This window comes from Globicephala melas, chromosome 3, assembly GCF_963455315.2.
Source record: "Globicephala melas chromosome 3, mGloMel1.2, whole genome shotgun sequence".
In the NCBI taxonomy this organism is placed as follows: Eukaryota; Metazoa; Chordata; class Mammalia; order Artiodactyla; family Delphinidae; genus Globicephala; species Globicephala melas.
Genome location: NC_083316.1, coordinates 12,284,048 through 12,572,405, shown reverse-complemented (window position 1 = coordinate 12,572,405; position 288,358 = coordinate 12,284,048). Strand labels below are relative to the sequence as shown.

General features: G+C 43.4%; 1 protein-coding gene across 1 annotated transcript; it reads left to right on the top strand.

The window, feature by feature from the left end:
- The first annotated feature begins 132,981 nt into the window (after window positions 1-132,981).
- On the top strand, window positions 132,982-279,341 carry ANKH (ANKH inorganic pyrophosphate transport regulator). The gene is made up of 12 exons (XM_030856587.3): window positions 132,982-133,452; window positions 210,807-211,023; window positions 219,918-220,036; window positions 223,289-223,372; window positions 230,120-230,290; window positions 232,503-232,637; window positions 234,756-234,848; window positions 238,494-238,589; window positions 270,246-270,375; window positions 272,147-272,270; window positions 272,909-273,008; window positions 273,461-279,341. The coding sequence occupies exons 1-12, from the start codon at window positions 133,357-133,359 to the stop codon at window positions 273,572-273,574; spliced, it is 1,479 nt and encodes a 492-aa protein (XP_030712447.1). The 5' UTR covers window positions 132,982-133,356; the 3' UTR covers window positions 273,575-279,341.
- The last annotated feature ends 9,017 nt before the right edge of the window (window positions 279,342-288,358 follow it).

Below are 288,358 nucleotides of genomic sequence, written 5' to 3'. Positions count from 1 at the left end.
AGAGAAGAGGATGTAGGACTGAGCTTGAAGGCTCTTTTACTGCAAAAGGCTGAGGAGAAGGAGAATCTAGAAAAGGACAGTGATGCAGGAGGAAGCTATGGAGGGTGGTTCTGGAAGTATGTGAAGGAGTGTTGGCTAATGTGTCAAATGCTGCTCTTTGGTCAAGTAGGATAAGGAGAGCTGATTGGTGGACTTGGCGACCTGGAGGTTGTGGGAGACCTCGACAAGAAAAATTCAGTGAAGCAAAACCTGATTAGGGTGGATTTAAGGCCGAACTGGAGAAATCAGAGACTGCAAGTATCTAGACAACTCTCTCAAGGTTTTGCTGCAAAAGGAAGCAGAAAAATGAGGTGACAGCTAGGTAGGAAGTAAGGTTAGGACAAGGCTTTTCAGACAGGAGGAACTCCAGCAGCATCCTTAGATGTTGATGGGAATGATCAAGACAGCACCAAGAAATATATTAAGAGAGAGGGAAAATTGCTGGAATGGTGTACAAAAATTTTTTGTTAATTTTTTATACCTCCTTCTGCCAAGATAACTTGTTCAGTGAATTGCCTTAAAGTGCTTTCTATGCCGTTTTTACATGGTTGAGATTATAGCTCAAGGAATATATAGAGAGATATTTAAAGATAGTTAACTCAGTAATACACACAGATGCAGGATTGAGTATCATTTGAACAAGAGTTTAGGGACTAAAAATATCTGCTATTTGAATAGTTTAAGAAAATGGCTCAGTTCATTTACTATAATATGTTCAAAATGGTTAAATTCCTTGGAAACTAAATGGCCATTGTGGAATTCTCTGCAATTCTGCTTTTGTGAGAGCAAAAAAAAAGGTTTTTTGTTTAACAATTCTCCTTACACTATGTCCTGCTGTATTATTAGTTGGGGTATTCTTAGCAAGTGCTGGAAATTGAAAAGCACAGTAATTTTTTTTACATAGTTATCAAATATGTCAAGAAGTCAATCTGAACACTGCGTTGAAAGAGAGGTACATAAAACACGTTTCCTGATGTAGAAAAAGAAGGCAAAGAAGAGCTAAGAGGAAAGCAAGGAAGTATCAAGTTTCACAGTGAGCTCCTGAATTAAAAGGACAGCAAGTGATACAAAGGGTTCTTGATTTAACATTCCAACTTTCAACACAAGAATATACGAAATAGGTGAAGGGGGTTAAGAAGTACAATCCTCCACTTATAAAATAAATAAGCCACAGGGATGTGACATACAGCATAAGGAATATAGTCAGTAATACTGTAATGACTTTGTATGGGGACAGATGGTTACTAGACTTACCGTGGTGATCATTTCATAATGTATGCAAATGTTCAATCACTGTGTAGTACACCTGAAGCTAACATAATATTATACATCGATTATATTTCAATTGAAAAAAAAGAATATACAACATCCACATTCTTGAGTTCTTCATTTATATTTCGAAAACTTGCATACCTGATAGCTTATTTCTGATACTTTTCCTATAAGAGACAACTTCTCCATACATAAGATCATTTGATCACACAGTTTTCCCTATAACCTCTTTAGATTTCTCTCCATGGTTCATGGTCTTTAGATTCCGCAGAAGAGTATTACTTTTCTGTTGGAATTTTGGGTAATTTTCTTCTCTGTCATCCCAGTTCAAAATTTTAACTAGGATTTCTCTGGGTATGTATTTCTCTTTGGTTATTTAATCTGAAACAGTGTGAAAACATTTAAGGGAAATAATCAATTCTGTGTTCTCTCTCTTATATGGAAGCTATGCTCCAGTTATTTTGATTTACATCTACAGATTTTATGTTGGATGTCTCTATTTGTAATTTTCTATGTCATTATTTTCTCAGCTTGATCTTTTTCCTTAAGGGTTTCTGAAGTTTATCTTCTGTACTGCCTAGTTTATGTCAATTTGAATTTTAACTCTGGTATTATAGATTTAATTTAATTTTTCACTAAAGTTTCCATATCTCTTTTATATCTGCTTTCATATTATCCTGTTTGTGTCTTAAACTTAACCTGTTTTTTTCCCTTACAATTACTGTCTCTGTTACATAACAATGAGTTCCTCTATTGTTAAAGGATTTTCTAACATTTTTTTTCTGATTCTTAAAATAAGTGATTTTCAGGTATTTCTTCTTCCTTGAGGATCAATTATTTTAAATATATGATTTTTTCCCTCTATTTCTCTATTTTTTAAATGGTAAAACATTAAAATTTAAATCTTGTGCTCTTCATTCTTCCAACTACAATGTAGCCATTTATGATGGTATATTATGTCTTTAGTAATTATGAGGAACAGAGATATATTTAACTTGGAAAAAATTATTCAGTCATTGTTAGACTAAAAAAAAGTAGTTCCTGAAGAGACAGGATAGTGTGACCCCATATTTGCTTTAAGCATAAATATACACTTCAATCATTTATTGAAAAAAATTTTATTTAGCACCTACTAACTGCCAAAGTCAGCTGTAAAAAAGACAAACATCCCACTCTGAGTAGATGAGTACATTCTACTCGGGAGAATGATAAAAACAAATTTAATATTTGATTTTTTTCTAATTTTACATTTGTCTGACAAATTTTCCTAAGTACTTAAGCAATTAAGTAATTAGTATAGGTACATTGAAATACAATGATTCTTAAACTCTCTTAAATGTCCCTATAATATGTATAAGCTTAGTATGATTTCAAATTAATCACAAATCTAAAATAACTATTCATTTTTATATCTTTAAACTGAAATCACAAGATTAAGCTATTGACCCTCTAATATGTCAACTATTCTTAAACATTACAAATACTTAGTCTAACAAATGTACTAACTATTATGAACTTTTTTTTTTTTTAAACCCACATTTGTTTATTTATTTATTTTTGGCTGTGTTGGGTCTTTGTTTCTGTGCGAGGGCTTTCTCTGGTTGCGGCGAGCGGGGGCCACTCTTCATCGCGGTGCACGGGCCTCTCACTATCGCAGCCTCTCCCGTTGCGGAGCACAGGCTCCAGATGTGCAGGCTCAGTAGTTGTGGCTCACGGGCCCAGTTGCTCCGCGGCATGTGGGATCTGCCCAGACCAGGGCTTGAACCCGTGTCCCCTGCATTAGCAGGCAGACTCTCAACCACTGCGCACCAGGGAAGCCCTACTATGAACTTTTATTTTCTTCATATCTATACTTCATTCTAAGCCTTCCTGGAGTTAAAGGGGCTTATCCACTAAAGGAAAACTATGTCACTTCAAACAATTTTTTGCCAGCTTGACTGAGATATTATTGGCAAATAAAACTGTATATACTTAAAATGTATGTAATGATTTGGTATACGTTGTGGAATGATCACCACAAACAAGATAGTATACCTATCCATCATCTTATATAGTTAGCTTTTTGTATGTGTGGTGAGAACGCTTGAGATCTACTCTCTTAGCAAAGTTCAATACATTACACGGTTGTTAACTATAGTCACCAGTCTGAACATTCGATCCCCAGAACTCATTCATCTTACAACTGGAAGTTTGGGTACATCTTCCTATTTCCCCCATCCCCAAGCCCCTGGTAACCGCCATTCTACTCTCTGATTCCATGAGTTTGATTTTTTTTTTTTAGATTCCACGTCTGAGTGAGATCGTACAGTATTTACCTTTCTCTTCTGGCTTATTTCACTTAGCACAATGTCCTCCAGCTTCATCCATGTTGTCACAAATGTATTCAGCCATAAAGAAGAAGGAAATCCTGCCACTACAAATAATTTTGAGCTTGTTTTCCCCAGGGAATAGTTAGGATTTCTTGGCATGCTGAGACTGCTTAATAACCAGACCAAATCTTGGGCATTAGAATATCCAGCGCCGCAGACATCCAGGGCAATTCTACTTCCCACTCTGACTACCAAGCCAAGTCCTGTTTAGTAGTCCTTTTTATAGCTAGGAATTGTCATTGAATTTGCATGTCAGTTTAATCTCTAATCCCCATCCAAGTGGCTTTCTCCACTTGATCGCATTTAACAAGTCTATATACTGCTTCAGTCTGTCCTCAATTCTTGTCCTATTCTTCCTGTTTTTTAGAACCACAATTTTTAACTGATATTAAAATAACATCAGATTGAATTTTGGAATGTCCTCATGTCTTTGTCTGACAAGAGCAGCAAGAAGTCATTAAACAACTTTGAGCAGGGCTGTGATATGAACAGTTTTATATTTTCAAAGTATTACTCTGGCAACTCTGGGCAAAATGAGTTAGAAGAACGCAGAGGGGATTCAGAGTTCAAAGCCCTTGCAGTCTTGCGGGCAAGAGATTGCTTTGTGATTCAAGCTGGGGGTTGGTTGCATCAACTTCTCTACCCTTGACCCAAGAATAACCCTCCTCCCTGGGAATCTCTGCCTTTCTCCACTCAGGGCCAATCTGTGGAGGGAGACACATGGAATTAGAGGGGAAGCAGAACCCAGCCAGCCAACCACACCAGTCCAGTGATCCTGTCTCAATCGTATCACGCTCCTGACCACTGGGCATCGAACCTAAGAGTAATAAGAATTCAGCAAAGAAAGAGGCCAATAAGGTGAGAAACCTTCATGGCAGAGATAGACCTGAACTGGACCCCATCATAGGGTGATGAATGTCATCCACTGAAATCTGAGGAGAATTGACCACCCTGGAAAGATTTATGTGTATACACTCTTTCCAAGCTCTACAGTTGGTGATGGGAGGGAGGGAAATAACAGTACCTGCAAATTCTTTTGCACATCTATATTTATTTTATCATTTTATTCAAATCTTTGAGGGAAAAGAGACCTATTATTAATCACATTTTTATATGAAGACATTGAGGTTTAGAGACGATAAGTAGCCCAAGGCAACATCCAAGTGTGTCTTTACACACACACACACACACACACACACACACACACACGCAACAGAGTTAGGACTAGATTCTGAAAGTATTCCTTCCCTCGGGCATCTACTCATATGGTTTAGGACTGTCAGTCAGGAACCTTCTTCTCAAAGCCATACTAATGCACATTCCTATCAATTCGATTTTTTACATTATAAAAATAGTATTAAATGCTTACTAGTGCTGAGTGCTGTATGTGGAGAAAATAAAGCCTGTGAGATTTCTCTTTCATTCATTATTTTGTCCCCTGTACTTAGCACTGAGCCTGGCATGTATTCAGTGTTCAATTAGTTGCTAGGTATGGCCACGTTTTCCCAGATGGAAGCCTTTTGGGGGTCAACAGGAGATTTAAAATAAGAGTAGATTCTTGGACTCAGTTCCTATACAATAATTGCTAGACTGACCGTCCCTAAGCCCTCTGCTCTGGTTCAAAGGTGCTTCCCACATGGTTCCCAAGGACCCTCCCTCCGAACTCTGACTCCTACAGGTAGATGCTGGTCCCACTGCTTCTCAGACCTCCCCTCATCCCCTGACACTCTGTTAGCACATTGGCAGAGACTCAAAGGCAGGTAGAGGAGTGGGAAAGCTTCCTAGTGGAAAACAGACTTCAGGTGTGTCCTGATTGGAGGCTGTTGTCCTGGCGAAGCTGGAAGAGGTCTAGGGAAAAGCAGGACACCCTGTGTGACTGCTTGGGGCACACATTTGACTTTCTCTGGTTAGTCCTAAGTTGGAAGCAGGGACCAAAATTAGGAAAGCTATCACTTATTAATCAAGTCCTGGCCATTTAGGGTTGATTGTTACAGGAGTTATTGTTTGGCTTCCTGAGCTGGTGCTAAAGATAGTGGTTTGACTCGCTACAAGTCTGACATAGATAGCACGCTGGCTTCCTGGGCTGGGTACCCATCGATAATGGGTTGGTTTCCTGGGTTGGTTGGGTCAGAGTTCTATTTTTACATGTATGTATAATATGGCCATAGTCCATTTGTATATTCAGTCTCTTACCCCTCTTCTGAATTCTGCTCTTAGGCCAAAATCAGAGCTGCCTCTTATCTGTTTTTTTAATGAGGCTTAGAACAATGCAATTCTTTCCTGTGACTTGCTTCCTAGTATAACTTTTTTCTTTCTTGTAACCTTACCAGAAAAGAGGACTAAGAAATAAATATCAAGATCTCATAGTTGTCCCACCCCTGTGACCCCCTTCCACTGCCCCCAGAAGAAGTTTGGGGACCTATACTTTCTCTCTTTCCAAGGTAAATGTTCTTCTCTTTAGCTACTGTACTTGAGGCAGACACAGAGATGTGCTGGCCAGATGGCCCTTCAAGGAAGTACAGTCAGCAGACAGCCTCCGCTGTCAGCTCTTTCAGGTTCTGACTCAGCTGCTCAGAGCCTCCATACCCCAGGTCCTACCCTTTTGGGGTCAGCCCTTGCCCCGCAACTGAGCAAAGCAGGGGTATGAAGATGCCGCCATTTTGGCCCATGAGGACAACATTGATGGGGGTGCTCCCCTTAGAGGTCCCCACAAGTTTGGCCAAGATTTCTCAGGCTGACAGTACTATCTCACTCTTTCCTCTGCACAGTTTTCCCCCTTACTTTTGCAGCTGCTGATTCCTAATAAAATCTTGCACCCCAAGCTGCGTGTCAGCTACCGCTTCTGGAGAATGTGACTGAATCTCAGAGTCTGCCTATTGGCCCCAGGGTGTTTTCCCTACAGATGACAGACTGGTCAACATAAGTATGGATACAGTCTCAGTTCACAGCTTCACCTCTCACATCCTTAACTTAAGTCTGGGAGTAAACACACATACACACACACACACACACACACACACACACACACACACCAATCTAACCATTGTGATCAACCTGCTCTCTAATTGTGTATGTAGGTCAGACCTAAGACAGAGATGAGCCCATAGTCTGCTACTTGGTTACTGATATGCAAGGATCGAATTTATACCCAGAGAAGTGTCCGTCCATCTCTTCTCCATGGAGATGGTGGTGCAGCTGGGTACTCTCACAGTTCCCCTGTGCCTCTTAATCTGAGGTATGAGGGTAAAGTGGAACCCAAGGTGGCCGGCACAGTAATAGAAGAATAGAAAAGGGAAAGAATAGAAATCTCCATAGAAAGAAGAGTAAGATTGGATTTAGCAAAGTTGTCACTTAGAGTCATTGCTAATTTACAGTTTAACCCCCGGGCTTAGTGTCTCAGACCATAACAGGAATTTTGCACGAATCCCCTGAGCCCCGGGCTGGTCTGGGAGCTAGCTGTCTGGGCTTCAGATGGCGCATGCACAGAACCATTGGCAATCGCAGGCGCTGGCTCCAGACAGCTACTGGATTAAGGAAAAAACTTTCATTGGTGCTAAATTAAACATGATCCAAATCCTCATGTGTATAATATTTGGTACTTTTTTCTCATCAAAAGGTGATTTATCGAGTAGAGGAAATGGACATTGGGAACCAATAACAAAGTGAATGAGCCTGAGTGTGTAGAAGGAGGGAAATGCACTGCTTTAGCCTCCGTTTGCTAGTGAATCACTCCCTATAGAATTCTCACCAGCAATGAAAAAATACATCCATCAAGCAGACAGTGTGCTAGAGAGGCTGTGAACAAAAGCCAAGGAAATAGCCATTGCCTCCTGTTTCCCAATGTGAAAGCATTCCAAAATTCAGACAGCAGAGACCAGAGTCCCCAGTTGTTCATATTACCCTCAAATGAAACCTCATTACTATGAGTCATTATGTTCCAGTAGCTTTATCTCTAGTGCTTTCAAGCTGCAAGACTGAATATTTCACCTGACATGAACAGGCCTGGGATAACTGGGGGTTTGAGGCATTATACAATCACAAAAGGCAACAACCTAGATCACATGAAGAACATCAGATCAAATAAGATCAAGATAGACTACCTCCTCTCGATCCCAAATCCCCATAAATATGGGAAACTGGGAAAAAGTGTGTGTGCATGTGTGTGTACAAGGGAATAATTGCTTACCACCATTAGAAAGAAAGATCTATCAGTATGCCAGAAATGTGGCTGATTCCCAAAAGATAGAAGGCAAATGAGGTTGGTTTGATGGAGTAAACAGGAGCCCAAAACTCAGCCCACAAGAGGGAAGCCACGAAAAATCAAAGCAGAGCTGGGTGTGCTCTAAGTGTGGACTGGCTCCTACAGGGAGCTGGCGAGCCTTCAGGGTTATGGGATCACATCTGGAGCGTATAGAGCATCCTGGCAGGTCCTTCCTGCCTACACTGACCCTTCACTCTCCACCTCCACTTCAATCAGGAGAGAGCAGTTTCTCCTAGACTGTGCCAGTTAGTTTGAATGCTCAAGGTGGTACAGTTGGCACCAACAGTAACTTCTGACAAATAGGAGAAAAAGGAAGCCCCCAAGCCCAAAAGACAGAGTAATCAAATGCTCCACCAGGGAGAACTTCCAATCTCCTCCAAAATCACTCGAGGCGGGCTGCTGCAAACAGAAACACAGTCACATGAGTCAACAGGGAATCTCAGATTTTTTAAATGAGTATGTGAGCAAGAAACAGAAAATATTTAAGGAAAACTAATACTTTGACAGAGAGGCACAAAGGCCACAAGTAGAAAAACATGCACAATAGAACAAAAAAGAGGGAACTTTAATCGATGTATAATTAATAACCTCAGAGTTACAAGAGAGGCTATCCCATTTATGAAATTAAAATGAGTTATTCTGACAAACAGCCAATTAGATATCTTGGAAATAAAAGAACATGATTATTAAAATAAAAGTCTCAAATATACCAATATCAAAATAGGCACCCCTGAGGAATAAATTACTAAGTGGGAGGATGGATCTGAAAAATTCTTTCAAAATTCTGTACAGGAGGATGAAAAGAAGGCATGAAGTAAAGTCTAAAATATGAAGCCTACTTGTGAGAGTTCAAAAGTCCAGTTAGAAAAAATTTTAAATCCAATTAGAAAAATTCAGTGAGATGTAAATGAAAATTCCAACAGACCTTTTATCGAACCTGACAAGTTAATTATAAAATGAGAGAGAAAATGTTGAATAAAAAAGAACAATGATAGGAACTTGACCTACCAAATGCTGAAAAAAGCTATAAAGTTCTATCAGCTAATACAATATGGTGATGTTGTATTGGTCTTAATACATGAACAAACATGGATAAATATTAAAAAAATAGAAAGCCTACATTGAGAGAGATTTCATTCGAAATGTTAATGTGATAAATCAGAGATTTAAACTCTTCTTTTGAGAAACAGCTTCTGGCTTGATGGTGCACCGTGGAAAAGACTGAAGACCTACCTAATCTTGGGTCATCACGTGACCATGGATCCTGAGTTTCCCATCATGAACCAAGTGTGGTCTGACCCACCCAGCCATTAGATTGGGTGTGCAGTGATCTATCGTCAAATATAAATGGTATTATGATAGCTTTATAATGTGTCAACTGGACTAGGCTGAACTACACTTCCCAGAATTCCCTTTCTCATGTTTCCGGTTATGATGGGTCCCAAGGGGGATTCTTGAGACATTTAGAAGGCTGAAAAGAAGCAGCAGCTGTGTGTCATGCACATACAGTTGTTGCTCCTCTGTTGACCCACCTCGTTAACATGAAGCAGCATCTAGGCCTGCAAATACTCTCTTATACTATATCTTCTTTTAGATTTCCTGAGTTCTGGGCCAGGTATGTGTGTGTTTTCCTTCCACGATAAGGGGTCATCAAAGTCAGAGGTTTCGGTTTGTCCTCATGGGCCCCCAGCTCATGCTCACCAGGTTTCAGTCTACTTACGATCTGCCCTTCCTGACTACACGCTCTGTGGATCTGCAGGGACAACAGCCTTACGCAGACTGCTTAGCCAGCCCCACATTGCATAAGCATCAGAAGAGCTCAAGGAAATCCAGAGGGTACAAATAAGTTACTTGCCGATGATGAGCAGCTGACTCTCGGAATTGTCTCCTGTCCCTCAACCTATGCCAGTGGCCTCCTGGGATGTTCCTATGGCCAACTGACTAAGGAAGAAGAACTTCAGGATGACGTGCTGGTGCCACCAGGAAGTGGAAAGCTGCAGCGCTACAGCGCCACCCAGGGACAACACTGAAGTTCAAGGTGAACGAAAATCCTCCAGTGGGCAGCCGACTGAGCAGCACATGTCCCCTGTGCTGAGTGAAAGATGGCCGGAGGCGTGGCTCTACACTGATTCACGGGTGTCACAGATGGTTTGGCTGGATGGTCTGGGACTTGGAAGTTGAAAGTTCTGGGAACTTCCAAGTTTGGAAGATGGGTGGCAAGGAAATCTGGGGGAAAGGTATGTGTGTGAACCTCTCGGACTGTGAGATACTTTTGCCTCAGGTCGATGTCCACCAAAGGGCATCCACTGCAGAGGAGACTCAATAAGCAGGTGGACAAAATGACTTGCTCTGTGGAGGTCAGTCAGTCCCCTTCCTCAGACGCACAGTCATTCATATTTCTGTTCACATGTCACCTTCTCAGCCTTATCCCTTCATCCTCTGATTCCTTATCCTGATTGATTTCCTTTCTTCTTCACATTTATCACAGTCACTTGCACGTGAAGTTTACTTCTCTCTGTTCGCACTACCCTATGCAGGTCACCATCAAATCCCACATGGACACAGCAACCACTACTAACTGATCTCATGTTTATTCTCCTGCTTATTCTCCACATTGCAACAGAAATGACGTTCCTTGAATAAAACCTGAATGTGTCACTCTTCTTTATAAAGGCTCCCCTAACTCCCCTTTACCCTTCATGTAAAAAGCTTCATATGCACTTTGTGATACATCCCACCCCACTGACTCCCTCCCCTCCTCAATTTAGAGCACCTCCAGACTCCAGGCATGCTAAACTTCCTTCTGTTCCTCAGACCACACCGCACTCCACCCTGGAGGCCTCGCCACGTATTCCCCCCCAGACTGGAACCCTCTCTCCACCTAACCCCTTTAGCTCGCTTCTCTTTGTCCTCAAGTCTCAGAACGGATTTCACTTTTTCCAGAAGACCTTTCCTAAACCTTCCCTCATTGTAATGGCCCCATAGCGCCCTCTGTTTTTCATATCATCACCATCACCATCCTTTCCTGCAATTCCTCACTTAATTATTTATCGAGAAGTAGTGAAGTATAGAGTTTTCAGAGTCTGGGTTCTGAGTCTGCCAGCCTGGATTTGAATCTCAGCTCTGCCTTTTACCAGCTTTGTGACCTCTGGTAAATTGTACCAACAATGGTAAAAAGTTGGTGTAAAAATTAAATGAACTAATAGTATACATAAAGCCCTTATAACAATCAAATCACAGCAAATGCTCAATCATTGGTGTTTCCATTGTTGTTACTGCTTTGTCCTCCCTGGGAGATCACCACAAAAAGTGGGGACCCTGTTCACCTCTGATTCACAGTACCTGGTGCCTCATAGACAGGCAACAAGTATTTGTTGAATGAATAGATAAATGAATGGATGAAATCTTCCTTACAGTCCTAGAGCGAGTAAATGTGGAAGCTGAGACTGGAATCCAAGTCTTCTGTCTTTTCTTGTATCGTTCCCCCCACCCCTTATAATTGTGCTTCTCAAACTGAGATGAGTTTACCCTCAGGAGTACATGTGAATATGCTCGGGTACTCTAAACCCTGACACAAACAGGATTCACCTTCCTTGAGCATCATTTTTTTCCAACGATAAGCAATTTAAAGTGTTATCTTTACATTGGGAAATAAAATGCAACAGTCACCTGAATATTTTAAGTAACATGAGACCAGAAATAAAATGTCCCACTATGGCTATGTTTCATCCCACCCCCATGCTCCAGCCCTGCCCTTCACCCACAAACAAGGCAACCATACACAACCAGGGATGCCACTGGCCGCCAAATTACTCTCCGTGTCATTATCTGCAATAATGATCAACACGACATAATCATCTCCAGTGCTCTCTAGAATTCTGGATAGCATCTCAGATCTTATTTTAATTAGGCTTTGGTACATATGTTTGTGAGGATCATTTGGATTTTAAACAAGATTTGAAATTATGTTTTGTTATTTCTGATTATGTTTTTTAAAGACTATTCAAAAAGAAAGGATAAGCTGTTAAAACACATATTATTGCCTAACATTAATTTTAGGCAAACTGATAATAAGTAGTAAGCCCACTAGCAGTGACAAAACACAGTTGGCATCATCCATTTCCATACATGGGTACAGAGTTGGCTGCTGGAGGAGAATGTAGGGGATGGAAGAAGATGTGTCCAAGAGACCAGGGTTTCTCAACAGCAGCACTACTGACATTTGGGGTGGATTCTTTGTGGTGGAGACTGTCCTGTGCAACATAGGATATCTAGCAGCCTCCCTGGCCTCTACCCACTAGATGCCAGCAGTACCTCCTACCCCGACACAGCCAAAAGTGTCTCCAGACATGGCCAAATGTCCCCTGGGGGATAAAACCATCATAGTAGAGACAATAGAACACAGAAGACAGGAGACCCAGAAGCTAATGTCTTTTAAAAGTAGATAAATATTCTAGTTTGACCCTTCTGTCATTTCAAAAAGAGAATAAATTCTGCTGTAGAGCGATTGCCAGCAATAAAATGGAACCCATCCTCAACGTTGCAAGAGTTGTTTTTAACTGAAACGAAGCAAAGGTGTGGGAAAATCTGCTTTTTCTGGAGCCTCTTAATATTCTTGGATTTGAATCTAAATTCCATTCCTTAAGGCACTTGGAAGAGCGCTTACATTTTTCTTCCCCACATGCCAGAAATTATAGTAGATAAGGCCTTTTTCACACTATTACTTTCAAAATGCTTCAAACAGCAGCCTTATCTGCAGTCATCTCTGAGTCGAGAATCATTTTCCTGGCTTTCACAACATTGGCTGGAAGTGCTGACATGCTTGGCATCTTAGGTGGCATCTGAAACTCCTCTTTAGCGAGACGAGAGCTGACCTAAGGGAATGCTAATTGTTCACCTGAACTTCAAGGGCTGACCTCTTTGTGTATCAAGAGTTTATTAAATTTAATTCCAACTGGATCTATTGTTGAAAATATCTGTGACCCAAAAGTCCAAAAGTAAAACTAAAATCCATTTGTGAGGACAGCTGCCAAAGAACCTCTGCCCACTCCGTGGAAATTACTTCCACCTAGAAAATCTGCATATATCTTTTTCATTGCCAAGAATGTGTGCAGCTCTGGCATGGTGCACTTGGTCCCTGGGTTCCTTTACATTCTGCTTCTGTTTTTAGGTTTTGCTTCTGCTTCAACCTTGAGGAAGCCCACTTTTCCTTGGGGAAACGAAGGAATCTGCCTAATGAATATGAAAGGAAAAACTGAGGGATAGCGTATGGCAGAAGAAGCGTCAGAGCCTCACTCCACTAAAGGGACCTTCCTGTACATCTTCACATTCATCAGGCTTTTTCCCACGAAAATGGCTTGTACCTAGTAATCTAGAAAATAAAGCAACAATACATGTATTAGATATATTTTTCAAGACCTTTTGCTAAAAAAGCTACTGAGCTCATTCCATTAAACTCATCTGAAGATTACTCTGCTGCTATGGCTTTTTAAAAATCAAACTCATGTTTACCTTTCTTTTCTGTGCCCTTTCTATAGCATGGTCCAATGTGGGGAAGTTGACATTGCTGTTAATTTTTCTGTTTTACAAGAAAGGAAACTTTTTAAAGGTCTCTATCGAGGGTGTAAGTCTAACTATATCTCAGTTCTCCAAACTTTTTCACCCAGGGTTCTCCTCATGTGATTCATACAATCTGTCACTCTCAATGTTGTGATAGCACCATTATTAACCATCACATGTGTTTTCTGAATGGCTGTATTTTCAAAATGAAGGGCATACACTGGAAACAAGACTTCAAGGATTATTCTTTGACAAAGATAAAAAACGTTCATCATTGTAAATCTTTATCTAAAAGAAATATAAAAGGTTTAATAGATAAAAACTAAAAATACAAATGACCTTGTCTGCTATCCAATAAGTTAAATAAATAGATGACCGTTAAGTTAAAATATGTGATTACAAGAGGGAAAAGTGGTGAAATATAAATGTAATTTTTCCGTGAAGGCCTTGTAAAATCTATCTAAGGAAAATTGGTCTTCAGTGGAAGATTATTTGGGAGCTTAGGACAAAAGTGGGTTAAAACTGTCCTACTTTATAGCCCATCAGATAGGTCTGGCTTTTGTCAGAGCATTTATTGGTACATGAGGAACCTACAGAGATATAAATGTGTGCATGCAATCAGCAGTGAACTGAATAGTAGGAATCTACACAAAGACTCAAGAGGGAGTGGAATTCTTTCTGGGTAAGAATATGGGCTATTTGAGTCATTCTGACACCAGGTGCCTAGTAGATAGAGATCTAACTTGCCTGATCCCTTCAGCTCCACCGTATAGGTCTGGGAATGATTCCACCCATAAAGAAAAAATGCTCAAATTATCACATTGCCTTTCAAGTGAGTGGAAGAAAAGATGCTTTGAGTTTTTACTATATTTATTGCTCTCTTCACAGGTTGGGAACTCAGAGCAGAGCCACAAATACTCACGCTTGAAATCTCAAAAGTTAGATATAGTAAGACATTAAACACAAGGCACTGGGCTCAAAAATGGGAAAGTTACTGGGTCACCACATCATTTGTCTTGAACTCAGTGTTGCCAAGAGATGGCAATATTGGCACAAAACACAGAAATAATTTCCCTCTCATGCCCTTCATTCCCAAAGTCCTGACTCAAGAATGATGAGTAAGAAGATGTTGAACTAAACAGTAATAAAAATGCCTTTCAACAGGTCAGGTCAAATAAGGTCAAAGGAGAAGCTAGGGAAACAAGACATGACATTTTCAAAAACTTACCGGTATGACTTAGAAAATACAAATCAAATGACTCATCAACATGGCTTAGAAAACATGCACAAACCCCCTGTTAAGAAACAAAATGGAATGCCAATAAAAAGAGAATGTCAAAATGGTTGATAAATGTTTTTCATTTCCCACTTGCCTTACAGAATGCACTAGGGGTGCCAGTGTCTTTGAATGTCCAGCCTCCCCTGGCCAGTATCCCCATGCCCAATGGAGCATGCTGTTAAACAGAAAATAAAAAACACTGTGAACAGTGGAGAGAGACCACAGAAGAAATGAAGAGGTTTATATTTTAGTATTTTAATGGCACTTTTTCCTTCTTTTTGTAAAGGGGATTCTGCATTTTCATTTAGCGCTGAGCCCAGCCGATTATGTAGCCAGCCTTGCCTAGAATATTCGAAAGCTAAAGGTCCCCCATAGACAGTGATCAGTGTTCAAGGGATTTCTGGGAGATGAACTGTCCATGCACAAAGCTGGAAGGGACCCAATAGTAGATTCACGGCTCTCCCTGAGACTGAATCTTGAAACATCCTAATTAAGACAAAATTCTGACTTTGTCCTCCATACAACACTCGTAAAACAAACTGCCAAGCCCAAGATAAAATCCTGATAGTATTTCTGAGGTCTCCCCAAGAGGATATCTACTCTAGATGCTTAAGTCTCTCAAACCAATAAATTCTCTTTGTTGCTTAAACAAATTTGAGTCGGGCTCCTGTAACTTTCAATTGAAAGAGTCCTGAGCTGTACAGAGTTCTGAGGTTGGTGGTTGCTGGGAAGGGTGATTTCCAATCTCATTCCTCACATGCTGGAATGGGGCTTGCTACGGGATATGCCCATCACATCAGATCACGCTGATACCCTGGAATCCTGTCCCACATTGACTGAAGACCATCCTCAAAGAAAACTTTAAGTTAATGGAAAGTTTGTTCCAAAGTCCATTAAGAATAATAAAAATAGACAAGACAGGAGGCCAATTCTGAAAGGAAGATAATCTTAAACAATTGATTAACCAGAAATTAAAGGCAAAAGGAGTTTCTAAATCGTCCTTTTAGTGATAATATTTATGGGAAGAGGAGATCTACTCTTATGAAAGGGTTCACTCTTTCTTTGAATTTTATAAATGATTCACAATTGTTGGCAATAGTGTCAAGGCAATTTTGAAAACAACAGAAAAGAGTAAGTGGCTCAGTCCAGAGAACAAAAATTATGACTGCTTTGCCTACAAGAGTTTGAGAGAGGGCTTTACAGTTTGGGTTATAACATTTGCTTTGGGATTTAGACTGTATATTGATACATCATCGCTGAAAACAATTCCAAAGGCAAAAATCTATTCTTATTTGGTTCCAGAGTACCTTTTTTATTTGATAGCAAAACTCACTATTGCAAAGAATCTGTGATGTGTTTTTTATGTCATGGTCTCCTTTGTTACTGCTAATGTATACTGTCCTTGGCGCTGTGCTACATGCCTTCACATGCGTTAGCCCATTTAATTTTATGTCTCTAAGAGATAAATTAGATTACTTTTCCCATTTTACAGAAATTGCTATTCAAAGGTCATTTGCATCTCAGGGAAATCTAGCAAGTCTGGACTCACTCAGTTGTGTCTGCCTGCCCGTGGTGTCAATGTTGTGTTACAGTTTCTCACAAGCTAGAGAGGCCCTGGATGTTCACAGCTTCTAGAGAAAAATTTTAAGAGGGGACGGGAGCTACACACTGCAGACCAAACTTACCTGCACGTTGTCATTTTTTAATTCCCATGCTTTTTTTTCCTCCATTTATAAATGGAAAATAACATCACTATCCTGATCATTCTCTTGACTTTGGTTTCCCAAAAGACAGCATCCCTGTGAGTTCAAAACAAAAATTTATTTGATTATACTCAGAGCAAGATGGGGGGGGAAGGTTAAAATTTATTTTATTTCAAGAGATTTGTTTTGAAAAAATGGTTTTAATAAAAATCCAAACTATACACACCGAGTATAAAATTTTGTCACGTGTATGTGTATGTGTACATACGTGCACACACGTGTATGTATCGTATACCTACCATGTCACGCTAAGGGAAACCCTGAACATTTTACAAACACCTGAAAACAATGTAAACTGTTTGGCTCTCATTGAATCTTAGATGCATTAAGACTCCATATCAGGGTCTGCTACGTACTTCACAACCTTTACACCACTATTCAAACTGGTCTTTTTTAATGGACTATTTCTAGTAAGCAAAAGAAAGCACGAGTGACATTTTCAGCTTTGTTCAAATTGAAAACCTTAACCCCAAATGCCACAGAGACCTGAAATAACAAGATGGATTTGTCTTTGCAGTCACGCTTGGACCGTCTGCCACCCCTCCCAGCATGAAATAAAAAGAAACGAGCTTGACCACTAGAGGGCAACATTGTTCCTCAAATATACACACAAAGGAAAAACTAGGGATGTATAAAATTCCTTAATATTTTTGTCTTCCCTTTAAGAAGCCTCCCTTTCAATATATTCAATTTGATGACTTCGGAGGTATGCATATACCCATGAGACTATCACCTCCAAAAGCTCCCTCCTGCCCTCCCCCTCACAGCCCCCTCATTTTCCGTGTCAAGAACACTTAGCACGAGGTCTACGCTCTAAACAAGTTTCCAAGTGTACGATACAGTTTTGTTAGCTGTACAGTCTATGTTGTACAGCAGATCTCTAGAACCTGCTCACCCTGCGCAACTGAAACTTTATATCTGTTGAACAAAACTCCCAGTTCCCTCCCCTACCAGCCCCTCAACCTCAATCACTGTTTTACTATCTGTTTCTATGAGTTGACTGTTCTCCATACCTCCTGTAAGTGGAATCAGGCAGCATTTGCTGTGATGGGCTTCTTTTACTAGTATAATGTCCTCCAGGTGCGTCCATGCCATCTCAAATGGCAGGATTTCTCTTTTTTTAAGCCTGAGAAATATTTCCCTGTATGTATACACCACATTTTCTTTATCCATTCATCCATCATTGGACATTTAGGCTGTTTCCACACCTTGTCTATGGTGAATAATGCTGCAGTGAACATGGGAATACAGATATCTCTTTGAGATTCTGATTTTAATTCTTTTGGGAAGGTACCCAGAAGGGGGAATCACTGGATCATATGATTCAATGTTTAATTTTTTGAGGAAACTCCGTATTGTTTTCTACAGTCACTTTTTCCAGCCTCAGTTCCTAGCAATGGCCAAACCCTCTAGTCATCTCTCACTTCCCACATCCTCTCGTGTGTCCAGACATTCCTTCAGCTCTTTAAGAAAATCACCTTTTTTTTTTTTTAGAGGCCTTCCCTCATCACTCTGGTAAAAATTACATCCACAATCCATATTTCTCCTCCATACATTATATTGTTTTTGCCTATCTTCTTGCTTTTCTTATAAACTATTTTTTTCTGGTAGGAAATATGCTCCACGCATGCCAGTAACTTTGTCTGCTTCATTCACTTCATACTAAACTAGGAAAATTCACTCTTTTACTAAACCAGGATTAGAATAGTGACTACCATATAATATATATGTGTATATATATAATATTCATGTGTATATATGTATGTGTGTACATACATATATATATATATATGAAGGAGACGCACTTTTAGAAAAAATATTCCTATTTTTCGATGGCACTAGGAAATAATGTCTTATTTTTTGTATATTCCACCTTAAACTCAACATGTCCAAAACCAGATTCATTATCTTTTCTGTCTTCTGGACTTTCTGACTTGGTCGGTAGGAAGTACTAGCAAACACCAAGATAGCAATCTGAAAGACATTCCCCCATACTCATGCTTATCTCACTTCACTCTAAATACGTGTTTAGTTGTTTTCCATCCTCACCTGACTTGAGTTTAGGAAGAGCAGGAACCTGCTTTATTGTCCCCGCCATCATGTACTCAACAGTCTGGCACCATATCTGTCATGCAGTGGGAGTTTAATAAATCTTGACTAGATAAATGTCACTGAATACATTCTAGTCTCCTCCCTTTCCCTCATTCCTCCTGTTTTGGTATCAGGGTGATGGTGGCCTCGTAGAATGAGTTTGGGACTGTTCCCGCCTCTGTTATATTTTGGAAGAGTTTGAGAAGAATGGGTGTTAGCTCTTCTCTAAATGTTTGATAGAATTCACCTGTGAAGCCATCTGGTCCTGGGCTTTTGTTTGTTGGAAGATTTTTCATCACAGTTTCAATTTCAGTGCTTGTGATTGGTCTGTTCATATTTTCTATTTCTTTCTGGTTCAGTCTTGGAAGGTTGTGCATTTCTAAGAATTTGTCCATTTCTTCCAGGTTGTCCATTTTATTGGCATAGAGTTGCTTGTAGTAATCTCTCATGATCCTTTGTATTTCTGCAGTGTCAGTTGTTACTTCTCCTTTTTCATTTCTAATTCTATTGATTTGAGTCTACTCCGTTTTTTTCTTCCCTCTTTTTCTTGATGAGTCTGGCTAATAGTTTATCAATTTTGTTTATCTTCTGAAAGAACCAGCTTTTAGTTTTATTGATCTTTGCTATTGTTTTCTTTGTTTCTATTTCATTTATTTCTGCTCTGATCTTTATGATTTCTTTCCCTCTGCTAACTTTGGGTTTTGTTTGTTCTTCTCTCTCTAGTTCCTTTAGGTGTAAGGTTAGATTATTTATTAGAGATTTTTCTTGTTTCTTGAGGTAGGCTTGTATGGCTATAAACTCCTTCTTAGAACTGTTTTGCTGCATCTCATAGGTTTTGGATTGTTGTGTATTCATTGTTATTTGTCTCTGGGTATTTTTTGATTTCCGCTTTGATTTCTTCAGTGGTATCTTGGTTATTTAGTAACGTATTGTTTACCCTCCATGTGTTTGTGTTTTTTTCCCTGTAATTGATTTCTAATCTCATAGCATTGTGGTCAGAAAAGATGCTTGATGTGATTTCAATTTTCTTAAATTTACTGAGGCTTGATTTGTGGCCCAAGATGTGATCTATCCTGGAGAATGTTCCTTGCACACTTGAAAAGAAAGTGTAATCTGTAGTTTTTGGATGGAATATCCTATAAATATCAATTAAATCTATCTGGTCTATTGTGTCATTTAAAGCTTCTGTTTCCTTATTTATTTTCATTTTGGATGATCTGTCCATTGGTGTAAGTGAGGTGTTAAAGTCCCCCACTATTATTGTGTTACTGTCAATTTCCTCTTTTACAGCTGTTAGCAGTTGCTTTATGTATTGGGGTGCTCCTATGTTGGGCGCATATATATTTATAATTGTTATATCTTCTTCTTGGATTAATCCCTTATCATTATGTAGTGTCCTTCCTTGTCTCTTGTAACATTTTTTATTTTAAAGTCTGTTTTATCTGATATGAGTATTGCTACTCCAGCTTTCTTTTGATTTCCATTTGCATGGAATATCTTTTTCCATCCCCTCCCTTTCAGTCTGTATGTTTCCTAGGTCTGAAGTGGGTCTCTTGTAGACAGCGTATATATGGGTCTTGTTTTTGTATCCATTCAGCAATCCGATGTCTTTTGGTTGGAGCATTTAATCCATTCACGTTTAAGGTAATTATTGATATGTATGTTCCTATGACCATTTTCTTAATTGTTTTCGGTTTGTTTTTGTAGGTCCTTTTCTTTTCTTCTGTTTCCCACTTAGAGAAGTTCCTTTAGCATTTGTTGTAGAACTGGTTTGGTGGTGCTGAATTCTCTTAGCTTTTGCTTGTCTGTAAAGCTTTTGATTTCTCCATTGAATCTGAATGAGATCCTTTCTGGGTAGAGTAATTTTGGTTGTAGGTTCTTCCCTTTCATCACTTTAAGTATATCATGCCGCTACCTTCTGGCTTGTAGAGTTTCTGCTGAGAAATCAGCTCTTAACCCTATGGGAGTTCCCTTCTATGTTATTTGTCGTTTTTCCCTTGCTACTTTCAATAATTTTTCTTTGTCTTTAATTTTGGCCAATTTGATTACTATGTGTCTCAGTGTGTTTCTCCTTGGGTTTATCCTGTACAGGACTCGCTGCGCTTCCTGTACTTGGGTGGGTATTTCCTTTCCCACGTTAGGGAAGTTTTCGACTATAATCTCTTCAAATATTTTCTCCTGTCCTTTCTCTCTCTCTTCACCTTCTGGGACCCCTATAATGTGAATGCTGTTGCATTTAATGTTGTCACAGAGGTCTCTTAGGCTGTCTTCATTTCTTTTCATTCTTTTTTCTTTAGTCTGTTCTGCAGCTGTGATTTCCACCATTCTGTCTTCCAGTTCACTTATCCATTCTTCTGCCTCAGTTATTCTGCTATTGATTCCTTCTAGTGTATTTTTCATTTCAGTTATTGTATTGTTCATCTCTGTTTGTTTGTTCTTTAAATCTTCTAGTCTTTGTTAAACATTTCTTGCATCTTCTCGATCTTTGCCTCCATTCTTTTTCCAAGGTCCTGGATCATCTTCACTATCATTATTCTGAATTCTTTTCCTGGAAAGTTGCCTATCTCCACTTCATTTAGTTGTTTTTCTGGGGTTTTATCTTGTTCCTTCATCTGGTACATAGCCCTCTGCCTTTTCATCTTGTCTGTCTTTCTGTGAATGTGGTTTTGTTCTACAGGCTGCAGGATTGTAGTTCTTCTTGCTTCTGCTGTCAGGTCTCTGGTGGATGAGGCTATCTAAGAGGCTTGTGCAAGTTTCCTGATGGGAGGGACTGGTGGTGGGTAGAGCTGGCTGTTGCTCTGGTGGGCAGAGCTCAGTAAAACTTTAATCTGCTTGACTGCTGATGGGTGGGCCTGGGTTCCCTCCCTGTTGGTTTTTGGCCTGAGGCAACCCAATACTTGAGCCTACCTGGGCTCTTTGGTGGGGCTAATGGCAGACTCTGGGAGGGCTCACGCCAAGCAGTACTTCCCAGAACTTCTGCTGCCAGTGTCCTTGTCCTCACGGTGAGCCACAGCCACCCCCCGCCTCTGCAGGAGACCCTCCAACACTAGCAGGTAGGTCTGGTTCAGTCTCCCCTGTGGTCACTGCTCCTTCCCCTGGGTCCTGATGCACACACTACTTTATGTGGGCCCTCCATGAGTGGAGTCTCTGTTTCCCCCAGTCTTGTCGAAGTCCTGCAATCAAATCCCACTAGCCTTCAAAGTCTGATTCTCTAGGAATTCCTCCTTCTGTTGCCAGACCCCCAGGTTGGGAAGCCTGCTGTGGGGCTCAGAACCTTCACTTCAGTGGGTGGACTTCTGTGGTGTAAGTGTTCTCCAGTCTGTGAGTCACCCTCCCAGCAGTTATGGGATTTGATTTTGCTGTGATTGTGCCCCTCCTACTGTCTCATTGTGGCTTCACCTTTGTCTTTGGATGTGGGGTATCTTTTTCGGTGAGTTCCAGTGTCTTCCTGTTGATGATTGTCCAGCAGCTAGTTGTGATTCTAGTGTTCTCACAAGTGGGAGTGAGAGCACGACCTTCTTTTCCGCCATCTTGGTTCAGTCCCCCAGAGTGGGCATTCTTACCACAAGTATGTAAAGTCACCTATTTCTGTATAATTGGGGGGGGGGGACAGTTTTAAATACAGGCACTTTTCTCTCACAAAATTTTACCTTAGTATTTAAAGAATTGGAAGAATTTTATGCACCACTGCAGTGTAAATCAGCCGTATTTCTTAGTTAATTTGAGCTTTCCTTGAGGAAAAAAACTACACATCACACGTCCTTTGCTCAAAAAACCGAGTCATCTTTGTTGCTTTTTTATTTTAACTTGGATACCTTTTCTCAAGTTCACACCATGGTTGTGCAGGATTCCGCCCCTTTCTTCTGCCCCTCAGCAAACGTCTTTAATTATCACATCAAGTGCCTAGCTCTGACCCAGAATCCCCTGACCTACCTGCCGATATGCCTGGTTGGTCTAAACATTCCACCCATAGTTCTGAGACTTCCGAAAAGCATCTTCCACAGAAAACCAAAGGCCACCCGGGCCTTGAGCCAAAGCAGCTTTTCCCCTGGAATCGCACTGAAGTAGAATAATAATTTTTTTTAACATCTTTATTGGAGTATAATTGCCTTCCAATGGTGTGTTACTTTCTGCTGTATAACAAAGTGCATTAGCTATATGTATACATATATCCCCATATCCCCTCCCTCTTGCATCTCCCTCCCACCCTCCCTATCCAACCCCTCTAGGTGGTCACCAAGTACCATGAAGCAGAATAATTCTTGACCCTCTTTGTTAAGTGATTTTCTGTCTCTCTCCTCTTCGAAGGTGATTTAAGGAATGATGTGTTAAGGTAGTACTTTCTCTTAGAGTTAAGGAAAGAGAGGCCCTTGAAGAAGACAGGCTTTTACTGTTGAGAGATTACTTTTGGCTTCCCACCGCCTTCCTCCCTGCTCCCTGTATCACTGTGGCAGGCAACTCCAAGAACCCAGTACTGCCAAAATACACTGGCTGAATGGAACCACAGTGCTTCCTGACATGCTGGTCCCTCAGCCTTTGGATGACGCAAGATACTGGTACCGTTCGTCATGTGCAAACAAGAGTAGCCCTTGACTAGCTTTAGTGGCTTGGATTCCAAGTATCACCACCTACACTGCAGCAAGCCTATAACAGTAACGATAGTACTAATTCCTTTCTCCATTGATACAGCAATCATCTCTTCAACAAGATTGATTCTTTTTTTTTTTTTGGTTTATCTCTTAGTAAATATCTTTTTAAAATTTTTATCAGAGTATAGTTGCTTTACAGTGCTGTGTTAGTTTCTACCATACAGCAAAGTGAATCAGCTATACATATACATATATCCCCTCTTTTTTTGGATTTCCTTCCCATTTAGGTCACCACAGAGCACTGAGTAGAGTTCCTTGTGCTATACAGTAGGTTCTCATTAGTTATCTATTTTATACATAGTGTCAATAGTGTATATATGTCAATCCCAATCTCCCAAGATTGATTCTTGTTCAAACCATGCTAGTTACAGCAGGAACAAAGTTGAATGAAGTGGCAACCATGGTCATCCATCAATAACTCACAATCTAACGGAGAAGAGGACAATTCCAAAACAATATGGAAACCCAGTGAGAGACATGCAGCATAAAAAAATAAATAAATGAAAGGAGCTTCTAACTCAGAGAACAGGTGGAGGAAGCAAAGACCTCCTGGAAAAGGCAATGTCTGCACTGAATGCTATACTTGAAACGTCAAAGATCTACAGAGATCAAAATATTTTTTCACGCTCAGGAAAGTCCCTGTGTTTCAAGGAGATTAACTCTCAAGCCAACTTGTTCCACAAACACCCTCAATTCCCCTTGCAAAATGGGCTCCAGGGCTGTGATTTCCTTATAGAATTAAATTTTGTCCATTTGCTTTTACTTCTCCTTCTTGGAGGAATGAAACCATAAATCCTGTTCACAAAATAGGTATTTCTCGACTTTCAAAACTTTGGTTCGGAAAACATCCATTTCCTGCTCAGTTAAATAAGGCTCTCGCAGATGCTGGTTCTCACCCTCCTGCCAAAGCCATTATACACGTGGGCTGTGGTGTTTGGACAGACTTTAAATAGGAGCATTGAATCCCAACGGGTGTGTCCTGATGTGATCATTCCTTTTGGGACAGGTTATTGTGCGCGGCTCTCAGTCCAAGACATTCAGCTTAAAATACATTTTGCATATTGTGCAAATCACTTGAAAAAACAAAATCCTTGGTAAACTGCCTATAAAATTTCTAGTACAGGCTAAGTCATATCCTTGAGTATTTCGTTTTTACATTGGCCCCAACTTCCCAAGAGTTTTTTAAAAAAATAGAGACTTTAATTAATGGCAAATTTTATTACACTCATTCTAAGGGTGGAGAAACAGAGAGACTAAAATGAATCATCCTCAGTTGCAGAAAGAGTTAGATGCAAAATCTATTGGTAGATACTAGTTCAGATATCTATTCATTAGCTGTAACTACTTCTTACATTTCCCTTCCATAAGATATTTTTCCATGTTTGTGGTATAATACAACAAATCTGTAGAAGTGAATGCAGGGGGAAAAAAAAAAGGCAAACTATTGAGACTGATGCCAGGATTGTCCTGTTACTGAGCTTTGATTATACAGTGCAAGATACATGAACAGCATGCCTTTAATTTTTTTATCCTTCTGATATCATATTTATGCTACCCCTCAAGATAGCATATTGGGGGCCATAAACAAGCCTATTTCTGGTCTCCATAAAGTACATTCTAAAGCTATCTTGATAGTGTTAGGTTGCTTTCATGTAAATCTATTGCTCTATTAACTTATTTTTAGTTAATAGTCCATACCAGTGAATATTTACTGAGAAATACACTGTCAATAAAGCAGTTTGCACCCTGATGTTCATAGCAGCATTATTTACAATAGCCAAGTAAGTTGCAGCCTAAGCAACATATATATATATACACACACACACACACGCACACACACACGTGCGCACGCACACACACACACACATATATAATGAAATAGTGCTCGGCAATAGAAAAGAATGAAATCTTGCCATCTGCAACAACATGAATTGACCTGGAGGACATCATGCTTAGTGAAATAAGTCAGACAGAGGAAGACAACTACCGTATGTTATCACTTATATGTGGAATCTAAAAAATAAAACAAACTAGTGAATATAAAACAAAAGAAACAGACTCACAGATATAGAGAACAAACTAGCGGTTGCCAGTGGGGAGATGGGAGGGAGAGGGGCAAGCCAGGGGTAGGGGATTAAGAGGTACAAACTACTATTAATAAAATAAATATGCTAAATAAGAATATATTATACAGCCTGGGGAATATAGCCAATATTTTATAACAACTATAAATGGAGCATAATCTATGAAAATTTTGTATCACCATGTTGTACACCTGAAACTAATATAATATTGTGAATCAACTACACCTCAATTAAAAAAAAATGAGTAACAGTCAAGTGGAACTATCCTCTGTCTATTGAGTATTGAGAATGTTTTTCTTGGTAAATGTTCACTGCTGAAGACAATTAATTAAAAATAAGTTAATAGGCCAATGCTTTGTGGGAGGGCTGCCCAGTGATCAAAGGTAATCCTTGGTAATTCTGGTTCTTGCCAAGGCCCAGCAATCGATGCATTCCCAAGGGCAGGGAAACACTTCTCCCCAGATGATGGACTTGTGTCTGTATCCCAGCAGGGAGTCATCCTCTTCTTAGCAGTTTTTCCATTGACTCACCATGTGGGTGCAGGTATCTAAGCCACATCAAGCTGCAGCAGCCCCTCCTTTGGAGAGTGCCAGCTACAGGTGGTGGGAAAACTAACAAATCCACATTCCGGCTTTCATTCTTCCCTCCTGAGTGTCAGGCTCTGTGCTACACTCTTGGAGTAGAGAGGTGGCTATAACAGACACAGTCTAGCGGGAGAGGTGATCAACCAATGCTGAAATGTACAGAGAGCTATAAGAACAGGTAATGGAAGAATCAAAGTAGACTGGGAAATTAGGAAATTAGGCATCTTTGCGGAGAAAATATTTAATCTAAGCAATTTTTCTCAAACTTGGCTGCAGACTGTAATCACCTGGGGAGCTTTGAAAAAATACTTCATCGTGGGTCTCACCTCCAGAGATTCTGATTAAACTGGTATGGGGTGAAGTCTGGGCATCAGAAATTTTAAAACTCCCGAAGCAATTCTAATGTGCAGCAAAGTTTGGGACCACAAGTCTAAGGATAAGTAAGAGTGAGCCCAGTGAAGATGGTCCTAGTGGAGGGAACAGCATGTACAAAGGCCCTGCAGTCTGAAGGAGCTCAGCACATCTGGAAACAGCATCTGGAGTGTTAGGAGGAGGCCTAGAGGGTCAGGAGATGATTCTGAGGATGAGTATGCAGAAGCTGGCAGGAGCTGGATCACATATGGCCTTGGTAAGTTAAGCTACAGTTTTCACACGTTTTAGTAAGAACAATAGAAGCCACTGTACGGCTGTAGACAAGGAAGTGAAATCATCAGGCTTGTGTTTATAAAAGGCATCTCTGGCTGCTGGGCAGAGAGTGTATTAGAGGTGATATGACATCATGATATGAACCAAGACTGTCTCTATGTTCCAGTAGATCAGAGCTGTAGAGAGAGGAGGAACGGGGTCATGGTCGTGTCAAAGCAAAGGAGAAAAGAGTCGTGTTCTCTGAGCTGATCCTGGGCAACGGGAAGTGTCTGATTTTCTTTTATATAAGCCACATCGGGTCCAACTCCCTCCCATACACTGTCCTCTGTCTTCCATCCTCTAGACTTAAATTCTTCCCTCATTCCATACTCTCAACCCCTCCGGCAGCCACCCCAGACCGTGCTGCATGAGCGGAGACAAAGTCATAGAGAAGAAAGAGCCCTGAGGCAGGAGTTTTCTCTGCTCACCCATGGTGATCCCCACAGGGCCCTGAGAATCGAGAAAGAAAGCCAAGTGCCTTCTGCCAGGGCTGGAGGGTGTGCCCTTGAGAGGGCAGAGGCCTGTTCCCAAATCTCCACCCCCCACAGCGCTATCCAGGCAGGAAGAGCCATGGGCCACCGTGTGGACCTTCTCTGGACGCCTCGTGTGAGCAAACTTGCCAACAACAGCAACGCTGCAATGTGAAGGAGCCACTCCTTCCTTCCACGATAGGTGACAAATTAGAAACGGGGTTACACTACTTTCTGTTCTACTCCAGATTTGTTGTTGAACCCTAAAACAAAGGCTTCTTGTCTCATTATTTTCCATCTACAGAATGAGTCTTTTGATAGCTTGGGCAGAGGTAGAGAACTCCAAGCATTGTATGATTTCAGCATTCAAAGAAATTAAAATAGAAATCCACAGAATGTTTAAAAAGATTTTTAAATAGTAATCTAGTAATAGCCCTTCAATATTCTCTATGAGGCAGAATCTAAGCACACCTATCTCACCCAAGACTGCCAACTCCTCCATGAGTAGGGTAGTATTATTTCCATTTTACAGAAGAAAAAGAGGTTCTAAGTAGATACCATAATTTGCCAAGGATACAGGGGGAATACCTGACTGGCTGTGACTTGAATCCAGTTCTAGTCTGACCCTGGAGTTTCCATTCTCAATCAGTACTCCCCACTGCTTCCCTAGCTGCAGGTCCTTTATCAGTTTGGGAAAAATCCTTAGCCCCACCTACTCATAATATCCTAGCAGAGGTGCTCCTGATGGTACCAACATGAAGAGGCCTGAAGATTTAATGTCAGTTAGACAAGGAAGGTTTTTGTCCTCTAAATACCAGATGTGTAACCCAGGCCAGTTATCTGAGCACTCTGTGCCTCAGTTTCCTCACCTGTAAAATAGGAAAAATAAGAATAATATCAACCTCAGATGACAAAAAGCAGTTAGTGCAAAGTCTATCATGTTAGTGCTCAAGAAATATTAGCGATGATTAGTATTGCTCTTATTACAATGGTTTGCACGCTTCTCCATCTTTTTACCCCAATTGCGCAGTACCTTTAACTTTCAAAGTGGAAAGTGGCAACAAATTTAGATAAAAGACTATAAATAGAGTTCAATCAGCTGTGCTTTGGCGGTAATTTGTTTGATTAGGGTTGTGGGAGTGAAGAAAGGCAGCTTTGCCCAGCACCACTAGGTGGTGCTAATATGTTACAACCACCCACAATGCTTTTCATATACATTTCACAATCAAAAATATGCTTGAGGGCTGGCAGGCGCCAGAGTATTATTTTCTAAATGTGGCCTATTATTCTATGTCCGGCACAAAGACTCCACAGTGCTACTTACATTAGGCCATGCACTACCCCGAGAAAAAGACAGGGATTGTATTCCAATTGCTTTACTTTAGATAGAGGACAACTTTAAATAGTTTCCTTTTGATATCACAATCAGGGTCACCCAGTCAATGCAAGAATCTACATTTTTTGCTAAATGTGATGAATTATTGCAGTGAAAGAGTGACTTGATACAGAGATGAATGAAAGCATCTTAGACAAAAGTGTTCCAGTTAGTTGTTTCCTCGACTAAGAAAAATCACATGACCTCCTGGAATTAAAATGTCCCTCACAGACTCTAACTGAACAGTGATTATGGTAAATTTTCCCTGCCTAATTTTAAAAGTAAATTCCTGCCTTTTCTCAGGTTTCCCGTATCAACAGTACCCAGTTTCACCCACAGATGGAAACCCTGAACACAGTTTCAGGCTTGTTTCCATGAAAGGGTCATTCAAGGATTCCCGTTGGTTGCCACATCGCCTGGGTGATGAAATGCTCCTGCTGTTGCTTCCTGGGAACCACAGGTGGGCAGGGCTTTGGGTGTTCTGTGTCCCAGTCAACAGAGGACCCGGCTTCCCTGAGTTGCATGCCTGATTATTTCTGAGCACCAATGGAAAAGTCTTCCCTTCACACCCCTTATCAGCAGATTTCACACAAGGTGTTCAGCTCTCTCTCGCTCACCCTTATTCCAAAGGATAAGGCAAGGAGCTATTTGCCAAATGGAAAATATCATGCTATTTTCTGTTCTCACGACCAAAAATAATTTCAAAGGGAGCCTGCTTTTAATTTCTTGTTTTAGTTTCCATCTGGGCATGCTGAATAACTCTCGAAAGCTGGATCATGGGGGATTCTAGATACAAAGGAGAAAGGCTTGCCTGTGCAACCCTGGCCTGATTCTGATACCTTCCAGGATTTGAATCCCTCCCACATTTTATCTTCCAGCTCATAGCCCATTTTACATGCATTTTCTCACGTTGGTCTCTGCACCAAGGCTGTTGGAAGATAAGTAAGCAATTGCTATTGCCTCCTGTTGACGCATAGAATCTGATTTGTCCAAGATTGAAAGTTAGCTAGTGGTACAGCTGGGACTCAAACCCAAGTCTTTATACATCAGACACTGTTTCTTAATCACTCCTGCTCATCTGATATTCATCATCAATTGCCTTCAGTTCTTCATGGGTGTATGTAGTCTCTGCCCAGCTAAATGTTAAGTTTAACGACAGAGACTATGTCTAATAAACCTATTGTTCCCACAAAGCCTTAAACGCACAATAAATAATTATTAGTTGGTCTTTATTGTGTGAAGGATGAGAGTAACACAATACCCTTAAATCTAAATAAAACTGAATGGTTATGTTCTCCTTTTGTATAAGGGAAAAAGATATCAGGACTGAAAAGTGGACACTTTTTTCAAGTTCATTTTAAATGAAAAAAGTATGTCAATTCAGGGCAGAGTCATTTCCTATTCTATATCCCTTATGGGTTTAGGTTATAATTTTGATGACAGCAAAGAGACTAGGGTGTTTTTCTGTTTTCCTTTGCTAAATGACGTGATTTGGGTACAAGGAAAATTGTGTTTCTGTGGGTTCGCCTCCATATTTACTCTCTGCCTGACTCCCATTTTCCAGTGTTTCATAGTCTGGGGAGGAAGTGTGGTCTAGTGGTCAGAAAAACAGTTTAGGAGACTAGAGTCGTGGTTTCTATTCTTGTCTTATCCCCTGACTCATCATAAGATCTTAGGAGAGTCACTTAAACATCATGAGCTTCAGTTTATCCACTCTTTTCCCACCTAGAGATGGTGCTCAGAAATAATCAGATCATCTGACAATGTGAAATAAGAAATAAGTTTGGCTCTAAAAAGAAATAATACCGTCTGAATACAAGGCTTCGTGAAATGGGTAATATTGGCTCTAGAAGAAAAACAGGATCCTCTAATTAACTCTACCAGCTGAAAGGAGTTATCAAAAACTCTTCCGGGAAGCGTTGGTTCAGCTGGGTATTAGTATCAACTGAGATAGTATCTGGAAAGCAATTTATGAAGGACAAAAATAATCAAAGAACCAAGAACCTATAGGAGAGGGTGTCAGGAATTTACCCCTGGCCTCCAGAAGGAAAAAGTAACTCAACAGAGGCACTCAAATTTCACTTGAGGGTCACACTCTTTGACACACTAATGACTCTTCTCCGGAACTCCCATCTGGTCAGGCTATAAATTCAAGATCTACTTGAGATCTTGGTTTCTCTCTACCCTTCATTCACACCACATTATCCTTCTCCAAGAAGAAAAGCTACAGCGGATGTTATCCCATATTGAATTAAAAAGGGAGGAATCTGCAAAACGAAAAATCAGAGTCACCCAATTACTCACACAGAGAGAATCATTTTTATTCCATCACATGATCTCCAGCCTGGTTCATTGGCTCTGGCATTCTTAGCCATCAATAGCCACCCTAGAGAACAGGACAGGGCTGCCTTCAGAACCTCACCGTTGGCTCAGTGATTGTTGTCATTGTGTTAGGGGTTGCTGTCACCTTCGTAAGATGGAATCTGATGAATTGATCATTCAGTATAATTCTGACACTAAAACTAATACTAATAGCTGAGATTATAAGAATAACAACTCTTTACTAAGTGTGTCCTAATTGGCAGGCACAATGGTTAGCATGCTCTGTACATGACCTCCTTTAACTCTCTCCTAAATCCAATAAGGTAAGAATTGATATTCTCATTTTACAAATGAGGAAACTTAGAAATAAAGTAACTTGCCTGAGGTCACAGCGTGAAGGACAAAACCCAAAGCTGTCTGACTCCAAGGTCATGATCTTGACCGCTGAGACAGGATGCTTCCTTCCAACTGGAACAGGTCAAAGAGGAGCTGTCTCCAGGAGGCGTTAGGGGAGAAGCAAAGGGATTGACACTCAATAAACCTTATTTTCCAAGAAGTAGAGAAACAGAGTAGATTGCTTCTATGGCCTGTGGGAACTTGCTAGGGTTTTTTTTTTTTCTGCTGGAGACCACCTTTGTCCAAGCTGGTCTCCCTGCTTGAAGAACAGGTAGAGAAGGTGGAACCAACTCCCATCTATGTGCCTGCTGGTTACACACAGCAAAGTGGTTCCGGAGGAAAATAACAATTCCAGATATCAAAGATTCTCAGGCTATGGGTTGGTGCAAAAGAAGAGGAAGAGGAAAAGAAGAGACTCAGAACCTGTTCACCTGTACAAAAGGGGAAGCCCATCTTCCCACAGACTCTGAACGATGACCTGATGAGGATTGGTCAAAACGACACATCCTGCAGGAAAGAATCAGAGGAAACGGCACGTTGAAACTAAAGGGTCAAAGACCCAAGAGGAAAATAACCCATCAGGGTGGATGGCACAGTCCAGCCAGATGTGGACTTGACATAGCCAGGAGCATGTGACTGGAAAAATGCCCAAAGGCTAGAAGTTCTGGTCAGGAAATTAAAGGTCCAGGAAGCACAGATGTTGCTTTTTATCTTTATTTCCAGCTTAGGATTCAGCCTTTGAGAGAGGATACAGAATGTGAGAGGAGAAAAAAAAAACAAACCTTGACAGAGTACTCATCTAATTTAGAGTGCAAACTAGCACACTTTTGAAAACAAAAGGGGAGGTACTAATTATTAGTTCCCCCAGGAAGAACAGATAAACTAGGACTGTCTCAGGCAGACTGGGACATATGGTCACTCTAACCTTTGGGGAAATCTATAAATACAAGAATAAAATTTTAGTAGAGAAATCTAGGTAATGGTAGAATATATACACACGTAGATACACATATAGTTGTGTATAATAGAGAGAGAGAAGAACCAAGGAGGTACTGTAATGGAAGTATGCTGAAGAAATTGGTTAATCTTGACACTGATCAAAAAATTGGCATATTGGCAAGTTATGGAAGTAAGGAGAGACTTCAGTGACCTAGAAATTTTGGAACTTTCCATCTGAAAATCAGGTCATCTGATAAATGTCTGGATTTAACCTGCCTCACTTACAATTTCACTTCTCAGAAGGTAAAGGAAGTGACAAAGGAACTGCTACTTTGCATGTGATTCTCCTTAATTATGAGGAACTTCCAGGAGATGTGAAATCCAACGCATGCTTAGGAGTCCTGCTGCCGATCCTAACAGTTTCCAGGGAAATAGAGGTAGGATCCCGCACACTGAGATGGTTCAAGAAGGAAGGGAAGCCCATGAATAAGAAAATCACGCAACACAGTCACAAACGATCTCTGCACAATAAAGGGCACGATACTAAAAAGCCCTGTAAACATAAAGCCAGAGGTGCCAACGCCAAGACAAGGTGAGGCCAAAGAAAACATCTAAAGCTACGAAGGAAACTCTCTTTGGAGCAAGAAGGAGACATTCATGGGACATGTCCACCCCTTAGAGAACTCCCATCACGTTGAAGCAACACAGGAAGTAGAAGAGTTGAGCATTAATCTACATTATTCCTTTAACTTCCAAATTCTTCAAGCTATCTCAGGTCATTCATTTATTTCCACTGAAGAATTCCCACTCTGTGGTTAGTCCTCTCTATCAATCGAAGAAAAAAAAATAACAATTATAAATATATATGCACCCTACGTAGTTAGTCCTCTCTCTTTCTCTCTCAAAATATTCCCAAGAAGAATTACATTTGCAGTTAGTAGGGACAAATTAGAGAAGAGGTATAAGGCAGCTAAAAACAGCGATAGGATTTATGAAATTTGAAGTAAGCAGGAATGTGGTTTGATGTATGAAATTTCTTCCCATAAACGCAAATGGGGAGAAATAGAAGCAAAAGGAAAGAAAATAGTGTATAAGAGACAAAGTGAATACGGCACGTTTAATTAGAAAACTTCCAGGAATTGTGTTCTGGCTGGTTTAGAAGCCATCGTGCATTACCACATTCTCAGGCACTTGGGGTCTTGTGTCTTTCTGTTGCTTCACAGTGTTCTGCACATAGTAGCACTCAGTCAATATTTGCTCAATAAATGAAGTTAGAAATGGGACTCCAGGATCAACATGCATCAATATAGTACAATCATATCTGTAGTGCACTCCTCAAAGAAGTGACCACTTAGTTAGCAACCCAAGAAAGCTGAGAATAAGAATACACAGCTCTCACCAAGTAAACAATATTTATTAAAGACTGAACTTACCCGCTTATTAAGTGGGGATCCAAGTGTGTCATGTAAACATAAAATAATGAAGTAAAATATAAAGTGGGCAGAGCAGGCAGAATTTCTGAGAATAAATTGGTTAACTCGCTTGGAATGAAACCCAGGTCCTAATAATGGCGCCACGGGATGGGGTCTGGGTCTCCCTCATCTCTCTGTCTGCATCTCCTTTCACTCCTCCCCTCTCTCTCCACTGCAACCACACTGGTAAAGGGCCTCTGTCTCTGCTATCATCTCCTGTATCTGGAAGACTCTCACCCCAATTATCTGCGTGATTACTACCTCTCTTCTTCAGGTCTTTTCTTAAATACACTGTCTCAGTGATACCTTCCCTGGAAACCCCATTTATATTTGCAACACCATCCCAATCGCTGTGTTCTCCATCTCGACCTGGGATCCCCCAAAACAGAGCCCAGACAAAGGCTTACATGCAGGGACTTATTTGAGAATTCAATCCCCAGGGAGCAGAAGGGCAGGGCCAGGTGAGTGAAAGAGGCAAGGAGGGAAGGGCTACCGAGGATGTGCAATCCAGCTGGCGGTCTCCCTGCGGCGACTGATCCTTCTGGTGCCTTGGAAGGAAGCTTAGGAAATGCACGTCAGAACTACGCCTCTGGGGGACAAAAACAAGAAGCATTTATTGACCCCCTCCTGCCCGCACTTTGGGGTCACGCACATCTGAATATAAAGCTGGTTTCCATGGAGTGTCCCAGGCTCAGTAGCAGGGAAGCCCCAGAGCTCTGTGCAGCTCCGGCACAGCTGGCCAAAGTCTGCCAAGACTGGTCTTGGTGGCAGAAGTTGGGGTCAAAGCGAGGACCATGAAGCAGCCCACAAGAGGAGCCCCATTCCCTTCCCTGCTCTGTGTTCCTCCGTTGCTCTTACCAGCATCTGAAGTTCTGTTTCACGTATATATTTATTCAGTGATTGTCTCTCCCAGCTACTGAGGAAGCTCCATGAGGGAAGAAATTAGGTTTAGTTCACTACTGTATCCACCATACCCGGAAGGGTGTCTGGCAGAGTGAACACTCAGTGTATGACCTACAAGTGAATGAACGAATGAATGAAGGCAAGCATTCATTTTGAAATACTGTGAAAGACTGCATCTTAGTGGGATTTAATGAACAGAAACTCACAGACGATGTTCATTATCACACATTATCATGCTATCCTCAAAATTTATCCAGAAATAATTCTTCAAATTTTTTCATGCCATAACCAAGCACTGGCCATAATTAAACCCAGAGACAGCCGACAAAAGCAACGCAAAACTCCTTCAGAAGAAAACGGAAACATTTTTAGCACTTTCATTTCTCTAATTTTCTAACCAACTTTACCCAACTATATGCCATTTAGAAATGGCCAAGATCAGCCACAAAATCTCATTCCTTTTGCCCAGCGCTTTCCATTGCTTCCAGAAAATATAGCATCAGCCCTAATTGGTTTGTCTTTCATTTAAAATATATATTTTCTAATATATATTTTATATAAAAATTGTATTTTTATATATACTATATGCACACACACACGCAAATGTTATCTTATTTCCTCTCTTACTTATACAAATTAATATGTCTTGCTTCCCTTTCTTATTCCCAAACCAGTTCATATTTCTAAGCCCCTTCCTTCATGTACGATACATTTAAAAGGTGACCTGAAACGTACTCATGTAGTAATTCTAGGGATATTCATCTAATTCAGGTACTGACCTCTCTGTATCACTACAAATAAAGATACTGGTGTCTCCAAGAAAATCCAAATTTGCCAGAGACATGTTGTTCTGATTCAAAGAGATTTCTTTATTAAGGAGCATAACCTCCTGGTGTTTTTAAATGACTGTTTAAGGGCGGATAGCTATTTAACAGACTTCGACCGGTTGCACAGGCCTGCCCTAGTCACTTCTCTAGCCTCCCAATAACACCAGGATGGAGCTGGATAGACCCCCACTAAGCCTTTTTTTTTTTTTAATATCTTTATTGGAGTATAATTGCTTTACAATGGTGTGTTAGCTTCTGCTGTATAACAAAGTGAATCAGCTATACATATACATATATTCTCATATCTTATGGTAGGCTTTTACCGTATTTATCTTAAGGTGAAAGACAGTCAATCCTCATTATTCACAGATTCCGTATTTGTGAATTCACCTACTCTATAAAATTAATTTGTAACCCCCAAATCAGTGAAACTCCAGGCACTTTCATGATCTTTCACGGACACAGGCAGAACAGCAAAAAATTCGAGTTGCTCAATGCACACATTCCCCGCGAGGTCTAACAAGGCTACACGCTGCCTTCTTGTTTTAGCTCTCACGCTGTACACAAGCATCCTTTCTGTGGTCTGTTTAGTGCCACAGTTTTCACATTTTTTTGTGTTTATTTTTGGTGATTTTGTTGTTTAAAATTGCCCCCAAGCATAGTGCTGTCTAGTGTCTAGTGCCACAGAGCAAAAAGGCTGTGATGGGCCTTATGTGAGAAAACGTGTGTTAGACAAGCTTCATCAGGTGTGAACCAAAGTGCAGTTGGTCTTGAGTCCAATGTTAGTGAACAGTGTATATTAAATAAGGTGTCTTTAAACAGAAACATATAAAACAAGGTTATGTGTTGATCTGTTGACTAATGGCTGGCAGGTACGTAACCCTGTGTTTTCCTCCTGGAGCAATAGTTGTGTTCTATCCTTTGGTATCCACAGTGACTTTATCAAACATTACTGCAAATAATGAGAATCAACGGTACAAGGGGCTCTACAAGCAGAAACAGGGGTTTCCCTGCTACAGCGAATCCATCCGCCAATCTGCTGTATCCCCACAGCCCTTGTCCCTCTGTCTAGAGCAAGGCTGGCGACCCCGACCCCGTCTTACTGACCACAGGACATGCAGGTAAGCAAGACGTTCAATCACATCCAGGACCCTGGAACCGCTGTCATATCAACGATTATGTCTGGGGACACGGGTCAGATGACACCCAGCCTCCTGGAGCCTCAGCTGGGATAAATCCAAGGCCTGCTCTGCACTGCTTCCCAGATTTCCCCAGAGGAGTTGGGCTCCAGTTGCCTACAGGTCACTGATCTAATTATGCCATATTTAGTGGCTTCGTCCTCTTCTTGTCTCACGTGCGTGGGACCGTCTCTCAGATAAACTACTTGCACTCAAATCCCTATCTCAAGGCCAGCTACATGGGAACCCAAACCAAGACACACTCTGATTACAGAGGTGTCACAGGCATCTCAGTTAAGGTGATGCCACAGCAGAGTCATCACCAGTTCAATGATACCCCACACCACGGACTTAGAGATACACACATTGCCCACAACGCAAGGTCTCCAGAACCCCACACTAGGGACCAATCTGCAGGCTAATCCTTTCACAATCTTCTGGAGCTGCTGGGAAATCTATGACAAGAGAGCCCGTGACAGTGTCTGGCATGAGATGTGTGCTCATAACTAGTTATTCAGTGAATGAACGCGCAGTAAACTTTCAACATCATCTTGTAAGTAATGCAAAACCACTGTGGGGTTTTGAGCAATGAAACACCAATACCAGAGAAAGTAATCTGATATTGATATAGAGGATGGGGAAGAAAGGAGATAAACTCCAGTTTTCCAGTTAAATGAAAGAAAGAAGCATTTATTTAGATATTTTAATGTAAATATATGCAAAAGCAAGAGATCAAAATCTAAATGGAGAGAGAGAGGAGAGGAGAGAGAAAGAGATGGAGAGAGAGAAATTGACAGAGAGAGAGAGAGAGAGAGAACGAGAGCCCACGTCCTGTAATGAGCAGAACAAAGACAGCCACCCCAGACAAGGGCCCTTAGACCCAGGCTTTGTAAATAAACCTAGGGAAAAATGGCCGGGTGAGAGCAGGGCTAGTGGGAGCAGGGAGTTCAGGCTTCCCCGGGCTTTCGATAGCAGACAGTAGCAGACAGCATCCTGTGTGAGGGGCAAACCGCGGGCAGGAAGCAGCCTCTGTCTTTATGTCTTTCTAAGATATTTATATGCTTCACTGTGGCCAGCAAACATAACTGCTGGAACTTGGATGAAATCTTAATTACACAGGACTTTAATGATTTAAGTTGTTGTGGGTAGAGAGGGGAAGCCAATAAGGAAGGAGCAAAGGTTGACGCAATTCCAGCTGCCCGTTTCCCCTCAGCCCTGCAGAAAAGCCGGCATTCCAGAGGAAGGTCTCCAGGTTCATTGCGTAAGGTGGGAGAGAGCCACATAATTCTAGCTCCTGGCTCTGGGTACTGGTTTTGTCAATCCTCAGTCTCGCCACAGCATGTCAACAGGTGGACAGATCTGGAGTCAGTCATCTTGCTAGGAAAAGGATTACGGGACCGTTGTCATCTCCATAGTACTCTTTACCTGCCCTTTTCCCCTGGACTTTTCTTCCTTCCCTTTATCTCTTCTTTATTCTTCTGGACTAGCCTTTCCACCTTCCTCTCCATTGTCAAGAGTTGTACCAGAAGGAGACCACTCTTTTCTGCCCAGAACAGGCTTACCCTTATCTTGCAAAGAGTAAGGAGAAGGTTGGCTAAACTGGTCTCAACGTGGAGCTATAGAAGGATTCTGGATGAGACTTTCATCCAACACTCAGCAGGGCTGACACCTGCCTAGCCCAGGTTGGAATGAGGTCAGCGCTTGCTCCAGTGACACTCACCAAGAAATTCAAAGGCCCTTTTTTCATTATTCCACAATCCGATTAAGCAGACCTATAACATCAGACTGTTCCTGGGGGCTTTGCAAGGTGACTGAGTTGGCCACGCAGGAGTAAAGGATGCGTTTTCATTCACTCGACAATTTACTGAGAATTAATTGCTGCGCTGGATGCCTTGACAGCTAAAATGATGAATACCCCCCAGGTTCTATCCTCAAGTTGTTAATAATTTGGCAGGAAGTGTGATGTGTGCTCAGACAACAATAGGACATGGCAAAGCATCCTGACAGACAAGATGCGGTGACTTGGCTCTCAGCTGGGAGTTCAGGAAAGCTTCACAGACAGCACTTGAACTTGGCCTGGGAGGGTGGATAGGATTTCCATATGGACAGACAAAGGTTTGCAGGTGAAATGAACAAGGGCAGGAATGTACAAGTTGGGGGAGGGGGTGGAGGCCAGTAAGGGACAACAAGTATTTCATTGTGGCAAAGGTATACGTATGTTAAAGGAGTTAACAGCTGAAAGAGTTAGATTAGGGTTAGGATATTTTTTTTTCGGTACGCGGGCCTCTCACTGTTGTGGCCTCTCCCGTTGCGGAGCACAGGCTCCGGACACGCAGGCTCAGCGGCCATGGCTCACGGGCCCAGCCGCTCCGTGGCACGTGGGATCTTCCCGGACCGGGGCACGAACCCGTGTCCCCTGCATCGGCAGGCGGACTCTCAACCACTGCGCCACCAGGGAAGCCCTAGGATTTTTTTTACAGACAAGGTGGAGGCAATGGATGTCAGAGCACCTGGTCTCACCCCTCTCCTCAAAGATTAGAGCCCCATTACCTAGAGAGGTTCCAAGCCTTTCCCAAGGTCCCATAGCAAGTCAGAGCTGGCTCAGGGTTCCCGATCCAAGGCCCCCTCACCATGTGTGGCCGTTTTATAATCACAACCGAGACTTAGGGCTAATAATCTGGCAGCAAAATAAAAAACAGATGACAGGGGTGAAGACGGTGGGCATGAGAGCTGCACAGAGGCCTTTACAGGTTCCAGGAAAGGACTACTGGGCACCTGGACCCAGCTGCTGGCAGTAGGAAGGCAAAGGAAGGTATGAGTCCAAGAGGAATTGCGGAGGGAGAGTTTACAGGACAAGATGACTGTTTGGAAGTGCGGGCTGTAGCAGGAGAGGCGGCAGAGCTGATGCCGAGGCTTCAAGCCCAAGTGACAGGGAGCCCTCTTATGGACAAAGGAGACCGCCCACCCTTTCCCCAGCACCCGGCAGCGCCCCTTCCTCTCTGCCCCTCTGCTGCCGAGAGCGTCCCTCGGGGTTTTTCCTGACACAGCCCTTGCTCCCTGACGTGTGACCACATGACATGTTATGCCCCCCTCCTCTTTTGTTAGTCTCCCCCCTTCTTGGATTTGTCTCTGTAGGCTTTTATTACCTACTCTTTAACTTTTCTTCAGCCTTCTAAGTATAATTCTTTTAAGCTTATATTCTTTTCTTTTTTCATAGTAGTAACAGAAACCCAATTCAAACTAGTTCAGGTTAAAAAAGGAAGGTATTCGTTCCTGAAATTGAAAACCTTGGAGGTATATATGGCTTTAGGTACAGCTGGATCCAGGGGTCCACACTGCCTCTCCCCCCACCTCTCTCTTTCTCTCTCTCTCACTCTCTCTCTCTCTCTCTCTCTCTCTCTCACACACACACACACACACACACACACACACACACACACACAATGGGAATTGCCCATGCATCTCTGAGGACCAAATAAATCTCTATTGATTAAAAAACCCACTCAAATAAAATATTATAGTACTATAAGAAAGGTTGCATTACTGTATCCTCATGCAATGTTTATCAAAGCCACTGTGTTTAACAAATTTAATCAAGAAAATTATCTATTAAGTATTTAAGGACAGCAATACTCGATAATAAAGATTGCCCCGGCTTCCTGTCAATTAATCTGCCATCATCCCAGAAATAACCCATATCTAAAATGAATACTGTGACAATTCTACCATGGAAAGCTCTCCGTTGTAAAAGAATTTCTGGAGTAGTGGTAGAGGGGGCGAGGAAGAGGGAGACGTGTTTTAGAGTAACACGGCATTTTTAAATTAAATGAAAGACTACATTTGAGGACTATTAGAGAATCTTACACCATTTAAGTCTAAACTCAATACCGTTTTTTCAGTTAGTCCAATATTTCTAGTAGCTATTCTGTTTGTTGTTTTTATTCCATTTGTTCCAAGTATAGAGGAGAAGGAAGGGCTGTTTCCTTCTGTTAACAGGTGGGGTTGAAAGTAAAAATTTTACAGTCACTCATGAAAATGAGCCCAACTAAGAATTTTATTTTTGTAGAAAAAATACCACCAGGTAGGTAGAGGCCAACCTTAACAAGATCATAAAATGGGGAGAAGTAGCAAAATAAGCCTGGCCCTGATTCCCAGCACCAAAAGCCCATTGTGGTTGCAGAGCTATTGTCACACTAGGTGTGTGTCCTGCCCCCTGGGAAACATCGTTTCAACTTTGCTCTTGGAGCCTGAACTATTTGAATCTTTGTCACTGCTACAATACCCACAAACGTTCCGTAAACATATATGAGCATGGAGCAATGAGGAAATACAAATGGGGCAAAGATGGCCCGATTTTGAAGGTATGAGATGAAACCTGAAATGCTCTCATGTCACAAAATAGATGCCATGCAACCTGCCATCTATTTAATCACTTAGTTTCCTGTTATTATAAGGCTTGTAAACAAATTGTCTTTTCATTTCCTATTATTAGTTATGGCACAATGCAGGAGCTGGAAACACTTTTATAATTTAGGATAAAGCATTAAAAATAACAAAAAGAAAAATCTCCTAGATCAGGTGAGAAAAAATGATGGTGGCGATGTTATCTTTTATTGACTACCCAGAAAAATGGGAAAATGCTGTAGAGAGACAAGTTCCATTCTGTTTTATTAGAGAATACCTTCAAAGAACAGACCAGGGGAAAAAATGTAGCCCTGCTTGCCAGTTGTTATCTATATCATATTGGTGGATATTCTGATTGTCTCAGAATGCAACCCTAGGGTGATTTTTTTTAACCTTTGCTCAGTCTCTCTTCAGGGCAAATCTCAAATGGATTTAGCTTTAAAGGGGTCATAGAAACTTCTTTAATCTTACAGCACAGTGAATGTACACAGTTAGAGGAATCTGATAAGGCAGAGCAAAGACTTGCCTCCACTAGCACTGTTGTGATTCTGTCTTCAGAACAGTGTCTCTCTATAATCATTGCTTAGTGGTTAAAATGTATTGCTCCAATCTGCAAAAAGAAGAGCTGATGAACAGGCTAGTTTTGTGCAGCCACTGAGAAGCTAGTCATAATTTCAAAATCCTAATGCTCCCTACACCCTCAATTTTGTTTATGGGTCAGGAAGTTCTAAGGACACGGAGTTTCCATCCGTATCTCTGTAAAAACGTTGTGCTATCTCTTTGCTCATTGAATGGTTAGAGCTAGACTTTGACATGGCCCCAGAGACCATCAATCTTCATCCCATCTCATAAGTGAGGAAATGGAAACCTGAAGAAAAGAAAGGATTTTCCCACACCCAGCCAATTGCAGAGCAAGGATGAAAAATCAGGTCCCTAGATTTTCAGCTGAAAGCTCTTTCCGTTTCTGAGAAATAAGTGACCTTGAAGCTCTTGGAATTAACATGTATCTCCCTGTACCAAAGTTGCTAATGATAGAATGTGGAAAATGGATATAGAAAGTGAGAATTGTGCTTCCTAAGTACATCAGAACGTTTTGTGACACAGTTTTGCGATCTAGTTGAAGAGAGCATCACTGAGAGTCACAGTGAACTTGTAACATTTTTAATATTTCTTTATACAAAAGATATTCTGGTAAGAGTAATCAAGGGTTCCATAATGTTTAAATCACCTGACAGCACATGCTAAAATTGCTATACAGAGTACCAGAGAAGATAGCAAGTATTGCTTAATAACTACTGGACATCCTCTCATGTCATTCTGGTGGTTTTTCCCATCTACTCTCGTTACCAAATCTGGGATAGTCATCACCATCCTTGAACTTCATGCAACTTGCTTGATGCATTTGACCCCAGAAGTTAATATAGAGTGGAAATTCCTATATGGGGCATAATAGCTCTGACAAAGCAAGGCAACATAAACTCAACCGTCATTTAATAAACACTTGCTCTGTACCTACACTATACTATGTACTGTATTAGATGCTACAAAGAGTACAAAAAAAAAAAAAGGATAAGCTTTGATCCTTGCCCTCAAAGATTTTATAAATTTTAGCAAACTGTTAAGTGTTAGTAAAATAAATTAAATACTAAGGAAACAGAGAAAAAAGCAATTAGTTCCGGGCAAGAGAGAAAACCAAGAGGTTGTAAGGGTGGCTTCATAGAGGAGGTGCTTCTGCTCTTTATTGTTGTTTAACAAACTACCCCAGAATTTAGAAGCTTAAAACAATGATGACATTTATTTTCCTTTTGAATCTGCGATTTGCTCAGGACTCAGTGGGGACAGCTCATCTCTGCTTCACTCAGGGTCAGCTGAGGCTGCTTGAAAGCTCATTCATTCACATTTCTGGAGACGGATGCTGACTCTTCCCTGGGGCCTTACCTGGCCCTATGCGCTAGAACACCTATATGCAGCAACTCCATGTTACCTGGGCTCCCTTACAACATGGTGGCTGGTTGGAAGGGTGAATTTCCTGGAAAAGGGAGAGAGCTAGTCAGCGGGAGCCACATGACCTATGACCTAGCCTCAGAAGTCACACAGCATCAACTTTGCCACATTCTGTTCATTGACACAACCACAAAATCCTGTCCACCACCTGATGGGGAAACAGTGAAGTTCTGAAAAGTTAAAATGTCTGCAGAGCTAGTAAGGGAATTCCATCCCAGCTGGATGGAATCATTCCATCCATGATTCCAGATCTCACGGTCTTAACAACAGTATTATTCTAAAAACTGAAAAATGAGAACTAGATTTGAACCCAAAACCTAGGCTTATCATATTGGTTAAGGAATTGCCAGCTGATAAACAGATAAACAACTCCTAGGTATATATCTGAAAAAAACAATAACACTAATGTGGAAAGATATGCACACCCCAATGTTCATAGCAGCATTATTCACTAGAGCCAAGACATTGATACAACCTGTGTCCACCAACATATGAATGGATAAAGAAGCTGTGGTAGAGGGTGGGAGGGAGGGAGATGCAAGAGGGAAGAGATATGGAGATATATGTATATGTATAACTGATTCACTTCGTTATAAAGCAGAAACTAACACACCACTGTAAAGCAATTATACTCCAATAAAGATGTTAAAAAAAAAAAAAGCTGGGCTTCCCTGGTGGCGCAGTGGTTGAGAGTCCGCCTGCTGATGCAGGGGACATGGGTTCGTGCCCCGGTCCGGGAAGATCCCACGTGCCACCGAGCGGCTGGGCCCGTGAGCCATGGCCGCTGAGCCTGCACGTCCGGAGCCTGTGCTCTGCAACAGGAGAGGCCACAGCAGTGAGAGGACCGCGTACCGAAAAAAAAAAAAAAAAAAAGCTATGGTATACATATGCATTGGAATACTACTCAGCCATAAAAAAGAATGAAATTTTGACATTTGAAGCAATGTGGATGGACTTGGAAGGCATTATGTTAAGTGAAATAAGACAGAGAAAGACAAATAATGTATGAAATCTTATATGTGGAATCTAAAACATACAACAAACTAGTGAATATAACATAAAAGAAGCAGACTCACAGATATAGAGCACAAAGCAGTGGTTACCAGTAGGGAGAGTGAGGGGGAATACAGGGGTAAGGGAGTGGGAGATATAAACTATTGGGTGTAATGTAAGCTCAAGGATGTATTGTAAAGCATGGGGAACATAGCCAATATTTTGTAGTAACTGTAAGTGGAAAGTAACCTCTAAAAATTGTAGAAAAATTAAAAAGTTTTCAAAATAAAATGGATAAACACCCAAACCTCAGCAGATTAATATAGCTGAGCTTTATTTTTGCTCATGAAAATTCTGAAATGGATGTTTCTAATCAAGATTCTCCTTCAAGCAATTATTCAGGGATCCATGCTCCTTCTCTCTTGTGGTTCCACTATATTCCACATTTTCCCTCCAAGGTTGACTTTGAAAGGGAAACAGCTCGGAGATTTTACGGCTCAGGCTTGGAAATGGCACCCTTCACCTCCACTCATGTTCTATTGATTAGAACTCAGTCACATGACTATATTTAACTGCAAAGGAGTCTGGGAGTGCCTTGGCCATAGGCACTTAGCAAGGAAAGTCACTCTGTCATAGAGCTGTGAAATCTGCTTGAAGTGTTGAGAGGTTTTATAGAAACAAATTAGCACTTCACTCACGTTGTTTAAATCAATGGATTTTTATCCATTTCTCCTCATACTAAGGTATGGAATTCTGAAAAGCATTAGCATATGATCTAAACACGAAGTCATCAGGAATCATTTCCCATGTTTGTTTTTAAGTGAGGCAATAGATGTTATATAAAGAAGACCACAGTCAAGGGGAGAATTATAGGCTGAGTTAACCATTTGCCAAAAACAAAAGTGAATAAAGATTTTGGGTTTTCGATAGATGAGCTAAACCGTAATTAAGAATTAACAAGGAGTGGGGCTTCCCTGGTGGCGCAGTGGTTGAGAGTCCGCCTGCCGATGCAGGGGACGCGGGTTCGTGCTCCAGTCCCGGAAGATCCCACATTCCGCGGAGCGGCTGGGTCCGTGAGCTATCGCCGCTGAGCCTGCGCGTCCGGAGCCTGTGCTCCGCGACAGGAGAGGCCACAACAGTGAGAGGCCCGCGTACCGCAAAAAAAAAAAAAAAAAAAAGAATTAACAAGGAGTAAAAACACAGTCCACGTGTAAATGATATCAAATATACCCCACATTTTGGAGTTTGGTGACTTACACTTATATACTAACCATATTGACTGCTTTTATCAAGGTGATCCACGTCTGCCCCAGGTGCACTACCTCCCCACTCACTGTTCCTGAGCCCCAGATGAATGCTCTTATCTCGGGGTCTTTGCTCTGGGAAACAGCTAGAACTTTTCCCAGTGTAATTCATGGACAAAGAAAGATAGCCCACCCAGGATGTACATACAGCTGGAAAGTGCCTATTCATGCTGATTTTGAGGCTTTGGGGCTGATTTGCAATAAGAGGGAAAAAATGGAAGCAACGCAAGTATTCAACAATGAGGAGGATGGTTTAGTAAATTACAGTAAGAATAATCATAATAACTAACAACTTTGAGAGCTTACTTTGCTCCTGGCACTATGCTGTTCAATTCAGGTTATCTTGGCCAATCTTCACTAATAATCCTTACTTCACATTCGACAAATTTTTACATATGACAAACGTCTTATCAAAGATGTAAAGAAACTTACCTGAGATCCCAGAACTAATTCACAGAGGTCTGGATTGAAACTCAGGATTCCAGGGTCCTTGTTTTTAAGCGCTCTCTTGTGCTGCCATGTGGTCAGATAAGATCCTATCCCAGAAAGGTATTTATAGTCTCTAGGAGAGGCAGAGGCATAAACTAGAATAACTGCAATACCTTGTACTAAGTACACTTATAGAATTAAGTATCTAGGAGAGCTTCACGAAGACAGTGATTCATTTGCTAAATTTTGAGGATCTGATTGATAGACAAGGGAGGAAAGAGTGGGAGAACCATTCCCAAGAGAAGAAAAAGGGTGTGCAACGACCCAGGGGAAAGTACAGAGACATGAGGTAGCTTGGCAGGTTAGAGGAGGGTCAAGTGGTACAGCGATGGGACATCCCACAAGGGCATGAATAGGGTGAGACTGGAGATCGAGACCCAATCACAAGAGCCCAGCCCACCGGCTAACAGGCTTGGGTAATCCGCGGAAGGACTTGAACGGGAAGTAGGAACCAAATGCTCATTTTGGAAAGTTGCATTTCAGAAGAGTGGGGGAATGGGTCAGAGGGAGCAAAGTGGAGGCAAAGAGATAGATAGGTTAGAAATTTATAGCAACAACAGTCCAGGCAAGAGATGATGAAGTCTTGTATAAAGACAAGGGAATGGACAGCAGCCGTTAAGTTCAGAAGATATTTAAGAAGTAGAATCAGACAGACATGATGAATGATTGCCTATGTAAAGAAGGGGTCTAAACGGACTTCCAAATTTTGGCCTCAGATGACTGAGCTGATGGTAGTATCACCATTTGAAATAGTGAAAACAGAAGAAGGAATTTGAGGGCAACCTGTGGAGATTAAGTGCCTGGAGGACATTCAGGAATCGATGCTTAGGAAGGTCGCAAGTCTGGAGAAGAGGTCATCAATTTTAGCACACACTGATCATTAGTAGGCGTTTGGGAAACATTCCTAAGAAAGCACAACCACAGCTTATTTAAAGAAATGAAGTTGAAGTACAGCCAAAAACCCTGGACATTGTGTACAAAACAAACACAAGAAGAGTCTGGAAGGTGGAGAGGAAAGGCCAACCTACTAGGGGCCTTGAGACCCCAGGACAGTGCTCTGCTAAGTTCCCTGGTTTTCCTTTTGCCTCATGAATCCCATACAGGGGGCCAGAGAGGCCAGCAATGCAAAAACCACAACAGGAACAGACCAAAAAGCCCCAAGAAAAAGCGGCTCCCGCCATCTGAAGGACCAGGAAAGAGATAACCTAGCAAGACTGAAACACTTTCAACCATAACCACCCTACCCCAGCCAAACACCATGGAAAAACACATGGCTCCACCCTCCCTTCCATCACCAAAGGCCAAGCAGCAGTCAGGATCTCCACACTTGCTCACTCCCAATATGACAAATTTATAAAGATGGAGAACACTGGTGGTTGCCAGGGGTTAGCAATGGTGTGGGAAGGCAAGGTGATTATAAAGGGAGCACGAGGGCCATCTCCTTGGTGATGGGATGGTTCAGTATCTTTATTGCAGTGGTGCTAATGTGAATCTGCACATGAGACAAAATGCCAAAAATGTATATATACACACACACATTGTACCAAGGTCAATTTGCTGGCTTTTTGATGTCACATTATTGTTATGTAAGATGTATAGTTATGTAAGATGCTGGGGGAAACCGGATGAAAGGTGCCCAGAATCTCTGTACAATCTTTGCAAGTTCCTGAGGATCTAAAAGTATTTCCAAATAAAAAGTTTTAAATTGTCATAGAACTACACACACATACACACACACACACACACACACACACACACACACAAAAGAACAAAATTATATATAGAAAACGGTCACCAGATTATATTTGGCTTTAGTACTTTTCTCACTTGTGCTTTTTTATAAGGATGCCTGAGTTTATTAAAATTTACAGCACTTCAACAAAAGGATGAATCTATATGCTACAGATTCTACCCAGAAAGAGCTAGGCGTTTCTCATTTGCTACAGTGTGCTTGGTTGTAGACCCGGTTTGTGTCTCTAGCTCCACTGGTTTCTAACTCTGTTACCCTCTCAGAGCCTCTGTGTCATCTGTGAAATGGAGCTGAGAATACAGACCACCTGCATTGTTGTATTTAAAGTTCTTTCCTAGCACTGAATCCAAAGCGAGGGAGGCCTCAGCAGTGGTCTTTCATGAAGAGAAAAAGAAAAGATGGCAACAGCCAGATCAAGAATGACAGGGACTTCCCTGGCAGTCCAGTGGTTAAGACTCCGTGCTCCCAAGGCAAGGGCTGCGGGTTCAATCCCTGGTCAGGGAACTAAGATCCCACATGCCTCGCAGACCAAACCCCAGAAGCAACATTAAAAAAAGCAAAAGCAGTATTGTAACAAATTCAATAAAGACTTAAAAAAAAATGCTCCCAGAGACACCATAAAGCTAATATCCTTGCCTTTGCTCCTTTGATCCCATGAGCTACCCCTATATTCCTCCCAGCCTGGAAACAGAGTCAACAGTTAAGAGGCTGCTTCAGTAATATCGGCAAACAGTAGTAAATGAAAGCATTAGCGATGGGAAATGAAAGAAGGGCAAACTTAAGAGAGATCTTGATGATGAATTGGACTTCAGGATTAAGAATGAGGGAGAAAAAAAAAAAGAATGGCACGCAGATTTCTGGTTCAGGAAAAATGAGTTTCAGTTAAGGAGAAAAGAAAAACAAGAGGAGAAGACTTGGGGTAGATACCGTAAGCCTGTTTGGGAATACGCGAAACGTCAAGAATCTGGATATACAGATGTGGTGCTGGAAGAGAGGCCTGTGATAGATGAGTCTATTGGGATTATTGACATGCCACTCGAAGCTCCAGCCATGGGTGAGGCATCTCAGGAAGAATATGAAGTGAGAAGAGCTGCGGCCAAGGACAGTGCTCTGAGAAGAGTGAAACACCGTGAGCGGAAGAGCCTCCTGAAAAGGCATCTCAGAAAGAGCATCTCAGACAGAGCAAGTGGAAAGGAAGGAGATGACTGGGGAGAGAGTGATGTCATGGAAGCCAAATGAGGAAAGAGAGAGACATGGTTGGGTGACTGATGTCACAGGGGGCTCAATAAGACACAAAGTGTCCATGGAATGCAGCATGTGGATGTCAGTGGTGTTGGAGCAGAGGTCAGGTTGCAGCATGTTGGGGAGCGAATGAAAAAAGCTCATATGCAGCCAGCAAATGTAGAGTGTTCTTTGGAGGGACGGGTCCCACACTGGGTCCCCAGGTGTCAGCATCACCTGGGAACTTGTTAGAAATGCATATTTGGGACCCTACCTCAAACCTACTGAATCAGAAACCCTGGGGATGAAGCCCAGTCACTGATGCTTTAATAAGCTCTCTAGACAATCCTGGTGCATGCCAACGTTTGAGATGCCAGACCTAGAGAAGCTTACACCTGGAGAGAAGGAGAAGAAACCATTGGTGGAAGGTAGAGGAGGACGGTCAAGGGAGGACTTTGTTTTTCAAAATGGGAGAGATTTTTAACGTATTTCCCTGCTATGGGAAAAAGAACTCACATTTTAAAAGAAGGGACTGGCTAGATAGGGAGATAGAAGATCTGGGTTGGAGCTGGCTCTTAGGAGAACAAGAAAGTAGATGGTGACTATTTTGAGATACAGAGACAGAGACTAAGCCTGAGAAATTATATCCCAGTGTCAGGACCCATCTGTCCATTAGGCAAAGTGACGACAGATATTTTTACTATGATAATCCTGCTTCTATTGCTTCAACCAATGCCTCCTCTAAGAACCTCAGTATTTTCACTCCCTGTGTCACTAGCATGTTGAGGGGTGGAAGCATTTCACTCCATCTGAGCGGCAGGCCCACTGTGGGTTAATGGTCCTCCTAGACTAGGGCTCAGGGCCACGTGTAACGTGGGAGCTGAATTCCGTGGTGCTCAGGTACCCTGGCTCTGGTATTTGTCTCCACACTGGATCTCCTCCATGCTTGAAGCCACACGAGCCACAGTCTGAGAGTCAGATCCAGCGAGGCCGGGAGGAGGAGTATTTTCCTAGGCCAGAGGCAAATGAAAAGGGATGTCTGGGGCTTTTTCCAGACAAAGTAGGTAGGAGCTGCTCACTCAGTGGCTTCCAAAAAAACCCACAAAAAATGAGAAAACACAATATTCCACCTTCTGAGGTGATTCAAAATGTCAAATACAGACAAAATTTTAAAGGGAAGAAAAAAAAGAGGTTTGTCTGGTAGGGAAATGAAAAGGAGGCTGACAGCTACCATTGGTAATGTTTGCTTTGTTATTCCTCTGGTCCTGCTGGTCTGCAGTGACCTGGTGTACCCAGACAACAGACGGTGGCAAAACAAGTGTCGGTAAAGGAGACCTAACGAGATTCAAAGATTTTTAACTTTCATTAACCCCTTTTTCTTAAAAACATGGTGCTAAATCTTTGTGGTTAAAACCCTAGGTTGACAGCCTTTAATAAAGAAGTCCAGACACTGGAAAAACCAAAACATAAACACAACTATGGGCCAAGTCGCATTCTCCTTTGATATTTGCTTTTGAAAACCAAAGGCAGCACCATTAACATCACAGAAAATGTAGGCAATTAATTTCCCCTTTTAGGGGCTTTGAGAATGTCTGCCAGAATTGACCACAGAGAGCAAACCAATGCCACATCAAGACATTAATCCAGATTACCAACTGGTCTACTTGAAATCCTGTCTGGTAGTAACGTCCGTTTACTACTAGCTTGGATGAGGTTTGAGAGTTGAAAAGAGAGTTCCCGTTCCAAGCACTAAACCATGCCCAGTTCAGTTTCAACTGACACTGATTTTCTTCTTCCCCATGCCACTTCAGGAAGAGGAAAGTCAAGTTTGGGGACTGTAAATGGTAAAGAGTAGCACATCCCTGTGTGTATCTGTATCACACTGAAAGAGCACACCTTTACCTTTTCTCCTCTTTTTCCTTCTCACCTTGAGGAGGAGAAGGGCTGGGCAGAAATCAGTGTATCTGTGGGACCCAGACTGTTCAGTCCAGAAGAGCTTCTTTCATTGTCATTGCTCACGAAGCTGCACCACCACTGATTTTATTTTCTAGGAGTAGATCCAGTGTTTTCTACCTGGCATTAACGTGTCATAAAATCAGTTTAATGAGTCATGACTAGCATTTTGGATATAGACAGGATAGGATGGGATGGAATGGAGTGGATGGGATGGGATGGGATGGGATGGGATAAGATAAGATGGATGGGATAGCATAGAATAGGATGGATAAGATAGGATAGATAGGTTAGGATAGAAAATATCAGAACCAATCATAGGTAACAAGGTAACAAGGTAACATAGGTAACAAGGTTGGGAACTGGTCTGTGAAACTTCTGTTTAAGTTTTGTATGTAAGTGTGTGTGCACATACACAAATGCAGTTGTGTTCTAAGTCACAATGTAAGATGTATCTTTCATAATCAAAAAGTTTGTGCACTATTATAATAGAAATGGGACTTCTCTACCTAAATCCCAGTGATTGCCGGGTTTTCACCTATAAATAAAGAACTGCTCTTATTGGCTTAGCACATCAGCAAAACATTTTACCAAGCAGTGTTCAGAGGCGAGAGTAGGCCCCTCCATACTGAACAGGGTCCTTCCGGCTCTGTGAATCTCTGAAGCACGGCCTCGCTGGGATACCGTGGGACCAGTGTTCTGGGGCTGCAGGATGGGGAAAGCAGAAAAATCATGTGGCTTATTCTCAAGATTTCTCAGAAATAATGTGCCCAGGCCTACCCACACCTCACTCACCCCACATGGGCAAACACCAAGTCTTGGTCCAGACTTTGAAGACCATCCATGGACAAACCAATGAATCCCACAGTCTGCATTTTCAATTTCAAAGATTTAAGAAAACACTTAAGAAGAAACACTTTCCAAGAAATCTGTTGCAAGAGCCTCTAACACGAACACTCCCATTTATATTTTTGCTTCAATCTAGATGAAAAGGATTGTGATAAAAATTTTCCTTTCCACGCAGCAGGTTTCAATCCCTGAGTCTCACCACCACAAGTTGAAAGGATGCCCTGGGCCACCAGCGTGACCGCCCTCACTGAGCCCAGATGGCTTCCCTGTGGGTCCTGCTCTTGTTGGCTGGCTGGCTGTCCGCTGGGGACACCTGGAGTCACCTCCCATTTGCACAAAATGAGAACAATGTTGCTTTTTATTCAGGCAACAAATAATAGTGCAGTGTTGCTTGGGGTTTTTGTTCCCCTTAGAATTCTTGAGATAATTGTGAAAATCAAAATCAAAATATTTAAACTTCCCTTTTCCTCTTCATGTATAGTAATAGAATTTGGAGGTCTTAAAAACTAAAAAGCCAAGTTTTCATAAGGAATATCTGTCATGCTCCAGAAACATCAAAGCATCTTAGTATGTGTTTAATATGTTCTTATCAACAGAACTTGAATTTTAAAGTTACATTTGATGAAATGCAGGCTACCCAAGAAATAAGAGGATCAAAAGAGCTTTCGGTGGAAGGATAATTTCTACAATCCCATGACAAACTACACTTAACAAATAAGTTGAGGAATTATTCCCCTTTGTACACCACTTTTGCTGGGTCAGTAGTTAGTGACCAATGAATAGAATCTAGACCTAAGTTCAAAGTCATTTTTCTTTCTCATTGGATGCGTGTTACATTCATTCTCAGAGCATTCATTTTGTACGATCCAGCGTAACACGTACTGAAAAGTATAAAAGACTGAACAAACTAAAGAAATTATATGAGCCACAATAAACATTACTCCAGCTACTAAAAATATGAAGCCACAATGAAAGTTACTATGAATGAATACTGATTGACCAAGTGCATGGTTTTTTTTTTTTGTTTTTTGGGTTTTTTTGTTGTTGTTGTTTTTGCGGTACGCGGGCCTCTCACACAGGCTCCGGACGCGCAGGCTCAGCGGCCATGGCTTATGGGCCCAGCCGCTCCGTGGCACGTGGGATCTTCCCGGACCGGGGCACGAACCCACGTCCCCTGCATCGGCAGGCGGACTCTCAACCACTGCGCCACCAGGGAAGCCCCAAGCGCATGTTTTTTCCCAAAAGGAAACATTACCCATATGTATAGAATCCATACCTACAGAAATGTATTCATTTTTATATCTTTCCAGTGAAGCATCCTTCAGAACTAAACACTGATTACAAATTCTCAAAGGCCTTTCCCTTTACGCCATTCTCCAGAAGCAAAGGGGAAGAGGCAAAGAGATGGTGACTGAGTGTGGCTATTCATTCTGTGCCTATTTCATGAAAAATAAAAAAGTTTTGCCTTCAAGTCTAGTGTCCTGAGCACACATCCCCTGTCAAAATATTAGGAACCCTGAGAGCAGGACAGCATGATCTGGGCTTTCTCTCACACCACAAGAAGGACTCCCTTAGGAGTTGGAAAGCAGACCACACAGAGCAGGCCTCTCACAGTTGATGCTGCTTCTAATGACTACACTGCATGGCAGTTCCAGATAATTCCTTTCAAAACAGAGGAGAGTTTTTCATGACCAGTTGTGATGGTTAGTCTCATGTGTCAACATGGCAAGGCTACGGTACCCAGCTGCTCAAACACTAGTCTAAGTGAAAGTATTTTGTAGATGTGATTAACATCTATAATCAATTGAGTTTAAAGAAAGGAGATTATCCTTGATCATGTGATTGGACCTCATTCAATCCATTGAAGGCCTTAAGTGGAAAACTGAGGTTTCTTGGTGGAAGAAGAAATTTCACCTGCAGATTGAAACATTAGTTCCTGCCTGAGAGTTTCCAGACAGTTCTTCCTGATGCCTGCCCTAGTGATGCCAGACTTGCCAGCTCCCCTAGTTACTGGTTCTGTTTGTCTGGTAGAACACTGACTGATATACCAGTCAACTGGTCTGGGATGGCATCAATCTAAGTTCATCGGGAAATAAAGGCCCCCGTTATATCCTAAATTTTAGTCAGTTGACAAATCCCAAAACATTGGTTTTGTAATCTTTAGAACACAGAGTAGCAGACCTTTAAAATGATTTGCTACTGTGTCCTTAAATGTTGTGTAGATGGGAGTAGGTAAGAATATACTCTATTGTACAATCCCAATTTCCATCAAGCTGAAAAGACACTTGAAACTGATGTTTGTTCTTAGGGGAAAACATAGGCAGAACACTCTGTGACATAAAACACAGCAAGATCCTTTTTGACCCACCTCCTAGAGAAATGGAAATAAAAACAAAAATAAACCAGTGAGACCTAATGAAACTTAAAAGCTTTTGCACAGCAAAGGAAACATAAATAAGACCAAAAGACAACCCTCAGAATAGGAGAAGATATTTGCAAATGAATCAACGGACAAAGGGTTAATCTCCAAAATATACAAGCAGCTCATGCAGCTCAATATCAAAACAACAAACAACCCAATCCCAAAATGGGCAGAAGACCTAAATAGACATATCTCCAGAGAAGATATACAGATTGCCAACAAACACATGAAAGGATGCTCAACTTCGCTAATCATTAGAGAAATGCAAATCAAAACCACAATGAGGTATTACCTCACACCAGTCAGAATAGCCATCATCAAAAAAATCTACAAACAGTAAATGCTGGAGAAGGTGTGGAGAAAAGGGAACCCTCCTCCACTGTTAGTGGGAATGTAAACTGATACAGCCACTATGGAGAACACTATGGAGGTTTCTTAAAAAACTAAAGATAGAGCTACCGTATGACCCCACAATCCCACTACTGGGCATATACCCTGAGAAAACCATAATTCAAAAAGAGTCATGTACCACAATGTTCACTGCAGCACTATTTACAATTGCCAGGACATGGAAGCAACGTAAGTGTCCATCGACAGATGAATGGATAAAGAAGATGTGGCACATATATACAATGGAATATTACTCAGCCATAAAAAGAAATGAAATTGAGTTATTTGTAATGAGGTGGATGGACCTAGAGACTGTCATACAGAGTGAAGTAAGTCAGAAAGAGAAAAACAAATACCAACACATGCCAACACATATATATGTATGCCAACACATATATATGGAATCTAAAAAAAAAAAAAAAGGTTCTGAAGAACATAGGGGCAGGACAGGAATAAAGATGCAGACGTAGAGAATGGACTTGAGGACACAGGGAGGGGGAAGTGTAAGCTGGGACGAAGTGAGAGAGTGGCATGGACATATATACACTATCAAATGTAAAATAGATAGCTAGTGGGAAGCAGCCGCATAGCACAGGGAGATCAGCTCAGAGCTTTGTGACCACCTCGAGGGGTGGGATAGGGAGGGTGGGAGGGAGACGCAAGAGGGAGGGGATATGGGGATGTATGTATATGTATAGCTGATTCACTTTGTTATACAGCAGAAAGTAATACACCATTGTGAAGCAATTATACTCCAATAAAGATGTTAAAAGAAAAAATTCACCTAGAGGGGTGGGATAGGGAGGGTGGGAGGGAGACGCAAGATGGAGGGGATATGGGGATATATGTATACGTATAGCTGATTCATTTTGTTATACAGCAGAAACTAACACATCATTGTAAAGCAATTATACTCCAATAAAGATGTTAAAAAAAAATTCACCTAGAAGGGTGGGATAGGGAAGGTGGGAGGGAGGGAGACGCAAGAGGGAAGAGATATGGGAACATATGTGTATGTAAAACTGATTCACTTTGTTATAAAGCAGAAACACACCATTGTAAAGCAATTATACTCCAATAAAGATGTAAAAAATAAAAAAATTTTTAAAATTGATGTTTGTGGAATTCCCTGGTGGTCCAGTGGTTAGGACTCTATGCCTCCACTGCAGGGGACACGGGTTCGATCCCTGGCTGGGGAACTAAGATCCCGCCTGCTGCATGGCGTGCCCAAAAATAATAATAATAAATTAAAAACACATATTAAAAAAAGAAACTGACATTTATGCTAGTTGGGTTTTCATTGTTAAATAGCTACAGCATTTCAAGGCAGAAAGGAACACATATGGAATATGTCTCAGAAACACTACCACAACCAAAGTCATCTAAAATAAGTATGACTTGATGAATGTCAAAATGAAGTTGAAATTGGTTTCAGCCCATTTTCTAAGTTGCAGCTGTTCTGATAATTCCACTATACCTGCCTTATTTCAGTAGTTTCCTGCAGCTTTGTTTTTTTTTTGTTTGTTTTTGGGTTTTTTTTTTCTTTAATCCATATCTAAGAAAGAATTGTATTCTGAATTTTTCATGCCAACTATCACTGATGAGTTTAACAGTCCTTTCCCCACCACAAAAGACTACAAATTTTCTTCCCATTACATTCCTCTTCTGCCAAAATAGACCCCTACGGCTGGGTGGTTTTATTTTGTTCCATCATAAGAGAGTTTAATATAAGCTTGTCAAAGAAAGAGACAGCAGTGACAGTTAAATGAAAAGTGGCACCAACTAATGTATTTATAGAACCCCATGTGCAAACAGACAACAGATGAGGAGAGAATATTTATACACGAGAAGCACACCACACTTCCGCGATAATCAATTTCTCAGAAGGGCTGTACCCCCAACAGATTATGAGCAAAATAAAATCCCAGAGAGCGGAAGAACATACAATGGGGTCATTTTTCCTGCCACCTGAGTTCTCCTGGGCCACAACTGCAACCTGGGAGGCAGCGGCACAGGGATAAAGGTAAACCCTCTGTTACCCATCTACCAAAGAGCTATGCGTCCCAGTGGGAGACTAAGACGATCAAGCCTCCGGGCCCCTCTGGTTATTATGACAATGCAAGGACCACTTGCCTCTGTCCAGACACTGTCGGACACATGATCAAAATGTTGGCACACTGTCTTCCTCTCTTCTGCCTCTTTCTCTCTGTCATAACGTGTCTCTCCCATGCCTGAGTCCTGCTCTGAAGGGAGAATCTGCTGTCTGTCATTCACCAGAGTCAGCATGTTATCCCATGCTCTCAGAGTTTTGAAAAGTTTCGGCCTCTACCTACAGAATCTGTTCCTTATTGAGGGATTTCTGGCATCCACAGCAGGCTGGGCTTGGTGAGGCAGACAAGTGAACTGAGCTTTAAGCAGTTTTACAAAGAGCCAGGAAGACACAGTGGGCTTTGAGGCTGCAGAAGAGGCCTTGAGAGCCCAAGGTAGCAAAAAGAAGGACGACACCAAGAATGAATACAACACTCTGCAGTGGTTTTCCCCAGTATGGCAGGCAGAAGACTACAGCACGACAATATGTAGGAATAATGAGCAATGTATATTTATGTAAATCTAAATAAGTATTCATTATACAAAACAGTAATAAAATATTAATGTCTTGTGGAGATTTAAACATTATACTATCAGCAGAATCAAACATCTAACAAGACTGATTAAAAGAAAAAGAAATTCTGCAAAATATAAAGATAAGGAGTAGAAAGGGGGATATCATTGCCAATCCTACAGGTATATAAAAGATCTTAAGGAGATTTTATAAAATGTATTCCAAAACTATATTTTGAAAATGCAGATGAAAGGACAGATTCCTTTTTTAAAATCCCTGAAAGTGACACTAAAATAAATAGAAAATCTGAATAGTGAGATATCTAATAAAGAAATTGAAAGTGTAATCATGATATTAACTCTATGAAGATATCTCCAGGCTGTTGGAGAAAATAAGAGTCACACAGCAGTTTAGACACCTCAGTTTAGAACTGGGCTCAATTCCTAATACAGTAAAGACAGCAGGGGATTTTAGTCAACAAATAGCATGTAGGATTCAGTGGATGGAAAGTGGGGGGAAGGCAGAGATTCCTGCTAAACCAGCTTAACAAGATTCTTGCTGACATCACACCAGAGTGAGCAGATATCAATGGGAGGAGAGTCCCTCTAACTTAGCAGGATTCTTGCTATAACTGGGCCATGCAGGAAAGCAAAGCTGATCACCAAGGTGAAGGCCTGGTTGAGAAAGGGCTCAGTGGAGCCTGACGACAGTTTGCTCAAGGAGAGGGTATTTGTCAAGGCTCAGGCAACTTCATCAGTGGAGTTTCTCCAGATGTTTACAGAATAATTAATACCAATATTAAACATACTTTTCTACAGAATAGCAAGAGACCACATTTCCTGACTCATATTATGAAGCTAGCATACACTTGATACCAAAATCTGAAAAGAATATTACAAACAAGAAAAACCTTACACCAATCTCCCTTATAAGCATAGATGTGAGAAAGAGAAAAGCAGACCCTGGCATCTGGCTGGGAGCTGACTGCTACTATCAGCCAGGCCTTGTGTTATCCTGTTGAATATAAACCATTCCACAAAACACCAGCATCAGCTAAGCTCCCCCTCTAATCATGAATGCAACAAGACAAACTGAGATTATCGTGTCTGAACGCAACTAAACCAAGTTCATTGTTCAAACCATAAAAATGACTAAATACTACCCCACCTCTGTCCTGGCTTATAGCCTCCACACATTCCTTCTGCCTAATAGATAAGATTTATAAAGACCCCCCCCCCCGCAATTATAGAATAGCCCCAGCTTCTTGACAGCATGATTGGAGCAAAGTTCTACTTCCTAAAACCCTCCCTAAAAACACCAAATCTTATAATAAATTCTTCTTAACTCCCCCTTACTGGGATACCATGATTCCCACAGTGTGCAGTTTCCCTTGTTCCAGTGAGCAATAAACCCAAATTGTTCAACTTCATGTGTGTTCCTGGTGGTCTTTGGCTGGAGGGTATTGACAGATGGAAATTACTCATCAAACGTTCACATATCAAATCCAACACTATATTAAAAATAACAATCCACACAACCAGTTGGCTTGATTCCAGGAATGGAATGCAATATTAGTTTAACATTTAAAAAAATCAATTGATGTAATTCATCCTGTAACAGGAAAAAAGAAAGAAATGACATATAATCACATCAATAAATGCACAAAATACATTTGGTAAAATTCAACACTTATTCATGTTAACAAAAATGAAAGCTTTCAGCAAACATAGAAAAAAATTTTCTTTATCCTGATGTGGTGTATCTACAAAAACTATACAGCAAACAACATATTTAATGGTGAAATATGAAAAGACCTTCCTCTGAGGTAGAGAATAAAATAACTATGCCACTATGATCACTTCTATTCAAACAACAGGAAGTTTCAGCTAGAATACTAAAGGAAAAAAAAGGAATAAATCTGAAAAAGATTTATAAGACTTCTACTCCAAAAATTACCAAAATTGAGAGAAATCTTTTAAAATCTAATTTAGTGGAAAACTATACCATGACCATGGATTGAAAAACTCAGCTCAATGTTGTAAAGGTGTCAGTGATTCCCAAACAAATCTATATCCCAGCAGGAATTTTTATGAAAATTATAATCTGACTTAAAATTTATGTGGAAATGCAAAGGTCCAAGAACAGCCAAGACAATCTAGAAGGTTCAAGGATAAACCAATAGACCTATGTCACAGAACAGAGAGTGAAAATACTGTCACTTGATTTTTAATAAAGGCGACACTTCAGTCCAGGAGGAAAGAATGGACTTTTTAATCAATTGCATTGAAGCAACTGGAAACTTATATAAAAAGAAAAAATCTTAAACTCCTACCTCACACCATACATAATAATAAATTCCAGGTGGATTGTAGCTGTAAAAGGAGGTGGAAATAAAATAAAGATTCGGGGGGGTGGGGAAAGGAGAATATCTTTATGACTGTAGGGTAGGTTAAAAATATATAATTTTTAAGAAGACACAACAGCAATAACCATAAATAAAATGACAGATAAATTTGACTAAATTTAAAAGTATTTCAGTTCATCAAAAGACACCATTAAGAAAGTGAAAAGGCAAACAACAAACTGGGAGAAACTATTTGCAATACAGATATCCAATGAAGGACTCATATCCAGAATACATAAGTTCCCTCAAGTCAATGAAAAAAACCAAAAGGCCATCCAGTAGGAAAACAAGCAATAGATTTGGACAGGTACTTTGCAGAAAGAACATCCAAATGGCCATGAAGCAAAGAAAAGGTGCTCATTTTTAGGCATCAGGAAAATGCAAATCAAAACCACAATGAAATGCCAGTATGCATCCACCAGAACACAGCTTCAGGTGAGGATATTAAGCAAAAGGATTCACTAACGGGGGCTTCCCTGCCTGGTGGCGCAGTGGTTGAGAGTCCGCCTGCCGATGCAGGGGACATGGGTTCGTGCCCCGGTCCGGGAAGATCCCACATGCCGCGGAGCAGCGGGGCACCTGAGCCATGGCCGCTGAGCCTGCGCATCCGGAGCCTGTGCTCCACAATGGGAGGGGCCACAGCAGTGAGAGGCCCTCGTACTGCAAAAAAAAAAAAAGGATTCACCAACAGAAGGCTTATTGCTAATGTAAATTAGCACAACCAATTGAAAGCAGTTTGGCCATACCCACTAAAGCTGAACATAGGCTTCCCCTATGACCAGGCGATTCTACTCCTAAGTTTATCCCCCCAAAGAAAATGAGGACATTTGTGTACTGAAAGACGCACACATGCTCATAGAAGCACTCGGCTTAGTAACCGGAAACCGGAAACGACTCAAAAGTCCATCAACAGTAAATGGATGGCGATATATTCAGTAGCGGAGTACTCTTGGCAATGAGAATGAACAAACTGGCTACAGGTAACAAAAAATGAATCTCACAGGCAAATGTTGAGTGAAAGAAATGACACTAAAGGTAAATTATACCTACCATACGATTTCATTTACAGAAAGTTCAAAAACTTGCAAAACCAACAATCAGTGATTTAAATAAGGATATTGGTTACCTTTTGGGGTGAGTCTTGAGGAGGGCTTCTGAGTTATCAGTAATGTTCTGTATCTTGGCTTGGATGGCATTTATAACTTCTGTTCACTTTATGAAAATTAATATTTTTCTATTTTTGTAATTATTTACTTAAAAGTTTATGTTTTGGAAAGGTGGGAGGGATAAATTGGAAAGTTGGGATTAACAGGTACACACTACTATATACAAAGTAGATAAACAAGAGGGACCTACTGTATAGCACAGGGAACTATATTCAATATCTTGTAATAACCTATAATGGGAAAGAATCTGAAAAAGAATATATATATATATATATAACTGAATATATATGTGTGTGTGCATATATATATATGTGTATATATATATATATATATAACTGAATCACTTTGCTGTACAGCTGAAACATTGTAAATCAACTATACTTCAATCAAAAAAGTTTATTTTATAAGGTACAAAAAATATACATTTACTATTGTATATAAACAACACGACCGTTGTTTTTGGATTGGGGGACATTTATTTCTTAAAAAATATATAGGGTATAACTGATTCACTTTGTTATAAAGCAGAAACTAACACACCATTGTAAAGCAATTATACCCCAATCAAGATGTTAAAATATATATATATATAGGTGTAGCATTGTGTAAGGGATTGATTCCGCCTGGAATTTGAATTGGAAGCTTTACAAGGCTAGAGGACCACACAGAAGCTCAAAAAAATTACTTCCAAAAGCATTACACAATTTCCTTGCACATTGAAATGACCTTTTGTTGCTTTATGTCTCATTCCATTTTTTTCCTATCCATTTTCTGAATGCCCTAAAGAAATCTTCATGATACAGTCAACAAATTGTGCCTGTTTGTTCCTGGACTATTGATACCACGTCAAGGCTTGAGAAAAAAAATTAAACTCTTAAACCCAAATCTCCCCCTCACTGTATCAGTGCCGCCCAAAGCACCACAACAGCCCAGAAATGGAAACGAGCATCCTGACCATTTCCCTGAGGAATGCCACAAAGGCTCATTGTGGCATTGTAAAGGGCAAGGCTTCCAGGGCAAAATCCCTCAACAGGAAGAATTTTGCCTCACCCTGGTTGTCCCAACAGAGCTTATGTAGATTGCACTGCAGCAGTAAGTTCTTCCTGTTAGAGTCTGGATGAATAATGCTCACAGAGGAGAGAGTAAAGAAAGAAATAGGTAATAGTAAAGTGGGAAAACGCTGCTGAATTCAAACTCTGGCTCTGTTTCTAATGAGCTGTTTGGTGCTAGCCAGCTCATGGAACTTATCAGCATTTAATGTCTTTGCAAAATGGATACTGTATATGAATGGATGGTTACTACGCCCCTTCAAAGTGTGAACACTGATACTCTGATGAACCTTTTAAACTGGTTAAAAAGCAAAACAGAGCCTGTCTTGGTACTGTGGCTCTACTGCTCAACTCAGTCCTGGTGCCCTCCACTGGTTGGCATATGCTAGTGCTTTTTTTTTTATTAAACATCTTTATTGGAGTATAAATGCTTTACAATGTTGTGTTGGTTTCTGCTGTACAACAAAGTGAATCAGCTATACGTATACATATATTCCCATATCCCCTCCCTCTAGAGCCTCCCTCGCATCCTCCCTATCCCACCCCTCTAGGTCCTCACAAAGCACCGAGCTGATCTCCCTGTGCTATGCAGCAGCTTCCCACTAGCCATTCATTTTACATTTGCTAGTGTATATATGTCAATGCTACTCTCTCACTTCGTCCCAGCTTCCCCTTACTCCACTGTGTCCTCAAGTCTGTTCTCTACGTCTGCATCTTTATTTCTACCCTGCCACTAGGTTCATCAGTACAGCTTTTTAAAATTCCATATATATGCGTTAGCATATGGTATTCGTTTTTCTCTGTCTGACTTACTTCACTCTGTACGACAAATTCTAGGTCCATCCACCTCATTATGAATAACTCAATTTCGTTCATTTTTATGGCTGAGTAATATTAAAAAATCTAGAAACGATAAATGCTGGAGAGGGTGTGGAGAAAAGGGAACCCTCTTGCACTGCTGGTGGGAATGTAAACTGATACAGCCACTATGTAGAACAGTATGCAGGTTCCTTAAAAAACTAAAAACAGAACTACCATATGACTAAGCAATCTCACTACTGGGCATATACCCTGAGAAAACCATAATTCAAAAAGAGACATGTACCACAATGTTCGTTGCAGCTCTGTTTACAATAGCCAGGACATGGAAGCAATCTAAGTCCATCAACAGATGAATGGATAAAGAAGATGTGGCACATATGCCAGTGCTTTATTACACATACTGGGATATTCACTGGGCATTTTGTAAGGCAGCCATTTTTCATCCATTCCCAGCCAGGAACTTGCATCCTGAGAACCTAAGGTTACACTCCCTGTGCTGAGCCTCAACCTGGCGATTTTGCTGTTTAAGCCCTTGCTTTTCACATATCAGGGACTACAACAGTGCACTGTAACAAAAATAATTCTTAAAATGGAGCCAAAACCCAGCATCGTTCTTTTACTCTAACAGCTAGATGGTCATAAACAGGAAGAAAAATTTTACTTCTATTTTCCCAAATGTTTGGCCAGGATGTGATTGCCAATCAGAGGCATTTAAAGTTGTTCTGGGCAAAATTTTAAACCTGCATCCAATTACCATGTTCTAGAAATCAAAATCTCCCTGTTTACTTCTCACTGTATGAACGTGTTAGACAGCTTCCAATCTTCATCATCTGGAGCGTGATGTAGCTGACATAATTCTAAGTTCCAAGTTACTCGGGACCAGGTATGGAACGCCTACTGTCCCCTGCTTGGATTCACAAACCAGCGCTGCTGGTCTTCAAACTTCTCAAAGTAGCTAAAGGGCAGACTGCACAGTCCTTGAGAAACTGTGTGCCGAACACTGTTCTAAGCATGGGAAATGCAATGGTGTACGAAAGTAGACACAGCTGTCAACTTCAACGAAATGACACTCTAGGCCAATCTTTAAACGTGCAAGCTAAGCAGAAGTTCCCCCTGAAGTTTAACTACGTCAAAGCCCTTCAAATACTTTTAGTTTTAAAAAAAACTCAGTAGCTCTGTATATAAGGGATTTGGGATGGGGAAGGATCACTCCAAGAATCGCAATTATTATTATTATTTAATGTTACTATATATTATATATATATACTATATATACTATACACTATATACTATATACTATATATATAGTATATAGTGTATATATATAGTATACTATATATATACACTATATACTATATATACTATATACTATATTATATATATATACTATATATACTATATAGTATATACTATACTATATACTATAACTACTATATAATATTTAAGGATGGCAATGAAAACTCAACCTACAGCAGAAAAGCAGTCCAGTATAAAGTGTAAGTACTCTTAGTTTGGCTGTTAATCAAGTAATGATAATTGAGATTTAGAAACTCTCCTATTTTCCTGAAGAAGACAAGAAGAGGTGTAAATAGAGGCATGACTCTATATCACCTCTCTGGGTGGGTGAACCATGGGAAAGGAAGCTGCTGGAAAGAAACCTGTGATATTTAGGAAACCGGGAGACATTTAGACAAACTGCGTTCAGAAGATAATTTGACTGATGGAGAAGAATCGTTCTGTTGGATCTTTGATTTGGGCTGAGTTGTAGGGAAAGTTTGCTTTAGTTCTCAGGCAGTTTTTGTTTGTAGATTCTAGCGGGGTCCAGAGAGAGGCTAGGTTTGCTCACAGACTCATGAACAGTCAACTAATGTGGCTGAGAAAGCAGGGTAAGCCTGGGTGAAGGTCAGGTGAGTGACACGGGAAAGAGGGTGAGACAACCAGAGACTGAACCTTCAATGTGAAGTAATGACTCATTCCCTTATGTGGGCGATAAACCCTCTCAAGGGAATTCTAAAAATGTTCCATTATTTGAGCAAATACAATTTCGCCCACTTTGAGGATGGATGCATTTATTGTTATGACTGTTTAAAACCAATCCCACGACTTAAGTCATATATCTCTAATCATAAACAACAATAGAAAAAAAACAGCTCTAATGACAGCTGTGCTTTTACAAAGGTACAATCCTGGCCTTTGAGTGGGACAGAAAGCCTTGCTTTGGAGATGTAAGATCACGTTCAAGCCTGTGTACCTTAAAGTCAGCCAGCGTTTAAGTAAAAGGGAAGTTTTGACTTTTGGAAGAAAAAACTACCGAAGGAGAGATGAAAAGTTAAACAACTCTGGAAATAGCAGATATGCTTTGTATGACATCAGATGAAAGCTAACAGTAGGGGCAGCGAGAATAATCAAAGACACCTGAGACATTTTCCTGAAGAAGTCCCTTCTTGGTTCCAGGATCCTGATATAGCTTTTTATTCATTTGATGCATGATACCGTAAAATAAGACAGGACTGGTGAAAATGAGAATTCTGAACAATGCATTATACGCTATAACTGTAGGGTCTAATGCATGTGTTTTTAAGGCTATAATGTTTCTCTTCAGGTATATCATTTACAGTTGATTAAACAGGATATCTTGTCATCTCTATGAAAAAGTTGAGCATCTACACAATTCCCTCTCGTACCAATATTTCAAAGTACAAGTCACTTCAGATAATTAGCCCCTTTCCTGAAATGTAGGCCCAGCCCAAGTGGCTTATATGCATATTGGCCAACACTCATTTGAACCCTAAACAGAAAAAAAAGAATGATATCTAAAGTGAAACTTCATTATTTTTAGTTGAATTTAGAAGTCTATTAAATAATATGATCTTGTCATTCTCCACCACCTACACCTTTGTGTGAGGCTTTGATAAATGTCACAGCGGTGAGTAAGGTAAAGAAATCAAACTATATTTAACGTGACATATGTAAGTAGCTGTCAGGTTTGGGATTGGAAGTCGGGTAATCCTTTAACTCCTGTCTCTGTGAATATCTGGAGATCAAGCAGTTCTCCTGAGACAATGAAATTTGGAGGAAAGCATTCTACGAATACAAGGATTTTGATGTGTACTATCAAATAGACCTCAGGGTTTTTTGTCTTAACTTCCGTTTATTTTTATTTTTGTTTGGTGCTTAATAGACTTAAAAACATAGAACAAAAATACATCAAGTGACATTCTTCTCAAATCCTACTTGTTAAATAAAAGCGGGATAATGAATTCAGAGAGTTACATTTGAACCAAGCTAAGGTCACAGTTTCAAACCTGCAGAGCCATCCTATACGCTGAGAAGTGAAAAGATAACCCAGAAATATGTCTAAGATGAAAAGTACACTTGATTTGATTTGATTTGGTTTGATAGGTTAGTTTTCCACGAAAAATGAAGGAAACACACTCCATGGCTCTAGGTCCCCTAGGTCTGTAACCATAGGAGGTAGGATTTTCAGCTAGACGAAGTCCCTTCAACTATCCACTGAGATGCTGGGAAAAGCTGAGCGTTAGGGTCCCTGTGTCAGGATATTACACCAGGTGCTTCGCTTCTTTGTACCTTCAAGCCAAAATGCGCTCTCTGAGGAATTAATTTTCCCCTGACGCCAAATATTCAGCTCAAGAGATCACTGCAATCAAGGAAAGAAATATCTACCACTTTTATCTCTTTTAATTCCAAAGCATAATGGAAGGACATCCTCTATCAGAAGTCTCTGCCTTCTCTAGCTATATTAAAAACTAAAATCAAAGGCAAGAAATGCCCTGAGGTTGAACCTTCAGAAAATATCTTTTCTGAATATAAAAGCATATAATACAGGTGCCATTCCCAAAAGAGGGTGGGGGGAGTTGATGACATCACTGACTTGAGTTAAGAGCATTTAAAAATTGTCTCTTTTGACGAATTTGGTCAACCTCAAGATTATTCTTGTCACTTCTCTATAATATAATGTTCCCGAGGACAGTATTGTAAGGCTTTTCAAAAGGAATTAGTCCAACTATATATAAAATAGATAAGCAACAAGGACCTATTGTATAGCACAGGGAACTATACTCAACGCCTTGTAAAAATCTATAAGGGAAAAGAATCTGAAAAAGAGTAGATAGATAGAGAGAGAGAGAGAGATGTATGTATAACGGAATCATTTTGCTATATACCTGAAACTAACATTGTAAATCAACTATACTTCAATAAAAATAAATAAATAATAAATAACTTTTTTGTGTGTGGCTGTGTTGGGTCTTTGTTGCTGCGCATGGGCTTTCTCTAGCTGTGGCAAATGGGGGCTACTCTTTGTTGCAGTGCACGGGCTGCTGTTGCAGTGACTTCTCTTGTTGTGGTGCATGGGCTCTAGGCTCACGTACTTCAATAGTTGTGGCACGTGGGCTCAGCAGCTGTGGCGCACGGGCTCTAGGGCGCATGGGTTTCAGTAGTTCTGGCTCTCGGGCTCAGTAGTTGTGGCTCGCAGGCTCTAGAGAGCAGGCTCAGTAGCTGTGGTGCATGGGTTTAGTGGCTCTGTGACATGGGGGATCTTCCTGGACCAGGGATTGAACCTATGTCCCCTGCATTGGCAGGTGGATTGCCAACCACTGTGCCACCAGGGAAGTCCGATAAATAACTTTTTAAAAAAAGAATTATTCCAGGGTATATAAAAGTTTTTGCTAAGCATTTTGAAATTAAAGGGTAAAAGTTTCTGTAAAAGAAAGGGGAAATTACTCTTCAGTTGTTACTGCTATGAAACACTGAACACTGTTTTCCTATGAACTTCTTGGAGTCATTACCCTTAATTCCATTAGTCATGGTTCATGGGTAAATGATCAGTAGATATTTTTCTAGATGGTTTTTGTGCTTCATCATAAGCATAATGGGTTGTTCCTGCCATAACATCAAATGTTCATTCGAATGTAAGAAAAGCAACAGAAGACAGAAAAGCAAAAATGCAGAGGCTAAGCCGCACATGATATTTTAAAGATGTCAGTCATCCAGGGAAACAAGTTACAGAAGAGTTTAGGTAAATTGTCCAGGCCAGGAATTTACCAGCAGATTATCTCAATTGATATCAGAAGCTTGGGGTTCTCAAGTATTTCCTTCAGGGAATGGAAAAATAGAAATGGTTCTTCATACTGGCATGACTCTAATTATAAACACGATAAACAGCTGCCGTTGCAGATTGGTAGATGAAGACACAAAATAAATAAGGATGCAGTACCTTATTCCAACAAGCTTTCATCAAGAAGAGCACTTTTCATTCCATCAAAACATACATAACTTCTTGCTAATTATTTCTTGTTCATCAGACGAGAACTGTTTCTTTTATCAAGGAACAGATAGGAATGTCTCCAACTAGTTAGTCGTCCTTTTGGCACTGGGTCATAGTATTCTAGCCAGACTGACTACAGGCTAATCCAAACATCATGACTAAAACTAAGGCAACAAATTGCCCAGGAAAGAGATGTCAGGATTCAGAGGTAACATTTCTCTCCTGCCAAGACCCCGAGGCTTGTTTTTTTATGCAAAAGTCATCTTAATATCTAACCAAATTCTTCTTGGAATACTTCAGCTGTGGCTTTCCCCTGCCATTCCAAAAAGAGTAGAAATTTTCTTTCATCACAGTGTCTTCAGTTGGAATTGTAGACTCAGTCTAATTGAAAAACAAAATGGGTGCATCGTTTAAAATTTATCACTACAGTACTTTGTCCAATCCACAGAGGAAAATAAGGCTCACATCCCCTGACTCCGCCTCACTTTCTTGTTCTTATTTCCTCAAAGAAATAAGAAATTTGATAGTAATGCAGAGCTAATTAGCACTTTTCTCTCTCTAACATCTGGCCCATCAAATTACAGTATGAGAATACACTGATCTCACGCTGTGCTTTTTTGTTATTCAGAACAACACACCCATGGGTGCGTAGTAATAGTTGTGGCAGTAGCAGTAGTAAGAGCAGTAGTTGTAGTAGCAGGAATGAACATGAATTGGAAAGATTCATCAGAAAGAGCAATTCACTTCTGGTTTCTAGACACCAGGCTAAGCACCTTACATATATTATCTAACTGAATCTTCACAACAGCCCTATGAGGTAGGCATTATTGTTACACTTATTTTTCCAAAGAGGAAACTGAGGTATGGAGAAGCTAATTAACTTGCTCACGGTCACACAGCTGGTAAGTGATGGAACACCAAGCTTTGAATCCAAGTACACTAAGTCCAGAGCACCCCACTTTTAACAGTTTCAATGCACTACTTTGAGCAAGTCAATAAATGCGGAAAAAGAGGAACCTATAAAAGGCCATTCCAGTGGCCTCGCTTGTTGTTATCAATGTTCTTTGAGTTTCCAGGATGCCAACATTAACAAGATATTGTGAATACTAACACTTGGAAACATATTATAATCTCACCTACAGTTCTGGAAGCTAAGAAATAATTTCCCAAAAGGCCTTCCTTAAATTTGTGTGCAAAATCGTTGTAATGAATATATTTGCATTGGGGTGGGTACACTGAATGGAAAAAGGAGAGAGGTACACTCCATCCTTCACGTACCTCCCCAGAAAAGCTACATAGACATCTCAGAATAAACCAATTAGTGTGGCAACGGAATAGGGATGGGACTCTCAGTTTCTTCACACTGGTCATGGTCTGTGTGGGTAACAATGTGTGCAAAATGGCAGAAACGTTGCCACCTCCATCAACAAAACAGCCTTGTAAGAAGTCTACTCTGAAGAGTTTGCCTGAAAGTTACAAAGTGTCAAATGGCTCAACCCTTCCAATCTGTCTTATTATACAGTAGGACTGGTGGTTGATTCCCTAAAACCCATCCCACTCCAAATGGTTAGCTGTGGTGACCCCATTCCTCTTGCTGGTAATTAGCTTAGAGGAGGCATTTGGTACAATCCTGGCCAAAAAACTTTGGGATAAAGTTTCATTTTTTCCCTTGGGATGATGCCCTGTATGCTTTAATACCTGGAATCACAGCCATGACGTCAACGCATGATGAAGGTCAAAGTAAACAGAATTTCCAGAAAACAAAGCTAAGGTTCTGAGATACCACAGCAGGAGCTGCCTTACCTATGCAATTCTTGTTAAGAGAGATTTAAAAATCCCTATGTTTCCTTACGTTTAAATCAATTTGAGTTGGCGACTTCTGTTTGGTATAACTTAAGTTGTCCTAATAGCTTCTTTTAACATTTAAAATCTCAGGAATTCTTAACAATCACTAAGGGTATAGGAGGCACTCAGAATTGTCCTTATCTATGTAGAAATTTTTACCTGCAAACAACTCATAAAGTAGCCAGCAAAGGCACTTCCATAGAAATCATTTTGAAAAGTATTTACAAGGAATGCCTGGGATGAAGTGGGGGTTGGGGGGTGGATTCTTTCTCTCCCTATCTTTTGCATCTCTATGTACAGAGAAGAAAATCAAAAAAGCTAAAAAACATTTCATACAGGTCACTCTATAACTGTGATTAAGACAGAATCTTAATAACTCCTTTCACAGTGCTTTATACGATGAAAAAGATTTTCAAAGTACTTTCTGTGCATCACATTTGATGTGCACCATCACCCTGGGATTCAGAAAGGTCCTCTATTAACTTCCTTTAAAGAATAAGGAAACTATGACTCAGAGAAATCATATGACTTGCCCTTATTAAAGACACATGTATGACTAGGACCCAGGCCCCCTGATCTGCACCTCAATGCTTTTCCCATTGTCTGCAATTAGGGATCAGGACAGCAGAGTGAAAAGGGTATGAGATTTTAATTCCAGCTCTGTTTCTCACTACTACTAACTAACCATGTTACTTTAGGCAAACTACTTGTGCCTAGTACATTATAGATGCTCACAGATGATCCTCATTACTTTTATCATTGTTCCAACAGCCTTTTTCCTCTAAGTCTTCAACACAGGGATACAGAAACACAATCATATATCACAGAGTGATTATTAAATGTAAAATCAGACAAGTAACTTTTACCATGTTTACCTAAACTAACTCATTTCTGGTTTTTAACCCTCTCTACCTTTAGCCCTTGGAATCATAAATGACATCTACACGATTAAGTATGTCCATGTAATAGTTTTTATTACATGGTGATTGCTTTGCTGTGAAATTTACTTATCGAGGGAATGGCAGGGAGTAAAACTATTCCTAATGAGAAGAGTTTTCTTGCTCATTTCCTGCTAATCCCTGGGAATGAATCCAGTTAAGCCAAATTTTATGGCTTCTCCTCATTGTATGGGCCCTGGTGAAATGGAGGTGGTCCCAGGCTGCTTTGTTTTGATACGAAGTCTAAAAGGGGCATGAGAATGGCCCAAAAGATCTTGGCTGAAGCAAGCTCCCCTTCACTGTGGTCTTTGCCTGGGCCCAAACCCACCAGGCAGCTCTGTCTTGGCCACACTCAGTATCAAACTGATTTGGGTTGACTTCCGTCTAGGCTCACATCATCAGAACAGGCCACTCTAGGAAAGCACATAGGAAAACTAGAAGGGCAACCACCGTAACAATAGACTCAACTCATTTTCCTCTCCACTGAAAATCTGCTTATAGCTTTGAAGAATAAAAATTTCTCTTGTTACTGATTTTTTCCATGATAAATCAACACTAACATTGAGAATAAAAATTCAAGTGGTTTTCATTAGAATGACCAATCATCTCTGATTTCCCAAGACACTAATGATTTTACACCTTTTATCCTGGTATAATTAATAGTGCATCCTTTTCTCAAAAGGGTCCTGGTTTGGATAATAAATTATGTGGTCCCCAAAGATTTAGTTGCTTAGGAAATGACCATCTGTTCATTGGTCTAAATACTTACTGGTAGAGTCATACTCAAATTACCCCCATGAAGGCTCTTGTAGAAGAAAATTACCAATATGTTTTCACAAGGAGGAGTTACTGTGATGTTTCATGTCCTTTCCCTAGCCCCTTCATCAGAAATATGTCAGAGAACTCTGTTTTAAAAGACTGTTTTAAGAATAAAATTTTGCCATTTGCAGCACCATGGATGGACCTGGGGGGTATTATGCTTAGTGAAATGTCAGACAGAGAAAGACGAATACTGTATGATATCACTTGCATGTGGAACCTAAAAAATGAAACAAATGAATGTGTATAACAAAACAGAAACAGGCTCCTCACAGATACAGAGAACAAAGTAGTGGTCACCAGTGGGGAGAGAGGAGGAGAGAGGGGCAAGATAGGAGTATGGGATTAAGAGGTACAAACTACTGTGTATAAAATAAATAAGCTACAAGGATATACTGTACAGCACAAGGAATATAGCCAATATTTTATAATAACTTTAAATGGAGTATAATCTATAAAATATTGAACCATTATATTATATACCTGAAACTAATATAATATTATAAATCAGCTATACTTCAATTAAAATATATATATAAGACTTTTAAAAAATATTATATATTTTTTAAACATCTTTATTGGAGTATAATTGCTTTACAATGGTGTGTTAGTTTCATTTCAAATAATGACTCTTTTCCCTGGCATTGACTAGGGATGCGACACGCAATGTAAATATAAAATCCATGAAATTGAACCTTTCCCTTCTGAAGATATTTAAATTTCACGTTTATAAAACTTTTTGTTAAACATACTGAATGGGTTATACTAAACATAATATGGTCTCTCATTGCTAACTCAAGGTACATACGTTGTTGATTGCATAGTGGGGTGATATGGTCACTGAAGTAGTTAGCATTTAGTTTGCCCTTTCCCCAAATTTTTTCTATCTCTGCTTTTCTTCCATTCTCCTTTGTTAACTGTCATTTCTCCAAGTGTCAGCTATTGGCAGTTCCCTACTCTCCCCACTGCTTTTAATTCATTATGTGTTATAATAAACTAGAAAGAACCACAGGTTACTAAGGAAAACACCAACCTTGCTAAATCAGTAGTGCTAATTTTAGAAGTGATCTTCAGTGGGTAGGCTTTCATCACAAAGTAGGTAGTCAAGTAAGACACATAGCTGTGTGATAGTCACTGTCTTCCTCCTAAGAGGACTATTCCAATATTTCTATGTTCTTAGATATATTCTAATAGCAAATTTGCCAACACCTAACCTCAGAAAAATTGGGCCATTATTAAACCACTGGCTTTAGTTCGTGAATTGGAATAAATGAAAAATGTTCTGCAAAATCCATTACTGTCAGTAGTATGTTGAATAGCACTGGTGAAAATGGGCATCTTTGTTTTATTCACATTTTCAGTTATTCAGTATTGTACTGGAAATCCTAGCCAGAGTAATTTGGCAAGAAAATTTAACAATAAAAGACAACCAAATTGGAAAGTAAGAATTAAAACTATATTTATTTGCAGATGGCATGATTCTATATATAGAAAATCCCAATGAATCCAAAACAAACAAAAAAAAAAAACTGCAAGAGCTAATAAACAAATTCAGCAAAGTTCAGGATAGAAAACCAACACATAAAAATCAGCTGTGTCTCTATACATCAGCAATGAACAATCCAAAAAAGAAATTAAGAAAACAATTCTATTTACAATAATATCTAATAAGATAAAAACCTACCAATGAAATTAACCACAAAGCTGAAAAATTTGTACATTTGAAAACTATAAAATATTATTGAAAGAAGTTAAAGACCTAAATAAATAAAAAGCCATCCACTGTTCATGGATAGGAAGACATAATATTGCTAAAGTGGCAGTATACCCCCAAAGCATTCTACAGATTAAATGCAATCCCTATAAAATTCCGATGGTCTTTTTTTGAGAAATGGAAACATTATTCTCAAATCTATATAGAATTGCTAGTGGCTCTGAGTAGCCAAAACAATATTGAAAAAGGAAAAAAGAGTTGAAAGACTCACACTTCCTGATTTCAAACCTAACTACAAAGCTACAGTAATCAAAACAGTGTACTACTAGCATAACAAGAGACTTACAGACCAAAGGAACAGAACTGATAGTCCAGAAATAAATCCAAAAATCTATAGCCAATTGCTTTTGACAAGGGTGCCAAGATCAATAAATGGGAAAAGAATAGTCTCTTCAACAAATAGTTATGGGAAAAGTGTATAAACACACACAAAAAAATAAAGTCAGACCCCTATCACTCCATAATAAAAAATTAACTCAAAACTGATCAATGATGTAAACAAACATAAGATATAAAAATAAAAACTATTGGAAGAACCACAGGGGTAAATCTTTATGACCTTGGATTTGGTGATGGTTCCTTAGATATGACACTGAAAGCATGAGCAGTGAAAGAAAAAAATAGATAAATTGAATTTTGTAAACATTAGAATATTTTGTGCATCAGAGAATGTTATCCAGAGAACAAAAAGACAACTTACAGAATGGGACAAAATATTTGCAAATTATATATCTGACAAAAACTTAGTATCTAGATTATATACAACTATTACAAATCAACAACAAAAAGACAAACAACCCAATTAAAAACTGGGCAAAGAATTTGAATAGACATCTCTCCAGACAAGATATACAAATGGCCAACAAGCACATGAAAAGATTTTCAACATCATTGGTCATTAAGGAAATAAAAATTAAACCGCAATGAGCTACAACTTGCCATCTACTAGGAAGGCTATAACAACAACAAAAAAATCAGTGCTGGCAAGGACGTAGAGAAATAAGAATACTTGTACATATTTTATGGGAATTTAAAATGCTGCAGCCACTGTGGAAAACAATTTGGTGATTCCTCAAAAAGTTAAAACACAAAATTTCCACATGATCCATCAATTCTCCCCCTAGGTATATACCCCAAAGAATTGAAAACAAATGTTCAAACAAAAATGTGTTCTCCAACGTCCATAGCAGGACTATTGACAATAGTCAAAAAGCAGACACAACCCAAATGTCCATAAAGAGATCAATGGATAAACAAAGTGTGGTGTATCCATATAATGAAATAGTATTCAACCGTAAAAAGAGAATGACACACTTTTGCTACGACATTGATGCTCCTTGAAAACATTATGCTCCATTAAAAAAAGTCAGGCACAAAAGGTTACATATTACATGATTCTTTTATATGAAATATCTAAAAAAGGCAAATCCATAGAGACAGATAAATGGTTCCCGGAGGGCTGGGGGAGAGAGTAATGGGGAGTGAATACTTAACATTCAGGCTGTTCTTCTGGAGGGATGAAAAGTTTTGAAACTAGAAAGAAGTGGTAATTGCATGACATTGTGAATGCACTAAATGCCACTGAATTGTGTACTTTAAAATGGTTAATTGTATGGTTTGTGGGTTTCACTTCAATTGAAAAAAAAAAGCCATTACTTTTTTGGTAAATAATACTGTATTTCTGAAATTCCAGTCCAATGTTCGTGGTTCTCATACTTTTTCACATTAAATATCAATCACATTGGCTTTAAAAAAAAATCACTCTTAGGGACAAAAAGTTTAAAAAAATGATAAACCTGTCTCTTTTAAAGCTATTTGACAGTAAATTGTAAAAAGAATTAACCAAAAATAGATGACGAATAGAAGCAATTCCCTGCTGTTGTTTTGAAAAGACAGTTATGTTACAGTATACAAATTGACATGAATCCAAGCATGGGAGATTCTTTAGCAGGGTCCAAAAAGTCTAGTGAATGTTTTTAAGGACCTGATTGTCTCAATCTAACAAAAAACAAGACCACCCACCTCCACCTCTGAGTATCACCAAGAGAATGTTCTTCTGTATGCCTGGAAAGCCTGAAATATAAGCGACAGTTAAGGGGAAGATGCAAAGAGGGATGGGAAGAAGAAAAAAATGAAAAGACGGGATGAAAAGAAGAATATGAACAAGAGGTGATTCTAACCCTTGACAGTCCCTCATCTAAACAAATTTCCTATGTTGATCAAAATGTCGTTCAATCAAGTTCAGTCCAGGAGGACAGGGAAAAAATGCCTAACACCATTCACTGAAAAGGGACTCTTCATAGTTTAGAAGGAAATAATTAGGCCAGAAGCAATTTGGGTGAGATGAGCACTGGATCAAGAGGACAAATTATTTGAAAGCACATCTCCAGTTACAGGTTTTTCACATACCGGTATTTTGGGGGGCACCATAGAGCAACCTTCCATTTTTAATTGAGATTAACACATCTAACATAAAAATTTACCAATTAAACCATTTTAAAGTATACAATTCAGTGTCATTTAGGACATTAGCAATGCTGTGCAACCATCACCACTATCAAGTTCCTGAATATTTTCATCATTTCAACCCCCTACTCATTAAGCAGTGACACCCCTTATGTTCCCCCTCAGCCCCAAGAAACCACTAATCTGCTTTCTGTCTCTGTAGATGTATCTATTTTGGATATTTCTTATAAATGTAACCATACAAATATGAATGTTTGTGTCTGGCTTCTTTTACGTAGCATCAAGTTTTCAAGGTGCATCACTGCTGTAGCATGTCTCAGTACTTCATTCCTTTTTAAGGCTAAATAATACGCCACTGTATAGATACACCACAATTTGTTTATCCATTGATCCCTTTCTGAACATTTGGGTTGTTTATACCTTTTGGGTATTGTGAATAGTGCTGTTATGAACAAGTACAAGTTTCTTATACAAGTTTTTGTTTCAACATCTGTTTCCAGTCTGGGGTAGTATATACCTTGCAGTGCAATTGCTGGGTCATGTAATAATTCTATGTTTAACTTATTGAGGAACTGCCACACTGCTTTCCACAGTGGCTGAACCATTTTACGTTCCCACTGGTTATGTATGAGTCACACTTTTTATGTCTCTAAGTTTTGGGGTCTATTTTATAGTCATTTAGAAAGCGTTTTCAACCAGTATGATTTTTTTAATTTTGTTTTCTACCGATTATGCATGTTCTTCACTATTTACAGCAGCAAAATGCGAGAAACAACTTGAATGTCCAACTGTATGAGACCGTTTAAATCACATATGATATATAGTAGCTTAGTAAAGCCATTTTCCAATCTTCTGACTGCATTTAGTAATTTTTAAATCTTAATATAGATAAATGATAGCTTATGTCGCCACTTCCCAAGGTCATTTGACCAAGAAACACTCTTAAATCCTAACAGGAGTTAAGATAAAATACTAGCTTGAGTTGCTACAAGAAATGATCCCAAATTTACCTGAGATTTGTAAACTTTGTAATAGAACAAACAATAAATTGAGAAATAAAATTTTTAAAAAATTTTTAATATGCTGCTAGAAGGAAGAATGATGTTGCTAAATCCAATCTTGATGTAAGAGGCAGCGTGAATAATAACTAATAAAAATAGCCGATCTGCTCTGGCCATTACTATGTAATGCCTGAAACATTTTACATTCACCCTCAAAATAACTCTTTCGTCTATCTGCTACTGATTTTTTCATTCTGTAAATGAGAAAACAAAAGTTTAGTGAGGTTAAATAATACTCAAAGTAAGAGTAAATAGGGCTTCCCTGGTGGCGCAGTAGTTGAGAGTCCACCTGCTGATGCAGAGGACACGGACATCTAATTTTTTTTTTTTTTTTTTTTTTTTTGCGGTACGCGGGCCTCTCAGTGCTGTGGCCTCTCTCGTTGCGGAGCACAGGCTACGGACGCGGAGGCTCAGCTGCCATGGCTCACGGGCCCAGCCGCTCCGCGGCATGTGGGATCTTCCCAGACCGGGGCACGAACCCGTGTGCCCTGCATCGGCAGGCGGACTCTCAACCACTGCGCCACCAGGTAAGCCCTCACATCTAATTTTTAAATACAATTTAGAGGGTAAAAACTCTGTAGCTAGTGTTTCCTTTTGGAAAATAACCTATGGCATCTCGTGGAATCCAACAGGGAAATTTTGAAAGTAATTTGAATTAAGATTCTCTTTGAGAAAAGGGAACCCTCTTGCACTGTTGGTGGGAATGTAAATTGGTACAGCCACTATGGAGAACAGTATGGAGGTTCCTTAAAAAACTAAAAATAGAACAACAATACGACCCAGCAATCCCGTTACTGGGCATATACCCTGAGAAAACTATAATTCAAAAAGAGTCATGTACCACAATGTTCATTGCAGCACTATTTACAGTAGCCGGGACATGGAAGCAACGTAAGTGTCCATCGACAGATGAATGGATAAAGAAGATGTGGCACATATATACAATGGAATATTACTCAGCCATAAAAAGAATGAAATTGAGTTATTTGTAGTGAGGTGGATGGACCTAGAGTCTGTCATACAGAGTGAAGTAAGTCAGAAAGAGAAAAACAAATACCGTATGCTAACACATATATATATGCAATCTCAAAAAAAAAAAAAAAGGTTCTGAAGAACCTAGGGGCAGGACAGGAATAAAGATGCAGATATAGAGAATGGACTTGAGGACATGGGGAAGGGGAAGGGTAAGCTGGGATGAAGTGAGAGAGTGGCATGGACGTATATACACTACCAAATGTAAGATAGCTAGTGGGAAGCAGCTGCATAGCACAGGGAGATCAGCTCAATGTTTTGTGACCACCTAGAGGGGTGGGATAGGGTGGGAGGGAGGGAGACGCAAGAGGGAGGAGATATGGGGATATATGTATATGTATAGCTGAGTCACTTTGTTATAAAGCAGAAACTAACACGCCATTGTAAAGCAATTATACTCCAATAAAGATGTTTAAAAAAAAAAAGATTCTCTTTGATGAGAAACCTTCAGTGAACAACACTGATGAAAATGCAGTTCAGATGCTGCCTCTAGCTAAGGTTTGCTTACATCATTCATTTAAAACATAGTGATTAATTCTCACAATAATGGCTGTATATTTCCAAAAGAGCCTTTTATGTCATTCACTACTGGTACCTGGTGGTCTCCTCTAGTAGTTTTCTCTGGGAAGCTCCAGGAAAAGAAGGTAAAAATTGTAGCTCAATTTCTGATTTTTTTGAAGTAAAGAAAAAGCATGGGGAAGTCATTTAGGCCCATTCAGTATTTAAACTATAAAAATATAAACAATATTTATAAAGAATTTAATTCTACCTACATCCTGATGGACTTGTCACAATTTGACATGATCCAGAATTAGAGGTCAATTTTCCTTCATTCGGATAATGAACATATTGCAGGACAAGAAAGGCTAATACAGCTGGAAGTCTTAATGATCCAAAAGTATCAACAGTAATATTTTCTCTCTGTGGAACTGCTCTCAGGCAAGAAGCTCAAAGCTGAGTGAAGTCAGAGATACTAGCACCCCCTAAAGGTTCTTGAGATGCACAGACCAGCATTCCAGGTGGAGAAAGCTGACTGTGAGTGCTGGTGTTAGGACAGATTTGGAGCGAGGGATGCCATAGAAGAAACAGTGGTGTAAGCAAAAGGACTGCTTTCAGCTGAGCCCCTGTGCTCCCAGCAGCATCCCAGGCCAGTGCTTCATGCCTCAGAGGACATCTTGTCATCTCATTCAAAGCAGTCCCATGCCCTCGGCACCCTGACATACAACCATCTTCCCTACCAAGATAGGTGTCTGGCAATTCTGCACTCAGCTTGGTCAAGACTACGTCTTCCGAGGGTAACTGGCTTGACGAGGACTCTGGTCATTCCAGAGGGGCGGTCTCCAGTAGGGAGAACTGTAGCCAAGTAGTGGAGAGAGCCCCACAGATCCAGAGGATAGGAACGTGGACCCACTTAGGACTTGACCACAAGACACTCAACTTCCTTGGGCCTCGGTCTCATTAGCAGCAAAGCAAGGGGAATCAGGAGGTGGTACAAGGTCTCTTCTATCTAACACCTGAAGCCCCCGAGAGGACAGTGGTGCCTGGCCCAATATTGCTGAGCCGGGGCCAGCCCAGCCTGTGGAACAAAATACAGAGACAGGGGATATGACTAGGTTACCAGCACTGGGTGAGTCAGCCTGGAGGTTAGGAAAGGCTGGCTGGCCGGAACTCGGCCCACGCTGGGTAGGGATGTGTGGGTGGTAGAGCGAGCTCTCTCACACCAAATCTCTCACCACAGCTGCCTGCATCCCACCTTCTCTGGCCAGCCTTGGAGATGAGACGCAATAGTAGAAAAACACCCAGAAGGCAAAGGTGGTGATTAAGCGCTGTTATTGCAAAGGGGACCCTGGCACTCTCTACAAGCCATTAGCTTTATGTGACCTTCAATTTCCCTTTTCTCTGGGCTGTGTATTAAGGATGCCCTGACTTCCATCCAGAGTCAAACGACTGACACAGTTAAAAGAACGTGGGGCAGATTCTCAGGTAATTCTGGTTCTATTTCCTACAAAAAAGAATGTAATTTTTTAAAAAAATCAACTTTATCCATCATACACTACAAACTGTCCATGTGACTGAAGACCCATGTTCAGTGTTAACAAACTTCTTTGCCTTCACACCCGGTTTTAAACTTAAGAGCAAAAAGTTGTATGACATGTTTGGCTTCTTTTTTTTTTTTTTTTTTAATTATCTACACAGTATTCTTTTTTTTTCCCCAATAATTCTTTATTTATTTATTTATTTATTTATGGCTGTGTTGGTCTTCTTTTCTGTGCGAGGGCTTTCTGCAGTTGCCGCAAGTGGGGGCCACTCTTCATCACGGTGCGCGGGCCTCTCACTATCGCAGCTTCTCCCGTTGCGGAGCACAGGCTCCAGACGCACAGGCTCAGTAGTTGTGGCTCACGGGCCCAGTTGCTCCGCGGCATGTGGGATCTTCCCAGACCAGGGCTCGAACCCATGTTCCCTGCATTGGCAGGCAGATTCTCAACCACTGCGCCACCAGGGAAGCCCGACATGTTTTTAATAGTCAAACGTTTATGGCAGTGGGTACGTTTCACAGACTCTGTTTGTAATAGAAGCCAGGGTTAGACATTTAAAACAAGTATAACAGGCTAAAAACCTCTCCTTCCTGCAGTTAAAATAATAAGAAGTGATTTATAAACTGTTATCAGAGAGTTAACTCAGCTAAGTGATGTTGGTTTTTCTCTCATTTAGTTGGCATGATTTAAAACTCTTAGCAAACAAAATGAAAAGTATCATCTTCACCCACTGTCAAACAATGAGATTCACAACCCAAAAGAGGCAAAAAAAAAAAAAAAAATTAAATGAGGGTTTATATGTATGTAACCTTTCCAAAAGTTGGACTTAGATATACATAGAAGAGTTATCTTGGTTAAGTATTGGTGATCTGTAACTCAGATCTTTTGGGCATAAGCTAATTGCTAGAAAGATCAAGGAGAATTTGACAGTAAGAAGCTAATTGTATCTTACTAACCTCTAAAAATCAGATACGACCTACATCTGAATGCAAAATACTATATGCAATAATTGCAAGGAAAGTTCCAATAAAACTGTAAAAACCTTACTGCCTTCTGAAGATCAAGCCCACTTTTCAACAACTGATTAATTCAAATTGAAGTCACTACCTTCTTGATTTTGGCCCAGCTTTAATCTCTCACCAGAAATCCCTCACACACGTCCTATTAAAGAGTTTGACGGGAAACCACTAATGAAAGTGAAATTGGTAACTTACATAATATTCACAAATATTTATTCATTAATTGTCCTATAATTTTACTCAATAGCTCTCATATTAACCAAGGACTATTCCCTTGGTCCTAAAATACAGTAAAACATTTGAATGTCATTAGAAGTAAGTTGATAAACATCTAGGTGTATTAACATCATCAGATTAATCAAACTTAATGAAATATAGAACATATAATAAGCTTAGTAGCCGAATAGCCACCATCTCCAGGAAACAAGAAAAAGAAATGTTCAAAACTCTCACAGATGGATGAAAGAATTATCATATGACAGCACCGTAGAATATTATAGAGCCATTTAGAAAATGAATTGGAGTTATGCCAGTTGACGGGCAAGGCTTTCCAGCAGGTGGAGTAAGCACAAAAGACAAAATGCAGAGATGAAGCTCCTATAAATGTATTTACATAAGTATGTGTCTAAATGTTTGTATGCATGTATATGATGTATACATATCTATACATATTCATATGTATTTGTATATATCTACATAGAAAAAAGTACAAAAGCACACGTATTATGTCGCCAACACTACCTGGGGGAGTAGGTGGTGGCAGTGGTACAGGGGGAGGGGAAGGGTTAGAAGGAACAGGAAAAAGGAGACTGAACCAAAAACAATATGATTCTGTTATATGTGTGTGTTCAAGAAATTATTTTGAAAAGAGAGATTTAGGTCTATAGACTTATAGGGATGGCTTTGGAATATTAAAAGTTGCAAAGGGGCTTCCCTGGTGGTGCAGTGGTTGAGAGTCCGCCTGCCGATGCAGGGGACACGGGTTCGTGCTCTGGTCCGGGAAGATCCCACATGCCGCGGAGCGGCTGGGCCCGTGAGCCATGGCCGCTGGGCCTGTGCGTCCGGAGCCTGTGCTCCGCAGCGGGAGAGACCACAACAGTGAAAGGCCCGCGTACCGGAAAAAAAAAAAAAAAAGTTGCAGAGTAATGCGTCCAAGAAGATTCTCTTTTGCTTTTTATTTTTAAAGATCGCTTTTTTTCTTTGTATAAAATTAGAGAGGTAGAAGGGGAAAAGATTATAATGCTAACAACGGTGCAGCCACCACCAAGCCTGGAAGCACAACCTTCCAGGTCATGTTATTAAGGACAATGTGACCGTGTGTACTATACGATCATCTTCCTTTATCAGGTCAAAATGAATAATTAATAACACCTGGGCAGGTGTTCCCTCCTCACTGACCTGCCTCCCTGTCACTGGAGCGTCCGAGTTGCCGGCACATCTTCCTTTAGTTTTTAGCCTAAGTGGTCCATCCCGGCCTCTGCTAAAGGTCCACCTTCCCCCTCACCACAGGGAGACCTGGGCTGATCAGCTGGCCTAAAACCCAGCTACCTTCTGTGTCTCCTGTCCCACTCTAAACATCAGAAACATGAAGGAAAGTCTAGGCCCCATTCACGCCCCTCCAGAGGCAAGAGCAACTCAGACCAGTGAAATCCCAGCCCACTCCGTGTTTCCTAGTTGTCCCCAGGTTCACGAGCGAGAAGCCTACAAGGCAGTCTGCTCCCAGAGCTCCAAACATAAACTTGGAGTCAAGGTTCTACACTTTCAGCATCTCACCAATTAATACGACACCCCTCCTTTCTCCAGATTCTCTCCCAGAAAGACGTGATCAAGACGAAGTAGAGAAAAGGGAACCCTTGTGCCCTGTTGGTGGGAATGTAAATTGGTGCAGCCACTATGGAAACTGTATGGAGGTTCCCCTCAAAATTAACAATAGAACTACCATATGACCCAGCAATCCCACTTCTGGGCACATACCCAAAGCAATTGAAATCAGGATCTTGAAGAGATAGCTGCACCCTCATATTCATTGCCAGCATTGTTCATGATAGTCATGATAAGGAAACAACCTAAGTGTCCATTGACAGATGAATGGATAAAGAAAATGTGGTGTGTATGTCCAGTGGAATACTATTCAGCCTTCAAAAAGAGGAGGAAATCCTGCCATTTGTGAGAACATAAGTAAACCTAGAAAACATTTTGCTAAGTGAAATAATCCAGATATAGAAAGACAAATATTGCGTAAACTCATTTATACATGGAATCTAAAATAGAGAGTAGAATGGTAGTTACCAGGAGCTGGGGGGAGGGAGAAACGGGAGGTGCTGGTCAAGGGATACGAAGTTTTAGTTATGCAAGATGAGTAAATCCTGGAAATCTGATGTACAGACTATAGTTAACAAAACTGTATTGTACCTTGGGATCTGTTAGGAGGGTAGGTCTTAAATGTTCTCATCACACACAGAAAAAAGTAATTATGTGAGGTAACGGATATGTTAATTACCTTGATTATGGTGATCATTTCACAATGTCTACGTATATCAAATCATCAGCTGTACATCTTAAATATATACAATTTTTAATTGTCGATTATTTCTCAATAAAGCAGGGGTGGGAAAAAGACTACATGTCTTATTGCTTCAGAAACAGAAGGGCTGGGTTTCAGAAATAGATATGCCAACGTGGGAATCTTCTCGCAGCAAAAACCTCAAGCCTCCTGTTTGGAGGTAAAAGCTTACTTTGAATGTCACAAGTTGAGTATTAATTTTTTAATTTCCCTTGACATTTCTGTTGTAATGTCAACAAATCCCTATTAGTTACCCCATCACCACACCCAGGAGGCAGATGGAGTCCTCGGGGTGATCAGGGATAAGGTTAACATACGCGAAAGTGCAGAAGATAAAGCACATTGATACCTTCCGTGATATTACTTCCATATCATGAAGAAATCATCTTTTAGTAATAGCATTAATGTTCTCTAAACTGCTTCTTGGTTGCATTGTAACATAATGGGTGGCTTTGGTTACATTACCAAGTAATTTAAGCAGAAAGGTAATGCCTGCCCTCCAAGAGAGAAAACAGAAGGTACCCAATAAGCAGATGCACTCCTTATACACAGACCAATGAGCACAACTTAAATCTAAAAGGTGTAATCAAAGCAGTTGGGTTCATTGAATGAAATTTCTGTATAAGAAGCTAGAGTTTCAAGTTTGGGTGAATGATGGGAGAGGTAGAAGTTAGAAATCTCAAGTCCAAATATGGAATGACTGAAAGGTGCCCAGAAGGGGTGTCCCACGTAACAATGCCGGGAACTAGGGCGGCACAAATTCTTTTAGCAAAACGGACTCAAGTGGGAGCAGCCAGGCCAACAGCTTCATGCCCCCGGGGGACATGAAGCACCACACGACAGGACCAACAGGGAAAGGGCAGTGGCAAGATGAACGCCCGGGTCCCCAGACCAAACCAGAGAGCACAGAGAAGGTTCCAAGTCGGAGCATGGCAACCAGAGGTCCAAGCTGGGCAGTGAGCGGTAGGTTGGAACTTGGGTAAAGTTGAGTCCAGGAAGCCAGCACCCAGGTATCCAGGTAAGCAGGGAAGTGCAGATCAGAAGAGCCACAAGGTTGGAACCAAGCACAGAAAACTGGTAAGAGCAATGGTGCAGGTCTGCAGAGGATGGCACAAAACAGATCTTCGAAGTGGACTGAGCATGGTCTGCCCTCTGCCATGTTCTAAGCAACGTTCCTGGGATGGGCAGATGATGGCTGGCGGCAGGTGTCACTCACCAGAACAAGGGTGGACCCTGAAGCTGTTAGCGATTGCAGCACAAACCTGGAGAGTCTTCCCCGGTTGAGTAAAGAACTGGAGAATTCATGGGAGGGCATAGGAACGAGTGAGAACCAGCCTTTAGAAGGACAGGGGCCCTGACGCCAAATGCGCCCTTTCCCTGCTGGTGCCTCCTCTTTCGACCCTGCAGATCGGGGCCAGGGGAATCATGAATGCATTTTCAGGGTGACTCTGAGCTACATAAATTATGCCTTCCTGGGATTAGGATCAAAGTTATAGGTCAGGATGCTCCTGCAATGTGTGGAGACAGTCATGGCTAAAGCAGAAAGATGGGAGAGGGAGATGGTGGGGGGATAGAAGGGGAGAAGAGACAGACAGAGACAGAGAGGGGTTGCGATGCTAGGGTAGTGGGGAAAGCCCCAGTGACTTCATAGGTACAAAAATTCTGAATTAAATGCTGTTTCAATGGGTCTTTATTAAGTATGGAAAGAAACACTGCAGAACCAAACAGATGGTACTCAGAACTTCAAAAACAATGAATATAGTGGTCATTCGAAAAAAGCCAGTTCCTAGCAATCGCTTCTAGCTGGCCAACATTCTCAGCTGGAAGCTATAAACTCACATTACTGGGGACATCTAAGGCCTCAGGGCAGGATATGATGAGTCAATAAGTACCGATGATCTCCCTACAAATACTTCCAGAACACATCACCTCCAGGCCATCCTCACCACCTGGGTTTGAATGCGAGCCCTCATGGTTGTCACCCGGATTACTGCAACAGCCTCCCAACCTCCTGGTGCCAAGCTCACTCCTCCACCCCCATCTCCTGATGGACGCACAATGTGCTTTTCTTTAACGCTCCAGGAGTCATTCTGACCTAGGAAGTGAAAACTGGACATGCCTGCGGTTCACTCTGTGTCCTGAAAGCGCCCACTGTCTCCTGTGGGTGGATCCATGTGCAAGCACTTCTGCCCACGCTCGGGGAGAAGGCAAAGGGGAAGTGTGCAGAGGCATGTGGAGGCCCCGCCCTTTCACACACCCTGCTTTGATCTCCCGGCCAGCTGCCCTGGGACTCACATTTGGCCCCAGCCTGGAGGACACGGCGTAAGGTTCACTCTCTGCCCTCCTTCAGCACGCAAACAGTTTATTCAATAATTTGTCTCTCCCTTCTTCCTTCCCTCCATCTATTCATCCATTCATTTAATAAGTACTCAGGGAGCACCATGTTATGCTCCAGGCACTATTCTAGGAACTAGAGATAGAACACTGAGCAAATGTCATATCAAAGAGATATGAATGTCTCTATCCTTCATAGCCCACTGCCGGGACCCACATGTTTCTCCGCAGAGCACTGAAGCTGCAGAACACTCGAGTGGGATCTCAGAAGGGTCTGGTTTTCAGTGTTGACTCTTGCCTTTGGCACCACAAACTCATCCCTGGTTTCCCCTGGTCTAAACTCAGGGTCTCCTGGGCAGTTCCAAGAAGGGGGGGGCTCCACAACCTCCACCTATCCTGGGCAGCCCCTGGGGTTGCCTAGTCAGAGCATCCCCACTTTAGACACAACGTATCAGCCCAAGGATATCATCCGAGCATCATTAGTTTTTACAGCAACTCTCCTGGGTCACTCTTCTTGGCCCAGAAGAGAGGAACGGGCTTTGCATTTGGAGAGACCTGGGTTCTGGTCCCAATTCATTCACTTGCTAGCTGTGTGGCCTTAGACAAATTGATTCATTTCTCTGAGCCTCTGCAAACTGAGAACTGTAATCATTGCCACTAACACATATAAGTTTTACCCTGTGCAAAGCACTGATCTGGGTTCCTCACATGCGTGACTCAAGGCTCAGAGAAACCCCTTGAGGTGCACGTGCTTGTTATTGACATTTTGCAGGCAGAGAAACTGAGACACCGAGGGGTAAGTGTCAGGTTCAGGATAGGAACCCAGGCAGTCTCTCTTCAGAACCCTGGCTCTTAAAAACTCTACTGCCTCGTTGGCTTGTCAACCAAGAGCAGGCTCCAGGCAAAGGGCATGTAGCTACCCACCAGCACAGCTCCCTCTGCTGTGCCATCCTACTCTGCTACCACTGCCGCCACGGCCACCGGACTAGCCCGAAGTAACTTTCCAGGTCTGGGTCCCCCATCAGGATTTAACACATACTCAGATATGAGTCTGAGGAACATAAAATATGGAAAGATAAGGCTTTACTTTACCTTTTCACTCAGAGTTTGTTGCCTTGTTCATGGGACATGGAAAATAAAGATTGCACTTTTTGCCTGCCAAGTGTAGTCTACTATCTTCAGACAGGTTTTCAAGAGTAAGTAAAAATTATTGCTTTCATTATAAGTACTCCCTTCCAGCTCTAAAATGCTATGATTTAATGCACGGCATTGTAAGTGATCGCCTGAAAGAATGGCTTCCTACCATTTCCTCAGGTGAAAAGTTCAATCCTAGGGTCTCCCAGCACAACGACTGCTGCCATTACCATGAAGGATTGTCTTGCTGGCTAATGTTGGCGCCTTATGCCGTTGCAGTGGGTAGTGACACACAGCGATGCCCGAGTCATAAAAATCTGTTCCACCCAGAAGGAAAAAACAAGAAAGTAAAGCACTAGTTGTCATCCCCAGCTGGGATTAACCTCCTCCATGCAAGCTCAGAAAAAGCAAGTTGTGAATTCTTAAATTCCCATTCTTTGAAATAGCAGTTGGTCTAGTGTAAGAGTTTGGACTTTGGAATCAAACCGACCTGGCCTCTTAGCCAGGCTTTGCCCCTTCCCAGGTATGTGACCTTGGGCTGGTAACTTAATTCTTCTGAGCCTGTTTCCTCATCTATAAAACAGAGATAATAAAACCCAATATGTTGGGCTGCCCTAAAGATGAATGGAAATTTGATACACATACCATAATGGTGTCTGGAATGTAGGAGAGAATCAACAAATATTTCTGACATTATTCAAAAAGAGTAAAACATATCATGGGGTCCTTTTTCTGGGTCTCTGTTTTATTAGTAACTTAGCAGTGTTCACAGGGAATTTTTATAGCAGACACAGAATTATTATACCCAAAGTGTAGGAAACTCTAGTCTCTGGCTTTCCACTAACCAGACTTTCCATACCTCTTTAGTACTATTGTAATTGTTACATGACCATCGCTCTTGACACACTGCTGTCTCCTGAAATACCTTCTGAATCATTAAAAGACAGATGGCATTATGTGCTAAATGGCACTTTTCCAAACATATTTTATAGTGTTGTTTCTTTTCAGATACACATTTGCCAAGGAGGAGATACTCTTCACTCTTATTTAAAGACATAGTAAAATAGCTCCCCCCATTTCTTGTGAAATTCTTATTAGTCAGGGTTGAATATAACGAAGTGTTAATAAGTTGCTTTACTCATTCACCTACCGAAGGTTGGAAAATACACACACCTTCAAAGAAAGTTGTTTAGCCATCAGGATCACAGCAGGAACTAGGGGGCACCCGTATTAACAAAGGTGTGGGTGCCCCAACTCACTTTTCTCCCATCCACCTTTCCCCTCCTTTGCATCCCACTGGCTGGATCCAATAGGATCCAGGTAGCAGGAGAGTCACAATTTGTGTGGCCCAGTAAGTCCAGCCTCCCAAGCACAGAACATAAGGAGAAGGGGGGAGAGTGGATTCAGAGGGGCAAAGATATTCAGCCTCCTTATCCGGAGACACAGTGTTGCCGTGAGGAAACTTTTTTTGAGTCAGCTACAGTGTGAGAGCTTTAAATATTCCCTGACATAAACAGGGGAAAAAATTATTCTATTATATGGAAAGTTAATTTCCATAACCCTAGAAATATTTTTAATGCATTTTATTCATTCAACAAGTCTTTAGTTCCTGTCTACCTGAAAAGAGACACTGACACTTCTGCTGGATTGCAACATAAGCATACCTGAACATATCTCACATTCTCAAAAATCAGGCACTAAAATGACAGTTTACAAGAAAAATGGGGTTGGGCCAAACCTACGCAACTTTGTAACCTGAGTCCTTACAAAAAAACAGTCTAACTGGTTCCAGGGGAGATAACTTGAACACAGCAGCAGACAGGCAGCTCGGCCTGTTAAAAATGCCCAGAAACAACAGGGTGAAAACGTTAGCAGCGTGCTAGTTAGAGCTGAGCTGGAGATGTGAACAGTGAAGATGGGAGGAGAGTGCTGAGCTGGGGGAGACCTGTGAGGATGGGCCCAGAGGCGTGGCAACCTGACCCGGCCCAGAGCCACATGCAGCCAGCCTGTGTCTCTCGAAGGAAGGAGCTCCAGACACAGGCATTCATCTTAATTCTCTTAAAATGCAAGCGAAGGACTCCTCAGCAGCTGGGCTGAGGGCTGTCGTGATGAAGGCTATAATTCCACTCCCGTTATGTATGCTGGCCCCCCTCGTGAAGGAAGACCCACATCTGAACCAAAATGACTTCTGTGTTAGTACACGGGCATTGTCTTGGCTGACTTCCCTGGAAAATAGAGCCCTGAGGCAAACCTCACCCAGGCTAGAGGTTGCGGGAGTGAAAGGAAAAGGAAAATGAGGCAGGGAAGGAGGGAACAGATTTAAAGATGTTGCCAAGATGGCCACAGCGTCACAAGGACACCCCTGACTCCGGGTCATTGGGAACCATGGCAACACAGGAAAGATGCCGGCGTGGGGGTGCGGGGGGAGGGGAGGGAATTTCTCTGCCAGCTCTTCTTTTTGTCTCCTATCCTTCTTTGGTAAAGTTGACCCCAAGGTGCGTGAATTCTGCTGCCTTCCATGTTGTTTCACACCTCCCACCCCAACCCAGGTAGCAGCAGGGAACGGTTGGGCAGAATGAGCACTGCAGCTGCCCCAAACCTGGCCATCACATTTAGGGGAGACAGACAACTCTCTGGAAACCAGCTAGCAGCCCAAGACATCAGGAGGCTTCTCTGGCTGGGTAGAAGGGAATGCAGAGCGTAGGGCCAAGCAATTTGGAAAGATGCCAAACCTGCGTTCAATACTGACCTTCTTCTTTTTTTTTTTTAATGAAAGTTTCTTTCTTTCTTTCTTTCTTTCTTTCTTTCTTTCTTTCTTTCTTTCTTTCTTTCTTTCTTTCTTTCTTTCTTTCTTTCTTTCTTTCTTTCTTTCTTTTTGTCTGTGTTGGGTCTTCGTTTCTGTGCGAGGGCTTTCTCTAGTTGTGGCGAGTGGGGTCCACTGTTCACCGCAGTGCGCGGGCCTCTCACTGTCGCGGCCTCTCCCGTTGTGGAGCACAAGCTCCAGACGCGCAGGCTCAGTAGTTGTGGCTCACGGGCCTAGTTGCTCTGCGGCATGTGGGATCTTCCCAGACCAGGGCTCGAACCCGTGTCCCCTGCATTGGCAGGCAGATTCTCAACCACTGCGCCACCAGGGAAGCCCTGACCTTATTCTTTTATTAACAAATTGCACGTGAGTATGTTCATGTCCTAGAAGCCCACAGTACAGCAAAATAGACTGGACTGTAAACAAGGACATGTACCTGTGCTCTAGAAGCTATGTTCTTATTAAATACCAAAGATTGGTACCCACAAAGCATACCAAGACTTGCTCTCACCAGCATCCCCGTAATCACCCCACACCCACTAATCTATGCTTCAGTGGATATTGGAATAATTTTAATGCATATTTTATTCATATCACGCCCTGTCTAAAATTCTTCAGCGCTTCTCCACATCTTCCATGCTTCGTAATTTAGCACATAAGTCACCTTTTCAGAGATTGTCCTTTGCAAGAGCATCTTTTCTGAGCCCTCAGTCTTCTGCCCCCCACCTCTCCACTCTACCTGCTTCTTTTCAATGCCTCCTTCTGCCGCTGAGGACCAGGGATGGTGCTTGAGTTTCGGCCAATAGAGAAAGGGGACAACACCTGTGATGAAGACATTGCTATCTCAATATGATAATCATCTATGGATTAACTGGACAAACTTCGTATTTGGTTTCATGTAAAGTTATATAGCATGACAGTTTCCTGTGATCCACGTAGGATTGTCACATTCCTGAATGCAGACTTCAGGAACTTTTTATCAAATATTACATTTCCACGCCTTTTGGCACTCAGACACTTACTCATCAAGTTTTCCAGGATGATAGGATTAAAGATGTTTCATTCCTTCCTTGAGTTGAAAAAGAAATCATAAGCCTATGAATATGCAAGTGGAAAAAAATAATGGCTATGTTTTCTTTTGCTTATGATTCCTTTTCTTTTTGTGTCTTTCTCAGGTGGTGATTCTGTGTCAGTGCTGACAATAATGATAAGCGTACCTGGCGTTTCAGCTGTGTGTGGAATCCTGTGCTGGGGACCCTCTCTACACACTGAGTTGGTGGCAGCCATCATGCCCTCTCTGCCACTGCTCCTTGCTTCAGCGGGGCTTTTCATCAGGAATGAGACACAACTGGCAGTATTGCCCCCCTCCCCAGTTAGACATTACCATTTATGTCCATGATCTTGACAGTACACACTCCCACCCCCATTTCTTTTTTTTAATATTTATTTAATTTATTTATTTAATTTGTTTCTTTGGCTGCGTTGGGTCTTAGTTGCAGTGAGTGGGCTCTTCGTTGTGGTGTGCAGGCTTCTCTCTAGTTGTGGCGTGTGGGTTTTCTCTCTCTAGTTGTGGTGCACAGGCTCCAGGGCGTGTGGGCTCTGCAGTTGCAGCCTGTGGGCTTAGTTGCCCCGCAGCATGTGGGATCTTAGTTTCCCGACCAGGGATCAAACCCACGTCCCCTGCATTGGAAGGTGGATTCTTTACCACTACAACGCCAGGGAAGTCCCATCCCATCCCCATGTCCATACCTCACTTCCCATCAATTGGTACAAGAACTGATAATAAGCGTCCAACAAATCAAATGCATAAACAGCCACTTAGGCTACTAGATTCAGTTAATGAAACCAGTTAATGAAGTTGATATCAACAATTTAACCCCATCATCATGAACTTACAGAATGCCTTATACATCATCATGATATCCACACAGCATTGCTTCTGATCAAGGAACTCACTTCACCGCAAATGAAACATGACAATGGGCCCATGCTCATGGAATTCACTGGTTCCCCATCATCCTGAAGAGCCTGGATTAATAGAATGGTGGAAGGACCTTTTGAAGACTCAGTTACAAGAGAACAAACAAACTAGTGATTACTAGTGGGGAGAGGGAAGGGGGGAGGGGCAAGATACGAGTAGGGGATTAAGAAGCACAAGCTACTATATATAAAGTAAATAAGCCACAAGGATATATTGTAAAGTACAGGGAATAGAGCTAATATTTTATAACTTTAAATGAAGTATAATCATTAAAAATTTTGAAACACTATGTTAGATACCTGAAATTAATAATGTAAATCAACTATACCTCAATTTAAAAAAAAAAGACTCATTTACAGTGCCAACTAGTTGACAATACCTTGCAGGGCTGGGGCAGGGTTCTCCAGGAGGCTATATATGGTCTGAATCAGTGTCCAACAAATGGTGCTATTTCCCTGATAGGATTCATGGGTCCAGGAATCAAGGGGTAGGAATGAGGGTTACCCCTAGTAACCCACTTGCAAAATTTTTGCTTCCTGCCCTCATGACCTTATACTCTAGGCTAGCAGGTCTGGAGGTCTTAGTTCCAAAGAGAAGAATGCTTCTACCAGGAAACACAGCAATGATTCCATTGCACTGGAAGTTAAGACTGCCACCATCCACTTTGGGCTTTTCATGCCTCTGAATCAACAGGCAAACAAAGAAGTTACTCTGCTGGCTGGAATGATTGGCCGTGACCACCGGGAGAAATGGGGGTGCCAAGCAAGAATATGCCTTGAATACAGGGGATTTCTTAGGGTGTCTCTAAGTATTACCACACCCTATGATTAAGGTCGCTGAAAACCTATAACAACGCAATCAAGGTAGAACTACTAATGACCTAGATGCCTCAGGAATGGAGTTCTGGTTCACCCCACCAGGTAAAGAACCATGACCAGAGGTGCTTGCTGGAGGCAAAGGGAATACAGAAGGGGAGTAGAAGAAGGTAGTTATGAATACCAACAACTACCATGACTAGCTACAGAAGTGAGGACTGAGAATGTCATGATTGTTTCATGTTACTTTGTTATGAATATGTGTGTGTGCATGTGTGTGTATTAAGCAAATGTCTGGTTTCTCCCCTCTTAGTTCCTTATCTATGTTTTAAAGAGATGCATACGGGTGCCATGTTGACAAGGGATGGACCTGTGATGGTTAATAGTATTTGTCAACTTAGAGGGTGTTTTTGGAAGAGGTTAATATTTAAAATGGTAAATCTTGAACAAAGCAAATTCACCTCCACAATGTGGGTGGGCGTCATCCAATCAGTTGAAGGCCTGAATAGAACAAAAAAGACCAGCTTTCCTCAAGCAAGAAGGAATTTTCCAGCAAGATGCCTTCAGGCTTCATTGCACCATTGGCTCTCCTGGGTCTTGAGCCTGCAGGCCCACACTACAGATTTTGGACTTGTCAGCCTCCATAATCACATGAGCATATTCCTTACAATAAATCCCTTTCTAATTATATACACATGCGTTACTTCTGTTTCTCTGCAAAACCCTGACGAATACAGCCAGGAAAATCCTTTTTCCATGAAACATCTATTAAATTTTGTGAGACACTAGAGTTCCAAGAAGACTAGTCGGTTAGGGAAATGCCACCATAGACCATAGCCTTCTAGAAGATCTGCTGTCTCACAAATGCAGAATATTGGTAAGAAAGAGATCTGAAAAAAGTGAAGAAACCTAAAGCAATCATCACCAGGGGTTAGCAAGCTTTCATATTCATGACATCATTCACAGGATAATTTTTCTACCACTCAATAGCTGTTCATTCACATATCTCAAAAAAATAAGTTAACACAAATAGAAATATGATCTCAGGAATCTTTAGAAGGTGTCTTGCCACCTGACGCACCTATATTCCATTCTATGTTGTGTCACAGTTTTTCTTTGCGCATTAATTTTCAGGTGTGGCAACAGCACCGTCTATGACGCAATTGATGCTGATGGACATTCCATCTCGGTTGCAGAGGACTGGCGTGCTTCCTGCGATGAGAGCCTTCTGCACTCCTATCCCCCCACACACTGAAAGACAACTGACAAGGGCAAAACAAGTACCAGCTGGGCAATAACACTAAGACAAATGTGAATCCTTTGCTAAAATATAAGATAAAAGCACAAAGGACTCTAAGCATTTCTGTGGCACAATTACCATGCACTTTATTACAATCTTAAGCACACAACTTAACCCTTTTTTGCTATAGTTGGGGGAATGTTTCCTTATGTATGAAAATGAATGATTTCAGGCACTGACATCTTAGGAATAAAATAACTTGTGCCTAAAATATTACTAATACTCAGGAAGTCCTTCCCGTGAAGGGGGGGGGGGAATTAAATATTGGCTTACCAACTATTTTTAAGTAAAAATATATCAGCTCTAGAAAATTCCATTTTTCTAGCACAGGCTTCTAAGGAGTTTCCTTTTCTAAACTTACAGCTGATACTCTCATCGAGAGTTTTCTCACTTTACAAGTAAGACTGAAAAATCACCTTCTTACAAAACAGTTTTAAACATTTTAAGTAAAAGGTGCTGAAATTCTACAATATTGTTTTGAATAATGGTAGCATTTTAGCCAGACTAGAGTGGTTTGCAAAGCACAAGGCTATATAAGCTTTCGGGTCACTGCCAAGGTTGGCAGTTCTAATGGATTAAGCAGACCTGTGAGTAGATAAGGTTGCAGCCCTTCAAAGATGTGCTTTGCAATCTAGGGGAAAAGGGTTGAGATGAAACACGCCATCAGTGATAATGTGAGATCCACCTTAAAGCTAGTGTCTTTCATGGAATTGAAAGAAAAAGGCGTATGAGGAAGTGTGGCCTTGAGAAGAATTATCCCCACAAAGATGATCTGAAGGAGGGCTGCCTTTCGGATAAGATAGAAAGTGTGGTCATAGTTTCTCTAAGTCATTAGGCACCATAGAATGCTCTTCAAATAATGGGATGCCCTTGCCTCCCCAAGTCCAGCCAGAGTGATTATTCAGCATTTCTGAAAGAGCACTATGATATTATTAGGATATAGGATCCTTTCCTTTCTGATTACAGCTGGATTTTATTAATATGGCAGCAAGGTATTAAACCGGTATATCGCCCTATGTGAATTTTGCAATGGTGAAAATGGTCCTTGAATAGGAGTTTAAAATATTGTTCAAGTATTTAGAGTCTCCAGCAATGAAAGTAACTACATAATGAGAAATGTATTATTTCAATTGAAAGTCTTTTATAGGAAAGTAATAGGTTTAGAAAAATCCTTAAGGCAAACAACTCTATTCTGATAAAAATCACAAGACTCTGAAATTGCTAGAGGATGACATTTCTCGTTGCACGGCTTCTACCTAAGAAATTTCCCAAAGATTAATGAAAGGTCACTCTCCTATAGATTTCTATTAGCATCTGGTTAAAATAATGCAAGAAAAATTAGATTCAGGAGTACCTTGCCCTAAAACCTCATGTCCTGGAACAGTTCTATGGTTGATCATTACCCCAGAGGCCAGCACTGCGGCGGGAAGCTTGTTCCCATCACCGGGAACTGGCACATGGCTCAAAAGGGATAGGGTGACATGGAGCACACAGACAGAATGACCACTCAGATTACGTCTGCCATTTTTGCAGTGCTGAAAATGAAGATGCTAATGCAGAGAAGGAGGGAAAGATAAATGATTTCTATGGACTAGTTTATGACAGATGAGCAACTTGTCACTGAGATGGAAATTTTTTATAAGGGATCTACCTAGAAATAAGAGCACTCTCTACTTAATTCAAACATATGTGTGACCTTTTAGTCTGAGGATATATTTCCACATACTTCACAACTTCGGGAGGAGGGGGGACTGTCACCACTGTCTCTGCTCTACAGCTGGAGAGGCCAGTAGTGAGAGGAAAAAATAATGTGCTCAATATCACCAAGTTCAATCATCTCCAGACTGAGGTTGGAATTCACGTCCCCTAACCCCTGAGCCTGTTCTAACATTTACCAGGGCTTTTCAGCTTTTTTTGGTTAATTCAGAATTGCTATTTTGACTTTGCGATAATTAAAAGAAATCTGAAAATCATCTGTCAATCAGGAAAATCAAATTGTTGACTTAATTGTTCAGAGCCTGTTGATACTTGGAAACACGTCTGCCACAAGATAAAGACATGAATGTAATTTGGTCACTGCAAAAGAAAAGAGATTGGATTTAGAAATTATATCCCATGCACAATTTTAAAATATGTGTAAACAGAAAGAACAGAGTGTCACCCATCATGTCTTTATGCAAAAAGTTAAGTCACAACTCACTGCATCACCCGGGACAATGCACCCTGAGGGGAATTCAGAATGGAAAAAAAACAGGATGGAGCATTCTGTGCTTTGGATAAATGGGCCCCTAGATAGTCAAGTTGCATGTCTAAGGAGGCATTTTAGTGACCCCAGATTCATTAATTGAGGTGTCTGTTCTTTGTGACTAGCAGTAATCTTTTTATGCTTAACTACATGTATTTCCCAGCCAAAAAAAAAAATCATATATATACTAGGTCTTCCTTACTTCTTTGGAGCAGTTTCTCAGAGCTATCTGAGAGGCTGTCTCCTACGCTACAGTCCTCAGTAAGGTCCCCGAATAAAACTGAAACTCACTGCTCTTACGTTGCGCGGTTTATTTTTTTCAGGAGACAAATTTAGTAAGTCATTACTTTCGAAAGAACACCTAAAACTCGAGGGAGCCATAAAACACAATACGGAAAACCCAGTAGGCTATGTTGCTTACAGAATTATTTTTTTCACGTGCCCTAAAACACCAAGAACTTCCAATTGCAGATATCCCAGGGTCGTTGGCTTAGAAGAATTGTCTGTGGCACCTGTTTCTTTGAAAGTTGGTAGAGTCAGCTTAGCTCTTAAGGATAAAATGTTCAGTGGCTACTCTTTCCCCTAGGAACTGCAGCTGAGAAGGGGGCAGCTGGAGGAGCCAGGACCTTGCCCAGCTGTGCCCTAAATCCAGGTGGCTGATCCCATCTTCAGCTCCTGGCCCTCTTGTAACCAAGCAGGACCCTACGGGGCCTTCCCAGGACAGACCCCTCCCCCCATGTCCTCTGCCTTAACTCCTCTCTGAATTACCTAGATAACAGTATCTGATGCAAATGGCCTGAGCCATTTTACACATGCCAAACCCCCCACCAAATGGAAGATGTTAACCGCTTGAGGATCAAAAGCACGTAGCCCCCAGACCTCCTGGAGCCTGAGGAGTGATAATGTTAACCCCTGGGACACTGCCCTGTTACCTCACTATCAACCAATCAGAGAATTGTGCAAGGGCTGATCACATACCCCGTGACCCCCCCTTACTCACCTGGCCTTTAAAAATGCTTTCCTGAAAACTATTGGAGACTCCAAGTGTTCGAGCATTGATGCTGCCCAGACTCCTTGTCTGGAGGCTTACAATAAATGCTGCCCTCTCCATCCTCACAACCCAGTTGTCAGTAGAGTGGCTTTACTGCGCTACAGGAGAGCAAGCAGACTCAAGTTTGGTTCAGTAACACTCACATCTGAATTCAACCCACCCTTCATATGGTGAAGCACTGGTATTGATCTAACAATGTATACTGGCTGCATTCCGACCACGGGATCCACGCATGAATGGACGCATGGCTGAAATAGCGTCATCTGTCAGCGTTTACCTCCCTCCTCTGTCCATCAAAGACAGGGAAAGCCCCTTTGCACCATTAAATTAGTTCAAAGGGAGAACACACAAAAGAAGAAATGACTTGCAAAAGAAAGATCCCTTCACTGGGCACCTTTATTCTCTTGCAGATTTAATTTCTGTGACACATAAAGGATACCTAATTACTGTTCCTTTTGATGTTTCAGTAACCAAAAAGTAACTTACTCATTCTGCATGTACTATAGGTAAAAACTACAATATAAGGAGAAGGAAGGTGGAGTTTCTGCTTTCAAGGAGTTTACAGTCTAGAAGGTACACCAGCTGTGCACATGTCTGACTGCACTGCAAGCTAGAAACGTGGAATCAACTGCTGCAGGATAAGCCCAGACAGTGCTAAGGGAGGTCAGAGTGAGGGAGATTATTCCAGACAGCAGAGGAGACTGAGAGATGGGATTGGCAGGGAGTCAGGAAAAAAACAGGATTGAGCAGAAGAGAGGCTGGGAGGTTAGAATGGGCTCTGACTTGGGAAAGCTTCAGATACCATATTAACCAAGGGGAGGGACTTTATTCCCTACATGTGAAGAAGAATAATGCTTTCCATGACTATGAGTTTTTCTGCTTAACCAGACACTGAAGGGGAGTGAGAAGAGCCCGTCTATAACTTAGATGCATGACTCCAGGGACAGCAAGTTGCTTGTTTGTACTGAATTGAATCAAACTGGGCGGGTTAAAGGCAGGAAAGTGTGGACGTGGGAAGTGACTGCATGGGGGTGAGCAATGAAGGTGTGGGCCAAGGGGTGGCAGTGGGACCGGAAATGCCCAACAGTGATCTCTTGGAATATATAAGCTCCCATGTTATTTTGTGAAAACACAGAAAAGACAACAATAACATCCTGACCACAACAGAGGGACAGCAAATGCAGGCCCAATAAAAGGAGGCTTTTCTTTAGAAAAGGAGCTGGATACTGAGTGCCTACAGTCTGAGGAAGACCAGAGACCCACCCTCTTAGGAACACCAGAGACCCACTCTCTTGGCTTCTTTTCCTTCATTCAAGATCACGCAGGAGGCAGGGTCCAAAACAGCTTGGTCTTCATGGTTTGTATTCCTCACTATCTACACTGTGATGCCTATCTCCTGTGTGTTCTCTGCAGCTTGCTAAATGCTAGGGGAGATTGCATTCATCAAGACATAGAAGGTGGAGGGGAGCAGAATTTGCCACACTTAAATATGTCTCTTAGGCGTATGAATGATTTTAAGCTGGTTATTTTCTAAGAAACAGCAGACAAGGGGGAAAGCTCTGAAAATCAAGTAGAAGTTACCCTTTTATAAGAAGTATTTACATTTATAAGGGAAATCTCCACTTGTAAGTGAGTCTCCCTCACTGTACCGGGAGAAGAAGGATGATCAGGTCTCTAGAGACTTAAATCTGCTAACGGCCTTACCCTGGCCTTACCCTTGTATACTGTGCTTTTCCTCGTCACCTCCTACGACTGGCTGTCCCCACCCTTGACACCCTTTTTCGTATTTAGCTGAGAATGGTGTTTAAGGTGAGGGATTTGGCTATTTTGGTGAGTTACTCATTTTTCCTAGGCCTCTCCCATGTATACATGTTATTACACATTTCTTTGATCTTCTGTTAATCTGTCTCCTGTCAATTTAATTCTTAGACCTGTCAGAAGAAGCCAGAAGGGTGGAGGAAAATTTCTTCCTCCCAGACAGAGACATGGGCCCTTTAATATCACTGGGAATATACAACCCACAGGCTAAAATCAGGTTAATCCTCTCAAAGTAAAATGACGGTAATAATAGTAATAAGCTTAATAATAAGTATCATTTTATTGAGCACTGTGTGCCGGTGCTCTGTACACTTAACATGCTGTTTTAATATTCATAACCAGTCTTTGTGGCAGGACAGCCAAATTTTGTCTAAATTCTAAGATGTTCATGTTTTTCACATGTTAACATGTCCAGGAGGGGGTGTTTTACAATCAATATATATATTTAATGTGAGAACAATGCTGCTCTTTTTGGTATATTTGGTTTGTTCCACTGAAAAGTTATTATTAAATGATGTCACTTAATAATGATGTCTTAGGATGAAGGAAAAGTGAAGATATTGTCTTCATTTTTTAAATGAGACTGAGGCAAAGGTAGTGACGAGTTCTCAGCACTAGTAGGTGAGAAAGCAGATGAGAAAACCTGCCAGCTGTCTGAAAGGCTGTACAATGAATGACGCTCTTCTATGGCATAAGAAATAGTTTATCCCCTTGCAAGGAAACTGCATGCAAGGATACTCAGCCATCGCACTAACCCGACCAAGCCATCAGCCATACTATGTCGGTATCCATTTATTCATTTGACGAGCAGTGATTCAGCACCTGTCTGCCCCACATTGTGCGGGCCATCATGCTTCTGGTAGCAAGAAAAGCTGCCTCCTTGCCCATGAAGCACAAAAAACCAATGAGAGACACAGACATTAAACAATAATGACATAAACATTGAATGGAAAACTATAAAGCATCACAAGCAAAAACACAACATGTTACGATACCATTCATCAGAGAGTCCAGATGTCGTCTGGGGTATCACGGACTGCCTTTCCTGAAGATGTTTTTTTTTTAGTTCTTCTCAGGGATTCCACTAATACTGGGCAAAGGAGTCCCCTGGACTGGGATCTGCTAGAATCTGCTGGAATAATACAGGAGGAAGCAGACTATTCCATACCATGGAAATTGCACGTGCAAAGGCCCTGAGGCGAGCGTTTGCTCATGCTGAGTTTGAGATCTAGAGAGAAAGTCAAGCAGGTTTGAAGGGGAGAGTCTGCACGTAATGAGACCAGACAGGCTTGCGGATCATGGTGAGGATGTGGCTATTTATACTAAGAACAGTAGGAGGCAGCTACTTTTTTTACTTTAAAATGTCTGAAGTCGTATGGTGACAGTTGAATGTGGAAATAATTTCTGTTTTATATCAATGTAAATTTAAATGCGACACAGTATCACCAGGTGGGAGGCTCTTTCAAAATAGTCAGGGCTTATCTCTACAGATGTCCTAGAAGTAAATACGTGGTCTGTAACAAATATATGTTACATGTCAATTCATAGGCCAGGACTAAACCATTAATTCTTCTACTGAACCATTTGATACTTATCAGTAGCCCCGTGACCAGACTCAATTTCAGGTACAGAGAGGTGTTCCCATATGTAAGAGAACAGTCATAGTGAACTTCAGGTCTGGATTATCCCATTTAGAAAGGGACAGCCACTTAGGGTGAATCTGTGTTTTTGCTGAGAATAGTGTCACTGCCTTCCTATTGATATAAGACAACAACAACTACAAAATAACAGGCTGTCTTTCCTCTATGAAGGCAGACTGCAGTGTAGGTGTCAGCCACAGAGTAGGAGGTGCTGAGCAGTAATAAGACTGGTCCTCAACCTAATGACTGGAAGTGACAAAATCCATCAGAGGGAGGAGGTTGGCTCTGAGGCTCCCACCTGAGCAAATATTAGGGGAATCACCCACCATGCCTATCTTCCAGCCAGAAGCCACTCTCTTCCTGAGGTCTAAACCATGACTGGAGGACCAGGATAAATAAATTTGCAGTAGAGGTGGAGTGAGTTAGAAATTTTATCCAATTAATGGACCTTAAAATCAGCAGTTATCTCGTGCAGAACTAGTGGGAATATCAACCGTTTATATCTTTTGGAAAACAATGTGTCAACATGTATCAATAGCCTTAAAAATGCCCATGCATTTTGAACCCATAATTCTATTCCTAGAAATGTATCTTAATGGAATCATCAGCAATATACAATGTTCACAGTCTCATTATTTACAGTGCCAAAAAGTCAGAAATAGTTTATAGACCCAGTCATGGAAAAATGATAGAACGACTATAGCATGTGCAGAGGGTGAACTATTTTGTAGCCACTGAAAATCATATCTTTAAAGTACATTTGATGACATAGGAAAACATAATCCATCAAGTTTAAAAAGCATTTTACAAAACTGTATATACAGGATAATTTTAAATACACACACATTGTAATAGGACAAAATGATAATAGTGATTATATCTAAATGCTAGTTACTTGCTTTTTCTATACTTTATTTTCTACAATGGCCAGGAAAAGTTTTTAAAAACAGAAGAAAGTACAGGAAAATAATGGACCCAAAATTAACTGTTGTTTTTGCTTCAAATATTTAATGAAGGAATAGAATGTTCTAGATGAAGTTTGAGTCCACTTTATTCCTAGTTCCAGACCCCTCTCTTCCTGAGAATGCATCCATCTAATCTGTGTTTGTATACTTTTCTACACATTATGCTTTCATAAACATCATGTAATATGTTTATTTATATAAATTTTATCACACTGCCACTTACATTTTTTTTTTTTTTTTTTTGCGGTACGCGGGCCTCTCACCGTTGTGGCCTCTCCCGCTGCGGAGCACAGGCTCCGGACGCGCAGGCTCAGCGGCCATGGCTCATGGGCCCAGCCACTCCGCGGCATGTGGGATCCTCCCGGACCAGGGCACGAACCCGTGTCCCCTGCATCGGCAGGTGGACTCTCAACCACTGCGCCACCAGGGAAGCCCTGCCACTTACTTTTTTCACTAACTTTAGATTTTTGATAGCCATTCAGGTTGCTGTGTATTGAACTAATTCATTTATTTTAACTGCTGTAGAGTATTCATCAAATATACCACAATTAATTATTCCATTCCCTTATTCACAGACATTTGTTTCCAATTTTTAGCTATTACAAATAATGCTGCAATGCAGAGCCTTCATAATCAGGAAAAAGTCGCTAAGTATAAAAGAAGGAGAAAAGTGATGGAGGCTAATGCTAAGTCTAGAGAAAGGAACGCTTCTGCTTCCCAGACTCGGGTTTTTTACGCATTGTCCCAGGCCCTCCGGAGGCCACCGGCCTTGGGGCTCTCTTGTGCTATGAAGACATCTGAAGGCCCAGAGGTCCTTAACCAGGCACCCTCTGCCCTGCCCTGGACCTTGGCATTAATACCTTCTAATGCTTGGACACCTACAACTATATGCCTGACATGCCTCTTCCCAGAAGTAGCAAACAACATGAATCTTATCAACTTGTTTAAGCCTCAGATTTTCTCAGTTGGAGAATGAGGCACAGAGAGGCTAAGTAACTTGCCTGAGGTCACATAGGCAAATGGATTCAAACTTAGACAGTGTGACTTGAAAGTCCACACTCTTAACCTCTGTGCCCAAGGCCTCCCGTAATTTTCCACTAGCCTACTCCTTATCTCATTTCCCTTTTTACAGCCGGCCTCTCACCTGCTACGAGGGAGAGACACAAGACTGCTCTGTTTCTCAGTCCATGCTCATCAACCACACTGGCTCCTCTGCTCACACTGCTATGGCTTCTTAACCACCGCCCCCCAAATCAATCTTTGTATTTATGATTCTGATCTTGTCATCATTTATATATTTCTTGAGCCACTCAAATCCTGAGTGCCCTGATCCCTTTCTTCCTCTTGTCTGGCACTAATATCCTGCTGCCAAAGCATTGAGGGGCAGGAAATAAAGTAGTAAAGCTGCAAGCTATTCCCCCCTCTGTCTTTATACAATGTCTGTGTAACTGGTACAAGGAGGAAACTTGCTAACAGTAAATAAATCAGAGCCCTGTCAACACTTGGGAATGACCCCACACCATGGACATCCATCTGTCAGTGGCGTGGAGTGAATTTTCCGCCTTTTTGGGGCTCATGGCTCAAGTCCAGTTGGTAAATTGTATTGCTCAAATATTTTCTTATGTGTACTGATTTTTTTTTCCTGCTTATTCTGTCAGTTACTGAGAGATGTGTGCTGTCAACGTCCATAATTATGATATGGATTGGTATTTCTCCTTTTAGTTCTGCTAGTATTTGCTTCATATGGTTTAAAGCCATGTTATTAGGTGTATACAATTGAAGATTGTTATGTGTTTCTGTTGAACAGCTTATTTTATCCGTAAGAGCGCTCCATCTTTTCATGTAATAGTCCTTAGGTCTGAGTCTACCTGGTTTGACACTAATAAAGCCACAGCAGCCTCTGTTGGCTGGAGTTTGCCAAGTATATTTTTCTCCATTTTTTTTTTTTTTTTTTTTACATTCAGCCTGTGTCTTTTTATTTAAAGCGTGTCTCTTGGGCTTCCCTGGTGGCGCAGGGGTTGAGAGTCCGCCTGCCGCTGCAGGGGACACGGGTTCGTGCCCCGGTCCGGGAAGATCCCACATGCCGCGGAGCGGCTGGGCCCGTGAGCCATGGCCGCTGAGCCTGCGCGTCCGGAGCCTGTGCTCTGCAACGGGAGAGGCCACAACGAGAGGCCCACGTACTGCAAAAAATAAATAAATAAATAAAGTGTGTCTCTTATAAACAGCATATAGGTTGCTTCTCATTCAGCTTGCCAGTCTTTATCTTTTCATTGCAGTGATTGGTCTAGGTGTTAGCTTCCTAAGATTACCATAACAAATCACCACAAACAAAATGACTTAAAACAACAGAAATTTATTCTCTCAAAGGCATGGATACTAGAAGTCCAAAATCAAGGTGTCAGCAGGGCCACACTTCCTTGGGAGGCTCTAGGGAAGAACCCTTCTTCGTCTGTTCTATCTTCTTAGGGTTGCGATAATTCTTGCTGTTCCTTGGCTTGTGGCAGAATAATGCCAAGCTTTGCCTCTGTTGGCATTTTTTGTACAGAAAGAAAAAAGAAAAAAAAAAAAAACCTCTGTCTCTGGGTTTTCAGGTGTGTCCTACTGCTACTATGCTCCATGACCTTCATTTTAATCTTTTTGACTGGTCAAGTTTTTCTCCCTGCCTGCAACTCTCCAGCCCCCTCACCAGTGTTGTCCATATAAAGGACCAATCAGCTCAAGCACTATTCCTCTGATCAAACACCTACAAAACCATTTTACAGACGGTCTATAAAGTGGGAAGTTTATGATCATTGTGGCTCTGTTAGCAAAGGAAAAAGGTGAGTAAGTCATATCTGCTGCTTAGGCAAACAACAGTACCTGTCTGCAATAATCACATACAGAATAAAAGTCAAACACTTTGGTCTGGTTTTCAAAGCCCCCCCACCACCACCTTGTCTTCAACCTAGCTCTCCAAGGCCCATCACTAGGATCCCTCCATCCCATCTGCCCACGTGACCCCCGTGGAAAAAGCCTGGGCTTTCAGGCTCATGCTGCTTCATTGTTCAGGAATGCACTCCTCTATATCTATTTTTTTTTAAAACATCTTTATTGGAGTATAATTGCTTTACAATGGCGTGTTAGTTTCTGCTTTATAACAAAGTGAATCAGCTATACATATACATATGTTCCCATATCTCTTCTCTCCTGCGTCTCCCTGCCACCCTCCCTATCCCACCCCTCTAAGTGGTCACAAAGCACCGAGCTGATCTCCCTGTGCTATGCACCCCTCTATATCTTGACATGCCCTAACTACTAAGGTAGTAAATGTTTGCCCTTCCTCTTCCTAGACCCCATCCCTGAAGGCTCCGTGCAAATAGCACACATTCCATGAAGCTGCCCTTCAAGCCCCTGCTCAGAGAAACTTCCCCTTCTCACTTCCTCTGTATCTCCCTCCAGCACATCACCATTTTCTATCTTTATGCACACACACATCTTACATTCCCATCTAGATTGTAAGCACCTTAAGAATAGAGACTCCATCTTACTTGTCATCATGTTGCCTAATCTCAAACACTTTCCTGGGAGACAGACGCTGAGGGTATTGGCTTGGTTTACTCAACAGAGAGATCCACCCACATGCAAAATCTATGGACACTTCAATCCCACCCTCACCAACAAATCAATAAAGACATCAGATACGTTTTGGCTCAATTTTGGGGTCAGGTCTCTCATGGGGAAGGAGTATTCCAGGACCATTCCCTCCTTTGCTAGCCAGAAGTCTCTGTGTCCTTATAATTATTGAAAATTTCACAGATGTGAAATGCCACCAGATATGATTCTTAATCATTGCTAATGTCAACAATGGCTGGATCAGAAAAAAATCAAGTATACGACAAATATAATAAATATAATATTGATACATAATACAACATTATATAATATATAATACAACAGACATAATAAACCCATTCTACAGCAAGATAGCTCCAGGTGTTCTCATCATATACAGTCTGTCTGACGTTACTCTGATGCTTGTTACCTCATAACGGTGGCTTTTTAACTTTTAAGCTACTTAGCGATGAGGGGTAGTTTTACTATCAGGATAGTGAATTCTACTCACCTGGAAAGTGTGTCAAGAGTTTATTGGGTCATGACTCACTGAGGGGACAATGAAAATGAGGCCCACCACACACCAAGCCCTTTCTGGAGTTGTGGTGCATGCCTAACTGTATCTTGTATTCTGTGATCTACTGCTTTACACATGGATATTCTTTTTGTAGTCGTGGGTACCAGATCAATTCTGTTAGGTAGGGCTGGATATTGTGAAGTGTGGGTAAGGAAAGGATTGTAATTACCTGTATTGATCCTGTCAGTCATTCTAATCACCAGACGATGATATGAACACAGTGAGATTGTAATAAAATTTGAACACATGATCCTGCATGAATTAGAGAAACTATAAGAATTCTAGCAGCTCGTCTGACACTTCCGTGTAGAAACTGGACCATTTCTGATGATATCATGGGAGTTTTGCTGGCTGTGTTTATTGCGATTTGGGATTTTGCTTTAAGATAGATTAATAAGTAAAATCTGAACTCCCCATTCTTTTATCTTCTCTCTGTGTGTTTGTTCAACATTTTTCTGGGTGTGCCCATTATTCGAGACCTGCTCTCTCTAGCCCTGATCCCTCAACCAAACACCCCTGGCCTTCCTGGGCAGTCCCTGTTCCCATCCCTCTCCTCACCCGCCTCGCTAGAAATTCTGGTTGCCTGACTCTCAGTCTATAGAAATGTGTGCTCTCCAAGCACCTCAAAGAGTGCCCACTTAGGGACTTCCCTGGCAGTCCAGTGGTTAAGACTCTGCACTTCCCCTGCAGTGGTTCGATCCCTGGTTTGGGAACTAAGATCCCTCATGCCTTGCTGCGCGGCCAAAAAAAAAAAAAAAAGGCTGACCATTTAAAAAGAACTCTTTTTTTTTTAAGGCTGCGTTGGGTATTCATTGCTGAGCGTGGGCTTTCTCTAGTTGTGGCAAGTCGGGGCTACTCTTCATTGCGGTGTGCAGGCTTCTCATTGCAGTGGCTTACCTCGTTGCAGAGCACGGGCTCTAGGCATGCAGGCGTCAGTAGTTGCAGCACGCAGGCTCAGTAGTTGTGGCTCGCGGGCTCTAGAGTGCAGGCTCAGTAGTTGTGGCTCACAGGCTTAGTTGCTCTGCGGCATGTGGGATCTTCCTGGACCAGGGCTCGAACCCGTGTCCCCTGCATTGGCAGGAGGATTCTTAACCACTGCGCCACCAGCGAAGTCCCTGAATGGAACTCTAAAAGATAAAGCCTGCAATCATTTTGTTCAAATTAAAGGGATGTTCCTCTCATGGATTTGTAGTCTTATTAACAGCTGCCCAGAGTCAGTGAGGCATGGTGGGAAAAAGGATATTCATGAGCAGGAAATTTTATTACAATCTCAAAATCATCCATTAAAGGTACGTGACTATTTGCCCTCAAGTAGAAGCTCTGTTGTTGATTGTTTCTTAACCTCCTCTAGAGCAGTCATTCCCAGATTTGGGGATTTCACAGAAATAACTTTTTTTAAAAAATAGGATTTCAACTCAGTATGATCGGTCTATTTTTCCAAGTAAAATGTTAAAAAATAATAATAACTACCGATTCTTCTTGCCATTATCATGTGAAAGGAAGATCACTTGAATATCGGAAAAGAACGGACATGGTCCCATCATGAAGGCAGTTCTTCAATTAATAAATTTAATTTTATGTTCATATTTTCCTACTATCAAAAACTGGTGAATCTTTGGTCCTGAGCTGGAACTGGCCCATAGACCAGCACTCGGAAGCCATCACTCTGGATGTTGACATGTCTGGTCAAAGCTATGATTAGCCACCTAAACTTTGCAGGTCATGGTAAACATAAAGTTCACTGTGGGTGCATTTATTCGTTCAGTCATTCCAAAGCAGTTAGAAAGAACTTGGACCATGGCGCCACATACCTTCAACCAAGGCCCAACTCCACCACTTGCCAACTAGGTGACTTTTGGTGTGTCACTTAACCTTTCTAAGCTTCCATTGCCACGTCTACAAAAGGGAGAGACAGCAAAATTCACCGAGTTGTTAAGAGGATTAAGTGAGGATTAGCAAAGGTTCTTTGTTTCAACAAAACCAGTCATTTGCTAGAACTGGAGTTGTCTAACATGCCAGACATTGTCCAAGACCTCTAAGACACAGAGTCAAAAGTCACCATCTCTTCCTTCAAGGAGTTTATAGGTTAAAGGAGGGGGACCCACAAAAGGAGGGCCAGATTCAATGAAACCAGTGCTAAAATAGAGACCAAAGCTTGGAAGCCACGGGGGCTTGTAGAGGTTTGAGAGAACAAAGAAAAGAGAAGGTGGAGTCAGAGCAAAATCTTAAGGCATATACAATTAAAACAAAGCGAAAGAATTATTAGGCTCTTGCTTGAGAACTAGACCGACCTGTAGTGCTAGACCTGAAATGTGCAAATTAAAGCCCAGGGGACAAAATAGCGTGTTTATTATTCAGCATGTTTATTGGTTGAAGAATTGGCTCATCAAAACAGTAATTTCCCTCTGTCTTACTGTCTCCATCCTGTTTGGGTTGCCCTAAGAAGATTGTTCTCTGCCAATTCGGACGTGAAGAAGATGAATTTTCAGTGAAAAAGGAAAGAGAAGTTACAGCTGCTAGTTTTGGGGAAATCTTGAGCGTAGATCTTTTGAGAAGACCAGAGTATTTGAGTGTCTGAATCCCAGGGTGTTGCCTCACCCCTTGCTACTCTAAGTGTGGTCCTCCACCCAGCAGTATCTGCATCACCTGGGAACTTGCTGGAAATGCAGAATTTCAGGCCCCAGCCAAGAGCAGCTGAATGAAAGACTGCATTTCATTGTATATATGTACCACATCTTCTTTATCCATTCCTCTGTTGAATTGGAAGATTGGGATTGACGTATACACACTACTATATATAAAATAGATAACTAATAAGGACCTACTGTATAGCATAGGGAACTCTACTCAGTACTCTGTAATGGCCTATATGGGAAAAGAATATAAAAAAGAGTGGATATATGTATATGTATAACTGATTCACTTTGCTGTACAGCAGAAATTAACACAGCATTGTAAATCATCTATACTCCAATAAAAATTAAAAAAAAAAAAAGACTGCATTTCCACAAGCTCCCCAGGGGATAGGTAACTATTGTACATGAAGGTTTGAGATGCGCTACCCTAGCCTAATTCTTGGTGAAAAAAAGATGATCACTGGACCGGAAGTGACCAGCATTAAAACCCCTCTGCTGACTTGGATTGACTTTGCTTTCATTTCTTGGCATTCATTTCTCACCTCTATGCATTAAAGAATAAATAATAGTTGTGGATCAAAGAGTAGGGCTACCCCAGAGGCGTGTGACTTATAACTGCCCAATTATCTTAAATGTAAGATAATTGAAGATACGTTGAAGTTTAATAACATTTACTTGAATGTATGCCTATGGTCTTATTTATATTCTCAAACAACTTACAACTTTTTTGGGGGGTTTTTTAATTTTTTAATTTTTTTAATTTTTTTAATTTTTTAATTTTTTTGCGGGCCTCTCACTGTTGTGGTCTCTCCCGTTGCAGAGCACAGGCTCCGGACACGCAGGCTCAGCAGCCATGGCTCACGGGCCCAGCCGCTCCGCGGCATGTGGGATCCTCCCAGAACGGGGCACGAACCCATGTCCCCTGCATCAGCAGGCGGACTCTCAACCACTGCGCCACCAGGGAAGCCCTTGTTTTATTTTTTACACAGGAGAAAACTAGAGCTCAGAGACATTAGACAGCTTGCTGGGTCCACACACACCTGGTCCTCAGGTTTCAAGACCAGGGCTCCTCCCTGAAGCCCGGCAGCCCATCATCTGCTCCAGCTGAGAAGATGGTCCCACCTGGACCAATCGCTATGCCTTTCATTTCCAGTCCCATGACCAGCAGCCCCGTTCAGTCCACAGCTCTGAGCTGCCAACCAAGTCCACTGTTTGCTGCTTTCAGTTCATGGACAGCCACCGGAAGCCTAGCTCTGGGTCCCCTAATTAGCTAGCTTGGAAACATCTGAAGTAGTCTCCTAGTCCTGTGGGCCAGGACTAGTGCATTCCTCTTTGTATTTCTCACAAGCCAACCTGATGCTTCAAAGAGTTGAACTGGGTAGATAAGAGTGACTACCAAAGGTTTCCTAAGGAACAGATGAGAAAATCTCCCATGACCTCTGGGCAAGGACTGAGTCAGTGAATCGGAAACATCTTGTGGGAACAGAGATCCTGAACAGACCAGCTGGCCGAGGCAGGATACAAGGAACCAGACCAGGGCTCTCACCTCGCCCCATAGCTGGGGGCTCCAAGGGTACAAGCTGAATGCTGAATGCATCAGGAAGGGCAAACAGGCAGCATGGCTTGGCTTGGAGAGAAGTGGGGTGTGGCCACTCATAGAATCATCTAGGCTTGTGCTGGGGACTTGAAACTTAACAGCTCTTTTGATATCCTCAGTGGTACGCTGAAGTCAGTATTACAACTCACATTTCACAAATGAAGAGACAGAAACCAAGCTAAATAAACTGCCAAGGTCACACAGCCAGCAAGTGGCAGAATGAGTTTCAGCCCAGCTGGGTCTGATCCAGAGCACATTCTCTTTCTGTGGGATTTGGATCCTTGCAAGGAAGGATTGCAAAGTGAGCATCCTCTCCTCTCTCTCTCTAGTGCTTCTGGAAACTTCTTGCACATATCTGTTATATTCTCTTGAATGTGGTGTTGTGCGCAAACTTACAAGAAGACTACATCCTAGGCCTCTGATTCCTTCCCACCACTTTAGGGTCTAACACTGTGTAGAGGGTTTTGGAGAGTCTCCAAAAATATACGTCCAAATCCTAAGCCCCAGAACCTGTGACTGTGACCTTGTTTGGAGAAACGGGTCTTTGCTGGGCCCTAAATCCAAGGACAGTGTCCTTATGAGAAAAAGTCAGAGGGAGATTTGAGACACAGGAGTCTCGAAGGAGAAGCCACGTGAAGACAAAAGCAGAGATGAGATTCGTGCTGCCACGTGCCAGGGAATGCCTCAGCCTCCAGCAGGGGGAAGAGGTAAGGGAGGAGTCTCCCCTAGAGCAGGGCCCGGCCAACACCTAGATTTCCAACGTCAGGCCTCTGGAACTGCGAGAGAGTAAATTCCTGTCGTTTTCAGCCCCCCGGTTTGTGCTGGTTCGTTATGGCAGCCACAGGAAACTAATTCACACTGAAACGAAGGATCTTTCATTTTGCGACTGTCGTCCACAAACTGTACTGCTGCATAGAGCCTTTGAAAACGTACCTACTCTAAATCTATGCGATTTGGGATGGGAAGACCCAGATTTGAAAATCTAGGTTCAGAGCATTCCTGATTTTAAGAATATAGAGTCAGAAAATAATATATGTAAAGTAGGGCAGTGCATCAGCCACTTTTTTCTCAAAAGACGAAAATGGCCTTTCATGCAAAATATTTTGTAGTCGATAGATAACATTATGTAGGGATGAGGGTTACTTATGCTGTTTCTATAGTATCTTAATTAACTTTTCTTAAATGGGCATTAAGCATAAAATACAGGACATGAAAAAGGAACAAACACAAAGAGACTAGACTTCACCCACAAATCTGTTATGTAGCCTGCAATCTGTCAGAAAAGGCTGCAAATCCCCCATGGGTTTTTTGGTATAAACACTTTCTATTTTGAGCCTCTTTTCCCCTTCGCTTTCACGCTAATAAATTTTTAAAGCAATCATGAGCCCCAAACCTAGACAGGCTTCTCTCAAATGCTCTACGTTATCCTCCCTCTGTCCTCATTTTGAGTCATTCTCTCTGAAGATCCTGTAATAATCTGTCATCCTCCAAATGGAGTTGAGAAAGGTTTCCTCCCTGGAGCACTGTTTACCTGGGAGGTGAGGTTAAAAAGCCCAGGACTCATAATCTGGAAGTAGAGAAGGGAATGTGTGTCTCCAGGGTAGCCCTAGGGAGCCTCTGGGTTTAGTGGGTTTAATGTGCCCTGGCTCCATCTCTGACTGTGTGGCCCCCGGCAAGTTACTAGGCCTCTCTGAGCCTTGGCTTCCTCATTGGTAAAGTGTGAATAAAAACAGTGCCCACTGCCTAAGATTTCGTGATGAATGAAATACAAGTTGCTCAACCCTGTGATCAATTCTGTTTCCATCTCATTCAACTGATTCGTGCACTTGACATAGGGGGTCACTTTCTTGATTTACTGTCACAATAATAAGCACTCCTGGTTTTCCTCCTTCCTGTCTGGACTACCCCCAGTATGTACCCCTTTTGTTTTTCTAATTTATTTATTTATTTTTGGCTGTGTTGGGTCTTCGTTGCTGTACGTGGACTTTCTCTAGTTGCAGTGAGCAGGGGCTACTCTTTGTTGTGGTGCGCGGGCTACTCATTGCGGCAGCTTTTCTTGTTGCGGAGCATGGTCTCTAGGCGTGTGGGCTTCAGTAGTTGTGACACGTGGGCTCAATAGTTGTGGTTCGCGGGCTCTAGAGCGGACGCTCAGTAGTTGTGGCGCATGGCCTTAGTTGCTCTGCGGCATGGGGGATCTTCCTGGACCAGGGCTCGAACCCATGTCCCCTGCATTGGCAGGAAGATTCCTAACCGCTGAGCCACCAGGGAAGCCATTTTTTATGCATGAATGCTGGAGTACCTTGGACCTCTTATCTTCTCACTCCCTCATTGGCCTCATCCAGGACCGTGACTTCACAAAGCCCTTTTTTGCTGATGACACCCAAATCTAAAGGTCCAGCCTCCCCTCTGAGCCCCTGACTAACTTCGTCACTCAGGTCTCTCTCTGATGTCACCGGATGTGCAGAAGCATCACAAAGTTTGGTGCTTTGTGTCTGCACCAAACTCTTAATCTGCATCTCTGGAGCGGCTCCTCTTTCCAAGCTGCCCATGTTGGTAAGTGGTACTGCTAGTTTGGCTCAAGGCAAAACATGCCTCTTCTCTTGTTCTCACCACACATCTCAATCCATCAGCAAATATGTCCATCGTAACTTCAGAGTATTTCCAGAATCTACCACTTCTCACCTCCTCCAATTTTAGGTCATGGCTGCAAGCCATCACCATCTCCCTCCTAGATAATTGCAGTAGCTTCCTAACTGGGTTTCCTGCTCCCATCCCTACCCCCAGCACAGCCTTTTCTCCACTAAACAAGCAGTGTAATTCCTTTCAAACCTATGTCGAAACATGTCCCTGCTCAATAATCTCCAAGGGTTTCCCCATTCCACTTGAATCCCGAGCTGCCCCATGGATCTCATCCCCAACCTCTCTTCCCCTTCCTTCCCTCCTGGCAAGCCATGCCCTTCCCAGGATCAGGGTACTGCTGTTCCCTCTGCCTGGGATGCAGACAGATACCTACTTGACAGAGCAACTTCCCCGGTCACCCTCTGTCACACTTCATCCTGTGCTCAGGTTTATTTTTCTTCTTAGGACTCATCTACTTTGCATTATATATGTATTTGTTGGTCAGCTGTCTCCCTACCTGAATGTAAGCTGTAGGAGAGTAAGGACTTTGTTGCATCCATTGCTGTACGCTTGGTACCTAGAATGCTACTGGGCACATTAATAACTTCTGAACAACTGAATAAAGTGAATAAGTGAATGCATGAATGAATCAATGAACGAGGTTCTACATGTAAAGCCCTAAGCATAGCACGGTGTGTTGTATGTAATTCATAAATACTACCTCCTGCTGTGCTTGTTATTTTATTTTTAATTATTATTTGTTTAGGTGCTTTACACACCCTGCCTTTCCTCCTGGCCCTTCGACTTTTTAGACTCCCCCCCCTGCCATGTCCAAACCTCTCCATTGGAACCTAAGAAGAGTCAGAAGACAGTGATGGAGATTACCACCATAGTGAGAAAAATTGTCAATGGCCAACCCTCTTCTATGGTCACTGAGTTTGGTTCTGCCAGATACACAGATAAGGAGGATGGTTGGACTAAATTGTCTTCAGGTAGAGCCATCAAATGCCCTGGATGCATTTTTGGACAGCCTCAGTTCCAATAATGTGTTCTGTCCTTTTCACATACCAGCTAAAACGTAAATATTTCTGCCTCCAAATTACACCTCCCAGACCGACTTTGAAAAGCAGCCCAAAATAGTACTTGGCATTCAGAAAACACAGCCAATCTTACCTTTAATCACTCTTGTGTTGTTTTGGAGATTGTACAAATTTAAATATGGGGAATTTTGTGGGGAAAAGTTAGGTAAACCCTGGGAAATGCAAACCATATAAACTCGTCCTCGAGTTTGTATGGTTTGCATATAAACTGTGTATAACAGTTTATATGGCAACTGTTATATACACAGATCTACATCCAATCTGACTTGTTATTCATCTATACATATTTTTGAGCTTTGGGCCACATATTCTATGTGGACATGTCAAGGAGAAGTGAGCACACACGCAACAAACACATCCTTGTAAACACACCTGAAAAAAGGCTTAGCAGGGTCCTTGGGAACGCTTGGGGCAAAGGCAAGATGCTTTTCTTTACTGCTGGGCTGAGGCCTTGGGTGAGCAGCTCCCCTGGCCTGGTAGGCAGCCGACCCACCTGAGATAAGGCCTGTCAGGGACGCCTGTTCCGTGCAGACGCCCCGGCGCCTGCAGCTGTTGGGGCTAGTTAGAGCATCAAGCTCACATCAAACACTCACCTGTGGCCCCAGCTCTGGATGGAATTGGAAAATTACTAACCCAAAGGCCAAGAGGACTCTGTCTAGGTCCAGGGCCACCAGAGTCCCCATCCTCCCTGAGGGCAAAACACTCTTTTGGAGACAAACTGTCAGGATTCTTAGATAGAAGGAGAAAAAAACACTGACTTGGGAAAACCAGACCCTCTCTGGATGAGCTACCTCCTTGAAGACACGACTGGAACATTCTTGGGTGGGGCAGTGCACCCCCCAAATAAACAACTTAGCAGTTCTCCTCCACCCAAAACAAGGGCCTCTGTGAACTGCCCCAGTCACTGCCTCTAACCTCGGGCCGGGCCCTCGAGCTGCTCCCGAAGCTGCAGTCTTTCCTTCAGCCGCAGGGATCTCACCCTGGCGTGTCCTGCTTCCTGACCTGCCACAGACGGGGCCCTGCCTGCATGATGCCCTACCTCAGGCCAACAGGGTCCTGCTTCATAAACAATCCTTAACTCAGTCCACCTCAGGCGGCAATCCTGGCTCAAACCCTCCATGGATGTGGTCAAACTAGAAGCAAAAGAGAACAGTAGCTGGGAGAAAATCAGAGACCTAAAGTCCGACATCCACCATTTTCAGCTGTGCAGATAAAGCAGGACCACCCTGTGAATAGCTATGGGTGTTTTTCTGTGTTTTAATTTCCTGGCAACAAGGTGATGGGTCCAAGGACTCAGTCCTACCAGGCCAGCTCCCTGGTAGAGAGGGGACACCCCTGAATTCTCCTTCCCATGCCCAAGGAGCTCTCAGGGTCTCCGGGGGCCAGACAGCTGGTCTTTCCCAGCCCTATCCTAGTCAGCGGGCACTGTAGCTTCATGGATGCTTATCTACTGGGCAAGGCCCGTCCTACAAAAAGAAAGACTTGTGATAGGCTACATAATTGTATCCAAGGATACCTACTGCCTGGAACCTGAGAACAACACCTACTATGGCAAAAGGGTGGCTATTGCTTTCTATGGCAAAGGTGAGATTGTCTACGAATCGTAGACCACAATTCTACAGAGAGCAGCTGGACAGGACCTTGAGCCATCTTCTGTTGGGGAAGGAGAGTATACATTTGCAGTTGTAACCAGAAGAGTGGGCCTTGTTAGGCAGAGGCATCTTTGAAGAATCGTAAGTACGGGATGATGCGTATAGGTGTTACATAGCCAGGGGGCAGGGGGCCATGTGCTGGATGCCTGTTGATTTGCCTGCTAGCTCCTCCTCTCTGGGGTTCCCAGTAGTCACTGGGGACAACAGGATCCCATCCCCTGACTCCCCTGATTAAAGCAGGGTAAGCACCTGACCCAAGCTGGCCCACTCAGGGTCCCTTCTGTTGAAATAACAGCAGCAAAAGGGGTCCTGAATCCCTTTTAGGACTGGGAGCAAAAAGAACCTGATGACTGAGCTCAAGAGCTGTGGTTGTACACTTTCTAATCACTACATGGACCAGAAAGGCAGAGGATGAGAGGGGAGAGAGGGGACGGAGGGAAGGAGGGAAGGAGAGAGGCAGGGAGAGAAGACAGATATATCGTGGTTAGAGATGCAGAGAGAATCCTAATGATGTTCAGTCCCTGGTTCCAGGTCCTTCCTGCGGCTGGGTTCTGCCGGGATATACCTATATCTTCATAATAAATCCTTCTTTTCAACTTTGGCTAGTTTAAGCTGATTTTTCTTGCATTCAACCAAAAGAATTCAACCAATATACATTCTCATAGATCAGCTATGAACAAGTAATGTAATTCATACGATAAGTACAATAGTTTGCAAAGGACGCAGCAAATAGGGAGGCTACTTGTGCAATTATTATCAAGGCAGCTCCTGTCACTGCTCTAGCTGATGACCTTGCCTCCAGCTTTGGGAAACCCTGACTTCCTACTGTCTCTTCTCACAAGCCCAAGACACAGGCCTTGCTCCCAAGTCATCCCTCATTTCCCCGTTTCTGAGAAACCAGCAGCACTGCTGCTCTACCTCCAGGGGTCCGTTCATTGCCTTTTCTCTTTTTAACCTAAAGCACGGGGGTAGTACAAAACTGGACTAAATAATCTGTAAAATCCCTTGCAGTTTTGCTATCGTGTGATTCTGATTTACTTTAACAATCCACACAACTATACTGACCATTCAGACTACAAACTAGTGTAAACAGTCTGAATCAGGAGATCTTTTCAGAATCTCATGGTTTGCTTGTAAAAAAGGCAGGACTACCCCTGTTCTTCAGTCTGAATGCCAAGCTCTAGGTGAGGACTGAGATTCTGATTGTAAGCATACAACATTTAAAAGGCCAGGACATGGGGATCAATATCTTTTAAGTCATGCATGTCTGGATTGAGTACCAGCCTTGCTGCTTATTAGTTGTGAGAACTTAGACAATTTGATGAACTTTTGTGTTCATGCTTCCATTGCATAAGAAGGAGGGGGTAATAGTAGCAAATGTATAGAATTATTTTGAGGATTAAATAAGGTGATGTAGGTTCCTTAAAAAACTAAAAATAGAACTACCATATGACCCAGCAATCCCATTACTGGGCATATACCCTGAGAAAACTATGGTTTCTCAAACTTTTTGAAAACTATGGTTTCAAAAAGACTCATGTACCACAATGTTCATTGCAGCACTATTTACAATAGCCAGGACACGGAAGCAACCTAAGTGTCCATCGACAGATGAATGGATAAAGAAGATGTGGCACATATATACAATGGAATATTACTGAGCCATAAAAAGAAACGAAATTGAGTTATTTGTAGTGAGGTGGATGGACCTAAAGTCTGTCATACAGAGTGAAGTAAGTCAGAAAGAGAAAAACAAATACTGTATGCTAACACATATATATGGAACCAAAAAAAGAGAAAAAGGTTCTGAAAAACTTAGGGGCAGGATAGAAATAAAGACGCAGACGTAGAGAATGGACTTGAGGACACGGGGAGGGGGAAGGGTAAGATGGGACGAAGTGAGAGTGGCATGGACATATATACACTACCAAATGTAAAATAGATAGCTAGTGGGAAGCAGCCGCATAGCACAGGGAGATCAGATCAGTGCTTTGTGACCACCTAGAGGGGTGGGATAGGGAGGGTGGGAGGGAGATGCAAGAGGGAGGAGATATGGGGATATATGTATATGTATGGCTGATTCACTTTGTTATAAAGCAGAAACTAACACACCATTGTAGAGCAATTATACTCCAATAAAGATGTTAAAAAATAATAATAATAAGATGATGTATGTAAAGAATCTAGTATAGTGGCTGACCTACAGAAAGATTATACTTTAGCTATGACTTGTAATATAACAAACAGAAGACTCTACCAAATTCTAAAGCAAATTAATTGGATTGATTTAATATTCAAGCATAAATTGCAAACTTCCTTATCCAGCCCTTCTTTATGAGATGGCCAGCTGTATTATTGAATGCAGTATGTAACTGCATATCTATTTGCATGCTTATTTAATAGCTGCTCCAGGAAAGAAGGGATTACGTTTTATTTTGTTTTTTGTTTTTTTGGGTTTTTTTTTTATTTTTATTTTTTGTGTGGTACGCGTGCCTCTCACTGCTATGGCCTCTCCCGTTGCGGAGCACAGGCTCCGGATGCGCAGGCTCAGCGGCCATGGCTCACGGGCCCAGCAGCTCCACGGCATGTGGGATCTTCCCGGACCGTGGCATGAACCCGTGTCCCCTGCATTGGCAGGCGGACTCTCAACCCCTGCACCACTAGGGAAGCCCTAGTTTGTTTTAATGTAGACATATACTTTACTTAAAGTAGGTTTATCAAGACATAATTTATATAAATAAAATTCACCCTTTTTAGGTGGACAGTTTTCTGAGTTATGGAACCACAACCACAGTCAAAATATAGACTCTTTCCATCACCCCAAAAAGTTCCCTTATAGTACCAGCTTGTAGACAATCCCTTCAGCTCCCCAGTTACTGACAACAACTGGTCCGATTTTTGTCCCTACAATTTTGTGTTTTCCATGATGTCATTTAAATTGTATTATACAGACTCTGGCTTCTTTTGCTTCTAATAATGCATTTGAGATTCATCCATATTGTAGCATGTATCAGTGCTTTGTTCTTTTATTTGCTGAGTAGTATTCCACATATGGCTATATCACAATTTATCCAGTCCTCAGCTGATGGTCATTTGGGTTTTGTGCAGTTGTTGGTAATTATGAATAAAGACTGTTATAAACATTCACATGCAGGTCTTTTTCTGGACATATACTTTCATTTCTCTTGGGTAAATACCTAGAAGTGGGATTGTTGGGGTGTTTAATAAGTGTATATTTAAGTTCATAAGAAACTCTCAAACTGTTTTCCAAAGCGGTTGTACCTTTTTGCATTCCCACCAGCAGTGCAATGTATGAGAGTCCCATCTGCTCTGTATCCTCACCAGCACTTGGTGACATTAGGTGTTTGTTTGTTCTTAGTTTTAGTCATTCTTATAGGTATTTTGCAGTTTTAATGTGCATTTCTCTAGTGGTTAATGGAGAGTCTTTTCATGTGTTTATTTGCCTTCCTTACATCTTCCTTAATGAGGCAGTTTTTCAAATCTTTGCCCATTCTTGAATTGTTTAATTGGGTTATATGAATTTCTATTATTGTGTTTTGAAAGTATATATATAATATTATATTCATATATATATGTGTATATATGTTCATTCTGGATACAAGCCCTTTATCAGATATATGTTTTGTAAATATTTTTTCCCAATCTGTGGTTAGTATTAATTTTCTTAACCATAGCTTTTGAAGAGAAGTTTTAAATTGTGAAGTCCAATTTAGGACATTTTTTGCATAAGGTTTGTGCTTTTGATATGTATCTAAGAAATCCTGGCCTAACCTAAGGTCACAGAGATTTTCTCTTATGTTTTTTCTAGAACTATTGTAGTTATTACTTTAATCTGTAATCTATTTTTAGTTAATTTGTATATATGATATGAAGCATATACAAAAGAATGAAGGGTTATTGTTTTGCCAATGGATGTCCGATTGTCCCAATATTTGATGAAAATACTACTCTTTCTCCATATAATTGCCTTGGCAATTTTTTGTGAAAAATCAATTGACTGTATATGTGAGGTCCTATTTCTGACTCTCTATTCTATTCTATTGACTTGTATATCTATTTCACCAGAGCCACACTGTGATGATACGGTAGCATTATAGTAAGTCTTGAAATCAGGTAAAATGAGTCTTCCAGTATTGTTTTGTTGTTGTTGTTGTTTTAATTTTTAAATTTAATTTTATTTTTTTTATACAGCAAGTTCTTATTAGTCATCCATATTATACACATCAGTGTATACATGGCAATCCCATTCGCCCAATTCACCACCCCCCGCCACTTTCCCACCTTGGTGTCCCTACCTTTGTTCTCTGCAACTGTGTCTCAATTTCTGCCCTGCAAACCAGTTCATCTGTACCCCTCTTCTAGTTTCCACATATATGCGTTAATATATATTTGTTTTTCTCCTTCTAACTTACTTCATTCTGTAAGACAGTCTCTAGATCCATCCACGTCTCAACAAATGACCCAATTTCGTTCCATTATATGGCTGAGTAATATTCCATTGTATATATGTACCACATCTTCTTTATCCATTCGTCTGTTGATGGGCATTTAGGTTGCTTCCATGACCTGGTTATTGTAAATAGTGCTGCAATGAATATTGGGGTGCATGTGTCTCTTTGAATTATGGTTTTCTCTGGGTATATGCCCAGTAGTGGGATTGCTGGATCATATGGTAATTCTATTTTTTGTTTTTTTAAGGAACCTCCATACTGTTCTCCATAGTGGCTGTATCAATTTACATTCCCACCAACAGAGCAAGAGGGTTCCCTTTCCTCCACACCCTCTCCAGCATTTGTTGCTTGTAGATTTTCTGATGATGCCCATTCTAACTGGTGTGGGGTGATACCTGATTGTAGTTTTGATTTGCATTTCTCTAATAATTAGTGATGTTGAGCAGCTTTTCACGTGCTTCTTGCCCATCTGTATGTCTTCTTTAGAGAAATGTCTATTTAGGTCTTCTGCCTATTTTTGGATTGGGTTGTTTGTTTCTTTAATATTGAGCTGCATGAGCTGTTTATATATTTGGGAGATTAATCCTTTGTCCATTGATTCATTTGCAAATATTTTCTCCCATTCGGAGGGTTGTTTTTTCATCTTATTTATGGTTTCCTTTGCTGTGCAAAAGCTTTGAAGTTTCATTAGGTCCCATTTGTTTATTTTTGTTTTTATTTCCATTATTCTAGGAGGTGGATCAAAAAAGATCTTGCTCTGATTTATGTCAAAGAGTGTTCTTCCCATGTTTTCCTCTAAGAGTATTATAGTGCCTGGTCTTACATTTAGGTCTCTAATACATTTTGAGTTTTTGTGTGTATGGTGTTAGGGAGTGTTCTAATTTCATTCTTTTACATGTAGCTGTCAAGTTTTCCCAGCACCACTTATTGAAGAGACTGTCTTTTCTCCATTGTATATCCTTGCCTCCTTTGTCATAGATTAGTTGACCATAGGTGCTGGGGTTTACCTCTGGGCTTTCTATCTTGTTCCATTGATCTATGTTTCTGTTTTTGTGCCAGTACCATATTGGCTTAATTACTGTAGCTTTATAGTATAGTCTGGAGTCAGGGAGCCTGATTCCTCCAGCTCCATTTATTTCCCTCAAGACTGCTTTGGCTATTCGGGGTCTTTTGTGTCTCCATACAAATTTTAAGATTTTTTTTTCTAGTTCCATAAAAAAACACCATTGGTAATTTGATAGGGATTCCATTGAATCTGTAGATTGCTTTGGGAACTATAGTCATTTTCACAATATTGATTCTTCCAATTCAGGAACATGGTATATCTCTCCATCTGTTGGTATCATCTTTAATTTCTTTCATCAATGGCTTATAGTTTTCTGCATACAGGTCTTTTTTCTCCCTAGGTAGGTTTATTCCTAGGTGTTTTATTCTTTCTGTTGCAATGGTAAATGGGAGTGTTTCCTTAATTTCTCTTTCAGATTTTTCATCATTAGTGTATAGGAATGCAAGAGATTTCTGGGCATTAATTTTGTATCCTGCAACGTTACCAAATTCATTGATTAGCTCTAGCAGTTTTCTGGTGGCATCTTTAGGATTCTCTATGTATAGTATCATGTCATCTGCAAACAGTGACAGTTTTACTTCTTCTTTTCCAATTTGGATTCTTTTTATTTCTTTTTCTTCTCTGATGGCTGTGGCTAGGACTTCCAAAACTATGTTGAATAACAGTGGTGAGAGTGGAGATCCTTGTCTTGTACCTGATTTTAGAGGAAATGCTTTCAGTTTTTCAACACTGAAAATGATGTTTGCTGTGGGTTTGTCATATATGGCCTTTATTATGTTGAGGTAGGTTCCCTCTATGCCCACTTTCTGGAGAGTTTTTATCATAAATGGGTGTTGAATTTTGTCAAAAGCTTTTTCTGCATCTATTGACATGATCATATGGTTTTCCTTCTTTAATTTGTTATTATGGTGTATCACATTGATTGATTTGCATATATTGAAGAATCCTTGCATCCCTGGAATAAATCCCACTTGATCATGGTGTATGATCCTTTTAATGTGTTGTTGGATTCTGTTTGCTAGTACTTTGTTGAGGATTTTTTGCATCTATATTCATCAGTGACATTGGTCTGTAATTTTCTTTTTTTGTAGTATCTTTGTCTGGTCTTGGTATCAAGGTGATGGTGGCCTCATAGAATGAGCTTGGGAGTGTTCCTTCCTCTGCAAATTTCTGGAAGAGTTTGAGAAGGATGGGTGTTAGCTCTTCTCTGAATGTTTGATAGAATTCATCTGTGAAGCCATTTGGTCCTGGACTTTTGTTTGTGGGAAGATTTTTAATCACAGTTTCAATTTCATTACTTGTGATTGGTCTCATCATATTTTCTATTTCTTCCTGGTTAGTCTTGGAAGGTTATACCTTTCTAAGAATTTGTCCATTTCTTCCAGGTTGTCCATTTTATTAGCATAGAGTTGCTTGTAGTAGTCTCTTAGGATGCTTTGTATTTCTGAGGCGTCTGTTGTAACTTCTCCTTTTTCATTTCTAATATTATTGATTTGAGTCCTCTCCCTCTTTTTCTTGATGAGTCTGGCTAATGGTTTATCAATTTTATCTTCTCAAAGAACCAGCTTTTAGTTTTATTGATCTTTGCTACTGTTTTGTTTCTATTTCATTTATTTCTGCTCTGATCTTTATGATTTCTTTCCTTCTGCTAACTTTCGGTTTTGTTGGTTCTTCTCTCTCTAGTTCCTTTAGGTGTAAGGTTAGATTCTTTATTTGAGATTTTTCTTGTTTCTTGAGGTAGGCTTGTATAGCTATAAACTTCCCTCTTAGAACTGTTTTGCTGCATCCCATAGGTTTTGGATCGTTGTGTTTTCATTGTCATTTGTCTCTAGGTATTTTTTGATTTCCTCTTTGATTTCTTCAGTGATCTCTTGGTTATTTAGTAACGTATTGTTTAGCCTCCATGTGTTTAACGTTTTTTTCCCTGTAATTGACTTCTAATCTCATAGCGTTGTGGTCAGAAAAGATGCTGGATATGATTTATATTTTCTTTAATTTACTGTGGCTTGATTTGTGACCCAAGATGTGATCTCTCCTGGAGAATGTTCCGTGCGCACTTGAGGAGAAAGTGTAATCTGCTGTTTTTGGATGGAATGTCGTATAAATATCAATTAAAACTATCTGGTCTATTGTGTCATTTAAAACTTCTGTTTCCTTATTTATTTTCATTTTGGATGATCTGTCTATTGGTGTAAGTGAAGTGTTAAAGGCCCCCACTATTATTGTGTTACTGTCAATTTCCTCTTCTATAGCTGTTAGCATTTGCCTTATGTATTGAGGTGCTCCTATGTTGGGTGCATATATATTTATAATTGTTATATATTCTTCTTGGATTGATCCCTTGATCATTATGTAGTGTCCTTCCTTGTCTCTTGTAACATTCTTTATTTTAAAGTCATTTTATCTGATATGAGTATTGCTACTCCAGCTTTCTTTTGATTTCCATTGGCATGGAATATCTTTTTCCATCCCCTCACTTTCAGTCTGTATGTGTCCCTAGGTTTGAAGTGGGTCTCTTTTAGACAGCATATATATGGGTCTTGTTTTTGTATCCATGCAGCAAGCCTCTGTCTTTTGGTTGGAGCATTTAACCCATTCACATTTAAGGTAATTATTGATATGTATATTCCTATGACTGTTTTCTTAATTGTTTTTGGTTTGTTTTTGTAGGTCCTTTTCTTCTCTTGTGTTTCTCACTTAGACAAGTTCCTTTAGCATTTGTTGTAGAACTGGTTTGGTGGTGCTGAATTCTCTTAGCTTTTGCTTGTCTGTAAAGCTTTTGATTTCTCCATCGAATGTGAATGAGTTCCTTGCTGGGTAGAGTAATTTGATTGTAGGTTCTTCCCTTTCACCACTTTAAGTATATAATACCACTCTCTTCTGGCTTGTAGAGTTTCTGCTGAGAAGTCAGCTGTTAACCTTATGGAAGTTCCCTTGTATGTTATTTGTCATTTTCACTTGCTGCTTTCAATAATTTTTCTTTGTCTTTAATTTTTGCCAATTTGATTACTATGTGTCTTGGCATGTTTCTCCTCGGGTTTATCCTGTATGGGACTCGCTGGTTTCCCGGACTTGGGTGGCTATTTCCTTTCCCATGTTAGGGGAGTTTTCGACTATAATCTCTTCAAATATTTTCTCAGGTCCTTTCTCTCTCTCTTCTGCTTCTGGGACCCCTATAATGCGAATGTTGTTGCGTTTAATGTTGTCCCAGAAGTCTCTTAGGCTGTCTTCATTTCTTTTCATTCTTTTTTCTTTATTCTGTTCCACAGCAGTGAATTCCACCATTCTGTCTTCCAGGTCACTTATCCATTCTTCTGCCTCAGTTATTCTGCTATTGATTCCTTCTAGTGTAGTTTTCATTTCAGTTATTGAATTGTTCATCTCTGTTTCTTCTTCAATTCTTCTAGGTCTTTGTTAAACATTTCTTGCATCTTGTCGATATTTGTCTCCATTCTTTTTCCAAGGGCCTGGATCATCGTCACTATCATTATTCTGAATTCTTTTTCTGGAAGGTTGCCTATCTCCACTTCATTTAGTTGTTTTTCTGGGGTTTTATCTTGTTCCTTCATCTGGTTCATAGTCCTCTGCCTTTTCATCTTGTCTATCTTTCTGTGAATATGTTTTCTTGTTCCACAGGCTGCAGGATTGTAGTTCTTGCTTCTGCTGTCTGCCCTCTGGTGGATGAGGCTATCTAAGAAGTTTGTGCAAGTTTCCTGATGGGAGGGACTGGTGGTGGGTAGAGCTGACTGTTGCTCTGGTGGGCAGTGCTCAGTAAAACTTTAATCTGCTTGACTGCTGATGGGTGGGCCTGGGTTCCCTCCCTGTTGGTTGTTTGGCCTGAGGCAACCCAACACTGGAGCCTACCTGGGCTCTTTAGTGGGGCTAATGGCAGACTCTGGGAGGGCTCACGCCAAGGAGTACTTCTCAGAACTTCTGCTGCCAGTGTCCTTGTCCCCATGGTGAGCCACAGCCAACCCCCGCCTCTTCAGGAGACCCTCCAACACTAGCAGGTAGGTCTGGTTCAGTCTCCCCTGTGGTCACTGTTCCTTCCCCTGGGTCCCAATGCGCACACTACTTTGTGTGTGCCCTCCAAGAGTGGAGTCTCTGTTTCCCACAGTCCTGTCAAAGTCCTGCAATGAAACCCTACTAGCCTTCAAAGTCTGATTCTCTAGGAATTCCTCCTCCCGTTGCCAGAACCACAGGTTGGGAAGCCTGACGTGGGGCTCAGAACCTTCACTCCAGTGGGTGGACTTCTGTGGTATAAGCATTCTCCAGTCTATGAGTCACCCACCCAGCAGTTATTGGATTTGATTTCACTGTGATTGCGCCCCTCCTACTATCTCATTGTGGCTTCTCCTTTGTCTTTCGATGTGGGGTATCTTTTTTGGTGAATTCCAGTGTCTTCCTGTCAATGATTTTCCAGCAGCTAGTTGTGATTCTGGTGTTCTCACAAGAGGGAGTGAGAGCATGTCCTTCTACTCCGCCATCTTGGTTCAGGGCCAGGCAAGTCTTCCAGCTTTTTTCTTCTTTTTCAAAATTGTTTTGTCTACTCTCAGTTCTGTGCTTTTTCTTTTTCCAAAGGATTTTGATTGCAATTCTGTTTAGTCTATAGACCAATTTAGGGAGAACTGATATCTTAATAATATTGAGGCTTCTGATCCATTCACACATCACAGCTCTCCATTTATTTAGGTCACCTCTGAATTCCTAATGTTTTGTAGTTTTCAGCAGAACATGCACATTTTGGGATTTCCCTTGTGGTGCAGTGGTTGGGAATCTGCCTTCCAATGCAGGGGACATGGGTTCCATCCCTGGTCCGGGAAGATCCCACATGCCACAGACCAACTAAGCCTATGTGCCACAACTACTGAGCCTGCACTCTAGAGCTCGAGAGCCACAACTACTGAGCCTGCGTGCCACAACCACTGAAGCCTGCATGCCTAGAAGCTGTGCTCCACAACAAGAGAAGCCATGGCAATGAGAAGCCCACGTACTGCAATGAAGAGTAGCCCCTGCTTGACACAGCTAGAGAAAGTCCACCTGGAGAAATGAAGATCCAATGCAGCCAAATAAAGAAATAAATAAAAACATGCATGTGTTTTGTTAGCTCTATCCCTAAGTATTTCGTGGATTTTAAATGACAGTTTTTTAAATTTCTATTTCCAATTTTTCACTGCTAGTATACATAAATACAATTCATTATTGTATATTGACTTTGTGTTCTGTGACCTTGCTAAGCAAGCTCACGTATTCTTTCTGGCAGCTTTCTTACAGAATCTCTGGTATTTTCTACATAAACTATCTCATCTTTTGTGAATAAAAAATTATTTTTTCTTTCCAATGTGTATGCCTTTTATTTCTTTTACTTGCCTGATTGCATTGGCTAGGTCCTCCAGCGTGGTGTTGAATAGGAGTGAGAGAGCACATCTTGCATTATTCCCAGTCTTAGGGGGATCATGTTTGTTTTGTTCAATACTATATACCTAGCACCTTGCACCATGTCTAGCACACAGCAGACACTCCAAAGAAGTTGCTGAATGAATTAAAACAAAGTTAATTGATCTATATAGAGATTAAAATGACATCAGTTATGTTAACCCCTTGTCCAACCAGTCTATCTACTGAGTCACAAGAAAAATCATGTAAATAAGTAGTAGGATACCATTTTGAAATCAGGAACATTTTCTAGGATAAAAATGCTCTGGTGGAGGTAGAGGAACTTAGGGATAACCTATGTACTTAATGTGAAGATGACTGTGCACTACTTGTTTGCCTGATTAATTAATCAAATAATACCTACTCTACCATAATTAGTAACACTGCAAAGGAAAAATAGATTTTATTAAAATGCAATAACAATTAAAGGAGTGTTGTTTGCCTACCTCTTCTCTTGGATGGTAAAGTCTGAGAAGCTGGAAAATCTGATTTCTACTTCTATCACCCAAATGCTAAGGATGTCCAGTCAGTATTAACTATATAACAGAAAGGATAATACACTTGTCAACTTGGAGGTTAAACATAAAAAAAGCTTATGGAAAACTCAATTCAAAATGTGTTATTTAATGTCTATTATTGTTCTGGGGTGGAGGTGAGAAATAAGAGGGTGAAACCAGATGAAATAATATCTTAAATAGTTCCCAGCCTCAGGAAATTTAATATTTTGTGGCCGATGTCAGACTTACAAACTAGAAGTAAAGACTAATGCAGTTCTCATTCCGATTGTCAAAATATAAAACAGAAGAGAAATTATCAAATGAGCTAGAATTACACAGGATATCTTTGTGAGATATTTTAATGATATTTTAAAAGTGCTTGTAAAAGTAAATAGACCTTGGATAGGTAGCGAGAATAAAAAGTTAAGCTTTATTAATTGTATTTATAGGCATACTTTGGAGATAATTTCGGTTAGGTTTCAGGCCACCACCATAAAGCGAATATTGCAATAAAGTGAGTCACACAAATTTTTTGGTTTCCAAGGACATATAAAAGTTATGTTTAGGGCTTCCCTGGTGGCGCAGTGGTTGAGAGTCCGCCTGCCGATGCAGGGGACACAGGTTCGTACCCCGGTCCGGGAAGATGCCGCGGAACGGCTGGGCCCGTGAGCCATGGCCGCTGAGCCCGCGCGTCCGGAGCCTGTGCTCCACAGCGGGAGAGGCCACAACAGTGAGAGGCCCGCGTACCGCAAAAAAAAAAAAAAAAAAAAAAAGTTGTGTTTACACTACACTGTAGTCTATTAAGTGTGCAATAGCATTATGGCTAAAAGAACAATGTACATACCTTAATTGAAAAATACTTCATTGCTAAAATATGCTATCATCTGAGTCTTCAGCTAGCTGTAGTGGTAACATCAAAGATCACTGATCACAGGTCACCATAACAAATATAATAAGAACGAAAAAGTCTGAAATATTTGGGGAATTACCAAAATGTGACACAGAGACAGGAAGTGAGCAAATGCTGTTGAAAAAATGGGGAAAAATGGCACTGATAGACTTGCTCAACACAGGGTTGCCATAAATCTTCAGTTTGTAAAAAAAAAAACGCAATATCTGTCAAGCACAATAAAGCGAAGGGCAATAAAATGAGGAATGCTTATAATTACAGACATTTTATGTTATCCTGGTCATTAAAAAAAAAAAAAAAGCAAGAGCAGAAGTTGGAGAAAGAGAAAAAAGGGAAATGAAAAGTAGCTACATTTTCATCGGTTCCATCCTCCATTCCATTCTATTCATTAAGATTTGCCAGACCTAAGGTTTGAGGAGTCAGGGTGAATTACATACACACTTACCTTGTATGTTTCACCATAAGGAGCCAAATATAAGTCAGCAAATCATCAGATGCTCACCTATATGAAGAATCCCTATAGAATCCTGAAAGTCAGGTGGTGGTGGTGGTGATGGCGTTTTGAGTGGCAAGAGCAGAATCCATCCCAAAACTTACTTTTGTTTTTCAGGTCACTTTTCAGATGTAGGAGTAAGTTACCAGTTACCAATACACAATGCCATCAGGTTACATAACTGACCTGGCAAGGGGCTCCCCGAATGTTTTATTCCCTAGCAATTATAGAAAATTCAAAATTTATAAAATGCATAAGGCATACACCTGTACTCTGATTAAATCTGCCTCAAATCCTCTTCTCAGAATAAAAGAGGAATAAACAAACAAAAAAATGCATGAGATTTATCTATCTGCTGTCCATAATTATTTTCTTTTAATTTTATGTTTCAACATGTAAAACATAAATGTTTCCAAAGCCAAAATTAGATAATAAGGTACATTCAGAGAAATTCTTCTTCTGTCCCTATTCCACGCTGGTCTCTTTCTTCTTCCCCCATAGATAAACATTTGAATAATTTTTATTTATACTTCCAGTGGTCTTTTCACAAATATAAGTAAATACACACAGGCACACAGAGCCATAGTCATATTTCTCTCTCTTTTTACCCCCCAAATAGCATACCATTTCATGGTTTGCCACCTTGCTTTTTTCAAAATATTCTGCAGATCACTCCATACTAGTATGTAGAAATCTTCTCCATTCCTCTTTACAGCACAACATTTTGAAGCATCTGTGTGGTCCCTTTAAAAATATTATTAAAGAATTTATTAAAATTGAGAACTGTTACTCTTTTTTAAAAACTTTATTGAAGTATAGTTGATTTACAATGTTGTGTTTAATTTCTGCTGTACAGCAAAGTGACTCAGTTATATATATATATATATATTCTTTTTCATATTCTTTTCCATTGTGGTTTATCACAGGATATTGATTATAGCTCCCTGTGCTCTACAGTAGGACCTTGTTGTTTATCCATTCTGCATATAATAGTTTTTATCTGCTAATCCCAAACTCCTAATCCATCCCTCCCCCACCCCCCGTCCTCTTGGCAACCACAAGTCTGGAGAACTAGAACTCTTGACAGAATTGAACTAGCAAATTCTAGCTTATCTACAGCAAATGTTCGATTTCAGGATAATTTACCCATGCCACTCACCTCCTACCTCCAACTGTTGAGATATGCTGAGAGTATAAAATTGGGTTTGATAATTAGGCCAAGCAAATTATAACTAGGCTTTGGGCTGGAATGACACAGAGATGGCAAAAGTAAAACTTGCAGTTTTGGGGAAGGAAACAACTTCTCTTTCTGTTCTCTGGAAGCCTGGATATGGGCAGAAATCATGACTTCATGAAATAGGACAATATTTATATGAACACAATTAAGTAATCTAGAATCAGAAGCTCCCCCTCACTGCATTCACAGTGAGCCATGTAGTAACAGTTCACTAGGCCCAGATGTAGGACCACAAGGCTTGAATTTATATCTAGTCTACTCTATTTTGGAGTAGAGTCTACTCTACTCTATCTTACTGATCATTTCAAAACTGGACACCAACATCTGGGACTAAATCTTCCATAAAAACTATCTGTTAGGGCTTCCCTGGTGGTGCAGTGGTTGAGAGTCCGCCTGCCAATGCAGGGGATACGGGTTCGTGCCCCAGTCCGGGAAGATCCCACATGCCGCGGAGCGGCTGGGCCCGTGAGCCATGGCCGCTGAGCCTGCGCATCCGGAGCCTGTGCTCCACAACGGGAGAGGCCACAGCAGTGAGAGGCCCGCGTACCGCAAAAAACAAACAAACAGAAAAAACTATCTGTTAAATAAGTTGGTTATACTAAATACATGATATGGGATAATTCTGTGTGACCAGTGTAGATAATTCTATGAAGTCAATCTTACACAAATCTTTATGGCAACTGCTTCCAGACCAAGTCCACTGCTGTTTCCAATTTGATCCCATTGGGCTCCTCAAATCAAGAACACTGAGTTGTAGAGTTGTAGAATTGGATGATCTTAAACATGACCTTTCATTCTGTCCTTTGAAGCAGAAGCTCCTTGAGGGTAACTTGAACATATTCATTTATGATCAATTACAGAAAAAAGTAAATCAGACACATATGTAACTTTTAGTTTCTCTTTTCACATTAGCGTGTTCAAAACTTAGCATTAATAATTTTAGGGAACAAAATCATAGTATATTGCTAGTCATCTATGAAATTGTTTTGGGAAGAGTAATTTTTTTCCATGCTCTGAAATCAATGCTAACTTGTACTTCTAAGGAAGTTTTGTAAATATTTTTTTAAAACTCTCTTTTTCTTTTTATAAACTTATACTAGGCCCATTGTGTTAAATACTGAAAAGTATAAATGAAAATAACACTATGCAGCTGTAACTAACCACTGTTAATAGTTGACCATATTATTTTCCAGCATTTTTTCCTGTAGGTACATAATTTTTTCTCACACTGTTGAATATAAAGTCTGTAGATCTTGTAATGGTCTTTGGCTGAAAGCAATCAAACCTAAACTAAAAACTTTGTACATTGAAAGTAAAGCTGTACCCTCTGAAAGATAACACTCTCTGAATCTAATTTAAATGACTTTGTGATCTCTTCTTGGCTTCCGGGTAATTTAGAAAACTTCCTATTCATTACCATCACCTGTATTATGGAGTTATCTTTTCAAACAACTGCTAAGTTAAAAAGAGGAAGAGAGAGAGAGAAAGGTCCAAAACTCCCTTTGAAATCTATCAGATTTTTAAACTTTGACAGAAAAAAAAGTAATTAATTGTTCCATTCAGTTCCACATTGCCATCGTGTGATTGAAATGCAAAGCCCTTTCAAACCTAAAAAGTGCTTTTTGCCAGAATCAAAGATGACACTATTAAATCATTTATTTTACAAAACCACACTTAGAATACTCAAACAAGGATGATGACCTCTCATTGATTCACTGGAACTTTCTCACCGTTCCTTCTTAAGACCAAGGTGTGCGTTTGTATCAGCACCAGCAATGAGGCTGGCGCTTGTTCAGGGACCAACCAAAGCAAACCGGGCTTCCTGAAGGTCTACTGAGAACCTCATCAACCCCACATTCAAGACAAAGGTCAGTGTAATGAGATTGCTTTGAGTAAAATTGCTAGTCGACAGAATGGATAAACCATAAGGTGATATTTGCTCTAGAAAAAAACTCCTTCCCTGAGAATTCCTTTAAATAGGTTGTCTCGGTATATTTAAAACAAGATCCAACTATATTAAAACACACCTTTCAGGAACTTGCTATTGAGCAGAGTCCTGTACCCAAGAACTTCCTGTTTTGCTGGGACATCGCTTAAATAATACTATTTGACAAATCTAACACAATAAATAATTACTAGAATTTCATTTTAATTATAGGGCATGTAATTTGAGCTACGAGGTAAATTAGCTTCCTATTTCTCAAGGCCTTGCTCTGTTTGGAATTTTAAAAGGTCTTTTAAAGGCATAAAATATGGAAAACATTTAATATTTTCTAATAATTGTGAAATACCTGAACCCAGGAGGTGGAGATCTCATGCTTACTATGAACACAACTTTTACACTGCGAAATGTGAGGTAATAGGCTCGTTCCTGGGTGCACACTTTATTACTTTTAATAATAAACTAATTTATTATGCTCAGTAAACTTTAAAAGATGCGTTGTGAGGGGGCAGTTCAAAATAATATAAGTAGGACAGGCTACATAACTTGCCGACCTCTCCTTCAAAAATCATTAATTTCCAGAGGCAGAACATTAAACCGGGCACAGCTCCTTCTAAGTCCTGGGACCTTTGCGAGCCTCCAGGTCACACATCAGTGAATTCAGACCTGCACACGAGGCCTTCTTTTACCCTCCTTTTAGGTACAATGATGTTCACGCACTCTCTCCCTTCTTGAGGCGCTTTTCATTCGCGGCCTCGACCCTCTGGTCACAGCGCGCTGGGGCAGAGATGGATGCTGGCTTTGCTGCCTGCCGTACTGTTCTTCAGTTTAGGTAAAACACTCAGCATGGCTATTATTAACCCTGAAATCACTGGGGCAAGTATTGTAAAACAGATTTTTCTTTCTCCTTCTATATTGAAAAGAGACTTTTCGAGTTTGGTTGTTCTTGCTTACAATAGCGGTGCATTGAGAAGAATCTCAGTTCACAGTAGGCAGAGTCCGCTGGAGGCTCGTCTGGGTACCCCGAAGGCCGGCCGGCCCAGCCTGGGCGCCTGAGGGGACGGTCCCCGCGGCTCTCCTCGCATTTACCTCCGGGATGCGGTCCCCGTCGCCCCTGGACACCCTGAGAGAGATGCTCCTTTTCTCGGTCTCTCGCGCCCGCCAAGAGCGACGCCTCCATCTCTCCCGGGCCCCCAGCTGTCCAGGTGGGCCCCAAGCAGGTCCCCTCCCGGAGCGGTCTCCTCCTCACGTCCCCGCCTGCCTCGAGGCGGCCACCCGGGGATGGGGTATGGCGCGGTGCCCGCCAGGCGGGCAGTGGGAGCTTCCCAAACCCGCTCCCCCTCGACCCCAGCGCGCCCCGATCCCTCCTCGCGCATCCGCGCTCACTTCGCCGGCCCTGGCGGCCAGTCTCCCACACACCCCGGCCGGTCCCCGGACAGCGCGGGGACCCCAGGCCCGAGCCCCGCGGGGCTCGGGCGACAGGGCCCGGCCAGGGAGCCCGGGCTGCCCCGGGGCCTTCGGATCTCTGGGTGCGCCCGCCCCTCAGGCTCCCCGCGCGGTGCCCTCGGGCTTCGGGCCACGCGCCGCCCCCGGCCCGCTTCCCCATCAGCCTCGCGCCGCCGCCCCTCGGTCGACAAGGGGCACCGCGGCGAGTCCCACCCAGCGCCGCCGGGACGCGGCGGAGGCGGCGGCTCCGCGGCCTGTGCGTGCGCAGCGCCCCCCGCGGCCGTGCCGAGAGCAGGCGGCGGCGGAGGGAAAGAGGGAAGGAGGGCGCCGCCCGCCCGGCCCGGCCCCTTCCCCAGCCCGTCGCCCGCCCCCTGGCCGCCGGCGTTGTCCGCGCCTCCGCGCCCGCCCCTGATTTCCTCTGCGCCGCGGCGGCGGCGGCGGCGGCGGCGGCGGCGGCGGCGGCGCCTCGTGCGCGCGGTTATTTATTTCCGGGCCCCAGAGCGCTTATAATGGAGCCGCTGTCAGCGGAACCTTCTGCCGCCGCTGCCGCCGCCGCCGTCCCTCCTCTTTTTTTTCCCGACAGATCTTTGTTGTGTGGGAGGGCAGCAGGGATGGACTTGAGCTTGCGGATCTCCTGCTAGAGCAGCTGCGCTCGGAGAGGGCGCCGCAGCCGCGACGAGGAGCCGCCGCCGCCGCCCTGAGACCCGGCCGGTCCCGGCCTCAGTCCGCCCGCGCCCCCGCCCGGCCTGCTCGGCCCGCGCCTCCCGGCAGAGTCTCCTCCCGGCGGCAGATGTGTGTGGGGTCCGCCCACGGCGGGGACTATGGTGAAATTCCCGGCGCTCACGCACTACTGGCCCCTGATCCGGTTCCTGGTGCCCCTGGGCATCACCAACATAGCCATCGACTTCGGGGAGCAGGTAAGCCCCGGCCGCGCCCCGCACCCTGCGCCCTGCTCCCTCTGCCTTGGCCTTAGACGCCCGTGCGGCAGGGGATGGGGACAGAGGAGAGTCACCTGCTCCGAGTCTCTTTTTATCCTGGAACATTTGGTTGGGTTGACAGCTTGTCAATGACTTTCCAGCATTCCATTTCCCCCTCCCCCCAGTTCTTCCGCAGACTTCTCCAGCTCTCCCTGGAAAACGTTAAAAGACCGGAGGGTTTGGAGCTTCACTTACAGAAGGATTTTTAGTGCACAGGAGTATTATGTAATTTGTGATTATGTAAACATCTGGTTTGTAAGTAAATTGTAGTCTCTAATAGCTTGAGTGCTGGGGTTTTTATTTATCCCGAGTTTGCGGTGATGGGATCATAGGGAGAATTTTGTATTAGAAAGTGTCCAAGTTGATTTCCCAGGTACTTTTTTTTAAGCTCATGTATGGATTAGAGGCGTCCCATATGTGTCCTGATAAGCCGACCATTGGCCATCTCTAGTTTGGGTTTTTTTTTTTCCTTTCTTTCCGTCTTGCACCACTAGAGAAGGGGAGCACATTTTTGTTTGTTGCCTTCTCATCCTTGTTTCTTCTTCATGTTTTCCCCCATTTCTCTCCATGTGGCGTCATTGCAAATCGAGCGCTGCAGCCTCTCCAGCAGCGGGGCACTGGTACTCCGCACTTTGCCTGTGCGGCCCGTTTTCGCAGGCCTGCGGCGGGATGCAGTTGCATTTTTAAGGCCGGGAAGAGGATTGGGGGAAGAGGGCAGCAGCCTGTCACCTTGATGGGCAGGGGTCGGAACTGGCCCCAGCATGTGATTGAGCAGCTCCTGACGTTGTAGTACTCTTATTTCTTTTCCTTGAAGTCAAGAGACCTCAAAGGATGTTTGTATAGAAAAGGCACCTATCTTGATGCACCTTTAGTTTTCAAAAACCAAACAGTTTTTCGGAAGGGGGTTCATTTGACTCCTCCTTTTGATGAATATCTGCTTGCATTTGTCTCTCTGTGCTCAGAACTTTTGATTGATTGGAACTGTTTAGCTCCCAAATACTTAGCCCACCTTGTAAGCTACTTTTTAGTTCGAATTTTATTGCTGACAAGTGTTCACAATGTATTGCAGCATAGCCTCTGAAGACCTTTGTCTAGCTAGTAAGCCAATTTATTTCCTTCGATGAAATATTATATCTTTTCTGTTGCCACTTTGCTCTGCCAGCACCTCCCCAGGGTCCCCCAAGGGCTCCTCTGTTGCTCCACCGCCACCCCCACCCCCCAAAACCTTCCCTTTTTGCATAATTAACTGGTGACTTTGGGCATTTCCTCTAATCTTTGGAAAGGTTTTTAGGCCTGAATTTATTACACTGCACATTTTAGATGAGTCAAGTGCTGTGTATTCACTTCAACCTTTTACTGTTTTAAAGCTTATCTAATTGGAGCTGCCCCAAAGGTTGTCAGAAAGCCCAGGCTGCTCACCTGATCGCTTCTCCCTGAAATGTAGCAGTTGTGTGTGTGTGTGTGTGTGTGTGTGTGTGTGTGTGTGTATTATAGGGATAACTGGAAGAAATGAGTATTCTTTGCCATAATTAAATGGCCTGAAACATACCACAGTATTGCCTCACATTTGCCTTGATTTAATGCAAGGTGATATAACTAAGGATTTGATTTGAGTGTAAAGAAAGGGATCTCCCTGAGGTCACAAAAGGGAAGTAGACATAAAAGACGACTACACAGGTGGTCTATCCTAGTGGGTCTCGTAATTCACACTCATCCTTGAGACGTTGCTAAGCTCCTTGTCATAGGTGACATAAGCAAAGTGCTGGAAGAGTTGTCTTGTTGCACCGAAGCAAGTTTTATCAGTAAGTGTCCTTTGAGGTCCTTATCCCTTAAGCACCAGTGTATTTATGAGCCTACACGCTGCCTGGTGGTAGAGATATTTTATCAGAGTTAGGGGTGGGGAGATGGAGGGAAGAAATTGATATGTTTCCAAAACCTTGCTTTGCCTTCCAGTATCAGATGATAATTTCGCAAAATGGGGCAGGGTGCAAAGAACAGAACTTACTTTTTCTTACTGTTAAACTGGAGGGAAAGAATTGCAATGTGAGCTAAAGAGTGACCTGGTCATAGGTGGGTCATGAATAAAAGAACATTTTACCCCAACTGCTTTGAGGCACAGTAAAGAGGAGGAACAGTGAACCTACTATATACAAATACGGGTCTACGGTAGACTTCTGGAAGTATGCAGCTCTTGATGTGGAGTCTTGTCATGTTCTATGGACAGATGGACACACGTAGGTTTCTACCGTTCTTCTTTCAGAGTGGGCAGGTGTATATTATACCTTGCTATGAGTGAACAATGATTCACATTTCAGTAATTTACTAATTCTAAAGTAGGTTAGGTGACATGGGAGTCCAAAGGTCAAAACAGTCCCTGGTTCACGGGTGTTCGAGATGATGAAGAAACCCCAAATTAAAAAATAAAATAGCTCATTAGCTTTTAAGTCTCTAACTTGTCAAGAACAGAAGGATACTGAAATCATTGTAAATGTTCCCTAGATGAGGTTTTTTTTAATGATAATAAACATCTCAGTTTGTGGTTTCTGTCGGAAATGTGGACAGAACCTTTAAAATGAAAACCCAGCTATAGGCAAGATTCCACTGAAATTTGAATAAGCAGCACATGTGACTGTGTGAAGGCATTACACATTATCTCAGAGCTATTAGTGTCACGTGTGGGGCTGCTGTGAAGAAGCCTGTAACATCCCGTCCAGGGCCTCCTCATGTTTTCCATGAACGTTATCCGTTATGTAGAGCTTTCCCTGTAATGTTATAGGCCAGTTAGGGAAGAAACCCAAATATTATGGAATATTTACTCTAATGAAATCTATCATCACATTTTTCAATTTTGATGGTGGTGGTAATTTGGGGGTGGAGGCAAGTGTTGAATTCTACACTGAAAAAAAGAAAAAAAAAAAAGCTGTATGACCTGCTTTTTAATATTAAGCATAGGCACCATGGAAGAAATGAGAATACACCCTTATTGCAGAAACTAAAACAATGTTTGTAGAACCCTTTAGGTGTGTAGAACACTTGATGGTAGTTGCAGTATATGTGGAATTAGCATTTTATTTCTATTTTTACAGATTTCTATTTTTACAGCAAAAGTATTCATTGCTTCCATTCATCGAGCACTTAGTATGTGCTTGTAACATCTCAGCACGTGTTATATATGAGGAAAGAATAAGAGGCCTAGGCATGTTAAAGCCCTTGTCCAAGTTCACATAGGCAGTGCAGGCCAGAGCCGGGGCTCCAGCCATATCCTCCTGGCCCTTAGCCACTCTGCTCTCTGCTTGCACACTGAGAGCCACCCCCAGCAGTTCTTAGACATTTAGAAGTAAGCTCTGGCTTTTCGGAGTTCCAGCCTTGGCTTAAATGTAATCTTAGCTGTCATAGTTTGAATTTTAAAGACTCAACAGATGTAAGCCAATCATAACGAGGCTTCTCAGAAAAGGGAGATTGTGACCAAGAGGGTCATGTAAGAAGGGCCAAATTATACAGATAATTAATTAAATCAATGCTGTGTCTTATTTTGGCAAGGTTGGCATAGCCTTTGGTTAAAAGAGAGGAAAAAAGATAAGAAACAACTGACACTTCACAAAATTATTTAGAAATCACTTAGTCTTTATCATTAGAGCAATATAGATTGCTAAAGAAAGATGGAAGATATGAAGATACGTTGAAGAAATACAATGTATTTCTTCAGAAGGGTCTGCAAATGTCCATTTGATCTCACCATATTCAAAGGACTGTGATTTCTGTTTAAAATTAAACTTGGTACAAAGTCCCTGAATTCCTTAAAAGCCAAGTTCACCAAATTATATAGAATAAATCAGTGATCTTTTTTTTATAAGGTACCTAATGACACTTAAAATGTTAAGGACAGCTCTTGTGAAGACTTGAAAGAGAAAAAGTTGAAGTTGTTCTCACTTTAGAAGAAATGTGTTCTGCTCAGTGCCAGGCAGTCTACTCTTTGACACTCACGAGATTGAGTTCTTTCAGGTAACCCTGAGTGAATCACTGAATTTGGTTGGGTCCAATATAATAGATCAAAGACCCAAGGGATTTATCTGTGAACGAAGAGTTTTGCATATGGATTGTTGATTACTAGAGTAAGATGTATAATAGGAATGTTTCATGTTTCCCCAGCCCTCCTTTCTAACTTAAGAAACCTAGAGTTAGGCTTCCACAGTATAAGAGGGTTTCAAGTTACTAACATCACAAAATGGGGGAAAAAAAAAGAGAGAGAGAGAAGCCCAGGAAAAGTAGCTTAATAAATGTTCTCCTCATCTACTAAGTAGAGAAATGCCCCCCACCTCACCCCCCTTTAAAGAAAGGTCTCCAGGAGGTACAGGAATTTTTTTTTTTTAAGTGAATGTTGTGCATGGCACTGGCCACTACTGGGCAGGGACTCGTCATCCAAGGTCACTAAGTGATGGAAGAGACCTCCCCAGGCAGAGCTTGCCCTAAGTAATAACAAATGTGTCCATTGTATGTTCCACTTTCCAAAGTACTTACAGACAGAAAAGTAAATCCCAGGTTAAGTTTCTAAGTAACGGTCGGTGAGAGACTTTTTTCTCCTCCAATCTATTCTATATTAATGGACTAAATCTCAAAACAACATTTATTTTTTCTAATTATTAAAGTAACATATACCATTTAAAGTTTGGTTACATATTAAAAAATGGAGGAAAAAAGTAAAAATACCTCTAATTCGACTCTGAAGAAAAAAACCCCTTTAATGTTTTGGGTATCTCCTGCCAATTTTTTTTTTTTTTACATAAATGAGGATATACATATGTGTGTGTACATATATATATATACATATATATATATATATATTTCACAGAACACAGAGGCATTTTTCCCATATCACTTAAAAGTATTTAACTGTGATTTTAAATAGCAGTATAATATGTGATTGCATGAGCATACAGTAATTTCCTTTGCTGTATATTCCCCTGTTGTTTAAATGCTGAGGTTTTTTGTTTGTTTTTTCCAACATAAAGTTTCAGTGAGCATCTCTGTGTAATAAGTAGATAATGTGTTTTCTCTGACTGCCTTGGGCTTTATGCCTAGCATAATTTGATGCCTGTTTCAGCTTCTCATTCATACATAGAAAATGAGGTCACTGGCAGTCCGTATTTAGTCAAGGACACCGTGACCTCCTTAGTCCAACTGATACTCACTTCTCCACTGTGTTTCCCAGTTTTCTTTAGATGTACATCTGTGTTTAAAGTACCTCCCTTTCACTGCACTTAGGTAAGTAGATTATTTCTAGAGCCACAGAGGTATAATTCTGCGGTTTGTTTCTTTACTCATTTATTTATTGAGGTGGTTTGATGACCAGCCTAACTACTACTTTGTCAGAATACGTCTTCCCAAGCATCTCCTTCAAAAGATAATCAAATACTTCTTACGTCAAGACGATATCTAAATCTCTTTCTAGTTATACATCTGATTCTTTAAAAGCAGTTTTAAAAGCGTACCAAGTAATATCGTTTATAGCATCATCTCACTTTTTTGATGTGACAAGCCCAGTTTTATATTAGTGGCCAGTAATTGGTTCCCATGTCTTTTTGCTCTGAAATAAATAAACCTCTTTAAACTTACACCAGAGTGACTTGGGTCATATCTACATTTAAAAAATTAAATCCAGTGTTTTTTTAACACCTATGACTTTATTAGTTGATGTGGCAATGTCATAGAAATATAGAAAACCCTGTTTTATTGCAGAATTATCTAGATATGAGCTACCTCTGTGAGTGCATTTTCTTGATAACTGAAGCTTATTCTTTTTATTTTTTAAAGTTTTTTTTTTTTTGATGCAGACAATTTTAAAGTCTTTCTTGAATTTGTTACAGTATTGCTTCTGTTTTATATTTTGGTTTTATGGCCGAGAGGCATGTGGTATCTTAGCTCCCCGACCAGGGATTGAACCCGCACCCCCTGCACTGGAAGGCCAAGTCTTAACCACTGGACCGCCAGGGAAGTCCCTGAAGCTCATCCTTTAAAATGCAAATCACTGGTTTTCTTTTTCTTTTTGTAGTACAAGAAATCTATATTGCACCTTTCTCTACCATATTAGATAAATACTATATGCAAAACTCAACGAGCATTTTTTTGGTGGCGTGTGAAGGTTGTACTGGCAGTCAGCTGACAGGATATCCACTGACAGGTGATACTCAAAATACTTAGCAAAGAGTTTGGCACCGACCGAGAAAATAAAAATAATAATTAATAAAAATAGCTAATACATGTTGAATACTTGCTTTTTAATTTTCTCCTTTGGATCTGCTCTGGGCCCCCCAAACTAAAATCCATTAGAAATCCATGAAAAAATGAAGAATAAATAATTTTGGAGGTCTCCCTTGCAAAAAAAGTGTATACACTTTGTTAAACTAGCTCTCCTGCCCTGCCCTATTTTGGTTTCTGTTCTAGAGAGATTCTAGAGTCAATGTCAGGTAAGTGACCTTTGTATAAGGGAAGTGTTGCCAGATTTGACACAGGCCCTGCTCTCAAATCAGGTCCTATTTGAGAAAACATACATGAAACACTTTTGCAGTCAGAGCATCACAGAGCGAGATGCCTGACTGCACACTGCAGTTTGTGATAACGTACGGCAGGGTACTCAGTACCTGCAGTAGTGCGGTAAGTCTGTGGTCATGGCGATGAACAGTAAACCACATAGAGGCAGTTCTTACCTGGAGGTTGTCACCCCTGCCTCATTCTCTGTAAATTCTCCTGTCCCCAAAGTGGATACCACCCATCTGCAAAGATGAGAATAGAGTCACAGGGTAGGGAAATTAGCAGACTTCATATCAAGCCATACAAACCCCAGGTTTGTTTCTGTTTTGTTTTAATTTTGCTATTTCTGTGGTTTGGGAATCTTTCAGTGGCTATGCCAAAAACGAAGTACCGCTCACCATGCTGAGAACAAATGAGCTTAAAATGACCAAGACTACAGTTAGTCAAGTGAAGACTTACGCATCACAGCTTTCTGGTTCTATATGGCTGCTTCTCCATGCCAAAAATGTTTTCCAAGTCCGCCTTGGCAAGGGAAAGAACTTAGTTATTTGTCAGGGCAAAGGTGGTATTTATTCTCCTAGATAATGAGTTATCAGAAAACAGCCTGGACAGCTGGTCCAGGAATGCCACGTGGTCCCAAGGGACAGATGGACCAGCTTCATTTCTTGTGGGAAGAGTACATTTTGGTCTAAGTTAGCTCACGGGCCCTAGCTGGCTTTTACATTATTTATGGGGTTTTGATATCACAAGATCAGCAAGGCTTTCCATGAGTCTGACACCCAGCACTGTTACAGGGTTGCCTTTCTGTAGATGGGTTTGTCAGTATGAATGGGCAGTCGGCTTACTAACGTGGGTCCGCATCTCTGTCCCCAGCCTCAGGGCGGGGGGAGGGGCTGTGTGTATGGCTCCTTCTTCTCCAGCACAAGGAGGCGAGAGGCACCTCCAAGCCCACGTTCCCAGTGCACTTCCTGTACCTTGTCTGGGCACATCCCACCTGGATGGGGACTGCGGCTGGCCGTGGGGACCTGTGACTTCAGGCTGGGAGGAAGTTAAAAGCAAAAGTGGGACTCCCTGGATAAGAACTTTCAAGGGAGACTAGAAAGGTGAGGCTGAGGCTCCTCAGGACATTCGGTTGGAATTAAATGGCTGAAAAGCTGAATGTTTTTAAAAGCAGATTAACGAGGCTTTCTAGGGAGAAAGCTGAGGCAAGAATGAGAGAGGGCAGAAGTTAGCTTTGTGGCCGTAATCCTCCCAGGATGTGAGAACTAAAAGTAGCTTATTTTGTGAGAGAGACAGAAAGGATTAGTTTGGGTCAGGAAGCTTTCCGGGTTGTGGTCCAGCAAGAGCATTTACATGGTGAAAGCTGGTCACTCCTGGTTCTTCTCTTAACTAAATAATAATGAGTCCACATCAGTAAGCTAGTCAGAATCCCTGCTCAGTTTTTTTAGAAATATAACATCAAGTCTAGGGAAGGTTTTGAGTCCCGGACTGTCGTTTTCTCATGTGCCCGTTGTCTTAGGTGTGGCTGCTTTGTGTTTTCAAAGCTGTCTTTGGAATGATAAGAAGTAGCTATGCTCTTACCGCTGCTCCATAAACAGCCCCGAGATCTGTTGGCCACTGGGTCATGCATTTCAGTACAGGGGAATGGTAGTGTGGAGAATCTAAAATAGCAGATTACAAAAAAGAAAAACAAATTGTCTGAGTGCTCTAAATGGTTTGGCAGGAAAGTTACTGCGCTGGGACACGGCGGTCTCCCACGATGTGTGGCCTAAACTTGACATTTTATAAAGACAGACAGCGCAGAGCAGAGTAACAAGTAACCACGCTTCATAAGAAAGAGGTAACTTTCACCTCTTCATGATCCTAGCCAAGACCAGCGCAGAAGCAACTGGAAAGACCCTTGCCACCAGCCCGATCCAAAATAGGAAGTGAAGGGTCTTTTCTCTGCTCCGGACTCACATTCAACTGTGGTTTTTCCTTGGGATGGGTTATGGTTCCCACCCCCTCCCTTTTCCGACACAGCGTTGCATCACCTGGAGCCCCACCTGAGGTCAGGGCGTACCTCCCCTCCTCCCACACTGAGGCCCACACCTTTATGTGCCAACACCACCTGGGCCTCACACCTATCAGGCTGCTTACCAAACCTGGGCAGTTCCCTGACACTGTTGGTAGTTAGTCCAAGTGTTTACCAGTCTTCCCCGGATGAACCAGTGTTTCAGCAGCGAGGAGAAAGGAGCTTGGACTGAGTTCCGAAGATCCACTAAAGGGCCTTAAGCTGTCGGTGGCAGCGCGCATCAGTAGCTGAGCTGCGGAACCACTTTTGTTTTTCTAAAATTCTTATTTACTCTAATTGCTTTTAGGTTTAATATGTCTTCTGTCAGGGGAGGAGGCTGGTGAACCTGTTTTTCTTTCCTTTTTAAAAATCACAGTATCGTTTACCTACAGTGAGGTACACAGATCTTACATGAACAGGTCCATGAGTTCTGACAAATGACAAATGCACACTGACATAACCCACACACCAGGCAAGATATGGAGGGTTTCCATCAGCCCAGAAGGTTTCTGGGGCCCCTCCCTCCGAGGCCACAGCTGTTCTGAGTGCTGTGGGAGCCTCTTTAATTGCCAAGACAAAGTGACACACATGCCTTTGGTCCCAGATAACTGAGTTCTCGGCCACTCACCGTTACTACAGTGCGTAGCGCTGCTACTCTTTCCTGTTGCAAACTATGGCTCAATGTTGTGGATTTAAGGCAGGTAGAAAACTTGACTTTCTGTGTAAAATAACTTTTCCCCTTATTTTGTACGATTTGGTGTTTTTAGTTCTTCAGTTGATATACATCCTTCAGTTATATGGACTGCTGATCATTTTGATTTTCAGACATGCTTAAAAATTAAAGGCTGCTTCATATCGTAAAATGTAAAGCTAGCATCATAAAATGAAATGTGGTACGTACATACTATGGGCTATTTATTCAGCCTTAAAAAGGGAATGAAATTTTGATGTATGCTACAACATAGATGAACCTTGAGGACATTATGCTAAGTGAAATAAGCCAGACACAGAAGGACATGCTTTTGTGTATGTGGAAGTATGCTTCCACTTATATGAGGTACCTTAAGTAGTCTAAGTCATGGAGACAGAAAGTGGAATAGCAGCTACCAGGGTTTACGGTGGGGGAGAAATGGGAGTTATTGGGGTTTTTTTGTGTTTTTTTTTGCGGTACGCGTGTCTCTCACTGCTGTGGCCTCTCCCGTTGCGGAGCACAGGCTCCGGACGCGCAGGCTCAGCGGCCATGGGTCACGGGCCCAGCCGCTCCGTGGCATGTGGGATCTTCCCGGACCGGGGCACGAACCCGTGTCCCCTGCATCGGCAGGCGGACTCTCAACCACTGCACCACCAGGGAAGCCCTGAACTGTATACTTTAAATGGTTAAAATAATAAATTTTATGTTATGCATAGTTTATCAACATTTTAAAAATTTTCATTAACTTCATAAGCTACTCAGAAAGCTGGTGGCTTTTGAAGAGGATCTCTCTTTAAAAAAATTTTTGTTAATTTTATTCTGGTTATAGTCATTGTATAAAGAAGAAAAATAAATTAAAGTATCAAGAAGCAAATGAGGATATATAGCATTATCTCTAGGCCCACGACCTAGAGCTATTGCTATTTATTATTTTAGTGCATGTCTTTCCCATCTCTTTTATATCCATGTATTTTCAAACAAAATTGTAACCTCTTTCCACTTTAATCACAGGCAGTTTCCCTCGATTTTAAGTACTCATCTCAAATATGATTAGTGGCATTCTTTCACAAGGACACACCATAATTTACTTAACAATACTCTGTAGCTAGGCGTTCAGTTTTTCCTGTTTTGTTCTATTACAAATAGTGCTCTGAAACATTTTTGTTCAGAGATCTTTGCTTCTGATTATTTCTTTGGGTTAACACTAGAAATACTTGTGCACGTGCGCACCTTTTCACGCCTTCCACTGTGTGCGACACCACATGGCTGTAGAAAGTTGTCCCAGTCTCCCCTGCAGGCGCCTGTTGAATGTGGCCCTGGCCCGCAGTGGACATTCCCAACCAGGATGCCATTTTACTGTCCAGTGAGTTCTGCCCCCGGAAACTGCGTTCTAGTTCTTTCAAAGCCACGTGGTACTGAACTCCTTCAAATGATTTCTTTTATTAAAAGCATTTTTTAAAATGCTGAGACATCAATTCCATTTTTCATCATGTCATACTTTTAAACTCTTTCAGGACTTTCATTCTTTTCAGTAAGCACATTTTGGACCGAATACGTACTCCACTTGGGACTGGGCAGAAGCACAGGAAGGAAGAGGAGTGAGTGGGTTTTACTCATACATCTGGGGGGATATCTGTCCCTGCAGGTTTCACGGCAGAGAAAAGTGCTTTTTTTTGATGAGTTCAGTGATGCTCAAGAAGTTTGCGTCCCCAAACTTCCTGGGTGAACTCGTGGGAGAGGAGGAAAAAATTAACCAACCTTCCAAGGTGCCAGGTCCTGCCTGAGGCTCCTGGCATGTACGGTAGGGTCGTCACCTTCCCCACTTTAAAGATGAGCAGATTGAACAGCTGTGCCGGGTCGTTCAGTCTCTCTGCAGAGCAGCCAGTCTTCTCTGACCAATAGTTCACGCTTAGGGTCTCAGAGGAGAGTATTTGGAGTTGACTGTTCTAGGGAAATGTGGAGCTAGTGATATTTAGGGGAAATAGAACAGAAAGTGTTCTTCTCTCTTTTCTACCACTCTGCCCCTGGGTTCTTCAGTTTAAACTGGTCTTCTTGCTATTTAGAGCCCTCCTTGGAGAAAAGCAGCAGAGCAAACAGAGAGGGGAAATAGTTCATGCTTATTGAGAGAGGCCCTGAGTCCCTGTGGCTTGTCTGTAGTTTCTAGTAGTGCTGCAAGCTGACTACAACATGGTTGAGAGGAAGAATGTCCACTCCTGATAGGCCCCCCTGGACTTGACCTCCTCCATCCCTGCACCCACTGGCTCTATGACCTTGAGCAAAGAACTCGACTTCTGGGGGCTTCAGCTTTCCGAGCTGTTAAACAGGTATAAAGGGTTTCTGTACCTTCTTCTGGAAGGGCAGACCACACAGAGACTAGACACAGAAGAGCTTTGAAAAGTCTGAAGTGCTGCCCCTATGTAAAGCAGTATTACTAAGACTTTGAGCCATGCATGCAGCCGCTACACCTGTTTATTGTCACTCATCCTTGACTAGAGCCGACTGACTGTTCTTGCTGTGTATTGAATCCGTGACTCGCGTTAAGGAGACTTGCTAAACCAGAGCCAGCTGGGTTAGGGGCGAGCAGGGGCAGAAGCGTGCTGGAGGACAGATGCTGGAAACACTTGGATTTTACATGTGTGTCAGCAATACTTTCGCTGGGTTTTTTGTTTTGTTTTGTTTTTTCCTACTTTGGGGAAAAGATGTTTAAGGCTGGATTTGCTCAGTAGTGGGTTTTTTGTTGTTGTTGTTTTTTTGATTGTTTGGTCGGTTTTAGTTGAATTACTAGGATTTAGGTAACATGCACTTTTTGAAATGATAGGTTAAATTTCATTTTCTCTTTATCATAGGCTGCTGTTTGACACAAATTTGGGGGAGGGTAGCTACATGTACCACTGGCCCCTTCTCTAATCTAGACATACAAATGGGACCAAGCCTTTTTCAAATTTGTTGACAATTATGGCAGTAAAACACCAAGGTGTTTGAAACAAATTATGGGGGCTGCTTAATGAGCTGAAAGTTGTAACCGTCTTTCTCAGGTGCTTACTATACTGTTTTGGAGTGTTTTCCCTATTAAATGGAGAATAGTTTCACTATTAATGGAGAATATGGAATGCAGGGGGCAAGAGTATCTTCATGAATGTGTTCATTCAACAGATGTTTCTTGAACACCTACAGCGTGGCAGGTCCAGTGCTAGTCACTAAAGAGGAACAGGAAAAAGGACTGACTTTTAGCTGTGCAGCGATGAATCTAGAAGGGCAAACAGACAGGCAGGCACCTGCCAAAGAATGTGCTCAGGTCTGAGATGGGGGAAGAATACGGTGTTTATCCCAGGATCCTATAACCCATCCTAAGGGTCAGGGAAGCTTTGGTTCCAGCTGAGACCTGAGATCAGATCAAGAGAGTGGCGTATCTGCTATTCTGGAAAGCAAGAGAGTTCCAGGTGGAAAATGGCAGACGCTCACTGTGAGTGGGCCAGTACCCCATCAGTCAGGGTAAGGAGTTTGGCCTTGATCATTAGGCCACTGGGGAATGCTGAAGGGTTCTCAGCGGGGGTGTGATGTGCTTGGATTTGCATATTCGAAAGATAACTTTGGTTTCCGTGTGGCTAATGAATTAGAGGGAGGTGAGAGCAGAGGTGGGGAAACCAATTAAGAGGCTCTTGTGGCCACCACCAGCGAGCTGCAGGAGGCCTAGAGTAGGGCTGGGGGCGAGGAGGGAGCACTAAAAGAGAAAAGCTGTCTAGAATCAAATGGACTTGGCCACCGGGAGAGGATGCAGCTGACAGTGATGTTACCCAACTTTAAAAGAGCTGGTTTGGAGTGAGCTGGTGAAGAGAATGAGTTCCATTTCAGTCACGGTAATGCGTTAATAGATCTAGTGAGATGTTTTACATTGCTTGCCTGAGAGAGAATACACATTATGCATAACCGTGGGAACAACAAGAAATGCTTAGTATCTGGATAGCACTGCTGCTCTGTTTCTCTCTTCTTGCCCTCCTCTCCAAGGGGCCACTGCATTACATTATCCGGAATGGGAGCTCTTTGCATTTTCACCTAAATGCGAATACTATGAAAATTCATTTTTTCCCTCAAGCTTTAAAAATGCTTTATTATAATACAGTCAGTGCTCAGCCATTTGCTTTAATGCAATAGTGATTGGAAAATTCAAAATACTTCAGAATATTTGGCATTGGACTACATTAGGACTCTGGGGAAAGCAAGTTTATCCTCATCACCATTGTGCTGTGCTTAGGATAATATTACAGTTTAGACCAGGGCCTGGTGACAGCAGAGATGTCATCTGGAATTAAATTTGATGAGGCTCCTTGGTTTTGCTCCCTCTCTCTGTATATTAAATGTTTACTGTGTAAACAGCAGGGAGTGGACCAACCTTAGAGGGGTCTTTTTATGGCTTTATGTTTGTGTGTTTGTATTTTGGTGTTGTCTACAGCTTACAGCCTGGTTGTAATTCATAAAATCATTTAGAATACATTTTGCTGTAGAAATAATATTATAAATTGTGGTTAGGTTTCCAGGCCACTTGACCAAAGTTACATTACCCCTAATGTTATTAAAATATTATCTATTTGCAACAAGCAGCAGTAGAAAACCATGCTGTTAGAATACTAGTCATTGGAAAAAGCAGTAATGTTGAAAAATACCATTTGTCCTAATTACCTGTATGAACAGTTGGCTTAATAACAGCGTAGGGAAGGTGCTGGCACGTGGGAGGGGAGGAGGTCGGTGCCACGGGCCTTCGAAACTGGGTGAATTTAAAATCAAAATGTCTTCTCGAGCCACGTGCCTCATTGGCTGTGACTGTGGTCATTTGAGAACTCATAAATGGGAGTGTCCAACAGTCCTCGGAGGATGAATTGACAAGACTTGGAAGAGAGATGGGTGGATGTGAAACAGAACCCCTGGGGTGGAATTAACAGGTGAGACTGGGCAGATTCTCCTGGGTGGACTGTGGGAGACAGAAGAACAGGGGAGCCTGAGGCTGGACGCCGCTTCAGGCTGCTGTGGGAGCCGTGCTTCCCGCTGGCGTCCCGGACCCAGGACAGCCGGGGAGGCGGGGGTGGTGATGGCGATGGCAAGAGGAAGGTCACGTGCCTTCAGCTATTTCCATGGGAAACCATTGCCTGTAAGCTGATGTCATCTAAAGTCTGTAGTAGTGAGCTGTCCCCTGCTAGTGCGACATGGAAGGCAGTTTTGAATGTTTTCACATGCAAAATAACTCTGATTTCTTTATGACTAGAGAAAGACTTGTTCTACTGTTCACAATCAGTAGCTCCCTGGACTTTAAAATGCATGCTCCCTGCCCCGTAATTTATTGTGACCTAATCATGTCTTACGTGCCTAGCTAATTTCCAAGGGGCCTGCCACTTCTATATCATGTTTCCTTTTCCCTGATTAGTCCATAAGTGGCATTCAAATTCTAATTTTAAACGTGTTATCACTAAGTTTTCTAGTGTTATTGCTAAGTTTTCTAGTGAGAACAAAATATTAAAACATCTACCTGTATCTATTGATGTAGGCTTACCTGTGCCCTCATTCCATTGATATCTTGATACCCTCTTGAAAAATAGTCAAAATGCAGCATTTAACAGTAAGAAACCAAAAAGCTACTAGGAAGCTCAGAACTGAGGTGAAAATTTGTGGAAATGAAAATATTTTCTGTAATTGGACCATATCCATATTGTAAAAGGAACACCTCTAAATAAATAAATAAATATATTTGTACATTTCTTCCTTTTTTTAAGAATCGACCAGTATTAATACAAATACCTTAAATTAAGCAGGTGGAAAACAAACATTTAACCCAGTTTTTTCTTTTACATTCAGCAGAAGTGGACAGTCTTTTTTCAGGAGGCTGTAACTGAGAAAGGGCTGGTGAGCCCCAAGGCTCAGGAAGCCAGCTCTGAGAGCAGGTGTCTGCAACAAAGTAAGGGTTTATTGCAGGGTGCTAGGCAAGGGAGTGGGAGATAAGCCTCAGATCCACTCCTATTTGGTCTTTGAGTTGCGGGGGGGGGGGCTGGGGGGGCGGGGGGGCAGTGTTTAAAGGGGAAGAGCAAAGAAGCTGGGGCTAGTCATCCTCTTGTGACCTGTCTTGACATTTCTTCATCAGCGTTTCAGGGGGTCAGGATGTCCCCAGTGTGCATTCTCTGGCCAGGTGGTCCATGGCTTGCGGGTCTGTTAGCTCATCTTGACCTGGAGGAACAAACCTGAGTCTGTACGTTAATGATTATACGTATAATAGCAATTATAGTACAATAACGATGTTAACACCAGCAATTTTAGTCCTCTGACTCTGGTTGATTGGTGTTCAGTTAGCAGAGAATTGAGGTCGGAGGGGACAAGAAAGGGATTGAGGTCGTCAGAGGGGACAAGAAAGGAAATAAAGTTTTGGATAGAGAGATTAATCATAAACTCAGCAAGGGAGCTCAGTCGCAGGGGGACTCAGTTTTAACGCAACAAAATAAACATCGCCCTTTGCTTTGCCTGGTGCACAGTTCACCTTTGTAGAGTACTTCACAGTTTGTAAAATGTATTCTCACTGAATGCAACAGTTGTTCCACGACCCACGGGCACGCAGGGGAACCCTGCCTGGAGGCCACCCGCAGCGGGTGTCTGTACGAGATGAGCCTGGACGTGAGAGCCCACTCACCCCAAAGCCCACATACCCCTCTCTGAGGTGAGCTCCGTCTTCCTTCCATGCCCGGGATGGTGCTCCTTAGCAGGGGTCCTCCTGAGCACGGAGGAGTATGGAGTCCAGTCTTGGAGTCACAGACATCGGCGTGACCTGTAGGGAGCCCCTGAGAGGCCGTGATCTGTGCTCCGATCAGAGGACCACAGCCGGAGGACGGCCTTCCTTTCCTGTGTGTCTCCCTGACCTAACCCTCCTCCCCATTCTGTGTGAGGGTCTGCTCTGTCCTCAGGAAGAGGTTGGGGGTACTTCCCTTTCAGCACGGAGCGGGGGTCACGGCACAGGCCCAGCAGTTCAGAGTCACGTGCAGGCTCCAGCTGGGTCCTCCTGGAATTCCATCTTCATATTTATCCCTGGCTCTGTTCCTTCAATATCACAGCCTGACCACCGGAAGTCCCCCCGCCCCTCCACCTTCCCTCCTCTGAACCTGAGGGCCTTGCGTTCCTTCTCCTTATTTACGCTACAGAGTATTACTTTCTTCAAATCTAATCATCAGGTGGAAAAAAAACACCCCATGGGGGCTCTCATTGGCTGTGTCTTCTGGCCGACGTGTTGAGTTTCCTTGCTTTTCGGCACCTTTTCATAAATCAGGTGTCTTTTAATTTTTTTATATTTTTCCTTCCAAGCATTCATTAATTTCAGATTGGTTTCCACGGGTTTCTGCCTTGCTGAGTTTGTTGCTTTTTCACGGCAGTGGTCTCCAGAGAGGCAGGGAGAGTGGCCTTCGTTCCACCCTTCCTGGAGTGGTGGAGATGCCAGGCTACTGCCCTCTGTGCCTCACCCCTCTGTCTTCACAGCCCACAGCGTCTCCATAGTTACCCATCTGTCTCCCCATCTCCCTACGAACCACCCCCCTTCCCGGGGCAGGGCTGGTGTGTGATGTCACCTACTGTGCCTGCCTTCCAGCTCCCCTTCCTACAGCACTGGGCACAGATGGAACCTCAGAAGGGCTTGAGTGAAATCACTGGGTGAGGTGACCCCGTGCCTGAAAATATAAGCCACATGACAAATGTGATTTGCTCAGGGTTAGCGTGTACATCCCCCGTCTTCTATCAGCTGAAGCACATCTGTCCCCCTAAATGGAGGGACAGCTATCCGAGTCCACTCAATGTCTTCCTAAGCACAGTACCCCGAGCTTGCTTCGCTGAGGGTGTGCGGCCAGAAGGGGACAGCGCATCAGTGTGCAGCCAAGGTGGCCTCCCTCCCCGCCAGCCAGGAAGCAGCTCGCCTCCAGTGCTGAATCTGGAGGGCTTACTAGCGGCACAGGCTTGGTATTCGGGTTTGTCAGCCGGTCATAATGTAGACACCAGGGAGACTACCTACCTTGAAAACCAGTTATTCTTGTGTTTGGGTGAGAAATCATTTTCTGGTGAAAAAAACCCATGCAAAACGATGCCTTTGTGGGAGGTGATTTCACTCAAGGGGAAAGAGTCAGGGTGATTTGCGACCACTGAGGCGCTCCCTGTTGTGGAGATGGCCTTAACCCTGCAGGGCACATCCCAGGGACGTGGAGGAGCGTGCTGGGGAGACCCCTGTCCACTCCCAGCCCTCAGTCCTGAGAGCACACAAAGACCAGCTTCTCTTTAGGGGTGCAGAGCAGGTGACATTAGAGCAGTGTGTTAGTGCATGGCGATCTTGTTTGATTGCCAGGTACCTTCATCCAGGACAGAGGAATCATCCTGCACAACCATGGCTGGAATTAGACTGAGTAGACCCGGATGTGACGAACAGCAGTATGATATTAGCTGTTGTCTCCTAGTAAAGAGTATTCTGTACTTTGCACTTTTGGTCATCAGTGTGGGCCGTGGCCAAACCAAAATGCTTTGAATGTGACAATATTATATGTCATAGCAATGCAATAGTATATTACATGTTATAGCATGGGATCCAAACAGAGTAACACTGAAGTAATAGTAATCTGATAGCTTGCAAGCACTATTGCTAATAAGCCTGCCTTCCCTCCCTCTGTCTATCCAATATATAGCCTAATGACCTGCAAGGATTTCTATACAAATAAAGTTTAGCAATCAGAGTTTATGAGCTATCTCTGTGTATTTAACTGCAAGAGGGGAAAGTCCTTTGCCGTAGGGATTCTGATTTTATTACATCATTTACCATTACACAAAGGGAGAAAATATGGTCAAGAATAGAACTAGACTGCTTTCCCTCCCCAAAATCCAGATGAGACAGGGAATGCATTTGGGACTTACCTGCTGTAACAAGTTTATAAAGAAGAAATCTGATCTCCAGTATATGCCAGTTCCTTAACAACTGAGGCTGACGTGCAACAGTGGAAATAAGAGTGATATGTTTTTAAAACACACACTGTTTGGTAAACTAAACCCTGTCCTCCTTAACCCAGAACTGTGATATGTACTTGTTTACATGTATTTCCCTTTTGAGGTTATTCAATCATTGAGTACGTAACCTCGGCAACATTTTGATAGTTTTCTGTTGTTTGAGGTTTCCCTCAGAATGATGTAAAATATTTATAGGTTGTTTGAAATCAGCTAGATTTTCTTTTTAATGGGATGGAGTCAATTTAGAAAAAGGAAAAAAAAAAAGGAAAACCTTAGAAAGCAAAGCATGGATTTCCTGTAAAGCTGATGGTGGGGCTTCAAAAAATAAAGCCTGCAACCCAGACTGGATGAGAACACAGTACAGTGAACCTCTTGGTGACTGTCACTCCTCTAGTCTGCATGTTGCTGTGGTTTCCAAAAATGTACGATAGAAATAACCATTTTATACACGTGCTATTGTCCTTTTTAAGGGTGGACAGCTCCTAGGCATGAAAGCATTTTTCTTCTTTTACCTCTTCTGAGGTGTGTTTTTGTTTGTTTTTTTGCTTTTTCTGTTTTGTTTTGTTTTGTTTTGGTGGGGAGGGGAGTGAGGGGAGGGGGAGGATGGAGGGAGATAAATCACTCTTTTTCTTTCAACAGAGCATTAAAAACAATGTATACCTTACTTTTCCTGATAATAAGATGTCATCTTCTTCCTAATAATTACTACTGCTTTATCATAGAAAGGTGCAATTGTGACATTTTTTTAAATAGTAGTTTTTATTGTGTATGAAATTTGGAGTGAGTTTTATATATTAATTTATTATTGTTTGCTGTGTTGGGTCTTCGTTTCTGTGCGAGGGCTTTCTCTAGTTGTGGCAAGTGGGGGCCACTCTTCATCGCGGTGTGCGGGCCTCTCACTATGGCGGCCTCTCTTGTTGCGGAGCACAGGCTCCAGACGCGCAGGCTCAGTAGTTGTGGCTCACGGGCCTAGTTGCTCCGCGGCATGTGGGATCTTCCCAGACCAGGGCTCGAACCTGTGTCCCTTGCATTAGCAGGCAGATTCTCAACCACTGCGCCACCAGGGAAGCCCCTAGACATTTGAAGTTTCTCATCATCATAGAACAGTGTAAAACTTAAAAAAAACAAACTAAAATTCCTTCTTGAATTTTCACTTGTAGTTTTCCATGGGAGTCTCCTAACAAGCCGTGGTTACTTGGAAGCACACGGTCCTCCCTTTCTCTCTATCCTAAGCTTGTCGGAAAGGCTGGGTCCGTGGTCCATGTGTGCAGGCACAGGACAAATGGCCTGTCCCTCTGCCCACCCATAGGTTTGGGCAGCCTGAGCAGTAGATGGTCCTCGGCTGATGTGGCCCTGGCAGTCCCAGAGGACAGCTAAGCTGAAAGCATCAGCCCTATGCAGAGCTGCTTCACAGGAGTGCAGATGAAGTCCCTGATACACACCATCCTTCTTGATTACGACCCTTTTGTTCACTTAGTGCTGTGAGCTTGCTGCTTCTCTTGGCTGAAGCCCGCCGGTCCCGCAGGAAGAAAGTTACCTTCCATCCTTCCACAGTCAGGGCATCCTCGTACACAGCTGTTATCCAGAGCACTGCAGTGCAGCCTCCATAGCAAAGACTTCATTTCAAAACCGGTAACATCTCGTTTTCCCCTCAGTGATCTCTGTTTTCTTTACTGGCCGCATAATCGCTCATTTTGAGATGCCTACTTTTACATCCTTTTCTCCCCCCAGCAGTATGGATAAAAATAATCAAGGTTTTGCTCTTGTCAGCTAACCCTGTGCCTGCAGTGGTTTATCGGCCCCCTTCCTCTCCCTAAGAGCAATGCACTGCTTTTGAGGAAGAGCCCTTCATCTCATAAGACAACCTGCAAGACCACAGTTTGAAAAGCTCCAAACTTGAGGTTCATTCTCAGTCCATTTCCCAGTGTGTGAGATGGGTGTGTTCTCTCTCATAGGAGTTGTGCTGGATGATGTAAACTAGGTCTCTCATAGAAACAGCCCAAGAAACGAGAATCAGTTGCTTAGCTATGGCTTCATCATTTACGCTTGAGCTACCATGCCGTCGCCCACGTATGAAATAGCTGAAAAAGAAATCCTCTGAAAAGCTGAATGGCTAAAAAGCACTTAAAAGTGGTTATTAAATAAATCCTGCCCACTTCTTATCATAGTCCAAACTCCACTGACTGTTAACACTAAATACATGTAAATGATAGCAATGCCTCCTTCAACCCTTGGCTCCTGGAAATAGTCATCGTAGACACTTTGGTAACAGCCTTTAAACGTTAAGCATCACAGCCACCGCCTAGCAGTTTGACCTGGTGCTTTGAGCATGATTTACCAAAAGGTACTCATGAGGTTAGAATTTGGCTGTGTCCAAATAAGAGTTTTACTGGGATCTCTTAGATGGTGAAAAGCCCACAAGGAGAGTTTCCAGTGGCCAGTTTGCAGTCCTGGGGTGATTAACCTGTTACCTTTGGCACGTTGCTGGTCAAACATACCCTGGGTCCCCTTGTACCTTTGGTCATTGACCAGTGTCGTAGGACATGAAAGGTACCCCACAGAGCCCAGTGTGGGGAGAGTCAGATTAAGCTCTGCCTTCTCCCTTGATGGATTGGAATCCAAGGGGAACTCCAGCAACCCTGTGTGGCTTCTCCTAGGGCTGGACCCAGAGTAACTTCCTCTCAAGTCATTGTCAACCCAAGTCTTTGGGTAGGGTCTTACAGAAGACCCTGTGAGTTTATGGCCCCATATGGTAAAAGTGGCAAGTACTGAAGTCTTATGAGGGACTCCTGAGATAGCTCTTCCTGAACACTAGCCCCTAAACACACATACACACCGGTTTTGTTTGATTACTTTATACCGTCTGCTTTCCTTGTCCTTTCTTAATGAAACCAGGAGGGTTAAAACAAAACAAACAAAAACCACCCTATTTTCTTCTGCCAGCAGCGAACGAAGCCTTTAAACCTCAGGGTGGTGGCTTCACGTGCAGGATAGAGGGAAGAAAGACAGCTCTGGACTCATTTATTCACCCAAACTAGACTTTCACCAGATTCACTATTAGACAAACAGGTAAAACGATACTCATTTTTGTTCTTTGCCAAAGTAACAAAAGGGAGGATTTATTGGAAAGCACGTTTCTGTCAACACCATTAATCTGGATGTTAAATGATCAGATATCGTATTAAAGTCTACTCTGAAAGTTCAGTGGTAGAGAAGGAGCTGTTTTCCCCTTGCATGCTTAGCTAAACAGGAATAGAAGAACAGGAAAACGTTGATAATATGATAGGCTGGTAAGTCATTTCTCCCCCGAAGCACACATTTTTAAGTAGAAAATGGATACCAACCTGATGGCTCCAATCCTCCCTAAAAGACGGTCCTAGAAGCGCCCGCATTCTCGGACCCAGACAAAGAGCTTGTTATACACAAAGGAAAGGCGGGGGGCAGGGGGCCCAGAAAGACAGAAATAAGTCTCAAACTCAAAGCAAATGTAAAAAATCCCTAAAGTGTGGAGAGCGTGCAAATAAACAAATCCCAAACCTGCAGGCTCTTCCTGTGCCGCCGTGAAGCGGGATGCTACACACAGTGGACGGGGCTCATCTGAGTCCAGGTGGCCTGGCTCCCGCGTGCGGTGGGAAATATGGAAAATCTAGTTATCTCTGACTTCCTGTGTGTCCCCACATCTCTGAGTTACAGCTACATGCCTTAATAAAATCTAAGTAGTCACCGAGAAAGCTCACCCAAGTGAGGGCAAACCTAAAGAGTTAGAAGGCTACAGTGGAGATGAAAACGGCATTAATGTCTTTCTTTAGGTTAAGGACCTCTTCTAAATTAAAGTCTGACTGCTGCTTTTGAGCCGACAGTCAGGAAGTTTGGTGAAAACGCTGAAATAGTACATGTAGCTAGAAACACGTTAGGCCAAACGTAAGGTCAGGGAAACTTGGCAAGTGAAACATAATTGTGTGTTTAGGAAGTAAGTGAACCTGTTCGCTTATCGTTCAGAGGAAGAATGGGCTGCAGGGAGAAACATAAGACATCACAGTTGTCCCAAGACTGCCAACCTTGGGGATATTAAAAAATTTTAAAAGGCTTGAACTCAGGGGAAGTGTAAGGCATGAGGCAGAGGAAGACAAACCCCGCAGCCTAGCTAATGAGGTCGTCCTGCTCTGCGGCCAAGGGACTCATTTGCTGTACTGTGAGTGTCACCTTGACTGCAGGTCAGGATCTCGGGGATGATGCAGGAACACCCTACTCTTCCCCTTTACCCCCGCTTCATGGATTCACAGGAGGACGAGAAAAGCATCATGTCCGTTATGGAAAGGTCACATTCGGGTGTCTAAAATAGATCCCAGGTGTCTTTACTTACCTGAGTGTGCAAAACGTGTGCGCTGTGTGAGTGGTGCTGCCTGACTGTCAGCTTGGAAGCCGGGATTTCGTGGAGCCTGGAAGGTTCTCCGTACTGCTTCTGTCGCGTAGTTTTCCTTTGGTGAAGGGCCATAACCTCAGAGCTTATGGCCAGAGCCAGGGCACATAGAGGCGGCTGAAGAACACACGTTAGCTGAGTTTCCTCCCTTCCGCCCACTGCCTGCTCAGGCTCAGGCTTCTGACCAGGGCCTGGCCGCCCGCTCTTGCTTCAGGGATGTCTGCTTCACCTCTCCTGCTACCAGGAGATGGGCTCTTTTCCTTCCTTTTTGGCCAGCCCCCATGCTCATCAGCAGAAGTTCCTATCTGTTGGGGTCCAGTGTGTTATAGAGAAATGAGAAGCAGGGCACTCATTGGTTGGGGAGCTGAATGGCCCAGGAGATGGGCTCCCACTGCCGCAGGGCAGGCAGTTACATCCTTGGCATGTTCTAATCACCCCAGCGCTCTGACCACAGCTCAGCACCCGCCTTACCGGGGAGCTCTCAAGACTCTTCTGTCCTGCCGCGGAATCCCAGTGGGAGCAGAGGAGAGGGTGGGGAGGACAGATTTCCTCTCTAGGCATCTTCACGTGTTCTGCCTTGTGTCCAGAATGTCCAGAACATTCTGCTGTAGGCTCTATCACTGAGAGGAAGAGGGATGGAACACCACCATTCAGGGGTGACATGACTGCTCGGTCACGGCTCCTGAGCAGTTAGTGGATGGAGGGGACTTGGGAGAGACAGAAGGAAGCTCCCACTCCCACAACCCCCAGCACCGTCTGATTCAAGTCCAGCCCGAGAAACTTAGCTGAACGTTTTCTCAGGATGCTGCAAGCTACAGGCTCGACAGGCCGCGTGGATCGTCAACTCACTTCTGTTTCCCCACATCTATGCACAGTGAGACAGAGCTGGTTCCCGAGGAAGACCTAGGTGGGGCTCACCCACCTGTGTGTCCTCTAGGCTGAACCACGCTGGTCAAACCTGAATGACTGGCCGGGCCCAAGGCTCCAGAAGATGTTGCTGGACTGGCGTGGACCCTGCAGTCCAGGCGCTTTGGGGGTGTTGCTTGGTCAGAGCTGGTCTCTGTCCTTGGCCTTCAGATCTGCCAGTGAGCTGAGCTTTCGATGTGGTTCACTCCTGCCTGAAACATACCAGCAGTCTCCAGACCTGGCAGGTGGGAGATGATAGGCAAGGCCATCCTCCCTCCGGGTAAGAAACCACCCGCCACCCCCCAGCCTCAAGTGGCTCTTAGGTGAGATCAGTGTTATAGAGGATACCAACTAATATTTCTACCAACTCTACCTTAAACAGAGCATGCTGAAATGATATTCTAAATTTCCTCACAATACATAGCCTTCTATGCATCTGTTACCTAGGAATCCATCTAATTTTAGTGAAAGCATTTATCTAGTTAGCCTTTTACTATCTTCTGGGGGTAGAAATAACTCAACGTTTATTATCCCTTTGTAAAGCACTGATCCATTTAATTTTTCTTAAAAAAAGCCAAAAAAACGAAAAAACCCAGCTAACTCCTTAGAGCTTCAGAGTTGACACGTACTTCTGGAACTGTAGGATTTGGGGAGAACTCAATTATCACATATTGACACGTGCTACAACATGGATGAACCTTGAAGACATCACGCAAAGTGAAAGAAGCCAGGCACAAGAGGACACATACTGTGTGATTCCACTAGAGAGATACCTAGAGTAGCCAAAGTCACAGAGGCAGAAGGAGAATGGTGGTGGCCAGGGGCTGAGGGCAGGGCATGGGGACTTAGTGTCTGATGAGTACAGAGTTTCAGTTTTGCAAGGTGAACAGAGTTCTGGAGGTGGATGGTAGTTATGCTTGTACAACAGTGTGAACGTACTTCATGCCACTGAACTTCACACCTTAAAAATGGTTAAAATGGTAAATGTTACATTGTGTGTTTTTACCACAATTAAAAAATAAATTTTAGGAAAGAAAAAGATTATCACTTATTTTATGCTTTAATTGTTTTCCCATGGATCCCTCGTTTGTGCAGATTGAAGAGGTCCTGTTTTTTCTTTTGTTTTTTAACAAAAATTTGTGTGTTAGCTCTTTGTCTCTCCAAACATCTTGTTTGCCCATTTCTACCTAACGAATGTAATAGCAGTAGTGACAGTTAGTACCTTTATGCATGTTAGTCATATAAATTCCCCCTCGAAACTTTTAGGACAGTTCCAGACATGTGCTGCAGGGTGAAGAAAAAAAGCATGATTAAGGTATTAGCCCGTCAAGTTATGTAAAACCAACAGGCACACTGATCTGGAGCAGCTGTGGGTTCTCTTACTGAGGCTTCACTCAGTGGGAACTTCCCTGTTTTCCATTCGTTTTCTATTTCATAGATGCCCTTGGAATCACCTTCCGGGTTGCACCTTGGCTGTCTTTAGGTGCAAACCTTCTCCTTTTGGACAGACTTTGAGTGAGGCTGCCTGGGCATCATTAGAGAGCCAGAGGGAGCGCTGACAGATCAGTAGAATTAGGAAGCAAATCTGAAAATGCAGTATTTACTACATCAAATCATTTGTCATTTCCAGAAGCCATCTTATACAGCAAATTCAAAGACATATACCTTTGCTTACAGCTGGCAACTAAACCAATCATTAGAATAATCGTCACACTGTAGTTAATAATGCTATATTGTATGTTGGAGTGTTGCTAAAAGTTCTCATCACAAGAGAAGAGGTTGTAACTATGTGTGGTGATGGATGTCAACTAAACTTATTGGGGTGGTCATTTAGCAACATATAAATATATCAAATCATTACGTTTTACACCTAAAACTAATACAATGTTAGATGTCAATTACATCTCAATTTAAAAAAAAAAGTTTTTTTAAAAAAAGTTTTTTTAAAAAAAGTTTTTTTAAAGCAAACGTTTGAGTTATTTTGATAGTGGTGATGGCTTCGCTGGCATATATGTATGTCAAAATATCAAATTGAACACCTCAAATACTTATGTTAAATATACCGCAATGAAGCTGTTTTTTAAAAAAAATTTGAAGAGAAGAAGAAATGATATGCAATGAAAAAAGAGTAGCTGTCACAAATCAAGAAAATGCACAGATCAATTAACCTTATAAATAGATTGTTTGATTTCAAATTTAACGTGATAAAGACCAAGTTAAAAAAAAATCAAAATTTGGTCGAGTTCTGAATCCAGAAAAGAATAATCCATGTTTCTGATTTTTTTCAGCAGTCCCCTCCTTCCTAGAAAATTGTAGCAGAAAGAACTTTCTTAATGTGGTTCTTAATATTTTAGTCCTAGCACAAAATAGAAAATCGTAGGCACATATACTCTGCTAGAATAATGTTTCTTCTTTAAAATCTAGGAACCATAACTTGGATACAGAAAGAGGAAAAGCAAACTATTATTAAAAAGTGTTGGGGGAATTCCTTGCTTTGGCCAGTTGCTCTACTTGTTGAGAATTTAAAAGAGTGTTGGGATCGCTTCACGAGCAAACTGTTTACAGGAGGTGTGAGGTGTGGTCAGGACAGAAGCAAAATGTTACCATTCATCACTTGTGTGGCAAGAACCACCCTCCCCTTTTAAGACATGTGAGAACATTGCATATATTCTCTCGCTTATTCTCAGAAGGTTTCTGGGACAGTCATAGAGGGGCATGGCTAAATGTCTTAGATGAGGCCAGCCTGGACGTTTATTATAATATGTTAGGTCACAAAAAAGTCAGACATTGGTCATTTTCGCAGGTTTGACTTGTGATTGGTTACATGGTACTTGACAGTCAGGGCTGGGAGTTCCTACCTCTGGCGGTGAATATTCTGTCTTCACAGGTCAAAATAAACGCTGGGTCCCACAGACATCCATGACATGCATAAAGTGTCTTATTTATGGTGCAGAGTTAGAATATTGAGAATGAAAGGTCAAAAGTGACTGTCCTTAGGACTTGCATTCTGTTATCCAGTGTCTGGTAGTTTCTTCTAGGAAAAGGAAAATCTAGGGCTTGGCATGTTCTAGTCTTGATTTCAGCCTAAAGGTAATAGGAGTTTGGAGACTGATCAAAATCTAGCCAGTGTTGAAAAAGGAACCAAACAAAAGCCTTTTTTTAAAACTAAGGATTAAAAAAAAAAAAGGACTCTCTCTGTTTTTTGTTCTTAACTGATAAAACTCTAAGAATGGAGTCTAGACGCTTAACCTTGACGGAATACGCTCGCTCGTATGGTATTCTTTAAGACCAAGTCAGCCAGTAAGATAAAACCGTGTGCGTGTGTGTGTGTGTGTGTGTGTGTGCGCGCGCGCGCACACACGCTTTCAAATTATGAAGTTTTACTTCCCTGTGTTAGCATTCTTTTTACCTGTCTTCACTACTCTTCACTTGGGTTTAAACTTAAGGATGCAGGTCAGGAAGTAAAAATGTTGGATGTTATGGTCACTATGGTGATCACTTATACATCTCTTGCTTTACTTTCTAGACCTTTCCCCTTGTTCAACTAGCATGAGACTAGGCTCAATTTGCTAAAAATGAAGTAAAGATCCATTGGGATGACTAGATCAAAATTACTTTAAGGGACTTTGCTGAGATGTTTATGAACAGCTTTTCACTCGCCTTATTGTTCAAAGAGATTCTCGTGTTATCAGCAAACACCGGAGTCCCTGGCGCTCAGGCCCTGGATGTTCTTCGTCTTCACGTGGATAGTGATTCTGTTCCGTGGCCAACATAGGCGCACCTTAGGGGCCGGAGGGATTTGGTGGGATTTTTGCCTGGGCACACCTGCAGTTTGTATACCCTGGCAGAAAAATTTCACTCGCGGAGTGTTTTGTTATGCTCATTAAGTGATTTACTGAAAAAATACACTGCTTCTAAGCTTGCCTTTATCAGAAAGTGTACAAAGAAGCGTCTGCCAAAGAACACAATCCCGGTGGAATTAAGCAAACAGCCCCTCAGGGACCAGTTGCTTGTGTTGGAGCTTTTCCCCTCCTGTCTCCTCCCTCTCTGTCACCCCAGGCCAGGGAGTGGCCCCTTCCAGGGCTTTGTAAGCCCAGGCTTGCACAGCAGAAGAGCATAGCTCTGGGGTAAAAGATATTTGTGGCTTTCTGAAGGTAGAGAGGATTACCTCCTGAGCATGATGCTGTCGGCAGACAGTGCCTGGCTAAGCAGAAAGACAAACAGGAAAAGTAATCTGCAGCCAGCAGGAGCATCTGCTAGAACCTCACAACCCCAAAACTCATAGTAACACTGCACTGGTGTTTCTGGATCTTCCCATGGCTTGAAATTAAATGATGGAGAGCAGGATGTGGTAGGTGCCTCCTAGGGTACAGGGTAGGACTCATGCTGTTTTGTATCACCAGCACACCTAACTATCAGAAGGATTAACGGCCCATTTGTAATCGTGGTTTGCAATGTCAGTGATGCTGAGAAACATTTCAACATGCACAGAGCTGGCCGTGGGTACAGACTGTCAGGTGTTCTAAGGCTTCCTTTTGCAACAGGACAGACTTCCAAGAGACAAATTATTTGAATGATTAACTAGAGGCACACATCCATCTCTTTTAGCAACAAGTCTCAGCAGAATTAAAAATATTTATGGAAGCACTTTAAAATTTAACCATCTCTGTCCAAATCCAGAATTATAACTTAAAACAAAACAAAACAAAACCTTGTAAGGATACCACCATAAAAATTAGTTGTACTAGTATCAGGAGTCATGCTTAAACCTGCGTGATTCATAAATGTTAGTGAAATAAGTAACATTTTCTTCTCTACCTTGGCTGACCTATTTGAGAACAGTGCTTTGCTTTGTCTTAATGATGGTAATAATAACAAAAGGTTAAATAGCCCTGACTCTGTTCCAGGTAATGGCTCTAAGTGCTTTATGTATATTAATCCATTAATCTGCTAAATAACCCGACCAAGCAGTTAGAATCCTCTTTCTCCAAAGGAGGAAATAAGGCTCAGACAGCATAACTGACTTGCCCAAGACCACACAATAGATCTTAACATTTTTTTAAGAGTCTCAGGAAATTTCCTAGTCAGTCGTCAGTGTATGTGCCCTAACACTGCCCTTTTCTCCCTAACTCTTTGAGCATGCTTGCCTTGACTGTAATTAACAACAGTAATAATAATGGCCATCGCCATTTAAGGCACGCTTATTACTCTAGACCATGCAAAGGCTGAGTATTTTAATGGGTGTTTCCCCCTGTAGCGGCTCCTGTGATTATCTCCATTTTACAGACGGGGAAACTGAAGTTGAAGATGGCAGATAACTTGTCCAGGGTCAGACAGCAGCGCTCTCCTCTGTGCCCACAGGCCAACAGCAGAGCTTGTGTTCTTTGCCACGTCCTCGGTCCTTCTTTCCTTGTACTTTAAGATTGTATGTAAAATCGCCGTAGTCATCTCCGTATTTTAAAGATGCTTGTGCATTTTGTGGAAGGGGAACCACGCTCTGAATTTAAGCCAGGTCAGTGCACAACGCATGCATGTCAGTGTGAGCCGCACGCGAGCCCCGCGGGGGTGCTGTTTGGTTTCCTAATTCCTTCCTGCTGCCAAGTCTGAGGTGGTGTGTTACTGAGAAGAGTTTTAACCCAAGAGAGAGAAGGGAGCGTGTTGTTGGAGGATGGCAGAGCCCCTGACGGTCCCTTTGCACATAAAGATTTCTGTTATGTGAACAAAGGAGTGACCCACTAGGGGGATGTAATTATGCACCAGGTCGTTCTCTTCTTGCAGAATCTGATGAGCTGGCAGGGACCTCATCAGGTCAGCCTGACTCATCTCCCTTGGGCCCAGCATAGGCCAGTCCACAAAGGTAGCATCTTGGCTATTCTCAAATGTCTCTGGCAAATATCATCACTTGCTTTAAAGGTTGTGCAGCAGCCTTTTCAGTCCTGAAGGCTTAATGTGACCCTCATCCTTGTTTTTATTCCATAGCCTTGGGAATCAACCCTATGACCCTACACTCAGGTCAGGGAAAGAGTGTTACAAGGATGGGTACAGGGATCCCCGACTTTTCTAAAGTTCGCTTTGCGCCACTTCACTTTTACGAAAGACCTACATTAGTACCTTGTCGCTAACTGAAAGAAATCCGAAAAGGATTTCCAAATTTAAGAAAAAAGTCAGAAAGCAAAATAGCATTCAGCATTAGTTTCTCAGAGAACCGTTCTAGTGGCAGCTCACACCCAGAGACGGGAGAGTAGCACCTCCAAGCTCCTTCCCTGGGATCCATGCTCAGCACCTCAGCATCGAGCTGCCGTAGCCTTGAACTGTGTCTGTGAGCACCTGTGCTTCATCTTGACTTATTTTGTGCATCCATTAGCAAGATGTGTCTTAAGGTAGTCGTGTCTTCACTTTGCACCATTTTGGCTTAGGAAAGCTCTCATAGGCACGCCCTGCTTTCGAATACCGGGGGGAACCTGTATTGCTAAGAGCTCAACAAGCTCTACAGGTGCCAACTGAAGAATGCCGCTCGCGGGCTTCCCTGGTGGCGCAGTGGCTGAGAGTCCGCCTGCCGATGCAGGGGACACGGGTTCGTGCCCCGGTCCGGGAAGATCCCACATGCCGCGGAGCGGCTGGGCCCGTGAGCCATGGCCGCTGAGCCTGCGCGTCCGGGAGCCTGTGCTCCGCAGCGGGAGAGGCCACAGCAGTGAGAGGCCCGCGTACTGCAAAAAATAATAATAATAATAATTAGGTCATTAATCACTGCAGCCGCTGACCTCCAGCACATCCCGAAAGGAATTCAGGGTGGAGATTAGGAATGAGGCACTGTGCTCTGGGAAATACTGGCAGAACAGGCCTTCGGAGAGTTCGTTTCAGAAGAATTTGATGAACCTAATTTCTTGCATCTTCTCATACCTAGAAAAGCACTGAAATTGTTAATGGAGACATCTGCTCCTCGTGACCAGCAGCAACCTTCTACCGAGACGTGTGCTTGGTTGCACGTACCCCTTCACCAAATCTTATATACACTGCCCTCCCCACCCCTCCTCTTCAGGACAGAGCTCAGAGCTCTCTGAGAGGCTGTCTCTTGGGCTATAGTCCTCGGTAAGATACTGCATAAACTCGACTCACCGCTTCTTCGTTGTGCAGTTTTCCTTTCTTTGTTTTTAGTAGGTGAGAGCTTTGGCCAGCCTGTTACCAATTACCGTGCAATTAGCTAACACTCTTGTCAGTGAGCGTCAGTGAATGAACCTCATCCCCACCCCAGGACCTGAGCTCTACAGAGAGGAGGCATCAGCATATCAAGACAGACCCCTCATTTTTAATGAGCGTGTCAATTCTTCTTTCCAGTCTTCTCTGGTAGAACTTCCAAAATGTCTGGCTGCAGTCTGATTTAAGAATGGAATGAGTATTCACCTGCCTTGGGGACATATGATCTATCGAGAGCCTTAACATGAGTGCAGAAAAGCCACTGACCTCAGCATGGTTATGTTTGCTGCCCGACTGCTCCATCTGAGACACAGGGAATAAGAAGCAAGTTGGCCGAGCTTGGGGCCCACCAAAGCAACTGTGTGATTACATCAAGAAGTTAAAAACGTATTAAGCACCAGAAATTGTCTCTGGCCATGCAGGCATTCAGCTGTAGTTAGATATGTTTTAATTGTCAGTTGGAAGGTAGCTGGAAGTAAGTTTTGTGAACTAGTCCAATTTCTCCTTTTCAGAAAGGTTAGGTGTTGATGCATTTCCCACTGTCTCGATAGTCATAGTCTTACCTACTTTTTCATTGCTTTTAAGGTAGAACAGATAGCCACAGTCCCTAGAAAACTAAAAGACGAATAGTAATTAAAACTTACTTCAACTTTTGGGGAACTTACCTACTCTGATTCCTCTTGAAGCAGTTTTAAATAAACCTATTAGAATTTGTTTTTAATTCTCATGCTATGTTTTCTAGATGACTTGAACAGCTCTATAAGTCTGCTTATCTACTAAATGTAATCTGTTTATTTTGCTTTTTCCCCGTGTGTTACCCCTAGGACCATTAACTAGCAATTGGATCATCAGCTTTGGTTATCGAATTTTTTTGGAAAGGATGCCACTTGTTTATAATCTAGAAAAATTTTTTCCCTCATTGCAACTATTTAGGGACCTTATAACAAAGCCCAATAGTGGAAGTAATATTTATTTACACATGGAAAGCTGTCAGAATTTCCAGTGAGACAATAAAATTTATGTCTGTGACAGCAACCTTTTAATAACTTTAAAATACTTTTTGTTATGTTTTTAAGTTTTTGAATTGCATTCTATTTTGGAAAGGTAACTGCTTAAAGACTAATTTATTCACATGATTTTCGGGCCAGAAAATATTTTTTAAAACTTGTATTTGGAGGTTATTGATCTAAAAATTGCTTTTCTTGGTAGGACGCTACCAGGAAATTTCACTGTAATATTGAGTAGAGCTGTGCACTGTTGGTGTTAAGAGCTCTTAGGAAATACTGGGGGAGAATTGGGTATTTCGCTGGGCAGGGAATTTTTACCCTCAAAATTTAGGTTAAGTTTTCCTTTTTTTTAGGTTAAGTTTTAAAAGCAGAACATCTTTCATAAATGGTTAATATTTGTTCCTTAAACTTTGTCTCTCTTCCTTATCTTTCTTAATTTAACTTGGTGATGAGAAAGATTAATCTATGGGAAATAGCCTACGATTTGGTAACTGCCTTTCCTCAATTAGCAAGATTAATATGCTAGTTGAGGAAAAAATACTGCTTGTTTTCAGTTCTGTGAATCCCTTAGTTGAGTACGTTTCCCAGAATATACTGCAGGATAATAAGAAACCTTTGGTGAAAATTGGACCCTGTGATCAAGTAAGTTTGGGCAAAGTTGGGTTGACTACAGTACAATCATTTTCAAAGATTTTTTTTCCTGATACCTGATCTTTGCAAATGATTAGCATATACTTAAACACCCATTGAAAGAAATGGGGTTCTATGACTACTTCAAAACCAACAAATAATCAACAAGAAAACCGAGGCAGCCTCACGCTTTGTGTCCAGAATCCCAGAGCAGTAAATTGAGTGAAAAGATGCCATCAGGCAGGCAGCCTGGGGTCATACAGGACCCTGTAGGGGCAATCAAATGTCGGATGAAGTGGCCCCAGGGGATTTGCTGCAACAAGGGCCAAATCATGGTCATGGCAGAATGAGGAAATCCTGCAGCCCTTCCTTGCTGGGGTCCTTCCTTGCGTCCTCAGCCTTTTCCCGCCCACTCTGCCTTGAGAGTGTGAGTGAAGGACTCTAGGATGGGAAGCTGGCATTTTAGGAATGGCAGTGGAGAAGGGGTGGAGCTAAGTATCAGTCAGGGGAGGCTGGAGATCAGGGATTAACCATGGGTCCCCTTTGCTCCTGCCTCGCCCCCCCCCCCAGGGGCGGAGTTCCACAGGGGAAGCCGCAGCCCAGCTCAGGGGCTTCTGGGGGTTATAAAATTTGTAAAACTTTGTGCACGTTTGGGTTGCAAGTATATTGCTTTTAAACGCACCAGCAATAGTACTATAAATAACATATCTTAATGTAAAAACAAAATACATGAGAGGTTGCCTTATATGACTTTTAAAACAGCTTTAAATGTGTTTGGATATGTCACCTTGTATGTGGTCCAGCACTGGGAATATTCAAAATTATAGTTTTCCTCAAATTATATTCTATTGATCAAAAAAGTCATCTAAAAGTATGTCCTTTAAAAGGAAAAAAAAAAAAGGACAGTTGAACTACCTCTCCGTGAAGGCTTACCAAGAACGTGAGATACCTTTCCAGTGACCAACAGGCCCAGTCTGCCCAGGACAGAGGGGTTTCCGGGGGTCCGAGACGCTCAGTTCTAAAGCCAGACAAGTCCCAGGCAAACCTTCGGAATGCCAGGCACCAGGCTAGATGTGACGGAAAGTGGGAATCAAATTCAGTGCTTCACGGGCAGGGCCAACTCCAGGGCTGGCCTTCCTGGGCAGTGCTTGGGAGGATGGCCAGTGGGAAGGCACTCTGGGAAACAGACAAGACCTCGGGCTCTTAAGTAGTTCTTTGCTAAGGTGTTTGTGTTTGCTGTTTCTGTAATCTTTCGGTTATGACCAAATTATTTTTCTGAGTTAGAAATGTTGCTTTTTACCTGCAAAGCATCACACTCCCATCCCCATTCCACAACACACACACACACACACACACACACACTCTCACACACTCTCACCTTCCCAGCCCACAACTTGTAAATATCCCAAGCCATCGGGGGTATCTTTCCGGGCATGTCTCCCCCCACCCCTTCCCCCAGGCCCCGGAGTGTGTTTGGTTTGGCCTTTTCACTCAGCACAGGGACAGCGTTCCTATTGGTGCCATCCCCACCTTCAGGTGTTCCGCCTGCGTGGGTGTGTGTAAGGGGCGAGGCAGTGCCAGCACTGGGGTCTGGCCACAAGTAATGTGTTCTCTGCATGATTTGGGCCCTGCTGTAGGAAAACACACTTGCCCAACAAGCCCAGGCACAAAAGAGGATTGTTTTGAAGGGCAGCCTCAAATACCCAAGAAGACTTCTGCCTAACAGTCTTGCTTACTACACCCATTTTTTAAAAACCTGTTTAGTGGTTATCCTTAAGTATGTATTCAGTCTGTCTTGGTGACATTTAAAGAGGTGCTTTTCAACTTAAACCACTGTACTTTCCTGTCATTAATTCATCCCTCCCTCCACCTTACAGATAAAGAATAGATAGGTGGCTTCTTCCCCCCATCCAAAAATTGCAAAACCAGGATCAGAAATTGAGCATTAATAATTCCCCAACTTATAGAACAGGGTACTAATATTGCAAAGGATCATTTTAGAGGCCAGGTGGACATTTTCTTGGCTGAAATTATTGGTCGGTTAGAAGAGAACTGACAAACTTTGATGCAGACACGGAACTTGCTCATGTATTTCGTCTTTTATAGATCTTGAGGATGGGGAAAACACCTTATATTTGTCTCAGGTCCCTTGCCTAAAACACGTCTAATAACTCTTTTTATTTGATTTGATTTTTTTTTTTTTTTTGAGGGGAGGTGGTTTCAAAGACTGAGTCGTAAGACACACATAATGTGTGATATTTGGGTAGTACTAGTCTGGCTGAAGTGGATTCCAGATCATATATCAAGCATTCCTGTTGATTTGCACAGGACAGGCAACTTGCCCAAATGCATTTTTCATAAGCATTTGGTAGTTTATTTATAAAGTAGGAATTTGACACTTCTTGTATCTCAGAGAGAGGCTGAGTTATTTGTAGAACTCTGATATTTTCCAACAGAAGCTGACTCTTAACTGTATAGTATGTTCAGCTTTTGATTGTTTGATTGGATTACTTCTAGAAATCTGACCACCAAGATGAGGAAGGAGAACAGAAGGCATCTGTATATCAAAATAAGTGTTTCTGGTTATACACAGTATGGTAGTGGTTGAAAATACCGATGAATTCACCCGAGTTCAAGTACAGGCTTTGCCACTCACTCACAGTGTGATCTTGATGAAGTCACTTAACTTGTCTCAGCCTGCTTCCTCCTCTGTAAAGCGCTGGTAAAAAGATAATAGAAAACATGTTTCATAGGGTGGTAGTGAATGTTTGACCAGTCCTTCTGGATTCTGTCATTCCTCTTCATTATAATATACAACAAAAGTCATCAATTAACTAAAACTGCAGTAGAGGTTCATGCTTTGAAATTGCTTCTTCGAGTCACTGCCCCATAAGGAATTCCCTTGAGTAATTCAGACCTTAAAAATAAGGACATTTGACTTGGACGAAGTCATTTGCTAGTTTGTTCTTTTATCTCTGATTTGGATGTAATGCCCTTATTTGGGTAAGGTGATATTTTCCTGTAGCACGGCTAGAGTCTAGGCCATGAAACATTTTCACAAGTAAATTTGCCATATAATGAGATCCTCGCTAGAGAGCATATTACCAATGTTTTGTTTTGTTTTGTTTTGTTTTGTTTTGCGGTACCCAGGCCTCTCATTGTTGTGGCCTCTCCTGTTGCGGAGAACAGGCTCCGGACGCGCAGGCTCAGTGGCCATGGCTCACGGGCCCAGCCGCTCCGTGGCATGTGGGATCTTCTCGGACCGGGGCACGAACCCGCGTCCCCTGCATTGGCAGGCGGACTCTCAACCACTGCGCCACCAGGGAAGCCCAGCCAATGGTTCTTATTCCATGGTATGGACCCAAAGAACTACATTACACTAAAGACAAACTTGTTTTTATGATAGAAGAATCATTGGGTGGTACCCAAGCCGACCTGTCATGTACAGCTTCATGTCCGGTTGTGTGGTGGGATTACCGTGGCTCCTTTTTCTAACTGGCATAAAATAGAGGCAGTGCTTGAAGTAGGGTGCTGCAGCCACAGCCTAGAAATGAGGCGGCGTGTTTTACAGTTTGTCTGTAGTTACTGTGCTTTACCCCGTTCTAGAATAGGTGCCCACATGGTGTGATCTGAGGTGTGCCGAATACTCCCCTTTCTCCAAACAAATGTGGCTCCTATACCTACCCGGAGATGTTGGAAACTGTCGGAAATCAAATTACCATTTCAGATGATGGCCTTGTCTGTCGAAGGCCTCTGTTAAAATCTCCGTTGAAATGGAGAATCTGAGAGAAGGAGAACCTGGACATAATGTATCAGTTTATGAGCAGGATCCCAAGAAAAATAGGATTTAAGATAGAAGTTTTGATAAAGGAGAGATAAATTCCATAAACTTATGGAATGTGCCCAGACAGGACCCTTAAATTAGGAGCCCCAGGAAGGCAAAGGAATGGAGCGATACCCACTTACCAGAGGAAGTGGGGTGGGCTATGAAAGGTTGCTTTGGGGATCCTTTATTGACAACCAGCCTTCTTCTCAGCTGTGCCTGGACCCTCTGTAATACCAAAGCGAATAATCCCAAAGGTGTGTGTGCATTTATATTTAAGAGGCAGTGCATTCTAGTGGTTGAGAATGCTGGCTCTAGGGCTAGACTGCAGTTTGCACCCCAGCTCATCAACTTACTTTGACTGGATACCTTAGGTGAGTTACTGAACTCTTTGTGTTCATTTTCCTTGTCTGAAAAAAAGACCTGGCTCTTAGGATTGTGGAGAGAATTAAAAGAGCTAATATATGGAAAGCACTTAGAACAGTGTTTGACACATGGTAAAAGTATTAGCTGTTACTGTTACTAAAGATGTTATATTCATGCCTGCAGAAAGGAAAAACCATGGATAATGGTCTGACAACTCCCTGAGCAAAAAATACTGACATCTGTCACTTAGCATGTTAAAAGCTTTTTTCTTTTTGGTGCCTTTTGGTCAATAAGGTGGCTGTGCTCCAAGCAGACATCTGGAATCTAGGTCCCTTGTATACAATAGTTGTGCCATATTCTAGGGCATATTCTGAGTTCACTGATTTTTAGCATCCAGCTGGCAGGTGAGGAAAGAGGTTTGTTTGCTCAGGAATTCTTAGGGACCAGACTTTCTCCCACACTCCCATGTTTCATTGGCTTCATTACTTTGCCCACATTCTAGTGACTTGATTTCACATTCGTTACTTCTCCCATGTTTCATTGGCCCAAACTGGTCACATGGCCCCACCTAACTGCAGAGGAGACTGGGAAATGTAGTTTAGCTGTGTGCCCAGGAAGCAGAGAAGGTGGATATTGGTTAGAGCATGGATAAACCAATAGCAAATAGATGATTTTGACTTTGGTTTATGGTTTCACTATGAAGCATAAGCATTTCTCAGTTTAATTTTAAGAATTAATGGGGAAATCCACTCCCTCGTTTTGGTACACAACACTCAAATTCTAATGTTTATGTAGAACTTTAGCTCCATTATCATTTCAGAGTAAAATAATCATAAAAGCTAACATTTATGGAACATGTACTGTATACCATCATACGAAACAATTTACATGCTTACTTTATCTTATTTAACAAGCTGAAATTAATTTATTCAATCTCCACCACAGCCCTTATGAGGTAGCTACCACAATTGTCTGCACTTGATGGATGAAGAAACTGAATTACAGAGAAGCTCTTAATTCAAATGAAAAAAATATATATATGAATTGATGAAGAATCACAGGATTAACAGAGGTTAACAAAATTTGGTAGAGAACAAATTAAAGTCATCAACTCTTTTCTTCTTCGGAGACCAAATCTAGATATACAGCAGAAGAGACTTAATACAGTATGGGGTGTTCACCCTACCTGACACAGCACTCATTAATTTGTCATGAGCTGGGTGGTTTGTCAAGGAAACCTGATACACATGCGCATGGAAAAACACACATTGGTGTGTACTTTATCCTTTGGTTTATTTTAGTTTATTTGCTTAGCTAAACATGCTGTGTTTTTTACCAGGTGAACCATGCATACGTTGCATTAGTCTGGAAAAGTAGCTTTACTGTCTTAACCTGATATCTGTTTAGATATTCCTTGAAAAATCAGTTTCCTAACTTGTATCAGATCTTAGCATTTTAATCACAGGGCTAAATAATCTGATGTCACTAGTATGTGTGCTTTAATCTTTTGAATTATAACATTATAAAGAAAAGAGATAAAAGCACAATTCTGTGAGCCCTCACAGGTGGACAGTGGAAAGACTGATCGTTGAATGAGGAGTTTATTTTCTTAAGAGACTCTGCATGGTCAGTTAAAATGAGTCAGCTCATTGCCATCTTTATTAATTCCATAGACTGCAAGTCCCTCTTTGAAACTACGATAAGCTTAAAGTACTGAAAAGGGTGAGATTTAAACAGATGTCGGATGGAAGCAGCAGATGTGTAACAGTACAGAGGGTTTTGATAGGCCATGGAATAGCTGAGTAAGTAGAATTTCTGTGTGCCGGCGTATCTAAACATTTGGCCAAGCCTCAAGGGCATGTGCCCAGTTGTTTGTGGCCTCATCTGCCTTTGAAAAGTCTCAGTGTGGCAGCTGAATAAGGAAAGCACCTACTTCAGAATATTTGGCTTTATGGCCGTGGGTTTTTTCTTTTCCATGCTGCCTTGTTTTATAAAAACATGAGGAGAATTTAGGCTAACCATCAGAGCTGTCCATTACCAACAGGTGATAATCCTATGCTTTTCACCTCTAGATCTCAGAGTATTTTCCACTGTGTGAAGTTATAATTTTCCTTATCATATTTGTTCTTCAAAGTAATTTTCATTGAATTGAGAAAGTGACACTGCTTGCCTTAGAGGGTGTGTAACCAGAGCCCTGGGGCACTGAGGTGAGCTCGGAGGCCAGGCTCAAGGCTGGGACCAGGCAGAAAATGGAAGTATCCAGGGCCAACTTCTTGGGCTGTGACATACGTAATTAAGTAAGGACTTGGGACTTGGGACCTCATTCTTGAGAGCCAGGGATACTCATAACACATTAGGAACCAGGAGTAATCACTCATATCAGGTGGTTAAATGATTGCACAAACTGCAGGAGGACTTTTCACTGTATTTATTAGCTGGCATTGTTTGGAAATGACTGTTTATATTTATGATGAATAACCTAATATGGTAATTCTCATTCCATGAGTTAAATTGAGGGTATTTTGGGTTCTTATGGCACATTGGGTTACTGTGTTTTAGACTTCATGACCATGGACATACATTTCATTCCTTTTCTAATTCAAATGCAGCTCAATTTTTTTTTAATTAATTAATTTATTTATTTTTGGCTGTGTTGGGTCTTCGTTGCTGTGTGTGGGCTTTCTCTAGTTGTGGTGAGCGGGGGCTACTCTTCATTGCGGTGCACGGGCTTCTCATTGTCATGGCTTCTCTTGTTGCGGAGCACGGGCTCTAGGCGCACGGGCTTCAGTAGTTGTGGCACGTGGGCTCAGTAGTTGTGGCTTGCGGGCTCTAGAGCGCAGGTTCAGTAGTTGTGGCGCATGGGCTTAGTTGCTCCGTGGCATGTGGGATCTTCCCGGACCAAGGCTTGAACCCGTGTCCCCTGCATTGGCAGGCGGATTCTTAACCACTGCTCCACCAGGGAAGCCGCAGCTCAATTTTAACATTAAGAAAGAATGCACTTTTCTCTATCTGTGCTCTAGGACAAATCGCTGTCATTATTGCCCTTTAGGCTTCTAGTCCAGTTTGGGTTTTGATTTCTAATCAAGAATAAGGTGCGTGCAGCAGACAATTTCTAGGCTAGGTCTGCGCAAGTCTAACCCCCTCTCCGACCCCCAGAGATCTGGGAGGAAAAATCAGCTTTCCATAACTTTTTAATTTTTTCCTATTCACGTTTCATCAGAACCTATTTTTTTCCCCTCTTACAAGGAAGGATGTAGTCCTGCTGGAGGTAGATCATTTCAGCCTTCATATTTGTGGAGACAAAATGTAACAGAGATGGTGTTTGTCTTCAGTCAAGGCTGTCTGAAGATCCTGCAGACTCTTCGTCAGTATAAGATATTCTTGCTACCACCTACTTGTTCAGTGGGTTTCTGTCTGCTGCCTGTTTATCTGGGCAACGGCACCACAGGAAGAAAGGAAAGTTTAAATGTGGAAATGACTTCTTATGCGTCAGAGGCTGTGAACTTGCAAGTCATTTGGTAATTCTGCTCCCCCGTTTGCTTGAAAATAACCCACTTTCCCTCTCTCAGTCTCTTAATTATTTAATTATTTGTAAGAGGACCTCCCACTCGTACACCACGCTTTCTTGCCATATAACGTTGTAAATTGTTCATTTCCACAATTGTTGATTTCATAACCAAGATCTCTCTCCTTTTTTAAAATTATTTTTTATTTTTAAATTATTGCTACTGTTATTCCTGATATTCTGGGAGATAGACACACTGACATTTAAATGAATCACAGTTCAAAGCACTTAGGACCAATAAAACAAATGAACTAAAGTTATTTTCTTCCATTATAGGTGTAAAATAGTATGGATTCAGTTTTCTGATGGCCCAAGCAACTGTTAGCAGTAAACTGAAGTTCAGACTTTGCCCTTTGCAACAAATATCATCAATATCAGATGTATAGTTGAAAGTTTGGTTTCATTTAGGGTTGTAAAATTTCATCATGGTATACTTAATTTCGCCAAGCCCAGATAACCTCAAATTATTACAGTATAGTAATATTTAATGGCAGGTACTTAGGGCAGAAGAAAAGGGCAAAGTGGTTTTCATGTATTTCTTGGATTTGTAGATTTGTGGTCATGAAATTTCTGTTGTTTATTGGCAGAGTTTTTACTATCGCAGTCGACACTGCTTCTGAATGCGTGCTGTATATCGTGAAAAATGAAGGCCACTACCTTTAAATATGCAGTCCAAAGATTATGTAACAGAGTTAAATCAGTATCTGAGCAGATGGGCCCATTATAGGGTCATTATGTGATTCTGCTGGCGTGCTATTTCTGAAGTGTGAACTCTTCATTCTGTTCAGATGGCTAGGAAAACAGCCTACCCCAAAGCACTATCCTGGTGCAGCACTGCCCAACGCAAATGTCACGTGAGCCACAGATGTAACTAAAAATTTTCTAGTAGCCCCATTTAAAAGGTGAAAAAAGAAATTGTGCTATATTTTCTTTAACCTAATATTTCATGCTATCGTTTCAACTTGTAATCAAAATAAAATTATTAAGGAGACATTTAGTCTTTTTTTTGTACTAAGTCTTTGATAGCCAGTGTGTATTTTACACTCACAGCACAACTCAGTTCAGACCAGTCACATTGCAAACGCTCAGTAGCTACGCGTGGCCAGTGGTTGCTGCAGTGAACAGCCCAGGTCTGATGTTTTCACAGAGTAAGTCCATTAACGGCTCGCTTGCAGCTTCAGATAGGAAGAAGAGAGGAATCATGTGAAACGTGTGCTCATTTGCAGACAACTAAATGTCAGTTCTTGAAAAGGAAAATGTTGACAGGACTTTCTGGAAAATACAACTTGATTTTTGAATTGTTTATTTGTACAGGTCAAATGCTGCTCCATAGCAGAACTGACTTTATTTTTATGGAAAAGCAAACAAACACTGATTTAATGTTAGTCGTTACTTAAAGGAAATTAAAAATCAACATCAGAGAACCTTAAAAGATTCCTTTTTTCACTCCTTTATCTGGGTCTGCCGTTGCCATAGCTACATGGAAGAGATCCAGTAGAAATTACAGTCTCCAATTATAGTTCCAAAACTTTCTTTAGTTATCATATTCCTTTTCAACTAACAGTTGTTTTTCTTGTATTGGACTTTTTTCCCACTGAAAATATGGAAGTTTTGATTAATGAAGGCTTATGTTTTTATTTAGTACAGTCAGTGGGAAAATTGCACATTAATGCCATTTCAAATGCTTTGAAGCCCTCACTTACAGCAAGTATAAGCCATAATTAACAAAAACAATTAGTGTTAACTCCTAGTCAGAACCTGTCACGGAGTGTTTATTTGTGACGATTTTCCTCCCTCAGTCCTTCCTCTGGAATATAGGCTATTCCATGTCATTCAGTTTTTGGAGTCCAAGAGCTCTTACTGTAATTCTAAGTAAGGTGATAAGAGGCTCTGTCTTTCTGGCCAATTAAGAGTTGTTGCCAACCAGAGGACCCTCACTCTGAAGAAGCTAAGACCCTTGAGCTTATTACTGTTCATTGGAGGCAGAGGTTTTGCTAGATTATTACCCTCCAGGGATGACTAATAGAGGCATGTTCTCTGAATTAACTTGGAATGTCTCTACAAACCCACAGATTTATCATCCTTGTGCTGTCAGGCTCTCATAAAGTCTTCGCATGTTTTTGAAGTTTAATAACTTAAACTCATGGTAGAAACTGACAAAGATTCTCTCCTTAACCAAGTCTTGGCTAGCCTTCTTCTGAACTAGGCCTCGACCTTGACCTTCAGGGTCTGTGCCTTTAGCAAGAGTCCTGCTATGTCAGTTTAGAGAGAATGCCCCACCTTTGCTGTCTCGTCACCCTCAATATCTGATCAAGTTCCACATCCCCCAACTTTGATGAATAAGCTCTTGGCCTGCTCTTAGCAAGAATCCCCCATCCTTGATGTAATTTTCCATCCACTGACCCCCTCACTCTGCTCATTGGCTGTAAATCCCCACTTGTCTGGCTGTTTCCAGAGCTGAGCCCCATTACAGCAGTGCTGACCCCCTAGTGCAATAGTCCTGAATAAAATCTTTACTGTCTTAACACGTGTAGGAATAACTTTTCCTATCAACTATACTTCAATAAAAAATAAACAAGAATAACTTTCCCACTAACAAAATAATAAGTTGCATAGGAATCCCACGTATTAAAACTTTAGGATAATTTTATTGTATAATGGTACACAGTAAGTTCTTATTTCATTCCAACTAAAAACACTACTTTAGCAGGCTAAAGTCAAGCCTATGGTTAGAATCGAAGCTCATTCTTAGAAAGTTCTCTCATCTATTACTCTCATTTTATGTAGACATTTTATTATACTTGCCACCAATGTGTAGAAGCTGGCCTAAAACAATAAAAAGCTTATTTATAAAATACTGGATTTCCCTAGTTTTAACTGTTTCTGCAGGAATAAGGTGTTTTTAATTTCTAGCACAGTGTTTGGTCCAAAATATGTGAGCATGTATATCTCCCTGTGATGTTCTCTAGTGAGCTGCAAAGGTCGTTTGAGATGAGGCCTAATTTGTTTTAACCCACTTGCAGGAAGTCCATAGGACTTGGCTTGGAAAGTGGTCTCTCTATGGCAAAAATAAGACTAAAATGAAGGTGAGAAAGAATTCCATTTAACCTTGGGACAGCTTTCACTGCAGAGAGGACCTCCTTGTCTAAATGCTGGGCTGGTTAGGAGGGCTTATTTCTTTAGACAGCCCTGCCCCACGTTGCCCACCGTCATGACGGCGTTACACAAAAATCGTCCTAGATTAAGGTATGGGTACGTAGATTTGTGTATCAGTCTGTTTCCTGCCAGAATGTCTTCCTTCAGGGTTTAGTTATTTTACAAGTTACGCAAAAGAAAGAGCGAAAGCCAGCAGAATAATATGTAGTTTTGGTATTTCATTTTTCCAAAGATAATTATGGAAACGTCCCAGAGAGTCACCTTCCAGAACTAGATCAGCTCTTTCTGGACACTGGCCGGCCGTGCCCATTTGTGACAGACAAGGGCCAGCTTGTGCCAGTGGCCTGATCATTAATTCCCTATTCAGAGTTGAGCCTTATAGTGAAGCCACTTTCAATCTCTGTGTTAAAACCTCAATAAATTACTGTTTGTTTTTAGAATAAAATATTTAATGATTTTTTTTAAAATTAGCTCTTTCAAAAGTAGCTGCACAGAAGCAGTTAAATATAAGTTCTTTGTCAAGGCCTTTGCTGTAGGATCGTCTACTAAGTGTGTATTCTGTGTACATTTCAACAAGCCGTAGACTGGAGTGATAGTATTTCAGTGTCACTTTTTATTTCTTTCTGAAAGAAGCCAGGGCAGAATCACTATATTCACATTAGGAAAGTGACAGCCACGATACTGGGGGTAGTATGGAGGCCAGTTTGCATAGATGTGCTTACTGACATGCTTATGATCCTTTTTCCTCTTTTGCGTCATTAAAAAAAATTTTTTTTATAAAGCTGGACAGCTCAAGGAGGGGTAGACATGTAAAGTGATGGCAGGGGTCACACTTTCTGAAGCCAAGTCTCACCTCTTGACTCTTTCTATATAAGATAAATACAGAAGGAGGGCAGAGGAGAAAGAAGGAAACTGGTTGGACAATCTCTGGTGGATGCACAGTGTATAATTGGCAGAGGATTAATTCAACACTACAAATGTATTTCATTTCATGGTATTTGAGAAATACGTGTGTTCTTGCTTACATTCACGTGAGCTCCTCGTTTTTTCTTTCATTCCCTTTTGGCACTTCCTATCTCCATTCTTGAACTTCACTCATTTCCACTCATGTTTAACAGTTTCCATTGTCTTCTTCCCTGTGTTTTAGCGGCACATGCCGAATTCTACCCCCATTGACCGGCATGCAGGGTCAGACAGCCTCTGACACATGTACCCCAAGGCTGCCAAAGTACGCCACGGAAAGCCAAACAGAATCTGTAAGCTTTGATTCATCATTTCTACCCCACGGTGTCCAATCCTAGACTCTTACACAATACATCCTTTCCATCTGTCTATTTGGCAAAAACAACAGAAAAATGAGAACCCATGTCGTAAAGGAACTGAAGCACTTTATCCAGTGAAATATCTGAATTTAGAAAATACCATGCCACGGAATCATCAAAGCAGATTTTATATTATTTTTTAGTTTAAAAAAATGTATCCAACAGAAACTCGTGGCAATACATGTAGGAAAGCCAAAATCCATAGAATTAGGTAAAAGCTCATGTTTCCCTTTCTTTCTTCCCATCCCAAATGAGTGTTTTTCTTTTCCCTGTGGGAGAGTTTGTTTTGCCGTCATGTTGCAGAGCAGCTAAAGCTCGTGGCTTGTCGTGTTAACTGCCCTGCCTCTTGGTCGGGTGAATTTTGTAGAAGCTTTTCTTGGTTCCAGACCAGGCTATTACAGAGGCTCCACTGAGGAACAGTTAGGTGTACTTGAATGTTCCAAGAAACTCATGGGCCTCATGAAAATATTGATGCCTGAATAAAAACCTTTTGTGAGAGAATAGAGCCAGAGAACAAGAAATCAACAAGACTTCTACATCCTTTATAAGGCGGTCATGATTTATTCCCACTTCTAAACTTAACACTTTCCAATCTGAACCATTCTCTTCCCTCTCATGCTCGGTCCTGTTCCTTTCGTATGCTCCGAGTCACTCTCTGGTGCTAAATTCGATCATTTGGGACTGAAAGCACAGTGAGAAATTAATCACCAGTCCAGTTATTTGAGGTTTAAAAGAAACTAAACTTAGATTCATTTAAAGTAGCTCCTCTCTCTTTTCTTATAGCTTCTAAATCAACCCTCTTTTATTTTATATAAGGAAACTGAGCCCCAGAGAGGTTATTTGTTGAAAGTAACACACTCAGATATGGCAGATCCAGAAGTAGAATGTGTCCTAAGACGACCACCTCCTTCCTTCAACTGCTTTAGGTTAACAAAGTAGAAGGGTTTTAGGTTGGGAAAAGGAAACTTCAGCCTAATATGTCTCCACATGAGAATAACACTGGGGGGCATTTTTAGGTCAGGAATACTTTCTCACCAGCTTGTCTTCAGTGCTTTGTCAGTTGATTTACCAACAATATCTTTAGCTGGATTGGGCAGTCCAGTGAATGGGACCTGCAAACAGAAAAATATAGGGACTGGAGCTCAGACTTGGCCATGTATAACAATAATCCATCCACCTAGCTTACTGGCTGGAGCCCTTGATCTTTACCTTAAGAGTCTGAGCAAGCTGACTTTTAGAATGGCTAGACGCAACAGGGCAACATTCGAAACCCTTTCTAAGTTGTTTTTAGCGGTTTTGGTCCCTGTGTTTGGTGCCTCTGTGCTCTTCGACACTCTGGTCATTGTTTCTGTCTGCCTTGTAGCCCCTGTCTCTGTATGGACCCCTGGGGTTCCTTGTTGTATTTGTCTAGAAATGGCCAAGCTGTGGTTATCATCTTATAAATAAAGAATACTCCTTGGTAAGAGCTAATGAAGACTTGTCATCCATGAGAACTGACTTTGACCAAAGAAACGGCACATCTCCAGGGAAATGTAGAACCCATGGAGTTCCCTGGAAATCATATGGATTTGGAATTATATGGAAAATCAAGACCTCTCTTGTTTTTATAATAATCTGTGGGAGGAAGTAAATGGTGAAATAGCTAAGACTACAAATGATAAGAATGGCTATCAATGAGAAATGTCAAGGCTGTGGCTTCGTGCCATTGCAACACATGCACTTACTTGCATGAACACACCCATTCACATACGTGCACACTATTAACTAGTGAATTTATGGGGGAAGGGAATCCCTTTGATTACAGCACAATGGGCATCAATTGTTAAATCTTCACCTGTGGTACAACCCAGGAGACTTGTTAATCTCTCTTGAACACATCAGCCCAGAGGTCCCGCTAGAGCCTTGTATCATTAAGTGGAGGGTATTGAAAATGAAACGGAAAAACTTCCCTTATTTTTCTAAATAGCCACAGACCTAAAATATTGAGCATAGTTTGTCTATGTAGAAGGACAGAATTTCCAGAAAGGGCCAAGTGAAATGTTCAAAAGGACAGAGATAAGATGCTGGTGTATAAGAATGCACTTCAGAGGTTAGGACTCTTCAGACCGGAAAGATGAAAACTCTGTTAAGTATTCCAATTCTATTTTCAAGTATAGAGTGAGTAAAAATGACCTTGTTTAATAAATATTGGCTTTCTGGATTTAGGGCTCCACTGCCCCTAGCACCCCCCATGAAATTTGAAGGAAGTAAAATTTTATTTAGGGAGGAGAGGGAGGGAGGGAGAGAAAGAACTGGATTGGGAGACTATGAGTCAACTTAATGACCCCAGGAGATGCTGTAGGTTGGAAGTATGAGCTGTTGAGACAAATTCTTAAATGGATAGAGCCAAGGTGTATCCTTGAGTCGGAGTCAAAGAATGCTATAAAATGCACCTTGGTGTCAGAAACAGACGATTGAACTTAAAAAAGAAAAGATCTGGCTTAATCCATCCACTTTGGGGTCCATTTGTTTATATGTTTAGATACTTGATATCTTCCAGAAGCTGGGCTAGTACATTAATATCCCTCCCTCTCTCTCTCATACGCACACACACACACACAGTCTTCTGCCCTGCCATGACTTATGATCTAGTGGAGCAGGCAAACATACAAATAACTAACTTTATAAAGCTGTATGTAAATGAAGTAAATGTCATGCAGAGATTGACAATTGTCTATCGAAACTATATTGAAAAAAGGAATGATTGATTCTGATGTGAGAGGTGGGAATGCCATCTCAAAGACCTTAGCACCTGAGCTGTACCTTGAAGGATAAGGGGGGCATCAGGAGAGAGGTGTGCAGGACCTGAGGAACTCATCCAAGCGAAGTAGGAGGGGAGTGATGCTCAGGAACTGGTGAGGGGTTGGGGGGGACCTGGAACATGGGATGCAGGGAAAGACAGGAGGAGAAGAAGCTGGAAAAGGACCTGGCACAAATCATCCACAGTTAGGAGTTTAGACTTATGGTTGTAGCCAGTGGGAGTTCTTATTGGGTTTTGAAGATGAAAATGGCATGATTTTGTCCGTGTCTTAAGAAGATGACCCTGCAGCAGTATAGAGAAGCAATAAGAGAGCTAAGAAATTCGAGGTGGAGTTGATAAGCTGTGGCAGGTATACTGATTGGGAACCAAGTGCCGGTAAAGCTCAGCCTCTGAGTGATGCCCCACCCAGGGGTCCACAGGGAGAGTCCAGGCATGGACGGGTATCCTGGTGCACACAAATATAGATCCTCTTCACACGGGTAGTTTCCAGAATGATACGGAACTTTGTGATCACCTTAGCACTACAAAGCTGAGGATACTGTTACACATTTTGATTAAATTTAATTCTCCTTTCTTCCTGTGACTGTTCTTTATTTATATTTTGGCCAAAATAACTCTGTAGTAGTCACCTGAACTTAACATTTCCCTAGGGAATTCAGGCTTCAGTTGGCACTGTGAATCTGCACAGTATTTTTGCTGAAATTCGTACTCTCAGGAGTATCTGTGAAGCCTATTTTAGCACCACCTTGTAACGTCCTAAAACCTTTATGTGCACTGAAAAATGGGTTATGCTCAGAAGAACCTATTCAACCATATATAACTATGACAAGGATGATTACACAGAATAAAATTAAAACACAGCACTTTGCTTGTATTGTTAACTGTTCACAGCACTCAGTTCATGACGCCTTGTATTTATGTTGGTTGTACTGCAGGTCTCTTTCCCCATCTAGACAGTCAGTTGCTTGAGAGCGTATATACTTTATTCATCATTTGATTGCCCCCCGTGTCAAAGAAAAAATTAGTCTGATATTTGTTAAAATGATAAGGAAGATTTTATTCAGGACTATTGCAATAGGGGTTAACACTATTGTAATAAGGGAGAGAGATCAAGTCCAGTTCTGAATTCAGCAGGACAAGTGGGGATTTATAGCCAATGAGCAGAGGGAGGGGGTCAGGGATGGAAAATTACTAAGAGGAGACATCAAGGATTGGAGGATCCCAGCTAACCTGACCTAACGGAATTCTTGCTCAGGGCAGGCCAAGCACGGGGGATGAGGCGTTTGATCAGAAATTGAGGGTGATCTGATATCGAGGGTAGGAGAATTCTTGCTAAACTGACGTGGCAGGATTCTCACTACAAATAGACTAAGCAGGCTGAAAACAGGGCCCAAGGTCAATGAGACATATGGAAAGGAGGGCTCAGAAGGGCCCAACTGATGTTGGGTCAGTGAGAGAGTCTTATCAGCTACAAGGCCCAGAATTGCTTGTTCGATGTTTTAAACCTGGAAAACGTGTGTGTGTGTGTGTGTGTGTGTGTGTGTGTGTGTGTGTGTGTGTGTGTGTGTGTGTGTGTGTGTGTGTGTGTGTGTGTGTGTGTGTGTGTGTGTGTGTGTGTGTGTGTGTGTGTGTAGGACCTGTAATGCCCCTGTACAGTTTGTTTCCAGACCAAGAGGCATCATTAGAGATTTGTGTAACAGTCAAAGGGGGAAGGAGGTGGCCAGTATATTAACGTGGGCAGAGGGAAGGGGCATTTTGAGAACGTGGTCCAAGCCAGAAACATTTACCCAAAAGTTGGCTACCCAATTTACTTACATTTTGGTAGGAAATGACTTTTTGATTTTGATTTTAACTTGAGGAAGCATTAACCCTTAAAGAAAAATCTGTTTTCCCTTGGTAGCTTTCATACTTCTCAGTGCCCTGTTTGGTTTATTTTTAAAAATAAATACTCTTAACAGTAAAAACAATAAAAACAAACAAAAAAGCTAACTTCAGGGTCAAATGATTTAAAGTATCCGATCAAGAATTTTATAGCGGGAGATATGGAGGGGGAGAGGGAAGAAAGGACTCTGATGGTGCCATGAATTAAAGTAGAAAAATACATTATTTTCTATGTTCAAACGTGAGGAAGGATTTCTAATGAGCCACAGTGGCGCCATGTATTTTCCTGTTGGTCTTCAGACCTTGAAGAATTGAGAAGACAATTGAATAAAGATGGATAATACTGGGGGCTTCCGGTGGCGCAGTGGTTGAGAGTCCGCCTGCCGATGCAGGGGACACGGGTTCGTGCCCCGGTCCGGGAGGATCCCACATGCCGCGGAGCGGCTGGGCCCGTGAGCTATGGCCGCTGAGCCTGCGCATCCGGAGCCTGTGCTCCGCAACGGGAGAGGCCACGACAGTGAGAGGCCCGCGTACCACATAAAAAAAAAAAAAAAAAAAGATGGATAATACCAAGCATGACTTTTTATGAAAAAGTGGGTGAGATATACCAGCTCTGGGACCTCGCTGCCATGGTGGATGTGATTGTTTAACTTGGAAAAGGGTTTGTAGCAGTCAAGAATTTGTTCAGCAGAAAACAGGAACTTAACAGAAAGCGGTCAAAGTTTCTCTTTGCGTTAGACCCTAGAACTATAAGGAAAGGGGTTTCCTCTGAAACAGATATGTGTTCAAATGTTAGTAAACTAGAAATCCAGTGGGTTGACGATAGAAGTTTCAGTATTCTTTTTATTCGTGTGGTGTCACACAAGGTTAATTGTTGGCTTGCACTTGGAGACAATGAGTAACGTCATCAGAATGCTGTTACACTGTTAGTTCTAGCAGTGCACGCCCACGAGGCAGCTCAAAGGGCTCTACAGTGTACTGGGGTTTTTATGAGCTGAAACCAGCAGCCCTGCCTCCCACTGACTTTGCACAGTTGTGCATGGGAGCTTCTTCATCTGGAAAAGAATAATGTATCTAGTCTGGATGTCCAGTGGAGTCATCAGAGAAGAGAGTCCAGGCGCCCAGACTCCTGGTTTCACCTCTTCCACCTCCCCTGTCTCTGGGCTGTCCATCTTTGTCAGCCCTGTCTTTTTCTTCTGTGTGAGTCAAGTCATGAAGTGGCTGAGTTTGTTTCATTGGCAGAGCCAAGTAACTATTTCATTACAGCCGAAGGAAAGTGTTGGGAATGCAGCATGCTGCTGGGGACAGAGGTTCCCTTATTTAGGAGGCTGTGTGGGCTTGTGCCGGAGGGATCGTGAGCTATACTTGTGGGAACATAATTTATCTTCTGCTTTTAATAGTCCATTTATTTCCCACCTCCCTTCTTCACCCCATGGTGCCTATTGAAGTCATAATTCTCTGTCAAATGACATTTTGTCACATGGAAATGAGAGCATTGAATCTGGAATTTTATGAATGCACTATACCATGCAGTGGTCTAGGTGTAGAAGAGGTAAAAAAAAAAAAAAAAAAAAAATGACCTTGACAGTGATTCACAAGGTTTGATCTCATACTGAATCTTTTGTTCTTTTGCTGACTTTTTAATTTAGAAACAAAAAGTCCACCGTGGAATGATAAGTTGGGAGCCAAGGACATGTAATGGCTCCTCAGGCCATAGAAGTGGAAGTTAAACATGCACTTGTCTCTTTAGTTTCTTAGTGTTGCAAGAGATTCCTGAATCCTGAAAATATGGGGGTGAATGGCCAGGCACTGAATTCATGGTTAATGTAATTAGTCTTGTCACTTGGGTACTTAAAATCAATGAAAGTTAATCCTGGGCAAACTTATCAGAGCAATCAGGTACAAACATGCCCTTCATTATTCTCCTTTTCATCTTAAAAAGTTAATAATTTGCTTGCTTTCATAAGTGTTATTCCCCTCTCCCATGCAACTCAGAATTGCATCTTGCATCTTCCCTCCCTTGGATGGGATTCAGAAACCGTTGGTGGTACACAGCCCCTGAAACGTCAGAGTAATGGGCAGCACCACCACCAGAGACTGAAAACAGAGTCGGTGTCTGTGGCTGCAATTCAGTTGGCATCCAAAACCTCACTTCCTGTTTAGGCTCCTTTGTGAGCAAAAGCTTGGTTTCAGATCTTAATTCTGTTTTGGCGTCAGGAGCCTGGTGCCCACTCCAGGGTCACATTGAGACCAACCGGGCTGACTCAGAGGAAGGAGCTGTCCTGTTGAGTCATCCACTCCACTTCCTGTGGGTCCAGAGTTTTCTTTGGAGGCTTCTCATCCAAGTGGTCCCTGGCCTTAGCCTGAAAAGCCTGGGAAACTCAGAAGAATAAGAATTGAACATCTGTAGGACATACTTCTGCCTTGCATCTCTATAGAAAGGCATCATTTCATCCCATGAACAGTTGGTTTCAAGAAGAAATAGAAAACTGGGTGGAGGGGGGAAATCAGAGCTTTCTGCTGTGGTGGATACGTATCTCATCAAAGCATTTAAACACTCCCCTTACCTGTGCCACTTTGCTGGCTTACAGACTTACTGTAGGGGACACAGTGCCTGATTTTTAGAGATTTATAACCTAAATAGAAGACCCTAGTGAAGGTACATGTAAAGATGTACACACAGAAATGGAAAATATTTCAATAGGCCTTAATTTCTCGTAACTGATTCAGGTTAAGAAAATTGGTACCTGAACCACCAAGAAGTATTCAAATCCTTAGCTCTCATGAACTCAATGTGTGGACTCGATAAGATAGGAAGGATACCTGTGTAGCTGTGACTCTGTGATAGTTGGTTTAAGGCTGGGCTAGTAAGGAAGTGGCATAAGAAACATTTCATCACATGGAATTTTTTTAAAAGATGAGTTTTTAAAAATAGAACCATATTCTCTTGAGTTCACGACAAGCAGTACTGTGATTTTGTATCTAAAATAATTCTGCAGTGCAAAGGTACTGCATGCCCGCTGTCTTTGTCCTTTGCTGCTTCATCAGGTATCAGTTCAGGTATTCACTGCCTTTTCCACATTTCCTTATAATACTTACAAGAGGTCACAAGGGGACAGTTAAAACTGTCTTGAAGATGGATCACATCTGATGGAAGAGCAGCCGCGGCCCGTTCCCATTAGAAGGGTCTCCAAGATCAACACACACAGGAACTCGCCCTGGTGGTTCCTGGTGCTCTATGGAGTCATCCCTGCCCCCCTAGCATGAGGGTGACCTCCTGCTGCAGCCACAGCGAGCGTCACTCCCCTGACTTCCTGAGAAGAAGGTTCTTAGTGCGTGAAGGGAAAATAGCAAATGCTCATCAGACACTGCCGAAAGGGGAGTGTTCTGTTGGATTCCGAGATAATTATTAAATGGTAATTAGTAAAGTTGTGATGAACGTTCCATTTAAAACATTAAAATCCCTTGTTTTAACTCTGTTCAAGCTGCAAGCTTACATAGATTGTTTCTCCCCTCCCAAATATATTTTATGATGGGATGTTTAGAGTTCTGTTGGTTTTTTTGGGGGGGGCTGGGGACAGGTAGTGAGAGGGGAGAGGTGCTACATGGGGATAATTCTCTTTAACTGATGGTCTTATTTTATTCAACAACTATTGAATTAGGCAGCTTGTTCCTTTAGCGTTTTTGACACAAATGTATTGAGATGGAAGAAGTGTGGAAGAATTGAAAATTATGGTTAAAAAATTGCACCCACGTTGCATATAACTATATGTCTACTTGTATAAGTTTTATAAGTTTATCTTATCTCTCCACCTAGACTGTGAACGAGTCAGAAATTACCTATTAATTTTATATGTATCTCCTCAAAACGTCTAGCTCAGGTGCTAATCAAAATACTTAAAAGCACAAACCACTGGAGCTGGAAGATTGTCAAAACTACCTATTGACTGACACCTGGTTAGGTTGGGAGCCCTGGGTAAACAGCTAGCATCATGTGCTACCCGGTGACAGTGTTGTCTTAACTTCGTGTGGGAAGGCAAGGTGAATATTTTTGCAGTGGATGGAACCATCTACAAAGTTGCTATACATCCAGCCTTGATAACATATGTCAACTAATCAATGTGAATTACTATCTAGTACAGAAAAGAAGTGTATAGATTAGGTCTATAGATACCTAAAAGATAATTAAGAATGATGAGGCAGATTCCATGCAAACTAGATACCTCAGAATAAATTCCTAAAGCAAGAAAGGCTAAACTAACTTTCAGAAGAGTCCTGGATAACCTCTAGCTGTCATATAAATATACTGAGAATCACACAATCAGAGAAACTTAGAGGCCATCCAGATCGTGCCAGGTGACCCAGTGACTGCCTCAAGATCCCGAAGCCACTTGTCCCAGAGCAGGAACTAGATCCTAAAGAGCCTGCAGCTCCTTACAGCATCACCCTGTTGGAGCCGTCAGTGAGCACTGATAACTCGTCTTTATTCTCCTGTTCAAAAAATATCCTCTACTCTGTATCCATTTCCTGAGCTCTGTGTGCACACCTAGCAAGACCATATCTTATTTAGAAAAGTCAGCAATGTGACGTGTGCCTCAAAACTGGGATTCTGTAAGCAAAAGCATTTGGGAAACTCTCTAATACCATTGTCCCCTTAGAGGTTGATAACACACGTTGGCATATAAAGGCTTTGAGATGTTCTTAAAAAAAAAAAAAAGTTTAACTTTTATCCTAAAGTTATTTGCCTGCCTTGTGCTTTCTTTAAAATTTTTATTTATTTATTTATTTGTTTATTTCTTGCTCATCTAGCCTTTTTAAAAAATTTTTATTGGAGTGTAGTTGATTTACAACGTTGTGTTAGTTTCTGGTGTACAGCAAGGTGAATCAGTTATACATGCACATATATCCCGTCTTTTTTAGATTCTTTTCCCATATAGGCCATTACAGAGTATTGAATAGAATTCCCTGTGCTCTACAGTAGGTCCTTACTAGTTATCTATTTTATATATAGTAGTGTGTATATGTCAATCCCAATCTCCCAATTTATCTCTCCCCTCTCCCCCTTGTGCTTTTTTTATATACAGCACTTATTAACATGCAGGAAACTGTTCCTGGAATATACTTTCAGAAACACTAGCTTTCAAAACCTAGACTATTTCAGAGTGATGTTGATAATCACCAGGTTAGGCGTTAGGGACAGAGTGGAAATAGTGGAATTTGTTTTCAGGAGAATTCAAAGACTTAGAGGCATCTAGTAGGGTCCTATGTAAAGAGAAGAGGTAAATGAAACAGCCTGGTAAAAAGAAACATTTTAGTCCAGTGATTCTGTTAAACCTTCTAAAATATATACATCAAATTATACTCAAAAGGCCCAGATACAAATTCCTTGGTAAAAAATATCACAGGAAAAAGAATTTTTTCAGCCATGATTCACTCTGACAATCTGAAAGGAAAATGTGTCCAATATAATTTTAACTCTACCAGGCTCGAAGGAACAGAACACTAATAAGGTGTTACATTGCAAGAGGAATAATTAACCAGACTCACAGTCTCTGGGCTCATCTCAGGATATTTGCTTTTATATATTTTGGGCTACAACCTGCTTTTGCACTATGTCTTATTAAGTTCTTATTTGAAAGGGTGAGGGTTTGCTTAAAGAATCCAGCATCTTCCTTCTTCATTTTTTCCTACCTCATTAGTCAATTTCACATGATTTTGGACTTACTTTCACTTAAAGTGAGCTTAAGAACCACAAAGTATTGTTAAGGGAATTGTCTAGTTTAGAAGAAAAGCTGCATCTTCTTTTTTTTTTTTCCAAACGCAAAAAAATGCTGCCGGTTCAAATAGCAAACAACGATGCTTAGTAGGTCATGACTGGATTTTACTATGCTAGAAGGTCGATTGTTTCCACCCTCTTCTTGATTGATTTTTATGTTTGGTGATAGGGGCTCCAAATCAGTGACCAAATTCTGTGCGGCCAGTAGCACGCCATAGAGAAAATGGCAAATGTTTCTGTGCAGGAACGTGAAAAATCCAGCTTCAGAAAAGAGCAGCTGTTTGCAGCAGCGTGTGATGAGTGAGGTGCGGTGGATAAGCTTTGCACCACACCTGGGTCCAGGCATTTGCTGTCCCTCGGTCAAGTAGCAGAGAGTACACACTGTTTCTGTGCCTTCTAGTTCCATGGCCTCCGGAAACATACAACACAGCAAAGGGAAACACAAAAGCATACCTCCCAAAGCACAAAAGGAATTCTATTTCCATTGCCTCACCTGGTGCTGAAGCGAACGCAATATGGGTTTCTTTGAAGTTTTAGGAAAAGGTAGTGCTAAGTGCAACCACAATCCAATTCCAAGAAAAGAAGACCGGTCTGTTCCAAACCTTGGTGTACAGATCTTAAGACCATGTCTGTTAAAAAGCAGGCTTACTGTTATGATTTATCTTAAGCTGTAATTTGCATATTAGGTATATCACCTCCATGGGAAGAATTCAGCAGTGCCTTTAAAAGTGCTCTGTCTGTGGTTTCAGCTTTTAACCTCAGCACGTTTACAAATTACAGCAGTTAGTAAACCTGAGAAGACTTATCTTGAAACTGATCTAACAGCAAGCAAAAGGATTTTCTGCTGAAGGAGAACTATTAACAAATTAGGGTGACAATGAAGAAAGGAGAGAGAAGAAGGGGATTTCATTGGAACATCCCCAAAGCTCCGGTGCTGCACCAGCTGCCTTCAGGTCACGGTCAGGGCTTTTTTTCTGCAGCCCCTCTTCCTCCTTTCTTGGGTTCGCCATAGATGCAGAGGCAGGGTTGGGCATACAGGAAGCTGCGCGTTACCCTTCCAGCTTGAGTAATTCAGCTTTTTCCCAGGCCTCCACTGTGGCTAAAATAAGTGTCCTTTGAAAAGGGGTTCTGCTGCCCCAGGACAGCTGGTGTTCCCAGCACACTTCCCGACTATGCTTCCCTGTCTGAAACTGTGAGGACCTCCCAGGGTGCACACACCGTGTTACCCTTTGCTTGAGAGAACAGAGCAGCTGCATGGACTCCGTCTGCAGCCCATGGGATTTCGTTCTCACCAGTGTCAACAGATCCCAGTGATATTTCTGTTTATCCCAACAGAAGTTTGCCATCAGATAAGCGTTAGCTTAGCAAACACATTTACTTTGCAGACTCGAATGCATCCTTGGTTAGCACGACTTCTAACACTTAGAGAAACACATCCCCCCCCCCCGTAGGCAGTCACCCCATTCATCGCTCAACAGTCACCAACAAAGAAAATCAGTGATGGCAAATGAAGAGGGAGAGGACTTACTGCCGGAGAGAGCAAACGAGGCAGGAAACAGCTCCTGCCAGGACCTTGCTTGCTGCCCTTTCTGAGGCCACCTCGCTAGCTAGGCCACTAGGTGTCACCTGCAAATGTCCACGGCAAACTCACTTGGGATAGGGTTTCTCAAGCGAGGAGCAGAGGCAGTAAAGCTGAGCAGCACAGGGGCCCCTTCTTGCCTGTCTTCCGTCCGGCCGTCTTACTCTGTGTTCCGGGGCCCTGTAGATCTCCTGCTTCTGGCTGCCCGGCCTTTGGCCTGTGTATGCTGCCTCTTCATGCCCTGTGCATCCCAGACCACGTAGCCTGGGTACCTTCCAGCAAACTGTGCTGGTGGATGTCAGGGGATCTCACTGGCCCCGATCCCTGCAGGCCTCGCCGGGCTGTGAGCGCTGCATGGACACAACCCCTCGGGGTTGTGGGAAATTCCTGTGAGCAAAGATACGAGGGGGGCAGGACACTTAGGGTGAGGTCTGTGGCCATGCGTGGTCCAGAGATAAACAGGGTCCCATGAGCTGTCACTGCACACGGTGTGGAATCAGTTGAGGGTGCAGCAGCTCACAGTATCCCCGTGGGCATTTTTCAAGTCCAAGATCCTTAGACATCAAGGTCAAGGAAGCCTGGCTCTGGTCAAACGTCCCTCCCTAAAGATTACATCCCTCTTTAAACTTGGTAAGAATGTCTGCCTCTCTTTTTTTAAGGCTCTGTTGTAGCTAAGTATTGTTTTATTATTTTTTTTTTTACATAACTTGGAGGATGGACAGTCCCAGGTAGCATTTTCAGCTTGCGTTCTCTGGCACCCAGCTTCAGGCAGTGGCACCCCTGCTGTACCTCAGCTAGAAACCCTGACATCATTCTTTCCTTTCACCAGTGTTGATTGACAACCTAGATAAGGCCCTGCCCTCAGGGAGACTGACCCGGGAGCGGGGTGCTCAAGGCAGATGAGAAGCAGATCTTACTTCCTGCATCAGAATAAATGGTGGCCCCCATCCTCTTCTACTACCAGCGCCATGGGTCCCGGACTGAACACCTGTTCCTTGTGGTATTGTGATAAGAGGTGGTTCTCTGGCTGTTTCCTTCCCGTTTTAGTCCATTACACACACTCCCACCAGGTCAGTCTTCTAAACTCTACACTCACAAGCTTTTGGTCTTTCCTGTGGCCAGTCATGTCCAATCTAAACTCCCCTGCCTGGGGCCACCTGACCCCACCTGACCTCAGATCCCTCCACTCCCCCAGGCCCAGCCTCTTCTCCTTGAGCCCAGAGCAGGCTCTACTCCATCACTCCCATCCCCCAACCAGAGCCGTCCCCCTTCCTCCCAGCCAGCCCAGGACCGTTCAGGTCTTCTTGGGCACACAGTGGCTGTCGCTGTTGGAGTTGTCTCACTGCTAGTCCTTATGTTACCACCACGGAGCATTTTAATCACGCTTTACTGGTTCCACATTCCCACCGTAGCCTCTTTGAAGGCAGGGACCTCATCTTCATCTCTTTTGTATGCTCCATGGCACTGGACACATAATAGCTACTGAACCAGTCTTCCTAATCAAGTGATTGCCAGACAGGCCAGGTCCATGTGGCACCTGCGTGGCCGAGATTTCCTGGGCGGAGAGTAAGAGCTGGGAGGGCTGCGAGGTAGATACCTGTGTATTACGTTTGACTTAATGAGCTATCGCTGAAAGCTGTTTTTGAACATGTAAAAACCAGTACTGCATTACACACACTGTGCACATTTCCTTCTAAAGCTGTCAGATTAATGAGGATATATCTTGAGTAATGAGAAGTTTGCTTGGTTTTGCTTAGCTACTACTAATTTTGACTGCATGGCTGAATGTATTGAAAACCAATTTCCACTCATCTTTTAAGCAAGGGAACCAAGTTTATTAAGAGAAAAAAAAAAAAAAAAGAGGCAGGAAGGGGTTATTAAAGCTGGAGGAGCCTGGCTGGCAGCACAGGGACTTGGTATAGAAGGTGCTTTGGGAATTCCTTCATTTATCTTTAAGATTTTGATGGAAATCACAAAGCACCTATCACTGTTATCTTCTTGCTGTCCCTCTCCTCCCCACTGACAGGGGAGCTTTAAATTTCAGGCAGTTTGAGTCAACACGGTCACTGCTGGAGGGCTAAACTCATCCATCAGCCAGAAGTAGGGTCCTGCACCAACCCCGTGTGACCACGCTGAGGGCCATGTGTGTGTGACCCAGTGCATCAGGATGGAATTTTTGGCCTGAACCTCTCCACAGGCTGTGGCTACCCTAAAAAGCAAGTAAATTCCAGAAGATATTTAGACCTGCCACAGGTCTTCAGGAGTAATTTTCAATCTACCCCGAACCAAAATTTCATCCTGATATCCCATGGGGATCCTGGAGATCCCTGATGTGCTCTGGCTTAGGTCAGAACAGACATCCATCGTGTGTCCAGAATTCTTATTTGGGGGAGGGAGAAAGCGTCGGTGATTAGCCTCCTTTGGTAGTAAGCACTTTCATGGACATAATCTCAGTTAATCCTAAAATCTGTCCTATAGGAGACCAGTTTGGACGAGCATTCCTATTTTCCTAAGCATACTGCATCTCAGAGAAGTAAGGTTGTGTGCCCAAGAGAACACAGCTAGTATGGGGGAAACTCAGATCTGACCTGATGGGCCACATGCTCCCCAGCTTACTCTGCTGGGTTTAGAGGCCAAAGTCCCAGTTCTGCCACTAATAGCTTTCTGACTTTGGGTAAATTATTTTTCCCTGAGTGTCAGCCCCTCCATCTCTCACAAGAACTAAGACTCCCTACCTTGCTGGGTTTTCAGAAGGATTAAATGAGCTGTGACAAGCTCATGAGAAGATGGCCAGCACAGACACCTGTACACATTTAGGAGCACTTGAAAACAGTCAGCGCTTCATACAAAGCTGGTGATCTCTACAGGGATGAATATGTAAGTTTAGATTTATACCTAGCAGTTCCCTTAAAATACATTTTCCAAAAAGAAAGAAAAAGAACCAGTGAAAATGGGATTTGAGTCTCACTCCAGGTATATTTTAAGGTTCTGTTCCCTTTCAAGATTTACAGCCAATGTCAACAAATACTTGGTTTGCCTAATCTTTTTGTGGTTTGCAGGGAAGGTGGATTGAGTGTTTTTCAAAGTTGGAACTTCCTGTTTTTCCCTGATCAGTGTTTTTCTCTTTGAATTCTTCAATTTTTGCATCAGTCAAGAAAACATGTGGTATGGTCATGTGGGACTAGTCTTACTTTCATATGTGCATTAGAAATGAGGTGATATAATAGTTTATGTCATCTTTTATCTGTTTAGTGTCCTTTCATCTTCACGTAGAAGTAAGTATAGAGAAAGAGCTTGCTTTCATTTCATGTAGAAACGGTCTTTTAGTAACACCAAGGGAGAAATCTTAACGCATTTTAACTTGTGAGGAAGCATCATATTCTATATCGAGCAACTGAAAGGGATTATAAAGCTTTCTTTAGCACAGATTCAGATCTACTGTCAGAGTTATTTTATGCAATGAGAAAATCTATTTACTACTCAAAATCCAGAATTACCATTGGTCTTCTCCTTAACGTGCCATTAAAAAAAATCTGCACTTTACCATTTAGAAACTTAACAGACAGCCTTGGGAAATTCCCTTTTACTGTCAGTGCAACAGGAAGAAAAGTTTACTTTGCTTTATTCCTAAGTGTTAAGGAGAGGTTATCAAGCCAAAATCCTGAGGACTTCAAAGAATATCTAGCAAAGGAGCTTAGCGTTTTTGCCACCAACACTCTGGGACACACGAGTTTAGAGTAATTGAAGTGGACCTAAATGTATAGTGGGGATGTTAAAGTTGGTTTCAACAACATGCATTTAAGCCACAAGGAAGCTCATGAGTGAGACTGGGTAAAACAATTCTAACACTGAGGTTGGAATGATTCTTAAATTCTTCTGTAAATGCTGTTATATGTAATGCCAAATGAGTTTAGATGTAGTTGTACCCAAAGAGTAGACCTTTTCTTATACATTTCCTTTTGCACAGCTATGTAGGGCTCATTCCATACACCTGCGTTCTAAAGTTCCCTTTTCCACTCATTCTGAGCAGTTAGAATTATCATACTATCTATACTGCTTTTACAGCTGGACCGCTGTGTTCATGTCTTAGCACTGGTTGTAGCAGTAATCCTTCTATGTGTACTCTCTCAGCCTTTGTGTTGCCCCCTCCCCACTGCTTTTTCCATCTTCAGCTCTTTGAGTCTGTCCTCCTCCTTGTCATACAAAACTGCCCTAATCCTCAGGACAGTCTTTCACTAATTAACGATTCATACAAGCCCTTAATTCTAAGGTTTGTGGCGAATATAAAGAAATATTCAAAATCACTTAACGAGTACAGCATGTTTGCCTGGCCCTGTGCTCTCTGTTGATCAGTGCGCGTGACATGGTGCCCATAAAAGGTTAACAGTCTGACCATCGTGTCATGTTTATTGGTCAATAAAGGGCACAGTTCCAGGCATATCTTCTATACTCATTAAGTATATATGAATGAATGAAATTGTTCCACGAATAAAGAAACGATGACAGTAATTCCCATGACAGGAGCGATCATGTGGCTGAAACTGGTTAGAGAGGGGTTCCTGGGGAAAGAAAGGCTTAACTTCAAGCTCAGAGGATGGGCAGATGCTGGCATTTCAGCTAGGATTAAGAGCTAGCACAGCAAAGAAATTCAGAGGTTGGAGTCTTCCCAAGGCGAGCACTGATAGCCCCGTTAAGTTCACAGAACTCCAAGAAGCCTTCTCTGCCCCTGCAGACTAGATTAAACGCCCTTCTGCTGTAGTCAGACTGTGTTATAATTGTTGTGTTACTTATTCGTAAGTATATCATGACTTAGGTGTTAAAGTCACCAAAGGCAGAGGTAGGTAACAAAGGGCTTAAACAAGTGGCAGCAGGAGGGTGAGTTAAACAAGAGAAGGTTCCTCTTTTCTCATGCTCAGAGGTCTAGGTTTTGAAGACTTGCACCTTTCTTTTGGACAGCACACGGCTTCTAGAATTTAGCCTTGTGTTTAAACTGTCAGAAATCAGGACGTTTTTCAAGCGAGATGAATGGAGGATTCCTTTTAAGAGGCATCATGCCAGGTGATCACAAAAAGCACGCCAATAACCTATCACCCTTTGCTTTGTGGGGTGGCCCTCTGGCTTTGCCCCTAAGAATTAGACATTTCATCTATTTTGTGTGTATTCTTTGTTGTTGTTTTAAACTCTGAAAGTAACGTGTTCTTTGTCATAAGTAAAACCATACAGATATGAGTGTAAAGTTGCGAATTTTCCTCTTCCTGCCCCCCTTCATCCCACCTCTCCTAAAATAACCAGTATTAAGAGTGTGGTATATGTCACTCTCCAACCTTCTCTCTGCTCACACCCATATACTTACACATTTTGAGTGTCTTTTTAATTTTTTTAATGGAGTGAGAATATACTGTATTGCTTACAGTACAACCTTCTTCTACTTAGCACTGTGTCACGGGCTTCTTTCTAGTTGGATACGTTTAGTTGCACCTCATGCGCTGTGATTGCTGGTCAGCATGCCCCTATGTGCATGGACCGTGCAGGCACCAAATAATAACCGTAATTACTTAGCCTTTCCCATGTTGGCAGACAGATTGTTGTCAACTGTCTGCTATTACAAAGAATGCTTTAATGAATGCCTTTGTATGGGTGGCATCACGTATTAGGGCTTTATTTTGTTTGGATAGATTCTAAAGGGGCATTGCTGGATCAAGGAGTTAGTACACTTTAAATTTTAATACTTTTTGACATATTCCTTTGCCACAAGACTATAACCGTTCACTCCAGCCAATACTGTATGAAATTTCCTTTTCTGCCGTATCTTCACCAGCCCTGGATTTTATCCGTCGTTTTCGTGTTTAATCTGATGGCAGTCTTGTTTCCATTTTTACTTCCCTAACTGCTTTACTCTCAGAGTAGAGCATCGTTTCAGGTGCCTACGTTTCATTGGTACTTTTCCTTCTGTGAGTCGCCTGTTCTTGGGGACTTTACTACCTGGTGAACGAAGCTCCCCGTCACTAGACTTCTTTATCATGGTTTCTTGGTTATCCTCCCATACAAGGTGGAACATCATTTTACCCAGGTGCAAATGAACACCCGAGTTGCTGGAATTTTTACTGAAGCTCCATTAAACTTACAGGTGAATTCAGAAAGATTTCTGTTATATTCGTAACACTGTCTTCTCATCAAGGAACATAGCTTGTCTTTTTCTTTCCGTCTTATGAACTTCAAGAAAATTCTATGGTTTTCTTTATTTAAGAACCGTACTCCTTGTTGAATTCATTCCCAAGGGTTGTGTAGTTATCGCTCTTTTATAATGGGAGTGAGGCAGTTTATTAGTCTCATAAGACAGACTGTGCCATCAGAAACAAAGACAAATTGGCTTTTCCTTGTTTCCTCAACACATTACTCTTAAATAACAAACACATGATGAGGAGTTTTACTAGGGCGCGCTCCTCCTGTCCATTTATATTAACATTTTCTTAAATGATGCTTTAAAACAATGTCAGTGTCAACTGGTGAGACGTAGGGCTGGTCCTACGCATCAGTCGTTTTTCCTGTGGGGTCTCGAGTCTGTGGGAATGTCACAGGACTTGGAAAGGCTTAAATAACCCCATGTGGGCAGTGGGTATTCGGGGGAAGCTTCACTGTGCGTTCTTATTTTGTACCAGGAGAGATACATTAGCTGTCGACCATATCCTGGAGTCACAGAAGGAGCACTGAGTGTGACCAGTAGGCCTGTCTGGACCCAGGTTGTGCCCGAGCTCCTGTCGCACTGTCAGCCGGGACACCACCCTACCGTCTGGAATCACTGGGGCCTTGAATGGAGCTGTACTGCTTTAACAGACGCCCTTCTCGGGTGGTCACGGGAAGCTTGGGTCCAAGGAGCATTCCCCACTGCTCATCCTGTAGGACCTCTTTGCCCAGACTGCAGGGTCGAGGCTGACCAGACCACGCTCTGCCACCAACGGCATCATCACTCAAAGCCAGGAGCCTGCCCTTGGCTCCTCTCAAAGGGAAAGACCTCAAGGAAGTTTTAACTCAGCCTATCCTACCTTCCTTATAAGGGCTCTCCAATTTCCCAAACTACATTGCCATCAGGTAAAAGTAACAATTTCCTTTAGTAATAATTATCTCTAATAATAACCGTCTGGATGGGTAAGGACATTTCTGTGTGAGGACATGCACTCCCCTCCCCCTGCCTTGTTGACAGTGGGGGGATGTTCATCCCAACGCCACCCCTTCACCCACCGTCTTCAGTCTAGTGTTGAAGGAGGGAAGAGCATCGGACTAACGGTCTCCCAGCCTTCCGGTTTGGGCTATACCATATATTAACCAAAAGCCTTGGGCAAGTCAGGGAGTCTCTTTGAACCTTGTTTCCTTTTTTACAAAACGGGAATTTTTGGATAAAGAAGATGAGGCACATATATACAATGGAATATTAGCCATAAAAAGAAACAAAATTGAGTTATTAGTAGTGAGGTGGATGGACCTAGAGTCTGTCATACAGAGTGAAGTAAGTCAGAAAGAGAAAGACAAATACCGTGTGCTAATACATATATGTGGAATTTAAGGAAAAAAATGTCATGAAGAACCTAGGGGTAAGACAGGAATAAGACGCAGACCTACTAGAGAATGGACTTGAGGACACGGGGCGGGGGTAAGGGTAAGCTGTGACAAAGCAAGAGAGTGGCATGGACATATATACACTACCAAATGTAAAACAGATAGCTAGTGGGAAGCAGCCGCATAGCACAGGGAGATCAGCTTGGTGCTTTGTGACCACCTAGAGGGGTGGGATAGGGAGGGTGGGATGGAGACGCAAGAGGGAGGGGATATGGGGATATATGTATAGCTGATTCGCTTAGTTATAAAGCAGAAGCTAACACACCATTGTAAAGCAATTATACTCCAATAAAGATGTAAAGAAAATTTTAAAAAAAACAGGAATTTTCAATACCTACCCTGTTGTTGAAGCACTGTTAGATACAGCCAATAAGATAACGTGTGAAGGTACGTTCAAAACTCGGCCATACTGCATATGGAAGAGGTTGGTGTCCTTCATGTGATCCATAAATCAGATTCCTTGAATGAATTATTTACACCCTCAACAAGTATGCTTCTATGGCTGCAGCATCCTTTGGGGCTCCAGGGGCCAAGTGGACAGGGGCGCAGATGTCTCCTTTCACTGGGTCACCTGCGTCCCCTCGTTCACGTAGGCCAAAGGGCTAGAGCAAGACAGCACTTCAGGCTACTCTGATTTTCAGAGATCCAAAATCTGAATTACAGTAAATCTGGATTTACAGAATGAAGTTCAGCATGTGTGTTTACCAGCTCATTATTACGTACATGAAATAGTAAGTGACAAAAATGTATTCATTCTCTCTTTAGTCTAGAAATTTTCAGAGCACTTCAATTTTACCCGCACTGTTCTGTAGCTTATTCCTTGATCATATCACTTTTCTTGGTGAAAAATATTTGGCACAAAGCATGGTTATAGTTGTAAAGACAAAGTAAGTTCAGGATATATAATTCTTAAATCCTTGCTACGACTATTGACACCATTGGACTTTCCCGATTTGCTTGTGCTGCAGTGACATTCTTTGTCCTTTCTTGTTTTGTGTTCTAAACAGTTTATTCAGTGAGATGATTTTACTTTACCTAGAATCTCATAAGTCGGATCAGTAATTTAGGCCAATAATAGCAATGGCGTCATGGGGAGGCCATGACAAACCTACTTGCACACAGCAAAGCAACCACTGAAGACAGCTTTGTCACATTAAATATGGTCCATTTGAATTTTGTCGGGGTTCCTCTCTCAGCATGTGTACGTGTCTGTGCATGTGTGCACGTGTGTGTGCAACACTGGTTTGTAACATCCATGGGCTGGATGGACTAACCTGTTTAATGACTAATTTTGACTCTCACTAGCCTCCTAAAAACAATCAGATCAAACGCCCCAGGCCCTTAGAAATCTTTCACAAAACTTGACATGTGCCCGGTTATATAAATACCAGCAGTGAGTCATAGCTGAACCTCAAGCAGAAATAAATGAATCCCACAGTTGAGAAGCAAGTAAAAATTTTGCACAAGTTAAAGATACTAGGATGGTGCATTATCCCAGGTAGAAAAGAAGCTCATAAACACTCTTGTCCACGTCTCCAGAAGGCCGCCGTGGAGAGCCTCTTAGCATTTCTACCACGCTAGTGATGGGGGACTGGTGCATGAGCTTGGGAAGACAGCCCACGTGGTGCTGTGTTCCCAGGTTCCGTCTGTACCTTCGCCATGCTGTGTGGTGCTGATGCCAGAGCATTAGTGACCTGATTTCTCTTATCCTCATTTTCTTGGCGTGGCTCAGATATATGATGACTTCAGCCTCACTCTGTTCATCCTCCACATTTACGCTTGTAGTGCTTGCTACACACTATAGTTTCAAAAATAATCTTTGCTTCAGGGTCTTTGGAATTTTCCATAAAAATCCATCTTTATCCAAAAGTTCTCTTTGCTCTGCTCGGCTAATCCTCTCTGTTTAAAGTAAGCATTTGGCCCCAACTGCGATATCTAATTCAAAGTGGAAAGAGGGCTTGGTTCAGGATAATAGAGTGATGGTTAGGATCTCAAGCCCAGAGGTCAAGAAGTTCTGGATTCTTCTCCCAGGTCTGTGTCACCCTGGACAAGTGGCTTAGCCTCTCCGCGTACCAGTGTTCTCACCAGTAAGCTGGGAAATAATCGTACGTCCCTCACAGAGTGGTCGGGAGACGTAAAGATCTCAGAACAGTGTCCGTCAGAGAGCTAGCGCTCAGGAAATGTTAGCCGAGATGGTTTCATCGTCATTATTATGGTGGTCATTGGGTTTCATAAGCTCCAAATGCAAATAGGCATTTGCTTCTTCTTCTCGTAGAATAAATGCATTTGTAGATGTCAATAGAAGTTCATAGATGACATTTCAGAATGTTGCAGTTGAGTCAGAAAAAGGAACAGAGCCTCGGAGCTGCTTGCTCAGAGATCTACAGCCAAATTTAAGGTGCTAGAGAAATCAAGAAAAAGAATCTACTCCTAATCATGGAGAGAGTATGTACGTAAGCAGGGTGCGTAAGTACGTAGGCAGAGAGAAAGGATAGAAAGTTAGTAAAAAAACTCCCTCGATCCCAGAGTCGATCTATTCCAGACTGTTGTTTATGGAGTTGTTGTGTGAGCTGTTTAGTTTTGTTCTGTTAATAAAGAAGCATTTTAAACTCGATTCTACAGTGGAATAGACATAGTCTTAAGATATTAACCAAGAGATAGCATCATTTGGGGACCATATAACCTTATAAGTATTAAAAAATTAGTAGGAAATGGAGATTTTCACAACAGTAAAGATATGAGATCAAGGTGAGAAATAAGTAAGGAATCTTAAATGACGTGGGAAGCTTTGGTTTTTTAAAAGTACACTAGAATTTTCATAGTAATATTTCTTCCTTGTCAAGCCTCCTACCGTCTTGAATTAAAGTTAAATTTAGGTATATAAGCTTCATGTTTAAATGAAAGGTCAAGAGGATCTGAGGAGGGACCTATGACACTAAAATATATCCTTGAACGAACTAACACATTTCTAGATTAAAACATCAAGCGTGAAATGCTTTTTGTTTTCCCGGAAGTATTGAAGAAACCAACAGGAGAAAACTGAGTTAGCCAAATGTGGAACCTGTTCAGTAGTTTGTTCTTTGTAGAAACTCCTGTCCAGGTGTGAGAAGTGACATAGAAAAGCAGTGGTATATTTTGGACTTGCCTTGTGTTGTCTCTGAGTTTCCAGGAAGCACTAAATATGGATAGCACTGCCCAGAGCAATGACTCTGACGACCAAAGAGACCAGGCTTCATTTTACTGCCACTCCCTGTAAACTACAACCTCATGTGTGGGTGTCAAGTTCTTGGCCAGAGCTCCAGCTAGACAGAGTGAGGTGTGTCCTTTAGAGGGGTGTATAGATCCTTGAGAAAATAAAACATGGCTGGAAAACTACCGGGACAAATGATCTAATTTAACCCAAACCACTTTTTAAAATACAAACGAACAGAACAGTAACAGTGGGAAATTATAGGAACCCAGTCTCTTTGAGGGACTGAAATCCAAACGTTGCTGATTAGCTATGCCATTGGAAGACGCTGTTCCCACAGGTAGCTTTGCCTCCACGTGTACTTCTGAATTTCCCACACTTTCACAAATGCAAATTTTCTGAGGACCTTGGGTTTGAGAAAGATTTTTAAACTGTATTCTTTTGCCACAGTAATGGTTGAGTGTGCTTCATGTCCTAGAAGGTGTAACGGGAGTGTTGAAGCTGTAGACAGAGGAGTGGTCTTTTATCAAAGACAGAAGATTACCCAGCCCTGTGTCCCATTGGTTTTCCTAATCCAGGATGAGGCAAGTAAAGGAAGTATTCATCTTACTAAAAGTAAAATAAGGGACTTTCAGCCTTTCATATAATAATCTCACTGCTATTTTAGGGAACAATACCAGTTTCCAACTCAACACCTTTTTCTGACAGCAATATGGGTTTTTTAAATTGAAGTATAGTTGATTTACAATGCTGTGTTAATTTCTGCTGTACAGCAAAGTGAACCAGTTCTACACATGTATACATTCTTTTTTATTTTCTTTTCCATTATGATTTATCTCAGGATATTGAATATAGTTCCCTGTGCTACACAGTAGGACCTTGTTGCTTATCCATTCTGTATGTAATAGTTTGCATCTATTAATCCCAAACTCAGAGCCCATCCCTCCCCCATGCTCCCTCCCCCTTGGCAACCACAAGTCTGTTCTCTACTGTCTATGAGTCTGTTTCTGTTTTGTAGATATGTTCGTTTCTGTCCACTCAGCACCTTTTTTGTGGAAGAATTTGAAGAGCCATTTCTATATGAGCAACGTGATCATTTTTTTACCGTATGGCCATGAATGTCAGTTACAAGATCCGAGTCCAACTGCCCTTGGCACTTCCTGAACTGTGTGGCCATCTCTCTCCAAGCCTTGTTGCCCTTACAGGCACCCATCTTCTCAGATTTGGAGATTATCACCCTGGTTACCTGTCGGCACACTTAGCTCTCAGCAGGGTTCTCTCAGCTTCTCCGAGAAGGTTCTCCTTTGAATCTAAATTTCTGATTTTCTTTTCACGGCAGCTGACTTCTGTTATAGGATTTGACTTCATAGGGGAACAGCTTGTCCTGTATGCCAGTTGACATCCAAACGACATGAAAAAAAAAAGTCGGAAAAAATCTTTGTTTAAGCTTTGTACTTAAGAGGCTAATCATGTGTCCCCCTGTTGCATCCTATCTATGTCTGTGTGTCTGCAGTTAAGGAGTCACCTTTATCCAGTACTTACTGGGTGCCCATGTGACATAGTAGAAATAGCAGTGGATATCCCTGTCTATCCCATGAGAAAATATCAGAGGTACAGGAAGGTGTATAGTGTCACTGCCCTCTCTTTGCATATTTTAAATATATAGATTCTATCAAAAATGAGTTTATTTACCCAGAAAAACCAAACCTGCAGTTGGAAGATTTTTATGAAGGACCAGATAAATCAGCTGGATGTCAGTTAACACATCTCTTCATTCACATATTGAATCTTAACTATGTGTCAGGCATTGTGCTGAGTAGATGCAGGAAAGCTGGTGACAAGTAAGCCCAAACCCTGCCTCACAGTAATCTGGCAAGAAGGGCAGTCTGGTAACCAGGCAACCACAGTACAGCCCAATGAGTGCAGCACTGGGACCCGGGGTATAGGGTGCCAGGGAGCACAGAGGAGACTAGGCCTAGGGGACGGCTTCGCAGAAATGTGATTCCTGGGAACTGAACTGATGATGAGTTTACCAGGTGAGTGGGAGTGGGGACAGGGGTAGAGGCAATCCTATGTAAAGAAAAGAGCTTGAGCAGAGACCTTTAGCCGAAAGGGAGCATGGCGTATCCAGAAAGCTACAAACAGTTTAAGCCTCATAAAACATAGCGCAAGGGCAAGTGTAGAGACCAGACAGACAAGCAGGGTCAGATCGTGAGTGGCCTCTGTGAGTGGTCACTCATTGAACAAATACTTACTGGATGCCGTCTACCCGTGTGCCGGACACTGTCGCAGACACTTAGAGCAACATCTGTGGGGTCCACGGTCTGTGAACAGGATGCAGCCCTGAAGCACCTCGGATACCCTTGTAGGAATTTGGATTTTTGTGATCTGACCGTAGTGTGGAGGGAAGGAGGGCTTGGAGACAAGAAGACCACGAGTGACCTGACCCAAGGCATGGTGGTGGGGCTGGAGAGAACTGGACAGATTAAGAGTGACTAGGCGGACTTCCCTGGTGGCGCAGTGGTTAAGAATCTGCCTGCCAATGCAGGGGACACGGGTTCGAGCCCTGGTCAGGGAAGATCCCTCATGCCACGGAGCAACTAAGCCCGCGCGCCACAACTACTGAGCCTGCGCTCTAGAGCCCGTGCTCCACAGCAAGAGAAGCCACCACGAGAAGCCTGTGCACCTCAACGAAGAGTAGCCCCCACTCACCGCAACTAGAGGAAACCCGCACGCAGCAACAAAGACCCAACACAGCCAAAAATAAATAAATAAAATTTATTAAAAAAACAAACAAAAAAAACAATGACTAGGGAACGAGTATGTTTGGGACCAGGAAATCTGTGCGTATGAGGACTGAGAGGGATCCAGGGAGATCCTCAGGCTTCTGGGTGGGATGCATTCATTCAAAGGGAACCCAAGAGGAAGGCTGGGTCTGTGGGAACCCAGGTAGCCTAGTAGATGGTGAACCCAGTTTTGGAAACGTGGAGTGTGAGGTGCCACAGGGGCACTCAGATGGAGATGGGTGGGTCTGGAGCTTAAGAGAAGCCTGAGAAATCTGGAGAGATGGATCAGGGACTCCTGAGCAGACAGGGAATAATTGAAGCTGTGGGAGGGGGAGGGATTGCTGAGCCAGAGAGGAGAGGGAGCGGAGGCGAGGGCCCCAGGTAGAACCCTGGGGACACCGATATTTGAGACAAAGGAAGAGGAGGCATCAAGGAGAAAGAGCTGGAGCAGAAGAGCTAGGAGGAGAACCTAGAAACTTCAGCGTCACTGAAGCCAAGGAGGAAACAGCGTTTCACAGAGGGAGCGGCCCACAGGGTAGATCCGCCCAGGGTCAGAAAGACGACGACAGCAAGTGCCCGTTTGCTTTAACAGGAAGAGCATGTGTGAGGGCCGCGGACAGAGAAGCCAGAACCCAGTGGGTGCGTTCAACACAGCATTATGCGCTGGCTTCCTGTCATGTGGCCAGAGCATGCTAGAGCTGTGGTTCTGGGGCCACAGATGGGGTTCCTGCACTTCGGGAGCTGCTGTTCTAACAGGCGGAGGAGTAGATGGGAAAAACAAAAGTGGGAATAAGGAGCACAGGTACCACTTTATAGAAGTCATCTGTGAAAGGGAGGTGAGAAAGAGGGCGGGAACAAGAGGAGGAGAGGAGGCCAGAGAAGGTTTATTTTTCACGTGGAAGAGACTTAAGCATGTGAGAATGAGGATGGGAAAGAGCCCGTCAAGTAGCCAAGATCAGACGAGCAGGAGAGGAAGATGGCGGCTCCTGCCAAGGTCAGAGAGACAGAAATGCAGAGACCCAGGGAGATAGCCCTAGACTCGCCCTGCTCAGACTGGCCTTTCCAGCATAACGAGAGAGAGGAGGTGAAAAAGGGTTTGGGGCAGATATGTTTTGTGGAGGATCGTTTTAGGGAGAGAAGCAACAAGAAATTTAGTTTCTACCTGATGGATTCCATATTGCAGATGAAGTAAGAGGTGAGAAAGTAAGAGGCTGAGAAAGAGGGAACGAGGCAGCCCAGGAATACAGAGAGCAGTGGTGCGAAAGATGGACCGATAACTGAGCAGTGAACAGCCCGGTTGAGGATGGAGACAATGAGTGTGTAGTGGCAGCACCCTGCGTTGTACATTTGATTCCAGCCGCTCCCAAAGCCCAAGTAGAAGTCTGCAAATCTAGATAAGGGTCGAATAGGTAAATAATGAGATGAATCCAAGGTCAGCGGTTTGCGGACAGTGAGTTGTGGGTACTGACAAGGGTGAGGTTAAGGTGATGACTATGAAATGTGGGGTAGAGTGAGGAAGGACAGGCAGCAGGAGGGAGAAGATGGGGCGGTCAAGAGGGTGACGAGTTTAATGGCGTTTAGAGTAGCTAGAGGGGGAGGTGCAGAGAAAGCCTCACAGATCTCCCGGACAGGAGATCAACGGTGCTGCCTGGACACCAGACCTGCCCTCCGGGACAGGGTATCACCTTCTGGTCCCGCTCCAGCTCCTGGGGCCGGGGGAGGGGAGCAGGTACAACACTCCACCCAGCACCCAGCTGTTAAGGAACACTCGCTGTTAACATTGGCGTGAAATGATTGGCAGGACGGAGGTGGTGACTCTTGGTTTAAAGACGCTCAGTTGGCAGTTAGAGATGTTTCTGGTCTCTAGAGCCCAAGTTTAAAATGTCAGAATCCCTTTTAGGGTTTAAAGATCTAAGACAGTTCATACCAGGGAGATCACATGGGATTTGTTAGCCATTTCCCTGGAGGCTGTGGTTTTTTGGTTTTGTGTTGTTTCACTTTTTAATATCCTGTAGTTTTGCTGACTTTCTGGGGGAAAAAATTAGGCATTAGAACACCATGAACCTGGCAGATACTGGGATTTGCTAAGGCAGGTAGGACCCAAGAAAAGCCTTCTGGAGCCAGATAAGTTTGTAAGTCAGACATTACATATTGACGACTACCCACAGCACAGAGAATGCTGATTTGGAGTGTGACGAGGCCCCCGTGCCATGCCATCTGGAACCAGAACCAGGCTGGGCTTGAAGGTCAGCTTCATATTTACAGTGGTTGGAGTCTCGGTAGATGTGGCCCTAATTTAAAGTGTCTTTACTCTGGAAAGCCCGTGAATGTTTAGACACTTGCCTCTGATAGACACTTGCCTCTGAACAGCCGGTGAACCTCTGTACTTACAACAATCTTGGGACAGAATTGTGACTCCAGGCCTAATTCATTCCAAAGACTTCTCAGACACTTTCTTAGCTGAATTTCAAGGCCATAGCTCTTTCTCTTTCCCAGCCACAGTGGCTGTTCTTCCTGGTGTTGGCTAGAGATGCAGCAGGGTTTGTGAGTGACGTGGCCAGAACAGTAGTAGCTACCTGATGGATGCTGAACTACAGCATCCTTATAACCCCCAGGTAACATGGAAGGCTTGCCACATACTTAATGTTTAAGTTTATTTCTAGGGTGCTACAGGGCTGAATCTCAGACTCCCTTCTATCTATACCTTGTCTAGATAATCTCGTTTAGTCTCCTGCCTTTAAATGCTGTCTGTATGCTGACGACCTTCAAATATCCACAGCCGAGATGTCCCCTGGACACCAGGCTCACTGAGTCAACTATCTTACCTGACTTCTGTGTTTGGAATGCCATGGGTGTCTCACACCCAGCAGGGGACTCCTCAGTGGAGGTCTTGCCTTTTCCTCCCAAACCTTCCCTCCCCCAGTCCCTTCATCTCAGTAAGTAGCAACACCATTTGACCAATGACGCAAGCCAAAAAAGTCAACAGCCAGCTTTGATTTCTCCCTTTTCCTCACACCCACCACATAGTCCATCACCAGGTCCATTTATTTTACCTCCAAAAAGCTCTCAAGTCAATCTACTTCTCTCCGTCTTCCCTACGTCCCCTAGTCCAAGCCATCGCCTTCTCTTACCAGAACTCCTGGCTTCCTGCTCTGCCTGTCCCTCTCCAGGCCACGTCCATCCCTGCAGCCAACAGGAGCCTCTATCCCACCTCTGCGTGGACCATTTGATGGCTTCCCACTGCTCTTAGAGCAAAGCACCGCTGTGACCTGGAATTACCTCAGCATTGTCTTCTCTTCCAAGTTCACCTATTCCCCTCTATTCTCACTGGCCGCCTTTCTGTTCCTTAAGAACACTAAGCCCTCCTGCAGGCCTGTGCCTTCCTCCAACTCTATACAGCTGTTCATTCTTCATCTCTCAGCTCAGATATCACCTCTTTGAAGGGGTTTCCTTGTCTAGTTCATCTGAATAAGCTCCTCCAAGGAAACCCCAGCTCATTAATTTCATTTCTTCAGTACCCATCACAGGAAATATTTATCCTGTTCGTGTGTATTTCACTTCATTCTTTCATCCTTATCGTTCACCTATCATGTGATCCCCTATCATGTTTAGGTCTGGAGATGTGGTGTGAACCAGACAAAGTTCTCTTTGTGCCCTGGAGCTTACAGTCAAGTGGAGAAGATAGACAGGAAGACAAATAACAAGTAAATAGACAGTATAATGTCAAGTAATGAACATGCTATGAAGAAAAACAGGGTAAGCAAATTGAGACAGACAGGTAAAGCAAACAATAGGGATGGAAGGAAGTATAAGAACTAATGGCTGATAAGAAAACATCACAAATAAGTGGGCAATGGGTGTTTTATTCAAACTGGTGTTGAAGGAGTAAACTATTATGAGAAAATGAATTTTAAGCCATATCTCACAGCATAAGTTCCAGGAGGAGTGAAAAGCTAAATGCACAAATGAAACTATAAACTAGACAAAATTACCTTAGCTAAAGATGGGTAAGAATGACAGAGTCCAAAACTATGGAAGGAAACTCCGTGAAATGAAGGATCAACTACATAATAACTTAATATTTCTGGTATCAAAAGAAAATCATAAAATTAGGAAGTGAACAAATTGGGGGCAGTACTGAAAATGGAAATAATAAAAAGGCTAATAATATTAATATAGCATATCTCCTCAATTCTAAAGCTCTTTTTCCTTGCATTTGAATGCTTCTTGAAATCAGGATATGTTTTCCCATCACGATGTACATTTAATTTGGCCAATAAAAAATGTTAAGTCAATAGTAAATCTTACAAGTAATAACATCTTCATCTTACAGTCAAAACGTGATTTCCTTAAAGTGCATACAAATTAGTATCAACATTGAAATTCCTGGCAGAAAATACCTAATTCATTCATTCATCCAACAAATATTTGAGTGTTTATAAGGTAGCAAGGTGGTAGGTGTACAGTGGTAAACAACATAGACATAAATCCTTGCTTTCAAGTGCCTTTTCTAGGCCAGTCATGGGTGGTGCCCTGTACACTACTTATAGACAATCTAAGATCCATTATTTCAGCGAGAATAAGTACCATGGCCAAGGCCACTCAGTAGTTAAGTGGTAGAAGCGGATCTAGTCAAGTCTGCCTGTCTCTAAACCCTGTGTTCTTTCCTCAAATTACCATAATTGTTGAGCTCAGTGGAGTTTTCACACCCAGTCTTGCTGACAGAGCTGTTCTTCCCTGTGCCCTTCTTTCTGCTCTCATGCCTCAGCTCTGGGTTTAGGACTTCATCAAGGAACAGTTGGTGGAAATAGAAAACATTGCCGTTGATGCCCCAGCCAGAGCTAATGTCTTTCTAGCAAAGAATAAAATTTTGCCAACAAGACATATAAAAAGACTAATCCTACGTTATTTAGGGGCCCTCCTATATAGTTTTAAAACTTGTGCTAATATACAATTTTATCATTTAAGTTCGAACACGTATTTTAGCAATAAAAAGTAAACAGTTTTCAGTCATAGATTGGGGAAGGATGAGAAGGAAAAAGAACAAACCATACACTGTTCTCTATGTCTGAGAGAAACGTAATTAGAAGTTGTATTGAGCTGGGGATTCTGGAAGCAGAACCTGCGTTGGGAAATTCTTGTGCAAGTGATTTGTTGAGTGTGTGCTCTCCGGAGAAGGGGAGAGGGAAGCAGTGGGCAGTGGGGAAAAATTAAACAAGGATGTGGTCTTCACTGGAGACTAGCTTCCACCTGATCCCATGGGGAGCTCTGGAGCATGAATTGTACCAGAGTGATCAGTCCCACAGTGAGGCAGGGGAGGTGACCTTTTATACCCCTGTGTCAGCTAGCTTGGCTTCACAAAAAAGAATGAAATAATGCCATTTGCAGCAACATGGGTGGACCTAGAGATGATCATACCAAGTGAAGTAAGACAGAGAAAGACAAGTACCGTATGATATCACTTCTATGTGGAATCTAAAAAAATAACACAAATGAACTTACTCACAAAACAGAAACAGACTCACAGACTTAGAAAACAAACATGGTTACCAAAGGGGAAAGGCAGGGGGAAGAGAGATAACTAAGGCATTTGGGATTAGTAGATACACACCACTATATATAAAATAGATAACCAACAAGGTCCTACTGTATAGCACAGGGAACTATATTCAATACCTTGTAATAACCTATAATGAAAAAGAATCTGAAAAATATATATATATACACACATATGTACAACTGAATCACTTTGCTGTACACCAGAAACTAACACAACACTGTAAATCACCTATACTTCAATAAAAATAAATTAACTAATTAAAAGTGTATTACTATACAGAAAGCTGACTCTCCTGCCCAGTCAGTTGCCTGTGCCTAAAGACAGAGGCGATGTACTGGGGACATTTTTAAAATAAAGTTCTTCTTCCTGGACATCCATTCCCACTACCTCCAGTCTCCTTTATTGTCTACTAGGTGGGAAAGTTAGTTTGGAAATGCCATCCTGACAAGGTCACCAGTACCTCAGAGGGTCCCTCATGGAGGATGATTAAAACAGAATATTCTATGACCACATCTTATTATTCAAAACGGTGTATTTGGTTTAACGATTTTCTTTTCCTGTTTGTCTGCACAGAGATCATGAATCTATTTCAAGTTAAGATACAGTAAGGATCAAGTGAATGGCATCCATTGTATTGTATAATAATTTCCTTCAATACCTGTTTTCGTAGCATGGAACTTACTTTATGCTGTGAAGGTTACATACATAACAGATACCTAGCATTTCACACACACACCCCCCTTCCTTAAAGGAAAAGGGAAACCATCACCTACTCCCTATAAAGTGGCTGACCCATTTCCAGAATGCCTGTTGCTATTATGTAGGTTCAGCCTACAAATAAAATTTAACATGTTAACCTTTTAACCAGAACGTCTCCGAATTATTTTCTGATATTAACATAAAATGCTTGTTGGGTTTTTTTCTATCACTTTCAACCCAGTGGACAGCTATCTCCCCCACAGGAAGATATTTCAAAATGAAGCTAATGTGGACGAAAATGAAAACTAATAACCTTTATCAAATTACAGTGAGATCTGCCCTATAAGCTGCTTAGAGTGCCTATGGAAACATGACCTGCTGAGTTTTATTGTAGGAGATATAAGACAGCGTTTCTTATTTATTTATTTATTTTGGCTGTGTTGGGTCTTCGTTATGGTGCGTGGGCTTCTCACTGCAGTGGCTTCTCATCGTGGTGGCTTCTCTTGTCGTGGAGCACGGGCCCTAGAGCGCAGGCTCAGTAGTTGTGGCTTGCGGGCTCTAGAGCGCAGGCTCAGTAGTTGTGGTACACGGGCTTAGCTGCTCCGTGGCATGTGGGATCTTCCCGGACCAGGGCTGGAACCCGTGTCCCCTGCATTGGCAGGCGGATTCTTAACTACTGCGCCACCACGGAAGCCCCAAGACACCGTTCCTAACGCTGTTTGTGGGTTTCTTCCCTCCACAGGCCTTGAACCGGGGCATTGCAGCTGTCAAGGAAGATGCAGTGGAGATGCTGGCCAGCTACGGGCTGGCCTACTCCTTAATGAAGTTCTTCACGGGGCCCATGAGTGACTTCAAGAATGTGGGCCTGGTGTTTGTGAACAGCAAGCGGGACAGGACCAAAGCTGTCCTGTGCATGGTGGTGGCTGGCGCTATAGCCGCTGTCTTCCACACCCTCATAGGTAAGGCTGTTGGCCGTCCCTTAAGAATCTAGCTTTGCTAATTCCTTCTTCCTCTTAATTCATTTTCGTGTATTTATTGTAGTAAATGATTGCTTCCATAATTATTAAATATCAAGACAATTTTAAGGGATGGAAGGCATGGAGTTTGTGCTCCTAGGTCAAGAAAAGAAAATGTCCTTTGTCTGGCAAGCTGTATGTCCCTGGTTCCCAAACCCTGTGTCAGTGAGGAAGGAGTTTCATTAACAGGTGAGCAGATCTAGGATTAGCCTTCAGTAAGGTCAAAAAAATGTCAGGTGCTTTTGTTAGCGACAGACATTACTTACTCTTTTCTTTTTTAATTGAAGTATAGTTGATTTATAATGTTGTGTTAGTTTCAGGTGTACAGCACAGTGATTCAGCTATATACATACATATATGTATATGCATATCATATATATGCAGTATATAGATATGTTCTTTTTCAGATTCTCTTCCACTATAGTTGATTAGAAGATAATGAATATAGTTCCCTGTGCTGTACAGTAGGACCTTGGTGTTTATCTTATCAGACTCAATCTTAAGAATAAAAATAGAATGAGTGTTATTCAGGATTAATTCTTATCAGCAGTGAAAACAAATGAGATTGTTTAATGTATTAAAATTATCTCCTTTTAGGGCCCCATGTTTCTATTTCAGATGAGACTCAATACTCTGGGCATAACATTCTTTCCATGAAACAACAAGAAAATTTTATCACACACAGTGACTGGCCTACGGTTTCACCAAGCCCTAGGAAAGCCCCTTCCTTTAGAGCTGGAGTTCTACTTCTGCTGCCTTCTTGGTGGTGATAAAAAACCCTAAGGGCATGATCTCAGAACCCCTTGGCTTCAAAACAGCTCAGCTTACCTGGCATAAAAATTGAATGGCACACCTACTGAACCCAGTTACATAAAGCCTGTGAACAACACTTCACAAACCCATTGTGTGTCTTCAAATTGGCACTGGTTGTATGAGAACCATGAATGTCCGTGGTGAATGAAGAGCCGGGAGATTAACCCAAACCATTTACAGTGTACTCAGATGTCAACTCATGTTTACTCATAGAATTGTGAATCTAAAAGTAAATAGACTGAGGCCTTTGTGGTCTTCCTTTTTTTTTTTTGCGGTACGCAGGCCTCTCACTGTTGTGGCCTCTCCCGCCACGCGCAGACTCAACGGCCATGGCTCACAGGCCAAGCCGCTCCGCGGCATGTGGGATCTTCCCGGACCGGGGCACAAACCCGTGTCCCCTGCATTGGCAGGTGGACTCCCAACTGCAGTGCCACCAGGGGAGCCCCTGTGGTCTTCCTTTTTAATACAACATAGGATTTTGTGCTAAGAACAATGTTGGCGAGAGGATGCTTCTCATGGGCCAAATATCCAGGCAAAGTGTTGCTATTGGTCATTTCACTGGGGCTCAGAGCTTCCGGGCATGGGACAGAGAGGAGATGCTTTTCTTTCCCTTAACTTAAACCCTGAATACTAACTTATCCGCTGAGTTTTAAAGAAAACTTCTGCAGCTACATTTGATCTGGGCCATTTTCATAGATGGTATACGTACTTGAGAAAATTCCATATGTGCAATGAGTGGGTCTAAATAAATTTTTGCCTAAAAAGGAAGATAAATTAGTTTCTTTTTAGCTACTTACTTCCAAATAAACCCAACATTCCCTGTTTTAGTCATGCTCAAATGAGACTTTGGGGCTAATAGCTAATTACTAGATGTCAGTAATTAAGGAAAACTTGAGTGTACTGTATTATTGACACTGTTGGGAGGGACATTTGGTCACTGAAATAAAAATCAAAAATCAAACAAAAATCAAATCAAATCATTTTCCAAGTTAAATGCAAGTTTTTCAATTTTAAAATGGAATCATAAAATCTTACATTTGAACCAAAATGGTTCTACATCCCAGATATATTTAACAATTGCTTTTATCACTGTTGATATTTTTACAATTATCACTTCTTTTCCTTCCAACAAACAAATGCTTTCTACAGTTACTAAGAAAGCAATATCAATTTCTTTCAAAGACTTAAAACTCAGATTTTAATGATTTTCCCTCTTCTAGTTTGTTGGCCTCATTTCAATTCTCCACCTAATGGTTTGATTCTTCTCTTGCCGTCTACTGTCTGCTGCATAGGCATCTTTGCTCACCTTCCTTTCTCCTTTTTTTCACTAATCCCGTAAGCTTTTCTATACTCAGATCTTGCCGATTTTTCCCCATAACCTTGACCACAAGCTCCAGGTGGGATGTTGCTCTTTTGTCATCCTTACCTTTTCCAACAGTATTTTCCTACCATCCATAAACATCCCCCCGTTCAGTTTCTACTTTACAATGTGTCACCTACACTAGACACTAAAACCCATTTTCCCATCTTAGTAATGCTAGAAACAGCCACTGACATTTCTACCTTAACAGTCAGCTCTCGGCTACCTATGCTTGGGACAAGGGAACAGTGACATAGATAAACAAAAAAGCAGCTATTCCAAATAATTTGACTTAAGAAGCCATTGTCTACTCTCAGGCAGTCTTCCTAATTGTATTTGCTTGGCCTGATACTGAAATGGGTATGTATTCCCCACATGAACAGCTCCTCGGTAGAGCTTAGAGTAAGTACAAGAAGCCACATGTTACACGTTCACCAGCTTAGCCCACAGAGTGAGATAGGAACCAGAGTAACCTAGGCTTAAAACCAAATTTCTCTATATTATTTTGTTTAGGCGAAACTAGTCTAATTGCCTGAAACTTTCCTTTTTAGGTGCTATTTCCCTATCTCCTTAATAGATTTATTTCTGTTATCTAGACCTTCTAACTTTTCCATAGCATTTATATAAGGGCATCCAAGAGCATAGAGGAGGAAGAAGTTCTTTCTCTTAGGGATTGGTTCTGAAAGGCTCGTGGGGTGGGTCATCTCTTAACTGGCTCTGAAAGTGTTGGTTGTAATCCAGCACGACTCTTTCTGATTTTTCCCTTATCTTTGATACAAGATGGAGTGGAGAATTTGACCCAGTGCTCCAAATGAATATTCTGCTGTAGCCACTTAAGATTACAGATGGTGACTCTTCTTGTCTGTTACGTTTCTGTTAATTCTGTCTAACCTCAGGCTCGTGGTTTTAACAAAATCACCGTGTTCTATGCTTTTTCAGTTTAATGGCCAGCTCCTTGGTTTCTTTTTGCTTTGTTTCCTAATTTACCTGTTTATTCATTTTATTCTTTACAATATTAGTTACTTTTCCCAGCAAGATGCCTTCTGTATGTTTAATGAATATTTCTCTTTTTTTAGATATATTCAAACACTGATAAAATTCATCCATTTCCCCTTATGATGTTATTCACATGAATGTTTAACTCTAAGCAGACACACCACTAGTATTAGTAGAGCTGACCTTCCTGCTTTGAATGTGGGGGCCTTTGACTAAACAAGAGTGAAAGAATTGCCCTTTGTTTAACTCACCTTTAAAATAGTCCAATCCCCATCTGTCCTATCCGTGGTCCAACAAATTACTTATTGAACAAATAGTACGTGCATGTCATTCAGGTCCTACTAATCCAAAGTTGGATACAGAGGTGAGATAAATATAAAAGATATTCATCCTTGGGGAGGAGAAGAAGTGGGAGGCAGACAGCCACCACGCATTCATGGATCAGGGAGAATAAAGCAAGAAAATGAGTTCGGTGTTGAATATCACGGGTAACAGAGTGGATGCCCAGTGCTAGGGTGCAGGTAACCAGGTAAAGGAGGTGTGCAGCCTGAGACTATAGAAGAGCCCGTTAGGCAACAGGGACAGGAAAAGGGGGAGAGAGGAAGAGAGAAAGGGAAGGAGAGCAGGGAAGGGCAAAGCAGAAAGAGGACCAGCAGGGAGGGCGTTAGGCATTGAGCTTTGCGGCTGTAGCTGGGTCCCTTGGAGAGCCTTTGACACCAGTGAAAATTTTTTTGTGACATCTCAGGGACAGCTATATTGAATAAAGCAGATTGAGTCTAGTGTTCATGTAAGTATGTTTAATACAGCTTTAACAACAAGGAAGATCTGTATATTCTTATTTACTGCTTGATAACGTTATGGTCTCTAAAGAAATTTTTAATATTTAGAAAAGTTCAATATATTTTGTCAGTCTGCATAATCTCCTGGGTTATGAACTAGTGCTGGGGCAAAGGTACTCTTAAGATATATATTTTTTAAGTTTGTGTATTCCATGGTACCTCCAGCCATTGGAGAAATCCCGATTCCCAGCATGATCTCTATCTTAGATTTTTTTTTCCCAATCTGGATGAACTTTGACATTTCAAACTTTCAGTATCTACCGATAATCTACCAACTGCTGGAGGATCTTCTCACTTAGAAGGGACTTCAAACTAAGCGTCACCAGCTTTGAAAAACCAGTTTCAACTGTAGCTCCTTTCCTTCGCTAACCTGGTGTCACATCTGGGCATCCGTTTACTGATCACGGTGAGACATTAGGGGTAGACTCAGGTCAGAGAGGACCAAGAACTCCTTTGTGGGGTCAACTGTTATTGTGTTTGCCCCAATAAAGGAGAGAACTTTCACTAGGTCCTTTTTATTACATGTGCTGTAAATAATGTTTTTTCTTGTGTTTCATATTCATTTTCTCTGATTTTTTTCTCTTTTTGGACCAGACTGGTAAGCCACGCATTCTCTCATCCTTGAGAGATTTGCACGTGGTTCTGGGTTTCCCCAGACATTTGCACATGGCCGGAGTGGGTCCCACGGATCACACAGGCACTTCCCCAGGAATGTGTGGTGCAGATGGTGAGGAGAAGATGCTCCAGAAAATGTACCACCCGAACCTCATGCAATTAGCCAAATGAGTAGACACTTGCAATTGTGTTGGACTGACAGACTTGAAATCTAGAGGTCCACTGGCCAGAAAGTTGATATCTGTTCTATGTGTACCTGGAGCCTGGCTCAAGATACCCGAGTTGCAGGAGCCTTGGTAAACAGAACACAGTGGGTCAATCCGTAGCACTTGGGAGACTTTTAAACATGGGAACTGAGGCATTAGGATTAGAATAAGGGCTCCCAAATTTGCCCCTTGGAAATGCACATATTATTCTTTTACTAAAAATGGAAAGAGGGCTTTTTCTTCAATTCCCATGGGAAAATTATGGGTAATGAGGCTTATTTTGATTAATACTAAATTTCATGGCATTTTGCAACAAGTGCTGGCGACTCTGGATGAACAAGTTTGAGAACCAGTGATTCTGGAAAGGTCCATCGCTCCATCACCCCAGAGTCTCACGGGAAAATAATTCTGAGGTCAGAGGAGCTAGGGATTTGAATGGCCCTTCCTGCTTCTTGTTTGGGCAGCTCAAAGCTGTCTACCTGTAAATAGGTTAAGTCCGTGTCCTCCTGCTGCAGCCAGGCCATGAACTCCATTTACATCTATTCAAAAACCTTGCTTAATTTTTCTTTCTAATGTCCTACTTTTCATAAGGACTCTAAGCTATTTCAGAAGAGTCTTGGTAAGGCAGCTTATAGAAGTTGAAGGTTACTAAATGTCATTAAGGCAGCTAGCCTGGTAATTATAGACTCTATGCAAAGTGCTTTAAACAAATTACCCCCAGCCTATACCTCCAGCCAGAAACAGCTCTGGGACACGGGAGGGGAGGGTGAGGCGATACTGGGTGGAAAACAGCCGCTGGGATTTTACTCTCCCAGCTCACAGGGTGGAAACAACCTTTGTAGTTATAACCAGACTCTTCTTCTACTGCATATGGGAGGAGTAAAAGGAAGGAAGAAAGACGGGAAGAAAGCTTCTTCCCTTGGCCTCCAAAGTTTTTCTCTGGTAGCTAAAGGAGGACAAGAAGTAAAAAGAAGCAAAAGCATCCTTGGGCCCATTGGTCTCAAAGTACCCCTGGCACCTGGGGACCCTGGAGCTGCAGACTGAACAAAGCAGGGGGTGAGGGGGGGGAAACATCCTGGCAGAGTCAGAGGCTTGGTCGAGCTCAGCACCCAGCAGTCCTTCAGACCCTGTTAAACTTCAGATGTCCGCTCTTCATTGCTCTACATAAAGGCACTGTTTTTGATGTTTTAGTTAAAATAGTGTAATAAGTTGGTACACTTAGGTATATTCACAGAAGTAGAGAAGCTTATTTATACTGATCCCTATACACTCAGGCCACATGAGCAAACTGCACGCCCTGCTCTCAGCTGTTCAAATTCACACGTCCCTTCTTTTCCTGCCATTACCCCAGAGACTCACAGGAAAATAATTCTCCCCTTCCTAGAAGCCACCTGTATGAGTTTGCTAGGTCTGTCCTAACAGAGCAACACAGACAGCAGAAGTGTGTGGTCTCACGGTCTGGAGGCTGGAAGGTCGAGGTGGTGGCAGTGAGGTTGGTTCCGTCTGAGGCCGTGACGGAGAGTCTGTCCCAGGCCCCTCTCCAGCTTCCAGTGGTTTGCAACGTGCGCTGTCCCTTGGCTTGTGGAAGCATCTCCCCGATCTCTGCCTTCATGTTTTCATGGGCTTCTCCTTGTGCGTGTCTATCTCTGTGTCCAAATTCCCCCTTTTGAGAAGGACACCAAGAGCCCACTCTTCTCCAGCATGACCCCATCTCAGCTAATTATACCTGCCATGACCTGGTTGTCAAATAAGGTCACCTTCTGAGGTCCTGGGGACTAAGGACTCAGCAAATGAATTGTGCGGGGACACAGGTCAACCCATACATTGCCCTCCAGATCTCAGCCTTTTCTAATCTCAAGGGCCCAGCGTTAGCCATCCAGTCCAGTCCAGTCAGCTGGCGTTTGTATTGGCGCTAACCTTTACCAGGGAATGTTAGTTCCTGAGCTCTTCAGAGCCAGCCCCGGGCTCGTGCACTTGGCATTGCTCTGCTCGCCCAGCGTGGCCGCCTTTACTATTGCCGGCGGTCTCTGCTGGGAGGGGCAGTGGGGTGGGCCGGGTCAGGACCATCTCTGCACAGGTCTCAGCGCAGTGAACTTGACTGAATGAAAAGGAGTGTACAAATCAACAGCAGCCACGATTTCCAAATCTCGGCACCCAAAGTAAGCTGTGTGTGTGGTCCAGCAACATCTTATCCCGGCTTTGTGTTTCACCAGCTAATCTCAGGTCTGAATGCACTTCTCACCTCGCTGCCAAGTCGGGCTGGAGGGCTTCCTCCTGCTTTCCAGGATCAGGTCACCCACGTGCCTTCTGATCCAAGCAGGACATCACAGCTGCCTTCCTTGTCCCTGGCCGTAACTAATCCCATTTCCCCAGTCTTTTCTCTTTCTGCCAAGTGCCACCCTCCCTCCTGGATTTCTCTTCTTGCTGCCTCAGTGGTTTTGCTGGTCCCGCCACGCTCCACACCTGCCACCTGGGCTCACCTGGCAGCTCGCCTCTTGGTTTCCACCTCTGCCCTTCCTGGGAGGACCGGGCCCTCCTCGCCTGCATTTGCCTGTCCCACCAGCATTGCATGCTGGATGTCTTAGCCATTCCAGCCCCCTACCCCTTGAAATCACTTACTTGTACCTCTACCCTCGCTGAGATTTCTACTTATAGACATTTAAATAACTTGGATATCATCCTGAAGAGCACACTTAATCCAACATCCCCATAATTCCAGACTAATCCCGACAGAGGATGGAGGATTATTTCTTTTTACCAGTTTATATGGTAATAAGTCGTCCCCCAAACTTTGAGATGGGGGAAGGGACTCTTACTATTTCACAAAGTGAGACACTAAATTTTATCTCCTTTCTGATTTCAAAGCCTCTGCTGCAGTTGTCAAGTACATGGATATTCATATTTACAAAAGAATGAACACAGCGGGAACACTACTATTAGAGCACTATGAAAACACAAAGATCATTGTTTTCCTATATAGTCTAAACGTTGCATCAATGAGGTAGCAAATAGCTGAATATTGTATTTAACCTTTACTAACAATGTCTGCCAGAACGCCTAGCAGACACTAGGAGACCTTTCTCTTTCTTCCTTTCTCTCCCTTTGGCACCAACACATTCATTCAGCCTGTGTTGGTTAAGGCCCATTATGTTCCAGTCACACACTGGTCACAGGTCCTCATGTTGGAGGGACTTGGAAAGCACAGAGATAGCATTTTTCCACTGGGGAGACTATACCCACAGTTACCACCCTCCTCCCAAAAAAATGATACAAAAGGAATGACAAACAGTGAAAAGCTAGCTTTAACATTTTTATTGAAAGGTATGTTATCCCATTGTTATGTTAAAACACTCACGCATAATCCACCACACACACCTGTAAAAGAACTGGGCAATTAGAACCTAGAGTTTCAACTGTGACCCCTTCTGGGCAGAGGGATGAATGAGACTGTAGATGATTTTCTTCTTTTTGCTCATCTGAATTTTGTAATTTTTGTACCAAAACCCAAATATTATATTTAAAATTGTTTTTAAACTTTTGAGGGCTTCACTGGTGGCACAATGATTAAGAATCCGCCTGCCAATGCAGGGGACATGGGTTCGAGCCCTGGTCTGGGAAGATCCCACATGCCACGGAGCAACTAAGCCTGTGTGCCACAACTACTGAGCCTGCGCTCTAGAGCCCATGAGCCACAACTGCTGAGCCCATGAGCCACAACTACTGAGCCCGCATGCCACAACTACTGAAGCCTGCACGCCTAAAGCCCGTGCTCCGCAGCAGGAGAAGCCACCGCAATGAGAGGCCCGTGCACCGCACCGAGGAGTAGCCCCCGCTCGCCGCAACTAGAGAAAAACCCGCGGGCATCAACAAAGACCCAACGCAGCCAAAAATAAATAAAATAAGATAAATACATTTATTTAAAAAAAAACTTTTGAGATAAAAAGCTTATGAGGATAATGTTTTCTAAATATTGCCATGTTCTGTTTTGTTTTGTTTTACCTTCTGCAGCATATAGTGACTTAGGCTACTACATCATCAATAAATTGCACCATGTGGATGAGTCAGTGGGGAACAAAACGAGAAGGGCCTTCCTGTATCTTGCTGCCTTCCCTTTTATGGATGCAATGGTGAGTAGAGAAGATCGTTGGCACTGTTTAAAAAACTTACGGTAAAAAATACATAGCCTAAACTTCACCATCTTAACCATTTTTATGTATACAGTTCAATGGCATGGAGTATATTCACATTGCCGTGACTCTTCAGAACTCTTTTCATCTTGGGATACTGACTCTGTTCCCATTAAACACTGCCTCCCCACCCTCCCCTCCCCCAGCCCCAGAAATGGATCCACTTATTCCCCCCAGAAAATGACCAACACATCCGAGGCTGTCTTCACTGCCCACCACATTTTTTTCCGATTGTGATAATATACATATAACATAAAACTTCCCATCTTAACCATTTTGAAGCGCCCACTTCAGTGGCATTAGGTGCATTCACATCATGGTGCTCCCATCACCGCCATCCACCCTCGGCCCTCTCCATCTTCCCAGCTGAGTCTCTGCCCCATTGAACACTAACTCCCACCCCCTACCCTAGCCCCTGGCTCCCAGCACTCTACTTCTGTCTCTATGAACTTGACTGTTCTCGGTACCTCGTGAGTGGAATCCTACAATATTTGTCTTTTTGTGACGGGCTTATTTCACTTAGCAGAATGTCTTCAAGGTTCGTGCATGTCGTATGCAGCATGTGTCAGAATGTCCCTCTTTTTAAGGCTGAATAGTATTCCTTGTATGTGTAAAAGCCACATTGGTTTACCCTTTCATCCATCAGTGGACACACCAGGGTTACTGCCACCTTTTGGCTACTATGAATAATGCCACTGTGAACATGAGTGAGCCAATAGCCCTTTGAGTCCTTGCTTTAATTCTTTTGGGTATATACCCAGAAGTGGAATTGCTGGATCATATGGTAATTCTGTTTTTAATGTTTTGAGGACCTGTCATACTGAGTTCAGCAGCAGCTGCACCATTTTACGTCCCCGCCGGCAGTGCAGAAGGGCTCCAACTGACCACTGACTTTTAACCAGTCCATCTTTTCAGTTTATTTTATGAGAATTATCTATATTTGCCACAAGTTCTGGCAGTAGGCAAGAGAGCTTGTTTGAAAAATTGATTCAAATATAAATTCCTTTCTGATATATTCAGGATCAAGGGATCAGAATAGCTTTCAGATAAACTTACCACTTGTGTGGTATAAGCACCCAAAGCTTTTTAGAATAAGACTCGCTTGAATATACTGATAGGATTTTATTACTTCAATAGCCAGCTTTGCTAGATTAGCTAAGGGTGGCTGACTTCCATAGATTAAATTCTTTGTTCTGATACTGAAGAGTTCTCAGAGAATGCTTTTTTCCTATTCATCTATGTTATAGATATAAAAGAGACTTAGCCAAATATGTATATTTCTATATTTCCAACAATGTCTAATGCTAGAAAATAAACCTTTTCTTTGGGCACCATTTTAAATTACCCTTGGAAGGAGACTTTAACATATGATAGTCTATATAGGTTTTTCTACCACTCCTTACCTCCAGTTCTATGTACATTAGACGTGTGAGATGAATGGAGGTATTGAGGTATGGCATTAGCCCCCCGTCCTCAGAGGAATGATGCAATGTAAAAATGTACGTGGTCCATCCTCTCAGATGTCATCAGAAGTCTTAAAGTGCCTGTAGCAGGGTTACGGGGGCAGCCTTCTTGAGTCTGACAGCTTCCTACTGGTGGGCCAGGGAGCCTTAGATATTAAACCCTTAGTTTCCACCGGAGGTCCTGATTTTTAGTTGTCGTGACATCACTTTAGGTGGAGAATTTGGCCCCTGGGACACTTGTACCTGGATTTTCTTTTTCTTGCTTATCACCAGGTGTGTTTACTCTGGTAGTTGATGCATACCCCCTGCTCCCATACCCCCTACCCTAAAAGAAAACAGCCAAGGGTTTGGAGTGTGTAGAACCGGATTCCCCACAGGGCCCAGGCTGGACTGAGGTGGTACCACAGTGCTTTCAAAGCAGTGAGAGAATTGAATGGAGTGACCTTTTTCACAACCTAAGAGAGTAAAAGCCCAGCTTCTTCAGCAGAGTCCATGATTCTGCTCTAATGCCTGCCCTCCTGTCTGTACTGGGACTGTGTAAACACAATTATACAGTGAACTCGGGGAACTCAGGACTAAAAGTGACTCACAGACTCTTCAGTGCCCTGTGTTCCACTTCCCTTCTTTGTTTATTGGCCACGGAAGTTTCCAAAGCTCAGTCTAACCCCAGCACATCTGTGATGGACACCCTTTTCTTCCATGTTTCATCTCTCAACTCCCCCAAAAGGCCCAGTAGTAAGAGATTGCTAATAAAAACCAAAATAATACATACCACCCCAAACACACACACACACACACACACACACACACACACACACACACACGCACACACGCACACACCTTGCAGCATGGCCCTGATGTATTTGTTGGAGAGATAATATTTGCAAATCACAAAGCTTATCGTCCAGACAGCTTTTGGTCAACAAAGGTAGCCTACAAGCCACAATTTGCAAATGTTATCTACGCCTTGCGTTTCTTTTCCCATTTAGCACCTTTGGCCCTACGAGCTGAGGAGGAAGTAGATGTAGCAGCGGCTATAAAGTCTTGACACAGACCTAGGAAATAAATCAGACTTGTCTGATTATGTTTAGCTCACGTGAAATGTTATTTCTTTGTCAGTTCAGGTCAGCCTTTACTGGTTAGAAGGATGATGCTTAAGCGGATCCTACTTTGAACTTCAAACCTTCTCCAAACCTGCCATCCCCTGGAACTTTCACTGTCTGTAACCCTTGGAGGACTTTCCTCTTAATTTTCCTCAAAGGCACGAAGTGACAGGTCGGATCCCGCCCAAACTTAAAGAGAAGGAAACAGTAGAACCTGATCAGTCAGTGAGTGCCTGCAATGACGGTAGTAACTCAGATCCAGTTTAGAGCCCTCATTAGAACGTGCTTCACGGATGGAGAATGCTGTGCTTTGTGACTCCCACTGGCCCCCCATTCCTGGTATTCAGCCAGGTTTCCTGCCAGACACACAAACCAGTACACTAGTCTGCATAGAACTGGTACCAAATACACACTGTGCAGTCATTGGTTCCACTTAAGTCTCATGTGGTCCTAGCCGCCAGGCTAAGTTACAGTCATTTTACCAATCAAAGATTTATGAAACCTGTGCTACTAAGGTTGGGGGGTGCGTTTCTATTCTGTTTCAGGAATGCCCAGGGACTCATAATGACCAGAAATAACCTAATCCCACAGGTGTATCTCATACCCTGTTCTCTCCTTCCTGGCAGGCATGGACCCATGCTGGCATTCTCTTAAAACACAAATACAGTTTCCTGGTCGGATGTGCCTCAATCTCAGACGTCATAGCTCAGGTAAATGTGATCCGTGTGTCCATCAGAGCTGCTCAGAGCCCCTTTCAGGTGACGGACAGAACCGGCTGCTGCCTCATTTACAACTATCCGCTCCGCGAGTGTCCCTGCATTACTCAAAACAAACGTGAACTTCCATAAATGCTTGTTAAGTGAATGAGCAAATGGAACCCCCCCCCATGATACAAGCGTGTAGGATCTTGCAGGAATGGGTGTTGTAGGAATTTAAATTTACTATCAGAGGTTTTGCCCTTTATTGTTAAGGCACTTGCACGTGAAATGACTCTGAAGTCAAAGCTAGTGGGTGGTCACAGGGTCACTGTGCACACATGGACCTCTGTGTGGCTGAGTCACTAGATGCTAGTTTCTAGAGAATGCTCCTAGGAATTATTCTTTATTTTTTTATATTTTTTTTTAATTTTTTTTTTTGCCGTATGCGAGCCTCTCACTGTTTTGGCCTCTCCCGTTGCGGAGCACAGGCTCCAGATGCGCAGGCTCAGTGGCCATGGCTCACGGGCCCAGCCGCTCCGCGGCATGTGGGATCTTCCCGGACCGGGACACGAACCCATGTCCCCTGCATCAGCAGGCGGACTCTCAACCACTGCGCCACCAGGGAAGCCCTAGGTATTATTCTTAAATGTTGTTGTCACCTGGGGCTGCCACTCACGCATCATTCTCCCACATTTGGAAAGAATCAGGAAGTCGGCTTTGTCTGAGAACATTATACTTCTGTCCAGTTCCCTGAGGTCTGGCACCAGCCCTGGTTTCCATTCTCCTTCCTGTCTTCTTCCTCCAAAGATATCATGAAAAATTTTAGCAGCAAATTAGATTTAATTCCCATAGTCTGTACGTTAGACTTAGTTCCTACAGTCAGGGGTTTGGAGAACGAATTCTTCACGGAGAAGGAGGTGGACTGATTTCTAAACTCCCTTCCCAATTCTTAGTTCCATTCTATGAACATGTCCACACATTTCTTTCTGGTTTTTGCCTTTTGTACACGCTAGTCTTTCAGCCACCTTTTTGAAATAATCTACTGTTCAACTGTTAGTACCTCCCTAAAGACCAAGAATTAGATTTCCAAATTAATTGCATTTACTCCATGGATCACTATTAAAAGTAATTTAAATTACTTCCTGCTAACATTATTTTGTGTGTGTGTGTGCACGCGCACAAGCGTGAATACTAGCTAACATCATTCTTTGATATATCTTTGTTAATTTTCTTGGTGAGTTATTAGAGATTTTTTGGCCTGGTCTCACTTTTAATTCATCCTCTGAGGGATGAACTAAACTGCCTTGTTCACTCTAATCACTTAATTTGAAATTAAGGAAACAGCTCTTATTTTTAGCATTAGCATCAGCAACTCAGTGAGCATTTGTAGATGTGTTATCTCAAAATAGAGGAAGAAATCACATCCCTGAAAAATTCTTTGCCAGTGCCCCCACAGCCATTTTCCTTCTTAATTTTTTTTTTTTTTTTTTTTTTGCGGTACGCGGGCCTCTCGCTGTTGTGGCCTCTCCCGTTGCGGAGCACAGGCACCGGACACGGCAGGCTCAGCGGCCGTGGCTCACGGGCCCAGCCGCTCCGCGGCATGTGGGATCCTCCCGGACCGGGGCACGAACCCGCGTTCCCTGCATCGGCAGGCGGACTCTCAACCACTGCGCCACCAGGGAAGCCCTTCCTTCTTAATTTTAAACCTGGTCCTGGCCGCTGCCTGTTGGGAGGGCTCAAAAGCTCGGAATAAACGTAACTGGTTGGTAGGGGCGATGGAAGCTGGATTCAGGTGCCATCTGGCCTTGGGCTTTTCCTGGTGAAGTTTCTGTTTTAAACCTTATAGTTGGAGTTCCTGCCACAATTTGGTTGGGGGAATAAATTCAATGTTTGTTCTTAAGTCTTCTGCTTCCCCTCCCACCCCCCAGCTTCAGTCCTCTCATTACTTGTAAGCATTTGTTAATTACCAGACTTGGTAATGAATAAATAGATCCTAGGCAAAGTCCTTTGAAATACCACCTCGGCATAGATGGATAGGGAGTAACAATCACCAACGATAAAATGAAAAGAGTTTATAATGCCTTGAATTTCAGTGGCAACTCCCAGTTTGAAAACCTTTACTAAGCTAATTAATTTCCCATCATAATACAAAAAAACCCTCTTGCTTTGGTTCCAACATGCCATGCTTTTCTGTGTCATCATTATTGTAATAGTCATATGTTTTTGATTTATTTTGTGATCATCTAGACTTTCTTAGCTTGCTCAGTATCAAATGAGGATTCTCGTGGGGTGTTGGGCCTCAGTGGGACCTCTAGTCCTTTCCCCTTTGTGCTGTCATCAGCCCTGGCCTTCTGAAGTCAGCTGAGATCCCAGGGCTGGGATCCCAGGATCCCAGCTGAGTAATCTGGCTGCACTACTCTAGGTCCCTTTGTCTCCTGCCTTTCCATCTCAGCCTTCGGGCAAAATCCCCGTCCTGAACCACCCAATGGTGTGCACCTTGCACCACCTGCACCCAGGTAGCAAGCACTCCAGCAAAAAGTTACACAGTGGGACAAACTGATCAAAGTATAGATTCATCCTCTCATCACTCACCTCTGCGGACTCTGGTAACCATGTCAGAGGGTCTCCGCCCACTTCACTCTCCCTGGCAGGTGACCTCATTGCCTACCTCACTGAGAAATTTAAACCCACATGCCTACTTTCAGACCCTTGCCTCATCTCCGTTCCCTCTCCCATTCCAGGAGAGGAGGTGTCCCTCCTCTGTCCAAGGCCACTTCTTCCTCCTGTGCCTTGAAGCCTATCCTGTCCTGCTTTCTCAGGAACCTTATTTGATTGGTTATCAGTGACTCCTTCTCTCTCCCCTGGATCATTTCTCTTTGACATGGAAACATGCTCAGACATCTGCCATCTTAACACCATAACGACAGCAACAAGAGGCTTTTTCTCATGTATGTCTTTAGCTACAATTCTCTATTACTTCCCAGCCACACCTTTTGGAAGTCCAGTTTCCTCTCACTGTCTCCACTTTTGCACTTCTCTTTCTTCCTTTTACCTACCCCACGCTGACCTCCACTCCCATCACTTCGCCCACACTGTTCTCACTAGTGACCCTCTTGCCACTGAATCCAGCGGGCACTTTTTGTTGACCTCATGGATGTCTCAGCAACTCTTCACTCTGTTGACTGCGCCTTCGTCCATGAAACATCCCTTCCCATTGGCTCTCACACCACCACGTCCTGGTTTTTCTCCGACTTCTGGTGGCCGAGCTCATCTACTGATGTGTAAATGTTCCTCAGATCCATCTCTCTCCTTACTGTGTATTCTATTCGTGAAGAATCTACTGCATGCCCTACGTTTAAACCATCTGTAACAAGATTGATGATCACCAGATAAATATCTGCGGCCAGGCCCTCTCCTCTGAGCTCTAGACAAGCCATCTAGATATCTCTATGCTATTTCCACTCACATCCTTCAGAGGCATCGTAAGCCTCAGTTCATACTCTTCATGATCTTGATGATGGTGGTTTTGAATGAATCTGTGCCCCTACCATCAGCTCAGACACCTGGGAGCCACCCTAGGAGCGTCCCTCTTCAGGACCATCCGTCTAAAATTTTTAATCCTAGATGTTTCTTTATCTGCCCTCTTCTCCCCATCTCGGCTGCCCTCGCCCTGGTCTGAGGGATCACCCCTCCCACCTGAACTCTCAGCGATGCCTCCTGACTCGGGCCTGCCCCTCTGCTCTGGCTCTCCTCCGTCCTTCCCCACTGCGGCCACAGGGATCTATTCTCAGTGAAATGCTGGCCATCTCACCCCCTGCCTAGAACCTGCTTTAGAATCACCTCCTGGTGTCCTTGAGATAAAAAGCCAAAATCCTGATCATGGTCTACGAGGTGCTGAAACCCCACAGGCTCTGCTTCTTCCCCAGCCCCGTCACTCTCCTCTTGTCCCCTTGCTCTCTACCCTCCAGCCACTGGTCCTCTCTTGTGACCAATTCAGTGTGGCCGAGCTGCCTCCCGCTGGGGGCTTTGCCTGGCTTCTGCCCGGAAGGAGATGCCCTGCCTCGGCTTGCCCCACCTAACCCTGACTCCTGTCGGCCCCTGCCGGCTCCTGCCAAGGCATTGGGTCTCGGCTCAGTTGCACCCCACGTGGGCGCCCTCCCTCACCCCACAGCCTGGCTCTCCCAGCACCACCGCCCTCTGTCCTTCACAGGCCTTTTCACAGGTTGATTACCATCTCTGCCTTCCCCACTAGGCTGTCAGCTCCAGGAGAACAGAGCCTGGGACAATCTTATCTATCATTGAATCCCCAGCACCCAGGACGGGGCCAGCACGTAGCAGGCTTTCACTGGGAAAATCCTCGCCACCGAGGCAGTACGTTACCTGCAGAAAATAGTCCGACAAGGTTTTGATGATGGTATCAGAATCAAAAATCTTAATTCTGGATTGAATTGCAAAAGGCCCAGGTGTTATCTTAAGTTGATAAATGATACAGCCCAGCGAAGGTGTAAGAGGTATGGTATGTGTTGGACCATCTGGCATCAAGCTATTAACGACATGAGGGAGGCTGAGAAGATCTTCACTTCGGCCTTGATCGCTACCGGCCCAATGCCTCCTGCCCGCCCTCTGCCACACTCCAGCCTGCTGTGCTCCTCGGGCCACTTTCCTGTCATCTCCACACCTCCCCCTCCCTTCTCCTTCACTTCCAGATCCCCTTCCTTTGTCCTACTCATCTTGCATGGCCATCCTGATGGCGTCACCGGGAGCCTTTCTGGACTGGGCAGAGGAGGGGTTGGTCTTCACATATCCATTTTTCCTCCAGTGTGTTTTCAGTCTCTAAACATGACCATCTTCGTTTACACTGTAGGTCTGTGTATGTCGAATCTTAAGCTTGCGGCAGACAGACTAGTCTGTTTGCATATTAGGGCCCCTTAAGGCCTCTGATTAGTTAGAGAAATAAATGGGCATCTTGGCCACATTACAGAACGCAATCTTCTGTTCCAAACACAATGGATCCTTCACCAGGTTTCCCCCAGCTGGTCTTTGCATCCCTCAGTTAATACGGTACATTTGTTCCACTGGGAAGCAACAGGCATGGAGACAGTCACGGGCATCTTTACTTCCATCAATGGGCTCCACTGTATCCTCGGTGAAAGTGAATGTGGGTGTGTGATCATGAGCCTGAGTGGACACTCACGCGCCCATGCTCTGGGCAGCCTGGTCATGTCCACGCAGCCAAGCGGTAGCTCTGTCCCCTGCATCCGCCTAAGGGCCTCTCTGTCCCGTTTACCGGTTTGAGAGCAGCAACCCGGGCACCAGTGTCAGTTTGTGCTACCAGCAAACCTCCTCCAACGTCTCATACTATTATCTCGTTCAGAAGAGTTTCTCTGGATTACCCTGCCTTTCTCTGTCCCCTGTGGCAACTGAACGCACTCATTTGATGAACTGTGCTCGTTCTCCAGCTTCTTTTTTAACTTTGTGTCATCACTGATTTCTTGAGAATGCAGTGATCCGCGTACGCCTCCTTCGGTCAGGATCATTTAGTGGTGGTAGATTTCACAAGCCTATCATTCCCTGGATATTTGGCTACTAAGATTGATGTACCCCCCCCCCAAATTTAAAAATGAAAAATAAATAAATAACTAAAAGAAGGAGGGGAAAAATGGATACTACTTAACAAAATTCTCTAAGGACAAATACAAAACTAATGCAGGGCTGATATTCAGCTGGTTCTTACCATAACAGCCAGGCCCGTTGTCTGTTCTGTTCAGTTGTTCAGTCTGTTGGTAAATATTTAGAATATTATTCCTGAAAATAATCAAACAGATTCATTGCTGTAGTGGATAGAAAATGGATGGATGGGGTTCAAAGGTACTAGGTAGACTTTTTATAAATCTTGATATTTAATCACTGTGTTCCTCTTCAAAATAAATTAAACAAATAATTTTTTTAAACAAACAACAAAAAAAAAATTGATGTAGCCCAGACAATCTCTCCCCTCTCCCATTACCCTATTTGTGCACTCAGTACGCCTCAGTGGTCTTCCAAACATGTGAATCCCAGGAAGGACTCTGGACAGAGGCGGGGCTGATTCTCTGATTTCTGCAGGATGGGGGGTTAAATACATTGATAAATTTGCTTTAGAGCCTGTACTGTTCAATAGAGATTGACACTTTACTATTATTTCAATCCCTCTTGACTTTGTATTCTTTGACCTTTGCCACTTTTGTAAGTTAATATCTTAAATTTTAATTATCTTGTTTTATAATAATTAACATTGGTGCTTTTGCAGCATTTTTAGTGGATTCCATGTTATAAATGTTAATGTCCATTTTTCTGTGTACCATCATTGGTCACTGTTCTATCCTTTGTGGAAGGTCACTTAGGTCCTCTGGTGTGGATTACATGTGTACATCGATAGGGCAAAGCTCTTCTGCATCCTTTGGGGTCAGGGAATCCAAAGTTTCTAGACTTTTTTTAATCGATAACCTTAACCAGATGTGCAGTTGCCTTAAAAGAATCTTAATGATGAATATAACAGAATGATCGTGTGCTCTTCCAGTGAATCCCAAATGCATGACCCTGAATTCTCCGAGAGCAGTATTGAGCTGTAGCCCAATACAGTTTCTGTTCTCCTTCTCATCAGTGTCAAGGTTTTCGCTCAGAGATACATCTCACCTGGGTGCAAGAGGTGGGGCCGCACTTCCATTGATTGGTTCCGTCTTCTCCCTACTGACTTGTTCTTGTTTCCCCATCTCTCAGGTCGTTTTTGTCGCCATTTTGCTTCACAGTCATCTGGAATGCAGAGAGCCTCTACTCATCCCCATCCTATCCTTGTACATGGGTGCCCTTGTGCGCTGCACCACCCTGTGCCTGGGCTACTACAAGAACATCCACGACATCATCCCGGACAGGAGTGGACCGGAGCTGGGGGTAGGTCCTTAGACCTCGAGGACATGCTCTCTGTACATCCAAGTGGAATATAGTTTCACCCCACACGTATGAAACGAGACATCAGTGTAACAGCCACATGCTCTGGGATGTTATATCTCAAGGCCAAGTGCTTCATAGTGTCCACAGGGAAAGACAGTTGGAGAACTGATGAACTCTGGAGATGAAAGAGTCCTTAGAGGTCACTCTCCAGCCTCCTTACCTCCATATGAGGAGACCAAGTCACAGTGAGTCATGTCAGGCCAAGGAGGAGACACAACATTGACGTCCTCCTTACTCTCTGTTGTCAAAAGGAAGTCATTCTGTTCTCGACAGAGATTTTAGGACCCCTGGTACCACTGAACTCACATTTGATTATTTTTAATTTCACACCAGGGATCCAGGCTGTGTTTGTACTTTCTGTACTGGCCAAACACAATCACTCATTCAGGTGCCTTCTATGGAGGGAGCAGAGTATTTAGGTACCACAGGGCAACGCAGGAAGTTTTTAAATACGGTCTCTGGCCTCAAGCAGCTTTACGTCCCATTTGGCTTATCCAGCACAGCAGCAACATTCAGACATGAACCCAAGAAAGTACAGAGACTGCAATGGGAGTTCAAGAACTTCCCTCACGGAGGCTGAGAGAGGGTAGATAGGGATGAGGTCTAAAAAGCCCCCCTGATGGAGGCAGAGCTTGGCCTGTGCCTCGAAAGGCGAATATGGTACAAGCAAGATACAATCTTATACAAGTGACCAAAGCGTTCTTTTCATCATCATTATAAACAGTATCTGATTTATATGTTTGCTAATTTCTCTATCCTTAGGTATCATTTGGGTTGGTATCCATCTAGATATAAGGCAGATATGCATGATTATGTATATATATATATATTTTTATATATATATTTATATAAATATGGCCCTGAATAAATTACCACACTCCACCCCTTGATCCCACCTTTGACCACATGTTACTTTTGTCATGTCAAAACAGTAATTGCGGGACTTCCCTGGTGGTGCAGTGGTTAAGAATCCACCTGCCAATGCAGGTGACATGGGTTCGAACCCTGGTCCGGGAAGATCCCACATGCCGCGGAGCAACTAAGCCCGTGTGCCACAACTACTGAGCCTGCGCTCTAGAGCCCACGAGCCACAAGTACTGAGCCCGTGTGCCGCAGCTACTGAAGCCCACGTGCCTAGAGCCCATGCTCCACAACGAAGAGAAGCCACCGCAATGAGAAGCCCGTGCACTGCAACGAAGAGTAGCCCCCGCTCACCACAACTAGAGAAAACCCGTGCACAGCAACAAATACCCAACGCAGCCAAAAATAACCAAAAAACCAGTAATTGTATTGACCACCCACCTTGATCTGAGGTCAGGCCATCAATAATATCAGATCTAGGGCTTCCCTGGTGGCGCAGTGGTTGAGGGTCCGCCTGCCGATGCAGGAGACACAGGTTCGTGCCCCGGTCCGGGAAGGTCCCACATGCCGCGGAGCGGCTGGGCCCGTGAGCCATGGCCGCTGAGCCTGCGCGTCCGGAGCCTGTGCTCCACAACGGGAGAGGCCACAACAGTGAGAGGCCCGCGTACCGCAAAAAAAAAAAAAAAAAAAAAAAGGGGGCGCACATCTTTGCTGTAGAATTCTTAATAAGTCGCCTTCTCGTTACCATGCTTTTGTTTTGCTTGTGCTTCTGAACATTTACATGACTTCTGTCAGAGCTTTGAAAATAGGAACCTCTGAGTAGATTTATATAGTGCCCAAATAATTAGGCACATTTGTGAGCAGACTGATTCCAAAATAAAGTATAACAATGTTTTACTTCTAAGAGTTACGTCTTACTGACATGGCTTCTAGCCAGTCAGTTTGGTAATTTAAACAGAAACTAATTTCCAGCCTGTTTCTTGGGCTATGAAGTTGGGTTCTGCTTGGGTTAAAGTTGCCCTGTTTGGAAAATAGGCGTTTGGATCCATCAGGCTTCAATGTGTGTTTTGACTTCACAGTAGCTTCCAGCTGTCTGAGTTCATTTCTATCAAGACTGTACATTTTACTTTAATTCAACTTGGCTTGTCTACAGAGGCTTTTTCTATATTATTTTTAAGTATAGTGAATTGACTCATGATTGATATCGAAAGAAAAGGCTTTGACTCTGAATTGTTTTTTTCTATTCTGCTTCCAGAGTTCAGTGAACTTTTATCCCCTTTTCTTGATGCAGGGAGATGCAACAATAAGAAAGATGCTGAGCTTCTGGTGGCCTTTGGCTCTCATCTTGGCTACACAGAGGATCAGTAGGCCAATCGTCAACCTCTTTGTTTCCCGGGACCTTGGTGGCAGTTCTGCAGCTACGGAGGTAGGGCAGCTTCTGGGGATGTGGGTACCCACTGTCGCCGTGTAAAAACTGGGTGCGGGGGAGGTGGATTACAAATTTGTTTCCAATTCCTCTTGAGAGCTCAAGAAGTTCTGTGATATTAAATTATGTGACACCTTCACACAAGGAACCCATAAGGATCTCCATCAGTGACTTAGAATCATGTGATTTTATATTTATCTGAGTATGGGGGAAAACATCTCCTTCGTCCTTCTCTTTTACCACATGAGAAAACCGAGATTAAGGACACACAACTAGCAAGAAGCTGGGCTAGTGTTAGAATCCAGATTTTCTCTCTCCACTCAACGGCCTCTCCACTTTCCCATGGAGTCAGCATGGTACCTCTTCACAGTAGTTGCAGAGGACAGCGAAATATGCCATGCGCAGCAGCAGAAGTGAAAGTACCAGGGGGTGAAGGGCTGCTGCCTCCGTTTTGACCCACCTAGTCTCACCTGTCCTTTCTCCACCTCCTGTACCGAGCCTACCGTGGCTTTATGTACTCTGGCAATCTGCCCTCCTCCAAAGGAGGGTCTCCATTATTTACTCAACTCAAGAAACTGATCTGGAAACTGGCAGCTCCACTTCTTTCCATCTTTCAAGTATGGTATGAACAAGTAGAATGACTTCATTTGTTTCCTCCTCCGCTGCCCTCTGGAGAATTAATTGTCTCAAGAACTGCTGATCCTTCAGGAAGGCTGGTGGCTACCCATGAGAGCCTCCTGTTTACACACTGCCCTTGAATGCACTGTCAGCATGTTTCCAGGCTGAGGGCTGCTGCCAGTTTCCACGTCCTGGGAAGCAACTCATGTTGGCTTAGAACAAGCAGCACATAAATCACAAGCAGAAGGCTTTCCCTTGTCTCCATTGGTTCCTGGATTTTGTCTGTTGAATCGTGAATGCCATCTGGGCTGGCTTCTGTAACAGAGCAGCTTTTTTACTTCAATACTTCAGTTTCAGCTGCCCAGTAAAAAGTGTGGGACCCCCATCACCTGTGTGCTAGAATTCCATCTCCCCCTAAGAAAAACAAGACGTTATACACTTGAGCCATTTCTAAATGACCTCAGTGCACAGAGACAGACCTTGGCATTAGGGTGACAGAACTGACATGAATTGATCGTCTGCTTCTGATAATGTCGGCACTTATGGACGTTTCACTGACTCCCGACACCCCTGCACGATGGGTGTCGTTATTCTCATGGTTCTGCCGGAGGAACAGAAACGGGGCCTGAGAGCGTTCATGCTTCGCACAGCTGGGAAGTGACGAAGTGAGGTTTGAATCCAGGGCCGCCCGATGCCACCACCCACTCCTCACAGCAGTGTCTTCACCCGCTGGGGACCCACCTCGCTCACGGTCCTGGCATCACTGTTATGGTCATTAGAACAGACGAAGCCTGATTCCTCCTGTCCTAGCTAGTGAGGGAGTTGAACTTTGCCAAAAGTGTAGGGTTAGGTGCTCTGTTTTAAATTTTCTTCCTCTTCATTCACCTAAGAAGTGAAACTCTCATTTTCATGGAAGAACCTGTGAGCCTTCCTATGAGAAGTATTAATTTAGTTTTCTTAAGTTAAACATCAAAATTGGGCTCTCCTGGCTGAACAGATTGAAAGTGAGTTGAGTTGGATGGAGGATACCGTAAAGCCATCGACCAGTGCACACCGTCAGCTTCCCTGGGGGGTGGCGTGGAGGCAGAGCGGTGGACGCTAAGTGCAGAGTCTCCAGAGAGCAGGGGTGGGGCTCAGAATCGCATTTGGAGACTCAAGAATTGGGCTAGACTAGAAGGTTTGGTTTAGCTCAGTGAGAATTTGGTGAACCTGGGTTGAAATCTTGGCTTCTCAGGCAGTGATCGGGACCCCTTCCTCACTGGATTCATGTAAAACAAGACTCATCCCCCTGGTCTCAGGTGCACACCCTGGGTCCACTCAGCTGGCTCCCGGGATGCAGGGGAGCCCCTGCCCCTTCCTCCTGCTGTCACCCAGGGTGGAGTGACCTGTCAGTGGGGACCACACCCGAGATGGCTTGCTCTGCCACGTGGCAGACGGCAGGCAGTGGCTGGACACAGGCTCTGCGGATGCCCTGCTAACTGCCGGCTCTTCCTCTTGCAGGCCGTGGCAATTTTGACAGCCACATACCCCGTGGGTCACATGCCATATGGCTGGTTGACGGAAATCCGTGCTGTCTACCCTGCTTTTGACAAGGTGAGAACCCCGTGCGCCGTGGTTTCTGAAACACACTCTTTAAAATTAGCGTTTGATAGACAGGGATTGCCGTTGACGGGCGCAGTGATGTTTCTAATCTCACCTCGCTCTGCAAGATTAATGAGGCTTTGGGGCTGGCGGAGGAAACTCAGAAAATAACAGAGGCGAATTTACACTTGCCTTGATGCCGCTCCCATGATGCCTCTGCAAACCGATACTCACTTCAAGGTTATTCCTGTCAAGAAATTATTTGCAAAAGGGAAATTATACTCTCAAAAAATTTTAGTATATTGTATTTCATTTCTCTTTTGTTGTTTTTTAGTTAAACCGATACTTTATAGCAGATGTGAAGGTACAGGAAGTTCTGTGCTTAAGTTCATAAGCTTAAGGCTGTCTTGCAGGGTGCTGGGGTACATGCACACTGAAGTTGTCCATGCAGCAGCCATGGGTCCAGGCTGGTTGGGATGCAGCGCAGTTATTCCAGCTGGAAGCTTCTGGTGACGGCCACTGTGTCCTTCCACAGCTGTTGACACAGCCCAGGAAGGCACATAAGCCTTCAGACCTGTAACCTGAGGCCAGGTCAGGACTGACCTGCCTGCAGATCATTTGAGAAATGCCTGTTTCATTAAAGCTTAATTATTTGAACCTGTAGACTTGTATCCTGAAACAAAGAAGTAGAAAAACAGACCCCCAGCAAGATAGTGTACAATGTTTTAAAATAAAAAATAAGAAAGAAGCACAGAACCTGCCACTGGTACTCTTAATAGCAACTGTTTGGCCTTGAATTTCTATAGAACTAGCTCAGAGCCATTGCTGATATCATTTCATGTGATCCCATAAAGAGCCCTAGGAGGTGAGGAGAGGAAGCCTCTTCACCAGGGTCCCCAGCTGATTACGTGCCTCTATTCCCACACCTATAGTCAATCACCCACAAATAGCAACTCACCTCCAAGTGCTTCAGGGATGGCCCCCACGCAGCCTAACGTGAGAGAGGGTAGGCTATGGCCCAGGACTCTTTACTGGGTGTGGAACTTCCCCAGTAAACTGTAAGCTGGACCCTCCACTGATTGCCAACGTTCATTCACAACGTTAGGATGCAGAGCATTTCCGAAAAAATTCTTTTGATTCCTGCTTCCGAGGCCTTTGAGAGTGGACTTCCGAAGGCCTGAGTCATTTGCAGGAGAGAGCTGTGTTTGAGTGGGTTTCATCCACTCCATTGATAGAAATCAGTGTTTTCATGTCAAGGAACATGTGTGTAGAAGTAAGTCCTCAGAAACCAAAATGGATATAAGTCATCTTGCTCTTGGAATATAAGATTATATAATAAAACTCAGTAGCAGGTTCTAAAGTGTTAGAACCTCATAGCTGTGAGTGTCTCATCTGAAATTGTTTTTGGCTACATTGAAATAGTAAAGCTTAACAATACAGCGCTATACAGTTCCACTAAGAGCGTCCAAGATAAGCATTGTTTTATTCACCATCACAGAGGTCAGGCACTACAAAAAAAATTTTTTTTTTTTTACATCTTTATTGGAGTATAATTGCTTTACAGTGGTGTGTTAGTTTCTGCTTTATAACAAAGTGAATCAGTTATACATATACATATGTTCCCATATCTCTTCCCTCTTGCGTCTCCCTCCCTCCCATCCTCCCTATCCCACCCCTCTAGGTGGTCACAAAGCACCGAGCTGATCTCTGTGTGCTACGCGGCTGCTTCCCACTAGCTATCTATTTTACATTTGCTAGTGTATATATGTCCATGCCACTCTCTCGCTTTGTCACAGCTTACCCTTCCCCCTCCCCATATCCTCAAGTCCATTTTCTAGTAGGTCTGTGTCTTTATTCCTAAAAACAAAAAAATTCTTTTGAGGAGCGTACCTCTAGCCAGATGCTGGAGTTACTCAGAACCCTTTTGAAACCTCCCCCATTGTTGCCATGCATTCCACTGCGCTACTCCAAGCCATTCCCATGAATGCCGTCTATTCACCCGAATCTTAAGACACCTCTGTGTGGACTTCCAGAATCTGCTGCACTGACAGTTGAAATCCTTAGCCCCCTTGTGCGTTCCAGAATAAGAGATTTAAAATTTCTCGCATAACTTCTGCTGTTTCTAGCTAAACAGTGAGCTGGGAGAGTTTTCCACTCATCCAAATTCTCTCTAATGTTCAGTTATTATATGCAAAAGACTATGTTTCTGCGAAAGAGCAGATGGGGCAAACAAGGTGAGACACAGATGCTAATCTAATGATATGTGCTAGTTTATTCCAACCGTACTTGCAGAAATATTTGCTATTTTAAAAATAAAAGCGCACCTGAAGGAGCTGGGGCCCGTGGCTGCCACCATGGGTGGCGTGTGCATTTGGAGGTTCCTAATTCTTCCCGGCCTGGCCTCCTTCTCGCCCAGGCCACCGGGGCACCACCCTCGCAGATCCTTGGGGGAGAGGAGATGGAGAGATATCCTACCTGCTGTTTTTCAGAAAAGCAGATGTGCTTTAGAGACCGGAGTTAAGAAAATGTCAACCCCTCCAGAGGTGGCATAAAGGGGAAGGGATTCGAGAGATTGCCTCAGCCTCTGAAGGGAAGCAAACATCAAAAGCTCTTTTGCAAGTGGGACCTGTAACACCTCTGCTTGTGTGTCTTTCATTGGGCTGGATATGGGAGCCAGGGGCTCGCCATTTGTTCTTTTCTTTTTTTGAATTTTATTTATTTTTTTATACAGGAGGTTCTTATTAGTTTTTGTGAGTCGGCTCTGGGACTAATGGGATCCGTAAGGAGGCTGGCGTTGTTTTTCCTCTGCTGCCTTTCAAGGCTGAGGGCCGGACGCTCGTTTAGATTGGGTGATGGGCACGCCTAGCAGTGACCCTGGGATGGCCCCAGCAATCCCTCAGGCACGTGTCAGAGGACCTCTGGGCCGTCTGCATCATTTGCTTACATTTCAATCTAACAAAGCCTGTTTGAACATCTTCTCTACTCAAGAAAGATGGTGCTAAGTTGCAGGAGCTAAAGAGATGGGTGAGGGACTTCCCTGGTGGTCCAGTGGTTAAGACTTCACCTTCCAGTGCAGGGGGTACGGGTTCAATCCCTGGTCGGGGAGCTAAGATCCCACACGCCTCGCTGCCAAAAAACCAAAACATAAAAAAAAGAAGCAATATTGTAACAGATTCAATAACGACTTTAAAAAAATGGTCCACATCAAAAAAAAGGTCTTTAAAAAATAAAATAAAATAAACAGATGGGTGAGACACACAGTCCTTTATCTCGGAGAGCAAACGCGCACCTCACAGGGCCTTGACATGTGCCCTCAAATACGGGCCCAGATGCCACGCCTGTCTGCAGAGCTCCAGGGCAGTCGGGAACTGCAGGATGGGCTGGGGCTCTGGCCTAGCTGGGTGGGCACCCAGCGCCCAGGAGAGGGGACTCATTCAGGAGACACTGCCAGACGTTCAGTCCAGAACCCCCTCTGGTTAGCATTCATGTCCAGAAACATGACAGCTGTCTGAGAGAGACTCAGAGTGACAGCTGTCTGCCAAGCTGTCACTCGACATCTACACTTGAGACGCATCAAATACAACAGAAACGAGATGCTCTGTAAGGTGCACGTGTGGTCAGCCAAGGATAACGTGGAGCCTTTTCTTGCCCCCCTAGAATAACCCCAGCAATAAGCTGGTGAGCACGAGCAACGCAGTCACTGCAGCACACATCAAGAAGTTCACGTTCGTCTGCATGGCCTTGTCGCTGACGGTAAGGAGAGACCCATCCCTGCCCCCACCTGTGTTTGTTTTTGGAAAGGGGGGTAATCGCCATTTTCAAGGGAGAGTTCCAGTAGCCCATAATACAATGTTGTGCTAGATTAGATAACAGCCTCTTCGAGACATTTTCATCTCAAAATATGAGCGATCGTCGTTCAAGGAGGGCGTTGAGTCTAAGAATAGAGGTCAACTTCTGGCGTTTCTAAGGGCTTCTTACGTGCTGAAGAGAGGCAGGCTTTGCCTTTCATTTTTAATACTCTTACTAATAATTTCCAGCCCGTTTTTAAATACCCAGAGTCAACTCTATAACCATCTCTGTCCCTTTTCCAAATTTAATTGGTGGTGTTTGTTTCGCTGGTAAAAGTGCCTTTCCTCATACGTTCACGCTGATATATCCTCCCCATTTATTTATCATTCAGCACTTGCTTGTCAAGCACCTACTGGATCCCAAGCCCTGCCATCTTCAGGGATACTGGTGTGAACAAGTGTGGATAACACCTCACTGTTGGCAGGGCCTGTCAGTGACTCTGCACAGCCTTAAATAAACAGCACACATCCTTCCTTTGTCAACTCCCCTGGGTAATTCAAATGTAAGAGACATAACGTTCAAAAAAACAGGGAAAAGATTCCTACGTGCTCTGTAATCCAAAGCACGTGGTGTATAATTTAAGGTTGTTTATGACATTTATCAACAGTCGTAAGAAAATAACATTTATAATCAACTTCACCTCGTAGACTGTGCCTTTTGGGTTCTAAAGATGGAGATGAGAAGAGGATAAAAAGAAATAGGAGTCTTTTGAACTCAGTTCCTTGTTTGTTGTTGTGACTACATGTGTCCTATTAAGTCCTGTAGCAGTTCTCCATTTTTATAGTGCAGTGTAAGGATGTAGCAGAAATGCCTGGGTGTGTGCAGCTCCATCATGAATGACTGATAAGGAGGACGTCAGGCAATAAGAGGTTTGGGGACATGGTGATGACAGGAACACACTGACCAGGGTCCCTCTGGCCATTATCACAAGAACCACTTAGCTAGATAAGCCCTCATAGTGGTCCTTTGAAATCAAGCCCGACACACATTTTAAGCCTTTTATGGATTTTTTTTTTTCAAAACCCACAGCTTAATATTTGATCCATTGATCCAACACCTGAATAGATTGTATCAACGGCAACACAAGATATATAGCCCATCACCTAACACCTCTAACACTGAGTCATGACCTTGCATTCTCAGCTGTCCCGTCACTCCAGCCCAGCCCTTCCCTCCAGTCCTTCCCTCCTGAAACTGGGAAACTGCAAGGAGGGTGTCAGAAGCATATTCCAGGCCACGTCCCCGGGGTGGGGGGGATCTCTGGTAGCATGCCTGCCTGAGTCAGGACAGGTTGCCCCCGGCAACCCTGCTCTCCTGGCTGCATTATTTCTCCCTGTGGTGGGCAAGTTTTTCCGTAGTTCCCTAAAATATTAGCGAAACACTGCACAACCTTGAAACCGTTCAAAAGAGTATTTGGGGGAAAAACAGAGAAGATTTCTGTCCCAGGAACAGACCTCAGCTTTTGGAGACTGTGTTAAGTGACCGGGAGTTGAGAGCTCAGCTGGTTTCGGGTGCCAGGCTCTGTGACTGCAACCTCGTCCGTTGCCGAGAGCTGGGAGCTTCCGGTCGTTCCTCGCTCTGCTATCCAGAGTCCGGCCGGGTCTCCTCTCTCTGCATTTAAACCTCCTCCCGCAGCTGTGCTTGAGTCCAGTGGAGAACTTTACCAGACTGGGTTTAAGGATATTCCTTTCCTCCTTCAGTTCACGGGCAATAACCTGTACTTCTCAAACAGGAGCAACAAGTGTATTTTGAAATGATAACCAAGTAAGATCTAGAAAAATGCTTTGATTTCCCATGTAGAGGTTTTATTTACTTAATAAGTTCAATTAGTCTAATCCTACCATCTGTAACTAGAAGTTACAGATCTATCTGAGGGTAGATTTGTCACCGTAGAAACAGAGACACAGAATCCTGTGTTGGAAAGGAACTTGAAGATGAACTGATCAAATCCCATGATTTTTTAGTAAAGGAAATGACTCAGAGAGGATAAGAGGATAAGTGACTTGCCCCAGGACAGACCAGTACAGACCGGCAGACCTCGCTTTATTGCACTTCGCAGATAATGCATTTTTTTTTTTACCAGTTGAAGGTTTGTGGCAACCCTGAGTTGTCAGATGATGGTTAGCATCTTTTAGCAATGAAGCATTTTTAAATTAAGGCATGTACATTTGTTCTCTAGACATAACGCTATATTGTACACTTAAGAGACTACAGTATAGTGTAAACATAACTTTTATATGCACTGGGAAACCAAAAATTCATGTGACTCGCTTTGTTGCAACCTGCGCTTTATGGTGGTGGCCTGAAACTGAACCTGAAATATCTCCAAGGTATACCTGTAAATAATAAAACTTAAGTTGTTTTCCTTGCTTTATCGTGATATTCACTTTACTGCAGTGCTCTGGACCCAAACCTGCAGTATCTCAGAGTTCTGCCTGTAACAACTCCAGCTGGAAGCCAGACTTCCCAGCTCATTCTCTGGGGCCCTTTCCTCTGTATTGCACTGTTTCCAACAGGCAGGAACAGATATCTGGCCCTGAGGCTCTGGACTGAGGCACTTGCTGGCATGCTTGAAGCGGTGGTTTCTCCAACACTAAAAACAGCAGTATCTGAGTTTGCAGCTTATGGTGTGTCTCACATACATTATCCTTATAACGATTCAATCAGTCGGTCCAACATCTTGGCTAGAGGAATTGCCATTAAAAGATACACAGAAAAAAATGTTAGGGCTTTTTCCCCCTAAATTCAGCGTTTCACTGTCACTGTAAAGCATACACCTTTTTACAGTATTTATTCCTTCTTCACATCTATGATTCCTTGGAGGCTCTGAACTTCCCTAGGCAGGGTCTGTGGCTTAGTCACCTCTTATCCCCAGGGCTTAGCATCCTGCCCGACACAGAAGGGGCACAGCAAGCAGAACACAAATACATGACTCAACTAATACTTACCTGTGAGATAAGGATCAGAAAGGCACCGATGGCACCCGCCCCTCATGAGCAACAACCTCCTCATTTATACTCAGGTTATCCTATTTTGAAAGCTTTGAAGATGCCCTTTACTCCCAAGTCTATCTTCCCTTTTTTAATTTTGAAACTTCTCAGTGTCAGGAAATGAACATAGCAGAGCATTAAGATCAGCACGTCATGTATATTCCAGTGGGTGATACGGTGTACCAAGTACGAGCCTTCTGATGGTTCCACAGCTTTCTGTGCATCGCCTAGGATTAGAGCACTCTCCTGAGCTCTGATCCTTTGGGCATAAACAGCTCTCTCCCGGGGTCTTTGAGAAGAGCTGACCCCACAGATCCTGCAGACACTTAATGACCCAGTGATGCTACCTGCTTTTCAAACGAAAAGGTGTACTGTCTATAGCAAAAACTCATCTTGCAGTCAGAATGGGTTCACTCTTCAGGCCCTGACACTTTGGGTTCAACATCCTCCTTTGCCTGTGAAAGATACTTTCGACAGTTAGTAAGAGACTAATAGTTCAGAATGCTACAATGCATGTATGTGTTTATTCCCTACTATAGATTCTCCATTTAAATTTAGAGTATCTATCCAACTCTAAAAGTTGGTTCTTCCCTCATTTTCTTATCCAGGAGTCTGTCTGATCCAGTGGGCTTCAAGAAAAGCAGCAAATGCCTTCTGCCCAGTTGGAAGAGGACGTGGATTTAGGAAGCGAGTAGAGTAGGAAAATAGAAGTATTTCTCAAGTGGCATCTTGCTCTCCTGCCTTCAGAGCTGCCTCTAGGAATGCTGAGTGAAGTGCTGGTTGACTTCTTTAGACCACCTGATGCGAATGAGGACAGGGGGAGCTTTGGTTGATCCAGAAGATTAGCTTCAACATGGTAGAACCGTCAGATAAAAATTAATCCCCTCAGTAGCAACAAAGGAGTGGGCACGATGCAAACCAGGGTTAGCAAGGTGACTGCAGACTGACACGCCGCTGTTAGGGGCAAAGGAACACACAGTCCAAAAATACGTACAGTTTAAATCGATTTGGAAGAACAGCTTCAGATGGTGTGCTGCTTGGTGGGAGCTTGTGGTGTAGTGGCCACACAGAGGGGAAAGCATCACAGACCAGCCATCAGAGCTGCACAGGAGAAGGCAGGACCACAAAGAGTAAGGCTGCAGACGGTGTTGGGGCCAGAAGCGAACAACCAGTTTTGCCCTGAACCTTCTGGTAGAGCCATGGTCTCCATCGCTTATGTGACTGACTATAAAGCCCCGTGATAATTAGTGTGTCCTGAAAGGCTGCGTTTCTCTAGTAGACAGTCATGGTGATCACAGACAGAGGGTGGTGGCAACGAGCTTGTGATATAAGGAAGCAGGAACATCGTTCCTTCCTCTTGGGGAGAAGAACTGGTAATGCTAAACTTACAGAAACATGGCCCCTTGTAAACCCCTTGGGACTTACCATGATTCCCTCCTGGATTCCAGATTTGGGGGTAAGATAGTAACCGTGAACCAAGGTAGGATATGTCCTTTCAACAGCCTTTTTGGTGCAGAGGAGCATCCTCAAAAGGTAACAGACCTCCATATTCCGGGATGTTAGGCCAGTTTGCTGAAGCCAATGGGTGGGCTTGCTAAATTTACCAGACTTGCCAACTTACCCCAAACGTGTGTTTGTTTGTTTGTTTAATTTTTTTAATTTTAATTTTTTAATAATTTTCTAATTTTTTAATTTGTTTAAAGTTCGTAGCAAATCATATTAAATGGGGAAGTTTTAACAGCTTTAGATGATTTTAGTTAACCAGTTTCCATTTTGACTTCACGATGGCATTTTTTAAACATTTGGTGTTTTCTTAAGCTCCCCACTGCTCTAGCTTGGGGGAGCTGTTGCCAAGAGAGGGGGCCCCTCTGGGGCCAGAGCGGTGGGGAAGAATCCTTGCAAAGCACAGGCTGGGCTGCTGCTGAGGCCTCCCCAACCCCCTTTTTACAAGATGGAAGTGGGAGTCCATCCAGATGGATGCTGGTAGGCGGAGCCAGCAGGGCAGCTTTGTGCACGGTCACACCGAGCACCCCCCGGATGCCGAACCCGGAGGGGCAGGAGGGCAAGTGCAAAGAGCAGGAGATGGGAGAGACAATGTCAGAGAGATGGAGGGTGCAGGTCAGAAGGAGAAGTGGAGAGAGACCATGGGTTGGGAAAGAAAGGAGAGGTGGAGAGTCAGAGGAAATGGAGCAGAATGACAGAGGTGGGTACAGTAGACAGTGGGGAGGAGGGAAGGCCCCAGAGACCCCTAGAGCCTTCACAGCCCCCCAGGCCCCTGCCAATCCTTCCAAGACATATTGCTGTAAACTTCAGAAAACTTTAAAAGAGGCAGCTTTCTAAGAAACCAGTAGCTGTGACAAATTGTTGGTTGGCAAAATAGGCTATTTTCACAGGTTGATTTTGGGTGAACTGGACTGTTTCAGGATGGCAGGTGTGAAGAGGGATTCTTTTGTTTTTTTTTTAATGTTTATTTATTTATTTTCTTATTAGTCATCCATTTTATACACATCACTGTATACATGTCAATCCCAATCTCCCAGTTCATCACACCACCACCCACACCCCCCGCCGCTTCCTCCCCTTGGTGTCCATACGTTTTTTCTCTACTTCTGTGTCTCAATTTCTACCCTGCAAACCGGTTCATCTCTACCATTTTCTAGGTTCCACATATATGCGGTAATATATGATATTTGTTTTCCTCTTTCTGACTCACTTCAATCTGTATGACAGTCTCTAGATGCATCCACGTCTCTACAAATGACCCAATTTCGTTCCTTTTATGGCTGAGTAATATTCCATTGTATGTATGTACCACATCTTCTTTCTCCATTCATCTGATGACGGGCATTTAGGTTGCTTCCATGTCCTGGCTATTGTAAATAGTGCTGCAGTGAACATTGGGGTGCATGTGTCTTTTTGAATTATGGTTTTCTCTGGGTATATGCCCAGTAGTGGGATTGCTGGGTCATATGGTAGTTCTATTTTCAGTTCTTTAAGGAACCTCCATACTGTTCTCCATAGTCGCTGTATCAATTTACATTCCCACCAACACTGCAAGAGGGTTCCCTTTTCTCCACACCCTCTCCAGCATTTGTTGTTTGTAGATTTTTCTGATGATGCACATTCTAACTGGTGTGAGGTGATACCTCATTGTAGTTTTGATTTGCATTTCCCTAATAATTAGAGATATTGAGCAGCTTTTCATGTGCTTCCTGGCCATCTGTATGTCTTCTTTGGAGAAATGTCTATTTAGGTCTTCTGCCCATTTTTGTATTGGGTTGGGTTTTTTTGATTGTTTGCAATTTTCTGTTCGTTTGCGGTACATGGGCCTCTCACTGTTGTGGCCTCTCCTGCTGCGGAGCACAGGCTCTGGACGTGCAGGCTTAGTGGCCATGGCTCACGGGCCCAGCCGCTCCGTGCCATGTGGGATCTTCCCAGACCGGGGCACGAACCCGTGTCCTCTGCATCGGCAGGCGGACTCTCAACCACTGCGCCACCAGGGAAGCCCTGGGTTGTTTGTTTTTTAAAATTGAGCTGCATGAGCTGCTTATATATTTTGGAGATTAATTCTTTGTCCGTTGATTCGTTTGCAAATATTTTCTCCCATTCTGAGGGTTCTCCTTTTGTCTTGTTTATGGTTTCCTTTGCTGTGCAAAAGCTTTGAAGTTTCATTAGCTCCCATTTGTTTATTTTTGTTTTTATTTCCATTACGCTAGGAGGTGGATCAAAAAAGATCTTGCTGTGATTTATGTCAAAGAGTGTTCTTCCTATGTTTTCCTCTAAGAGTTTTATAGTGCCCGGTCTTACATTTAGGTCTGTCATCCATTTTGAGTTTATTTTTGTGTATGGTGTTAGGAAGTGTTCTAATTTCATTCTTTTACATGTAGCTGTCCAGTTTTCCCAGCACCACTTATTGAAGAGACTGTCTTTTCTCCATTGTATATCCTTGCCTCCTTTGTCATAGATTAGTTGACCATAGGTGCGTGGGTTTACCTCTGGGCTTTCTATCCTGTTCCATTGACCTATAGTTCTGTTTTTGTGCCAGTACCATATTGTCTTGATTACTGTAGCTTTGTGGTATAGTCTGAAGTCAGGAAGTCTGATGCGTCCAGCTCTGTTTTTTTCCCTCAAGACTGCTTTGGCTATTCGGGGTCTTTTGTGTCTCCATACAAATTTTAAGATTTTTTGTTCTAGTTCTGTAAAAAATGCCATTGGTAATTTGATAGGGATTGCATTGAATCTGTAGATTGCTTTGGGTAGTAGAGTCATTTTCACAATATTGGTTCTTCCAATCCAAGAACATGGTATATCTATCCATCTGTTGGTATCATCTCTAATTTCTTTCATCAGTGTCTTATGGTTTTCTGCATACAGATCTTTTGTCTCCCTAGGTAGGTTTATTCCTAGGTGTTTTATTCTTTTTGTTGCAATGGTAAATGGGAGTGTTTCCTTAATTTCTCTTTCAGATTTTTCATCATTAGTGTATAGGAATGCATGAGATTTCTGGGCATTAATTTTGTATCCTGCTACTTTACCAAATTCATTGATTAGCTCTAGTAGTTTTCTGTTGGCATCTTTAGGATTCTCTATGTATAGTATCATGTCATCTGCAAACAGTGACAGTTTTACTTCTTCTTTTCCAATTTGTATTCCTTTTATTTCTTTTTCTTCTCTGATTGCCGAGGCTAGAACTTCCAAAACTATGTTGAATAATAGCGATGAGAGTGGACATCCTTGTCTTGTTCCTGATCTTAGAGGAAATGCTTTCAGTTTTTCACCATTGAGAATAATGTTTGCTATAGGTTTGTCGTATGTGGCCTTTATTATGTTGAGGTAGGTTCCCTCTATGCCCACTTTCTGGAGAGTTTTTATCATAAATGGGTGTTGAATTTTGTCAAAAGCTTTTTCTGCATCTATTGACATGATCATATGGTTTTTCTTCTTCAATTTGTTAACATGGTGTATCACATTGACTGTTTTGCATATATTGAAGAACCTTGCATCACTGGGATAAATCCCACTTGATCGTGGTGTATTGTTGTGTTTTAATGTGTTGTTGGATTCTGTTTGCTAGTATTTTGTTGAGGATTTTTGCATCTATATTCATCAGTGATTCATCAGTCTATAATTTCCTTTTTTTCTAGTATCTTTGTCTGGTTTTGGTATCAGGGTGATGGTGTCCTCATAGAATGAGTTTGGGAGTGTTCCTTCCTCTGCAATTTTTTGGAAGAGTTTGAGAAGGATGGGTGTTATCTCTTCTCTAAATGTTTGATAGATTTCACCCATGAAGCTGTCTGGTCCTGGACGTTTGTTTGTGGGAAGATTTTTAATCACAGTTTCAATTTCATTACTTGTGATTGGTCTGTTTGTATTTTCTATTTCTTCCTCATTCTTCATTCTTGGAAGATTATACCTGTCTAAGAATTTGTTCATTTCTTCCAGGTTGTCCATTTTATTGGCATAGAGTTGCTTGTAGTAGTCTCTCAGGATGCTTTGTATTTCTGCGGTGTCTGTCGTAACCTCTCCTTTTTCATTTCTAATATTATTGATTTGAGTCCTCTCCCTCCTTTTCTTGATGAGTCTGGCTAATACTGTATCGATTTTGTTTATCTTCTCAAAGAACCAGCTTTTAGTTTTATTGATCTTTGCTATTGTTTTCTTTGTTTCTATTTCATTTATTTCTGCTCTGATCTTTATGATTTCTTTCCTTCTGCTAACTTTGGGTTTTGTTTGTTCTTCTTCCTCTAGTTCCTTAGGTGTAACGTTAGATTGTTTATTTGAGATTCTCCTTGTTTCTTGAGGTAGGCTTGTATAGCTATAAACTTCCCTCTTAGAACTGCTTTTGCTGCCTCCCATAGGTTTTGGATCATTGTGTTTTCATTGTCCTTTGGCTCTAGGTTTTTTTTGATTTCCTCTTTGATTTCTTTAGTGATCTCTTGGATATTTAGTAACTTATTGTTTAGCCTCCATGTGTTTGTGTTTTTTACTTTTTTTTCCCTGTAATTCATTTCTAATCTCATACCATTGTGGTCAGAAAAGATGCTTGATATGATTTCAATTTTCTTAAATTTACTGAGGCTTGATTTGTGACCCAAGATGTGATCTATCCTGGAGAATGTTCCGTGCACACTTGAGAAGAAAGTGTAATCTGCTGTTTTTGGATGGAATGTCCTATAAATATCAATAAAATCTATCTGGTCTATTGTGTCATTTAAAGCTTCTGTTTCCTTATTTATTTTCATTTTGGATGATCTGTCCATTGGTGTAAGTGAGGTGTTAAAGTCCCCCACTATTATTGTGTTACTGTAGATTTCCTCTTTTAGAGCTGTTAGCAGTTGCCTTATGTTTTGTGTTGCTCCCATGTTGGGTGCATATATATTTATAATTGTCATAGTCTTCTTGGATTGATCCCTTGATCATTATGTAGTGTCCTTCCTTGTCTCTTGTAACATTCTTTATTTTAAAGTCTATTTTATCTGATATGAGTATTGCTACTCCAGCTTTCTTTTGATTTCCATTTGCATGGAATATCTTTTTCCATCCCCTCCCTTTCAGTCTGTATGTGTCCCTAGGTCTGAAGTGGGTCTCTTGTAGACAGCATATATATGGGTCTTGTTTTGGTATCCATTCAGCAAGCCTGTGTCTTTTGGTTGGAGCATTTAATCCATTCACGTTTAAGGTAATTATCGATATGTATGTTCCTAGGACCATTTTCTTAATTGTTTTGGGCTTGTTTTTGTAGGTCCTTTTCTTCTCTTGTGTTTCTCACTTAGAGAAGTTCCTTTAGCATTTGTTGTAGAACTGGTTTGGTGGTGCTGAATTCTCTTAGCTTTTGCTTGTCTGTAAAGCTTTTGATTTCACCATCAAATCTGAATGAGGTCCTTGCCAGAGAGTAATTTTGGTTGTAGGTTCTTCCCTTTCATCACTTTAAGTATATCATGCCACTCCCTTCTGGCTTGTAGAGTTTCTCCTGAGAAATCAGCTATTATCCTTATTGGAGTTCCTTTTATGTTATTTGTCATTTTTCCCTTGCTGCTTTCAATAATTTTTCTTTGTCTTTAATTTTTGCCAATTTGATTACTATGTGTCTCAGCGTGTTTCTCCTTGGGTTTATCCTTTATGGGACTCGCTGGGCTTCCTGGACTTGGATGGCTATTTCCTTTCCCATGTTAGGGAAGTTTTCGACTATAATCTCTTCAAATATTTTCTCAGGTCCTTTCTCTCTCTCTTCTGCTTCTGGGACCCCTATAATGCGAATGTTGTTGCGTTTAATGTTGTCACAGAGGTCTCTTAGGCTGTCTTCATTTCTTTTCATTGTTTTTTCTTTATTCTATTCCGCAGCAGTGAATTCCACCATTCTGTCTTCCAGGTCACTTATCCATTCTTCTGCCTCACTTATTCTGCTATTGATTCCTTCTAGCGTAGTTTTCATTTCAGTTATTGTATTGTTCATCTCTGCTTGTTTGTTCTTTAATTCTTCTAGGTCTTTGTTAAACATTTCTTGCATGTTCTTGAGCTTTGCCTCCATTCTTTTTCCGAGGTCCTGGATCATCTTCACTATTATTATTCTGAATTCTTTTTCTGGAAGGTTGCCTATCTCCACTTCATATAGTTGTTTTTCTGGGGTTTTATCTTGTCCCTTCATCTGGTTAGTAACCCTCTGCCTTTTCATTTTCTCTGTCTGTCTGTGAATGTGGTTTTTGTTCCACAGGCTGCAGGATTGTAGCTTGCTTCTGCCGTCTGTCGTCTGGTGGATGAGGCTATCTAAGAGGCTTGTGGAAGTTGCCTGGTGGGAGGGACTCGTGAAGAGTGATTCTTAACAGGCTGCTCCAGGGTGGGCTTCATGACCCCAGATTCGAATTATGCTGAGGTCATGGGACTGTGCCAGGGTCTCCAGGCTGTGTCCCACTGGCCTCCCTCAGCTTCAGCAAATGGAGGCTACGTGGTGATGGCCCCAGCGGCAGCAGCGGCGGCGGTGTGTGTGTGTGTGTGTGTGTGTGTGTGTGTGTGCGCGTGCGTGTTGCCGTCATTTAAGGTAGTGAGAGAAGGGAGACTTGCCATTCAACCACAGTGCCTCACACAATAGGATGCAAGGGTATCTGAGGCCAGTGGCTGTTACTACTTAAGGATCTCTTTCTTTTAAAAAAAGAATTAAAATAGGTGTTTATCTGGATCCACCCTGAGCCTTGCCTTTTGACGTCAATGCGTGGTAAAAAGGGGAAGTGCGACTCTGCACTCGACCCCGAATCTTCTATTCTGATGATTATGGGGTGAATTATGTCCACCGCAAATTCCTATATTGACATTCTAGCCCCAGTGCCTCAGAATGAGGCCTTATTTGGAAATAGGGTTCTGATGAGGTCCTGGTGGGTGAGTCAGGTGGACCCCTTATCCAGTCTGACTGGTGCTCTTAGAGGAGGGGGGTGTGGACACAGACACGCACACGGGGGGTTGGGGGGCGGTACGTGGAGACTGGAGTGATGCTGCCGGAAGCCGGGAGGCCTGGAGCAGCTTCTTCCCTGGCGCCTTCAGAGGGAGCGTGGCCCTGCCACACCTTGATGTTGTTGTCACTCCAGGACTGTGAGACAGTAAATTGTTAGGCTGCCCGGTTTGTTGTACTTTGTTACAGCAGCCCTAGCAAACTCATACACTGACGTTCCCGAAAGAACGGAGTCCTCTTGCCATTTAAGGCCACGTGGATTGATTGACCAGAACTAACTAATCAACTGATCTGCTTCCTTTTTAAATTCTCCACTTACCGTTTCCATAACACATTTGTATTCTTGTGTTTCCAGCTTCTCCAGGTGAGAATCTGAGTGTAGGATTTGCTTAGAAATCTTGTTCGTGCAGGTCAGCACTGTCCCCAAATTTATGTGCTTAACTATGTCCGTGCTGATGGGGCTTTTTTTTGAGGGGGGGTGGTTGTTGGCATCATAGCATCCAATAGAAGTACCAGCCTTCTATTTAGGTTGTTTTGCTTTTTGGTTTTATTCTGCTTTCCATTAGTTGAACAATCCAATGCGTCTCACCCCGGCCCTGCAGAACCACCATCACGAGCACTGAAAAGCCGAAACATGTTCGCAATTTTCAAGGAACCAATTAAGTTGCTAGTATTTTATCCAGTTGTACTTATACCCCCAAACTGTCTCAAAACCTTGATCCCTTCTGCTGCTTCTTGCATCAACGGTAGTATCTGATTTGGCACAAAACCGTAAAAATTACTTAGTTTCAGCATCACCTGTCAGTACACACCTGTGTTCTATAAAGAACAGGTGCAGAGCCGCCACCTGAAGGGGTTTGGGAACCAGGGAGAAGACAACTGTGTTCTCCCCCAGCTCCTGCAGAAGAGTCTCGATTGGCCCGTGGGTCCTACACATTCCCCGTGCTGCCTGCCGGACCCCAGCCTCACATCGAGGATGTGGTTCACAGGCTCCACTCCAAGGGTTTTCTGGTGCAAAAGCAGATTTATCAGAGGGAGAAGGCAGTCAGGAATCATTCCACACAATATTCAAGATAACCCAGTGGGGATCAATTCATAGAGTTCCAGGAACTGTATTTTATGACTCTCTATGGCTTTTTAAAAAATCACTTTTATTCATCTCAGCTTAAAGACAGAAGCAGTAGGGGAGCATTTTTCTTCTTATCCGGTGGGTACATTACAGTATGTAATGGTCAGATGTGTGGTCCAGACTCTCCCAACAATAATCATGATGAGACGTGTAGACAAAACGAGGCCGTGATATTCGTGGCCGCTTGGTTTTCTGATTTCAGCGTCTGCTCTCACTCCCAGGTGCTTTGGGCTCTGAACACAAGCAACTTCCTGGTGAACTTTGATATCCTGTTGATTTATGCTGATAAGACATGAAGGAGTCAGCAAAGCCCATGTAAAATATCTTAAAACTTTTTTTGTAAATTATCTCAGGAAACACTGAATAGACATAGTGAAATCAGCACGTGAGGACATAAAACGCCGTTAGGTGCGCTAAGTGATCATTTTGTGTTTAGTGAAGCCAGAGAACATTGGACCCAGAAACAAGAGAGAAAACAATCAAGGATTATTCTGGTTACACAGAGGTATTTCCCCCAAACATTAAGGTAACATAAATCAAACACTGGTACTTCTATTGGATGCTGTGATACCAACCACCCTCTACCCTCACCCGCTAAAAGCCCCATCAGCAAAGACATCATTAAGCACATAAATCCGGGGACAGTGCTGACCTGCATGAACAGTATTTCTAAGCAAACCCCACGTTCAGATTCTCACCTGGAGAAGCTGGAAATACAAGAACAGAGATGTCTTACGGAAACAGCAAGTGGAGAATTTAATATCTGCTTTACTTCTCCCAGCGCTTAGGTGTCTTCTGCACCTGTAGGCAGACTAAGAGAGTGAACGGGGAAGTAACGTCAGTCTTAGCTAACTGATACATGGCCTGTACTGAAAATGTTCTTTATGTTATCTTAAAGCGTTTTACTGCATTTCCAGCTCTGGATGGGAGTGCCCACTTGTTCAGGCAGTGAAGGAAACACGATTTGAGTTGTGCCGTGAGATTATTTCCGGAGTCTTTTTGAACCTTCTGAGCCCAGGGCCAGCCTCAAAGAACCACCGTGTGACACTGAGAAAAAGCACGTGTGGCAAATAATAGTGCCCGGGAAACTTGCTCATCATTCGTCAGGTACCAGCCAGTTTTTGAAGGCCCGCCTTTAATCCGCCCTCAGAGATGGCTCTTAACCAATGTGGCTCGAGGAATGAATCGGCCCTTACCCGAACAAACAAAAACAAGAAGGTTGGGAGAGCCGGCCCCTGTGAACCGGAGATGGATTCAGATGCAGGGCTGGGCATGGTGCCAAGGGCCCTGGGCTCTCAGTGACACTTGCCTGCCCTCTTTGCGGATTTTGATTTAAAAGGGGTCGGTTGGGAAGGATCAGAGAACCAAAGGAGAGGGAGTAGCTTAGGCTTGAATTCAGGGCCACATAACACAGTGTTCGTGGATGTGGGCCTGGAGGCCCCAGGGCCTGGGTTCAAACCCTGACCCTACCACTCACCAGCTGGGTGGTCTCTGAAAACTATAAGCCTGGGCTTCCCCAGCTGCCGTGTGGGCATGAGAAGAATACCCACCTTATAAGACTTTGTAATGGGGTAATAACTTAGCATATAGCGCCTGGCACGCTGGAAGCAAAGAAGGCTGGCTCTTTCCTCCTTGGTCCCCAGACACGTGGGATTCCACGTAAGCAAAGGATGGCTGCATCTGTAAATAGGTGGCTACTGGTATTTTCGATGCCAGTGAATAATTTTATGATTTTTTCTGGTGATACCTATAACACCCTTCCAAATTTCTGTGCGATTTCTTTTCTTTTGGTGTTTAAAATAAATTCAGCTTCTTGATAGATTTATACATACCTTCTCTAGACAGACCCCACCCACACACGAGACACATACTACGCGTTTTCCCCCCCGAGAACTTGGGAAAGTTCTTTGGATGTCCCATCACCCCTTCCTGTTTAAAGCCTCCAATCCCCGGTGCTGACAGTGCTCGTTCCAGCCTTTGTTCGTCTTGTTAATTCAGAAATGTCCGTTACCCACAAGCTTCAGTGAGCGCTGAAAGAGAGAAATTGATATGTTTAGTCCTCTGGCTTAGACATCTGATACATCAGTACACACCAACCAGATATTAGAAATGCCAGTGAGGAAAGATTTTCAAGCACGCTTGGATGCGTTGCCAGACTTGTCTAGAGCGTGGGCGATGGAACACTCTCAGTGGGACGGGTGATGCCTAGGGTTTCTCTGTTTACAGCACAGCTCCCCAGAGAAGGGGCACGTGCATATTTGTTCATGCAGTCATTCAACAAATGCTTGCGCCCCTGCTGCATACCAGGTCCCAGGGCTACCATGGTGAAACTAACACACGGCGTCTCTTTTCTAAGGGGGGGTTCATAACCTCACGGAGAAGACAGGCAATTAACATACACTATGGTGTTGGACGGTGCGTTAGTTTCCTGTGGCTCCCGTAACAAATGACCACAAACCTGACGGCTTAGAACATCAGAAATGTATTCCCTCCTAGTTCTGGAGGCCAGAAGTCGAAATACAGTTCACTGGGCTGAAATCGAGGTGCTAGCGGGGCATACTCTCTCCAGTGGCTTTAGAAAAGAATCCACTCCTTGCCTCTTCCAGCTGCTGGTGGCGGCCGGCATTCCTTGGCCGAGTCACGCCAATCTGTCTTCACATCGCCTCCTCCTCTGTGTGCCTCCCTTTTCTATAATAAGGACATTTGTGACGGTATTTAGGGCCCACCCAGACATTCCCAAGCAATCTTATCTCAAGATCCTTAATTTAATCACCTCTGTCCACCGTATAAAGGAATGAATACTCGTTCTGGGCATTAGGAAGGGATATCCCTCTGGGTGGCCGTAATGCAGCCTTCTGCAGGGAAACACAGCTGCTTGGGAGAAAAAAATGAAGTCAAAGGAAAGAGGAGGAGGGAGATGCTACTTTGGATTGAGGGGTCACATTTACAGTAAGCAGGATGTCCTCTGTGCGCTCGCGGCCGTGGAGGCAGGGACATCCCCCCCCAGCCCCCGGCCCCCGGCTGAGTGGTACCTCCATGCACTCGCCTGCACGACTTCAGCCATCCTTTGTGCTCAGTGTCTCCCTGTCCCCACTGCCAACTTCTCCCAAATCTCTCCTTCCTATCTATGTTTCGATATGCTCATCTCCCAACTTTATTAAAACAAAAAAAAATAGAAAGAAAGCATAAAAATCATGGCTTTATCCAGCAGCCCCCCTACGTTTCTCCTCCCCTTGGCATCCAAGCTCCTTGAGAGAATTACGCAAAAGCACCTCAAGCCCACCCTTCCCGCTGCTGTTGGCCACATCTGTGCTCCCCACCTGTGCCATCTGCTGTTCCCACCGCAGCCCCCCGCCTCCTTCTTCAGGGGCGAAGGGCCCCACTTCCTTCCTAGATCGTTCCTGTGGGCTGCGTTCTTGTCACCACTCCCTGTTGTCTCCCTAGAGAGCCTGCCCCGGTCCCTGCGGGCTCACGTGGCAGCTCCCCCGGGCGCCGTCCGGTTCTCACCTGCCGTGTTCGATGCTGCCGTTGTGTGCATCCTTTGCTCATTTCCCGTGGCTTCTGCGACCCTCTCCCCGGCTGCTTTTCCCTCTTCCTTTCTGAGTGTTCCCGCACAGGCTCCTTGGCAGAACGTCCCTCTTCCTCACTCTGAGTGAGCATCCCGCTCTGTCCGTCTCCCTCCTAAGCCCTCTCTCTGCAGGTCGTGGCTTCAGGCGCCGTGTCTGGCTGGTTCCCAGATCAGCGTCTTTGACTCCCATCTCCCTCCTGAGCTTCAGGCGCAAACATCTAACTGCCTCCTGCCCAGAGATGCGCTCTGGTTTCCCACGGGCGCTGACAGCTCCTCCTGTCCCAAAGCGGACTCAATGGTCTGCTCGTGGCCCTGGGCTTTTTCTCCTCTCTGTTCCCTATTTCAGTGACTAGCAAGGACTCCTGCCTGCTTGGTGTTGCCAGAGACAGAAGCCTGGGCTCAACCCCAGCTCGGCTTTCTTCCTCACCCTGACCTCCCCTTGGGGACAGAGCCGGGTCTTAGCCTCCCCCTGAATACCCCTCGGACCTCCCTCTCCTCCATTCCCCACATCGCATCCCTGTTTCTGCTTCTACAGCTCCCGCTCAGCGGGGACCATAGCCCCCAGTGGGGCTCTACACACTTCCCCTCCAAACCAGTCCTCATGGAGCGGCTGGTGTAGAGACCTTCCAGGGGCTCTCTGTGCGACAGAAACCCAAACCCTAAACGCGCAGTGCAAGGCGCATCTCAACGTCCTGCCCCCCGTTCCAGCCACACAGACCACTTAGAGCTGAGGGGCCATTGTGTGTTCTCGCGGCCCAGGCCTCTGCTCACGTTGTCCCTTTGGCCTGAAACCCTCTCCCTGCCTCCTTGTTCAGCGTATGTGACTTGGACTGTCAGCCGCTTCCCACCCCCTGAGGCCCCCGCTGTCCCCGTCATGCCCCAAGTCCCCCACCATGACTCAGCGCTCTGTAGCCAGCGGGGTCTCCGTGAGCGCTGGCGTCATCTCTGCCGTGTTCGCCGTTGTAAACGCCCAGCATCCGGCACAGTGGCTGGCCCAGGACAGGCGCCCAGGAATTATTTTCCGAGTGAATTCATGTATGAAGCCCATTGTCGTAATAACAAACTGATTGCTGCGGGAATCAGTAGGTCACTGTAGAATCAGAACTCTAGAAGTAACTAAGATCCGACTCCCTGAGAGGCGGGAAGGAGGCTGTGAAGACGGACTGCAGTGTCCACAGACGAAGGGCTGGTGAGGCGTCATCCTCATCTCTGCCCTTAGTGTCCGTCTGATCCCTCTTCCACGTGGCAGCCCTTCAAACAGCCAAAGCCCGTTTCCAGACCTTTTTAACAGGCTTGGCTTCCAGACCCTGCGGGGTTTAGGTTGTGCTCCTTGAAATTGTTCCAGCTTGTGAGTGTCCTCTGAGAATGTGGAACACAAACGCCAAATCAGGTCTGACCTCGGCTAATGGACTAGAATTGTCCAGTTTTGACTTTATAGTTTTTATTAATGCAGCCTGAGCCTACATGGGCTTTTTCATTTAGCCACATGGCACTGTTAGCCAACAGTGAGACCCCGTTGGCCATATTCTCATGATAGTCGGGGGCTGGCCCCTTCTCGAATCCATCTTCGGGGGATTTGCCAACCTCGAGGTTCTTGGTATCTCCCCACTTCGTTGCTTTCTCAGCCACGCCAATGAGTGTTTTCACTTCAGATGATGTTAGTGATCTGGGACTTGCACAGGCAAAATGCTTCACTCCCTCTTATCAGTTTCGGTCTTCAAATTCCTTTTAACCATGTTTGCCCATTTATTTTAAGATGACCCTCCTTCGTGGAAAAGGTAGACTCAAAGGAGGGGCTTGGAATGTACCCTCGACCCCACTGGTTCTTTCCTCTTCCTCTTCTTACCTCGAGTGTATTTCTGTAGAGCCCTTTCTCTGGATCTCAGCGCCTGCAGCCATTCAGCGTTATCTGGGCTTTTGCCTTCCTGTCCTTATTCATCCACGAGATGGTGAGCCCTTGAAGGTGGTAGTTCTTAGACTTTATCTAGGCTTACCTCCCGGGAACTGGGGAAGAGAGAGCCTGTGAGCCAGCAAATGAAGGCAGGGGGATGGCCGGTACCCCCTTCCCCAGCTGCCGTGTTCCCTGCCCCCGAGAGCAGCCTGGGGACCACCTGACATCTTCAGGTGCCTTCTGTTCTCTTTTCTGCTTGTTGCAGGGGTTGGGGGAGAAACCTTCTCTTTTGAGAGGTTTCCAGCTCCTTTCAGAATCTCTGGTGTTATCAGATCTTACTTGCCTCTTTCCCATAAATTTTGAAATCTCTTTTCTTTACTTCATTTTTTAAATTTCCCTGGTCATTGTGAGCTTAACAAGAACGTGGTCACTCTCTCCCACGTGAACGGCCATCTCCTCCTTGACGGTCACAGTTCCGTCCAATGAGGCTGTTCTTCGTCTTGGTCCCCAGCTTCCTGAGCTAATCCTCGTCTGGGGGGCTAGCTTGCAGGTGGCTGGAGAGGGACGGGGTGAGTGTGTGCTCTCCAGAAGCCAGGCACGGAATTGCAACACCCCCGGGTGCCTGTCCCATCTTGCCAAAGCCAGCGCGAAAATACGTGTCATCCGAGGGGTGGAGGCCACCGTAAAAGTTAAGGTGATGATGTTTCGTATTTAAAACATTTTAGTGCTAAAGCTTCAGAACTTCAGGGCCTCACAGGGGCCCTCCCAGAGGGAAAGAAAGCAAAAAGGCTTTCCATCAGAGAAAGAAGCAGTCGACAAAATCTGCACCATCAGCTTCTTTCTCCGTGACACACTGAAATAATCCCTTTCGGGGAGGTTCAGCTAATCTTAAAACACTTCTTCTGCGGCTCACACTAGGTATGTCCTCGGGAGGCACAAATCCCACAGATACAAACAGAGGGACTCCACTCTGCCCCTCCCCGCAGAACGGCCACCACCTCTGAAAAACAGCGAGGTCACTGACAGTGGCAGTATTTATAGCGCCCCTAATCCTGCCAGGTCAGCACTGGTCACCTGCTCCCCGCGAGGTCTGGGCAGCTTGGCTAAGGCACTGCCGGTAGAAAACACCAGAAAACGCCCTGCGCGCAGGTCACAGGCCTGGAGTCTCGTCCAGTCTTGCCTGTCACAGCCTCAGTTTCCCCCCAATTAGAGGACTTTTTCATCATTTAAGGATCAGTTTTGCATCTTGCAGTTCAGGATGAGCTCCCCTACTTGCATTTCCGTGTATAATGGACAATCTCGAGTGATCTGGTCGGCACACTGATTCTCCTCTGTTGCTGCTTCATGGGATAGCATATGTCAGCGTCCAACATATGTCAACATCCAACAAGCACATCAAGAATCCCTTTTTCTTCGTTACGTCCCACCAGTCAGAGCTGCATCTCAGTAAAGCGTTCAGCCCTGAGCCCTTCAGTCGTGTGCTGGACAGCGGCAAAATCTGAGCTGAGAAACAGCGAAACCCACCATCCCACAGGACCTCAGCCTGTGCTCAGAGTTAGAAGCTCAGCTCAGGAGGGTGACCCAGTCTCACTTCCTGTGGCTAAACTGACCCACAAGCTGTCCCTCAGCCATCAGGGTGGCGGACACCACCGGACTTTCGCTGAGCGTGGTACCACGCTGGCCCTGTGTCTCCCGCAAGGACGGCCTGTTTGAGCCTTTGTTTCTGCTGGGCTGCCCTACCCCCATGCCCCGAGACTGCCTTCTCATTGTTCGCATTATCCGGGAGAAGAAAAGGACCTCTTGTGCGTGGGGGAAGGAAAAGGACCAAAGATGCTGAATTTAAGACGTTCTCATTTGGCGTCCCTCACGCTGTCTGTGTACCGTGAGCCACTGGGCCAGCTGGGCGCATTTAGGCTTCCCAGAGACATGGGGGAGCAAGGCTTCTGAGTCCCCAAGGCCGGGGTTGAAATCCTGGCCCTGCCCTTTGCAAATGGGCTGACCTGGGGAAAGTCACACAGCCCCCCTGGGTCCTGCTGTCCTCAGTAGAGGACCCAAAGCAAAGCCACGACCCTGGGACTGGGTTAAGGATTAAACGACATAGCCTATGGAAGGCTCTTGGCATATAGTAAATAACTGATAAGAGTTAGTTCCTTCCCACTGAGCCTCTGCCCCCCTTCACACTTCTCCCCAAAGCTTCAGTCATCCAGCATTTGCGTTTTAAGTCATCATATGTTGTAGATTTGAGGGTTCGATTGGTTTGTTCAGGGCAGATTAAAACAATTGAGACTGGCCCCCAACTCTCTACCTCATAACAGAGTGACAGTACAAATCCACAGGTGCGTTCCTTTTTTTAAGTTATTTTATTGAAGTATAGTTGATTTATAATGTGTTGATTTCTACTCTATAGCAAAGTGATTCAGTTATACCTATATATACATTCTTTTTTATGTTCTTTTCCATTATGGTTTATCACAGGATATTGAATATAGTTCCCTGTGCTACACAGTAGGACCTTGTTGCTTATCCATTCTATAAATGATGTTAATCATTTGCATCTGCTAATCCCAAACTCCCAATCCATCCCTCCTCCCGCTGGCCCTGGCTTGGCAACCACAAGCCTGTTCTCTACGTCTGTGAGTCTGATTCTGTTTCGTAGATAAGTGCATTTGTGTCATACTTTAGATTCCACATATAAGTGATATCATAAGGTATTTGTCTTTCTCTTTCTGACTTACTTCACTTAGTCTGATCATCTCTAGGTCCATCCATGTTGCTGCAAATGGCATTACTTCATTCTTTTTTATAGCTGAGTAATATTCCATTGTATATATGTGCCACATCTTCTTTATCCATTCATCTGTCGATGGACATTTAGGTTGTTTCCATGACCTGGCTATTGCAAATACTGCTGTTATGAACATTGGGGTGCATGTATCTTTTCAAATTATAGTTTTGTCTGGATATGTGCCCAGGAGTGGGATTGCTGGATCATGTGGCAACTCTATTTTTAGTTTCTTGAGGAATCTCCATACTGTTCTCCATAGTAGCTGCACCAATTTACATTCCCACCAACAGTGCACACGTGCAATTCTTAAAGCAATCAGCAAATGCACGTGCATATTGTGTTGTTATAAGCAGGTTCCTTTCTTTTTTTTTGCGGTACGTGGGCCTGTCACTGCTGCAGCCTCTCCCATTGCGGAGCACAGGCTCCAGATGCGCAGGCTCAGCGGCCATGGCTCACGGGCCCAGCCGCTCCGCGGCATGTGGGATCTTCCCGGACCAGGGCACGAACCCGCGTCCCCTGCATCGGCAGGCGGACTCTCAACCGCTGGGCCACCAGGGAAGCCCCAATTTTTTTTATTTTTTTAAATTGTGCTAAAATACACCTCACATATAACTTAGCACCTGAACCGTGTGTAAGTGTACAGTTCAGCACATTTATATTGTTGTGCTCCTGTCCTCACCATCCATCCCCAGAACTCTTCAACTTGCGAAACGGAAACTCTCTACCCATTAAATAATCACTCTCTATACCCCGCCCAACACACGCAGCCTCTAGCAAGTTCCAGTTTGACTACTAGCAGTCAAAAAAAGTAAAGGCTAAACATAAGCTAAGGTTGGAACTTTCTAAATATTCTTCAGATCAGGTAAGGAAAGAATTACCATTCTGCAGATATAGATGGGATGGGCGGGAGGGAGTTCACAACTGGAGTGCCACCTGCGGCCTTGGTGCACGGCGCCCCCTGCTGTTTGAAGTGTGTTGTTTCTTTCAATCAATCCTTTGTTTCTTACCAAGAATTCAGTCATCTTACATGGGAAAAATGCACCAACTGCTCTTAAGTGTGTATACGGCAATTTCATTGAATCTAAATGATAACAGGGATGACTTAGTTTTCATATTCTTAAGCTGATTTTTAAAATTACATCTGAAAATGTTAATATAATATTTTATCAAAAATGTGCTGTAACCGTTCATGGTTACGTCAACTCCCCTATGAAAATATTCCAGGTAGATGTTTATAATAATTGTAACTGTCAACAAGACACGCGGAGAACATTAGGCGGTACCTAAACACTCGGTACCAGGCTTTGCCACGCTCCCTAGCTTAACCGAAAACCGAGCTCTGTTTCTCTCAGTAACAGAGGTGGTTTACTCCATCTGTCTCAGCCTACTGAAACTTCTGCTGGCCTGACCTTACATCAGAAGTCACCCTTTTTATGTATCTCTTCACTGTACACTGTTGTAATTCTCACTGTGCTACCCATGACTCTGTCCCGCCCGGAAGTGCTTTTCTCTGTCGCCTCCTCCCGTGCTGCCCCTTCGCTTTCATGCCCGTGTGGCTGTTCACCCCTTCAGAGGATGGGTCAGCGGTCCCCGATCGGCAGCTCCGAGGGGCAGCAGCCCGTTCCCTCTGGAGGTTACTACAGGCTTGCTCCTGTCACCCCCTTTAATGCTGCTCCCCAGAAATTGGGTTTGTCAGCCTTTTCACACATGGTCTGCTTGAGCATTTCCACACTAGTAAAACAGCACTTTTTTTCCCTCAACACTGGGACTCACCCTGGTTCTGAAGAGTCAGTCCTGATGAAATGCTGTCGTTCCGCTGGGGATGTGGTGACTTCTCACGAGCTCACCGATGGCACTAGGAAAGCTCTTAGAAACAGCCCCATCTAGTTCAGGCAGCCGCCAGCAAGGAGAGTAACTGTGGAGAGCGCAGGCCGGGAGGGGCCCCCCCGTGGGCAGCCAGGCCTCCAGCCTGAAGGAGAGTGATGCTTGCTCAGTCATGTCACATCACACCCTCTCACACTGCACAGGGACACCTCAGCACACTCTTGGAACCCTAACTCCAGGCGCCTCCAGGTTTGAGCGTTTCTCACCTCCTGGTCCGAGGCCATCTCTCACCTGGATTGTTACAGCAGCCTCTCCTCCACAGGGCTCCCCCGACCTCCACAGTCTGTTCTCACACGGCCCTGGGAGAGCCTGTCAAAACAGCAGTCCGATAGCGTCACTCCTCCAGTCCACAAAGTCCCGAGGCTCCCAGAGTCACAACCATGACCTGCAAAACCCTTCAGGAAATGCCCCTGCCCCACCCCTACCCTCCTCCACCCCCACCACACATGTGCAGACAGCGCAATATCGTGATGCTAAGAACCAAAAGGCCAAATGGCATTCCCGGGTCTCTGAAAACTCAAGCGAGGTAGGCGTGTGTGCATCCTATCGAGTCCACCTTCTTTTGCCTCCAACCTCAACCCTCAAGTAAATCGAATCAGGGTGCCCTCTGCCTGGAGTGACATTAGATGCGGTTTGAAAACCGAGCCGGCGGACAGCTCTGAAAGCCGCCCCTCGTTCTGAAGCAAGACTGCTTCATCCCTGTCATCGGCACGTACGAAGGTTGACTTTATCTGTGAAGACAGACTCACGGGGCCCTTTTTATTCTAAATTATTTTCTGAACCAGAAGAAAGAAGACCCGCTCTTTGTGGTAAAACAGGGAAAAGTACAAAGAGGAAATAAAATCAACCCTAATCTCAACACCTGCAGATGACCCCACCGTTGGTATTTTATTGCGGTTCCAGGAAACCTTTTACAGTGATGATAGCTGAGGTTGATCACATTCGCCGTGGCCGGCACTGGTGGGAGCATTTTGTGCAGATCCTGGGCTCCTCAGCCTGGGTCCCCAGGTGTGCTGGCGGTCTGGTCATCTGAGGTGCACTGAGGAGCTGGCACCAGAATGTAAGTCAACTCACTCATCAAGCACACAGTCCAGAGCCTAGCCTGTACCCACCGCTTTGTGGGCGGCCTTGTTGAGGGTTACCACTGGTTTACCCAGTGGAGACTTAACACCAATTAAACATAAGTTGATCCCTTCTTTCTAAGTTAAACCTCCAAATAAGACTGATGCCCAGGGCTGGCTATTTTAATTCAGAACAGCTGCATGTATTTCACTTCTTCTAAATGCAGGGGTTCAGAATGTTTGACTTGATGCTAATGCTGATTATTTGTGAGTTCCTCAAAAGCGTGGTCAACAGCTTCTGGAAATTAAGTCAAAACCAGAGTTCTTGGCAGTGTTCCTCCGTGGAACGGAGTCCTCTCAGGATGCACGGGAACGGCTGTCTCACTGTGGCTGGGTTTCTAAGTTCTCTGAGTTCAGATGCTGACGGAGACAATTAGCTTCTTCAAATTCCAATCCCAAGTCCTTGGGAAAGAGACTCAGTCCCAGGGCAAGTCAGGGACTGACTCTGTGGATGAGGAAGGTCTTGGGAAAGATGCCTGTGGTGTGGTTCTAGTCACAGTGATTCAGACTGTAACATCTTAGGCCCCGAAGTGTTATTTCTGTAAGTTTTGGGGCTTCCTTCATCCTTGCTGTACACTCTAATCCTATTTGGGAATCTCAGTACATGGTAAAACTGTGTCAGAACTTAGCTGACTACTGCATGGATTTAGAAGTGAAGGGTTAAATACTGCCCCCAATATAGAACAACTACATACAGCCGAAGCCTGCTACCAGATTGCTTCTAAGGGAGGTGTTAGATGACTCATTGATTTGCCCAACCAAACCCTCATTAGAAATGTGACCGTGACACATATGCTGACCAGAAACTTCATGTTAAGCTTGTGAATAAAAGGGCTGCAGCCCTTTGGTTAGTTTCTACACAGGCTAACGTGATTTTTTTTTTTTAAAAAAAGAAGCCAATGATCATGGAGACAGAAGATTTGTCTGGAGTGGTCTGCACTCTACTCGAGATGAATGTATCTTGAAATACAAATAGGTATCTCGAGACAGCAGAAGCAAGAAGAACTACAATCCTGCAGACTGTGGAATGAAAACCACATTCACAGAAAGACAAAATGAAAAGGCAGAGGACTGTGTACCAGATGAAGGAACAAGATGAAACCTTAGAAAAATAAGTGAAGTGGAGATAGGCAATCTTCCAGAAAAAGAATTCAGAATATTGATAGTGAAGACGATCCAGGACCTCAGAAAAAGAATGGAGGCAAAGATCAAGAAGATGCAAGAAATGTTTACCAAAGACCTAGAAGAATTAAAGAACAAACAGAGATGAACAATACAATAACTGAAATGAAGACTACGCTAGAAGGAATCAATAGCAGAATAAGTGAGGCAGAAGAACGGATAAGTGACCCGGAAGACAGAATGGTGGAATTCACTGCTGTGGAACAGAATAAAGAAAAACGAATGAAAAGAAACGAAGACAGCATAAGAGACCTCTGGGGCAACATGAAATGCACCAACATTCGCATTATAGGGGTCCCAGAAGAAGAGAGAGAGAAAGGACCAGAGAAAATATTTGAAGAGATTATAGTCGAAAACTTCCCTAACATGGGAAAGGAAGTAGCTACCCAAGTCCAGGAAGCACAGAGAGTCCCAGGCAGGATAAACCCAAGGAGAAACATGCCGAGACACATAGTAATCAAATTGACAAAAGTTAAAGACAAAGAAAATTTATTAAAAGCAACAAGGGAAAAACGACAAATAACATACAAGGGAACTCCCATAAGGTTAACAGCTGATTTCTCAGCAGAAACTCTACAAGCCAGAAGGGAGTGGCATGATATACTTAAAGTGATGAAAGGGAACAACCTACAACCAAGATTACTCTACCTGTCAAGTGTCTCATTCAGATTTGACGGAGAAATCAAAAGCTTTACAGACAGGCAAAAGCTAAGAGAATTCAGCTCCAACAAACCAGCTCTACAACAAATGCTAAAGGAACTTCTCTAAGTGGGAAACACAAGAGAAGAAACGGACCTACAAAAACAAACCCAAAACAATTAAGAAAATGGTCCTAGGAACATGCATATCGATAATTACCTTAAACGTGAATTTATTGGGCTTCCCTGGTGGCACAGTGGTTGAGAGTCCGCCTGCCGATGCAAGGGACACGGGTTCGTGCCCCGGTCCGGGAGGATCCCACATGCTGCGGAGCGGCTGGGCCCGTGAGCCATGGCTGCTGGGCCTGCATGTCCGGAGCCTGTGCTCCACAACGGGAGAGGCCACAACAGTGAGAGGCCCGCGTACCGCAAAAACAAAAACAAAAACAAAAAACGTGAATTTATTAAATGCTCCAACCAAAAGACACAGGCTTGCTGAATGGATACAAAAACAAGACCCATATACATGCTGTCTACAAGAGACCCACTACAAACCTAGGGACACACATAGACTGAAAGGGAGGGGATGGGAAAAGATATTCCATGCAAATGGAAATCAAAAGGAAGCTGGAGTAGCAATACTCACATCAGGTAAAATAGACTTTAAAATAAAGAATGTTACAAGGAAGGCCACTACATAATGATCAAGGGATCAATTCAAGAAGAAGATATAACAATTATAAATATATATGCACCCAACATAGGAGCACCTCAATACATAAGGCAAATGCTAACAGCTATAAAAGAGGAAATCGACAGTAACACAATAATAGTGGGGGACTTTAACACCTCACTTACACCAATGGACAGATCATCCAAAATGAAAATAAATAAGGAAACAGAAGCTTTAAATGACACAATAGACCAGATAGATTTAATTGATATTTATAGGACATTCCATCTGAAAACAGCAGATTACACTTTCTTCTCAAGTCCACACGGAACATTCTCCAGGATAGATCACATCTTGGGTCACAAATCAAGCCTTGGTAAATTTAAGAAAATTGAAATCATATCAAGCATCTTTTCCGACCACAACACTATGAGATTAGAAATAAATTACAACGAAAAAAATGTAAAAAACACAAACACATGGAGGCTAAACAATACGTTACTAAATAACCAAGAGATCACTGAAGAAATCAAAGAGGAAATCAAAAAATGCCTGCAGACAAATGACAACGAAAACACAACGATCCAAAACGTATGGGATGCAGCAAAAGCAGTTCTAAGGGAAGTTTATAGCAATACAAGCCTACCTCAAGAAACAAGAAACATCTCAAATAAACAACCTAAACTTACACCTAAAGGAACTAGAGAAAGAAGAGCAAACAAAAATTCATCTAGACTAGATAGGTGAATAATGCACTGGGTAAATAAGAATAGATGGAGAAATGTTATTAATAAATGTATTAAATAACGTGATACTCTCATTTACCTAAACTTTCAAAAACAACGTAAATAGTTCAAGTAGATTCTGTTTTCATCAGTAGCTAGGGTAGGGGTTCAAATGGGGAGACCCCTAGAGGGATGCATGAGAATCTGAGATTGGAGAAACCACGCTTGTCTCTCCGAACCTGGAAACTGTGATCTGCTGCAGGTGTAAGACCCATACCTCTATCCCCACAAAGGTACACAGGGGAGCTCAGGTATTCTCCAGCTGCATTGGGGCAGATAAATGTTGTGAATGAATCAACGTGCATTCATCATCATGTACATTTGTAATTTGTCTGTGATGGTAGGTGGCAGTGATCCTGTCCTGAAAATTACTCTGGAATCATGCCCACAACACTGACATGCTAATCACGTGTTTGGGGGCTTAACCAGAGAGGCAGGGGTCCTGTTTGGGCCACTTGCTAGCTGTGTGGTCTTGAGCAGGTGAAGAAGACTTTATGTGCCTGGTCTCTTCATCTGTAAAGTGGGTAGTAATAGTACAGCTCTCATAGGAAAGTAAAGATGAAATGATTTAGTATGTACAAAGCATTTCTTCCGGTTCCCGGCCCATAAGAAGTGCTACATAGTGTTTGCTATTTTAATATCCCCGTCATTGTTGTCATAGACATAGATGCCGAATCTTCCCAAGAAATGGATTAAAATGATGCAAGCAAACAAGTCACTGATTCTTAAAAAAAAGAAAGAAAGGAAAAGAAAAACAAATAAGTATCTCAAAATTCAAAGTAAAAATTTCATGGTCAGTGCCTGGACCTCAGAAAAAGAGTCACAGTCTGTCAAATAAAAGAGGAGTGGGTCATGGGTCTTCTTTTTTTTTTTTTTTTTTAACCTTTTGGTTTTAGAATTATTTTAGATTTACAGAAGCATTGTGAAGATAGCACGGACCCTTCACCCCACACTCCATCTTACCCCTCTGTGGTACATTTGTCACAAATAAGGAACCAACCCCAGTACGTTATTGTGAACTAAACTCCACAGTTCATTCAGATTTCATGAGCGTTTTCCTCGTGTCCTTTCTCTGTTCTAGGATCCCATCCGTGCTGCCACGTTACAGTTAGTCATCTTGTCTCCTTAGCCTCCTCTGGTCTGTGAGAGTTTCTCAGACTCTGCTTGTCTTTGTGGCCTTGTCAGTTTCGAGGAATACTGGTGAGGCACTATGTAGAATGTCACTCAATTTGGGTTTGTCTGGGGTTTTTCTCATGGTTAGACTGGGCATATGGGCTTTCGGGAGGAAAACCACATAGTTAAAGGGCCGTTCTCATCACATCTCCTCAAGAGAACATGCTCTCAACATGACATCACTGATGATGTTACCTTGATCACCTGGCCCATTATGTTTGCCAGGTTTCTCCACCGTGAAGGTTGTTTTCCCCTTTTCCATCTTGTCCTTCTTTGGAAGGAAGTTACTGTATCAGCCCACACTCCAGGAGTGGGGAGCTATGCCTCCACCTCCCTAAGGGGGGAGTATTCTATTCCTATCTGTTTATATATATCAGTATAGACTCATGGGTATTTGCTCTGTGCTGTGGCTCATAATTCAATACTACATCATTTTTTGTTGCTCAGATTCCTCCAGCTTTGCCAGCGGGAGCTCTCTCTTCTGGACTCCCGTGTCCTTCGATGTATCGTTCCAAGCTGACGGTCTTGTATAGTTCCCACCCTAGTCCTAGAGTGAGCCATTTCTCCAAGGACCCCTGGTTCCTTTTACTGGAGAATAAATAGAAGCACCAAGATCGGGGCACGGAGTGGGTGGTTGTGCTTCGCTGGCTGCTTCCTCATGAGATAATGTTGACAGCAAGCTCAGCGGCAGAAAACCCAAGCCTGCAGCTACTCCCAGGAACAAGTCATGTTCACTGTCAGTAGCTCATGAGGTTTGCGTTCTGGTGTGGAAAAGTCAATGTCATTAGGCTCTGCAAATATTTGAGGAAAACGGCATGTCCCGGTCAACTAGGAGGGCATGTTCTAAGTCAAGACTACTCCAGGTGAACTCCTCAGAAAGACACTTTTCCTGAAATAGTCTTTGTTAGGTTAGCTTCTAGAGCGTCTTGTTTTCTGAAACAGACTGGTTAAATCTCATCTGATGATGATGCTAGGGGTCAGTATGTTTCTTGAAAAAATTTGATCTGCATGTAGGGATTGCATCTTTTAACCAACACCAATCCTACTTCTGAGTTGCATGTATTTCTTTCTGGGCGATGCTGGAAATAAGTCCCTTTTTTTTAAAGAACGTGCTGGAAGGTAAGGAGCATTTTCATAGTGGAAGTATAGCAAAGGCAAAGGGTCGAATTCAGAGACTTCAGGGAGAAGAAGAAAGGAAGTGTCGATCCATCTGGCATCTCTTCCCTTTAAACCTGTGATTGCTGAAGCCCCGGACTAGACTGAGAGCATTCAGTGACACCGGTCTAGAAAGACCCAATCTAGGCTGTAGGTGCGTGGGGCTGAAAACCCGAGAAGAAGCACCTCGGTGGCATGTGGCCTTGATAGGAGCCTGTAGGGTGTCTTTGGCACAGACAGATACCAGATGGAGAACAGAGGGCCTTAGTGGTGTCAAGTTAAATCATACTGTCGACTTTTAGAAATGACATATCAAGCCTCCCTCCTGGGAAGCTCTATTAGAGATCCACTGAGCCTTACTGTTTTGCTTTCAAGGGACCAGAACTGCAGTCACCCGCCCTGGTTACTCGATATTTATGTCAGTGTCTCCGGTAATTTGGGTGCACTTGCTATCTTGCGTCCTCAGGTTGGTCACCTCCAAAGGTTACTGACCTTCTCCTCCAGGGCAGTGGAGAGCCTCCAGGTGACCATTATCTGTGCAGAGAAGCCAGAGGGAGGACTGACCTTTGCCACCGGTGCCTGCTTGCACCTTCCTCTCGGACATGCAATTACACGCTCCCTTTTCCTTGGTTTGTGGTCGTTTAAAAGGCACTTCAGGGCGATTTCGCAAGGCACAGAGAGATTGCAGCAGGAGGCATTATCTCACATTCAGATAATCACTGGCTACAAAATAAGGAAAGCCTGCCGATGGTTTTCCTGGAAGCTTAAGTTGTTTATTTTTTTTTTAGCAGAACGCAGCCTAGAGAGCTCCCTCCAGCCAGAGAGGAAACCCAGGATAGCTTATCCTCCATTAGTCCTGATGCACAATCAAGTCCAGAGTTGGGGCAATGCTCACTTATCTTAATTCTTTACAGCTTTACTGCTGTGGAAAATATTTGAAGGGAGGGATGATCAATCTACTTGTCAAGAAAATGAACCGTGTCCCAGTGCTGTGCTCAGTGTCGTTGTGAACGTATCATGAAATTGCCACTATTCCTGGGCCGTAGGCGTGAGTGACAGCTCACCATTTCAGGCTGGCAGCTTTGCAGTGAGAAAAGATGGCAGGGCTACTTGTCCAGGACACTAGGTAATACAGCCTCCGAGCTCCGAGTTGCTAGATCTTAGGAAGTATTTTTCCCTTCATGTCAGAGATGGGGTGTAAGTACTTGCATCAGGCAGTAGGGTTAAATGATGGTACATCTGTCATCTTCGAAAATCAAGTGGGATACTCTTCCCAGATGCTGCAAATACAAGATAGAATAAAAGTTCCATTGCATTTATAAAAGTGAAACATATTTATAACAGACCCTCCAAGGTATTTTTTTAACATATTTCAACATGACATAGTAAACAGGACCAGCCTAATTCCATGAAACTTAATTTACCCAAAACCTAAAGGTCGTTATAGTCTAAAACTTCAGTGTTCTGTTTTTACACGAATGCAATTCATTTTATAATGCATTCACTTTCATTTTAGAGAAGAATCACTTACATCTTAAGAAAGGGAGAGAAGTGTTTTATGCAACTGGCATTTTTCTGACATTCTCTTCCAAAGTTATAGCGTTACATTTTTAAATTCAGCTTTTCAATCGGTTATACACACACAAAGCTTAAAAAGTCAGGCCTCTAAGAACTGGTCCCCGCAATAGCTTTCTCCCAACCTGCCCTCGCCTTTTCTCCTACTCCCAGATCCGGTTCAATGCAATTCTGCCTGCGTCCAAATGCTTTCAGGTCACTTTTTATTGTTTGGTTAAAATTAATGTAAAAATTACATGAATAGACATGCTCACCCTGAACTAACTGAGCTGTCCAGCAGCCTAGATAAGCCTTCCACACTGGCCCGGCTACCTGCTCAGATGCCTGCCTGTCACATGGGCCCCGCTGCCAGGCTCCCTTTGGGGCAGGTGTGGCGAATGGGCCAGGGCCTTTGTTGTCAGGTGAGAACAGAGCAAGGTGGAGGCAGCTCGAGGACCCATGTGCCAGTCCCCCGATCGGGCAGGTTCACCCTCTCTCCTAGCTCCTCGGGGATCACGTGACACCTGCCTTCCCATCTCACTTACGTACACCTTTTTCTAACAACCTCGCTTCCCGCCTTTCTTCCCCCCAGCTCTGTTTTGTGATGTTCTGGACTCCCAACGTTTCCGAGAAAATTTTGATAGACATCATCGGCGTGGACTTCGCCTTCGCAGAACTCTGCGTCGTTCCCTTGCGAATCTTCTCCTTCTTCCCGGTTCCAGGTAAACAGAGAAAGAAAGAAAAATTCCTATTTCCCCTCATGCCTGATTCAGTCTTCTTTGTTGGCAAACGTTTGCAGTCCTGTCCCCCCACCAAAAAAATTTTTTTTAAGTTTTCAAATTTCACAGTAGATTAAAAAGATGCGAAGACATTATCCAGTCAGTTGAAAGTTTGAGAAACCAGTCGAACAGGTGTCATTTGTTTCTTAAAGGACAGTGGTTGCAAACTCAGTCAAAAGAGCCCAAAGGGAGAGCATGAGAAGTTCCAGGGGCAGCAGAACAGTTCTGTGTCTTCACTGCGGTGATGGCTACACAAATCTGTGCCTGCCTTGAGGCTCAAAGGACTGCTGGAGAAAAGAAGAATCCAGTCAGAGCCGAGGCCAGAAATGGGCCGTGGAGCTGGTCGAAGCCGGGGCCGATGGCACACCTGCCACCCTGCGCCTGTTCCCAAGTCAGGCCACGAGCTGCCCCTGCTCTGAGATGCCAGGCATCCCTGGAGACTGTTGGGGTGCCCTCTGGTCCTTGGGGGTGGGGTGGGGGTCACCGGGGGAGCCAAGCTTTGGCGCCACCTGGAAGAGGCTGCACTTGGTGGAGATCAAGGCACGTGTCGTTGACTCCCCAGTCTGGACTTGAGCGGGCGCTGGAGGTCCCAGAGCTAGGACTGGGGTGGGACTCGCCTTTCGTCTTTCCTCGCCTGTCAGACCCCGGGGCGTGCAGACAGCCGGCCCCACCTGTCTTCGCCACCTGCTGGGTTTGGGCCAATCAGGTTAGCATCCCGCCCGTGCGGCCTCACCCTCTCCCTTGGCCAAACACAAGTGAGTGTCTGTGTCTCAAAAATTCAATGCTTCCACCTGGGGCGGGCAGAGCCCGGCGTCAGACCAGGAAGACTGCAGATTCTTCCTCCAGAGGTACCCTGGACATGAGCTTTCACCCCAGGAATTGAGCACTTCCTCCCCCTCGATAGGCCTATGCCTGCTGCCGCCCACACGGGATGAAGGGCTAAGCCTCCCTCTTCCCCAAACCCCACCCAGTTTCAGATCAAACCTAAATGTCGCCCAGGGTGTCTGTGCCCCAAACCAGCCTGTCAATACTTGATGCACTGTCGTTGGAGCCCCTCCTTGGAGCTGGGGCTGGTGCCCTGCCTGCCCTCCGGAAGCTCACAAGTCAGGGTGGGGAGACAGGGTACCGGGGAGACAGGGTACCGGGAACATGTTGTGAGGCCTTTATGAAAACGAGGGAGCCAGCTGAGGACCAGTGGTCAGGATGCTGGGGAGGAAACAGGGAAGGGATGCCCGTCCCTCTTCCTCACCCATGCCTCCCGCCTCTGCTCCTCCCCCAGCCTGCGGGCTGGGAAACCCAGCTTCTGGTCCAGCTCCTCTCCTCCCAGAGTCAACCTGGATCACCATCAAGTTGCCGCTTCTCTCTGAGTTTTCTAGACCAGTGTGATCAGAGCTTGAGGCTAGGCGGGGGCGGGGGGGGGGGGGAGGGACCGGCAGCAGCCCTATGCCCCAGGGATGGAGGTCACGGCGGCGAAAGGGGCTGCCTACAGCCCACTCTCCGGACACTAAGGCTGTGAAGCGAGGGAGCCGAGGTGGGCACGGGGCTCCCCCAGGCCCAGAGGCGGGGGTTCTGCAGCCCCGGCGGGAAGACGAGGTGACCAGCGCAGGGCAATGGCAGCGAGGGACCCTGGATGCGCTGCGGGGTCTCTGGGGGTTGGAAGCAGCAGGACGGGAGAAGCGGGGCGTTGCTGACGAGTCCTCGGCTCTCCCCTCAGTCACCGTGAGGGCCCATCTCACCGGGTGGCTGATGACCCTGAAGAAGACGTTCGTCCTGGCCCCCAGCTCGGTGCTGCGGATCATCGTGCTCATCACCAGCCTCGTGGTCCTGCCCTACCTGGGGTACGTGGTCGGGGGTCCTGCAGGTCCTGCTGCCGCTTACGCGCTCTGTCCAGAAGGTGACATCTGCTCTTGCCCGGGAAATCCCCAAGCACGTCTAGAGTCAGAAATGCCGGGGGATGCCTTGGTTCGCTGCCCAGGCCCAGGCGGGAGGCTGTCGAGATCCATTCTAGAAAAGTACTTTCGGGGTCAGGCCCGTCCACAAACCGCATTGAGCGTCTATCACGGCGTGGCAGGCACAGGAAGGGGAAAAACACAAGGGAGCAAGGGCGTCGCCCTGGTCCTCAGGGGCTCCCGGTCCCTTGGGGAAGGGGCATGGTCCGTCCCACGGCTTGGGAAACCTCACCGTGCAGAGAGGACGGGCGGGATGCTGGGGGCTCACCAGCGGGAGCCCTGCGCCTCCCCCAGGAGATGCTGAGCTGAGACCTGACGAAGGAGTGAGAGCTGCCGGGCCGGAGTTCCAGGCCCCTCCCCCTGCAGGTGGCCCGTTTACTAGCTGCAGCCCTAACCAGCAGATCTCGGACGCGATCGTCAGGTCCCCCTGTTGGCTACACCTCTCCTGGGTTTTGGCTGGGTTTTGACTCTCTTTGTGCCTCAGCGGGGCTTTAACAGACAAATGGCCTTTGTGTGCTCATCCCCAGGGTACACGGAGCCACCCTGGGCGTGGGCTCCCTCCTCGCGGGGTTTGTGGGAGAATCCACCATGGTCGCCATAGCAGCATGCTACGTCTATCGGAAACAGGTGAGAGATGGAGACAGAACCGCGCACCTGCCTGGCACTCCCCAGGTGTAGGAGGCAGAGTCTGCACAGTCTGCGTACGGCCATGGAGGGGAGGGGAGGGGAGGGCACAGCCCCCCGCTGGCAGGGGCTGCAGGGAAGTGGCGTCCTCGGGCAAAGGCAGGTCTCCATCAGCTGATGGGCGGGTCGGGAGGTGGGAGACAGGATCCGCCCACCCCTCACCCGCACCCCGAATGCTTAACGCAAGAGCCAGGCACACAGTCCACTCCCGAGTAACCCCCCTGTAAGCAACATGCTGGCCTAAGATGCAGCCTCGGCGAGGTCGCCCCAGCCATAAACGAGATCCCAGTCCGCGGCGAGGGGTCCCCGGAGAGCCCGTGGCCTCCCCCTGCTCTTGACTCTGCTGCGCTGCGTCCCTACCCCAGCCCCGCGCTGATGAGTCTGCTTTGGTCTAGAAAAAGAAGATGGAAAACGAGTCGGCCGCCGACGGGGAGGACTCGGCGATGACGGACGTACCTCCAGCAGAGGAGGGCACGGACGCCGTGGAGATGCAGGAGGGGCGCGAATGAGGCGCGGGCGCCCGGGCGCTGCAGGGACGGCCGAGATGACACTTCAGCGTCATCCGGTCTCCCGTCGTGTTTTGTTCCGCTTTCGTCTTTGGTTTTCGCTTGGGTAATGAAAGAGGCCTTGATCTTACGGTTTCACGGCCACTCTGGCATACTGGGTATGCCCACGCTGATGTGAGGACCTGCAGAACGGTCTCGCCGTTGCTTTGTGGAAACAAACCAAACGACTGACTTCATGCCCCCGCTCCGTGAGAACCCCGAAGACATAGCTGCCTCGTAGCCCACGTTGCCTCCCCACCCCCTCGGACAGTCTCCCCTTGGAACCAAAGGACCGCGGCTGTGCCGTCCATCGCCCCTCAGACACCACCGCGCGGCGGGCCACAGACTGACCCTGTCCCCTTGCATCGCTCTTGAGAACCAATAGGTGACAACTCGGCTTTCTTTGGTCGGCTTCCCAGTAACGTGACTGTCAAGAGATGTGGCTCAGAGGCACCGCACCGTGGATGCGACGTGTGAACGCGCTGGACAGGTGGACAGACGGAAATAATCTCCCGTGGGAAGGTGTGAGGTTCCTTGGGGGCAGAAACTGACACATGCAAACGATAGCACTTCGCCTCGCCTCTTCCTAGGTTTGAGTGCGCGCTCACTTTCAGGCCCTGTCCTGTACGTACGTGGGCTGCCTTGTTAAAGTTGTCCCGAAGCACATCTCCGGGTTGCCGCGTCCTTGGGCATGACTTTCCCTGAAGGCTTGTTTTCCACTCACCTTTCCTGAAGATGGCACTAGAGCAAGGGAAACGGACGGAGCATTCTAACTTTACGTTTTAGTTTTTAAAGTGAACTGAAGCTTTAAGTCATAATCTAGCATTCTAATGCCAGGTTGCTGTATCATCACTTTGAAAGTAGAGTTATGACCTGGTCCTAACCGTGCGGCACAGGTAATTCCGAGTGTACTTCTGTACTCCCCTCTCACACCACACGAGAAAGCAAGACATTTTATAAACGACAGCAAAGTCACTATGTGATATTCCCTGAAATGACACATTTGAAATCCATTCAGTGCAGTATATTTTTCTAAGTTTTGGAAAGCGGGTTTTTTCTTTAAAAAAAATATGGACACAGTTCACTAAATTCTTGATTTAGTCAAAATTCCTAGACTGAAAGAACCTAAACACAAAAATATTTTAAAGATATAAATATATACTGTATATGTTATGTAATTTATTTTAGGCTATGATACATTTCCTATTTTCGCATTTTCAATAAAATGTCTCTAATACGATACGGTGACAGCTCGTGTGCTCAACATACCTGCAGTTGAAACGTACTGTATCGATGAACAGTGTGTCTTGTTTGCAGCAATTTTACAGTCTGTCATTTGTACATAAATGTAAGGGTCAGCAAATGACAAGAGAACTATTTTTCATTATGAGCAACAGGGGTATAAATGGGTCAGCTGATGTAGACAATAGTGGGAATGGAAATATATGCTAGAAGGGCAAAAAAGAAAGAAGTCGTCAAGCCTTTTGCGTTTATTGCTTTCAGTGCCGTGTAATCATATTGTTCCTCATAGAAAAAAGAATGTAAAGGCTCGGAGTCAGCCATGAATATCACAGGGTTCGTTCACATGTCTGGACACCCAGTGACCCCTGGGGGACAAATCCTCATGTGCTTCCTCTGAGCGGGTTTTCCGCTGAGAATTAAGATGCATCGCTTTGGGGTGGTTTCAGGGGCAGATCTGAGAAGATGGGGGAAAAAATCTAATTGTATCGGCTTTTTTAAAGTACATGACTAGAAAATTAAACAGCAGTATTTTTTAACATGTGTGACTAGTATTTCATGCTTGTGGGGTTGGAGCTTAAAGAGTAAATTGAAAAAGCAAATTCTTTCCCTCCGAATCGGGGAAGACCAGCTAGGCTCTTCATTATGCGATTAGAACACAGCATTACAACCTCAGAGACACCTTCGGTGATAAGAGTCACGGGCCAGGGTGTTTTGTTAAGAGTTTCAGAAAACACAGGAAACAAGCCCCGACCCAGGCCACCGTGACGGGGCTGCCGATTGTACAGGGTGCACATGTCCAAAACCTTTCTCCTCCAGCCATATGCCCTCTCCTCCCAGGTTCCTTCATTCGCTTGGGCTGCTAAAGTCACTTCACAGCTTGGGCTGACAAGCACACACCTTAACCTCCAGAGCAAACCCCACTGCTGGCAGGTTCTTCTGCAGCTGTTCTAACCAACACAGACAGGAGAGGAAGAGGAATGGGTCTCCTTCCCACTTTTCAGCGTGAGGGGGGGCACCCCTTTGACTTCGCCGCCCAAAGAAATGTGCCTCCAACCCAGGTTTCTTTTTCCATGCGAGTCGCTCAGCTGACAGAAGTATTTAGGGAGCCGTGCCTGGAGGGTCTCAGGTCAAGGACCGTGGAAAGACCAGACGTGACTTTTGCAGTGTGGACCCATGCCTCGTAGACACACGGGATCCAAAACCACGGGGGCATCAAGCTGCTTGTATTTAGATGCTGAGAAGTCTGGGCTGCTCGGAGTGGTCTCTCCATCCCGAGGGCCTTCTCTGGGCCAGCTAAGGTCAAGAGCGGCTTGTCACGTGGCCTCTCTGCTTTCTGAGGGGCACAGGCGAGGTCATTCTCAACGCAGCTGCTGTGGGCTCTGAGCGGGACCTCAGTGTCACTGGCGTGGGCGAGACACCAAGATCTGAGCCGGAGGACGCAGGCTGGGCTTGCTCCAGGGCCGCCACTCGGCTCAGGGCGTGTCCAGAGGTTTGCACGTTAACTGGAAGCCCTCACTTGAGACTCTTTCATTTGGGCACAAAGGCCGCTGGTTTACGTCACTGTGGTTTACGCCCCCCTCGTTGCCTGCCTCAGGCTGGTCTTGTGCAAAAGTCCATCTTCTTTGTTTTGCACATGTGTTTTGCACCAGCAGTTGGTTTGGCTCTGAAACTGTCCAGGGATGGCCCGTACCCTCAGAAATGGAAACTTATAGTGATAGTTTAGGGTATATGGGATGGGGCCAGGCTTCACGACAGTAGTAAAAGCGCTTGGTTTTTCACTCCCCGAGTCCTCCCAGCAAATAACGTCTGGAGGTGCCCGGGAGGCCCACGAGAAAGGAGGCCCGGGGGCTCCGCTGTAGTCCCGCTCCATCAAGACCCCAGGGCACTTCCCAACCAGGAGCCGGCTCTGTGGTCCCCACATGCAGCCTTTTCTGGTCTCTCTTGGGATTGGGATAATCACTGCATTTCCCAAATATCAGAAAAGTTATTCAGTGATAGCTCTAGAGCAAGAGTGAAAAAGTTAACACCTCCCTACCCTCCTACCTCATTCTCATTTGAGGGTCTTCTGGAAGGAAGGGGCAGGGGGAGAGCCACTTTTTTGTACCCTTAGTTTCCAGAAACACATCCATTTAAAGACTCAGTAGTTCTTTGACTGGATTTTTTTTTTTTCTTCAAACTGAAGTGGGAGAGAGACTGAGAAAGTATTTATATAGTTGTAATTAAATGACATTATCTTGAGAAATATTTTCTTGTATTTAATAATCTTTCTACTTATGTAAATCTCTACACAGACCAGTGCCCAGGACTGCATGAGCTGGTGTATACCCATTAGTCAGGGTTTCTGGCTTCTTTGCAGGCGAGCTGACTTCTAAACCTAGGATGAGGTCTTCATCAATCAAAGCAGTGCATGGTCCAGGATAGGGGCCTTTTATGTTCTAAGTCCTAACCTTTTTTTTAAATATATAACCAAAAGTGCAATGAGCATGTATAGCTCGTGGAGATTTGTAAGTGTTGAGACGCCTGTGTTGCACGTGCAGCCAATTCCCTAAAAGCAGGCTCCTGCCCACCTTCTGAGAAGACAGGCACCCTCAGGCGCGCCCTCGCACTGCTCCTTCATAAAAAGCACTTGAACCTAGAAAAGCATGTTTTTAAGCAACGTGTTTGGTAAACATTCAGGATGCTCCTCTACGTGGTTACTTGGAGTCTCTACTTCTGTCCTTTGAAGGAGCAAAACATCACGTGATTCATCGACTGATCTAACCACACATAAAACAGGATGTAGAGAAAATCTGAAGATACACGGGAAGACCCTGTTGCCTGCCCTTTTAAAGGTTATAGGTCTAAAATTAACTACCCAAATGTGCAAAATGAGGAATATGTTATTACACAATCAAAATAGCCCAAACCCCACTCCAAAGTCAGAAAAGCTGTAACGAATTATAGAGTTCACTGTCTGATCTCAAAAGGGAAAACAATGAAGGCGAGCTGGTGAGAGCTTAAGATTTCACTTTCTCCTCCAGAGGGGAGGTTAGAACTATTAGCTATTGCACTCTGCGCAAAGAAGAGCACCAAAGATGGGCCTCCAAAGTCTTTTTTTTGAAATCATCCTTGCCAAGTCCAAGTGGTTCCGGGAGAATTTTCTTCTCTGCTGCATTTGCAATCAACCAGGGTCTCTGAAAGACTGTGTAAGATCCACGCACTTTTATAGATTGCTGTCACCTACCCACGGCTTCAGCACACGTTTCTATATGGTACCCTTTTTTAAGTTAGGAGATGTAACCCGAAGTGCACTTCACTAACAAGATTTGGTAGCGGCTTCTACAATCCGTACATGCAAATAGAAGCGCACAAGAGCCAGGAAGCCTTTCTCTCTCCAGCAGTATATGTGGTCTCCTTAGGTTCAAGAAGCAGGGAGACGGGGCAGACCAGCTAAAAATGCTTGTACCATTCGTTCACCATCCAGCTTCGTGGAAATTCAGTGACGTATGGAGATTGGTCGTTACTATAAGATTTAGAGGCATAGATGTTCTCCACCATGAACCAGGGACAAGAAATGGTGTCTTGGGGGTGGGAAACACTACGGCCAGGTGGACTCTGGTTCCCTGAAGTGTGGGGCTGCGGACATGGGGGACCCACAGTTTGGATGAACCGGACACTGAAGGAGAAGTTCAAGCTACTCTGGTGGAACAAAGGCGGTACAGGGTTCCCATGACCACCAGTCACCCAGCAGCCAAAGCAGGGAGCAGTCACTGGGAAGCAGGCCACGCCCCCAGGGGTACCACATTCGCAGGGCTTCTGGGCAAATACACTGCTCCCTGGGCCCATGCTCTATTTGGTTTTCTTAGTGATGTACTGAGAGGGCAAATATCTAAAGCTGGAATGACCAAGGAGCTCGTCATAGAGCTTCAGGAGTCCTGACAGCGCCACAAACGGGATTCTGTCCAGGTTGGTCACCTGAACAATGAGAAGCTCAGGCCATTATAGCGAAGGCTCCTTCCTGGTCTAACAGTCTATGCAGGATCTGGGGTTTAGAACATGGTATGGGATCCTGCAATGGAAAGATAAAATTACCTCGTTCTCCGTTTCAGATCTGAATATTAGCAGTGATCCAGAATTTTTTTTTTAACAGAAGTTAAGTCTTCTGGGAGTCATTTTTCTCTGTGTGGCTGTCAGCTTACAGGCTTTTCAGTTTTTCATCAAAACTGTGGGTTTAATTTAAACTGTCGAAACCAATCAATCACATTAAAATATCTGTGGAGCCTTGATTAAAACTGACTGCAGAGGTCGGTATAAAATATATATTGCATTTAAACAGGTGCTGTGTATGGATTAAATAGATGTAAGTTTTCGCACTGTTAAGAGCATTTATATGTGCTTCTTTTGTGGACTTTTTTTGGAGGGCAGGAAATTTGTGCTCATATATTGTCAAATAGCTTTCATACTCTAATTTTACTTTAAGTAAAGCTTAAACGGCCAGCATATTGATTGAGATTGCTTTTAGTTTCTTAATTTTCTTATTCTAACCATTAGTCTGTTTACACACCCCAAATTACATGGTTACCTAAGTCTGACTACAATTTCCCTTTTTTTGTCAAACGTACATGGATATTAAAATTTCGCCCTTTGCCTTGGTAAAGAGCTGAAACCTCTACCCACTGGGATACTTCCCCAAGCTCTGTGTCTGACTTAAATATGACCTATTTCTTCAAATTTTATTCTGTACTAAAATGAATTTTTACTTCCCATAACTGCAGTAATATTGAAAGTTCTCTGAGGCCCAGCTTCTCCCCACCCCTTCTAGAATGGGGATACCAGATAGCCCGGCTTTAGGAAAGTGAGAGGAAAAGAAGGTGAAAACCCCTCCTGCCCACATCTAAGGGACTCTTGCTCTTATCAGTCTTTATGTGAAAAGCATTTCTCTTTTTAAACCCTAACGTCTTAACCTCAGAGAATGATGGCTCTCATTTTTTTAACCTCCTATGAAAGATTATATAGAGAATGTGTTTTATTACCTGCCTGTAATCAACAAGGATGTTAGCATGCTACTGACTTGCTTGAGATCGCATATTTTCTTTACTGTTTCATGACGTTTTTGAGTTAAACGAAAGATCTCAGCCCTACCTCTACCATGCTTCCCTATTACTTGCCTCTAATATTACAGGTTTTTGAAGTCGAAGAGGTCATCGTTCTTTCCACCCACGGCACTTGGGATATGGCATGTCTTCCTGCTTGGCTGTGATGCCAGGATGTGGAGCTGTGCTGGCCCAAGCATTGTCAATTTTCCCCATGGGGAGCAGTCCTACCACAAGGGGCAAATCTTCACCCCTCCCACACTTCCTCCTGATGTCCCAGATGAATCACATTATCATCCTCCCCAAAACTTACTCCATGACACCCCCATCCCCCGCCAGTGGGGGTCCCACTAACCCCAATCAGTTTCCCTCCTAGTTTCTCACACGTCCCTCCCTCCCTCTGCATCGTAAGTCCCACTGGCTTAGCTCAGGGGCTCCTGGTCACCTAAGGCCCGGATGCTAAAGAAGCCCCCAAAACAGTTTCCTTCTCCGCTCGTGCGTCCCCCTGGACAGCGATGTAAATGGCACCTCCTAGAGTTTTGCAGTGCACAACCTGCACAACCATTCCCAGCCGCCAGCCCACCTCACCCCCACCCTGTCTCACATTGCAGAAAACCTTTAGTGTTCATACCTGTCTTCCTTTATGAGGGCTGAGGGCTTCCAATCAGGAGGATGTCAAAGTAACCGTCATGAGCCAGTTCCTGGTTTTGAAACGCCTGCCTCTCCCCCCTTTACCTATCTGTGAATTATCCCAAGCCACCACATCCACACCTTATACAATGGTAGCAAACTTCCAGAATGTTTCCGCTTATGATAACTAGTTTGGATACATTCACAGATACAATCTAAGGGGTGTTTCTGTTAATATCAGGGAGAAAACTATGCCCTCTTCTAAGTCTTCCTTTTCAACGCTGTTAAAGGCAATGCTGGGATGAAAGGTATACTGGCGTTGCTTATATTCTTACTTTCTGCCCCCAACAAGCTCCAGGCTTCTCACTGGACAATGCAAGCCAGTACATACCGTGCTAATGTCACAGTTCAACACACTGGTCTTTGTGCAAAAGGAACAAAAGAAATCAGGAGCCGCGAGGCCTGATTCTATCTCTGTGGCTTATTAGCTGTGAGCAGGCAAGTTACTGGATGCCTCTGGTTCCGCCTCCTCTGCTCTAGAATGAGATCTTTTCTAGCCCTCATCTACTGTGACATCAGGATTTGCAGAGCCGTCGATGGCAGTGCGTGAAGACGGGCGTGCACGTCTGCTAAACTTCCAAGTGGTTTGGAAGTGCCCCGGCCAACAAATCTATGAACATTACTGCCGACCTGCTTTCAACAAAGAAAAACTACTAGAGCTTTTACAGAACAAAACAAAGACTAATCGTATCTTAGGTTCAGAACCTTTGAATCTAGAGACCAAAGCAGAATGAACCAATAGAACTATTATGATCAAACTTTACATTACACTACACACCTAAACTTCTTTCATCTGCTTCACGTACCAGGCTCTCTTGCTCTAATGGCAAGTGGCTGAGGAAAGCTGGCTGTGGTCGGCTCCGGTGTCCCCCAGCCCTGGGGCCCTGTTAGGACAGAGGCTCCCGAGTTCACGCATGATGGAGTCAAAAAGCAATTTCTTCCCCGTGCCTGGCAACGCCACGTCCTATTTCAGCTCTGTTCTTCTGCCTTTCCCCTAAATGCTGCCACGGCCCAGACGTCAGCAGCCTTCCTCACCCTCCAACTGTGTTTCTCAATGCTATTTAATTCCACTCTCTTTAAGAGAGACTCAAAGCGGCCCCCTACACCCCAGGCCCCAGGCCTGCTCCCACCTCAGTTGGGAATCCAGCTCTACACACTCCTGGGTGACCTAACCTGGGCCTGTTTCCAATTCCAGATACACGCTGGGGATCCCCAGGGCTGTTTTTCCAGCCCTGACCAGTTCAAGAGCTGCGGTCCAGTCACCTCCCAACATCTCCTCAGAGGGTCCCAGAGGGGCCTTAGCACCCTTCCCTCCCCACCCCCCATGCCACCTCCTGACTAGATGAATCACGAGCACCCACCCGGAAACCAGCCCACACCGTGTCCCACCTCTCCCTCAGTCAAGCCACTAACCCTGTCGGTTCTCTCCCACTATCTCTCACTTCTGTCCCTTCCTCTGCACTGTCTTAGTCCCACTGCTTAGTTCAGGGGCTCCGAGTCACCTCAGGCCTGGAGGCTAAAAGCCTCCAAGCTGGTTCTTATTTCTCCAAGCTCATGTGTCCTCCTGGACCATCATGTGAATGACACCTAGAGTTTTGCAGTGCACAACCTGCACAACCATTCCCAGCAGCCCTGCTCACCTCACCCTGCTCCTCCAGGCTGGCCCTTCCTGTCTCGCTAGGCATTGGGGTGCTGAAAGGAGGGCCCTGCGCTTACATGGGTGGGCACCAGGCTGAGTCTGGGCTCCATGCAGTAAGCAAAGGCTCGGTCAGAAAGGAGGATGCTAACACCCAAAGAGAAGCAGCAATACAAAACGGGGACTCCTGATGGCGCCCCAGCCTCCTGCACCAAGCTTCTTAACGTCACACCCCCTTCCAGAACCTATTTCCGCTTTCATCCCTCACTCACCATGAGGGCATCAAAGGACCAAGAAGAGGTATCTTAAAAAGCGAATTTGGAGAGATGGTTTCCTCGAGGCGCTACACGGAGCCCCGCCCCTCCTCAGGGGTGTGTGTGCATGCGCGTGTGGTGGGGTAGGGGGAAGGGGGTCCCTTGACCCTTTAACCCTAACGACCAGGCTCTGCAGGAGACACTCAGAGACCTTGAGATGGGCCCCTACCGTGGTGGGCGCTCGGTGGACGGGTGTCCAACTCGCCCGTCCGATCTGACGGAACAGTGAGCCGCACGAGAGGGGGCCCGGGGGGGTGGCACGTGCCACGTTCACCAGGGCAGAAGGCGCCGAGGTCTTCCCCATGAGCAAGGCCTGGGCGACACACATCGACCAGCTGACCTGCGGGTCATCTCAGGTCCTGAGGGAGTGAATGGGGCTCAGAAGAAAGCAGCTGGAGGTAACACTGCACCCTTGGCACTGCAAAGGAGGAAGTGGTGGGCCAGGGGCGGGGCCGAGGAGAGGACCTGAGCTGGGGGCAGCGGGGTCTCCAAAGGCCCCCGGAAGCACCCCGTGTGAGAACGAAAGAACAAGAGCTGAGCCCCGGGCCAGGCCCAGGGCGCAAGGCTGGCGTAAGACAGCAACCACCAAGAGTAAAACCTCTCACCCTCCGCCCTCCCTCCTTGCCCCCGCTCCAACTCCGACGGGGCGGTAAGTGATCGGCGATTCTACCCCTGGTCCAGCGCCTCTGTTACAAATGCACGGGGCGGGGTGAGAGGGCCTCAGAGGGGCCGGGAGGGATGCGGAGCGGAGCGCTGGGCCGGCTCTTCTTGCATCCCATTTTGGCACGTGCCTGCCCAGAGCAGACATTCTTTGGTGAATGAATGAAGTCATTCACACGCGCCTCCCCTGAACACACACTGATTCTACACCCCCTGCATAACAGCCCTCTTCCTTGCAGCCTTCTCACCTCCAACCCCCTCTTCTTGTCACTAAGGTCAAGCTCTCCATGAACTAAGATAACCTGGGCCGGTTCCCCCAAAAGGGCTTGACGTGGATCCCTGACAGCCCCTCTGCTGGCCTTCCCTTCTGGAAGCTCCCAGCCCTAAGTCTCTCTGTGAAACACAGATGGGAAAACCGTAAGTATTCTCACATACAACTGCCTAGTTAGAGACTGTTATCAGCTGGGCAAAGGGAATGAGCACAGGGCTCCCAGAAAATGCCCCGTGAATGGCTTCTACAAAGGCAAACAGGCTCAGTCTAGCTCGCGGAAAGGAACACAGACTGAAAGTCCAACTATCAACTCAGCAAAGAGCAAAGTTCCACAGAGCCCGGCACTGGCAAGGGCCTAAGGAAAGTGGCCCTCCTCTGCAGCGGAATGTTGAGCAGTGGTACCTCTTCAGAGGACAATTCGGTGACATGTTTCAAGCTTACACTCAACTAGGGAAAGAGGTTAACGTCATGGGCAAAGGACGTATAAAAGCAACGCAGGGAAGAAATACCAGTGACCCATAAATATCTAGGAAAAATGTTCACCATTATGAGAATCAAAAGCCATTTAAAGCTGAACGCCTTCCTTTCTCTTTTCATTTTCTTTTTTCTTGCCAGGTGGTCAAAGTTTAAAATTAAATTACCCCTAGTGTCACCTAGGGGACAATGAAGCAGGCTCCGCAGTACCTGCTGGTGAGGATGAAATTCCTGCAACTCTTTTTTTTTTTTTTTTTTTTTGGCGGTACGCGGGCCTCTCACTGTTGTGGCCTCTCCCATTGCGGAGTACAGGCCGTGCAGGCTCAGCGGCCATGGCTCATGGGCCCAGCCGCTCCGCGGCATGTGGGATCCCCCCGGACCGGGTCACGAACCCGTGTCCCCTGTATCGGCAGGCGGACTCTCAACCACTGCGCCACCAGGGAAGCCCCCTGCAACTCTTTTAAGGGAAGGTTGGAAATACGTTCCAAGAGCCTTAAACAGGGTCAATTTAAGGATGCATAAAAAGATCGATGAATGAGAAGGCTCATTATAGCACTACTTATAATTGAGAACACTGGAAATAGCCAATGATGTTAATTATAAAATTGTTCTAAAGATTTTTTTTTAAACCTTAGTGTATCACAGTTCCTCACCATCTAGCACAATCAGGATGTGATCTCCAAGAACGTAAAAGACAACTTCCACTGCGTGTTTGCTCTTTATGTTCTCAGCATCCTCCCCAACATCCTGAGGAGTGTGGTCTCCTCAGGAATGGCACAGCACGGCAGTGTTTTTATCTGCCATAAACTGCATCCCAGTTCTTGATTTCGGGAGACGGCACTAGGCGGGTATTTGGAGGACAGTGTCCTTAGCTTAGCTTAAATGAATATTCCAAATTGTAACAGAGAACGAAAAACCACCATCACCAGACCTCTCAGCCATCTTGCTAGGGTCTTGCAAGGGTGCAGGGCTGGGCTGCAGGGTCGTGGACAGGGGAGGGGAAGAATCCGCATTCAGCCCTAGGGAGCTGATTGGGAGAGTGTCACCCTGGGCTTTTCTGCCCCAGGGCCAAATCGGTTTTGCCTCTGGAGCTGTGCTGGGGGCTGGAAGTCTGGAATGAACCCTCCAGACCCAGCAAGTCAGAAGGTCATTACCAGGCCACTCACACGGAGCCCAGACAAGAGGCAGGGGCCGGAGGAGTGGGAAGGGGAGACAATTTAGAGAATCTGCAGAAAGAATGCCGAGATTTCGAGCAAGGGAGACATGTTAAGTGGGAATGTACTGTATATACACATAAATACTCTCGTTTTACACACATGACAGTCGGTATTTTCTTGATTATTTGATGGTTATAATTCCTAAGGGCCTCCCTAGGATCCACAGCCCAGATCCCTGTTTTTCTCCACACTTCCTACCGTGGGGGGGGGGGGCGATGGAGGAGAAATGCCAGAAACACTGCCCTCGGAATCGAGGACAGCACCACAACTCAGACAAGAGGAGGGGAAAAGGGGAGAGTGTATTTACAGCATTTAGTTTATTAACGCAACTGAATGGGGCGGTGAAGGAAGGAGAGCTTGCTGTTGCTGTTTGGCATGGGAGGTCTTTTTGCGGCCATCACCAACCTGCCACTGCTGCTCTCTGGATGCCCAACCCCTAAGCAGTGGGTTCTTCAGAAGCCCAGCACCATTTTGCAAAGACTCGGTTCTTTGACTCACAGGAAGGTAGGGCACCGGTGGCCGAAACTTCATCCTCTAACCCCAAGAATACCTGTGAAAGCCTGCTGTCTTCCCCCTTCTTCAGATGATTAACCTCTTTCAGTGGCAGTCCGATTCATACGCAGTGCATGCAAGGTCTTGCTATCACACTTCTGGGTGCGCTCCCATCGGTCTGGTTGGTTCTTAAACACCTAAGAACGCTGCACACGCTGAGGGCCTCTCCCAGGCAAACACACGGCCAGGCTGGGTCTGGACTGTGACTGCAGCCCTGCTTTGCAGGCCTAGGGGATCTTCCTGGAAGCACTCTGTTGAGTGCTTGCACCTTGCTTCCCCCCACCCGCAGGGGAGACAGACGGTGGTGGAGGTGAGGACTGAGGCTACAGAGGCGGGTAACTGGGCCCAGCTCCCCCGAGTAGTGGGTGATGAGACTGGTCTTGAATCCAGACCCAAGAGGCCCAGAAGTGTGCATCTAATTTGGGCGGATCACTTCCTACAGGTTCAACACTGTAAAGTCATCGGCATCACAGGCCCGTCTTGGAGGTGCCGGAAGGTTTAAAGCACTGAACCCAAATCTCCCAGGTCCTCAAAGTCAGGCATTTAACCAGAGCAACACAGCCAGGCTTCTGAGTTTTTATTTTCTAAGTTTGTTTTTTGCTATTTATTTTTACAATCCTCAGTGGCCAGGTTGCTACAGGGGATCGGCAGCAAAACCCGAGTAGGCTCTGCCTCTGACGGTGAAGACGAAGACTCAGCACGTCACGGGGGACACTCCTGCCGCGGATGCAGGTAGGACCAAGGCCCCAAGCTGACAGGAGCCTTGGGGGCACAGTTTTCTGAGCAGGCGCAGTTTCTGACAGGTGCTGACACTTTACAGTGTAAACAGGACACTCTGCTAAACAAGCCAAGGCGAGTGGGCCAGGTTCACACCACGTTCCCGGCTGCCCTCCCTCTGCAGCCCGCAGCCCGGCTGACAAGGAAGGAAAACCACCGCCAGAGACAGAAGGTGGGTCGTTACCCTCTCAGAATTCACAACACAGAGAGTCGGAAGCGGCTAAAAGGTGAGTAACAATACCACAACGTTTTTATAAAGACAATGGAAACGAGAAGGGGGCTCATTAAATACATTCACTTTGGCTTTCTTCCCACAACGAAATACTCGAGGTGACCAACATTACTGTGGATTGCTCTGGTTCCTGTAGGAGTACCGTATTTTAGCACCATTTATGAGAAGACAGATCAAGGCATTTTTCACTATACAAAAGGTCTTGAGTACAAAAAATTATTTTAAAGTTCAGAATTAAGCTCAACCACCCCCAAAAGATTGCCGAGACCGTGGTTATCTCCAGCCCCGTATCCTTTCCTTGGATTACCCATGTTTCGGCGTTCTCACCCCTGACCCACAACTACACCCAAGAAATCAACAAGAATGCGATAAAGCTCTGGTCAGTGTTCTCCCTATTAATGAGTATTCAAAATATGGAAATATACAGATGGCCATAAAGGCCTGGGAACAGAGATATACGCAATAAATGGCTTGTTGATATGACTTTCCACTACAATTATCTCCAGACTTAATGACCACTCTGTATAGTTCAATTATGCCTACTAACCCATTCCACCATTCCCGGTAACAAATATCAATTTACCATGAAAAGAAAAAAATGCAAACGGGACAGCTCACCTTCACCCTCCCAAATGTGGCCGGGTCTCAGGCTGTGGGACCTCGCGTACGTGAGAACGTCCCAATGCGACTGCAGGCCAGCAAGCAGGCACATTCATACACACGCACACGTCCCTTCTGGTCACGGCCGAGCCTGCCTTGCTCCTACTGCTGCTGCTACCAAGGGTGGGAGGAGCCAAGCCAGTTTAGTGTTGTGCTTCTCACAGCTCCAAGTTATTAACTGGATCACACAGGTATCAATCATCAGCTGCCCATGTCTTAATTCACTGCGTAACTCAGCAGTGGCTCCCTGATCTCTCCAGTCCCTCAGAAGACATCACCAAGAAGTTTTTCCGAAAGAGTTAAGCATTACATAGTCTCCTTCTGTTAAGTAGGGGACTTTAGAACTTTAGAAAACTTAGAACTTTAGAACTTTAGAAAACTTTAGAACTTTAGAAAAAGGAGTTTGCAGAATCCACGCACAGAAGTCTTCCACTGGTTCAGATTTTTATCCTTGTATGACGTAAGCCATGGAGGTCTGTCAGGCGTCTGTTGTTTTGTTTTTAAAAGGCATTTTTAATCTAAAATCAGTTCCTCCTTCTTCAGTTCACTTCGTACAGTTCCTTGAGCTTGACACTGTGCCCTGCCTGTGCTCAACTATTTGGGGGTTCTATACCTTTCACACACGTTTCAGATTCAGATTCACTCCACACACATTCAGGGCTTCCTTTTTATTGCTTTTAAGGAGATACAGATCTTTTTAAAAAGGCACCTATGTATTTTTGTGTATGCCTACAAATAACATTCCCCGGAGGTTTACACTTCTGAAAACACTTTCTGGCTTTCAAAGGGGGAGTACCTGCCAAGTCTTGCTTTAGAAAGAGAGAGAGAGAGGAAAACAATCAAACTTTAACACCAAAAAGGAGAAAAAGCCAGGAAGTCTATCTGAGTCCTACTTCTGTGCTGTGAGGTAAGAATCCTAGATCATTAAAGGGGAGAGAGCACCTAACCGTC

Bases quoted from the DNA above. Each gene is read 5' to 3' on its own strand.
- ANKH (XM_030856587.3), top strand. From the start codon at position 133,357: ATGGTGAAATTCCCGGCGCTCACGCACTACTGGCCCCTGATCCGGTTC. The intron at 223,373-230,119 runs GTAAATGTGATC...CCCATCTCTCAG, and splicing joins TCTCAGACGTCATAGCTCAG to GTCGTTTTTGTCGCCATTTT. The intron at 270,376-272,146 runs GTAAACAGAGAA...CTCTCCCCTCAG, and splicing joins CTCCTTCTTCCCGGTTCCAG to TCACCGTGAGGGCCCATCTC.